This window comes from Dendrobates tinctorius, unplaced genomic scaffold (genome assembly GCF_039654945.1).
Source record: "Dendrobates tinctorius isolate UK_male_01 unplaced genomic scaffold, ASM3965494v1 ptg000062l, whole genome shotgun sequence".
In the NCBI taxonomy this organism is placed as follows: Eukaryota; Metazoa; Chordata; class Amphibia; order Anura; family Dendrobatidae; genus Dendrobates; species Dendrobates tinctorius.
The window spans coordinates 1,469,631-1,757,988 of NW_027361730.1; the positions used below are offsets into that span (position 1 = coordinate 1,469,631).

Genomic DNA, 288,358 nt, shown 5'->3' on the forward strand with positions numbered 1-288,358 from the left:
CCGTTTTTTCACACAAAAGCGGATGCAAAAAACGGATGGCGGATGCCAAAAAACGGATGTGTGAAACATGCCTAACTGAAAAGATGGTAACACATTGCAAGCTTTCGAGACTACTCATAATTCTGCTTCACGTCACTTGTCTTATCTATTGCATTTTTTCTGTGCTGTATTGTGCATAAATATGTGACTTCAGATTTTGTATTAGTCTAGCCTCATGAAGAGACCTGAGTAGTCTTGAAAGCTTGCAATGTGTTACCATCTTTTCAGTTAGGCTTGTTTCACACTTCAGTTTTTTCTGTCAGTTAAAATCCGCCAAAATAGCGGAAAACGGATCCGCAGGCAGACTGACAGAAACGGGGGTCAGCGGATCGGCGGATGTACGGATCCGCCGAAGGTAAAAATTTAAAGGCGCCTGGGGAAAAGGAGAGAAAGAGAGAATTTTGTCCAGCAGCCAGACAGAAACGTGGGTTAAATCGGCAAATAGCGGATCCGGACACTAAAGAAAAGTTACATGGTCCGTCCGGGCCGCTGAGCGGACGCCAAAATCTTGGCGGTTCCGTACAAAAACGGATCAAAGGGACGACCATCCGTCAAGATCCGCCGATAATGCACGTCTATGAGGAAAAAAATGGATCCGCCAAGAAAAATGGCGGATTCGTTTTTTTTCCAAATCGGCGGATCTTGACTGATGGTCACAAACGGAAGTGTGAAACAGGCCTAAGCCATTAAAAGGTATCAACCTCTGAGGACTTCGGAATATTTTCCTGAAGGATATCCACACTCATTCCAATTAACATCAATGTAGATTAGTTTGAAGCTAGAACTCTCCTGTACTCGGCCCCTTCTACAAATATTGTCTTCTGTATATATTTGTTACCAAATAAAGGCTAGATATTCGTTATTCATAGATCTAGCATATTTTACACAAATTCATGGGGCACGAAGGGGATTTGTAGGGACAGAAGTAGAATGTAATCTGATCCTGACTTTTGCTGTGCTGTGGATTTCTCCTCCTTCAGTCTCTGCCTCCAAAGTTTGCATCCGACACTACTTCACATGGGCTTCTCAGTCACAAAGGGGGTAGTGCAATGTCCCAGCAATAATATACTGAAATGCACCAAGAATTTTCTCCCAAGTTTCATCCAGAAATTACGGACAGTTTTTTCTGTTATACGTACTCAATCTGTGTGCAATCTGCTTTTATACAGCAGCGGTTATTAAAAAATGTATATAATCGTGTATAGTTTTCTGTGTGAAATAATTGCAATCTGTCTGTAATAATTGGATGTTGTACTGTGGCTCCATAAGGAATCCATTTTTTATTGGCACACCCATAGACTTGAATAGGCGAGTCTTATCCAACACAGAAGAAACTAGTGCGTGCTCTGATTTTTTTTTCACACGAGCAGATTTATTCCATGCCAAAAAAAATAATCGCTCAACTGCACTGCCCTATCGAAGAACATGTCCAAGACAGGTTCGGACACTAGTGCTGGTTCAGACAGTGCGGTTTATGGAACACTAGACAGGTTGGACACTAGAGATGGTTCAGTCAGTGCGGGTTCAAGACAAAGGATCAGGTTTAGGGAGGACGGGCTTAGTAATAAGTTCAGTTTCAGACAGGACAGACTTAGGACCAAGTTCTGATTCAGAGTAACTGGACGGGTGTGGGAACAGGGACCCAACAATGGACTTAGCAGCTTGAAGACTAACTAAACACTGATGTTCAAATAATAAAAAACTGTCACTTCCATATCAGAAAACTGATGTGAACAGGTGCGAACTAGGAGTAGCCATCTCTATATATAACAAACAAATAAAGTTGCACTAAGTAGTGCTAAAGCATGTACCGTAAATACCAAAAAGTTGATACCTAAAAATTTGATCTCATCTGACCACATGACCTTCTCCCATGCCTCCTCTGGATCATCCAGATGGCCATTGGTGAACTTCAAATGGTCCTGGACATGTGCAGTCATGAGCAGGGGGGACCTTGGGTGCCCCGCAGGATTTTAATCCATGACTGACCTCTCTCAGAATCATTGTTACCCCATGAGGCATGTAGTAGATCTTGCATGTAGTCCCAGACCGAAGAAGATTGACAGTCATCTTGTGTTTAATCCATTTTCTAATAACTGTGCCAACAGTTGTTGCCTTCTCATCAAGCTGCTGGTCTATTGTCCTGCAGCCCATCCCACCCTTGAGCAGTCTACAGTTTTGTCCCTAGTGTCCTTAGACAGCTATTTGGTCTTGGCCGTGGTGGAAAGGTTGGAGTGTGATTGATTGTGTGGATAGGTGTCTTTTATACAGGTAATTAGTTCAAAAAGGTGCAATTAATACAGGTAATGTGAGCAGAGTAGGAGGGGTTCTTAAAGAAAAACTAACAGGTCGGTGAGAGCCAGAATTCTTGCTGGTTGGTAGGTGATCAAATACTTATTTCATGGAATAAAATGCAATTTAATTCTTTAAAAATCATACAATGTGATTTTTTTATTTTTAGATTGTCTCTCACAGTTGAAGTGTACCTACAATAAAAATTACAGACCTCTCCATTCTTTGTAGTTGGAAAAACTGAAAAAATTGTCAGTGTATCAAATACTTATTTTCCCATTGTAGGTCCGAGTTGCCATTGTCTAGTCTGTGGTTAGGGCAATCTCAGCTCACTCAGGAATCACTAGGGACTGCTGGATCAGGATCTCCAGTCTGTATAGGAACTGGCAGGGTCAGTTGCAGATTTAGTGTGTTACCTATTTGCCCTAGTGAGTTGCAACACTATCATAACCTGATTATCCGGAGATTGCTGAGTGGCTTCAATAAACAGCAGAAAGGGTTCCTTTGTAGAGACCGGCCTGGATGGCAGGTTGCGTGTATAATGTTTGGATTTTTGGCCTGCTAACAAAAGCATCATCACCACCTTTTTTCAATTCTGATTTCCTTATGTAGCGCTATTGCCGGCATCCCTGCATGGTGTCCCCTTCCGTGCAGGGACACTGGCTTACTCACTGCACTGGTCCTCAGAGCGGTCCCGGCATGCTCCTGTCTCCTGTGACTTCCTGATGTGCACACTGCACTGTGACTTGGGTGCGTGGTCCCCTGTTCTTAAAGGGCAGCACACACACGGTAAAATGCCCCCACCTGTCAGCTGGGATGCATTTGGTTAATGTGAACACCTGTCAGCTGGGATGCATTTGGTTAATGTGAACACCTGCAAGGTTGGTGTCTCCCAGCCAATAGCTGGGAAGCATCTTGTATAAAAGGCACCCTCCCGAGTTGGGAATTGCCCGAGCACCTATAGGTTAGTGTTGTGCAACTGTGGGGAAGGTGACTTGACTGACAGACTTGACTGGAAGTAGGAGGGGACGATTTGTGCACTACAGACGGAGGTTGGCAATGACAGAAAGGTAACAGCAGGGAAAGACAGAAAAAGGAGTGCAGTACCAAAATTTGACCACAAGATGGCAGGGGGGAGTGTAGTTCAGGACTTAACATCAGCTTATGGCTATAGAAACTGCTTAGTCATGGGGGCGGGGAAATAGGAACCCAGGAGGGGAATTCCCAGTGAGAGAGGGGATAAATAGGACTGGTTGGGGTTCCAGAGAGGTTAGTCCCGGGAGGAGCTCAGCAGAGGAAGACTCAGGACAGAAGACGGAGAACGGTGAAGAGCTCGACCAGGGGACTGACAGGAGAAGACAGTCAGGGGGGTGGCCCTGACACGATGTACCGCAGGACAGACGAGGCCCCGGGGGTACCGGTTGGACGACGACCTCGGACAGGTGAAGCACTGGCTGTTGTGAGTTCATTCTCACCAGTTGTGAGTTCCCCTTCTGGACTCCCTCTGGTGGTGACGGGAGGTGGTGCGGCTGGTTTGATCGGTGGAGATCTGCCACCTGAGAATGAGGATGACGACTGGATCTCAGGATTCTCAGATTGGATTTAAGACAGCCGACGCCCTATTCAGTTGCTGGTGATTCCTTCTGGCTTGTCAGCTCTTGGTTTTCAGCTCTGTTCCAGTCATCTAAAGCTAAGTTTTTCTGCTAATGTTCACACTTAATTTTGTTGGTCTATTCAGTTTTTTGTGTGGTCTGCCAGCCCCAGCTGGGGGCTAAGCTGAATTTCCACTCTTATTTATCAGTATTTTGCCAATTGGCTTTTTGTCCCTTACTAGTTCTGTCTCTTTTTACTCTGTCTCAGAATATTCCAGAGTGCTGATATAGTGGGAGAAGTCTAGTGACTTCAGGGTTAATTTTGCTATCAGAAGTGTTGGACATTATTTTTGTAGGGTTTTTTGCAGTTTGCAGACAGTGACTTGCCTTTCCTTTCCTGTCTAGTTTGGGCCCCATCATTTGCTCAGCCTATTTTCCTGCCTGTGTTTGTGCCTTCATCTTGTTTCACCGTCAGTACATGTGTGGGGGCTATCTATTCCTTTGGGGTCTGCGCTGGGGCAGTTAGTTTTCCCTTTTCTTGCTTTAGGCTTATGTAGTCCTCCGGCCGTGACGAGGCGTCTAGGAACATCGTAGGCACGCTCCATGACTACTGCTAGTTGTGTGGTAAGATCAGGGATCTGCAATCTGCATAGTTACCAACTTCTCTGGTTTTCTGTGGCTTAGCTTGTTTTGTTTTTTTTCTCCTCGGTGACCCATTCATAACAGCTGGCGGTAGATAGGTCTAGGACAGCCCCAGCAAAAGATCCGCGAGGGACGTCATCACGACTAAAGGAAAGGTGAAAGGCACCCAGGCCTGGAAACGGAGAGCTGTAAAGGAACTGCGGTGCATGGCTAAGGTCGTCAGGAGGACGGCCAATAAACCCGGATCTGTTACAACTGAATTCTGCCTCCGTCTCGTCTTTGCATCGTCCGGTCGTGGTAAGCAGTGGACCACCCGCCAATCCCGGCCCCTACCACATTTGGCGTAGTCGGCAGGATCGCCGCCACTAATACGACATCTTCCGCGGCAGGCCTGCGCCTGGAGAACCCAAAAGGACTTGAGCTGCCCTTCTGTGGATTACAAGTTTGCTCCCCTGTGGATTACAAATTTGCTCGCCTGTGGATTACAAATCTGAGACTCTGTTTCGGACCATTGGCTGTCATCGGAGGATCCGGAATGGGAAAAAAAAAGAAACTTTGCAAGATGGTGCCCGAGTGGAATACAAACTGGGACTGTGTTTGGAATCATCAGAGGAAAACACGAAAAAGACTCTGTGCCTCTCTAGTGCTGGTGACCGCCGGGCAGGAGGAGGTTGGCGCTGAATTGGACTACCCGGGGCAGCCGCTGGGGGAACTGTTGCCGACCCCCTCTGCGGAACTATCGGGCCTGGAGGCTGGTCCTGCCGGACCGCGGGATGAAGAGCAGCAGCGGACCTCCAATGATGGGACCAGGAGATGCGGAGGAGCAGCGGAGATCAGCGACTCCCCTCACCGACCCCTGGGAGAACGGTGGAATGGCCTGGAAGGAGCTGCGGCGCCGGGGAAGGTGAGCGTTCCCCTGGCTTGGCCGGCGGCCCCGCAGGCAGGTCCTGTTCCCACACCCCATGCTCCCGAAGACTCTGCGGCCCCGAGCCGCCGCGTCCGGCGGTGCCCCATCCCGTGTCGCCGGCGCGCAACAGACCAGCGGCCACCCCTGCCGCACTTCACACCCTGGCGGCCTGCCGCTGCCGCGACCTTGCTTCAGTCCGCCGCGGAGGCTGGGCCGTCTGTCTCCGCGGCCTCCTTGCTGACAGCCATCGCTACTCCATCTTTGGCCCTGGCTGCGGCCTGCTCCGAGGCCGCCTCTGGTTCGCTTGCGGCGCTGGCCACGGCCTATCCGGCAGCAACCGCAGCCGCCTCTGCCTCGCTCATGGTTCCAGCTGCGGCCTACTCACCGATGTCCGGGGCCACCTCTGCAGCACTCCATACCGCGGCTGTGGCCTGCCCATCAAGGTCCGCGGCTGCTCCGGCCCCGCTCCGGATTGCGGCTTCGGCCGGGTCATCAGGCTCCGCCGCCTTTGCGGAGCCATCTGCCATCTACACTTGCAGGCCCCAGCTTTGCCGCTCCGCTTCTCATTGGTCAACGACCCCGATCCCTCACCTGCAGTTGGAACTGCAGGAGCTGGGGGCCGGATGGAGCGAAGCCACCATGTCGACAGAGATTAGCGCGTCCACGCCACCACCGGTGGTGGACTGCTGGTTCCCAAGCAGAGAACTGGAGTGGAACCACCTTTGGTCCCTTCTACCCCTTTTGACGCATCTCTCAGGAGGGAGATGACCCCTGAGCCCTGGGCAAAGAGAACAGTCGGAGCCCAGGAACAGTCAAAACACCCCGGGAGCTCCACGGCTGTGGAGTTCCCTGCTGAATTGGCGTAACATCGGCCGTCAGGAGATGGCCCGGGCTACCGGGATATCGCTGCACCGTTGTGCAGGCCTAAATGGACAGTTATGCGTCCAAGTTAAGGAAAATGTTTTATTGGTTATTGCTTTCTCCTGATATAGCGGGGGTGCGAAGGAGGAAGTACTAATGCTAAAGGAAGGGGGAGTAGTTATATTCTGTTTTAAAGATGTTGTGAGAAAATGTTATGTTGAAAGAAAAGGAGAAAAAAAAGAGAAAAACGAAAAAACAAACAAAAAAAAGAGGGAGGGCTACTCCGGTTGAGTAACTCCTATTGTAATTAAAGTAGTGGTAATTATATACACGGTATGTTAAAAGTTGATTTAATGAGTAGTGTGTTTAACCAAAAAAAAAATGTGTGTGTGTAACAGGTCCCGGGTACGAGGTAGATGTAACGAAGAAGCCGACCATGACTCTTTTAAGAGAAGAACGAAGAGAGGAGAGATATCGAACCAGATAGTGGTCCGTCAGTCAGGTCCCCGACACCACGGACACCCCAAAGGACGAGCAGGTGCCAATGATGACCTGCTGACCTGATGACCAATGATGAGGCAAAGGGCCTCGGTCATGGCGTTCCGGACAGCTGAAGGTAGTAGAAGGGGAGAGTAGTGGGAGGTACACGCTGTAGAGTAGTCCGGGTAGACCTCGCCAACCTGAAAGAAGTTGTCACATGGCGTGCGCTCTGGCGGGTAGCAGTAGGCTGCTCAGAGCATGGTGCTCCCGGTTTTGTTTGGCCCCCGTGGGCAGCGGGTTTGGCCCAACGACCGGTCCGACAACAGACTGTGGACAAGCTTTAGGACAACGTAGGTAGGGAGTACGATTGTCGGGTGATTGTGAAGGTGACTTGATGGACAGACTTGACTGGAAGTAGGAGGGGACGATTTGTGCACTACAGACGGAGGTTGGCAATGACAGAAAGGTAACAGCAGGGAAAGACAGAAAAGGGAGTGCAGTACCGAAATTTGACCACAAGATGGCAGGGGGGAGTGTAGTTCAGGACTTAACATCAGCTTATGGCTATAGAAACTGCTTAGTCATGGGGGGCGGGGAGATAGGAACCCAGGAGGGGAATTCCCAGTGAGAGAGGGGATAAATAGGACTGGTTGGGGTTCCAGAGAGGTTAGTCCCGGGAGGAGCTCAGCAGAGGAAGACTCAGGACAGAAGACGGAGAACGGTGAAGAGCTCGACCAGGGGACTGACAGGAGAAGACAGTCAGGGGGGTGGCCCTGACATGATGTACTGCAGGACAGACGAGGCCCCGGGGGTACTGGTTGGACGACGACCTCGGGCAGGTGAAGCGCTGGCGGTAGATTGGTCTAGGACAGCCCCAGGGAAAGATCCGCAAGGGACGTCATCATGACTAAAGGAAAAGTGAAAGGTACCCGGGCCTGGAAACGGAGAGCTGTAAAGGAACTGCTGTGCATGGCTAAGGTCGTCAGGAGGACGGCTAATAAACCCGGATCTGTTACAACTGAATTCTGCCTCCGTCTCGTCTTTGCATCGTCCGGTCATGGTAAGCAGTGGACCACCCCCCAATCCCGGCCCCTACCACACAACTGTAAGTTGTCAGGTCACCTGTCCTTAGTCTGTTTAACTTGTTCCCATATTCCATGTCCTGTTAGTTTAGTATAGTTAGTCCTTGCTCCTATGACCACTTTGGTGGTGTCCGTACCCTGAAACCACATTGGCGGCACCTGAACTGTTTCCCCAGACCAATGTGTCTAAACCTGTCCCTGTGGCCGTCCTGTCATCACAGTCTGAACCTGTCTGTGAGGAACGAGGGAGAATCCATTTTGGATTATAAGTTCAGGACATCGCTGTCCACTCCTGGAATGTGCCCCCCAGCCTTGCATCCCCCCAGGTCATAAAAGGCAATGCAATGTTTTGCTTTAATTAAAAGAGCTAGGACAAGCTCTTTGAAGCTTGGTCCCCACCAATTAGCACCAAGGTGTGAGCTCCTGTAGCTACAGGCAAACTGACTGAAACACATGGAGACAGGGCTTACAACAAGTCACAGCAGGCTCTGAGGTATTGAATCTGGAAAATGACCTATAATATCAGAATGCAATATCTCTGAGACTAGCCGAGCACATAATCTGAATCGGCATTCCTTTCCCCACGCGCCCATATTATTTAGCCACCTCTAGAACCCTGCATTGGGGAGTTATAAAGCATAACTAACAGGAAGTAAGGAACAGGAACCCATCGGTGGCACCACCGACCCATTCAGAGCTTCGGGCGGAAAGTTATGGGCCATCCACGATTCGGGGGAGAAAATGATATTCTCAGGCATGGGAGGAGGGAGGCAGCCCAGCCCAAGGGAGGCAGAGTGTGTGAGGGAACAGCCTGGGAGATATAAGACAGACCCTCATTTTGGACTTAGTTTTCTAATGGCCAGAGGATAAGTTAGCTGACACAGCCAGGAAAGCCTGTAACTAAGATTTGGACCTGTGACCATCAGCACCTCCCTGTGGTCATATGCTACATAAAACGGTATTTGCAACCTATCTATACCCTATCCTTGTACTACACTTGTGACTGTATACCTGCATATTGTTCTTGTAAATATATACTTGTATATTTCTAGTGCGCCTTTTCGGCGATTAAATATAAAATTAATCTTGGGCTGCTCTTTTATCTCGATTCACGAATCTCCATGTCCGCATGCTCGGTTGGTCAATTGTACGCTACCCAGGTTGGTTTATGACCCAATATAAGCCTGTTGTCGGACGGGGTTTATGTCGAACGAGGAACTGGTGGCAGAATACCGTTAAGTTTTAGTGAGGAACTCTGGCAGTGATGGTCGGGAGGTTTAAATATATATCCCCAGCCTGGGCTGATTATATATATCCCCCCTCACTGGGAGCGCCTCACTAACTTGTACCTATAAGGGAAGCTTTTCCGGTGACTATTTGCCCTCGGTGCAGTTCTCTGACTGACCTGGAGCAAATGGTGGCGCCAGAGAGCCGATCCCTGGGGGTCCTTCTCTCCCCTCCTCCAAGGTGAGTGAAGTTGACGCCCCCCTTCGCCTGTGAGATCCCTCACACTGTCCCTGTGACTGTCCTGTCTGCTATCCGAAAACTGCACAGTCTGAACCTGTCTCTCTGGCTGTCCTGTTGTCACAGTCTGAACCTCTTCCAAATGGCCAATCAGCCTGAATGTTGTGAACTTCTTTCAGTGGATGTCTTGCCCTGCCCTGTCCAGGAGTCTGGATTAATGGCACAGACCCTTGGGGTCAGCTGCCAATGCCGGACCTCGCCCTGGAGTGTCACCTGGCAGCTACCTGCCGCACAAAGCCTGACCTCACCACTTGAGATTCCAGTGAACACCAAGGTAGCTGCTTAGTCATGCCCCTCCAGGGTAGGTCTGGTCCATCCGTGGCACAGTGGGTACACGAACCATATCCGCCACCTGCATCCGTGACATCTTACTACTACAGTTGTGGCCAAAAGTATTGACACCCCTGCAATTTTGTCAGATAATACTCAGTTTCTTCCTGAAAGTGATTGCAATCACAAATTCTTTGGTATTATTATCTTCATTTAATTTGTCTTAAATGAAAAAACACAAAAGAGAATGAAGCAAAAAGCAAAACATTGATCATTTCACACAAAACTCCAAAAATGGGCCAGACAAACGTATTGGCACCCTCAGCCTAATACTTGGTTGCACAACCTTTAGCCAAAATAACTGCGGCCAACCGCTTCCAGTAACCATCCATGAGTTTCTTAGAATGCTCTGCTGGAATTTTAGACCATTCTTCTTTGGCAAACTGCTCCAGGTCCCTGATATTTGAAGGGTGCCTTCTCCAAACTGCCATTTTTAGATCTCTCCACAGGTGTTCTATGGGATTCAGGTCTGGACTCATTGCTGGCCACCTTAGAAGGCTCCAGTGCTTTCTCTCAAACCATTTTCTAGTGCTTTTTGAAGTGTGTTTTGGGTCATTGCCCTGCTGGAAGACCCATGACCTCTGAGGGAGACCCAGCTTTCTCACACTGGGCCCTGGGCCCTACATTATGCTGCAAAATTTGTTGGTAGTCTTCAGACTTCATAATGCCATGCACACGGTCAAGCAGTCCAGTGTCAGAGGCAGCAAAGCAACCCCAAAACATCAGGGAACCTCCATGTTTGACTGTAGGGACCGTGTTTTTTTCTTTGAATGCCTCTTTTTTTCTCCTGCCATAGAGTTCTATGTTGATGCCTTTGCCCAAAAAGCTCTACTTTTGTCTCATCTGACCAGAGAACATTCTTCCAAAACGTTTTAGGCTTTTTCAGGTAAGTTTTGGCAAACTCCAGCCTGGCTTTTTTATGTCTCGGGGTAAGAAGTGGGGTCTTCCTGGGTCTCCTACCATATAGTCCCTTTTCATTCAGATGCCGACGGATAGTACGGGTTGACACTGTTGTACCCTCGGACTGCAGGGCAGCTTGAACTTGTTTGGATGTTAGTCGAGGTTCTTTATCCAACATCCGCACAATCTTGCGTTGAAATCTCGTCAATTTTTCTTTTCCTTCCACATCTAGGGAGGTTAGCCACAGTGCCATGGGCTTTAAACTTCTTGATGACACTGCGCACGGTAGACACAGGAACATTCAGGTCTTTGGAGAAGGACTTGTAGCCCTGAGATTGCTCATGCTTCCTCACAATTTGGTTTCTCAAGTCCTCAAACAGTTCTTTGGTCTTCTTTCTTTTCTCCATGCTCAATGTGGTACACACAAGGACACAGGACAGAGGTTGAGTCAACTTTAATCCATGTCAACTGGCTGCAAGTGTGATTTAGTTATTGCCAACACCTGTTAAGTGCCACCGGTAAGTTACAGGTGCTGTTAATTACACAAATTAGGCTGGTTTCACATTTGCGTTTTTTAGCGCTGGAAAAAAACGCACACCTGCGCATGCGTTTTTTCCCCTATATTTAACATGGGTGCGCATACCTGCGCGCTGGTAAGCGCATGTATGCGATTTTCATGCGCTGCGTTTTTTTGGGGTGTGCGTTGGGATTTTCCAGACGCAGCATGTTGCATTTTTTGGCCCTGCAAAAAAGCGCATGCGCACATATGCGCACGTTTTGCGCTAAAAATGGCCATTATAGCCTATGGATGCGCATATGTGCGCACTGGCATGCTCATGTATGCGTTTTTTTGCATATGCGTTTTTTTTTTTAAACCATGGAATTTAGGGGTTTGGGTTAGAGTTAGGGTTAGTTGAGGGGGTTTAGGGTTAGGGTTATGGTCAGGGTCAGGGTTAGGGTTGGGGTTTGGGTCAGGGTTAGGGTTAAGTATGGTTTTGTTAAGGATTAGGGTCATGGTTAGGGTCAGGATTAGGGTTAAGTATGGTTTTGTTAAGGGTTAGGGTCAGGGTTAGGGTTAGGGTTAGGGTCAGGGTTAGGGTTAGGGTCAGGGTTAGGGTCAGGATTAGGGTTAAGTATGGTTTTGTTAAGGATTAGGGTCATGGTTAGGGTCAGGATTAGGGTTAAGTATGGTTTTGTTAAGGGTTAGGGTTAGGGTTAGGGTCAGGGTTAGGGTCAGGATTAGGGTTAAGTATGGTTTTGTTAAGGATTAGGGTCAGGGTTAGGGTCAGGATTAGGGTTAGTATGGTTTTGTTAAGGGTTAGGGTCAGGGTTAGGGTTAGGGTTAGGGTCAGGGTTAGGGTCAGGATTAGGGTTAAGTATGGTTTGGTTAAGGGTTAGGGTCAGGGTTAGGGTTAGGGTTAGGGTCAGGGTTAGGGTTAAGTATGGTTTTGTTAAGGGTTAGGGTCAGGGTTAGGGTTAGGGTTAGGGTCAGGGTTAGGGTTAGGGTTAGGGTTAGGGTCAGGGTTAGGGTTAGGGTTAGTTAGGGTTTAGGGTTTGGGTTAGGGTTAAGTATGATTTGGTTAAGGGTTAGGGTCAGGGTTAGGGTTAGGGTTAGGGTCAGGGTTAGTAAAGTCATGGTTTGGGTAGTGTGAGGGGCCACCTAAAAATGTTGGAAAAAAACGCAAACGCGGTAAAAACGTGCTAAAAACGCATACAAACGCATAAAAACGCTGCGTTTTTTTCATGCATGCTCATAAAAATGCTTGAAAAAAACGCAGCAGTTGTATGCTTATGTATGCGTTTTTTCAATGCGTTTTTTTGCGGGAAAAACGCGCTGCAAAAAAAAGCAAGTGTGAAACTAGCCTTAGAGAAGCATCACATGATTTTTCAAACAGTGCCAATACTTTTGTCCACCCTCTTTTTTATGTTTGGTGTGGAATTATATCCAATTTGGCTTTAGGACAATTCTTTGTGTTTTTTCATTTAAGACAAATTAAATGAAGATAATAATACCAAAGAATTTGTGTTTGCAATAATTTTCTGGAAGAAACTGAGTATTATCTGATGAAATTGCAGTGGTGTCAATACTTTTGGCCACAACTGTATGTAATAAAATGTTTACAGAAAACACAAGTCTATCATAGTCTTCACTATGACAAAAATAAATCATCTCTGACACCAGAGAAGCAGCCATATACTATGAAATAATTTACACAACTGCATATTTCCACAGTTGATGTTCTGTCTTACATAGGGGATTGTCAGAGCAGAAGGTAGAGCAGCTGCGGAATCTCAGAGAAGTACAGTAGTCAGGGAGGCACACAGATTCCTCAGGTTACTGCCTCCAAGAGCCTCACTCAGCATGTAGTAGGTACTTTACTCTGACAATATATTAGAAATAGTATTTTGACTTTGAGAGACCCCTGTACAAGCACCTATTTAACCCCTTCCTGATATGGGCCAGTACAGCTTGCCATCATTGATAAATGAATTCTGAAGTATGCCATCAAATTCTAATTCTGAATTACACCAGCAAATTCTAAAGAAAAATGTCAGGAAATCTGTCCCTGAGATGAATCTCAATAGAATGTGGGTCATGCAGCAAGATAACGACAAAAAACTATAAAGTTACAGATTGCAGATTTTATGAGCGAAAGCCAGAGGTGAATGAAAGAATGAAAGATAAAACAAAAAGCCTAAATAAAAGAATAAATAAATATATACGCGCACACAGACAACCACACACTCCTTCATATACAGTCTGTATTCAGCTAGGAAAAATAGCATCAAAAACCTATATAAAAATCAGCTGCATCTAAACATTTGCAAAAATCAGCGTCATGCATCAAAAGCCTCTGCAAAATAAAAAAAAGCAGCATCAAACACCTCTGCAAAAATTAAAGGTGTAATCCCAGCTTAAGAAATACTCAGTATTGTAACTATGTAAGGGTTTGCTCACCTCAGCGTATTACTTATTATTTATTTTATTTTACTTATTTATACATTATAGCACCATTAAATCCACAGCGCTTTACAGGCACTATTGGTACTGTCCCTGATGGGGCTCACAATCTAAGTTCCCTATCAGTACGTCTTTGGAATGTGGGAGGAAATCGGGAGTATCTGGAGGAAACCCACGCAAACACGAGGAGAACATACAAACTCCTGTCAGATGTTGTCCTTGGTGGAATTTGAACCCAGGACCTCAGCGCTGTGATGCTAACCACTGAGCCACCGTGCTGCCCTTATGAATTGCTCCGGTGTTCATTCTGAAAAGTTGGACGAGTGTCATGCATATGTCACTCCGTATGTCACAAGTGCACATTTTTTTCTCGCTTACCATCCGTATGACATCTGTAGGACATGCACATGCAATCCATATGCAATGCACATTTAACATTATCTTTTACACACTATAATGTTCTATGCAACTTAAAGATAGTTTACAAAGGTATTAAAGCAATCTTATATAAAGAAATAGATGATAGACATATATTTCTCTGGCAACTCAGAGCGTCAACTTCTTCCAAGTTTTCTATGGATTAAGGTCTGGAGACTAGCTAGGCCACTTCATGACCTTAATGTGCTTCTTTTTGAACCACTCCTTTGTTGCCTTGGCTGCATATTTTGGGTCATTGTCTTGCTGGAAGACCCAGCCACGGCCAATTTTAATGTCCTGGCAAATGGAAGGAAGTTGTCACTCAGGATTTTACGGTACATGGCTCCATCCATTCTCCCATTGATGCGGTTGAAGTAGACCTGTGACCTTAGCAGATAAACACCCCCAAAACCACCTAATGTTTCTACCTCAATGCTTGAAAGTGGGGATGGTGTTCTTTGAGTCATGGCAGCATTTCTCTTCCTCCAAACACGGTGAGTTGAGTTAATGCCAAACACTTCAGTTTTAGTCTCATCTGACCACAGCATCTTCTCCCAAACACTCACAGAATCATCCACGTGTTCCTTGGCAAACTTCCAATGGGCCTGCACATGTGCCTTCTTGAGCAGGGGGACCTTGTGGGCACTGCAGGATTTGAAACCTTTACGGCATAATGTGTGTCCAATGATTTTCTTGGTGACTGTGGTCCCAGCTGCCTTGAGATAATTAACAAGTTCCCCCCGTGTAGTTTTAGGCTGCTCTCTCACCTTCCTCATGATCAAGGATACCCCACGAGGTGAGATATTGTGCCCCAGATCGATGTCGATTGACAGTCATTTTGTATTTCTTCCATTTTCTTACTATTGCACCAACAGTTGTCTCCTTCTCACCCAGCATCTTACTTATGGTTTTGTAGCCCATTCCAGCTTTGTGCAGGTCTATGATCTTGCCCCTGACATCCTTATAAAGCTCTTTGGTCTTACCCATGTTGTAGAGCTTTGAGTCTGACTGATTAATTGAATCTGTAGACAGGAGTCTTTTATAAAGGTGACTATGTAAGACAGATGTCTTTAACCCCTTCCTGACATCCGACGTACTATCCCGTCCACGGTACCCGGGCCCGTATGACCGTGGACGGGATAGTACGTCTACCGCGATCAGCGGCGCCCACGTGGTGAGCGCCGCTGATCGCGGCCGGGTGTCAGCTGATTATCACAGCTGACACCCGACACTATGTGTCAGGGGAGGTCACGGACCGCCCCCGACACGTTAACCCCTTGCACACCGCGATCAAACATGATCGCGGTGTACCGGGAGTTAAAGGGAAGCATCGGGAGGGAGGGGGCTCCCTCCGTGCTTCCCTGAGCCCCCCACGGCAGCGCAAAGTGCAGCGCTGCTGCGGGGGGCTCCTATCCTCCAGGCCCCCGAATCCAAGATGGCGACGGGGGCCTTCGGGGACCTGAGGAAGCTGGCTTCCTCAGTGCCTGCAAAGCGCAGGCAAGAGGAAGTCTGCTTCAATGCCTGTGACAGATTGCTGATCTGTCACAGTGATCTGTGATGTGACAGATCAGCGATCTGTCACAGGACAGTGATGTCCCACCTGGGACTATGTAATAAAGTAAAAAAAAAATTAAAAAAAAAAGGAAAAATAAATTAAAAAAAATCGCCAAATAAATTAGAAAAAAAAAAAAAATATTCCCCCAATAAATCCATTTTTTTGAAATAATAAAAAAAAAACAATAAAAGTACACATATAAGGTATCGCCGCGTCCGTAATGACCAGCCCTATAAAACTGTCCCATTAGTTAACCCTTTAAGCGAACCCCTTAAAAAATAAAAATAAAAAACGAAGCAAAAAATAATGATTTATTATCATACCGCCAAACAAAAAGTGTAATAACGCGCGATCAAAAAGACGCATATAAATATCCATAGTACCGCTGAAAACGTCATCTTGTCCCGCAAAAAACGAGCCACAATACAGCATCATCAGCGAAAAAATAAAAAAGTTATAGCTCACAGAATAAAGCGATGCAAAAATAATTATTTTTTATATAAAATAGTTTTCATTGCATAAAACCGACAAAAACATAAAAAAACGACCTAAATGAGGTATCGCGTGAGTTTCAATAGTTTAGGTACATCAGGGGCTCTCCAAACGCACATGACACCCGCAGACCATTCCATCAAAGTCTGCATTCCAAAACGTCACTGCTTCCCTTCCGAGCCCAGACGTGTGTCCATACAGTAGTTTTCTCCCACATATGGGGTGTCAGCGTACTCAGGCCAAATTGGAAAACAACTTTTGGGGTCCAATTTCTCCTGTTACCCTTGGGAAAATGAAAAAATTGGGGACTAATTGATCATGTTTCTGGAAAAAATACGATTTTTTTATTTTCATGCCCTGGCATTATAAACTTCAGTGAAGCCCTTGGGGGTTCAAAGTGCTCACCTCACATCTAGATAAGTTCCTTAGTGGGTCTAGTTTTCAAAATGGGGTCATTTGTGGGGGGTTTCCACTGTTTAGGTACATTAGGGGCTCTCCAAAGGCAACATGACACCCGCAGACCATTCCATCAAAGTCTGCATTCCAAAACGTCACTACTTCCCTTCCGAGCCCCGACGTGTGCCCATACAGTAGTTTTCTCCCACATATGGGGTATCAGCATACTCAGGACAAATTGGACAACAACTTTTGGGGTCCAATTTCTCCTGGTACCCTTGGGAAAATAAAAAAATGGTGACTAAAAGATCATGTTTGTGGAAAAAATACGAATTTTTTATTTTCACGCCCGGGCATTATAAACTTCTGTGAAGCACTGGGGGGTTCAAAGTGCTCACCACAAATCTAGATAAGTTCCTTGGGGGGTCTAGTTTACAAAATGGTGTCATTTGTGGGGGGTTTCCACTGTTTAGGTACATTAGGGGCTCTCCAAAGGCAACATGACACCCGCAGACCATTCCATCAAAGTCTGCATTCCAAAACGTCACTACTTCCCTTCCGAGCCCCGACGTGTGCCAATACAGTAGTTTTCTCCCACATATGGGGTATCAGCATACTCAGGACAAATTGGACAACAACTTTTAAGGTCCAATTTCTCCTGGTACCCTTGGGAAAATAAAAAATGGTGACTAAAAGATCATGTTTGTGGAAAAAATACAAATTTTTTATTTTCACGCCCGGGCGTTATAAACTTCTGTGAAGCACTGGGGGGTTCAAAGTGCTCACCACACATCTAGATAAGTTCCTTGGGGGGTCTAGTTTCCAAAATGGTGTCATTTGTGGGGGGTTTCCACTGTTTTGGTACATCAGGGGTTTTTCAAACGCGACATGGAGTCCGATCTCAATTCCAGCCCAAAACGTCAAATGGCGCTGCTTCCCTTCCGAGCTCTGCCATTCGCCCAAATAGTGGTTTACCCCCACATGTGGGGTATCAGCGTACTCAGGACAAATTGCACAATAACTTTTAGGGTCCTGTTACCCTTGGAAAAATAAGAATTGAGGGTGAAAAGATCATTTTTGTGGAAAAAATATGATTTTTTAATTGTATGGCTTTATGTTATAAACTTCTGTGAAGCCCATGGGGGTTCAAAGTTCTCACCACACATCTAGATAAGTTCCTTAGGGGGTCTAGTTTCCAAAATGGTGTCATTTGTGGGGGGTTTCCACTGTTTTGGTACATCAGGGGTTTTCCAAACGCGACATGGTGTCCGATCTCAATTCCAGCCAAAAACGTCAAATGGCGCTGCTTCCCTTCCGAGCTCTGCCATGCGCCCAAATAGTGGTTTACCCCCACATGTGGGGTATCAGCGTACTCAGGACAAATTGCACAATAACTTTTAGGGTCCTGTTACCCTTGGAAAAATAAGAATTGAGGGTGAAAAGATCATTTTTGTGGAAAAAATATGATTTTTTAATTGTATGGCTTTATGTTATAGACTTCTGTGAAGCCCATGGGGGTTCAAAGTTCTCACCACACATCTAGATAAGTTCCTTAGGGGGTCTAGTTTCCAAAATGGTGTCATTTGTGGGGGGTTTCCACTGTTTTGGTACATCAGGGGTTTTCCAAACGCGACATGGAGTCCGATCTCAATTCCAGCCCAAAACGTCAAATGGCGCTGCTTCCCTTCCGAGCTCTGCCATGCGCCCAAATAATGGTTTACCCCCACATGTGGGGTATCAGCGTACTCAGGACAAATTGCACAATAACTTTTAGGGTCCTGTTACCCTTGGAAAAATAAGAATTGAGGGTGAAAAGATCATTTTTGTGGAAAAAATATGATTTTTTAATTGTATGGCTTTATGTTATAAACTTCTGTGAAGCCCATGGGGGTTCAAAGTTCTCACCACACATCTAGATAAGTTCCTTAGGGGGTCTAGTTTCCAAAATGGGGTCACTTGTAGGGGGTTTCCACTGTTTAGGAACATCAGGGACTCTCCAAACGTGACATGGCGTCCAATCTGAATTCCAGCCAATTTTGCATTGAAAAAGTCAAACGGCGCTCCTTCCATTCTGAGCTCTGCCATGCGCCGAAACAGTCGTTCCCCCCCACATATCAGGTATCTGCGTACTCAGGACAAATTGCACAATAACTTTTGCAGTCAAATTTCTCCTGTTACCCTTGGTAAAATAAAAAAAATTGAACCTGAATTATTTTTTTTATGAAAAAAAGTTAGATGTTCATTTTTTTTAAATATTCAAAAAAATTCCTGTGACGCACCTAAAGGGTTAATAAACTTCTTGAATGTGGTTTTGAGCACCTTAAGGGGTGAAGTTTTTAGAATGGTGTCACTTTTGGGTATTTTCTATCATATAGACCCCTCAAAGTGGCTTCAAATGTGATGTGGTCCTAAAAATAAAATGGTGTTGTAAAAATGAGAAATCGCTGGTCAACTTTTAACCCTTATAACTTCCTAACAAAAAAAAATTTTGGTTCCAAAATTGTGCTGATGTAAAGTAAACATGTGGGAAATGTTACTTATCAAGTTTTTTGTGTGCCGTATCTCTGTGATTTAAGGGCATAAAACTTCAAAGTTGGAAAATTGCGAAATTTTCAAAATTTTTGCCAAATTTCCATTTTTTTCACAAATAAACGCAAGTTATTTGAATGAAATTTTACCACTAACATGAAGTACAATATGTCACGAGAAAACAATGTCAGAATCACCGGGATCCATGGAAGCGTTCCAGAGTTATGACCTCATAAAGGTACAGTGGTCAGAATTGTAAAAATTGGCCCGGTCATGAACGTGCAAACCACCCTTGGGGGTGAAGGGGTTAATGCAGGTAACAAGTTGACTAGAAGCATCTAACTGGTTTGTAGGAGAAAGGAACTCTTAATGGTTGATAGGGGATCAAATACTTATTTCTCATTGCAAAATGCAAATAAATTTATATGATGCATACAATGTGATTTTCTGGTGTTATTATTGATAGAATGTTCATGTCTTTGTCAGTGGGCAAACTTACAAAATCAAAAAGGGATCAAATACTTATTTTCCCCACTGTATATAATACATAATTTTTTTTTATTATTTATCTATTTATGTGTGGTCCCCCCTATTTTTGATAACCAGCAAAGGTAAAAAACATACAGGTCCGGGCTTATATTATCAGGCTATGAAGGTCCATGAATATTAGGCCCTTAGCAGCCTAAAAATATTAGCTGTCAACCTCCCCAGAAGTGGTGCATCACATGAGATGTGCCAATTCTGGTGCTTTGCTTTTCCCGATTGCCCTGCTGAGATAGCAAGTGAGGCAATGGGGTTAGGACTGATGTCAGCTGTGATTTGTCAAAAATCACATCTGGCATCAAGAGCTGGTGTTAATAATGGAGAGGCGTCTGCCAAACACCCTCATTACTAACCCACTAATCAAAAATATCTATCTTTTCTGAAGGTTCTGGCTGTGAATTTACTGTACTTGGCTGATTAAATTTTGTAGCTTCTTCGAGAGTTATGTGCGAGAAAAATTATGGACAGCATGCGCATGGTCTTTGTGCCGTCCGTTTTTTCCCCGCACCCATTGACTTGCATTGGTAAGTCTCGTCTGATATATGCTGATTCCAGCTGAGGAAAATCTACAGGTAGCAGAGGAGCACTGCCTCATTGAATAACATTGGTGCAAGAGCAATGCCAGTTTTCACCAAATTGCACTTGCCGATTTTATACACAGATGTGAATGAAGCCTAATAGTGATGTTAATGTGGTCTACCACGTAAACTATACTGAAGAATCTGTGCAAGCCCCCTACTTGATATTTTCAGCCAGACACATTAATACAGTTGCTGTGATTGACTGTTTCCTCCTGCAGTGACTGTTTCCAGTAATACAGCACTGTTTACAGCACTGTCAGCCAGCTGAGCGTTGTCCTACATACTCACATACTGACCCTCCATAGAGCACAAGAACTCTCAGCAGCATGGATGGTGTGTAGAAAAGTAAGAGCAAGGTGTGGTATAGCACAGGGGTCCCCAACCGCCGGTCCGCGGCCCAGCACCGGGCCGCTGCAGTGCCCTTGCCGGTCCGCGGACACAAGGGGAGCCAGGGGCAGTCAGTGGCGTAGCGGGGACTGGGGCGGCGTGCAGCAGTTCTTAGCGGCGGCCAGGGAGCGATCCAAGCAGCTCCGCTGCCTGCAAGAGGGAATAGCAGGAGCGGAGCTGCAAGGACCCGTCCAGCTTCCTGCCCGCCGCCCGCGCTTCCTGTCTCTGACTGACACAGAGAGGAGAGCGCGGCCGCTGCTGTGTCAGAGCGAGGAAGCGCGGGCGGCGGGCAGGTGAGAGGTGGTGTGTGTGTATGTATAATGTGTGTGTACATGTCTGTCTGTCTGTGTGTGTTGGTCTGTGTTTGTGTAGCCTGGCCCTGGAGGAGATGGGGACATGAGGAGAAGGCCATGGGGGGAGTGATGGAGAGACGGCAATGATGGGGAGAGGGGAGTGATGGGGTGAAGGCAGTGATGGGGAGAAGGGAGTGATGGGGTGAAGGCAATGATGGGGAGAGGGGAGTGATGGGGTGAAGGCAATGATGGGGAGAGGGGAGTGATGGGGTGAAGGCAATGATGGGGAGACAGCAGTGATGGGGTGAAGGCAATGATGGGGAGAGGGGAGTGATGGGGTGAAGGCAATGATGAAGAGATGGCAGTGATGGGGTGAAGGCAATGATGGGGAGAAGGGAGTGATGGGGTGAAGGGAGTGATGGGGTGAAGGCAATGATGAAGAGATGGCAGTGATGGAGTGAAGGCAATGATGGGGAGAAGGGAGTGATGGGGTGAAGGCAATGATGGGGAGAGGGGAGTGATGGGGTGAAGGCAATGATGGGGAGAGAGCAGTGATGGGGTGAAGGCAGTGATGGGGTGAAGGCAATGATGGGGAGAGGGGAGTGATGGGGTGAAGGCAATGATGAAGAGATGGCAGTGATGGGGTGAAGGCAATGATGAAGAGATGGCAGTGATGGGGTGAAGGCAATGATGGAGAGATGGCAGTGATGGGGTGAAGGCAGTGATGGGGAGAAGGGAGTGATGGGGTGAAGGCAATGATGGGGAGACAGCAGTGATGGGGTGAAGGCAGTGATGGGGTGAAGGCAATGATGGGGAGAAGGGAGTGATGGGGTGAAGGCAATGATGGGGAGAAGGGAGTGATGGGGTGAAGGCAATGATGGGGAGAAGGGAGTGATGGGGTGAAGGCAATGATGGGGAGAAGGGGGTGATGGAGCACTTATTCAAAACCTATGGTGAGTTGAGTCACATTATAAATGTTATTTAATTATAAGAATGCACTGCTACACTACAACCGCGTCCATAGCCCCGCCCCCTTATGACCAAAGCCCCGCCCCTGCCACACCTCCATCCCCGCCCTGCCGGGCCATGGAAGAATGGTCTTGCTTGAAACCGGTCCCTGGTGCAAAAAAGGTTGGGGACCACTGGTATAGCACATTAACATAGCTAATTTTGCTAAAGCATTTAGTGTTAAAGGGAACCTGTCACCTCACTTTTCGCATATAAGCTGCGGCCACCGCCATTAGGGGCTTATCTACAACATTCTGTAATACTGTAAATAAGCCCCCCGATGTAACCTGAAAGATAAGAAAAAGGAGTTATATTATACTCACCGGGGGGCGTTCTGGGTCCGGTGAGTTCTGGGTCCTCCCATCTTCATGCGATGACGTCCTCTTCCTTGCTTCTATTGTGGCTCCTGCGCAAGCGTAATTCTCTGCCCTGTTGAAGGCAGAGCAAAGTACTGCAGAGAAGCCCGGAGCCTGCACACTGCAGTACTCTGCTCTGCCCTCAACAGGGCAAATCAGTACGCCTGCGCAGGAGCCGCGACAGAAGCAAGGAAGAGGACGTCAATGCATGAAGATGGGAGGCGCCAGACCCGTGACACCCATCGGACTGGACCACCCCCCAGGTGAGTATAATCTAACTTGTTTTTCTTATCTTTCAGGTTACATCGGGGGCTTATCTACAGCATTACAGAATGGTGTAGATAAACCCCTAATGGCGGTGGCTGCAGCTTATATGCAAAAAATGAGGTGACAGGTTCCCTTTAAAGACTTTCCTTTAGACTACGGTTGTAACAACATGCAGGTGCAGAGTATGTCACCACGGGACATAGACAGACCAAAAGTTAAAGGATTTATTTACAAGGGTCAAAATCTCCTCGCAGGGAGAAAACAGTGGGGGTTGAACTGGCAAGGTAATGGTGATTTAACAATTTATGAAAAACTAGACAAGGTTATCAAACAGTCAAGCAGGACAACGATAATTAACGGTTATTTGTGCAACTTATCAGTCTGAAGAAATCTTGCTTGAAGGGTCTTCTCCAATGTAGGCACCGACAGCAGTGGCACTTGTAGTCTCTGTGGTCTCTGTTAGAGGGTAACCGGGGTCTCCGGGGTTAAGGAGGAAGGCAGGGAGACACTGGGACAAACTGGGTCTCCCCTGCTCTGAGTCTCTGCTTTTGAACTATCAGTTTCTCCGTCGGAACAATGCTCAGTCTTTTGTTAAGTCTCTCTGCTGGAACAATACTCAGTCTCTTGTTAAGTCTCTCTGCTGGAATCAGGGGCTCTGGCCTGATATGAAGCCCAGAGGTTAGTAATAGAGAGGAATCTAGAGCTCTGGCAAATTAAGAGACCACCACATCGAAGACTTGTCATGGGCAGCCCATTCTCCTGACCTGAGCCCCATTGAAAACCTCTGGAATGTAATCAAGAGGATGATGGATAGTCACAAGCCATCAAACAAAGAAGAACTGCTTACATTTTTGTGCCAGGAGCAGTGTGAAAGACTGGTGGCAAGCATGCCAAGACGCATGAAAGCTGTTTTTAAAAATCATGGTTATTCCACAAAATATTGATTTCTGAACTATTTCTTAGTTAAAACATTAGTATTGTTGTTTCTAAATGATATGAACTTGTTTTCTTTGCATTATTTGAGGTCTGAAAGCATTGTTTTTTTTTAATTTTGACCATTTTTCTTTGTCAGAAAAAAAATACAAAATTTATTGCTTGGAAATTCTGTGACATGTTGTCAGAAGTTTATCGAGTAAAAGAACAATTTACATTTTACTCAAAAATATACCTATAAAGAGAAAAATCAGACAAACTCAACATTTGAAAGTGGTCTCTTAATTTTTGCCAGAGCTGTTTAAGACACTCCATTACGAACCCCATAGTCATATTGTATAAAAACACATGCACCCAGAATAAAGTACTTTAAAGGGAACCTGTCACAAGTTTTTGCCGATGTAAGTTACAGCCATCACATTTCAGGGCTGATATACAGCATTCTATAATTCTATAATGCTGTATATCTGCCCCTAACCCAACCTGGAAGAGAAGAAAAATAACTTTTATTATACTCACTTGTGGGGCGATCCGATCTGAGGGGTGTCGCTCTTCTTGATCCGGCGCCTCCTATCTTCTTACAATCGCCGTTCTCCTGCTTGCTTCGCATGGATGACACGTCCCTGCGTCATCCATACAGTCTCCTCGGCACCACGCTCCTGCGCAGGTGCAATTCTCTGCCCTGTTGACGGCAGAGCAAAGTACTGCAGTGGGCAGGTGCCGGTGCTCTTTGACCTTTCCCGCACTGCTGTACTTTGTTTGTCCGTCAACAGGGCAGATAAGTATGCCTGCGCAGGAGCACAGGGCCGGGGAGTCTGTGTGGATGACGCAGGGATGCATTATCCACAAGAAGCAAGCAGGAGGACAGCATCGCAAGAAGACGGGAGGTGCCGTACCGAGAAGAGTGACACCCTGCGGACTGGATCGCCCCACAGGTGAGTATAATAAAAGTTATTCTTCTCTTCCAGGTTGGGTTGGGGGCAGATATACTGTACATCACTATAGAATGCTGTATATCAGCCCTGAAAGGTGATGGCCGTAACTTATATTGGCCAAAACTGGTGACAGGTTCCCTTTAATTAAAAGAATGACACAGACTCCTGTATTAAATTTTTAATTAAACCATACTTACGATATCGCCCATTCCAGTGATGCCATTGTCCCCTGCAAGAGAATTAAAATAACAATTTCTCACCTGTCCAGTGAGAAGATAATCCATTTGTCCTACGACGGGTCTAACTCTGCTACATGGTTGCATGATGCGACCATACAGCCTGCCATCCTGCAGAGATACTGAGCGTGTGCAACCGCTGCTCAGTGCGTCCTGGTGAACTCATATAACCTGTCCGACGGAACAGCGAGTGTGAGAAAGTTATTGCAGCACTGGAGTGGTGCTACTAATGTAAGGCCACTGCACGCAGTCTTATGCTTACCTACTGTCGTTTTCTTCTGTTATTGGCGCCACTCCAGTCAATTTTCAGTAGTTTGCAACCTGCCGGACTGCCTCAGTGTTTGCCGGGTAATCCGGAAGCCACAACTCAATATAAGTTTGAAATCCAGAATGAGGCTGTCATACACTTCCACTGAGAGCTTGTGACCGTTACCTCTGACTTCCTTTTAGGCAGAAGTTAGCATCACAATAGGGCTGCGAGGGTATGGAGCGATGCCTGGAACAGCTGAAGATGGCGGCTTGAAAGTTTAATACTAGGGTTAGGAAACTTAGATTACTAGCACCACTCCAGCACTGAACTAAAAAAAAAACACAAAAAACGCTGGAGTGGTGCTTTGGGGTTAAGGAGTGCATATATAACTAAGCAGTATATTTTTCATAAATGTATTCATTTAACTAATGCTTCAGCAAAGACAGCAAAATACTTCTCCTGCCCCTCTCTAACTACAGCCATAAAACTTGCCTCATAGATGCAAAATTTACTATTTTTATGTCTCATCTTGAAATGATGCCTTCAGCAAGTTTAAAAAAGACAACTAACGACCTTAAAATACTAACCACACCCATACATGCCAGGAACATCAGGAGCTGTGTTTTCTGGCCAACACTGTAAAGCAGCTTGGCAAGTTCAGGAACCAAGACATAGTTAACTGTCATAAACTGAGTTGCCAGGAACACCCTGAAAGACCTACCAGAGATGCAATGCACTGTGTATAATAGTTCCAAGTGTAGAAGTGATGGAATGTCTCACACTCCAGAGTCCTCATACTGAATATCATGAAAAGCGTCAATGTATTATATGCCACATGACAGGTTTTATAGAAAACAACACATAACTTTAAGGAAAGAAGCATAACAAATAAGTATCAGATCAACATTGGGCTCTAAACAGCACCTGCAAATGAATGGATTACAACTCAATTCAACCTGTGGATTTTACAGAAACTTACTCTACAGCACCCAAAGGCATGCAGCGTTTTAAAAAAGGTGATATGTTCATTTGGAAGCCATACTATGAGCAAAAGATTGCTCCTTCTGAAACCATGCTCTGAAAGAGAGATTGCTCCATCAGTTGGCATTCTCTGATTAACCCCTCACATGAGGGAGAGATTACTCCCTCAAATATTAAACTCTGAAAGAGAGATTTCTCAAACGGAAAACATGATCTGAAAGCGAGATTGCTCTATCGGATGGCATACTCAGGGAGATTTCTCCTTCAGATGGCATACTTTGATTTAGAGATTGCTTCATTAGATTCTATGCTTTAAAAAAGAAAATTCTCTTCACATGCTATAAGCGGAAAGAAAGGTTGGTCCATTGGATGTTGTATTCTGAAAGAGATATTGATCCATCAGATGCCACTCTCTGAAAGAGAGATTGATCTATTGCAGAGGTTATCAATGAACTTTTCCAGAGCTGCCACATGAGAGACCTTCATGGTCTATTGTGGAGGCCTTACCAAAAGGCTGAAATTATTTCAGCTCAATATTAACATTTTAATAATCCTTATTTGATAGTATTATTAATTGTATCACTTAATATTGTGCAGAATTAAATATGCTTACACCCCCTATCTACTGTTTGAGTCCAAACACAGCCCCTTATATAGAGAATGAGCCAACGCACAGCCTCCTGTATACAGTATCATCTCACACAGCCTACCCTACCTACAGAAAGAGCCAACACACTGACCCCTATATAAAGTATACACAGCCCTCTTGCATACACTGAGCCCCCACACAGCTCCCCTGTATACAGTATGAGCCTCCACATAGCCTCTCTATATACAGTATGAGCTCCCATGTAGTCCACCCTATATGCAGTATGGGCTCCCATATATCCCACCCTACATAAAGTATGAGCTCCAATATAACCTCCCTATTTACAGTATGAGCCACCACATAGCCCCTGTATACATTATGTGCCCTCATACATTCCCCTTATATACAGTATGAGCCACCACTCACCTTATACACAGAATGAGCCCCCACATATCCTCCCAATATACAGTGTGAGCCCAACAGTGCTCCTATTTACAGCATGAGCCCCAAATAGCCCCCATTACACAGTATGAGATCCCACATAGCATCCCTATATATGAGTCTCCACATAGCCTCGCGATATACAGTATGAGCTCCCATATAGCCCACCATATATACAGTATGAGCCCAATACAACCTCGCTATAGTCACTATGAGCCCCACACAGTGACCTCAAATGCAGTATGAGCCGAGCCTCCATTCAGTCCCCCTATATATAGAATGAGTACCACATATTCTCCCTATATACTGTATGAATCTACACAGCTTTCCTTTATACAGTATGAACACCCATATAGTCCCCATATACAGTATAAACTCCCACAATCCTCCTATATACAGAATGAGCCCCCACATAGCCCCAAACATACAGTATGAGCCCTTAGACAGTCCCCTATATACTGTATGAGACTCCATATAGCCCTCCCAGCATGCAGTATGAGATGCTACATAGCCTTCCTGTTTGTAGTATGAGCCCCCATACAGTCCCCCTATGTACAGAATGAGATACCAAATATCCTCCCTATATACAGTATGAGCTCTACAGTGCTCCTGTGGCGCCCCTGAGGGTTCAGTCGCCACAGAGGTACTGCACCTCCTCCTGAGGTGTGGTACCCCACCATTCAGGTAAGGTGGAGACACCTGACCACACTCCAACATCTGCATCCCACACAACACAGTAGTGTAGCAAAGCACCTTTGGTGGCTCCCTGCTTGGAACACGAAGCGTGCTGGGAGGCGGGTGGAGTTTAGTTGGCACAAAAAGAGCGGGAAGAGTTTAGGATTTAGTCAGTCAGTCAGTGAGTCTGACGGAGGGAGTGGAAGAGTGAAGATCCCCTGAGTGGGATGGATGAAGGAAGTGCTGCAGCCGACCTCAGTGACCTGGGTCCGCTGGCACAGGAGAGGAACATTGATGGAAAGCCTGACTCTCTCCATAAGAAGGAAGGATTAGTAAGGAACGTAAGGAGAGGAGGACTAAGGATTAGAGTTAGAGCAGAACCCTTCCCAAGTTCACAGCGCCTGGCGGGGGTCCGGTCTCCGAGGTTGTATGGATACTAATGGTCCTGCGACAGACACCGGAGGAATAGAAGTTGTCACCACTTTATTCCCACACAAGACTTGGGGGCACAACAGCATCGTGAGAGAGCTGGAACTTAGTAGCAAGGAGTCCCCGAAGCAGGCTACAGCTGTCTGCCAAGTGCCCCGTTGTTGGTGTATGCCCGGTTTGACACCCCTTTTCTGTTGTACACAGACGTAGCCTTCATGGATTGGGGGCAGTACTAGCACAGGTGCAGGATGGCCGAGAGCGAGTGATTGCCTATGGCAATAGGTCTTTAAGAGACTCCGAGCGAAATCCAGCTAACTCCAGCTCATTCCGGCTGAAATTGCTGGCTTTGGTGTGGCATACGCTAGATACGCTTTGCCGAGTATCTAATAGGAGCTGAGGTGCTAGTCATGACAGATAACAACCTGCTGGCTCACTTAGAGAATGCAAAACTGTGAGCGTTGGGGCAGCGGTGGGTCACCCGCCTTGCCAAGTTCAATTATCGCATTAAATTCCGCACTGGCCGAAAAAACGGAAATGCAGATGCATTGTCAAGGGTACCCCTGGGGTCCTCCGGGGAATATGCTGATGACCAACTTGAGGACACTGAAACTCTGGCCTTGGGGCAGATACTTATCTTCGGAAGTGTGATACACTCAAGTGGGGTGGCCACCGGAATGCCCTGTGTCCTGGGTAAAATGCACTCAAATTGGGCAAAGGTCCAGGATGAGTGCCCGGACATTGCACATGTGCGCCGTTGGGTACAAAACGAGGTCTGGTCCAGTGCAGAGAACAAGGCTCAACTGTCCACGGAAGGAATTAAACTACTGCGACAATGGGACAAGTTTTGTGTGGAATGGGGCCTTTTGTATATTAAGGTGTACCTACCATCTGAGCTGCAGCATGGGTACCAACTGATAATCTCTGTGTGGATGGGTCTGGTGGTTGCTCGTGAGCCGCATGAGAAGGGGGCTAACTTTGGAAGTGAAAAGACACTTCAGTGGTTGCAGCAAGTCCTCTATTGCCCTGAGTTGGGAGAGATGGTGGCAGACGCGTGTCGGGTCTGTGGGCTCAGTAAAAGCCCACTGCTGTGTTGGGGAAAACCACTGTCAAGATTGTCTACCAGCATGTTTTGATACTGCAGCATGGGCACGTCTCTTTCTAGGGGAGGAAGCAACTGGCAAAATTTACTTGTGTATTGTTGCTAGAACATACTGGCAACAAAGTAGTCAGCATTATTTGGAATCATAGCTATACGGGTAACAATCATGTTGCAAATAGTGCCGCAAGAAGGAGCTGATGGGTCGGTCTCCTTCATGCAGTCCAACTCCAGTGTGTTGGTGGTGGTATAACAATGAAGCTTTTTTTTTCCATTGCCTCCTGACAACCACTGACAACAAGGAGGGAATCATTATCGTCTTCATCTCCTAACTGTTGCGCGTCCATCACTTCTTCCTTCTCGTCCTTTTCATGGTCCTTCTCCATTTGTTCTTCCTATGGCAAACGATTGTGAGAGGACAGATCTGAACTTATAGATATGGTTAACCCTAAAGGTATCCTCCTCTGCTTTCTCTTCCGCAGGACCATCACCACCACCTGCTTACCCACACTATTTAAAGTGTGCTCTAGCATGTAGATGACAGTAATAGGGATGCTGATGACAGCATCATCACCGCTAATCATCTTAGTAGCCATAAGAAAATGTACAGAAGGGTGCAGAGGTCCTTCATCTGTATCCAGTATGCAAGTATGAATTGCACCACATCCGTACAGCGTTGTGCCAGGCTATGAAAAATGTCATCCCGCACCAGGTCTCGGCGATGCTGCCACATTCGCTGCAACATGTGCAGAGCTTAATTCCATGGTGTGGTCATATCGCATATCAACCAGTTAACCGGTAGTCCGAAAGATATCTATACCAACTGAAGTAGAATGGTGAAAGTCAGCACGACAATGGTTTCTGCAGCAGCGCATCGAGGTTGGGACAGAGGCGGAGGAATCGCTGTACCATCAGGTTGAGAAAGCGAACCATGCAAGGCACGTGTGTAAGGTGGGCCCAACGTAGGACCGTCACCAGGTTTGCACAGTTATCGCACACGGCCTTACATGGCTCCAGGTTGAGTGTAGACAGCCACTGCTACACCCACCCACTTCCTTGACCACTTTTATGCATTGCGGATACACTTCATGTCCTCAGAATTGACAACCTTTATCCTGGGAGACTTCAACAGCTTCACCTCCTCAAGTGCATCCCAGCTTCTATCTTTAGCCAATTCTAGTGGCCTCTCAATTTTCAAACCCTGAGACACAGAAAGACGGTAACACCCCTGATCTGGACTTTGTCCGGTTCAGTTTAATCTCCTACCTACAGTAGATGACTCACCTCTTACCCTCTGTCCCCAATGAAATTAGGAGTATAACCACAACTTAGACATTTTTAGGTGCTCCCTATAAACACATCTGTTTAGGGCGGCCTATTACATTCCCTAATCAAAGTCCTTTTTATATATATAGCTTATTCTCTACTTCTCTGAACACAATTCACCGTCAAACTCAACCGTACCCAAAAAGGCTCATGCAGCCTTTATTTATCCCCCTTTCCTCAAGATGGTTGTACCATCATTGTAAATAAGCACCTGTAATTGGTGTCACCCCCACCTTATTGTAGATTGTAAGATCTAAAGAGCAGGGTCGTCATTTTTGCTTTAACCACTTCCTGACATTGGACATACTATTCGGTCCATGTGCCCTGGCACTTAATGCCCATGGATGGAATAATACGTCATACGCGATCAGCCGCGCTGATTCTCACAGTTGACACCCTGCACTAAGTGCCAGGAGCAGTCACGGACTGCTCCCGGCACTTTAACCACCGGCACACTGCGATCAAACATGATCGCAGTGTTCCGGGAGCAGGCAGAGGGGCTGTCAGCTGTGACAGCCCCTCTGCCTTTGGATCGGAGACCCGCGGCATGATGCGGGGTCCAGATAGCTTCCATGGTAACTCGATGTCGTCATGACGATACAGGAGCTCAGAGACTTTCTGTCATGCGTAGTGCATGTCAGGAAGTCTCTGATGTCAGTGTGCACAGAGTGCAACGCAGACAGCTTATATAGCATGCAGATCTGCATGCCATATAAGCGATCAGCCTGCACTAAATGAGTGTTACATAGTGGAACACAGTGTAAAAGGTAGAATTAAATATTTTTTTTTGTAATAATTGTAAAAATATAAAAAAATAATAAAAAATAAAAAAACTATATTTATTCTATAATTAAATCAATATTTGAATTAAAAAAACCTAAACTATAAAAGCACACATATTTAGTATCGCCGCGTCCGAAACGACCTGACCTATAAAACTGTCCCCCTAGTTAACCCCTTTAGTGAACACCATTAAAAAAAAAGGCAAAAAATGCTTCATCATCATACCGCCGAACAAAAAGTGGAATAACACGCTATCAAAAAGACGGATATAAATAAACGTGGTACCGCTGAAAACGTCCTCTTGTCCTGCAATAAAACAAGCCACCACATAGCTCCATCACCAGAAAAATAAAAACCATTATAGCTCTCAGAATAAAGTGATGCAGAAATAATTATTTTTTTCTATAAAATAGTTTTCATTGTATAAAAGCGCCAAAACATACAAATAAAATGATATAAATCAGGTATTGCCGTCATCGTACTGACCCGAAGAATAAAACTGCCTTATCAATTTTACCACACATGGAACGGTATAAAAACCCCCCAAAATAAATTCATGTATTGCTGGTTTTTGTTCATTCTGCCTCCCAAAAATCGGAATAACAAGCGATAAAAAAAGTCATGTTCCCAAAAATGGTACCAATAAAAACGTCAACTCGTCCCGCAAAAAACAAGGCCCCACTTGACTCTGTGGGCCAAAATATGGAAAAATTATAGCTCTCAAAATGTGGTGATGCAAAAACGATTTTTTGCAATAAAGAAGTGTCTTTTAGGCTGTGTGCCCACGTTGTGTTTTTTTTTAAGCGTTTTTGATGCATTTTTCGGGGTCAAACCGCATCAAAAACGCTTAAAAGAAGCATCCCTTTCATTTTAATGCATTTTGGCCTTTTTGTGCCAATGGATGCGTTTTTTACTGCTATGGAAACGCTTAGCGGTAAAAAATGCAGCATGTTCATTAATTTCCACTTAGGTCCGCGTTTTTGGCTATTCCCTATAGTCCAAAAGATGCGCGGAAAAAAATGCACGTTTTTTGCGCAAACGCACAAAAATCGCGGCAAAAATGCGCGGAAAAAAGCGCGTTTTCTGGGAAGGAGACCCATTTCCTGAGCGTTTAAAAACGCTAGCGTGGGCACATAGCCTAAGTGTGTGATAGCTGCCAAACATAAAGACCAGCCATAAATAGTAAATCAAACCCCCCTTTATCACACCCTTAGTTAGAGAAAAATAATAAAATAAAAAATGTATTTATTTCTATTTTCCCGTTGGGGTTGGGGTTAGGGTTGGGGCTAAAATTAGGGTTAGGGTTGGGATTAGGAGTGTGTTAGGGTTAGGTTTGTGGTAAGGGTTATGGTTACTGTTGGGATTAGGGTTAGTAGTGTGTTGGGGTTAGGGTTGGAGTTAGAATTGGGGGGTTTCCACTGTTTAGTCACATCAAGGGCTCTCCAAACGCGACATGCGTCTGATCTCAATTCTAGCCAATTCTGCGCTGAAGAAGTCAAACGGTGCTCCTTCCCTTCTGACCTCTGCCATGCACCCAAACAGTGGTTTATGTACATATATGGGATATCAGCATACTCAGGACAAATTGCACAAAAACTTTTGAGGTCCAATTTCTCCTGTTACAATTGGGTAAATAAAAAATTGGGGGCGAAAAGATCATTTTTGTGAAAAAAATAAGATTTTTTATTTTTACGACTCTACATTATAAACTTCTGTAATTCACATGGGGGTTCAAAGTGCTCACCACACAACTAGATAAGTTCCTTAGGGGGTCTGCTTTCCAAAATGGTGTCATTTGTGGGGGGTTTCCACTGTTTAGGCACATCAGGGGCTCTCAAAATGTGACATGGCGGCCGATCTCGATTCCAGCCAATTTTGCATTGAAAAATCAAACGGCGCTCCTTCTCTTTTGAGCTCTGCCATGAGCCCAAACAGTGGTTTATGTACATATATGGGATATCAGCATACTCAGGACAAATTGTACAACAACTTTTGGGGTCCAATTTCTCCTGTTACCCTTGGTAAAATAAAACAAATTGGATCTGAAGTAAATCTTTTGTGAAAATAAGCTAAATGTTTTTTTTTTTTTTAAACATTTCAAAAATTCCTGTGAAGCACCTGAAGGGTTAATAAACTTCTTGAATGTGGTTTTGAGCACCTTAAGGGGTGCAGTTTTTAGAATGGTGTCACTTTAGGGTATTTTCTATCATATAGCCCCCTCAAAGTGACTTCAAATGTGATGTGGTCACTAAAAAAATGGTGTTGTAAAAATTAGAAATCGCTGGTTAAATTTTAACCCTTATAACTTTCTAACAAAAAAGAAAAATTGGTTTCAAAATTGTGCTGATGTAAAGTAGACATGTGGGAAATGTTATTTATTAACTATTTTGTGTGACATTTTTCTCTGTTTTAAGGGCATGACAATTCAAAGTTGGAAAATTGCTAAATTTTCCAAATTTTTGTCAAATTTTCATTTTTTCACAAATAAACGCAAGTTATATCAAATAAATTTTACCACTATCATGAAGTACAATATGACATGAGAAAACAATGTCAGAATCACCAGGATCCATGGAAGTGTTCCAGAGTGATTACCTCATAAAGGGACAGTGGTCAGAATTGTAAAAATTGGCTTGGTCATTAACATGCAAACCACCCATGGGGGTTAATTGTTTGATTATCTTAAATTTGGTAACTTTTGACAGTTTTATATGAGCTGCTGACTCGTACAGCTATGCGGAATGTCTTTGAGATATATAAATAAAGGTTATTATTAGTAGTAGATTGAAGATGGTGAAATTCAAGTTGTTAACTTTGCCATGTGTATGAGTAAAGAATCCTTTACGTGAGCACAACTGCACAAACGAGGGTTCGCTGCTGTGCAGACACAGGTTGTAGTAGGGTGAACACGACAAGCTGCAGAACTGAGAGAGTGGTGCAGAGGGGGATGTTACGGTGGATTGAGAAAGATGGTGTGTACTTGGTATGTAAGATTAGGCAAAACCAGAAGAATGTCCAATTCAGTATCAGCTGACAGACTATCACCTGTTATGAATGGGTCACCGAGGAGGAAAAAATAAACAACAAGCTAAGTCTCAGAAAACCAGAGAAGTTGGTAACTATGCAGATTGCAGATCCCTGAACTTAACCGCACAACTAGCAGCAGTCATGGAGCGTTCCTACGTTAGTCCTAGACGCCTCATCACAACCGGAGAGCTACATAAGCCTAAAGCAGGAAAAGAGGAAAACTAACTGCCCCAGAGCAGACCCCAAAGGAAAGACAGCTCCCCACATGTATTGACGGTGAAACAAGATGAAATTACAAACAAAGGCAGGAAAATAGGCTGAGCAAACGATGGGGCCTGGCTAACTAAACAGGACAGGAAAGGAAAGACACTGTCTGCAATCTGCCCAAAAAAAACTACAAAAATATTGTCCAACACTTTTGATAACAAAATTAACCCTGAAGTCACTAGACTTCTACACCTATATCAGCACTCTGAAATATTCTAAGACAGAGCAAAAAGTGGCCAATCCAATAAGGGACAAAAATCAGCTTGGTAAATACTGATACATAGGAGTGGAAATTCAGCATAGCCCCAGCAGGGGCAGGCTGACCACACAAGAAACTGAACTGACCAACAAGCGCAAGTGTGAACAATAGCAAAAAACAAACTTAACTTGAGAAGACTGGAAGAGAGCTGAAGTCAAGGACATGAGAAGCAAACTGAATCACCAGCACTAGGATAGGGCGTCGGCTGTCTTATATCCAGTCTGATACTCCAGAGATCCAATCGTTATCTTCCTCATCAGGTGGCAGATCACTACCACTTAAACCAACCTCACTACCTCCTGTCACCACCAGAGGGAGAATGGGAGGGGAACTCTCAACTGGTGGAGCCGAAAATGAGTTCATAACAATCACCCCAACAGTAGGGGGTAAAAAAGTGGAGGTTCTTCGGCCAGAGACCTGTTTGACAACACTTGCCACGGTGAGGGAGGAGGAAGAATCATAAGATAAGGTTGATGGGGTGGACGGTGGTTGGCGAGACTCGCTAGTCTGCATTTTAGCACAATGACATTCCCAGATTAATGCATGTTGATCATGCATGTGCCAGATCATGTATGTAGTACTGAAACTATTTCATTTCTTTACTCTACTATGTTGTTTTTAAAAAAATTGACGGATAACATGATTTTTTAGATTTTTGCCGGTCTGAAAAAAAGACCCAAGATAGCCAACTGCAGAACCGCAAACGCTGCTGTCCACTGCAAGTGTTGGGCCTCAGGATGCATTGGTTGTTGTGGTTGCATAACTGTCTATGTAACCTGCTCGTCTTCCTCCTCCTCTGCTGAGCTACTCAGCTGCATGCCTCTGAGTTTACACCAAGTGTGATCTACTACCTCATCGTCATCCTCTCTGTTTTCCCACTCCTCACCAGGTCACCTTCCTCCTCTTCTTGACAGCACAGTACAGTTCATGGGTGCCTTAAATATCTGAGTCTCGTCACAAATGGATCATCTTACATACCTCAATCACACTGATCCTCAAGATGCCCACCCCTTGACCCATCCTCTGTGTCTACCTATCACCCCATATAATTTCTCCCTTATGCCTCCAAACTACTGGAACAACACGTCCATTTTGAACCTGTCCTCCCACCTCTCCTCTTGCTCCCTTTTTGACCACTTACAATCTGACTTCAGACGGCACCATTCCACTGAAACTGCCCTGACTAAAGTCACCAACGACTAACCGCTAAATGTAAGCAACATAAGTTTGTCCTCCTCCTTCTCCTGGACCTGGCATCTGTCTTTGACACAGTGGACCCTCTTACTACAGACTTTCTGATCTGTTGACCTTACAGACTTGGCCTTTTGTTGGATCTTGTCGTACCTAACAGACAGGACATTCATTGTCTCCCACTCACACACCACCTCCTCATCTTGCCCCCTATGTGTCGGTGTCCACCAAGGTTCAGTTGTAGGACCGGGAACTATGCTTAGAGGGTGCAGGCACGCGCTCCCTCCCTCTTAAAGGGATCACCCGCATCAACCTAAGGTATTCCAAACCTATAGCTGCAAGATACGTTCTATTTAAGGCTTCCCCTCCAATATGGAGGTGCCTGAGCTACGTTATTAGTTTGCCTTGCATGCTTGATAATTGTCAGGTTCCCCAGGTCCGCCTGTCTGCTTGTCTACCCTCTACCCATCTGTTCTTACCTGTCTGTGCCCGTCTTCTCGTACCTGTCTGAGCTCTTCTGTCCATCAGCTGGTCCAGATCGCACCTGCCGGTGCTCATCTGTCTAACACCCGGTCCAGTCTGCACCTGCCAGTGCTCTTCTATTCCTCAGACAATCCCATCTGCACCCGTGTTTCCAGAGTCCCTACAGTGCCTGCCTGCATTTTTCATCCCTCCTTTGGCCCGTAGCAGCTGACCCACTGTAGTGGGTCAGCTGCCACGTTCTTTGGTCAGCCATGGAGTAGCACCTCTTTGATCCTCCTTGGGTCACAGTTTTTTTGCCTGCTGTCACTTGTCCGAGTAGGGATTTGGTAGGCCACCTAGTTACACCCCTTCCAGGCTTTCAGATGGATACGGAACAGTGATTCCATCACCTTGCCCATTACATTCTCCATCTGCTGGGATGGCTGTAGCGGAAGAGGTGTTGGTCCCCGCTATACTAGTTCTACTTTATTGCAATTGATGCCACTTTGTTGGTGTCTGCCACTAATTTTTGTAAATGTGTAGACTTCTGGTTGTCTCCTTCATGCGTGTTGCCTGTAGCAGTAGGCCTCCATAACCGTCAGGCCTCCACTTCCTTGGACTCAATTACCCATGTTACTATCCTTAAATTTTTGAGACAATGGTAGTCTACAAAACTGATATTTGTGCCACCTGAGTGTGGCTCAGCATGAAAACAGGTAGAGGTGTTGCATGTAGTATCAGGGCTCCCAGCACAAGAGGCCTACATGGATCCCTCACCTACCTCGTCTTACTGTGATGTTCAATTGAAAGCTGTAAATGCTGTCCCAGACCCCAATACATCATGCCTGACTGATTGCTACAGTGCCATGCTACAATTATTACTGTGGGTGAATTGAGGCCACTTTCCTGGTGTACAGTATGCATGCCCCTCATATGATGTGTTTTGGCAGCATTTGGGGCCATTATAAGGTGTTGTGAATGTGTTTGTTTTTGCCTCCCATTGAGCTGAATGGCGTTCAGTTATGTTCGGCGAATATTTGACGAATTAATCAGCGAACATTGCAAATTCGGCGATCGTAATCCGAACCGAACATTGAAATATGCGCTTATCTCTAGTCTCCATTCTGCACCTGGTGCAGAATCGAGACAGAAATGGGCAGAATGGAGACACATGGTCCATGTATCTCTATCCTGCAGTCCAATAATATTGCGACTTGCAGCTTTCAATAGAAATAAAAAAAACACACTTTCTTCTTACCTGGACACGGTCCAGTGGCGACATCCCTTCCATTCATTTCAAGTGCGGACTCGCCGGCGAATGATGCACGGAGACATGCGCGCTGACGTCAGCTGTCAGCCTCCGATTGGCTGGCGACTTTTAACTATTGCCGTGCGGGCCAGCACAGCAATAGATTTTAACTGAACCTGCATCTCGGACACAGGTTCAGTTACTGCACTGACAGAATCCTGTCGTTGGGGTCCGGTGAGCAGAAGATAGGGGGCCTGGTCCGGGCCCCCCTCTCACCAGGCTCTAAACGCCAGTCAGGACAGTAATAAACGGATGGCCGCCCTGGTGCCAGCAATGCCGATAGTGGCTGCCACATTTTTTTGTCACGGTACATTTTTTTCTCTCACACTACCACATGCATTTCCATGTTCATTAACACATTACTGCCATACATAGGTACTAGTTATGTTAATCAGATTATTTAGCATTTACATGTACAATATAGCATGTTGAGATTTTCCACTATATGAGTTTTTGCTCATTAGAGAAGGGGCCCACATGAAGGCATAGTTTCCACCATGTGAAGGAGATGTGAACGCATAGTGGAAAATATCCTGAATGTAATTTCCTCAGTAAAGTAAGAAGCCATAATGCTAGAAAAATCTATAATGTTAAATCTGTGTTTTCTGGCGCTCAGTAAAGTGCTGTGTACCTGGTGCTTAGAAACATTCATCTAGAATAACGTGTGGCTGTTTTTCTGCTCTCTTTGCAGAATTCCTTACATTCTTGCCATTTGCAGGGTGAAAGTCGACCCAAAAAGCATTTCTTCAGCACTGGCAGTGTGGGGTAACGGGTGTTTTTCTTTTTCCTTCTTTTGGCTGCTTTCTGCTCTGCTTGCTCCAAACATAGAGGATTAGGACCAAAAGCAGGAGGCTGTGTGTGGTCTTCTCTGCATCCCTTCCCCTGTACCTCCTCCATCCCACAGGCCCAGTGCCCACCCTCACAGTTTAGTCATGCTGCAATATTTTAACTCTTTGCTAAATAAGAAACTTTATATTTTACCCAGTTGAAGTTTTCCTCAGCTATCGCTTCTTTTCGGCATGCTGCCTGCCGTGAGGCATTCTAACAAAATGATCAGGATACACGTTATATGGGAATTTCCTTTTGTACTTGCCATGGGGACTCTAAGAAAATACAACTCTGGATACTGCGCAACCTTCATGATCTGTGATTATTGCTTCAGTAGTATGTTAATCCAGGTGAGATGGTTAGAAGTGAAAGGACTGGACAAGGCCCTAGCTAAATTACAAACCTTACTGATGATTAACCCCTTCATTCATCAGCCAAGTTTCGATTTTGCATTTTTTGCATTTTCATTTTTTTTTCTCACCTTCTTTCAAGAGCCATAACTTTTAGGCTATGTGCACACGTTGCGGATTTAATTGCGGATCCGCAGCGCTTTTTTTCCGCGCGGATTTGCATCAAATCTGCAGTCTATTGGAACCGCAGACTTGATGTGCACATGCTGCAGAAAAATCCGCACAGAAACATAGCATTTTATTTTCTGCAGCATGTCACTTCTTTTCTGCAGCTCTGCAGCGTTTCTGCACCCATTGACTTCCATTGTGTCAGGCAAATCCACAGTAAAACCGCAGATGTAAAAAACATCTGCGGATTTGCTGCGGATTTAGTGCAGTTTTGGGTGTCAAAAACGCAGCAGAGGAAGTGTGTGGGCGGTGATGTGTGCGTGCATAGTGTGTGGGCGGTGACTGGGCGTGTACGTGTGTGCGTGCAGGGGTCTGTGGGGCTCATCAGGCTGTTGGTGGTCTGTGCGGGGCTGTCGGGGGTCTGTGCGGGGCTCATCGGGCGTCGGTGGTCTGTGCGGGGCTGTCAGGGGGTCATCGGGCTGTTAGGGGGTCTGTCGGGGGTCATCGGAGTGGTGGGGGGGCTGCGGGGCTGTCCATGGGTCATCAGTCTGTCCGGCGGGTGTGCGGGGGGGTTCTGTGGTGCTGTGGGTATGCAAGACTACAAGTCCCATCGGGCTATGCCTGCTACCCTGACAGTGATTGACACATTAGCCAATGATGGGACAGTAGTAGTCCCATCATCCGGCTAATGTGTTGAATGTAAAAAAAAAAAAAAGAACATGCAGCATACAGAACATATAACATACAAAACATACATATAACATACAGAACACATAACATACAGAACATACATATAACATACAGAACATACAACATACAGAACATACATATAACATACAGAACATACATATAACATACAGAACATACAACATACAGAACATACATATAACATACAGAACATATAACATGCAGAACATACATATAACATACAGAACATACAACATACAGAACATATAACATACAGAACATACATATAGCATACAGAACATATAACATACAGAACATACATATAACATACAGAATACATAACATATAACATAAAGAACATACATATAACATACAGAACATATAACATACAGAACATAGAACATATAACATACAGAACATACTTATAACATACAGCATATAACATACAGACCATACATATAACATACAACACATAACAGAGTACGTACTTACCGCACACGCCTAATTCCGAAGCCATGGATCACCTGTAATAAAAATAAAATTATAAACCAACCTATATTTACCTTTCCGTCGTAGTCCAATTAATATCGAGGGTCCCATGACGATCTCCCATGGAGAGCTGCCACATCAGCTGATGCGACCGCTCTCCAGGGGCTCCAGCAATGAAATCACAGTAGGAGGTAATCTTCCACTATGTATCCCTCCGCCGGGAAAGAGATCCTGTAACCCTAACCCTAATTCTCACGCAGCAGTGCTGTAAAGTGAGACTCTGAACTCGGGTAACCTCAGTGATGGACTGCAGGAGGCATTGTCACCTGTCAGTTCATCACTGGGAGGCCCCATAGAGCAGTGACCTCACCTGATGTCACTGTTCTATTGGAGAGATCGTCGTGGGACCCTCGATATTAATTGGACTGCATCGGACAGGGAGTATACGGTTGGCTTATTATTTTTAGTTTTTGTCTAGGAGATGAGGGCGTCGCTTGAATCTGGGAGTACAATAAAAGAATGAAAACCGTGCGGTGTTTTATTTCATTAAAAGACTTTATTCTTATGCGTGTGTGTTTTTTTTAACTCTTTATTATTATAAGATTAATAATGGATCGGTGTCTTATTGACCAATAGCAAGGTGACATTAACCCCTTATTACCCCATATCCCAATGCTACATGGGAGTAGGAAGAGAGGGGCTAAATGCCAGAATTGGCACATCTCAGAGATGTGCCATTTCTGGGGCGGCTGCGGCTGGTATTTGTAGCAAGGGGGGGAGGCAATATCCATGGCCCATTTCTAGGCTATGAATATATCAGCCCGCAGCTGTCTACGTAGCCTTTCTGGCTATAAAATATAGGGGGACTCCACGTTATTTTTTTGGGGGGTCCCCCTATTTTAATAGCCAGTAAAGGCTATGCAGACAGCTGCGGGCTGATAATCACAGCCTGGGAAGGGGCCATGGGTATTACCCCCTTCCCAGGCTACAAATATTGGCCCCCTATCATCGGCTTTCCCCCTCTGGTACAGAAAATTGCACGGGAGGCCGCCATTTTTTTTAAATACATATGGCTATATATCTATAGATATATCTATGGAAAAATCTAGGGAAATATCTATAGATATATCTATGGAAATATCTAAATATACAGTATATCTATAGAAATATCTATAGATAGATAGATAGATAGATATATCCATATATCTATATCTAACTAACTATGTATATCTATCTATTAATCTATCTATTAATCTATCTATCCATCTATCTGTCTGTGTTATGGAGTGTGGGTTGGACAAATGTAAATGAGGAGGTTGGACAGAAATGACATCACAAATCTTTTTTTTTTTGTTAAATAACATATCTTTATTTAGCTTACAAAAACGCATACAAATCTGCAGGCAAAACCACATCAAATATGCGGTAAAAACACATAAAAACGCTTGCGTTTTCTGCCAAGAGCTGCGTTTTTTGTGCGGAAAAATCCGCAACGTGTGCATATAGCCTTATACTTTTCCGTTGACATATACAGTTTTGAATGACACAACTTGTCTCAATATTCAGTGTACTGGAAAAGAGGAAAAAAAAAATAAAGTGCTATGAAATTGATTTTTAAATTAAAAGTGCCATGAAATTGTGAAAAGAATGCAATTCCGCAATTTTTGTTTTTATGGCATACATTCTGTGGTAGAAATTACTCTGAATTATGATTCTCCAGGTTAGTACAATTACGGCAATACCAAACTTATATAGATTATTTCTCATTCAGTGGAGAAAAAAAATTCAGAGATGTGTAAAAAAAAAAAAAAAAGAAAAAAAAATCAAAAGACAGCTAAAAAATTTGGTTTGTCTCACCATTTTCCCACACCCATAACATTTTTATTTTTCAGTTGTGTGAGCTGGACAAGGGCTTATTTGCTGTGGAATAAACTGATGGTTATAACTAGTAGTATAGCTACTAGGTTGACAAAGGGGGCGGCTTCCCCGGACCCTGTGCTAAGAGGGGCCCAAACGGAGCTACACTACCTAACATGCCGATACAGTTAAGAACTGCGGTAGTGCGGGAAGACATGGTCTCCCCACACTACCGCTCTCCGTTCTGTAGACCGCAGTCGCACCAGGACTCTGACGTTCTGTGGGTGCGTCAACACTATGACAGTGCGCTGCCTTGCCTCTGAACTTGTCAAGATCCTGGGTTAGGTTAGAATTTGAATTTTTTTGTTAAAACCTATTGTGTCAAGTGGGGGCATCATAAACAATGGTTACCCATATACATAGTGTGGGGGACCATGAAAGTGTTGGGGGACCCTCATACATTATACAGTTGTGGCCAAAAGTATTGACACCCCTGCAATTCTGTCAGATAATGCTCAGTTTCTTCCTGAAAATGATAGCAAACACAAATTCTTTGGTATTATCTTCATTTAATTTGTCTTAAATGAAAAAACACAAAAGAGAATGAAGCAAAAAGCAAAACATTGATCATTTCACACAAAACTCCAAAAATGGGCCAGACAAAAGTATTGTCACCCTCAGCCTAATACTTGGTTGCACAACCTTTAGCCAAAATAACTGCGACCAACCGCTTCCGGTAACCATCAATGAGTTTCTTACAATGCTCTGCTGGAATTTTAGACCATTCTTCTTTGGCAAACTGCTCCAGGTCCCTGATATTTGAAGGGTGCCTTCTCCAAACTGCCATTTTTAGATCTCTCCACAGGTGTTCTATGGGATTCAGGTCTGGACTCATTGCTGGCCACCTTAGAAGTCTCCAGTGCTTTCTCTCAAACCATTTTCTAGTGCTTTTTGAAGTGTGTTTTGGGTCATTGTCCTGCTGGAAGACCCATGACCTCTGAGTGAGACCCAGCTTTCTCACACTGGGCCCTACATTATGCTGCAAAATTTGTTGGTAGTCTTCAGACTTCATAATGCCATGCACACGGTCAAGCAGTCCAGTGCCAGAGGCAGCAAAGCAACCCCAAAACATCAGGGAACCTCCACCATGTTTGACTGTAGGGACCGTGTTCTTTTCTTTGAATGCCTCTTTTTTTCTCCTGTAAACTCTATGTTGATGCCTTTGCCCAAAAAGCTCTACTTTTGTCTCATCTGACCAGAGAACATTCTTCCAAAACGTTTTAGGCTTTTTCAGGTAAGTTTTGGCAAACTCCAGCCTGGCTTTTTTATGTCTCGGGGTAAGAAGTGGGGTCTTCCTGGGTCTCCTACCATACAGTCCCTTTTCATTCAGATGCCGACGGATAGTACGGGTTGACACTGTTGTACCCTTGGACTGCAGGGCAGCTTGAACTTGTTTGGATGTTAGTCGAGGTTCTTTATCCAACATCCGCACAATCTTGTGTTGAAATCTCTTGTCAATTTTTCTTTTCCATCCACATCTAGGGAGGTTAGCCACAGTGCCATGGGCTTTAAACTTCTTGATGACACTGCGCACGGTAGACACAGGAACATTCAGGTCTTTGGAGATGGACTTGTAGCCTTGAGATTGCTCATGCTTCCTCACAATTTGGTTTCTCAAGTCCTCAGACAGTTCTTTGGTCTTCTTTCTTTTCTCCATGCTCAATGTGGTACACACAAGGACACAGGACAGAGGTTGAGTCAACTTTAATCCATGTCAACTGGCTGCAAGTGTGATTTAGTTATTGCCAACACCTGTTAGGTGCCACAGGTAAGTTACAGGTGCTGTTAATTACTCAAATTAGAGAAGCATCACATGATTTTTCGAACAGTGCCAATACTTTTGTCCACCCTCTTTTTTATGTTTGGTGTGGAATTATATCCAATTTGGCTTTAGGACAATTCTTTTTGTGCTTTTTCATTTAAGACAAATTAAATGAAGATAATACCAAAGAATTTGTGTTTGCAGTCATTTTCAGGAAGAAACTGAGTATTATCTGACAGAATTGCAGGGGTGTCAATACTTTTCGCCACAACTGTAGTGACTAATACAGGGGCCATTATGCAGATTGGGGATTGAGGGCTCATACCCATTTGCGAGAAATACGGACGAGTGCAATCCGATAAAAAAATCGGATTCTCACGGTGATCTGCTATGAAGACACTGAGCATGAACTGCCGTGACCTCATCACTGGCATTTTCCCACGGTCCTGAGGTCACAGCAGTTCAGCCAGGCTGCGAGAATAGCTTCAGTGACGTCACCGCTAGTCATGTGTAAAGGACAGAGAACTGCTGTATGTACAAGCTCATGTTAAAATCGCATTGCACACGGATTGCATACACATGTCATACGGATGTTCCGTTTAAAAATCGCACAGAAATCGCATGAAATTCGCATGGCACTCGTCCATTTTTTCTGTCTGGAAATCAGACCTTTTTCTCGCATATGGGTATTAGCCCTAAGACTGGCCATTATGGAGTTTGAGGACTAATTGGGGGCCATAAATCATACAGCTTGAGGACTACTGCAGGGGCATTTATACAGATTGGGGACTAATGCAAGGGCCATTATAGAGCTTGTGGACTAATGCAGGGGCCATTATATAGCTTAGTGACTAATGTGGGGGCCACTATACAGTTTGGGAACTAATGAAGAGGCCATTATACAGTATGGGAGCTAGTGTGTGGGGGTTATTATATAGCTTGGGGGCTATTGTGGGGGCCATTATACAGTTTGTGAGCCAATGTGGGGGCTATTATAGTCTGAAGATTACTGTGGTGGTAATTATACTGTGTTTAGGGGGAGCAGTGGAGACTTCTTACTATGTGTAGCGTAGCTGTGGGCCCACCATACTGTGCATAGGGGAGATGTATGCACATTTCACTGCGTTGAGGGCAGTTGTGGGGACATGTGATTAGAAGAGCTGTGGGTTAATTATACTGTGTGTAGGGAACTATGGGCCCAACATAACTGATATAGAGGAGATGTACATTGGGGGACTCAGGGGACATTATTAGATGTTAAGTGGGCATCCGCAAGAAGCTTGTATTTTCTCATGTTTGTGTGGGTTTCTTCCGGGTGCTCAGGTTTCCTCCCACACTTCAAAAACATACTAAAAAGGGAACTTAGATTGTGAGCCCCAATGAGGATAGAAATAATGATGACTGCAAAGTGATGTGGGATGAATGGCACTCTATAAGTAAGAAAAAAAATTGTGGCACTGTAAGATAGGCACCAGGCTGTCTGGTTGTGGTGAACTGTGGGAAGCAGCATAATGTGTGGGGAGTTCTGGGGAACTGTTTGTGAGGGTTCTGAAAGCATTATAATGTGAGCTGTGGGGCATCACACTGTATGGGGGAATGTACTATAGTGGCATCATACTATGCATTTGTGAGCGTCATGAAAGGGGCATGGTGTTCTGTGGCAGCACTAATAGCCTTCACTAATAGCAACATTCTGTGTGGGCGCATACATAGAACTGGGTGAGGTTAGGGAAATGGCATAGCATAAAAGAGAAATTGTCGCAGCATGTTAGGAAACCCTGCTTATAGGGTTAAAGGGAACCTGTCACCAGAAAAAAAAGACTATTAACCTGCAGATATGGGGTTAATCTGCAGGCTGATAGCATTACTAAACTGCCCGGTGCCCACATGTAGCCGAATACTGCGGGGAGAAAATGAACTTTATCCACTCCTGGCAGAGTTGGGGTTTCAGTCACTGGGGAGGTGCTGGCGTTTGTTCAGTCACTACGCCCCCGTTCCAGACTGACAGCTGATCATAATGCAGAGCCAGTGTCAGTTAGTGCTGGTGGTGCAGTTACAGCCGCCGTTATATATACACAGTCCATTTTCTCCCCACAGCCTTTGGCTAATTGCGTGTGCTGGGCAGGTTTGTAACGTTATTAACCTGAAGATTAACCCCATATCATTTTTTTCTGGTGACAGATTCTCTGTAAAGAAGAACGAAAATCTGCTGTTCAGTTGATGATCTATGCCAGTGGTCTCCAACATTTCTTACCTTGAGAGCCACATTCAGTTCTGAGAGATAGTCACAAGCCACATCCAGTGGCCCCCCATTGATGATATAATGACTAACAAATCTTACCCACAGAAAGCACACCAAGACCACGTACCCCCATCTATTACAGGTGGTATGTTTGCATCCAAGGGTTTGAACCTTACTCCCTTTCCGTATTCTTGCATCAAGTACTCTCCCAACGCTATTGAATGAAGCTTCTCACCATCCTAACTAGTATCATCCTATCCCAGTCTGCCATATTTATCCCCACTGCCTGTATATGTGCATTCAGATCAGCATTTGGAATCACCATCTGGAGACATAGCAACTTCCTAGACCTGGTGTCAATGCATTGAGCTGACAGACGCGAGACACACATTATGGACCCGCGAGCCACATGTGGCTCCCAAGCTACATGTTGGGGATCCCCGATCTATGCAGTAATAACTCAAAGCGTCAGCAGCATTGCTGCATTGTGGGTCTTGTACAGATCCTCAGAACTGCAGACATAACCTACTATGCATAGATACTGTACCTCCGCATGCCTCAGTGAGAAGCCCCAGTGAGCAGTACCTGGAGCGCCTATGGGCCTGTCCTGCTGTTTGCAAGAAAAGTTACAAAAATAAAGTAGCATTATAAAATTTATAAAAACTGTGAGAAAATTAGATTGTAAGAAGCCACCGGAGCTGAAAAAAACCACAGCAGTGTGCATTACTGTAGCTTAAACCTGTCCTGCCATGCCCTTAGATTTTGCTGCCAGCTACCTGCTATTTCTCTGGTCTCATCTTGTGTGACTCACATATAAACGCCAGTTCTTTAAACCTGTAGTATCAGGCTACAGGAAAGGGCGGAAGCGCGGGCCTCAATTCCAGGATAAAAGCTGCACTTTGTCTCTCGGTGAAGTGCTAGTGCCCTCTAGACGTTCAATAAACAGAACTGCTCTGCAATAAGTGAGTTTACAGCAACTCAGTACTGAGCCGCCTTAGGAAATATTGTTTAAACACTATCATACTATAACATGAAAAATACTTTTAGTTTGCTTAGTCTAGGATTTTTTCCCTGGTCTAGCATCAATAATCAAATATCTACGATGCTGAAAAGTTGTATGACTGTGGTAGCCAATCCCTCTAATGGGGGAAAAAGCATACTTAACCCCTTCAATATGCAGTGATTTTCCATTTCATTCTATTTCTTTTCATCCCAGCTATAACTTTGTTCCATCAATATAGCCATATGAGGGCTTGTTTTTTGCTAGTTTATTTTACAATACTGTATAGTGTACTGGAAAATGAGAAAAAAATCCAAGTGTGTTGAAATTGCAAAAAAAAAAAAAAGCAATTCCACATTTGTTGTTTGAGTTTTTTATATACCTCGTTCACTATATGGTAAAATTGACCTGGCAATATGCTTCCCCACATTAGTACGAGTATGAAGATGACAAACATGTATAGTTTCAATTGAATTATTAGGTGGTGACATTTTTTTGGGAAATTTGTAAAGAAAAATTTGTTTTTGTCGCCATTTTGTGAGACCTATAACATTTTGACTTTTTGTGATCTGGGGCTATGTGAGGGTTTATTTTTTTGTACCGTGAGCAGACATTTTTATTGATACCATTTTGGAGTAGATACAATGTTTTAATCACCACTTATCACATTTTATTGTAATGTTGCAGCTGCCAAAAATTCTGGCGTTTTGATTTTTTCTAGTTACGCCGTTTACCAATCGGATTATTTTATATTTTACTAGACAGAATATTTATGAATGCAACAATACTAAAGGGGGGAAAAACACAACATGAATATACAAATATAATGTATAGATATGAAGGTTCCAAAGACATTAATAAAAGCTGGTTACTAAATAATGGCTTGTTAATGTGTGAGAGTGGCAATTATATAAGGCCCCATTCATAGGCTGAGTAAAAAAAAAAAGAAAGAAAGAGAAGTGAAGAGCATAATGTAGCTAAAGTGCCAGGGCATATGTCTACATTATTATTGGTCCTGCATTTTAGCAATGCACGTAAAATAACATTTCTACAAGAATCAAATAGCCTGACACACACATGGCAAAGTTGCTATACATGGAAAAAAAAAAGTATATTACTTAAAATTAGGGTGAGACAGAAGTCAGAAGGACAAGTGTTGTGAATTCTCTCTCTGGCTTCCCTCTGGTGATTGCTGAAGGTAGTGGAGCTGGTCAGATTGAGAGTTCTCTTTCTGGGCTCCCTCTGGTGGTTACTGGAGGTAGTGGAGCTGATCTGATTGACAGAGGCTTGCCACCTGATAATGAGGAAGACGATTGGAGATCTGGGGTTTCTGATTGGGATTTAAGACAGCTGACTCCCTCTATCCCTGCTGGTGATTTTATTCTTGTGCCTCCAGAGATCTGATGTCTTTTTTAGTCTAACCCTTAAAAGACATGAACACCTTCAAGGCAATCTTTTTAATTTGCCTGCATGCATTTTTGTCTTAAATAAATGTTGCAATTGGTTTTCATTAGAAACTTGCCTTTCATTAAATATGTGCCATTTGCCTTTTATAGCCTCTTTGTTGTGTTGTCTATTTCTGGCTTCAAAATGAGGTAACAAAGTTTATAACACTTATCTTCCTTCTCCTAAGCTCTTCTCAGCTTGTACAACTTTCAAGCCCTCAAAGACCTGCTGACAGGAGCTCAGAAGAAGAAAGCTAAGAACCAGCCCGCAGACAGATTCTTAAAACATCTGAGAAATATTTTTGAAAGCTTTTTGATTAAAAATGTACTTTTCATTAAAAATGTGCAGTTTGCCATTTCTTGCATTTTTGTTGCATTGTCTATTAAGGCCCTTTTACATTTAGCGATGCACCAGCGATCCGACCAGCGATCCCACCCGGTCAGGATCGCTGGTGCATCGCTAAATGATCGCTAGTGAGCTTTCATACAGAAAGATCTCACAGCGATGCAGCAGCAACGCAGCGCACGATACTTACCTTTCACACACAGCGATCCTGCGTCCTCCCGCCCGCGTCCAGCGTCGCTCGTCGTCACAGCAGGAATTCTCAGCAGGAAGCGCCCGACGAGAAATGGAGCCGGACATTCTCGCGCGATCAGCGATGGACAGCGGGGGAGCCGGTCGTTGGTAAGTATCACACATAGCGATATCACTAGCAATATCGCTATAACGTCACAAAACCAGTGACGTTTTAGCGATATTGCTAGCGATATCGCTTAGTGTAAAACCCCCTTTACTGGGCAGCAGAATTAATTATCTGAGAACCCCTCAATGACCTTGTGCTTAGCTTTCTTCTTCGGAACCCCCCTCAGCAGATTTCTGAGCACTTGAAAGTTGAGCGGAAGGTTGTGGTCCTGAAGCAGCTAAGTGGAGCTCAAAAGAAGCAACATAAGGCTACGCTGACACTTTCAGTATTTGGTGAGATCTTTCCTCAGTATCTGTAAGCCAAAACCAGGAGTGGGTGATAAATACAGAATAGGTGATGTGTTTCCATTACACTTTTCCTGATTGTTCCACTCCTGGTACTAACTAAATACTGAACATGTGAATGTGGCCTAAAAGTTATAAACTTTGTTAACTCATTCTGCAGCCGACAATGGACAATGCAACACATAGGCTAGAGCACATTTTGGAAAAAAAAATATATTTTTTTTTTAGAAAATCAAATTCTAGAAATTATTTTTGATAAAAAAACCACACATTTAGGTAATAAAAAATTGCCCCCAAAATGGTGTTTATATCCTTTCCACAAGAGCAGGGCCCTCTCCTTTCAGTACCAATCTGTCATTGTTAGTTTCTTTACTGTAATTTATATTTCTATCCTGTATGCAACCCCTTCCCAAGTACATCACCATGGAATCAATAGTGATCCAAAAATAATTCATAATATTATATGTAATATTTTTTTTTATTCCTCATTTTAAAAAATTATTCACACGTTCGCTCAAATTTTTGCATGACATTTTCAAGTGTCTTAAAATAATCTAGTGAGACAAATAATGTTACTACATGAAATTATATTATACTTTACTGCAATTATATTTCTACAATGCATTTATTACAAGTACGGTAATACATACAGTCCACATTCAATTAATATTCAAGCATTACTGTTCCAAATAAACACAAAAAAATACAAAAGCATAAGAAAATAAGTTATTTTGCAACATAAAAAAATACACTGTTAAGCAGAGGACACAAAAGGTCAGCTCTGTGAGTGGAGCCCTTTAGCTGAAAGGATATGCACATTTTGTAGTCCCTTTGGATAGGCACTTGCTTCATGGAAGCATTAGATTAGAAAATGTCAAGGTACACTAACCGTTAAATAACGAGAGGTTCATTTTGAAAATAGGATTCTTCAGTTCGGCTCATTATGAATATAATTCAGTTTACGTCTATAGGTCAGTAGTATTTGTGGCAGACACCACTCTACTGAACATGCAGTTGCACAGAGGTGATGTACTGTGGATCTAGAGGGCCATCCGCACACTGGTGGGGGCCTAAAGGCTTCTCTGCCACATAAGAATATATCTATTAGAATTATGGTATTTAAATGATAAGTTGAGGACATCTATATTAAGACATTAAAGCAGCAGGTGACCTAGCCCCCATAGGTCCCACTCTCCGTTTGGCACTCTTCCTTGAGTGGAAGCAGTCCTCCATCCACATTATTCTTGTACAGCTCAGTTAGCAATCACTTCACTGCAGAATCGTACACTTCAAGTTGGTAGGTCACCCTCTGCTATGCAGTAGTTGAGTCCAGGAGGAATGGCCGGTAAGTAGCTAAAACGGGAAGGGCTGCCTTTCCACCACAAGGAATGCCATCTAGTGGAGCTTACACCTATGGGGGCAGAGTCAGAGGTCAAAGTCATGTCTCAACACAGAGCTGTTTGATCCCGTGTCGAGACCAGTATAAGGCCACTTTTATTTGCTAGATAGCCCCTTTAGGCTTCTGCGGGTGTGACTGATATCAACGTTAATATCCCTATCTCATACCTATAGAAAGCTTATTCATTTTTGGCCATTTTTCAGGCTGTAGGGTTGTTTGTTCCTCTAAGACAATATACTTTTTTTGATTTGAAAAGCAAAATACTGACACTAACAAAATAGATAATAGAAATATTTTTGTAATTAGCAGCCCTACAGGATGAAGACCATGCTTCTCCTATCTTAGCTTCCTGCACCCCTAGATAACAGGTTAAACTTGAAGGCGAAGATGGAATGGGGTCTCCACAGACATTGGGTTGATGACAGATCCCTTCAAATCACCAGGATCTCCCCAAAATATCTAATATTTATAGCCAGTTTTATTGTTAAAAGGAACCTTTCTTCAGATTGATGTTGCCCAAACAATTGTAGCCAGGTATATTTTACTCTGAGACACTGCAGCAATTCAGACATACTTCTTAAAGCCAGCCAGAGACCATGTTTCTTGGCTGACTAGTCCGATGCAATCCCCAACCAGCTTCTCCCCGACCCGCTCCCCAAGACTGACAGGTCTCGCCCTATGTCTGTACAGGAGAAGCTTTTCCATGACTGTTCTCTCCGAGGCACCAGAGCATTTCAGAGTAAAACATACCTGTCTGCAATTGTGCAGAAAGCATCTTGATTTACTTTGCCTGTGGTTCAGACAGTATGAATCTAATAACTGGTTCCCTTTAAAGGGCTTGTCCTAGGATTAAAAAATAACAAAATTCTCCTATGTTGAGATAATGTAATTACATGTTTGTTATGGTTCCCCCTGCTGTTCATTATTTTCTCTTACAGAACGTCCACCTAATGTGTCCAGTTCTGGTGTAAGAAGCCACTCGTAGTCTGCAGATCCTTGCAATAGCAGGACAAAGATGGCTCATGGTATATAGGTTTGACGGTTGGGACAGAACTAATGAGCATGTGCAACCATAAAGCTCTATCAGACGAACTGGGATTCCCAAGAGGGAATCAAAAGAACAGCAGGGGCACTAAGGCAAGACACACAGGAGTACCATTTATCAAATTATTCCAAAAGAAAAACCCTTACCTTTCTCATGACAAGATCCCACAATAGTGAGATAAGACAGATCACGATTGTACTGTATAGAATGTCCCAATCTGCTTGCAGTCCCTTACTTTCACATTTAATTCTATGTACATGTATAATCACACAATTTACTTTTGGATGTAACAAGAAATTAATCACCCTCAATACCCTACCCTACCAACAATCCTCTCATCTCACCAAAATGATAAGTTGCTGTAGCTAACATTTTATTCCTCGGTTTATTCCTCAACCTAATAATGTCTGAAATGTGTTTTTTTTTCAACAATCTCAGAAAGAGGTGTGAAGAGCAGGAATGCAGCGTTTTCTTGTGTAGGGCTTTATGGATTCTTTAAGCTCTCTAGAATCTTACTGCTTACCCTGACACATACAGGGCACCAACACCTACTGGAAATATATACTTTTTTAGTTATGTAAGGCTAGTTTCACATTTGCGGATGACCGAGCTACGGAGGGCTTCGGATTTCCTCCATGAAGCTCCGCCCACTGCCGCACCTCCTCCGGTCAGCTCCGCCTACTTCTGCATGCGGCCTGCGTATCCTATCTTTAACATTGGGTACGCAGGTCGTGCGATGTATGCGGATGCCACTGCATGCGTCGTTTTGACGATGCGGCGACCGCATCAAATTTCAACATGTTGCGATCGACACGGGTCGCCGCATCATCAAAACGACGCATGCAGTGGCATCCGCATACATCTGCACGACCTGCGTACCCAATGTTAAAGATAGGGTACGCAGGCCGCATGCAGAAGTAGGCGGAGCTGACTGGAGGAGGTGCGGCAGTGGGCGGAGCTTCACGGAGGAACTACGCAGCCCTCCGCAGCTCCTCCATATGCAAATGTGAAAACAGCCTAATATAGCAAAAGGCACACACTTCTTGAAATTATGTGAAAACTACTTTGGTGACAAATGTTGCTAACCATGAATTCTACAGGAAACATACTTTTGTACTGTAAACATCTGTAGATACAAATTGGTGGTCCCTGATGTCCATATATATGATCCACGTTCTGTAAAATGTATAGAGATTTTACGGTACTTTAATCTCAGATTACTGTACATGTAAAAAATAATTTAACACTTAAGAAACAACAACAAAACAATTTCTGACAGATATGATCATACCATACTACAATCACTGGTAATACGATGTCTTGCTATGGTAGAACATAGAGTTTATCAAGTTATTGTTCCTCCAATCAATTAGATACTGTATATTCAGTCTAGCCTGAACCTCCTGGCCTGGCTATGGCTACTGTGATTAGGCACTATTCCAGAAATGATGACACATCAGCTGTGGGTGCACTGGTAGAAAAATGACAGAACAGAAGGAGTAGATAATGTCACTTCACCATTCTTCTATCCAGAGCAGTTGCATATGTAATTTCCTAGAATTCACAAAGAGGCAAGAGGAAAGTTTGCATATAATGTAAAGATGACCACACACATTAAATTGTTGTCAGTCTAAAGGCCCCCATACACATCAGACTAACGTTTGCCGAACTTGCCGATATCGATGGGCTCAGCCAACAGTCCAATGATAGAGGCCTTCAACAGATGAAAGGGGATTAAGACCCCATATGTCCAATTTCAGATTGTAAATCCTTTTGCTCTCCCTGATATAGGCTGCCGTTAGAGATGTCTGGCAGTGGTTCTCTCATAGAGACCACAGAAGTGCTCGGCAGAGGGAGTGCTCCTGTGTATGGGAGAGTCAGGTGAGATAGGTGCCGAAGATTCGGCCGCCAGCTGTCTATTGTCTGATTTGGGCTCATTAGGCCATCAGCCATTTCTCACCACCTCTCCATATACATGAAAGTTCAGCTCAGCGAACCCCTTTGGCAGTGACCTATCTAGCATGAGAAGAAATGGATCAGGTGTTTCAATTAGAATTGCATCATCCTTTTCTATCGCACTATCATCTTTTGGGGGAAATTAGGGGCTCCCTAATACACATGAGATGATTGGATTATCTGGTGGAAATCATAAGCTTTAATATAATGTGTATGGGAACTATTATTGAGGCTACATTACAATCAGAAGCAGTCAGAGACAGGAGAGAGCCTCTGCAAGAACTGTCAGTAATCAGACTAGTCAACAGGTCATCATACTACAGCGCTTTATGTGCCTGCGACAGAAGCTGCTCTCCGCTATGGAGGTGGCAGTGGACCCCCTTATCTCTCGGGCTTCTGTGCGTCTGCACAAGTTCCACCAATTGTTAACAACCATCTACTCCCATCACAATTACCATATATCTAAATTCAAAATGGTTTAGATATTATATGTGACCATTCACCACCGCTCACTGGTAGATCGGCGCTCATTGAATGCGGTCCCTAGCAGAATGGCATTCATTGAGTTTTAAGGCAATTATCTGTATAGCATTAACACCAAGTCACATCTGAGCATCATAAATACACTGTAACTAAGCCAACAACACTTTCCATATAAAAGCTCTAAGGTCCATGAGTTAAATATATCATCTAGCCAATGAGATGACTGTAACAGTACAAAGGTTTGGCTTCAAGCGGTCATTTAAGTCCTTCTAATCGGGGATAACGAAACACAACAATTAGCACTGGTTCTGATGCGGACCAATTATCCATTGCGGCTTCTTCTACGCACTGGTTCTGGCGGCTCCTCACACTGTATTCAGGTTTCGGTGCGGATCTTCCTTGCCTGCTGCATCGTTGTGTTCAGAGCAGTGTTGGGCGCATACGCCTAGCCTTCTGTCAGTACCAAGGGTCTGACTGATGCTGCAGGTTGTAACTTTGGAGTTTAATTTGGTCTCTGATCTGGTTAATCAGAACCTGAGATAGGAGAATTCCAACCAGCTTTTTCAAAACAAAACAAAAAAAAGAACAGACAAAAATGACCAAGAGTATTTAACATACTTTAACTTCCTGTATCATTTCTATCAGAGGCATTGAAGTTAGGTTCTAAAGCAACCTGAGAATACTGCAGAAATAATATCTATGTTATTTGTAAATAATTGATTTAAAAAATAACTTTTTTTTTCTTCTCATAATTTTCCATGCTGAACAATGTTCTTTGACACTTCGCAAATCCCTTTATTTGGGGATTTGCTTTCATTCCTGGAAAAAAATTGCAAGTGGCAAACCTCAGCTCTTCTTAACAATTTGCCTGCCTTTAGCTGTATTGAAAGCAGAAGTGAAAAGGAGTTAGTGAGACACAGGTGCTGAATAGTGATGAGAGAACTTGCTGGTATAAGGTGTTATCCGGGCATGTTCTAGTGCTAACAGTGTCTTCTGTGTGCTCCAAAAGTATGTTCGAGTCCCTGCGGCTGCATGGCTTGTGGCTGATCGTCAGCTGCGACACATGCAGGGATTGCCTGTTTGTTAGGTTATATTATTTGTTATATTTTTCGAGCACGTGGAAGACACACTGTTAGCAGAAGAGCATGCTCGGATAACACCTTACCACAGCACGTTCACTCATCACCAACGCTGATCCGACCCTTTCATGGCCATCATCTGTACTTCAAATAAGAATCTTCTGATATCAATTCAGCTAAAGGCAGCAAAAAGACTTCAGAACAGCTGGAGTTTAGAAGGCACATACTTTCAATTTTTTTTTTTTTTTACCAGGAATGAAAACAAATCCACTAATAAAAGTGATTTGCAACATTTCATGACTTTCCATGCTGGACAAAATTATGAAAAAAATGAAAGTTTAATTACTTTTATCAGCACAGTACTCATGAGATGAAAAGAAATGCCCAGACAGGTGATTTCCAACCATCTCACCAGCATTGATAGAATCCCAAAAACTTCAAAGTAGAATTAAAATTGCTCTCATATTTGTGGAGGCACTGCTGAGATCCCAAAACTAGCTTTAAGATCTGAAAAAGGGACATTTTTGGAGAAGAAGAGACACAAAAACGTAGTAACTTTGTCTTACATATGTTCTCTTCTTCAGAGAACTATCCCACTCAGATTTGGGAGGTTAGCACAGGATTTCTTAAAGAACTTTCAGGATTCTATGCCACATGGTATGAGCTTTTGGCAGGACTTAAGACATTAACTCCTTTCTTACTCTAACAGCTTCACTAAAGGCCCCGTCTCACTAAGCGACTTACCAGCGATCCCGACACCGATATCAAGGTGTCAGGATCGCTAGTAAGTCGCTATGTGATCGCTGGTGAGCTATCACACAGACAGCTTCACCAGCGATCAGCACAGCGATGCCGAGCGCCCGGCATCGCTGGCCATCCCTGTAAAAAATAGAATCAAAATAAAAAATATTGTTATTCTCACCATCCGACGTCGCGTTCAGTCATCCCGCCTCTCTCCACGCTCCGGTCCCAGTGATCCTTTGCATGAATGACCGCGAGATGTCACGGTCTCGCGGGATAACAAAGTCTCGCGGTCATTCATGCAAAGGATCACTGGGACCGGAGCGTGGAGAGAGGCGGGATGGCTGAACGGGACGTCGGAAGGTGAGAATAACTATATTTTTTATTTTTTTTATTATTTTTTACACCTGATCGCTGGTCTCCCGCTGTCACACACAGCGATGCGTGCTGGCCAGCGGGAGACCAGCGACCAAAGAAATGTCCAGAGGTTTCTTGCAGCGATCAGCGATACCGGCAGGGGGGGCCGCTCGCTGATCGCTGCCACACACAGCAATCTCGCTGGTGAGATCGCTGTTACGTCACAAAAGTTGTGACTCAGCAGCGATCTCGCTACCGAGATTGCTTAGTGAGACGGGGCCTTAAGACGTCTGTGATCACAGCCTGTAGTTCACCAGTAGACTATAATGGTATGTGTGCTATCAGTGAAAAGATATAGAAGAAACAGACAGAACACATGTGAGAAACTGAAGCAGGCCAAAAAACAATTATCTATCTATCTACAGTTGTGGCCAAAAGTATTGACACCCCTGCAATTCTGTCAGATAATACTCAGTTTCTTCCTGAAAATTATTGCAAACACAAATTCTTTGGTATTATTATCTTCATTTAATTTGTCTTAAATGAAAAAACACAAAAGAGAATGAAGCAAAAAGCAAAACATTGATCATTTCACACAAAACTCCAAAAATGGGCCAGACAAAAGTATTAGCACCCTCAGCCTAATACTTGGTTGCAAAACCTTTAGCCAAAATAACTGCGACCAACCGCTTCCGGTAACCATCAATGAGTTTCTTACAATGCTCTGCTGGAATTTTAGACCATTCTTCTTTGGCAAACTGCTCCAGGTCCCTGATATTTGAAGGGTGCCTTCTCCAAACTGCCATTTTTAGATCTCTCCACAGGTGTTCTATGGGATTCAGGTCTGGACTCATTGCTGGCCACCTTAGAAGTCTCCAGTGCTTTCTCTCAAACCATTTTCTAGTGCTTTTTGACCCATGACCTCTGAGGGAGACCCAGCTTTCTCACACTGGGCCCTACATTATGCTGCAAAATTTGTTGGTAGTCTTCAGACTTCATAATGCCATGCACACGGTCAAGCAGTCCAGTGCCAGAGGCAGCAAAGCAACCCCAAAACATCAGGGAGCCGCCGCCATGTTTGACTGTAGGGACCGTGTTCTTTTCTTTGAATGCCTCTTTTTTTCTCCTGTAAACTCTATGTTGATGCCTTTGCCCAAAAAGCTCTACTTTTGTCTCATTTGACCAGAGAACATTCTTCCAAAACGTTTTAGGCTTTTTCAGGTAAGGTTTGGCAAACTCCAGCCTGGCTTCTTTATGTCTCGGAGTAAGAAGTGGGGTCTTCCTGGGTCTCCTACCATACAGTCCCTTTTCATTCAGACGCCGACGGATAGTACGGGTTGACACTGTTGTACCCTCGGACTGCAGGGCAACTTGAACTTGTTTGGATGTTAGTCGAGGTTCTTTATCCAACATCCACACAATCTTGCGTTGAAATCTCTTGTCAATTTTTCTTTTCCGTCCACATCTAGGGAGGTTAGCCACAGTGCCATGGGCTTTAAACTTCTTGATGACACTGCGCACGGTAGACACAGGAACATTCAGGTCTTTGGAGATGGACTTGTAGCCTTGAGATTGCTCATGCTTCCTCACAATTTGGTTTCTCAAGTCCTCAGACAGTTCTTTGGTCGTCTTTCTTTTCTCCATGCTCAATGTGGTACACACAAGGACACAGGTTGAGTCAACTTTAATCCATGTCAACTGGCTGCAAGTGTGATTTAGTTATTGCCAACACCTGTTAGGTGCCACAGGTAAGTTACAGGTGCTGTTAATAACACAAATTAGAGAAGCATCACATGATTTTTCGAACAGTGCCAATACTTTTGTCCACCCTCTTTTTTATGTTTGGTGTGGAATTATATCCAATTTGGCTTTAGGACAATTCTTTTTGTGTTTTTTCATTTAAGACAAATTAAATGAAGATAATAATACCAAAGAATTTGTGTTTGCAATCATTTTCAGTAAGAAACTGAGAATTATCTGACAGAATTGCAGGGGTGTCAATACTTTTGGCCACAACTGTATCTACCTATCTAGCTATCTGCACCAAGACATTACCACTTCTGTTTTAATCCAATAATGACCCGGTCTGAAAGAGTTAAAATGAATAACAACTTATTTTGCATTTTTACAACCATAACTTTTTTTTTCTTTACATTTTTGTTGACGTGGCTGTGAGGTTTTATTTTATGTTACAACTTTCTTTCTATTTTGGAATTTTAATTTTTTTTGTACTTATAATTAAAAACCAATATGTAATAAATATCTAGTATTTTAGTTTATTTTTATCAATGGTTTAAAAAAGAAAAGTCAACGAACATGCAAACGGGATGAAAAATGAATGAAAACGCAAAGTGAATGCGCAAAAGAGAAATCTAAATCAAATCAATATTTGGCATGACCATTCTGCCTCTTTGCCTTCAAAACAGTATCATCTTTTCTAGGTGCACTTGTACACAGATTTTGAAGGACGTTGGCAGGTAAGTTATTCCAGTCGTCTTGGAGAACTGACCACAGATCTAAGGATGTAGGCTTGCGCAAATCCTTGTCTCGACATGCACTTTGAGACAGACTCAACAATGTCGAAATTAGGGCTCTGTGGAAGTTGTATCATCACTTCAAGAAGTCTTGTTTTTCTTTGCGCAGAAGATAGTTCTTTATAAAACATTGCCTGTAAGTCTGAAGTAAGTTTACGACTGAAAACTAAATTTGGAGCCTATCAGACGCCTACCTGATGGTATTGCATGATGGATAAGTATCTGCCTGCGTTTCTAAGCATTAATGACACTACTAACCTTTACCAAATATCCAACTCTATTCGCTGAAATGCACTCCCAAACTTGCTACGTACCTCCACCATGCTTCACTGTTGCCAGCAGACACTTATTATTATACTGCTCTTCAGTCCTTCTGGAACAAACTGCCAAATACAGGTGCATCTCACAAAATTAGAATACCATCAAAAAGTTAATTTATGTCAGTTCTTCAATACAAAAAGTGAAACTCATATTATATAGAGTCATTACAAACAGCGTGATCTATTTCAAGTGTTTATTTCTCTTAATGTTGATTATTGTGACTTACTGCCATTGAAAACCCAAAAGTCATTATCTCAGTAAATTTGAATACTTTATAACACCAGCTTGAAAAACTATTTTAAAATCCGAAATGTTGGCCTACTGAAATGTATGTTCAGTAAATTCTCACAATACTTGGTCGGGGCTCCTTTTGCACCAATTACTGCATCAATACGGCGTGGCATGGAGGCAATCAGCCTATAGCACTGCTGAGGTGTTATGGAAGCCCAGGTTGCTTTGATAGTAGCCTTCAGCTCGTCTGCATTGTGTGGTCTGGTGTCTCTTGTCTTCCTCTTGAAATTTCCTGGTAGACGTCTGCACTGACTTTGGTCTTGATAAACCACAGTGGACCTACACCAGCACATGACATGGCTCCCCAAACCATCATTGATAGTGGAAACTTCACACTAGACCTCAAGCAGCTTGGATTTTCTGTCTCTCCACTCTTCCTCCAGACTCTGGGACCTTGATTTCCAAGGTCTTCGGTGAAATATCCACAATCAATGATGGTTTCAGGAGCCATGTCATCTGCTGGTGTAGGTCCACTGTGTTTTATCAAGACCAAAGTCAGCACAGCTGTCTATCAAGAAATTTTAGAGCACTTTGCTTCCCTCTACAGACAAGCTTTTTGGAGATGGGAATTTCATTCTCCAGCAGGACTTGGCACCTGTCCACACTGCCAAAAATACCAATGCTGGGCTAAAAACAACAGTATCACTGTGCTTGATTGGCCAACAAACTCGTATGACCTTAACTCCATAGAGAATCTATAGGGTATTGTCAAGGGGAAGATGAGAGACAACAGACCCAACAATGCAGACGAGCTGAAGACGGCTATCAAACCAACCTGGGCTTCCAAAACACCTCAGCAGTGCCACAGGCTAATCGCCTCCATGCCACGCCCCATTGATGTAGTAATTGATGCAAAAGGAGCCCCGACCAAGTATTGAGTGCATTTACTGAATACACATTTTAGTGGGCCAACATTTTGAATTTTAAAATAATTTTTTCCAAGCTGGTGTCATAAAGTATTCTATTTACTGAGAAAATGACTTTTGGGTTTTCATTGGCTGTAAGCCTTAATAATCAACATTAACAGGAACACTTGAAATACACCACTCCGTAATGACTATCTAGTACATGGAGTTTCACTTTTTGTATTGAAGAACTGAAATAAATGTACTTTTTGATGATATTCTAATTTTATGAGATGCACCTGTATTTCACATTTTCAACTATCAGTACAGAGCAGCTATTTTTCTGCAACACAGTTCCTAAGTTTTTAGGCACCGATTGGCGTTGTTTTCATTTCAAGCATATGGCTTTTTGGCCCAAATTCTTCCACAGTCCTCAATATTGCATATTTCTTGGTGCTTCATCAAAGGAGCTGGAACAGAATATCTGAAAACCTGAGCCTGCTTTGAAATCTTTGTCTGGAATAGACCTTGCTGATGCAGAATAACTACCTAATGTCTTGTCGCTGTGCTCAGTCTCGGTGTATGTCCTGTGTCTTGTTCTTGCGCTCAGTTTCGGTTTAGGTCTTGTGTCTTGTCTCAGTGCTCAGTCTCGGTGTACGCCCTGTGTCTTGTCGCAGTGCTCAGTCTCGGTGTACGTCCTGTGTCTTGTCGCTGTGCTCAGTCTCAGTGTACGCCCTGTGTCTTGTCGCTGTGCTCAGTGTCGGTGTACGCCCTGTGTCTTGTCGCTGTGCTCAGTCTCGGTGTATGTCCTGTGTCTTTTCGCAGTGCTCAGTATCGGTGTACGTCCTGTGTCTTGTCGCTGTGCTCAGTCTCAGTGTATGTACTGTGTCTTGTCGCTGTGTTCAGTCTCAGTGTACATCCTGTGTCTTGTCGCAGTGCTCAGTCTCGGTGTACGCCCTGTGTCTTGTCGCTGTGCTCAGTATCGGTGTACGTCCTGTGTCTTGTCGCTGTGCTCAGTATCGGTGTATGCCCTGTGTCTTGTTGCTGTGCTCAGTATCGGTGTACGTCCTGTGTCTTGTCGCTGTGCTCAGTATCAGTGTACGCCCTGTGTCTTGTCGCTGTGCTCAGTATCGGTGTACGTCCTGTGTCTTGTCGCTGTGCTCAGTATCGGTGTACGCCCTGTGTCTTGTCGCTGTGCTCAGTATCGGTGTACGCCCTGTGTCTTGTTGCTGTGCTCAGTATCGGTGTACGCCCTGTGTCTTGTTGCTGTGCTCAGTCTCTGTGTATGTACTGTGTCATGGAACTGCATAACTTCAGCTGTGTAGCAAAGTTTGACTGTTAGTCACACAGTGTAAAGGCTCACTATGTGTTTCAACCTACTTATAAAGATGATGATTATTATCATCACCTATTTGGTATAATTGGTTACTTATACACTATAATCGTTAAAAATCGATGACTTTTGGAAAGTGTACCTAGAAAAATTTATTCTGTTTTCAAGTGTAGTCACATCAAATATTGATTTCATTTATATTTATCTTTTGGTCATTAACTTTGCATTTTGTTAAGTGATACAAACAAACTACTAACAAATCTATTTTTGAAAACATCTTATTTTAAATCATTTTTCCACACCTGCCTAAAACTTTTGCACAATACTTTATTTAGTTGTATTTAATATGTCATAAAAGATCTCTGGGGTACATTGCATTTTTTATTATTCCGTTGGTCACTGTACTGTAGTTGAGGTATTCAGATGGGCCCCACTTGTAGTTAAACAGTCCCGTATAATGACATAAGTCACTAGCAGAGATAACCTGGGTCTGCTAAGATCATGTTATAGCCAAATCCTATTTACTACACCTCTCTCACAGATAGCTATGTAGATGGCAGGAGAGAAGACACAATGGGGATATAAACTGCTTCTGTTCTCTCCTCGTCATTGGGACATGTCAGAGCTTCCTGACTGTTGAGGATCCCACTGCTGGGAACATAGAAAACTTCATAACACATAACTATAAGAACTGCACAGCTCTCCAAGCCATAAAATGGCTGCTGGTGGAGGAACAGGTGACCAGACCTGTCCACCAGTCTCCTCCAATAGGAAAGCAGTTTGTATATTTGAGGTTTTCAATTGGACAAAGCTGATCGACAGGACTGGTCACATGTTCCTCCACCAATAGGTCGTCAGAGATATAGCAGTTCTCTGAATTATGACCTCTGTATAACCCCACCCCAAACACTGATTGACAGCTTTCTATGTACACTGTGCATAGGCAGGAAGCAGTCATGTGTCAATCAGTGATGGGTATGGTGTTATACACAACTCATGAATATAGAGGACTACTTGGCAGCAGGGTTACTAGTCCTCTAGTGATGATCTCCTGGGGATAAAGGTTATTATATTAAATCTACGGCCAGCAGCCCAGTAAGCAACATCACTAGAGTCAGGGTTTCTGTCTCTACATGATGCTGCTCTCAGAAACCTAGTGACAGATTCTCTTTAAGATCACAATGTGCCTGTCTTAAAATTGTAGTAGTATCTGTCTAGGTAGAGGTGGAATGTTACATTAATCGCACTTAATATGACCTCATAAACCACAAATATTTCATGTTAAGGGTTATTTTACATTAAGACAAGATGTGTATCGTGATGCCCAGAAATCATTCTATCAAGTTTCTATTAATACACGATTATAACAGTAAAGAATATAAGTACAAGGTCTTACATAAGTGTAATATAATGTATATAATGTACCTGTGGGATAGCCAGACCTAGTGCAACCCCTCCAAGCAAGAAAAGGTTACTATGCAGCCAATTAACCAGTTTGTCAATGCAGCCATTTGTGTGTATAAACTCTCCTGCTTCTAAATAATTGAGAGTCTGCACGCCAAAGCCACACATGGTGTTCACGACAGCCTACAAGAGATTATATATACGCATTACATCATGACATGGTACATAACAGATAAAGGACTTCCTCCTTGTACCAGAATAGGTTGTTTATTGCTTTCACATCTAGAAGTCTGTAGCGCTATCAGCATATTGCTTACTGGAAATTGGAGACGATCAAGATGTCTGCATAATGTACTAAAGGACAATTAACTATGCTGAAGGCAGTATGGCTACAAATACTGTAGCTAGATATCACATAGTTTACATACACTTGCACATGCTTCCTATAGGATATGCAGGTAAACTTCCAAAATGGTTAAGTGGAAATTTGGAGAAAAAGAACAAAGCTCTCATGAAGCTTCACTACGACAACCATGACCTCCTATATTATCTGCTCCTTGCACACTCTATGTAGTATGTTATATATCAACTATAGTTATACTGTACACTAGATGTGACCTCTAGGACAAAGCTATTCTGTAGTGTCATTTTACATCATTTACTAGACATATTAGTATATTGTAACACGTTAGCTGCACAAGTCCTGGATGGAGTATATGTGTCACCGAGGTGCCCAGCCTCGGTGAGGGAAAACCCAGAGACCAGGCTACAGCACTGATAGTGCTGAAAGGTTCATTTAATGAGCCCGGATTTGGGTCCGGGTTTTAGGAGCAGCTGGAAGAGATGGGTGGGACTGGCTGTTACCATATCCCCAATCTAGGCATGACAGCTGATATAAAAGGGCAGCTGAGCTGCTCCATAGTAGCTTGAGTGTAGAGGTGGAGACACCTCTGGGACTTTGGTCAGTCTGCCAGAACCTTGTTACAATTTACGTCACTCAGTGTAATTTTAATGGCTTAGAATCTGGTGTCAAATGAAGGTGTTTCACACTAGTAGACTGACGTAAACACATTCCTGCATCGGGTCCATAGTGTATTTATATTTTTTGTAACAAACATAATTCAAACATTCCTCCCGATTTATTTCGGGAAATTCCTACCTCATCTTCACTGTAGAGGCAGCAGGAGTAGGGTACAGAACAACGTTCTCGACTTCGGTTTTCAGAGGTACAGTTGAAGTATATATTCTGGGACCAGTCTTTATAAGAGATTCCCCCACAACAATTAAACTAACAGAAAGGGAAAATATAAGACAAGATCACTAACTAAAAAAAGCTTTAGGTATCTGCATCTAAAGGGAGTAGTTAGCTTGGGTCTTTATTCTTCATTTGGGGACACTAATTCTCCTAGGACTAACCCATGTATTGTAATGGGAGTCACCGGATATTCTACTTTCCCTGCAGTTATGTCTTACATCTTTTCATCTACTCCCTGCTTTACTAACTGTATGGCGGAGTGGGGGCAGGTGGAAGAAAGTAACACAAGCCTACAAGAGCAGACTACACATGGTTTAGGTGCAGTCTGTAGCTAGTGACATAGGTCTGCATTGGAGCTGTATAAACAAAAAAAACAAAGAACAATTTTTACTCCAGACTACTTGCTTGCTCATTTTTTTTTATAGGCATTGGAACAATTAAACATGGTTGTAAGGCTGTGTGCCCACGATGCGTTTTTGTAAGCGTTTCCGCAGCGTTTGTGCCGGATCAGACGCTGCAGAAACGCTTAAAAGATGCATCAAATTAATTAGCATGCGTTTTTGGCTTTTTGTGCCAATGCATGCGTTTTTAACCGCTCAGGAATCGCTTAGCGGCTAAAAACGCAGCATGCACATTAATTCCCGCATTGCCCAGCGTTTTTAGCCATCCCCAATGTTCCCAGAAATCGCGCGTCAAAAAATGCGTAAAAAAACGCGCAAGAAACGCGTGGAAAAAGACGCGCGTTTTCTGGGAAGGGGGATCCTTTTCCTGAGCGTTTAAAAACGCTAGCGTGGGCACACAGCCTTAATGTGGATAGCCACTATAATATCCTCACTATTTATAATAATTTTGCTGTTTAAGCAGCTTTATAAGTTACAGAATGTTTTATATTGTATTTTATCATACTATATTTAAAGGGAAACTGTCATGTAAACAGTATTAATCTGCAGTTTAATAGCATTCTAAAGTACTGAAAGCCCAGTTGCCAGGAGAAAATGAAGTTTATTTCTCTGGACAGCCTCTTGCTTCCAGTCATGGAGGCGCATTCGGTGCCTCTTCAGTCACTGATGGGTTGTTCGCGAATGATCCAACACAAAGAGCTGGCTTCCTGCTGTGAACAATGGGGGGCTGGCACCCCAGTGAAAGCCACTAAGTCTGTGATTGGTTCTCACTGGGGGTAAAATGACTATGTTTAACAACCGAAATACTGCCCAGGCACTGATTGACAGGCTGCTCAACAGTGCCTCAGTGCACAGCTGGCTGTCAGTCAGTGCCGGTACGTGGTTACAGGTTACAGCCGTTGCTCCCAACGTGCTGAGCAGTGACAGAAGCTGCTCCTTTATGACTGAAAACCAAAGGCTGCCCAGAGGAATACAGTTTACTTCCTCCTGGCCGCTGGGATTTCAGTGCGGCGGCTGCGTGGATTTTGAAAGCTATCTGAATTTGAACACAATATCTGCAGGTGAATAGCATTTTTTACTTGAAAGATCCATTTACATATGAAAAGTTGGAACCAGAAACATGTATAAGATCAATATTTTTGACCATCATTGCTTTTCTCTATAAAAATTTCTTACCTCCCTTTGCCCAAAGTCTATGAGATTTTGTAGGTCAAAGTCATCCCTGTAGTGTACAATTGCATTACTAATCACTTCACTCACTTTCCCACGAGCCTTCAAGAGAACAAACATATTTACAGTCAGGTAGGACGGAATATTACAAATACTATTCGGGCTCGCTTTCAATATGCAATCACCATAAACTAAGAGACTTATAGTGGCCCACAGCGCCCATAGGCCCCAATGGTAAATAAATAAAATGTTATATGGTTCTTCATGGTGGCCCATGGTATAGGAAGGCACAGTATATTGTGCTTTTCTATACAGTAAAAAAAAAAGAATGCAGAAGTAATGCTGAAGTGTACAAGCCTGATAGAATACAGTATTTTTTGGACTACACTGACGAGCAAAAGGTAACAATGTTTTGAACTTTTGACTTTCAGGCTCCATATCTCACCATCCACCACTGCTTCGAACATGAGACTACCATGATTTTATAGACAATCTTCTTGGCTATCTCATACAGAAATTTGAGTTGCAACTACGGTATTTACCATATGATTAGTTATGCAGATTTTTGTCCTGTCACTTCATTGTTACTGTTTTGCTTCTAAAAATCTAAATTTTATTTTTTATCATTTTTTTTAGTATTTTGTAAATTCACCTTTTGGCTTTCTACACTGCCTGAATCCTTCTGGGCATGCTCTTGATCAGATTCAAGCATGTCTGGACCAAAATCTGATCACAGGTCTCTTCTATACGTTCCCAAAGTTGGTGCATACTGTTCGACTCACTTGGGTATGTATACAGCTTTTTTCTTCAACTCTACCAACAAGAGTTTGATTGAGTTGAGGTTTGTGGACTATGTGGGCAAAACCAGCGCCTCTACTTCATTGTCATTGAACCATTTCTTCGCCAATCTTGATGTATGCTTTGGGTTGTCCTTCTCATACCCATAGTACTTAATTGTACAAAGTAACTAGTCTTGTAGGATACTCACATATAGCTCAGCATTTGAACCACAATTGATCCTGGTCAAGTATTCAACTGTATGGCAAGTATGTCTGTGAAACAACCCCATATCATCAGGCTTCCTCCAACGAACTTGACAACAATTCCTTCAATGTCTCGATCCATTAGCCTCTTTTTCCCTTGTTTCTTCAAGATCCATTTCACCCATCAGAGCCTAGCCTATTGACTTTTGTCTCATGGCTCAAAATCACCTGTTTCCAATCTACTACTGCACACTTTCTGTACTTTTTTTGCAAACTCGAGCAGACACTTATCATGACTATGAAATCGAGGCTTCCTCACCATTTTCTAAGCAAGCAACCATTCCAGACTTGTGTAACTTGCATTGCAGAGTCCTTGCATGGACATCTGTGATCTTACTATTATGAAGCATACAAGCCATCTTATAGACCTTGCGATGAATCGATTTGTCTCTCACATTTCGTCCACTTCTTGGCTTTTGAATGGATGGATGGACTTCATTCTGGATGGCACTCACATAATGCAGTTTGACCATTATCTTGGCCAAGAGACTGCCATTGAAGAGCTGGATGATGCAGTTTCTTTTTTCTTGGGAAATCTTCTTCATGGCTGCTTCTCGATTTGAGCCAGTGGCCTTTCACATGGGAATCAACCTAATAACACACTGAGCTATTCGGATATGTGAGAACAGGTTGTATTTTGTAGTATATAGGGGGAAAAAAAGGATTTTTTTCTCTGCCAGGAGCAAAACAGTAACAATGCAGTGACATCACAAGAATCTGTATAACTGCATTGACTTTAGTGATGCAGAAGGAGTCATTATGTGCTCCAACGGACATAATTTTTGTCAGGTAAACAGCAAAATGCAGTCAACCACGTTTTGGTGCCCGCCTGAAATAGGTGGATACTGCTGAAAATATCCGAGAGAGCACATAGTGACTCCGTCTGCAACATTAGAGTCAATGGCCCCGACAGAACAAACATCCAACATCCCATTTTCCAGGGTTTTAGATGTAAGAGACTTAAATCTCGACAGAGTTACAGCCACAATGTGAACACAGCCTAAGTAAATTAAAACTAAACAGAAATGAGAGAAACTACCATATGCACATTCAGTTGTTTCCCCTCACTTCTGAGCATTCTCCCCTTTGGATATTCTGTCCCAAAAAACACATCTTTGTCTCTCGCCCACTTTTGTTTACATGAGCTTAAAAATTGAGGAGCCATATTCTGTAGCTATAAATTTTCGCTTGTACACAAAAGACCCCATTAAATGTCGCAGAGGGTATTTTGGATATCGCACATCTGTTCTTTGTGTGCAAAGCATCCACTCCACAGCTGTGTTTATCCATGAACTGTATGCATGAAGAAGGGGCCTAGCTTTAAGTCAAAAATTCATCTTTGCTTTTCACAAAATAGACCAGATCACATAGGAGCTGTTTTATATGGAATAGACAAATATGTCATTTTTGGGAAAATATTTGTGAACTAACATGCTGCATATTGGGATGTTATCATAGACCAAGTTTTTGGACAAAAAATGGATAAATAAGTTGAAAACATTAAAAGGTTACTGGTAATGAAGCTGTAAATGGATATGCAACATACCATATTTTTCAAACTATAAGACGCACTGGACCATAAGACGCACCTAAAATTTTCAGAAGGAAAATAGGGGAAAAAAAATACAGTAGTGTCACATGGGGGTCCGTGTTACAGTCCGAATTCAGCTTACCAGGGAAGCGATTGGCACAGGAGGAGGAGTGGTCACAGGGGTCGTTCGGTGGTCCAGGCAGGTGCGGTGGCCTCCGGGAAATCCCATCCCAGGCTGGTGCAGTGGCGGTGCTGTGTTGCAGCGGTGCTCTGTGGGGTGGCAGCGGCTCTATGTGCTGCGTGGAGAGCTCCGCCAGATGCGACACGTAGGCCTCCGGAAATATGACCGCCGGGGGCGGCGCGTGCTCAGATTCAGATCTTGGCAACAAGATCTCATTGCCGAGATCTGAATCTGAGCATTCGCCGCCCCCCTGCCGGCCATCTTTCCGGAGGCCACCGCGTCACAGCAAAGGAGCTATGAGGGCTTCCAGGCTTTGATGAAATACCGGCGGAGCCCCCCACGCAGCACAGAGCCCCGCTGCCGCCACACCACAGAGCCCCGACACCACCGCATCACAGAGCACAGCCGCACCAGCCTGGGAAAGGAGGCTGCATCGGGATCGCCGCCACCACAGGATTTGTAGTATATTGCGACTATAAGACGCACCCCCATTTTCCCCCAATATTTTTTGGGAAAAAAGTGCGTGTTATGGTTCGAAAAATACGGTATATTTATGACATCTATCCTCACAATGGGGCCTCGTCGCCCGCTGCTGTTAGTGGAGAGTTCATCGAAGTTCCATAAGAAATTAACGAGAAATCCGACCATCTCTCCACTACCAATGGCACATGTAAGGGCCCTGTTTTTTTTAGATAGATGTTACGGACATGCCATAGATGTACGATATGGGAAAGCCCGTTTCGCAAACTTAATTGACCCTCTAACCTGGGAATGAAAAGTGACTATACATTTCTCATGTGTTGTCATCCTACCGGATGACCTCTGCTTACTAGTGACGTGGAGTGAACTGGTAAAAGTAAACCATGCCTCCCCTGCCTCTCCAAACTCACAGATACGTGGCTTACATTTACCACTGCGGTGGCCATAAGAAAGCAGGAAAATGTAACCCCAATCTGTGCAGAAGGGGCAAACGGAGGCAGATGGAAGTCATCAGGTAGGGGGCTACACATAAGAAAAGTATAGTCACGTTCAGCTCTAGGGTCGTATCAAAGTTAATTCTAAATATACTGTTTAATAAATTCTCTGAATATTGTAGTACTTAGTGAAGATATAAGTCAATACTTAGTATTTAAGGGTACGTTCAAATCGCTAGAAAAAAAAACAGCAACAAATCTGTACCTAAGGCCTGTTTCACATTTCAGTTTTTTGTGTCAGTTAAAATCCGCCAAAAAGGCGGAAAGCGGATCCGTTCCTAAGGCTGGTTTCACACTTGCGTTTTTTCGCGCTGGATTTTAGCGCTAAAAAACGCATGCGTTTTTTTTCCTATATTTTGCATGGGATGCGCTTATGTGCGTATACACATGCGTTTGTATGCGTTTTTCCGCGCATGCGTTTTTTTGCGGTATGCGCTCGGGCGCACAAAATGCATCCTGTTGCATTTTTTGGGCGTCCGACTTGCCTCAAAAAAACGCATGCGCGCAATGCGTTTTTTTACAGCAAGACACCCATTATAAGTCTATGGGTGCGCATATGTGCGCATTGGCATGCTTATGTATGCGTTTTTTTGCGCATGCGTTTTTTTTTTTACCATTAGTTGGACAATGGAATTTAGGGGTTTGGGTTAGAGTTAGGGTTAGTTAAGGGGGTTTAGGGCTAGGGTTAGGGTTAGCTAGGGTTTAGGGTTAGGGTTAGTAGGCTTTGGTTAAGGGTTAGGGTTAGTATGGTTTGGTTAAGGGTTAGGGTCAGGGTTAGGATCGGGGTATGGTTTGGTTAAGGGTTAGGGTTAAGGTTAGGGTCAGGGTTAGGGTTAAGGTTAGGGTCAGGTTTAGGGTCAGGGTTAGGGTTAGTAAAGTCATGGTTTGGGTTAGTGTGAGGGGCCACCTAATGTTGGGAAAAAACGCAAACGCGGTAAAAACGCACTAAAAACGCATAGAAACGCTGCGTTTTTTTCATGCATGCTCACAAAAATGCTTGAAAAAAACGCAGCATTTGTATGCGTTTTTTCAATGCGTTTTTTTGCGGGAAAAACGCGCTGCAAAAAAAAGCAAGTGTGAAAGTAGCCTAAGTGATGTGAACGGATGCCAAATAAAATCCCTAAAAAGTAAAGGCTAGCAAAAGTCAACTTTGAAATTCCAGGTTATGTGATCCCGTCAAGCTGTGCAGGATCCCACAATCCTCCACCATAAAATAAGGCTGAGTGCAGACGTACTTTTTGGCCCTGCGGATTTTTCCGCGCAGAATGGAAGAAATCCACAGGTCAAATGACCTGCATTTTTCCTGCGGATTTCTTCCATTTTTCCTGCGGTTTTCTTGCGGTTTTTGTGAGCTTTTCCACTGCGGTTTTCCCCCTGCGGATTTGGTGACAGGGGAGGTGGAAAACCGCACAAAAGAAGTAACATGCTGCGGATTTTGTACCGCAGGAAAACCGCAGCGTCTGCACAGCGGTTTTTTTTTTCATTGATTCTAAGGCTACTGTACATCACAATGCGGATATGCAACGTTTCTGCGCGGTAAAATCCGCTGCAAATCTGCATCGTGTGCACACAGCCTAAAGGCCCAGATTCATCGAAGTGTTTACGTCAGAAAAATGAATGAGAAAAAAAAAACAGAGACATTAAGTGCAATAGCGTCTTATATGGGTGGAAAAAGGGGAGATAAAAAGCAATTTATGCTTATCTTTGGGGGTTATAAGAGTTACAACCCCTATATCAGCTTGGAAAGTAGGATGCTGCAGAACTATAACACGGAGAAACGTGCAAGGCTGGAAATAAGTGTGGGTATATATGGATAGTTTGCAGCGAGCACAACAAGACAAGCAGCAGTGCCTGAGCCAGAGCCATCCGAGAGACCCCCCTCACCCCAACGCACGTTTCGTTCTAGCTGCTTACCTGAACACCATTTTGACTGCAGGTAATGTTCTCTGTTCATTTATCTATAGCCATTATTTATTCGGAACTCTTTTTGGAATCCCATTAAGGAGTTAATACTTTGACTATATAGACCATCTGCTGCATCCTTTATATGGTATAAGTGCAACTTAAGTTTAAGAGCTTGGTATAATGATTATAAATGCTGGGAGTCTCTTCTGTTGATAGTAATCAGTGCTTAGGTCACATTTGCTCCAAATAATTTGAACAGAAGCTGTCTACTATGTTTCATACTTCATAACTTATAAATATCCATCTTATACTTGGACTACACAATACAGTGTTACTGAACCTTGGAGCTGTAAATTTACCACTCTTATTATGTGATTTTGTATATGCCGTAGTGAGGGCCCCCCTTACGGGACACTTATATTTTCTTTACCTTTTTTGTCTTTACTATCTCAATGGATTTTTTAATAGATTCAAAATAAAGTTAAGTGTTTTAACGTATATAAGGTTCGCTTCTTTGGACTGCTTGTGTTGTATACTGTCTGAAGTGCTATACCTGTTGTGATATATAGGGACATATTTTTGAATAACTAGTAGTTATTTATAATTTAGGTGTAGGACGAGCACCTTTGCCAAGTAATCACCATCTCTCTGATCACATGCCTTACAATCAAAAGACCAGATGGAGGCAATCCTATGCCAAGTGAGTCATGCAGAGGGTTTTTAGCTCTCAGGAAATTGTGATCTGAATTCTGCATGATTACGATTTATAACTACTTTAAGCTATTTAACAAGTGTTTTACTTGTGTAAGCTTTTATCATTTAGTTCAACTGTAGACATAAATTTGGTACTTGCCCAGAATATGGAGAACTAAAGAGTTTTCTAGGACTGAAATATTGATGACCTATTGTTATAATAAGTCATCAACATCAGATCAGTGGGGGTCCAACCTCCCAGCGCCCACAGCAATCAGCTAACTGAAGGCCAACTGGAAGTGGCACAGCTGCGTACTTGTGAAGTGGTTCTCTCCTATATTAGTGAATGAGGGAAAGCTTACAGTACCATTCATGGCCACTACACAATGTATGGCGCTGTGCTAGTTCCTGAGTGCCATGGCACCTTTGATCACCCATCTGATAAACTTTCCAGAAGATATTTCTTCAAGAATAGAAGAGATTCATTGGTTTAATTACAAATAACAATATAAAAATATAAATTAGAAAGCAATTAAATATATTTACTTTTAAACATCACCTTGTCAGAATAGACGAAGCCTACAATGCCCGCAGACAGCTGCAGTAGAAACACCAATGTCAGACATATAGAAAACTGCAGAGAAAAGGCAACAAATAACGTTTATTGATAAATGTTATGTGTAAAAAAATATATTTAGAATATGTTATCAAGGCAAACAAAATACAATGTGAATACAAACATAAAATAGGACGTGTAAATCCAGGAGTATTACATGTAGGTGATATTGCCCTGACATGTCTGTGTTAGTCAGTGCATTTAGTCCCTATGAATAAAAACAATTGCAGAGCGCTCTGCTGCTCCTCATTTATTCCTACTGTGAATGTATGAGATAAAATGGCAACTGGCTGGCACCATTCCGGTTGTCAAAACCTGAGTAATGTTCCTACAGTGTGTCACTGCCAACTTTATTTAGACAGTGTTAGGAGGCGTTCAGACATTGCTACTAGAGGTGGAGTTAAGAACAGCATCTAAAGGAAATGTGCTATTTAATCTCATCTCCACTGTGACATTTATAGGGGTTGGCATTTATTTTGCTAAAAATCTACAAAAAAATCCCTCTACTATCCCATATAATGCTATTGGGGGTGTACCTGTGCAACACCAAGCATCCCCACAATCCCAATCCTTCTCCTATACATAAGCTGGCCTGGCTCTATACCCCATTTTGTTCGCTATCTGTGAGATCCATTGCCCTCTTGCAAATACAATCCCCTGTTAAGACGTCACGAATGAGGGTGATAAACGTCAGGAGGGATTTTTTTTGTAGGGGTACAGTGCTACATAGGATATACACTTGGGTAAGGGCGGGATCTTCGCTGGGCACAACAGACAGGAGAAAAGACCCCTGATGCCAACCACTCCTCTTTAGCACTGGTAATATTAAGCACTCTCTCAATGTAGCGCATGTACTGGTAGCAGCGAGCGCCTTATTCACACAGCTCTTTATTGTGATAATTCCTTTAAATATTTGATAAAGGAGTTAATGTCTAATGAGTTAATCAGACCCTTTGGCTATAGTTTCTCAAACTCCCTCTGAAGCGAGGCTTCATGAAAACGTCCACACTTCCAGCCACATTCCGACTAGACTTGTTTGGCCTTTCTCAATGGCCTCGCTCATTTCACTTGTATTGAGCAGGGCCGAGCTCGTCTAGTTGGAAGCATGCACGTGACGGCCTGGTTTTGCCGCAGACATCGGAGAATGATGACAGCATGCGGTGCACTTGCTGCAAGGATTCAGAAGGGTGCAGTCACACAAAAAGTAACTGCAGGCCTATAGTAGAAGACCAGACAAGCCCTTTCAGTAGAACTTTTGGCTGTTTTCACACTAGTGTACTTTTTAATCACTATTAGGCCAAGTGCACACATTGAGCATTTGGTCAGTATTTTACCACAGTATGTGTAGCCAAAACCATCAGAGGAAAAGTATAATAGAAACATGTCACCACTTCTGGATCCATCACCCACTCCTGGTTTTGGCTTACAAATACTGAGGTAAAATGCTGACCAAATACTCAATGCGTGCATGTGGCCTAAGGCCGGAGTCACACTAGCATGTGGCATCAGATGGGATATGCTAAGGAAACGCAGCTCAAACTCTGCTACAAGCGGCAGCCGAGTGTCAGTGCTTTGCGATCTGGTCCTCTCGCATGTGAGATTCGGATCACAGGTGAGGAGAAGGAGAGATTAATCTCTCCCTCTTTTCTATTGCCTGTCTCTGCTTATATCGGAGTGCACTCAGATGACATCAAAGTGCAGTCTGATGTTTTGCACTCACCCACTGACTTGAATGGGTGCACGACATGCAAGATACGCTGCCAATTGCAGCATGCTGTGATTTTTTTTCTCATGTTGAATCGGCATGGGAAAAAAAAAAATCATAGATCTGCTCTGCATCACTGAATAACACTGGTCAGAGTACAATATGAAATTTTCTCGCATTGCACTACTCCGTATTATGCGCCAGTGTATTATATGTCCCATCTTAGGGCTCGCTCACCCAAATGTATACGTCAGATGAGTGCTATCCCATGTTTATTGAACAGTACTAGGCCCAATGTTATTCTATGCAGATCTGCGATTTTCTCATGCTGATTGGGCTTGAGAATAAAGAAAAAAAAAAATATATCAACCGATATATTTATATATTATATCTATCTATCTATCTATATATATATATATATATATTCGCAGCATGTTGCAAGTGGTTTAGCAAATTGGAGCACGCATCTATTCAAGTCTATGGGTGCGTGTAAAACATCGGACTGCACTCTGATGTCATTCGAGTGAGAAGATGGAGAAATTATGTTCTGTCTTCTCCGCACCTGTAATACGATTATCCTGCATGAGGATTGAATCACAGTAAGGCTACTTTTACACTTGCCACTTTTTTTGCGGCCCGTTATTGCCGATCGCCGTGTTTTTTTTCTTCCAATACTGTGTAAATAATATTGGAAAAAAAAAAAACGGCGGTCCGCAAAACTGGAAGTTACAGTGCGCCGCAAAAACTTCCGTTTGTTTTTGCGGCCCCATTGTTTTTCAATGGGGGCCGCGTCTGTACGCAAGCTCAATCTTTTTTCACGGCCGCAAATACAGATCTCACGGACGTACGGCACACGGGGCACCATGGAATTTTTGCGGGCTGATTTTGCGGCCCCATAGAAATGCATTGGGGCCGCAAAATTGGCCCGCAAAAACACGGCAAGTGTAAAACCAGCCTTATCTGACATATTGACAGTTTGAGCCGACTGTCATTCGCGTAACTTGGCCAGATTCTCTCGCACGAGAGAAGCAATGCTTGTGGTACGTTCACTAGAGCATATAAAAAATCCTTCAAATTTTCAGAAGTGGGATGATTGTTCTCTCACTTGTTACCGGTGTGCAGCCTATATACCATCAGTTATTTTACAGCAGCAGTTATTAATCATTTACAGTTTCCTGTGCTACAGAATTGTAAAGTATCCATAAACTCAGATGCTGTACTGGGGCTCTCTATGGCATGTGGCTTTTTACGCACCCATAGACTTCAATGGATGAGTCTCATCAGATTTACAGAAGACAATAGGGCATGCTGCGATTTTTTTTTTACACTCATATTGGGTCAGTGGAAACAAAAATGCTCATCTGCACTGCCCCACTGAATACCATTGGTCCGAGCGTCGTCCGGTTTTTTCACGGACAGCACACGGACAGCACATATAGTGATGGGAATGAGCCCTTAGGCCGGGGGCAAACAAGCATATGAAAAATTTATTTGATTTTCATACAGCAACCTTGGCTGATTTTCAGCGTATTGTAATCTGTATTCCATCCACGTATAATATTTAGAATCAGTATTTATAAGTCAAAATCAGGAGTTAAACAAACAGAATAAAAGCGTTTTATGACCCAAATATATGCATGTCATATATGATACTGTTTGAGACCCACATGGGTTTGGCTGTGGCTGTAATATGGATGAATGAATATGGCTGTTATATGTGTTGGGAGAATAGAACAACTACAGGCTTATGCTGTAGAGGGACTTCTTTAGCACACAACAGATGGACTTTTCGCTAAAGAAATTCCATATTGTATAACCTTTTTTGGTCTAGTTCTTCCTCTAATACTCCATTCTTGGATTATGCAGATAATGGTGTCAACATCTGTCCCAAATACAGAAAATCATTATTGCACAGTGCTGAATGATAGAAAACGAGTACAGCACAGCTTGGGGATCAGACTGTAGGCATCTTCCACACTTTCTCTTTTCTTATATACAAGTAAAGAACTCAGTATTGATAAAGTAGAAAGGGAAAAAAGGCAGCAGCTCAGTGCTGAAACGTACAACAGCCAAACTGAATAATGACAATTATCTGTCATGGCAGTTTAAAGTGGAAATGTTACAGTCCAGAGGTGACTTGTGGTAACTAATACAAATTAATAATCAGGAATAGGACAAGAAAAATACACCGATAAGATCCGTTATAAGTCATGGGAACACTGCTACAAGTGGGATTCACTGCAAAAGCTGCATGAGAGTTCCAGTCCAAACAAGTTATTTCTGCTAATGAAACGGTACAAATGAGACTTGGGGGGGGGGGGGGGGGAAAAAAAAAAAAAAAAAAAAGGAGATGCAAAGCTGGAAGTGATCACACAATTGAATATAGGCAATCAATATCTGACTGGTGATTGGTGGGGGTGTGACACAACACTTGCCGATCAGCTGTTGACGGCTGGAAATGTTCAGATGCTGCCTCAATACAGCAGTTCCCGTCATTTCCACAGTGGCTGCAATCGGTTACTGAAGCTCCATATGAATAAGAAAGCTACAATATGTGTAAATAATTGGATTGCCACCTTTAAAGTGACAAAAAACAGGCATTAAGAGGATGGTGATAAAAGTTTTCTCTAAGAACTTTACATTGAAGCAATCTTTCTTGCTAATGCCAGCAGAGTAAATGTAGAAGGTACAGGTCCTCATGTGACCCAGGAAAAATAAAATTGATCTATACCAGAAAATACTTATTATATGTTCTCAGTCTAGAAGAAGGACAGCCTTAAGTAAAGCGAATGTCAGGTACAGGACTCACTGTTATATTCCAAAGTGATAAACATTTATACCTTTTCAACACAGTAAAGGAACAGGTGGGATACTGCACATATAGACACAATGACTAACTATATCCACAAATGACACGGATGTCAGGGGGAACAGACATCCAGGATGAATTATGGATCTGCAGGAAAAGGAACCTGACAAAGGATCCTATAGATTATGTGCCAACATCTCTGGAAATAAAAACAGAAGAGAAAACTGAAGGTGGTCAAATTACTTCTGAAAAAGTAACCAAAGTTAGTGTAAGCCTGAAAACTACACATTAGCAAGTAAAACAAAACCCAGATGCAGAACCAAAGTGTTGAACAACAGAAAAAAAAAAGAAAGGGTAAACCACCTGAACGTCACTCAAAGTCACCAACAGTGTATATGAAGTAACAAAGGAATAAAAGCTGCTTATGACGTAAAGACTACCATGAAAAATAATGCTGTCAAACTAAATGTTAGGGAAGGCGGAACACACTAAATATAAATAGGAAGTGCGTTCGCCGCCCAGGGTCCACCGTGCAGTAGGTGTAACAACCGCGGCCTCGCTATATGGTGCTATACTGCGCTCGGGTTAAACGTCACCCGGGGTGCGCAGAGCGGACTCTGTTAACCTCACAGAGGCCCTAAAGCATAAACGCCGAGCCTGTTAGCTTCACAGGTCTCAGCTGGCGTGCACACACGGTATTATGGTCACAGGACACGGCCCAAGACAGAGGTCGGTGTCAGTCTTGACCTACAGTGCGTGCGGCATCGCTACCGCGGACGCAGGTAAGTGCTGCTAACTGCAGCGTGGCGGTAACTACTGCCGCTATACAATAGTGCCGTCAGGCGTGACACCATCGGACGCTAGTGCAGAGGTGCGGTATGCACTGTGGCCTATAGCTTGCCACTGACTATCTCTCTAGTTCCCTATCCACATGCGTAGTATCAGAGGGAAGGGGTTTCAAATTAGTCAGTCACCAGTATCATACATCCATCACCATTCACACATAGCAAGTAGAGTCTATACTAGCGCATGGGCGAGCGGCCATGCGGGCCATTTATAGCCATGCGCTTCCGGGACCTTCCAGACCTCTGAGATGGGCCAATCAGATCAGGACAAGGACCTGAGCACGTGACCCCCGATCTCCACTGGGAGATCGTCTCGTGGGCATGCTGTTATGATTGAGTCACCGTAGGAGGCAAAAACAGGAATGCTAGCTAGTCCTGAAAACCAGAGAAGTTGGCAACTATCAGATTGCAGACCCCTGAACCTATCAACACAACTAGCAGTAGCCGTGGGTGGTTCCTACGATGACCTAGACCCCTCGATCACAGCCGGAGAGATACATAGGCCTAAAGAAGGAAAGGGGAAATCTAACTGCCCCAGAGCAGACCCCCAAAGCAATAGGCAGCCCCCCACATATAATGACGGTGAAGCAAGATAAAAACACTTACACAGACAGAAAGACAGGCTGAGCAAAGACGGGGCCCAAAAACTACCTAGATAGGAACGGATAGGAAGGCTGCTGTCTGCAATCTGCCAAAACCCTATCAGAGACAAAAGCCAACAAGCTGATATAAAAATGGCCCTGAAGCAACTAAGCTTCAAAAACTAAATCAGCACTCAGGTACTTTCAGAAGACAGAGCTCTAGGAACACTGCACACTCCAGCAAGGATTGGCAGAATCCAAAAAGCAAGAAAAACAAAAACAAATCTTAGATGCAAAAAGGCAAAACAGAAAACTTAGCTTTAGGAGAGCAGGAATCAGACTGGTGTCCAAGAGTCCACAGAGAAATCACCCGCAGGGCAGAAAGGGCGTAGGCTGCCTTAAATCCAGTCAGTGACTCCACTCAGCCAATCGTCTTCATTAGTCCCAGGTGCCTGATAATCAGGCTCACTACCTTCCTTCACTAGAATAGGGAGTTCACCAGGCCTCAGTGACGGAGGGGAAAATGAACTCACAACAGTACCCCCCTCTTGAGGAGGGGTCACCGAACCCTCAACAACGCTACCAGGGCGATCAGGGTGAGCCTGATGAAAGGCACGCACCAATCTTTTGGCATGAATATCAGAGGCACAGACCCAGGAATTATCCTCCTGACCATAACCCTTCCACTTAACCAAATACTGGAGTCTCCGTCTAGCCAGACGGGAATCCAGAATTTTCTCTACCTCATATTCCAAGTTACCTTCAACCAATACAGGGTCCGGAGGTGCCACCTCAGGCACAACTGGCTCAACAAACCTCTTCAACAAGGACTTATGGAACACATTATGGATCTTAAATGTGACAGGAAGAGCCAAACGAAAAGAGACCGGATTAATAATCTCCAAAATCTTGTAAGGTCCAATAAATCTAGGCTTAAACTTAGGAGAAGCCACCTTCATAGCAATATTTTTTGATGATAACCACACCATATCACCAATCTTAAACTGGGGGCCAATCGTCCTATGTCGATTGGAAAACCGCTGGGCCTTTTCCTGGGAGAGAGATAACTTATCCACCACTTGGTCCCAGATCTGGTGCATTCTCTCCACCACAGTGTCAACACCTGGGCAGGCAGAAGGCTCCACCTGCTCTGAAGAAAATCGAGGGTGAAAACCAAAGTTACAAAAAAAAGGTGACATCAAAGTGGCAGAACTAGCTCTATTATTTAAAGCAAATTCGGCCAAGGGCAAAAATGAAACCCAATCATCCTGATCAGCGGAAATAAAACATCTCAAATACGACTCCAAGGTCTGGTTTGTTCTCTCTGTCTGCCCATTGGTCTGAGGGTGAAAAGCAGAGGAGAAGGACAACTGAATTCCCAACTTGGAACAGAACGTCCTCCAAAATTTAGACACAAATTGAACTCCTCTGTCAGATACAATGTTCTCAGGAATCCCGTGCAAGCGAACCACCTGTTGCAAAAACAGAGGCACCAACTCAGAGGAAGATGGCAACTTAGGGAGTGGTACAAGATGAACCATCTTAGAGAACCTATCACAAATCACCCAAATAACAGTCATTCTCTGAGAGACAGGCATATCAGAAATGAAATCCATTGAAATATGGGTCCATGGCCTCCTGGGGACCGGCAAAGGCATCAACAACCCACTAGAGCGAGAACAAGATTTAGACCGGGAGCAAGTCCCACAGGACTGCACAAAATTCCTGACATCATGAGACAAGGTGGGCCACCAAAAAGAGCGACTCACCAGATCTCTAGTACCAAAAATACCTGGATGACCAGCCAATGCAGAGCAATGAACTTCAGACATCACTCTCTTCTTCCACTGGTCAGGAACATACAACTTTCCACTGGGGCAACGCTCAGGTTTGTCCTCCTGGAACTCTTGCAGAGCAAGTCTCAAATCGGGCGAGATGGCAGAAAGAACTACCCCTTCGCCTAAGATGGTGGCAGGCTTGGTCACAACAGGAGAATCAGCAAAGAAACTCCTAGAGAGGGCGTCAGCCTTGACATTCTTAGTTCCAGGAAGGAAAGAGACCACAAAATCAAACCGTGTGAAAAACAAGGCCCACCTAGCCTGTCTAGGGTTCAAGCGTTTAGCCGACTCTAGGTAAATCAAATTTTTGTGGTCAGTGAGGACCACAACTTGATGTTTGGCTCCCTCCAACCAATGTCTCCACTCCTCGAATGTCTCCACTCCTCAACAGTTCCCGATTACCCACATCATAGTTACGTTCAGATGAAGAGAACTTACGGGAAAAGAAAGCACAGGGATTCATTTTAGATGTTACCGGATCCTTTTGGGACAACACCGCTCCTGCACCAATCTCAGAAGCATCCACCTCTACCTGGAACGGGAGTGAGACATCAGGTTGCCGCAGAACCGGGGCGGAGGTAAATCTACGCTTCAGCTCCTGAAAGGAAGCAACCGCCTCCGGAGACCAATTCAACATATCCGCACCCTTCCTGGTCAGGTCAGTCAATGGTTTGGCAATACTAGAAAATTTTGCTATAAATTTCCGATAAAAATTAGCAAAACCCAAAAACTTCTGGAGGGCCTTCAAAGAAGTGGGCTGAACCCAATCATAAATGGCCTGTACCTTGGCCGGGTCCATTTCAATAGTTGACGGAGACAAAATAAATCCCAAAAAAGAAATTCTCTGTACTCCAAAAAGGCATTTTGATCCTTTGACATACAGAGAATTCTCTCTCAAGATCCGGAACACAGTCCGAACATGTTCCACATGAGAATCCCAATCCTTGGAGAAGATCAAAATATCATCCAGATAGATAATCAAAAATGTATCGACAAAGTCTCGGAAAATATCGTTCATGAAGCACTGGAAGACAGAAGGGGCATTAGTGAGCCCAAAAGGCATCACCAGGTACTCAAAATGTCCCTCCGGAGTATTAAACGCCGTCTTCCATTCATCCCCCTGCTTAATGCGGATAAGATTATGCGCCCCCTGAGGTCAAGCTTGGTAAACCAGCAAGCACCTCTGACTCTAGAGAATAGATCCGAAATCAGGGGTAACGGATACTGATATTTAATAGTAATTTTATTGATGGCACGATAATCAATACAAGGCCTTAAAGAACCATCCTTCTTGGCCACAAAAAAAAACCCGGCACCTAAGGGTGAAGAGGATGGTCTAATATGACCCTTCTCCAACGCCTCCTTAATATAGGACCGCATAGCCTCGTGCTCGGGTACAGATAAATTGAAGAGCCGACCCTTAGGAAATTTACACCCCGGGTTTAGTTCAATTGCACAGTCATAACTCCTATGAGGAGGCAAGGACGCAGACTCATTCTCACTAAATACATCATAGTAGTCCGCCAAATAGTCAGGAACCTCATGCGACTGAGGAGAGGTGGAAAAAAACGGAGCCTCACTAAAGGTACACCGGCAACCCCAACTCACCACAGACACAGACTTCCAATCCAAAACTGGATTATGAATCTGCAACCAGGGAAACCCCAGAACAACGGCATCATGCAGACCATGCAACACCAAAAATCTGCAATTTTCTTGGTGGTCTGGGGTGACCCGCATGACCAACTGGGTCCAAAACTGAGGTTTATTTTTAGCCAGAGGGGTAGCATCAATCCCCCTCAAAGGGATAGGCGTCTGCAGAGGTGTCAACGGAAATCCACAACGTTTAGCAAAATCCAAGTCCATTAGGTTTAGCGCTGCTCCCGAATCCACAAAAGCCTTGGCGGAAAATGTGGACAGGGAACAGATCAGAGTAATCGCCAAAAAAAAAAACTTAGGCTGAACCCCACCAACAGAAAACGTGTGTGCAAAGCGTTTCTCACGTTTAGGACAAACAGAAATAACATGTGAGGCATCTCCACAGAAAAAACACAGCTTATTACGCCTTCTGAATTCCTGACGTTGCGCCTTAGACAAAACTCTATCACATTGCATAGGTTCAGACGTCTGTTCAACCGGTGGCAACACCTCTCGTGTAATCCTGCGTTCACGTAAACGCCGATCAACCTGAATGGCTAAAGACATAAAATCGTCCAGACCAGAGGGAACAGGAAATCCCACCATAGTATCTTTTACGGCTTCTGACAAACCCTTCCGAAAGAGAGCAGCCAAGGCACTATCATTCCAGGTAGTAAGGACCGCCCACTTTCGGAACTTTTGACAGTACAACTCTGCAGATTCTCGACCCTGGTTCAATGCTAACAGGGTCTTTTCAGCCTGATCAATAGCATTAGGTTCGTCGTACAGCAACCCCAAGGCTTGAAAAAATGCGTTCACATTAGTCAGAATAGGGTCATCTGGATTCAAAGAAAACGCCCAATCCTGGGGATCGCCGCGCAGCAAAGAGATGACAATTTTAACCTGCTGCGCGGGGCTCCCTGACGAGTTAGGCTTCAAAGCAAAAAATTATTTACAATTATTTTTGAAACTCAAAAATTTAGATCGATCCCCAAAAAATACATCAGGTGTGGGGATCTTTGGTTCAACAGCATGTGAACGAGCAAGATAGGCAGAAATTCCTCGCACTTCAGCAGCGAGCTGCTCCACACGATCAGACACTTGCTTTATCTCCATTGAGAGAAAAAAAAAAAATTCCCCCTACGGCCTCAGAGATTTAGAGGAAAGAATATACAAACATCTTTTTTTTTTTTTTTTAAACACAATTCTTTCCTGCTATTGAGTACCCCAGGATCTGCGGTTTGGCGGGTGATTCTGTTATGATTGAGTCACCGTAGGAGGCAAAAACAGGAATGCTTTATAGTCCTGAAAACCAGAGAAGTTGGCAACTATCAGATTGCAGACCCCTGAACCTATCAACACAACTAGCAGTAGCCGTGGGGGGTTCCTACGATGACCTAGACCCCTCGATCACAGCCGGAGAGATACATAGGCCTAAAGAAGGAAAGGGGAAATCTAACTGCCCCAGAGCAGACCCCAAAGCAATAGGCAGCCCCCCACATATAATGACGGTGAAGCAAGATGAAAACACTTACACAGACAGAAAGACAGGCTGAGCAAAGACGGGGCCCAAAAACTACCTAGATAGGAACGGATAGGAAGGCTGCTGTCTGCAATCTGCCAAAACCCTATCAGAGACAAAAGCCAACAAGCTGATATAAAAATGGCCCTGAAGCAACTAAGCTTCAAAAACTAAATCAGCACTCAGGTACTTTCAGAAGACAGAGCTCTAGGAACACTGCACACTCCAGCAAGGATTGGCAGAATCCAAAAAGCAAGAAAAACAAAAACAAATCTTAGATGCAAAAATGCAAAACAGAAAACTTAGCTTTAGGAGAGCAGGAATCAGACTGGTGTCCAAGAGTCCACAGAGAAATCACCCACAGGGCAAAAAGGGCGTAGGCTGCCTTAAATCCAGTCAGTGACTCCACTCAGCCAATCGTCTTCATTAGTCCCAGGTGCCTGATAATCAGGCTCACTACCTTCCTTCACTAGAATAGGGAGTTCACCAGGCCTCAGTGACGAAGGGGAAAATGAACTCACAACAGCATGCCCAGTAGCGCGGCGAGAGGACTTAGCCTCTGGAGTGGTTTCCTGCAAAGCAGGTTGCGCTACCATTGCTGGTCCAGAGGTGGCAGCAACATCCAGACAGAGAGCTGGTCTGAGCAGGGCGCCTGGATCGCCGAGATTGCTGTGCAGGTCCCTGAGTGGTCGGAAAGGAATGGGAGACCGCTGGATTTATGGCTCTGGATTCCTGCTGTGCAGCTGCAGGAATCCGACGCCTAACACTAAAGATATCCATTGAAGAAAAGAATCAAAAGTCATGGAAAAACTGATTAAAATTTTGAGGGAACACAATGCTTGATAGATAAAATGTGGAGAGCAATATACAGTGGGGAAAATATGTATTTAGTCAGGTACTAATTGTGCAAGTTCTTCCACTTAAAAAGATGAGGGAGGCCTGTAATTGACATCATAGGTAGACCACAACTATGAGAGTCAAAATGAGAAAACAAATCCAGAAAATCACCTTGTCTGATTTGGCAAGATTTATTTTGCAAATTATGGTGGAAAATAGTATTTGGTCACCTAAAAACATGCAAGATTTCTGGCTCTCACAGACCTGTAAGTTCTTCTTTAAGAGGTTCCTCTGTGCTCCACTCATTACCTGTAGTAATGGCACCTGCTTGAACTTATCAGTATAAAAAAAACCTGTCCACAACCTCAAACAGTCACAATCCAAACTCCACTATGGTGAAGACCAAAGAGCTGTCGAAGGACACCAGAAACAAAATTGTAGCCCTGCACCAGGCTGGGAAGACTGAATCTGTAATAGGCAAGCAGCTTGGTGTGATGAAGTCAACTGTGGGAGCAATAATAAGAAAATGGAAGTCATACAAGACCACTGATAACCTCCCTCGATCTGGGGCTCCATGCAAGATGTCACTCTGTGGGGTCATAATGATCACAAGAACGGCAAGCAAAATCCCAGAACCACACAGGGGGACCTAGTGAATGACCCGCATAGAGCTGAGACCACAATAACAAAGACTACCATCAGTAACACACTACGCCGCCAGGGACTCAGATCCTGCAGTGCCAGACGTGTCCCCCTGCTTAAGCCAGTACATGTCCGGACCCGTCTGAAGTTTGCCAGAGAGCATATGGATTATCCAGAAGAGTACTGGAAGTATGTCATATGGTCTGATGAAACCAAAGTAGAACTGTTTGGTAGAAACAAAACTCATTGTGTTTGGAGGAGACAGAATGCTGAGTTGCATCCAAAGAATACCATACCTACTGTGAAGCATGGAGTGGCAACATCATGCTTTGAGGCTGCTTCTCTGCAAAGGCACCAGGACGACTGATCCATGTACATGAAAGAATGAATGGGGCCTTGTATCGTGAGATTTTGAGTGCAAACATTCTTCCATCAGCAAGGGCATTGAGGATGAAACGTGGATGGGTCTTTCAGCATGATAATGATCCCAAGCACACCGCCAGGGCACCGAAAGAGTGGCTTCATTAGAAGCATATGAAGGTCCTGGAGTGGCCTAGTCAGTCTCCAGATCTCAACCACAAAGAAAACATTTGGAGGGATTTGAAAGTCAGTGTTGCCCAGCGACAGGCCCAAAACATCACTGCTCTATAGGAGATCTGCATGGAGGAATGGGCCAACATACCACCAACAGTGTGTGCCAACCTTGTGAAGACTTACAGAAAACGTTTGACCTCTGTCATTGCCAAAAGGATGTATAACAAAATATTGAGATGAACTTTTGTTAATGACCAAATACTTATTTCCCACCATAATTTGCAAAATAAATCTTGTCAAATCAGACAAGGTGATTTTCTGGATTTGTTTTCTCATTTTAACTCTCATAGTTGTGGTCTACCTATGATGTCAATTACAGGCCTCTCTCATCTTTTTAAGTGGGAAAACTTGCACAATTGGTGGCTGTCTAAATACTTTTTTCCCCCATTGTACATGAAGTAGAGCGAAACATCTTGAGACCAAAAGTGTTAGGACTTGTTCAGGCTAAAGACAAATGGAAATGGACATGATGATCATAGAAAAGAATGCTCTGAAAGTGAAGATTGGAGAACTTAGAGAAGTCATAATGGATATTTTTGCAGAGCAACTGAAGAAATAGATGATCTCGGCTGATCAAGAGGCTGGGACAAATGGACTAAGCTGTTGAAAAGGGGGTTGGAGTAAACAATTCTTCTACTGTGGCGGTGCTATCTTTAGCAGTCAGGAGATGATGTTTTGTTCTCTCTGTGATCCCCTATGTTGTTATGATATAGGTAGATCTTGGTTGAATAATCTCCAAGTAAAGCAAATCATTATCCCAGAATGTCTGTAATTTATTGTTTAACTCCAGCTTTTATTTTGTTATTTAAGCTATTCTTAAAAAAATTGGTATTAATTTCTAATTTTCCAGATTTTTTATCTTCATCCAAAACAAATGCTGAAAACTAGTTTTGCTTTGATTTTCATCTTGGCCAGCAACCCCTCCTTGCCTAATGACCTTTGCACAGGCCATGGAGCATGCACTCAATCCTCTTCCATAGAAGTCACCAATCAAAGGAACTAAGCAAAGTATAAAATCTTTAAGTAGCAATCAAAATAGAAAAAAAGGATGAACGCAAAACTTACAATAATAAAACCATGCTTTTTTTTGTTCAAGGATCATATATAAAAAAGTGCAAAAAAGACCATTAACGGAAACATAATTGTATAAAATACAGAATTTTTTCAGGGATATTTTAAAAAAATATAATAATAAGCAGCTGAATCAGGCGATAGTTGCATGTTACAAGGAAAGGAGTATACAAAACTCATAGAAAGTATAAACTCATAGAAAGAGGTTATATTGCAAAAATGCCCAGAAAAGATTAAATCTACAAAAAGCGAAATTAAAATGCAGTACAAATGTCATAGCAGCACCTTAGATATAGAATAGCACATGATAGATACATATACCAATTGTAAGCAAAAATAGAGGAGTAAAAACACATCAGTGTGTTAGTATAGTATGCACAAATAGTAAGATGCTAGACTGCAAGCTTATAGGCACAGTGTGCTAGCAGAAAAGATAAAGTGCTTGAGCAAAGGGTATGAGGGAATATCAGAATAGCAATTTTACCTAAGGAGTAAACATGCTGCCGGGTCCCCAATTGGTCAAGTTAGAAACATATAATATGAAGATAAAATATATGTCCAATACACAAAGTAATATCTGAAAAAAAAAAGTTTAGCTGAGAATAAAGAGAGACTATAGGTTACGTGCATAATGAGAATACTGTACGGATGGATTGTAAGGTAGATAAGTATATCAGTGCAGCCTCCCCCAGATGAAGCGAAACGTGATTCAGGTGAGGGTGGCTGTCTGCATAATAAGAATATCTACAGTATTATTATGATCTTGATATCTGTTGAATGTATTTTGCATAGAGATGTAGAAAAGTTTACCATGACAAATAACGCCCCATCTTAATGAGTGAGAAAAGTTGTGAAGATTAAGATAATTCAACATTGCACAAGATATTGAATGATGTCAGGATGGGCGTTATCTGTTTTAAGTTAAACTTAGCTATGCCTGTATAGTATCGGGGTTTGTCACCAGAGGTCCATTACTATTGTGTAACTTTATTTAGTGACATCAAAATACAGTACTTACCTTAAAGGGAACCTGACACCTGAAAAAAACACTATTAGCTAGCTAGTAGCTATGGCTACTCTCTCACTTCTCAGATTTGTCTGTAGGACAGTACAGTGAAGCCAGTGCTACTTGGCCCCAGGGACAGTGCTGACACCAGGGCTGTGGAGTCGGAGCCCATTTTGGTGGAGTCGGAGTCAGTGTCATGCAAATTGAGGAGCTGGAGTCACAGGTATGGCTTACCGACTCCACAGCCCTGGCTGACACTGGAGGTAAAGATAAGAGTTATTATTTTACTGGTCGGAAACGTAGGGATTGAGAAAGGCTTATCCGAGTAGTGAACAACCCCTTTAAATATAATATAGGTGATACTATTAATTTAATATAATTGGAATTTATAAACAGGATAAAAGATCCTGGTGCATAGTAACTTGTCACTATTTTCAGGAATGTTGGGATTGCAGCGATCACACCCTCCATACAGTACGTTATTTGCCATTCTATAGGTAGGGAATAACTTGCAACCTCAGGAAAGTCCCTTTAAAAACACTGCTTATAGAACGATCAGATGTTGACAATAAACAAGGAAAAACAAAGAAAGAAAAGCAATACACCACACAAGTCTGTGGCCTACAGAACGGTGATTGCTTCTTTGATAGGCTGTGCATTTTAAAATGAAATTCTTGGTCAGTGTAACTCACCGTTTGCAAAAGGCAGATGTTTTCCCGTAGAGACCCAATGCATCCACAAAATGTAATAAGGAACATAAGAACGCCAACCGCTATAAGGAGTAAAGCAGGGTCCACAGCAAGACATGCCATAGCAGCCTCTGTAGAGGAGTTACAAGCACAGTATTAGCATAGGAACATCAATACATTATTTTTTAAAACTCTTGTTATTGAAAAATACTTCAGAATAAACATTACATACAATAACAGGAAACACTATATGTTTTCATATGGAATTATATCAGTCACAAGTTTCCCCCACTGATTGGCAGTAGGTGCCCTTCCCCCATCCAGCTCAGTGCTATTGCCTTCCTGGCAAGGAATAAAGTCTCACGGAGAAGATATCTATCGTAGTGTGGCCAAGTTTCCTCATCCACAATTCCCAACATACAGAGCTCTGGCACAAAATCAAATCGGTGTCCCACCTTATTCTCAACAATGTGGAGACCACTTCATTCCAGCATCTCCTCACCACCGTGCAGGTCCAACTAAGATGCCAAAAATCTGCTTCCAATTTGCTGAACCTGTGACACCCATCAGAAGCTAATCTGACAAATCTGTATAATTTATATGGGGTTAGGTAACACTGGTGAAAGATATATAATTGTATTCATTTGTTATCCGCGGCTGGCGATACCACCGTGTGGGTCTCCAAAGTTGTTGCCATTTGTCCTCCACCGGAAGTTGAAGAGATGCAAATTCGGAGTTCAGTAAAAAGGTGTAAAGTGTTGAGGTCACACCCATGGGCCCTGGGTAGTACCTATTAGAGGGAATCTCGATATTTGCGTCCTAAGATGTGGAACCTGGTGCGTCATAGCATGTCTCATTTGCAGGTATCTATAAAAGTCCCTGTGAGGAACACCATATTTTGTCTTATGTACAGCACCATGGAATTAATGGTGCTATATAAATAAATAATAATAATTTTGTATGAATCTGATCGTATGATAATAAAGTTTAATTTTCGAAAACCTTATCAAGTTTTGTTATGCCATAATTTTTCCAGAATATTGGATCTTGTAATATTTTCAGGTGTGGAAACACGGGATTATCCCATGGCTGAGTCTCACCTACTTGATCAGTGAATTTCAAAATACGTTTTCTTTCCTTCCAAATCTGTATCACCAAAACTATGCGCAAGCAATAAGCCTTATGGTGGTTTATAGGACCCTTCCAGTATTGCCCATACTGAATAACACAGTTGACCAGCTAGATAGTATAAAAATAAATCAGGTTCCTGCATGACCACCTTGACACTTAGGTCTCTGCAGGGTTCCAATACTAAGTTTGGGCTTCGACGAAGAAGAGAGCAGCGAAACGGCGCCCGTTGGGTGTGGGGGAAGCACTGCTCTGCCACATCACCCCTTGCCAAGCCTAATCAGCTACACGGTTCAGCTCTTAAACGGCTATTGAAGAAAAAAAAAGTTACCACAACCTTTAGGCTGTGTGCCCACTTTGCGTTTTTTAAGTGTTTCCGCCGCGTATTTGCCGCTGCGAAAATGCTTAAAATGTAACAAAACACATTCCCATTCAATCCTATGGGATTCCGCAGTTGCTGTGCCAATGCTAGGGATTTTTCCGCTGCGGAATCGCATAGTGGTAAAATTTGCAGCATATCCATTAATTCTGCGGAATCGCGTCGATTCCGCCGCCATAGGACTGCATTTAAGCGCTCACTTTACGCATGGTGGGCATAGCCTTCATGTGCAGATGGTACCCAGGGTCTGGAGGAGAGGAGACTCTCCTCCAGACCCTGGGTACCATATTACTGTAAAAAAAAAATTAAAATAAAAAATAGGGATATACCTACCTTCTGACGGCCCCCAGAGTCCTCCCGGCCCTCATCGGTGCTGCCAGCAACTTCTGTTCCCACAGATGCATTGCGCGAATGACCTCTGATGACGTAGCGGTCTTGCGTGATGGCTACATCATCAAAGGTCATTTGCGCAATGCATCCGTGGGAACAGAAGTTGCCACCAGCGCCGATGAGGACCGGGATCGCCGCTGAGGATTCCGTGGGCCAATGGAGGGTAAGTATATCTCTATTTTTTATATTATTTTTAACATTCTATCTTTTACTATTGTAAAAAGTTGGTCACACTTGTCAAGCACTATGCTTGAGAAGTGTGACCAACCTGTCAATCACTTTTCCAAGCGATGCTTCAAATCGCTTGCAAAAGCGCCAGCATTCTGCAAGCTAAAAATGCTTGCAAAACGCTTGTGTTTTTCGGGAAAACGCATGCGAATTCAGCATGCGTTTTACCCGCAGCGGGGAGATGTGGAAATGCTACGGACAATTCCGCAGCATTTCAGCAACATGGGCACATAGCCTTACTATATTACATGAGCAATTTCACCCATATACAAGGAAACTGCAGCAAGGGTTGGTCTAATTAGGAGACCTTTTTTAATCATCTTAGGAACACTTCTTGCGGCGATAAGAGTATATACAGTATGCACTTGCTTGTCCAATTCACCTGCACTTGGTATACCCTGCTACGGTTCAAGTCCACTTGCTACCTGAACCATCAATTACTTATAACATATTGTTATTTTATTGGTGGAGTTATATGGTGCAACAGAGTGCTTGTTAAGCATTTTCGAGATACACGGTATATACTGTACATTTTTTGGTCCCGACATACTAACATCATGCTGTGTCTTTCCCTCCTCTTTTTGGAGGTTTCTTAGCCCTGTCTTTTTTTAACCCTAATTCATAATTGTTTTTATAATTGATTAATAAAATGTACTTTTTTATTGCATACTTTGAGTTGGAATCGTTTCTTGTCTAGAGGGAATATCACAGTAGACTAATTTGATGCATATGTTTTTAAGTGTCTAACAATCATTGAACCTTTAGACACATTGAATTTGTTGTATTAAAGTAGTCTGTACCTGACAACGTCAGAGGGACCAGCCAACCATCTGATGGGCCTCCTGACTGTCCCTCAATGCATGATGTTGGGCAAGGTAAAGGTCAGGCAGGTGAAATTTATATGCCCAACCCTTTCATTTTCAGAAGAGATAATCCACCAGAGACAGCGCTCTCGTCTCTCCATTCAGAACACATGAATATTCAGTTGTGCCGTGTATTCATGTGAATAGGGAAGTCCGGATAGACATCTGTAGGCCGACCTCTCATTCTCTAAGTCATGTGTATGGCCAGCCTAACTGGATTCTCTCCCTTTTATTGCTGGTTTAGCTCCAACAGCTAGCCACTCTTTCATGTAGCCATGTGGGGCACAATACGGGTATGTGCACATGCAGCGGATTCTGCTGCGGATCCACAGCGGATTTGGCCCTGCGGATGTACAGTACCATTATATTCTATGAAAAACAAAAACGTTGTGCACATGCTGTGGATTTTTCCGCGCGGATTTGCTGCGGATTACAATCCGCAGCATGTCGATTGTTTGTGCGGAATCTGCAGCGGTTTCACACCTTCAACATTGTAGAGTTGTGAACCGCAGGCTAATCCGCAGATAAACCGCAGGTCTTTTGACGTGCGGATTTTGCCAAATCCACGTGGAAAAATCTGCAGCCCGATCCGCAACGTGTGCACATAGCCTTAATCTTACCTCAGTAGTGCCTAATAGTTTTTAGCTAGTTTCCAATCTCCCAGAGTATGTGTGTTTTATTCTTCACATTATGTTTGTAAGCTAGGCAGAGCACATAACAAGCTTACCAGCATGTTTCACTAGCCGTGCATAGACTCCAACAGCCACCATCACCATGGAAATGACCTGGAAAGACATAAAACAGATTAATGAAATATACTGCCACCCAGTCAAGTACATCGTCTACAGAAACAGTCAATTTCATTACAAAAAACTCCAAGGAGTATACGTATGGAGCGATGTTTACGAATTTTTGACAAATATAATTATGTGCGGGACATTGCCCGTGCAGTCAAAGCCCTTTAAGGACAATAGACTATGAACCGTCTCCTTTCCACATATACAGCTCTGGCAAAAACTAAGAGACCACTGCAGTTTTATAAAAATCAGCTTCTCTCCATGTCTGACAGCCATTCCATTCCAGTGTCAGTGGAATTGCAACCAGAGTACACCTCATTCTACTTAATGTGCTTCTGATTAGGTGATCACCTGAACCAAATCTTATTTAATGAAAGAAAGTATAAAAAACGCTGCTGTGGTGTTCACAATCTGCTCGCAATAGGACAAGCTGGATGGCAAAACAAGTGCTAGTAATATCCCAAAAGTAGTAGGAATGAAAAAATAATTTTTAACCATGCCAAAGAAATTGAAAAGAAAAGTCTTGAGTGAGGAAAAGAAGGGCTCAATTCTGGCTTTACTAGCATAGGGATACAGTGAGCGTCATGTTGCCTCCATCCTTAAAATTTCTAAGATGTTGTCTGGGAGGAATGAGTTGCGTAAACATAAGTAATGAAATATGGTGGCATACTCACTTCCGAATGATGCACAGAGCCATATTGGGTTTCAATCTACCAGTTACACAAGCTCACAAGGAAAGGCAACAGGCATGTCCAAAATGTGATACCTCCAGGACAGACATGTTCCACAGTATATGGGAATGCAGTCTCATACACACTCAGTGGGAGTAGGTAAAAAACTGGGTGGGTGGTTTGATGAACATACACCTTCCACTAGACAAAATGATATGGATTTTCCATAAGAGCACTGATTTAAGGTTGATCAAGTCAAACACTCAGCTATTGCATACAGTTGCAATCTTGTACAAACGACTTATTTTAAGGCAATGGCTGGATGGGAACACACCGGGTCTCGGTCAGCTGCTGATGGAACTAAAGAGGGTAATGATACTAGAGAAAATAGAAGCAGAGAGCGACAAAGACACTAAGATGACGAAATTTTTCACAAAATGGAAAGATTTAATTTTACAACAACTCTCCAGAGATGATATTCATGACCTGGTTTCACCGTTCCGTAACACATCCTGGTACAACCTAGAGGACCTGCAGGGCACGCTGGGAGGCTTGAGGTTAAGAGCAGATTCCCGGTCAAGAACCAGGGGGCAGGAAAGTAGAGGGAGAACCACTTTGTGGTGTGTAATGTTCACTTCTGATTCAGAAAGCATCACTTGAATAAATTAGAGGGAAGAGGTGGGAGTTACATTATTGTGATATTTGACCAATTCTATCAGTGGTTCTGTAATGTCCATAACAAGCTGGTATATGTAAAGCTACTTTGAGATGTACCACTAATGTTTGACTTTTGTATTTTCTATGTTTAGAAAAATTCAATAAAAAGGATTTATAAAAAAAAAAAATTCTAAGATGGCAGCCCATTACAACAAGGTTAAGCAGCAGACACTGAGAACAACAAGGTTAAGCAGCAGACACTGAGAACAACAAAGCTACAGACTGGCAGAGGGCAAAAACGACTTCCCACTGACCGGGATGACCGTCATCTTATTTGAATGTCACTCAGCAACTGCAGGATGACATCAAGTGACCTACAAAAGGAATGGCAAATGACAGCTAGGGTGAAGTGCATGGCAAGAACAGTTCTTAACAGGCTTCTAGAGGCAGGGCTCAAGTCATGTAAAGCTAGAAAAAAGCCTTTTTATCAATGAGAAGCAAAGGAGAGCCAGACAGAAGTTTGCCAAAGACCATAAGGATTGTACCATAGAGAACTGGAGTAATGTAATCTTCTCTGATGTAATTTTCAGCTTTACCCAACACCTGGTCGTCTAATGGTTAGATGGAGACCTGGAGAGGCGTATAAGCCACAGTGTCTTGCACCCACTGTGAAATTTGGTGGAGGATTGGTGATGATCTATTGATGCTTCAGCAAGGCTGTTTTTTCCAGCAGCACAATGCGCCATGCCACACAGCTAGGTCAATCAATGTGTGAATGAAGGACCACCACATCAAATTCCTGTCATAGCCAGCCCAATCTCCAGACCTGAACCCCACTGAAAACCTCGGGAATGTAATCAAGAGGAACAACATCTGCAAAGAGTTTATATGTTCTCCACGTGTTTGCGTGGGTTTCCTCCGGGCACTCCGGTTTCCACCCACATTCCAAAGACATACTGATAGGGAATTTAGATTGTGAGCCCCATTGGGGACAGCGATGATAATGTTTGCAAACTGTAAAGTGCTGCGGAATTTGTTAGCGCTATATAAAAAGATTATTATTATAAGTGGAAGATGGATAGTCATAAGCCATCAAAGAAGAACTGCTTAAAGTATTGTACCAGGAGTGGCATAAGGTCACCCAAAAGCAGCGTGAAAGACTGGTGGAAAGCATGCCAAGATGCATGAAAGCTGTGATTAAAAATCATGGTTATTCCACAAAATAATTGATTTCTGAACTGTTCCTGAGTTAGAACATTAGTATTGTTGTTTCTAAATGATTATGAACTTGTTTTCTTGGCATTATTTGAGGTCTGCAAGCACTGCATTTTTTTTTGTTATTTTGACCATTTCTCATTTTCTGAAAATAAATACAAAATTTAGTGCTTGGAAATTTGGAGACATGTTGTCAGTAGTTTATAGAATAAAAGAGCAATTTACATTTTACTCAAAAATATACCTATCAATTAATTTTCATAAACCTGCAGTAAGGAAAAATGACCTGTAGGTGGCACCACACTACCCCAAAGCACACTACCAACACATTTGTAAGAATGCACTGCTTTTCCATCCCACACAAATTTCAACACATTTTAATTAAATTTGCCACAATAGAAAATATATTTAAAAGTTTTAAAATTGAAATGAGACATAAGTCCACCGAGTTTAACCTATACCAAACATATTGATCCAGGGGAAAGCAAAAATCTCATGAGGAAGCTAATTGCCCCATAGTAAGCGAAAAATTAATTCATGACTGCACATGTGGCAATCAGACAAGTTCCCTGAATCAAGATCAATGTCCAATCACAGAATTTAGTACCCAGAACGCTTAATATTCTACTGATCGTGAAAAGGCTTCCAGCCCTCCATGTACTTTTTCAGTACATCAGTCATTACAACTTCATGTGGTACAGAGTTCCATAATCTCAGTGTTCTTAATATAAAGAATTGTCATATATGATGATAATTAAATCTTCTTTACACTAGACATAGAGGATGCCCTCTTGTCATTGTTATGGTCCTGTCTGTACAAAAATCTCTGTACTGTCCTTTCCTATATTTTTACATTGTAATAACATTGCATGCATGGAGGAACCGGAGTAAACAGGTGAATAGAATAAAAATTCATCTTTATTTTAATCAATAAAAATATATAAATACAATAACAAGCATAGTAATGGACAGAATAATAATAAGACAACACCGCAGGGTGAGAGCAGCAAAACACAGGGTGAACACACTGCCTAACAGCACATAGGTGCGCATAAATGCATGCGGTACAGAGCAGACAAAATATAAAAGGTATATAGCCAGAGCAAGTTATACCACTATGTATCCAGCTAATGACACCCCAAACCGCTGGTGTAAAGAGCATTTGTGGCGGTCAGATGTAGAACATATGCGGAGGCAATGTCTTACCAAAAGTAACTGCAGAGGCAGAGTGGACCCTGGGCCAGGTGGGGGATAGCGCGACACGCGTTTCGCGTGTCAACAAGCACGCTTTCTCAAGGGACTTGTAATAACATTGAAAGTTATGTTTTTGTCATTAGCTAGCATTTATGCCTCCACTAATGCATTTCATGATTACATATGCTTGCCTGGGGTAGTGGTCACTAAAGTTGAGTTTACTGTCCACCAGTACACCCAAGTCTTTTTCAGTGCAGGTTTTACCATTTACTACATAATTATACATTTTATTTAATTGGACCTAGTGTGTAACTTTACATATATCTACATTAAATTTCAATGGCATTTCCCAGGTCATTCACTCAGAATAAATGCATAAATCCCTTTGTAATATTAAATTATCCTCCTCTGGTGTTGGTCAGTTTAGTATCATCTGTGAATACTGACATTTTTCCCTGTATGCCCTCTACAAGGCCATTAATAAATGTTAAAAAGAAGAAGAGGTCCCAATACTGACCTTTAGGTACTGCACTGTTAAATGTGACCCAATCAGGGTGTGTTCCAATAGTAACCATCCTCTATTTTATATCACTTAACCAGTTGTTAACCCAATTACACATTTTTCCCCATTTCCATTATTCTCAGTTGATATACCAGGATTTTATGTGGCATTGTATCACATGCCTTTGAAAACTCTCAGCTAGACAACATTAACAGCTTTAACTTGGTCCTAACTTATGGGATTAGTTTGACAGAACCCATTCCCTCATAAACCCATGGTGATGCTGGTTTATGAGGTTATTTTAATGAGATACTCCAGGATAGCATCTCTTAGCAAACACTTAAAGATTTTGCCTATAGTAGAGGTTAAACTTACAGGCCTATAGTTTTAAGGTTTAATTTTCTTTTACCCTTTTTGAATATTGGTACCAAATTTGCTATGCGCCAATCCTGTAGTACAGATGAAATCCTTGACTATCAGAAATAATTAGTAGTTGGTTGTGCCTGGTGATTTGTCTACTTTAGTGTTTTTTAAACAATACCATACTTCCTGTTGGGTTAACAAGATGATAATTGATTTATTATTATTAAGCATTTATATAGCGCCATTTATTCCATGGCGCTTTACATTAATGGGGAATTCATGGTATCCTTGATCATTTCATCTGTCATGGAATTTTCTTGTGGAAATACAGTAGAGAAAAAGACATTTAGAAGATGGTCTTTCCCTCATACTCTTCCACCATGTCACCCAGATTATTTTTGAGGGGGCCCCAAATTATTTTTACTTTCTTTGCAGCCTTGTTTTTTTTATACACAATTTATTTTTGTCTCTAGAATTATTTGATGCTCCATCACTACCATCTTTTTTACTTATCTAAATGCTTTCTTTCTGTCATTTACTGCCCCCTTACAGCTCTCTTTAGCCATATTGTTTTCCTCTTATTACTAGCTTCTATATTTCCATAGGTGTATATTATGCACATGATCTATTATTGTCAAGAATCTATATCATTTGCTGGACCTGCAGGTTTCTGCTTCCCAATTTATATCAAAGTAGTTTAAGTCCCCCATAATAACTGATTTAACCTGATTTGCTCCATCATCTATCTCCTTTCTGAGGATATTTTCTGCCACTTCCATTATATTTGGAGACTTATAACAAGCCCCTATCAGTATTTTATTATTCTTTATATATACACACAAATTCCTGAACCACTTATTTTTCTCCCTTAGCTCTTGCTGTCTTTCTGTTTCACAGGTAATATTTTAGTGACTGCTAACTTAACAGTCCTTCAACTAAAAGTATAGATCCCTAAAATCCTTTCAAGGACCTTCCATTCACCATGACCCCTAAGCAGTGGCGGATTATAATGAGGTCAATCTGGGCGGTAGCCCAGGGCCCAGTGGTGTGGGGGGGCCCAGCAGCCCAGGGAAGATTGCCCCATTATAATCCGCCACCATAGCGCCACCCCCCCCATGTACTGACTCTTTCCTGCCCCTCTCAGACCCACCGGCCACCGCAGCGCCAGCCCCTCACTGATAAATCCCTGCTCTGTGCGCACAGGACCTGTGATGAGGTCACAGGAGGGGAGGAGTCAGGGGTTACATGATCAGGGGTTTTAGTCAGAGGCCCCTGATCATGTGACCCCTGACTCCTCCCCTCCTGTGACCTCATGACAGGTCCTGTGCACACAGCCATCAATGTATTGCATGCGGGACTCTGCTGTACTCGTTGTAATGGTGCTGGATGAGGGAAGTATGTGTGGGGTCAGGAGGGGTTTACAGGATGGATGTAGCTGCGTGTGTGTGCGAGGTGTACGGAGCAGAGCTGCGAATGTGCGAGGTGTATGGAGTGGAGCCGTGTGTGCACGAGGTGTACGGAGTGGAGCTGCGAATGTGCGAGGTGTACAGAGTGGAGCCGCGAATGTGCGAGGTGTACAGAGCGGAGCAGCGTGTGTACGAGGTATACAGAGCGGAGCCGTGTGTGTACGAGGTGTGTGGAGCGGAGCCGTGTGTGTACGAGGTGTACGGAGCGGAGCCGTGCACGCGAGGCTTACGAGTTGTACGGAGCAGAGCCCTGCGTGTACAGAGCTGAGCTGTGCGTGTGTGAGGTGTACGGAGTGGAGCCGCGTGTGTGTACGAGGTATACGGAGTGGAGCTGCATGTGTGTACGGAGTGAAGCCGCATGTGTGTACGAGGTGTACGGAACGGAGCCCTGTGTACAGAGCTGAGCTGCACGTGTGGAGGTGTACGGAGCGGAGCCGCATGTGTGTACGGAGCTAACCCGCGTGTGTGTACGAGGTGTACGGAGCGAAGCCGCGTGTGTGTACGAGGTGTACAGAACGGAGCACTGTGTGCACAGAGCAGAGCAGCACGTGTGCGAGGTGTACGGAGCAGAGCCGCGTGTGTGTACGAGGTGTACGGAGGGGAGCCGCATGTGTGTACGGAGCGAAGCCGCGTGTGTGTACGAGGTGTACGGAATGGAGCCTTGTGTGTACAGAGCTGAGCTGCACGTGTGCAAGGTGTACGGAGCGGGGCTGCGCGTGTGCGAGGTGTACGGAGCGGAGCCATGTGTGTTACGAGGTGTATGGAGCGGAGCCGTGTGTGTTCGAGGTGTACGGAGCGGAGCCGCATGTGTGTACGAGGGGTACGGAGCGAAGTCGCGTGTGTGTACGGAGCGGAGGCGCATATGTACGAGGTGTACGGAACAGAGCCCTGTGTGTAGAAAGTGTACAAAGCTGAGCCATGTGTTTACGGAGCAGAGACGCGTGTACGAGGTGTATGGAGCAAAGCCACATGTGTATAAGGTTTACAGAGCAGAGCCATGTGTGTACAAGGTGTACAGAGCGTGGCCGCGTGTGTATACGGTGTACGGAGCAGAGCCGCATGTGTACGAGGCATACAAAGCAAAACAGTGTGTGAATGAGGTGTGCGGAGCCATGCGTGTACAAGGTGTATGATGGGGAGCATTCATACCTCCTAACCGTCCCAGATTTTGAGTGACTGCCCCGACCGGGAGCTTACTTTTCCCGCGGACACAGGAGTATACGGCGGAGCCCCGAGGAACTCTAGAAAACTCGCATGTGACATTCCATCGGAAGTGACGTGCTGGAAGCTGACCAGAGGAGATTGTTATGAAACCATGGAGGCACTTCAGGGAATGCTTCAGATCATCACCATATCCTCCTCCGACAGCGGGATCACCTTGGACTCGGGGATGTCGGCCATGTGAGTGGATCATAATATGTCCTGCACCAGGAGGCTCAGGTGGGCACTACAATGTGAGCCGGGCTGGTATAGTATCTTTATAGAATCATTCTTTCCCCTCTTTCCTTGTCTTTCTTTCACTTTCTGTTCTTTCTTTCCCCTCTTTGTTTCTCTCTCCCTTTCTGTTCTTTCTTTCCCATTTCTTTCTTTTTTCTCTCTTTCTTCTTTCACCTTTCTCTCTTTGTTCCTTCTTTCCCCTCTTTCTTTCTCTCTCCCTCGCTGTTCTTTCTTTCCCCTTTCTTTTTTTCTCTCTCTGCTCTTTCTTTCTCTCTCCCTCTCTGTTCTTTCTTTCTTCTCTTTCTTTTTTCTCTCTCTGTTCTTTTTGTCTGTCCCCTCTTTCTTGCTCTCTGTTCTTTTTTCTTTTCTCTCTTTCTTCTTTCTCTCTCCATTTTTTTTCTCTTTTTCTTTTTTCTCTCTCTCTGTTGTTTCTTTCTTTTCCTCAGTACCAGTCAATGTGCCCACAGTACCATCCACTGTGCCCATAATGCCAGCCACTGTGCCCTCAGTACCAGTCAGTGTGATCAGCAGTGCTAAATGGGTGTGGTTGGGGCATGGACATGGGTGTGACTAGTTGTGAAATGGGTGTGGTTGGGCGCCCGGTAACCAATCATCATAGTGGCTGTCATCTGTTTCCATCAACTTTGTTATATGTGGGCACCTCTAGTAAGGTGGGCACGAGATGGCGGGTCTTGTCGCCTCTGCCTCACACATAAGTTACTATGAGGTGTACTTTATTCCTGCCACATTTCTTTCTTGGCCTACTGAGAGAAATGTTTTGACCAGTTGAAAGTTATACAACCTGAGTTGTATTACGCTTACTCCGATCCCTATATAAACCCTGCCCCTCCGACCGCCATCCACTTTCCCATGCTCTTGTTCCAATCCTGGGGTCTTTTTTGTCCCCCCTTGGTCCTCCACACGCTGAACATCTGGGACATGACTAACATTGCGCATTGTGCGCTTGTTTGTCGCCAGATGCAGCGTCGTGTCCAGTGTGTGAGGAGACGGCGACTTGTCTGTGGTGCTAACCTCTCTGCTGCCATGTTGGGCACAGCCTGTGACGAGGAGAGTCTCTTCCTGTGTATCCGGCCACAGGCTGCACATTGGAGGCTGCTTCTTCTATCTGGGGAAGTTCATGAAGCAGAAGCCTCTGTGTGACTCATGTGAAGTAACTTGTCTGACAGGTCATGGGTCCAGGTCAGCAGGTGGTTGCAGACTATGAGCTGGTTTCGATGTTAGGTACAGGTGAGTCAGGACTAGAGGTTGGGTGGAAGCCTTCCAGTTTTTGTAAGGCCTCGTGCACGCGCTGAGTATTTGGTGAGTTTTTACCAAAGTATTTATAAGGCCTCGTGCACATGCTGAGTATTTGGTGAGGTTTTAGCTCAGTATTTATAAGGCCTCGTGCACATGCTGAGTATTTGGTGAGGTTTTACCTCAGTGTTTATAAGGCCTTGTGCACACGCTGAGTATTTGTTGAGTTTTTCCACTCAGTATTTGTAAGACCTCATGGACACACTGAGCATTTGGTGTTTTTTACCTCAGTATTTGTGAGGCCTCGTGCACACATTGCGTATTTGCAGAGTTTTTTTTACCTCAGTATTTAACCCCTTCCCACCCCTTGACGCACCGTTTGCGTCATGAAAACTAGTGACTTCCCGACCCCGTCACATGATCGGGGGGCCCACAGAGTCTGAACAGCCCGGGGCCCTGACTACCCTTAATCCACCCCTGCCCCTAAGTCCTCAGCAACTAAGTATGAATTTCAGAGTGAAACAGATCTGGAGGAAATCATACAGTCAGTGTGATACATGCTGCGTGACCGACCGGCAGTATGTATCAGCTGTCAGGTTGCAAATTAACTTTTTATATTACGGTCAGATCTATCCAACTCATGGATTTACAGTAAATACAGTAGTTAGCTGCTCACCTCCATCCTCCTCTGCTCCTAACGGAGCTGCTGTTAAGAATCTTGCTCTTCTCAGTCAATTGTAGAATCGCAATCCCAGCATGGTGCATCACTGCTCTCAATGTCTCGAGCTATGTGCTTGTTTAACTGCACTGTTATCTACATATGTAAATACAGTGATATATAGTGGGTACGGACAGTATTAAGTCCTCTTTAAATTTTTCACTGTTTGTTTCAATGCAGCCATTGGGTAAATTCAAAAAAGTTCATTTTTTTCTCATTAATGTCCCAACACATCACCACATGAGGCTCCGTCCCAACACATCACCACACGAGGCTCTGTCCCCTCTGTGTTAATTACACTCTGCACCCCATCTTGACTGAAAAAAACAGAAATTTTTGTAAATTTATTAAAAGAGAAAAACTGAAATATTACATGGGCATAAATATTCAGACCCTTTGCTCACACTCTCATATTAAAGTCCCATGCTGTCCATTTCCTTGTGATCCTCCTTGAGATGGTTCTACTCATTCATTGGAGTCCAGCTGTGTTTAATTAAACTGATAGAACTTGATTTGTAAAGGCACACACCTGTCTATATAAGACCTCACAGCTCACAGTGCATGTCAGACCAAATGAGAATCATGGGGTCAAAGGAACTGGCCTAGGAGCTCAGAGACAGAATTGTGGCAAGGCACACATCTGGCCAAGGTTACAAAAGAATTTCTGCAGTACTCAAGGTTCCTAAGAGCACGGTGGCCTCCATAATCCTTAAATGGAAGAAGTTTGGGACCACCAGAAGTCTCCCTAGACCTAGCCGTCTAGCCAAACTGATAAATCATGGGAGAAGAGCCTTGGTGAGAGAGGTAAAGAAGAACCCCAAGATCACTGTGTGGGGTGTTTTTCAGCTGCATGGACAGGATGACTGGTTGCCATTGAAGGTAACATGAATGCAGTCAACTACAGAGATATCATGCATGAAAATCTCTTCCAGAGTGCTCTGGGACCTCAGACTTGGCCGAAGGTTCACCTTCCAAGAAGACAATGACCCTAAGCACACAGCTAAAAGAACAAAAGAAGTGGATTTAGAACAACTCTGTGACCATTCTTGACTGGCCCTGCCAGAGTCCTGACCTAAACCCAATTAAGCATCTCTGGAGATACCTGAAAATGATACCTGAAATGTCCACCAACGTTCACCATCCAACCTGATGGAACTCAAGAGGATCTGCAAGGAAAAATGGCAGATGATCCCCAAATCCAGATGTGAAAAACTTGTGACATCATTCCCATGAAGACTCAAAGCTGTACTAGCTCAAAAGGTGCTTCTACTCAATACTGAGCAAAGGGTCTGAATACTTGTGAACATGTGATATTTTGTTTTTTCTTTTTTAATAAATTTGCAAAAATTTCTATATTTCTGTTTTTTCACTCAAGATGGGGTGCAGAGTGTACATTAATGAGAAAAAAAATTGAACTTTTTTGAATTTACCAAATGGCTGGAGTGAAAAATTTAAAGGGGTCTGAATACTTTCCGTACCCACTGTAAGTGTAGACCAAGAACAAACCACTGATAGCTGCATGTGTTATAGAAGAACTTGTACTCAGCTTTACAGTTCTACTAATATTACAGTATTACTCTTCACCATAACTGCCACTCAAGGAGGAGTGCCTGCCCTGCTAGAAACTGGTCTGCGGATTTATATCTGCAGAACCGCAGGTAAAACCGCAGCTAAAATGACCTGCGGTTTCCCCTGCGGTTAATCACCTCTACAATGGAGGAGATGGTAAACCGCAGCAGAATCCGCAGAAAAGAAGGGACATGTCATTTCTTTCTGCGGATTCAAAACTGCAGCTTTTCGGCAGTTAAAAATCCGCAGCATGTGCACAGCAGATTGTAAATCCCATAGGATAACATGCTACTGTACACTGTCTGCAGAACTGCTGTGGCCAAAACCGCAGCGGATCTGCAGCGTGTGCACATAGCCTAAGGAGACTGGATAGCGCTGAGGAGCTCAAGAGACAACTTGAGAATACCCATTTAATATAGATTTTTGTGCAGAATTCCAAGAACTCGGCAATGCATCAACTGCACCAAAGCACAGGCGAAGCTGCAAATCATTAACTAGGTACTTGTGACTTGGGGCTGGATGTCTCCAAACCTTTAGCCTACTTCCTAAATGTGATACAACCCTCTGTAACTACTAAAGTTAGTTAGTATTCAGCCCATGTACACAGATGTCTCTGCATTCATTCTAGTCCATATTGAAGGTACAAACAGTCTTTTTTTTAACCCTGTGACATTGAGCAAGATCATTTTCTACTTTTCTGAGACAAATATTTATAATATGAAATGTCCATATACTGTTCATGAGTGGCCGTGACATAATGTCCTGTTGTGCATAAATATGAGACTTCAGATTTGGTGTTGACTCTCGAAACCTTGCCATTATTACCATCTTTTCAATTAGCCATTAAAGGGAACCTGTCACCAGAAAAAAAAACAACGCTATTTACCTGCAGATATGGGGTTAATCATGTTACTAACCTGCCCGGCACTCACACTCACCTGAATGCTGTGGGGAGAAAATTAACTTTATTCCCTAGGGCAGCGTTTCAGCCTTGGCCCTGACTGACACTGGCTGTGCATTAGGACCGACTGTCAGTCAGGGCCGGGGAAGCGGTTTTGGCCACCGAGCGGTGAATGAACTAGCGCTGGCACCGCCCCCATGACTGAGACCCAAACGCTGCTGGAATGAATACATTTACTTTTCTCCTCGCAGCGTTCGTCTAAGTGCTGTCACCGGGCAGGTTATTAACCTGCCGATTACCCCATATCTGCAGGTTAATAGCATTTTTTCTAGTGACAGGTTTCCTTTAAAAAGGTATAAACCACTGAGGACTCTCAAATGTTAATATTTTTTATCTACTGGCTAACACCGTACAAAGGTATATTTTCCTGTACCTCAGAAGTGAGAATTTTCATAATGACTAATCAATTCTGGCATAGAAGAAGCAGATTTCTCGGATAAGATGTATTACAAATGTGCTTATTTCATGTGTCATTGAATTATGAAATAAAAATGACGGTTACTCTTTAACTAAAGTTGATTCATTAGGTGTCAAATAATTGATTGCTAATATCTCCCCAATGGAGAGTTGACATAGTAGAAACAACCTGGCTGTGCCGCCTCTACAACATCATGTATCCAGGTCAGCATGTACCATTTGGTGAAAAGTCCTCTTCAGAGGCAGGAGACCTATAATATTATCAATTCAAGTCTGTCTTATGAGAGACAACACTTTTCAGATTAAGGATGGTCATTGCAGTTCTTAGACTCAGCAGCCCTGAAAGCAAAACCCCTAACCCCCGTCCCCTCTTATTCTGAAATGTTACCTAAAACTAGTGGCATGCTTTGAATAGTGGGTAACCCTCAATATTTCTGTGCAGAACCAGTATAAACAGATTGCGTTGAAAAAAGTATTTATATCCAGTGAACTTTTCCACGTTTTTGCATGTTGAACCCACAAACTCAAATGTATTTTATTGGGATTTTATGTGATAAACCAACACAAAGTAGCAAATATTTGTGAAGAGTAAATGAAATGATACATGGCTTTCTAAATATTAGAAAAATATATATATGAAAATAGTGACATGCATTTGTATTCAGTCTCCCCTTCTGTCCAATCCCCCTCCCCCGAGTCAATACTTTATTGGACCAACCTTAGCTGCAATTACGTCTGCAAGTCTTTTGGGGTATGTGTAGCAGCTTTGCACATCTAGAGGCTGAAATTTTTGCCCATTTTCCTTTGCAAACTAGTTCTCTCTCAGAAAGATTGGATTGAGAGTGTCTGTCTACAGCAATTTAAGTCTTGCCTCAGATTCTCCATGGGACTTAGGTCTGGACTGTGACTGGGTCATTCACACACATGAATATGCTTTGATCCAAACCATTTCATTGTAGCTTGGGCAGTATATTTAGGGTCATAGTCCTGCTGGAAGGTGAACCTATGCCCCAGTCTTAAGTCTTTTGAATCATCTAACACCATGATGCTGCCACCATGTTTGACGGTGGGGATGTCTTTTTTTCAGAGTTTGTTTTCCCCCACACACACAGCATTTTGCATTTAGACCAAAAAGATCTACCATATATACTCGAATATAAGCCGACCTGAGAATAAGCCGAGGCCCCCCTAATTTTGCCTAAAAAAACTGGGAAAACTTATTGACTCGAGTATCTCCCTCTACTCCTCTTTGGTCAGACCTCATCTGGAATATTGTGTCCAGTTTTGGGCACCACATTTTAAAAAAAAAAACACATCAACAAACTGAAGCAAGTTCAGAAAAGAGCAACCAGAATGGTGACCGGTCTTCAAACCCTGTCTTATGAGGAAAGATTGCAGGATTTGAGATTGTTTAGTTTGCAAAAGAGAAGACTGAGAGGAGACTTAATAGCTGTCTACAAATATCTAAAGGGCTGTCACATTGTAGAAGGATCAACTTTATTCTCATTTGCACAAGGAAAGACTAGAAGCAATGGGATGAAACTGAATGGGAGGAGACACAGATTAGATATTAGAAAAAACTTTTTGACAGTTAGAGTGATCAATGAGTGGAACAGGCTGCCACGAGAAGTGGTGAGTTCTCCTTCAATAGAAGTCTTCAAACAGAGGCTGGACAGACATCTGACTGGGATGATTTAGCGAATCCTGCTTTGAGCAGGGGGTTGGACCAGATGGCCCAGGAGGTCCCTTCCAACTCTACGATTCTATGATTCTATGATAAGCCGAGGGTGATGCTGCACAGGGGTTAATGGTGGTCCAAAAAGATGCGCCATAGATATATACCCCCCATAAAATGCTGCACAAGGGTTAGTGGTGGCCCAAGAAGATGCTCCTTATATATCTACCCCCCATAAAATGCTGCACAAGGGTTAATGCTGGCCCAAGAAGATACTCCACAGATAAATACCCCCATATATTGTTGCTGCCGCTGCTGCAATTAAAACAAAAAAATGACATAATCACATCACGTCGCTGGGGGCCAGGTGCCGGTGTCGCTGCTTGCTCAGGCCCCCGGCACTGGAGATATTTACCCCGCTCCATCGCCGTCCACTGCTGTGTCTCCCATGTCTCTGCAGTAACGTTCAGAAGAGGGCGCGCACTGACTACGTTATCGCGCCCTCTGCTGAACGTCACAGCCAGAGGACCCGGGAGACAGAGCGGTGGACGGCGATGGAACGGGGACAAGTGAATATGGCTCCCCCCGTCATACTCACCCCTTCCTGGCGCACAGTCTCTGCAGCCCCTCTTCTCCTATGGTTTCGGCGCTGCAGGTCTTCCAGGTTTCAGCGGCCACGTGGTACCGCTCATTAGACTCATGAATATGCGCATATTCATGACTTTAATGAGTGGTACCACGTGACCGTTGAACGCAGGAAGAGCTGGGGCACCGAGACCATAGGAGAAGAGGGGCTGCGGAGACCGTGCACCAGGAGGGGGTGAGTATGGTCTGACACCCCCGCTGACCCTCGTAAATGACTCGAGTGTAAGCCGAGAGGGGGACTTTCAGCCCCCAAAAAATGGGCTAAAAAATCTCGGCTTACACTCGAGTATACTGTATACGGTACTTTGGTCTCATGTGCCCAGAGCACCTTCTTGCACATGCTAGCTGTGTCCCCTACATGGCTTTTTACAAACAGCAAATGATAATGGTTTACTTTCAAAACTGGTTTTCTTTTTGCCATTCTACCATAAAGTTCAGATTTGTGGGGAACACGACTAATAGTTATCCTGTCCAGACACTCCAACCTGAGCTGTGGATCTCTGCAGCTCCTCCAGCGTGACCATGGACCTTTCAGTTGCTTCTCTAATTCTTGCTTGGCATGTCAGTTTAGGTGGATGGCCATGTCTTGGTAGAAACCCTAATGGTCTCAATCAAACCTCGGAGGGCTTCACAGACCAGCTGTAGTGATACAGAGACCAAATTTAACATACAGTTAGGTTCATATATATTTGGACAGTGACAACATTTTTCTAATTTTGGTTCTAGACATTACCACAATGAATTTTAAACAAAACAATTCAGATGCAGTTGAAGTTCAGACTTTCAGCTTTCATTTGAGGGTATCCACATTAAAATTGAATGAAGGGTTTAGGAGTTTCAGCTCCTTAACATGTGCCACCCTGTTTTTAAAGGGACCAAAAGTAATTAGACAGATTAAATAATTGTAAATAAAATGTTCATTTCTAGTACTTGGTTGAAAACCCTTTGTTGGCAATGACTTGAAGTCTTGAACTCATGGACATCACCAGACGCTGTGTTTCCTCCTTTTTGATGCTCTGCCAGGCCTTCACTGTGGTGGTTTTCAGTTGCTGTTTGTTTGTGGGCTTTTCTGTCTGAAGTTTAGTCTTTAACAAGTGAAATGCATGCTCAATTGGGTTGAGATCAGGTGACTGACTTGGCCATTCAAGAATATTCCACTTCTTTGCTTTAATAAACTCCTGGGCTGCTTTGGCTTTATGTTTTAGGTCATTGTCCATCTGTAGTATGAAACGACGACCAATCAGTTTGGCTGCATTTGGCTGGATCTGAGCACACAGTATGGCTCTGAATACCTCAGAATTCATTCGGCTGCTTCTGTCCTGTGTCACATCATCAATAAACACACTACTGACCCAGTGTCACTGGCAGCCATGCATGCCCAAGCCATCACACTGCCTCCGCCGTGTTTTACACATGGTGTGGTATGCTTTGGATCATGAGCTGTACCACGCCTTCGCCATACTTTTCGCTTTCCATCATTCTGGTAGAAGTTGATCTTGGTTTCGTCTGTCCAAAGAATGTTCTTCCAGAACTGTGCTGGCTTTTTTAGATGTTTTTTTAGCAAAGTCCAGTCTAGCCTTTTGATGCTTATGAGTGGCTTGCACCGTGCAGTGAACCCTCTGTATTTACTTTCATGCAGTCTTCTCTTTATGGTAGATTTGGATATTGATACGCCTACCTCCTGGAGAGTGTTGTTCACTTGGTTGGCTGTTGTGAAGGGGTTTCTCTTCACCATATGGAGATTATTCTGCGATCATCCACCACTGTTGTCTTCCGTGGGCGCCCAGGTCTTTTTGCATTGATGACTTCACCAGTGCTTTCTTTCTTTTGGTACATCCACTCCTAATGTTGTAGCAATTTCTCGGATGGGTTTTTTCTGTCTTTGCAGCTTAAGGATGGCTTGTTTCACCTGCATGGAGAGCTCCTTTGACCGCATGTTTCCTTCACAGCAAAACCTTCCAAATGCAAGCACCACACCTCAAATCAACTCCAGGCCTTTTATCTGCTTAATTGAGAATGACATAACGAAGGGATTGCCCACACCTGTCCATTAAATAGTCTTGGAGTGAATTGTCCAATTACTTTTGGTCCCTTTAAAAACAGGGTGGCACATGTTAAGGAGCTGAAACTCCTAAACCCTTCATCCAATTATAATGTGGATACCCTCAAATGAAAGCTGAAAGTCTGAACTTCAACTGCATCTGAATTGTTTTGTTTAAAATTCATTGTGGTAATGTCTAGAACCAAAATTATACATGGACCTAACTGTAGTTGGACTCAATTTAGTAATTATGTGACTCTGGAGGCAACTGGTCACTATTTAGGGGTATGAAACTACAGGGGGCTAGATACAAATGCACATCACAATTTTCAGATTTATAGTTTTAAAATAATTAGAAAACCCATGAATCATTTCCTCTACACTTCACAAATACTCACTACTTTGTGTTGGTATATCACATAAAATCACAATAAAATACATTTAACTTTGTGGGTGTAAAGTGAAAAAAAAATGCAAGAAAAACTTCAAAGGATATGAATACTTTTTCAATCCACTGTAAGTTGCACGAGACACTTGTGCAATTACTTTTGATTTGTGATGAGGTCATATGAATGCCCAGATTTTTCCTGTTGCAGAAACGCCATTTACATTCAAGAGATACAGATCGTCATTATAATTAGGGGAATTTAACTCTCTGGATTTACCATAAATAATTTACAGTTTAAGGACTCGCTTATATGAGAGTATAACACCGCCAAGCGCTATGTGATATTTTGTTGGATAGCACTCGGACCAGTGTTATTCTATGGGGCAACTCAGATCTGCGATTTTCTCAGCCGAATCGGCCTCCGAGAATCGGATCACAGGCACTCATGCAATCTATGGGTGTGTGAGCCACACTGGACTGCACTTGGATGGTATCTGAGTGCAGTCAGATTACCGTGGATGCTGAAAATGGAGGAGATGGAGAAATTACTTTCTCAGTCTCCTCTGCACCTTTGCTTTGATTCTCTCATGCAAGAGGGTTGGAGCACAGAGCACTGACACTCGGATCAGACTCTGACAGAGTTTGAGCCAAGTGTCATTAGCATAATCGGCCCCGATTCCCTCATATGAGACAACATAGGCCAATGAGACCCCAGCCTAAGGCTACTTCTTAGGAATATGATGATGTAGGAAACTTCATTTAAAATGAACAATGCATTGAAAAAAATTAAGCCAAACCCAGTGATCACATGGGTATCACTTACACAGCTAGAATCCATGTTCATGTGATATTGTTCTCACCTCCCAAGAAAGAAGACTCAACAATGCCAGGACCCATCCAGGAGCCGTTAGAGAAACACTGATATGTTCACAGATCATACACATAAAATCACTATTTATTGGTATCAATTTAAAGATATACAGAAATACAAAAATCCCCCTCAAAATGTGACCATAGCCAAAGTGATAATAAAAAAGGCAGGTAATTGGGAGACAAAGGGGCTAACACCCTATACTGTCCACTAACCTCACCCCTACCTGTCAGTGGAGGTTGGTACCCTCTTGAAACGGAAATGATGCCCCCGCTCCCCGAAGGTCCCTATGAGACCCTATTAGGATGACACATCAGGGAAAGTAAAGAAAACTTGTCATCATGTTATACGGGGATGCTAAATAGCCAAACACTGATTCTGGACAATGTTCCAAACAGACTAAAATTCAGCACCAAAATCATGCCACTATACAAAATGTACGGCATGTATACAGCTGGTGAGAAAACAATTGCAACAAAGGTACGCTGGATATAGAAAATTGAATGGTATACCCCAGAAGGCCGGTCACCATGGGTTTTTTATATACCTGTTATTCAGCATTTAATGATGTAGCAAGTTATACCAAGGTAACAATACTATATATGGTATACCAAAATCATATTGTTGCAAAGTAATAGATGTGCTGAATAAATAACACTGGTAGATCTATATTGTATGAGTCAGGGATCACCAAGTGACCACACTCCATAAAAAACTCCCCCCAGTAATGTTCCACGGGGTGTTGGACCCACAATAGATGTGCAAAATATACTAAACTCACAAAAAGTATGCTACGCATTTTTCTTCACAACAGGCTCATCAGGAGTACGCACTATGCAAGTTCATTAAGCAGAGAAGCTATGGAAACATTAGGTCACATAGCTGATGGAAATAGTGGTGGTCTTATTGATAAAGTGCCTGGTGCATGCTCTGGATACAACGTCCGATTATGGGTGGAAGTCTTGCCCAGTGGCAATGAATGATTCAGCCCCCACCATGCACAACGTCTTGTGTTAGGCTCCCCAACCCTATTAAATAGGGATGGGGAGCGGGGGCGCCATTTGCATTTCAAGAGGGTGCCAACCTCCGCTGCCAGGTAGGGGTGAGGTTAGTGGACAGCGGAGGGGGGATAGCCCCTTTGTCTCGAACTACCTGCCTTTTTTATTATCACTTTGGATTTCACGGACTTCACATTTTCTCTTCATTACACAATTCATTTCCATGGTCTGAGAATTTAATAAATATTTTAAAAAATATGAATTTCTCTATTCTTCAATGAATGTGAGCTATCAACTGCATTTACTTGTTAAGAAATACCCCACCCCCAAGTGTGAACAAATGATACAGGATCCATGTATTACTCCCTTGAATTACCGGTACTGAGTACTTTCTACATATAATGTATCTACGTCCAAGACATGTTTACATTATTATTACAATGGAAAGGCAAAAAATATTAAAAGAGTAATCCAGCTTTCAATAGGAAAAAAAAACATAGCTGAGAATAATACAAGATTACAAATAAAGTCTACACACCTCCACCTGGTATTCCTTTTCCGATGCCCCGATGGGTCTTCCAGTCTTTGCTTACAAGCAGATTACATAGGACCACTGCAGCCAATCAGTGTCCTCGGCTCTACCGGCTCTGAGATGGGAACCATTATGCCAGTATCTCCGCTAGTGCTTGCTGCTGTGGTCACATGCTGACCGCTTGTAGACTAAGGTCGGGGTCTGTGATACGAGAAACTCGCGAGAGTCTCTTGCATCAACACCCGGCACTGCCGCCGGCACTCGGGACCGGAGTGTGGGCTGTATCTGTATTTCTATGCAGCCACAGCTCCGGTCCTGAGTGCCAGCGGCAGTGCCGGGTGTTGATGCGCGAGTTCCTCGCATCACACTCGCAAGTGTGACACCGGCCTAAGGATAGGTGCACACAACTGCTTTCTCTCCATCTGAGGCAAACAGTACAATAATTCTAATCATACTCTGATCGGAGTGACATATTTTTCTCGGAGGTGGAGAAAAAAAAAAAAGTTTCTCCACTCTCTCTGTTGTGTCAGATGTTGAAAAAACGATAGATTCGCACTGTTGATTTCGATCCGACACTCGGGATCAAAATCGGACAGGTCTCCAATTTTTTCCTGCGGCCCACTCTGTCCGAGGGAAAAAAAAAAAAAAAAATCGGACATGTGCACAGCCCTATACAATATCATGGGTACGAGTGGTTTCGGGGAAACCATAGATAGCGCTCGCCTCGTACGATATTGGTCGCGTGCACGATCACCGGAGGGGGTTATGAGAAGTAAGCATAGTTCAGTTATTTGTTAAAAATAGAGCAATTTGTGGTTTTGTCAAAAAAAAGGAAAAATGAAAACTGAATGACAGAGACAGAGGAGGGGAGAGACACCTAGTAGTGTTTCAGGAATGCACACAAGTGTCATTCTGTTCCCACCTGCAGGGACAGGCCTGTGTGCAGATCCCCCCCAGTATTAATAATAAAGAATCTTTATTTTTATATAGCGCTAACATATTCTGCAGCGCTTTACAGTTTGCACACATTATCATCACTGTCCCCGATGGGGCTCACAATCTAAATTCCCTGTCAGTATGTCTTTGGAGTGTGGGAGGAAACCGGAGTACCCAGGGGAAACCCACGCAAACACGGGGAGAACATACAAACTCCTTGCAGATGTTGTCCTTCGTGGGATACGAACCCAGGACCCCAGCGCTGCAAGGCTGCAGTGCTATCCACTGAGCATTAGCATTTCATTAATTATAGGGGATAGGTTTGGGTCACACTGATATTTTAATTGCACCCGCTGGCTGTTCTCAGCACCACTTGTATATTATATGGCATGACTTATCTTGGAGCCAATATGTAAGCCTGAGCAAATGTTTGGGGAGAAACAAAATACCGTCCGTGACCTTGTACATTGCGGAAGTCAGCCGTCCTCCCCGTTGTGTCACTGTCACCGCCATGACAAGTTATGCAGAGATGTGCACATTTGTTAATATGTGATTATTACTTTGCTGCTTTCTAGTGTTGTCCAATTAGATGGGTGTTGCGAGGGGATGCTGGCACAGGCCTTCTGAAACGGTGGGAACCTTTACATAATGTCAAGGCATTTAGGTAACATCCATGCAAGTCTATTGTTCAGTGAAAAACACTAAACCGCACTCGGATGACGTATAAGTGCAGTCCCATTTTCACAGACTCACAGAATGGAGAAGGTGGAGAACCAATTTTTTTGTCTCCACCTCCAAGAAAAATTGATGCCACTCTGATCAGAATAATCGGAGTGTTTTTCTCAGATGGAAAGAAAACGCTCATGGGTGCCTACACTAATTGCTTGCTCACACGAGTGTAGAACATGGCCAAGTGCTATGCGATAAAACATTGCATATCACTCGGACCAGTGTTATTCTATGGGGCAGCTCAGATCTGCAATTCGGCATAAGGAAACAATCATAGCATGCTGTGAGGGCTTCCGAGAATCCCATGTGAAAGGATCAGAGAATTGACACTCGGCTTACACTCGCTGCAGAGCTGTTGCCGAGGGATCATTAGCATCTCGCATTGGAGGACAGGCGCTACCGTGAGCCCGGCCTAAGATGTAGCATTCGATATACATATGCTTTCCTCAGGGAGCCAGAAACTGTGGCAGACCTTCTAGCTTGTAAGTCCACCTATAGTGATGGCAGAAAATGGAGCAGTACTTGCAATGAGCAGGATGCTTCCTTGGAAGGTGGCGAAGAGGGGCTTCCAGCATGCTGCTCTTGAGACCATTTGGAAGGAATCTCCCCACGCATTGGAGAAAGGAAATGCCACAAAAATTATTCCAGCGAGTTGATATGTAACCATATGTAATGGCCTTAAAGAGAATCTGTCAAAAGGATGAACATGAATTTCTCTGGAATAGGACATCAGATCGCAGATATCAAAATATCATTTTCTTCAGTGTTTTGGGACCTACAGTACATGCCCATATAGATGGCTTAGGAGGGTTAATCCTTCTGACAGATTCCATTTAAAGGCAAAGCGACTACTCCAAAGATCATCTACATTGCTCTGCTCTAATAAAGATACCCTTCTACCTTTCTAGGAGCACCGCTCTGCTTTTTGAGCCTCACTGAAGTGTAACTGTATGGTGGAGTACTAGAGTTGAGTTCAGCGGCCATGTCAATCGTTGCTGACTGCCGGAGCAGAGTCCTCCTACCACCAGCCAGCGTCCCTGGCGCCTCTTCTGGTTAGTAGGCTTGGTACAATATCATGTGTGTGTCATGCCACAACGATGACACTGGGTCTACTAATCCCAGGAGGTGCTGGGGATGATGACGGGTAGAGGAGCTGCCTCTCTGGAGTAGAAGTGCAGGCAGATCTGGATGACAGACATAACTAGTGCCCAATAGACCCACTGGATCACACTGGGGTCCGTCAGGAAAGGACAGTCAGCGCTGCATGCAGTCCATCTGTCACACATGCACCGGCGATCCTGGGCGCAGGGGAGGACATGCCACCGGATGCCCTGATAGGTCAGTGGGTGAACGCTCATCTTAGAAACAATTTCTTATTAGCAATTAGATGGCATGTAAGTGATCTGAGCTAATAAACTCCATATCTCATCATTACTGGTGACCTGTGAGCGAGAAATAATTAGGTGCTTCATGATAAGCTTTGGGATAATGGGGGCTACTATGGAGTTCTTGCATAGGGGTCGTTAAATCCTCAGCATGTGAGTTATTTTCCTTGGATTTTAAACAATAATTAAATCCTCCGTAATGCACAGGGCAAATTTGTGACAAGATCTGTACATTGCATGTAAAACAGACAGATTTGGCCATTCTTGGGCCATATGTGGACATTCTCTGAGGGTCTGTGCTCACAAAGTGCAGTCTGACAGATGACACAGGCAGATCGCACATAAAGAGATCGTACAGTCAGGCAGATTGTACAGTACACAGACAGGTCTCCTGGGAATAGACACTGGCCACCCCACTGCCCACACCCCTGTAGTGCCCGAGCTGTGCCCAGGAATGGGGGTACTCCCATGGCATGGGGGGCGCCATACACACGTCCAGAGCAGAGTAACAGCGACTCACCCAGAAGAGCGTGTTGAAGAAGAAGAGGAGATACTTCACCACGGGACTGACGAAGGAGAAATCCTCCCCGGTGACGCCGGTGGCCGCTGTCCTCGCCATGGCTGTATTCTCTGCAGCTTCTTGTGCCACAGACCGACACTCGAGTACCGGGGAGGGAGCTAATTAATTAGGGGCACAGCGCCCCCTAGCGTTGCCAGTCGTTAGGCTCTTTGATCAGCAGCAGGTATTCCCGAATGATCCGCGCCCGCACTGCCAGCTGCCGCCCGCTCCAGCGGCTTATCATTCCACCACAGCGTTTACCTGTCGCTGATTGGCGCGCTGCTCTGCCAGCTGCCTGCTGATTGGTCTTTTCAGCTGTCTATCACAGGCTGAGGCCACGGACACCTGTGAGGTAGTGGCTGGTCACTGGACCGAGCAGCAGGGACATACGTAAACAGACATGGTGTGTAGCGTCAGACGTGACGGACGGTGTGAATGCTGAGGAAGGGGTTCTCCCTGGTTATGGGAAGACACGTTCTGTGTTCTCCTCTGCGCGGTGACATTATTATTCATATGAGGCCGTTGTCCATAGCAACCAATGGGCTGTCACAGCTGTTATTGGCAAATGACAGCGGCTGTTACTAGTTGCCATGGGCAACTGCCCCAGCCTCCCTGTCTAGTCTTACACTTGTCTTATGCATTCTTCATGGACCCTTCTGTGTGCAGTTAGCGGAAGCCTTGTGCTCCAGTCACACCTGCTTTTCTGCTCGGCCACTACTCTGTTTTGGAGAAGTTTTCTTTTGCAAGGGTGAATTCATAGGGAAAATGTGTAAATGTAGTGGAATACCCCTTTAAGGCCGGGGTCACACTCGCAAGGAATACGGACGAGTTCTGCGATAAAACATCACACAGCACTCGGACCAGTATTCATCTATGAGACAGCTCCCATATAAAAAACCTGCTGTGGTGTTCACAATCCTCTTGCAATAGGACAAGTTGGATGGCAAACAAGTGCTAGTAATATCCCAAAAGTAATAGGAATGAAAAAATAACTTATAACCATGCCAAAGGAGTTGAAAAGAAAAGTCTTGAGTGAGGAAAAGAAGGTCTCAATTCTGGCTTTACTAGCATAGGGTTACAGTGAGCGTTTTGTTGCCGCCATCCATAAATTTCTAAGACGACAGTCCATTACAACAAGGTCAAGCAGCAGACATTGGGGACAATGAAGCTACAGACCAGCAGAGGGCGAAAACAACTCTCCACTGAGCGGGATGACCGTCTTCTCATTTGAATGTCACTCAGCAACTGCAGGATGGCATCAAGTGACCTACAAAAGGAATGGCAAATGGCAGCTGGGATGAAGTGCACGGCAAGAACAGTTCATAACAGGCTTCTAGAGGCAGGGCTCAAGTCATGTAAAGCTAGAACAAAATCTTTCATCAATGAGAAGCAAAGGAATCCCCCATGACCACCACTCTCCTTTTCTTCACAACAATTGTCTTTCTCCATCCAAAGGACTCTGAGTGCGTACAAGGTTGTTTTTTGTAGGCAAAATTTTATCTTGATGTTTTTTTCATCGTTCTCCTGCGTGAGAGCCTGGTATTGGTTCCTGAGCAGTATGGGTGCTGGCTGCCTCCCGATCCTCCTACTTATCTGGGTCACATGCTTCCATTCCTCTGTTTCTTCATGTGCACTACAAATTTTTGCTCTTTTTGTATCCTGAAGAGATAATTCTCTGTTTAAGAACTCCTTACCTTCCTTAATAATTTTCAATGTAGCTTTTCTCTCTTATAGACTTTGCAACTTTTCCTCCAACAAGGACACAAGCTTGCATTTGTGGCATGTGAAGTTTGGCTTTTCCACTGGTAAGTCTGTGAACATGTAGCATGCAATGCAGCTCACCAAATGGCTCCTGGCCTCTTCACTGTACTTACTGTTTATATGATGTCAAAGCGGTGAAGATTGTGACAAAATTCACTTGGTTGTCCAATGTCCTTTCTGTTGCACTGGGAATATGCAAATGATCTTCTCAGGACTCCTCCCCTAGATGTTTTCTTGGTAGTATTTAATCTTCACCATGAGGATGTAATAGTGTGATGGAGTATTTGATGAGACACCTGGATGTAGCGTTGGACTAGTGTGCCTAGGACCCATAAGTGGAATTTACTCTAGGGGCCCACACTATAGCTACCATAAACTTTTTTTTACTTTTTTTGGCCTCTTTTACTAAAACGTGTGTCTTTTTGCAAACTATACAGTGTGCAAAAGAGAACTGTATTGTGCACTGCACAATATCAAAGTGTTTCTTGTTAAGCAACTTAATCATTGTAGTTGATAATGGTGGGAGGCGGATGCAGTTGGGGACACAAACATCTAAAAAGCAGGGGACTTTGGGTACCAAAGTGCCAGTTGTTACCGAGGTAATTGAAATAAGTGACATGGGCAAGATCATGTTGATATATCAGGCTAAATTTCAGTTATTATTAATTACCCAACCTTATTGTACCTCTGAACAAGGAAGCTATACACTAGGGAGGCGCATGGGGGAGCGTTGTCAAAATTATATGGGGGAAAACTGGCTTAGCTTCCCTTAGCAACCAATCAGATCCTAGTTTTCATTTTTAGAGCTCTTTCGGAAAATGAAAGGTGGAATCTGATTTTTTGTTATGGCCAACTAAGCCAGTTTACCTTCAAATCAGATCAATCTTCACCATAATTTCTATGCACTGCCATAAAAATAGTATGTAATATACTTCATTAGGAAAATAAGATTATTACCTGTGATCTATCATTGCCCGTCACCTACCTATCAGACTGCTTACAAGGCACTCTCTATGTCTAAGTAATTACCTGTGTTCTATTCCTGCCCATTACCCGCCTATAATCTAACTGTGTGACAAAGTCACTGGCAAAGTGCTGGAGGGAAGATTTGTTTGACCACGTTTCATGGCGTCAGTGATATAAAACCCAGACTTTTTCCTCCAGCACACTAAGTATGGTGAGGGGTTATGTCACGACAGCTGTCAGATTGACATGGGACCAGGGGCTCCTTCCCTGTCCCTAACACTAGGGGGTGCCCTAGCTTGCCCTACTCCCCGGGATACTTCTGAAGGTGAAGATGCCTGTGCCTCCACCCTTACCTTATCTCCTGAGTTAGACCTCCGTCTGTTTTCTTTCCCCACTCAGGGAAGTGGGGACGCTACGGTGCACCACAATACACTAACCCGACAAACAAAGCAACACAAACAAGGGTTAACAGAAAACTCCATGCGTACAAAATATTCACTAACATTTAACAGATGAATGCACTGGGGCATGGAGGTAGGCGAATAAACCAAAATAGATAAGGATAGGGAATTACCATCGCATACAAACCAAGTAGCAGTCACTAATAAATCCTTCAACTCTCCTCATATGAACTCCTCTCCCTCTGTTAACCATGCAGCAAAAGCTATCTCTGACAAGGATTTGTAACAGAGCTGAGATTATAAAGGAAAGGAGTGGCTAACCGAGCTCAGCTGTGATCACAGGGATTTCCAACTTGGCCGATTAACCCCTGTTGTGCCAGAAGAAACAAGCACACTTAAAATGAAGGAGAAGTGCTTCTCAGCGCCGGAGTAGGAGGAATCAGATGCTGCGGTCTTCTGGCTCCACACTGTCACGGTAACCCCGTAACAGGTTAACTAATTTTTATAATTGGCTGGATTTCATGTGGACATCCATAGAGCGGGTGGGAGGATGTCCACTTTATCTCCACTCCAGGGTGTGACCTAGGGCTTAAATAGCTGGACTCCAGAGGCAGTCTTGGTTTAGCAGGGCTGGAGAGAGGACATCCAGTAGTATATGTCCTGAGGAGGAAAGACTGAATCTGGGCCACTTCCCGCAATAGTATGGACTGTGTTGCAGCATTTTGCTTTCTTTGTTTTCCTGTTTTGCACCAAAGGGCTGTATTTATTTTTCCCTTCATGTTGGTTTATGCCATCTGTCTAATAAACCAACAGAAGATTTAAAGAGACAATGTTCCTGTTTTCTACCTCCATGTACCGCTGAGTGAGCTGAACTACCACATTATGTAGATTAACTGTGTCCTATCACTGCCCATAACCTGCCTATCTGACTGCTTACACACAGGCACTTTCCCTCCTTGCCATGTTCTCACACTGTCTTTACATACTGCCCCCTTTCTATACCTCCCTCACACTACCTAGTCTCTGTTCTTTATCCGCTCACACTTTTCTCTGAACATACCGTGTCCTCCTACCATTCCCCTTAATAGTCTCCTTACACATCCCTCACTTTCCATACATTCCCCTTCCCCATTCTGTTCCTGCACCCATTCCCCCTCCCATAAACCAAGTACTGAGGGTAAAAACTGACACACAAACCAAACACTGAGAATAAAAACTGACACACAAACCAAGTACTGAGGGTAAAAACCGACACACAAACCAAACACTGAGAATAAAAACTGACACACAAACCAAGCAAGGAGTGTAAGAACTGACACACAAACCAAGCACTGAGGGTAAAAACTGCCATATGGACCACACTCTGATGGTAAAAGGTGACATACAGACCAAACTCTGATGGTAAAATGTGACACAGGAACCAAATATTGATGGTAAAAACTGACACATGGACCAAATATTAATGGTAAAAACTGACCCACGGAGTGAACTGATAGTAAAAACTAACACACTAACCAAACTGATGCTAAAAACTGACACACTGAGCAAACTCTGGTAAAAACTGACCAAACTCTGATGACACATAAAAAAAACTGATGAAATTCAGGCTGTTTTTTGCAAAAGAGAAAAATCACTCATGTCTGATCGGGGCCTTACACAAAGATATATGGGTCGCCCTCCCAGGGCTGTGGGGTACTTGGTACCGGGCCGGTGTCAGGGGGATGTGTCACGGCAGCTGTGACCCGGTCCGTGGCCCTGGGCGCCCAAATCAAGGGTGGTTTGTGATATAGTTTATGTGATAGTTCGTGACGCCACCTGTGGTGTTTGGCAAGCAAGATGTTAATCCAACGCTGCGTGCAGATCCTCTGGGGCTGATGGTGTGTTGCAGCATAGATGGTGTAGCTCCCCACAGGTGAAGCTGTAACCTCAGGGCAGTGTAATGGCAATAGATGAGAATAGGCGCAGGCGGGGTGAGGAATGCTGGTACCCAGATGTAGCAGTGCTGGTGGTGTTGGCGCACAATTGAATGGAAGACACCAGGGCTTGTAGTTCCAAAGCTTTACTCACAGTTCGTGGTACACACTGGTGCCTGCTTCCGTGCCGTGTCCTCCGGGGCAGAGACTCAACCTCCCGGGCAAGTCAGGATTCTCCTCTCCAACACTCCGCCAACATGTACCCTTCCTGAACGACTCCTCTATTGCGCCTTTTAGTGTGAAGAGCTCCAGTACCGTGGTACTCTGAAGTTGCTCCTGTCAGATGTTCCTAACAACTCTACTTGTATGACAGACAGCTGTAGCCTCTCTCGGGGACTCCCTTCTCCGGAGTCCTGGCTCTCTATTCAGTTGCTGTTGTGCCCCAAGTCTTGGATGGGAGTAGTGCATTTACAGCCAACTACTCCACCAGTGTCTGCTGCAGAACGATAAGTGTCCATACAACCTCGGGGACCGGGCCCCGGCCTTGCGCTGAGAACCTATAGGCAGGGTTCCTCTTCCAACCCACAACTCCTCTCTGTTCTCCTACTCCTTTGTTCTGCGCTGTTCCTTCTCTCTCTTATGGAAGCTTAGGTTGCAGTTCTACGTCTTTCTCCTTCTGTTCCTTTCCTGTGCCAGCTGGCTCAGATCACTGAGGCAGCTGCAGCACTCCTTCCTCCATCCCTTCCTCCAGGTATCCCCACTCCTCCCGAGTGGCCTCCTCTCAGACTGACCTCCAGACTGAACCCCTAATTCTAAACCTTCCAAACCTTTTATATGAACCTCAACTCCACCCACCTCCCAGCACATCTCGTGTTACGAAGCAAGGACCCACGAAAGGTGCCTGCTACCCTCTAAGCATGAAGCCGCAATCTGGTCCTGCTGAATTATCCCGTGTGTGGGGTGCAGGTGTTGGAGTGAGGAAAGGAGTTCCCAACTTACCTAGTTGGTGGGGCACCACACCTTAGGAGAAGGTGCGCCACATATATATATATATATACACTGATGTAACAGGGGAACTAGTAGAGAAGCTGTTAGTACCAGGACCCTATAAGCGTATTGATAGTGAACTAAACCTGGCCCATTCTCATGTCTTGGGTGGGCATCTGGGTTTAGATAAAACATGTTAGACTGGACGTTCAGGCTAGTGTCAGATCATGCACCCCTGAGATGGATGAGGGAAAGGAATGGGAAGAATGACTGGGTGACTAGATGGTTTCTAAGACTACAGAACTTCAACTTTCATGTGGAGCACAGGTCTTGGAAGTTGCATGATAACACAGATGCCCTATCTAGACTTCCCTGTTTGGTGACTGAAAGTGCCAAACCCCCGGCTTTGGGCATGGGGGGGAATATGTGACAAAATCACTGGAAAAGTACTTGAGGGAATTTGTCAGTTTTTACCCTCAGTGGTTGGTTTGTGTGTCAGTTGTTTCCCTCAGTGCTTGGTTTGTGTGTCAGTCTTTATCCTCAGTGCTTGGCTTGTGTCAGTGGGTCGCCCTCCCAGGGCCATGGGGTACTTGGTACCGGGCCGGTGTCCGTGGGATGTGTCACAGCAGCGGTGACCCGGTCCGTGGCCCTGGGCGCCCAAATCAATGGTGGTTTGTGATATAGTTTATGTGAACAGTTCGTGACGCCACCTGTGGTGTTTGGCAAGTAAGATGTTAAGCCAACGCTGCATGCAGATCCACTGGGACTGATGAGATGGTGCAGCAAAGATGGTGTAGCTCCCCACAGGTGGAGCTGTAGTCCCAGGGCAGTGTGAATGTAAGATTAGAGGAGAGGCACAAGCGGTGAGGGGATTGGTACCCAGGTGTAGCGGTGCTGAAGATGTTAGTGCGCAAATGAATGGAGGACACCAGGGCTTGCAGTTTCAACGCTTTACTCACAGTTCGTGGTACACACTGGTGCCCGCTTCCATGCCGTGTCCTCCGGGGCAGAGACTCAGTCAACCTCCCGGGCAAGTCAGGGCTCCCCTCTCCAACACTCCGCCACCACGTACCTTTCCTGAACGACTCCGCCAATGCGTCTTTTAGTGTGAAGCTCTCCAGTACCGTGGTACTCTGGAGTTCTTCCTGTCAGATGTTCCTAGCAATTCTACTCGTATGGCAGACAGCTGTAGCCTCTGTCAGGGACTCCTTTCTCCGGAGTCCTGGCTCTCTATTCAGTTGCTGTTGTGCCCCGAGTCTTAGTTGAGAGTAGTGCATTTACAGCCAACTACTCCACTGGTGTCTGCTGCAGAACCATAAGTGTCCATACAACCTCGGGGACCGGGCCCTGGCCTTGCACTGAGAACCTATAGGCAGGGTTCCTCTTCCAACCCACAACTCCTCTCTGTTCTCTCTACTCCTTCGTTCCGTACTTGTCTCTCTTTCCTATGGAAGCTTAGGTTGCAGTTCTACGTCTTTCTCTCTCTTGTTCCTTTCCCGTGCCAGCTGGCTCTGATCACTGAGGCAGCTGCAGCACTCCTTCTCTCCCTCTTCTAGGGATCTCCTTCCTCTCGGACCCGTCCTCAGACTCTCCTGACTGACTGTCCAGACTCAGCCCCGACTGATCTGATCTGTAATTCTAAACCTTCCCAACCTTTTATATGCGTCTCAACTCCACCCGCCTCCCAGCACATCCAGTGTTCCATGCATGGAACCACCAGAGGTACTCCTAATGTCTAGGAGGAGAGAGAGCCCTCTATGTGGTTGTGCTGAACTACCCTGTAGTGTGGGATGCGATTGTTGGAGTGTGGAAAGGAGCTCCCAACTTACCTAGGTGGTGGGGCACTACACCTTAGGAGAAGGTGCAGTACCTCTGTGGCGACTGAGCCTCAGGGGCGCCACATCAGTTTTTACTGTCAGTTTTTGGTTAAAGTTTCATCAGTTTTTGTCAAGTGAAAAAAAATACACATGTCTATTAATCTTTGCAATCAGGTCCTGATGATGTCACCTTTCAGAGCTATCGCTCCTGCACCAGAAACGTAGCACTTGCAGGACCCTGGGGTTCTGAGCACTGCGAGAATGCCAACAGTTGAGAAACGTCGGCGCTTCACAAAGCCCAACAACCGCCGATGTTTATATCTACAGTGGGTAGGCGGGAACAGATTCGAACACCTCGTTGCAGAAGGCATTATTTTGATAAAAATACAGTAGGACAGTTGGTTGAATTTTGCCAGCACTAAATTGCATTTTTCTTGTCAATACCTTTTCCCCACTGTGTTTACATTACTATTTTTGTTACTTTGTTTCTTTTGCTGCTTCAAATTTCAAACTTTGAATTGTGTGAACTGAAAATTCATTCTGGGAAACTTTTCATGGATGACAGACTGTTGATGTTTGTAGGTCAATCAGTACCATGAAAAAAAAGAGGCAATAGACTAGGAGCTAGGTGTCGTTTCTGTCTGCCTCGCCCTGTTGCAATTGGAATTAATGTCACTGAGGCATTTTAAGAATTCCGCATGACGGGATTACACAGGAAATACTATATAGCTAAGGGGTTATTTAGTTTAAAAAGCAACTACTATTAGAATTGTATTTTATGGCTACACATACATAAAAAACAAATAAAGCAATCATTGGAAAATCTACACAATGTAAGAAAAAAAGCTCTCCGGAACTAATAGTCTTTGAGATTTCCTCAAGTAGTTAATAATGCAACCCAGCAGTTTCTTTGTTATTTCTGTTTCTTCTCCATGCACGCTGATGGCAGTGGTAAAACACATGCAGTACCCATGGCGTTGGTCTCAAATATGTACTGTAATTGAAGTAACTCTACACATAACACTTAAAAAAATATATTCTTTTTACTGGGTTTCTCCTTGTAGCCAAAGTGCTAGTGCAACTACCACCTTGTGTAGCCCAAGGGTGGTTACTCACAATTGGAAACATTTATTAATTAGCTTGTGCTTGTTTTATAGCAAGGAAAACATTACCATGTCACTGTCATTTTTAAGAATGGGAGGTGCATAACAGAAAAAGCTCCCGCTACCCAACAATCTATTATAATTTTCTCAATAACTACCGTAATTTGATTTTCTGATGCAAGGTTAGGCAGAGATGAGATTAATTCAGTAGACTATGTTCACACGCATTTTTTTTTCTGCAAGCAAAACTTGATCTCTTTGCAGTAAAGAAGCAGTTTACAAAAAGCAGGTTTTTCTGCTTTTTTGGTGCAGATAAATGCGTAATTTGTCTACAGTACATGTTTAAACCTAAGATAGAAATCAAATTAATATATACCCCGCTGTAAGTAAAAAGTAATAGTGCATATAAATAAACTTGGGTACTTAGCAAACACCATTTTTGATTAAAAAAAAAAGCAAAAAAGCCATCCCACTTGCATCAAGGTGTACCCAAATTGGGATGGTCCTAACCTCTAATATTAACCCCCTCCTGACATTTGACGTACTATCCAGTCCATGTGCCCTGGGCCTTAATGCCCATGGACAGAATAGTACGTCATCGCGATCAGCTGCGCTCACGGGGGGAGCGCAGCTGATCGCGGTTGGGTGTCAGCTGATTATCACAGCTGACACCATGTGCCAGGAGCTGTCATGGACCGCTCCCGGCACATTAACCCCCGGGACACTGCGATCAAACATGATCGCAGTGTTTCGGGGGCATAGGTAAGCATCGCACAGGGAGGGGGCTCCCTGCGTGCTTCCCTGAGGCCCTCAAAACAACGCGAGCAAGATCCAAGATGGCTGTGGGGGCCTGCAGGGAGGCGGCATCTCAGTGCCTGACTTTATATAGTAAAGTCCCACCCTGGGACAATGCAATAAAGTAAAAAAAAAAGTGTAAAAATAATTTTTAAAAAATTTGTAAATAAAGAAAATAAAAAAATATTCCCTAATTCTTTTTTTTTCTAAATAAATAAAACAATAAAAGTGTGCATATTTAGTATCGCTGCGTCCATAATTAATGACCCGCCCTATAAAACTGTCCCACTAGTTAACCCCTTTAGTGAACCCCTTAAAAAATAAAAAAAACAAGGCAAAAAACAATGCTTTTGATCATACTGTCGAACAAAAAGTGCAATAACACGCAATCAAAAAGACGGATATAAATAAGCATGGTACCGCTGAAAACGTCATCTTGACCCGCAAAAACGGGCACCCATACAGCTCCATCAGCAAAAAAATAAAAAGTTATAGCTCGCAGAATAAAGCGATGCAAAAATAATTATTTTTTATATAAAATTGTTTTCATTGTATAAAAACGACAAAACATAAAAAAAGATATAAATGAGGTATCGCTGTCATTGTATTAACCCGAAGAATACAACTGCTTAATCAATTTTACCGCACGCGGAACAGTGTAAACGCCCCCCCAAAAGAAATTCATGAATTGCTGGTTTTTGTTCATTCTGTGTCCCAAAAATCGGAATAAAAAGCGATAAAAAAAGTCATGTGCCTGAAAATGGTACCAATAAAAACATCAACTTGTCCCGCAAAAAATAAGACCTCACATGACTCTGTGGGTCAAAATCTGGAAAAATTATAGCTCTCATATGGTGATGCAAAAACTATTTTTTTGCAATAAAAAGCGTCTTTTAGCGTGTGACAGCTGCCAAACATAAAAACCCGCCATGAATAGTAAATCAAACCCCCCTTTATCACCCCCTTAGTTAGGGAAAAATAATAAAATTACAAAAAATGTATTTATTTCCATTTTCTCGTTAGGGTTAGGGTTGGGATTAGGGTTCGGAGTGTGTTGGGGTTAGGGTTGGATTTAGAATTGAAGGGTTTTCACTGTTCAGGCACATCCAAACGTGACATGGCTTCTGAATTCAATTCCAGCCAATTCTGCGTTGAAAGCTTCCCTTTCCAAACACTGCCATGCGCCCAAACAGTGGTTTACCCCCACATATGGGGCATCAGCCTACTCAGGAGAAATTGCACAACAACTTTTTGAGTCCAATTTCTCCTGTTACCCTTGGGAAAATAAAAAATCATTTTGTTGAAAAAAATATGATTTTTTTATTTTTATGGCTCTATGTTATAAACTTCTGTGAAGCACATGGGGGTTCAAAGTACTCATCACACATCTAGATAAGTTCCTTGGGGGGTCTAGTTTCCAAAATGGGGCCCTCCAAATGCAACATGACACCCGCAGACCATTCCATCAAAGTCTGCATTCCAAAGCGTCACTACCTCCTTTCCGAGCCCCGATGTGTGCCCGTACAGTACTTTACTTCCCACATATGGGGTATCAGCGTACTCAGGACAAATTGGACAACAACTTTTGGGGTCCAATTTCTCCTGTTACCTTTGAGAAAATAAAAATTGGGGACTAAAACATCATGTTTTTGGAAAAAATATGTTTTTTTTTTTATTTTAAAGGCCGGGCATTATAAACTTCTGTGAAGCACTTGGGGGTTCAAAGTGCTCACCACACATCCAGATAAGTTCCTTAAGGGGTCTAGTTTCCAATATGGGGTCACTTGGGGGTTTCCACTGTTTAGGCACATCAGGGGCTCTCCAAACGCGACATGACACCCGCAGACCATTCCATCAAAGTCTGCATTCCAAAACGTCACTACCCTTCCGAGCTCCGACGTTAGCCCATACAGTAGTTTACTCCTACATATGGGGTATCAGCATACTCAGGACAAATTGGACAACAACTTTTGGGGTCCAATTTCTCCTGTTACCTTTGAGAAAATAAAAAGAATTGAACCTGAATTAATTTTTTTGTGAAAAAAAGTTAAATGTTCTTTTTTTTATTTTAAATGCCGGGCATTATAATCTTCTGTGAAGCACTTGGGGGTTCAAAGTGCTCACTACACATATGATAAGTTCCTTGGGGGAGTCTAGTTTCCAAAATGGGGTCACTTGTGGGGGGTTTCCACTGTTTAGGTGCATCAGGTGCTCTCCAAACGCGACATGACGTCCAGCCAATTCTGCGTTGAAAAAAGTCAAACGGCGCTCATTCCCTTCTGAGCTCTGCCACGCGCCCAAGCAGTGGTTTACCCCCACATATGGGGTATCAGTGTACTCAGGACAAATTGCACAATAACTTTTGCAGTCTAATTTCTCCTGTTACCCTTGTTAAAAACATTGAACCTGAAGTAATTTTTTTGTGAAAAAAGTTAAATGTTCATTTTTTTTTTAACATTCAAAAAATTCCTGTGAAGCACCTGAAGGGTTAATAAACTTCTTGAATGTGGTTTTGAGCACCTTGAGGGTGCAGTTTTTAGAATGGTGTCACTTTTGGGTATTTTCTATCATATAGACCCCTCAAAGTGACTTCAAATGTGATGCGGTCCCTAAAAAAAAAATGGTGTAAAAATGAGAAATCGCTGGTCAACTTTTAACCCTTATAACTTCCTAACAGAAAAAAATTTTGGTTCCAAACTTGTCCGGATGTAAAGTAAACATGTGGGAAATGTTACTTATTAAGTATTTTGTGTGCCATATTTCTGTGATTTAAGGGCATGAAAATTCAAAGTTGGAAAATTGCGAAATTTTCTAAATTTTTGCCAAATTTCCATTTTTTTTCACAAATAAACGCAAGTTATATCAAAGAAATTTTACCACTAACATGAAGTACAATATGTCATGAGAAAACACTGTCAGAATCACCAGGATCCATGGAAGCGTTTCAGAGTTATTACCTCATAAAGGGACAGTGGTCATAATTGTAAAAATTGGCCCGGTCATTAACATGCAAACCACCCTCGGGAGCAGGGCTGCAACTAGGAATTTTGGGGCCCCATACTGGCAAAATTTTCAGGGTCCCCTTGAGACTCCGCCCAGGCTCCACCCAGCCCCGCCTCCACCTCTCGAACTGTCCACAGTCCAACCGCTCTCTCTTGGAAAAACTCCACTTCTCACCTACACACATTAACAGTTCCCATCACCAGATCACACATATAGCCGTCAGCTTTTGCTTTGGCCAAAAGATTTTTTTAAGCCGCCACCATAACAGGGTAGACACTTTTGGCCAGGCCCTACTCTACTGTAACCTATTAAATGTTAAAATATGTAATACAATTTAGGTATATTTTTATTTATTTTTCAATTTTTAAAATGACCAATAATATCACATAAAAGGAACAAATACCGCAACGCCATGTCCAGACCACATATTACCACAACATAGTGACCTATAATACCACATACAAGGAAGAAAAACCGCCACACCATGACCAGACCACATATTACTATCATAGTGACCGAATAATATCACATACAAGGGACAAATACCACCGCACCAAGCCCAGACCACATATTACCACCACATGGTGACTGAATACTACAATACTGATCATTAATAAAAAATAATACTATCACCATAAGTGGCATTATACACAGGAGAGCTGTACTTAGTATGCAGTGTCTGTGTACAGGTAATACAGTGATCACTGGTGACATTATACACAGGATCTCTGTGTATAGTGTCAGTGTATAGGTAACACACTAACTCACCAGTGATGTCTCTAGGTGAAGTCCTTTATCCTTGCTTTTCATCTTTCATCCAGCACAGATCGCCATCACGTCTTCCAGCCAGGGCTCGTCTCTGCAGGAAATAACACAGTTATCTAGAGCTCCGCTTGCAGAACACATTACTTATTTTTTCCCAACTTCTACATTACACCACATGAAGAAATAAGAGACATAGTGTCGCTCTGCACAGTAACAAGACCGCTCCCCCATTTAAACAGTATACTCAAAAAATTAAATACATCACTGCAGTAATAATATCCCTTAATTAGCCCCTATGGTAATAATATCCCCCATCCTGACCCCGGTGTATCTCATTCCTGGCTTCAACCATATGTTCTCCCATTCCACACTCATGAGTATCCATTCTGCCCCATATGATCTCCCCATTCTGCCCCATCTGTCTCCATCGTATCCATCCTGCCCCATGATTCTGTGCGATCTGTCTCCAACCCTGCCACATCTGTCTCCAATCATGCCCCGTATCTCCATCATGCCCCGTGTCTCGCATTCTGCCCCCTCCTGTGTCTCACTGTCACATTCTACCCCCATGTCCTGCATTCTGCCCCAGTGTCCAGCATTCTACCCCGTGTCTGCATTCTGCCCCAGCATCCAGCATTCTGCCCCCATGTCTGCATTCTGCCCCAGTGTCCAGCATTCTGCCCCAGTGTCCAGCTTTCTGCCCCCCTTGTCTGCATTCTGCCCCAGCATCCAGCATTCTGCCCCAGTGTCCAGCATTCTGCCCCCATGTCTGCATTCTGCCCCAGTGTCCAGCATTCGGCCCCAGTGTCCAGCATTCGGCCCCAGTGTCCAGCATTCTACCCCTGTGTCTGCATTCTGCCCCAGCGTCCAGCATTCTGCCCCAGCGTCCAGTATTCTGCCCCCGTCTCACAGTCTACCCCGGGCCCCCTGGATCACCACTCTCAAAAAAACAAAACAAAAAAAAAACAAGTGCTTCTTACCTGGCTGCGCTCCAGCGGCGAGGCTCCGTCCCCCCACACAGCTGAAGCATGCACTAGCCGGCGACTGACAGTGACCTCAGACGCCGGCGATGTGCACGCTGCGGCTGACGTCAGCTGCCAGCCTCCGATTGGCTGGCGGCTGTTAACTATTGACGTGCAGGCCGGCGGACCCGCATGTCAATTGCGTTTAGCTGCCGCAGCGCCGCGCTAAGGGCCCAGTTTACCTGCCGGTAAGGGCCCGGTGAGCAGAGGAGACCAGGCCCCATATGCCAGTCAGGGCAGTAATGCCCTGATGGCGGCCCTGCTTGGGGGTAAAGGTGTTAAAACCTTACTATGTGTCAAAAAGCATCGCAATGGGAATAAGGGCTGAGCAGGACTTAGGCACAACAGTGGACACCCAGCAATGGGAAGGTATATAAATCACACCCTTGCATGCATGGGGTGCAAGAACCCAAAGCAAAAACTAAAGAACTGAAATGGAGTATAATACACGTTAAATAAAGTTAGTTTTACTCACCAAAAACAGGCTGCGTTTTTTTCCCAGTGTTTTTGCACTCTCACTGCTTTCTATGGTAAAAAGAAACACTATAAAAACACTGAAAGTAGTGACATGCTGCAGATTTAAAAAATCAGCAGTTTTCCAATTCAGTCAGGAGGAAAAAAAAAGCAAACGTGCATGAGATTTCAGAAGTCTCATAGGTTTTGCTGTTACTGTAAAAATCAGCTTTTAATTTGTATTAAGAAAAACGCAACAAAAACGGAACATGTGAATATAGCCTTAGGGAGACAGTGTAAGCAGGTTGCGGGATGTAGTGACCCAAGAGAGGCAGAGCAAGGGTGCCGTCACACTGAACGATGCACCAGTGATCCCGACAACGATACGACCTGGTCAGGATCGCTGATGCATCGCTACATCATCGCTGGGGAGCTGTCAAACAGGCAGACTCACCAGCAATGAGGACCAGCGAGCACGCTGGTATCCAAGGTAAATATCAGGTAACTAAGCGCGCACGTCACTTAGTTACCCGGTGTGTACCTTAGATACCAGCATGCTCGTGCGAGCACGCTGGTATCTAAGGTACACAGCGGGTAACTAAGCGATGCGCTCGCTTAGTTACCCGATATTTACATTCGACACCAGCTCCCAGGGTCTGCTTACAGTGCTGGGAGCTCGCTGATCATTGGTTTCCGGCTGCCACATGCAGCGATGCGCGCTGGCCAGCGGGAGACCAATGATCATATAATGGCCCAGGACATTCCTGCACGATCAGCGATACCCGACGGGGGGGGGGGGGGCGGTCGCTGATGCGTGTCACACACAGCGATATCGCTAGTGAGATCGCTGTGGCGTCACAAAATCAGCGATCTCGTTAGTGATCTCGCTGTGTGTGGCGGGGCCTCAATGGTGAACCACTTAGGCTACTTTCACACATCAGGTTTTCGGCGTCAGGCGCGATCCGGCGACGTGCCGGAATGCCGGATCCGGCAAATGTTTTGTAAAACCTGATGTGCCGGATCCGGTTTTCTGCCGGATCCGTCTTGTTCTTGACAGACAAAACCGGATCCGTCTCATCCGGTTCATCCGTTTTTCTATCAGTCTTTCGACGGATTACGCCGGATCCGGTTTTTAAAATTGACCCTTGTGGCCTTCCGAACGGGATTGGCTACTGGAAAACTATATATAGCATGTTCCTACAGCCCTTCTTTGATAGGTTGTAGTGGGCAGAGCTACTGAGCATGCTCAGACCAAAAAAAACGGATCCGGCCACCGGATCCGGCTTTCGCCGGATCAGGCGCATTGCGGCGCTCATAGGCTTTCATTGTGTGAAAAAGCCGGACGCGCCGGATCCGGCGTGTCCGGCTTTTTCGCCGGAGACAAAAAACGTTACAGTAGCCGTTTTTTCCAGACGCCGGATCGCGACACATTGCCGGATCCGGCGAAAACCGGATGAAACGCATGGCCATCCGGCGCGATCCGGCGCAAATGCAAGTCAATGGGGGGGAAACCGGATCCGGCATTGCATTTCGCCGGATCCGGTTTCTGTCAAAAGCGCCGGATCGCGCCTGACGGCGAAAACCTGATGTGTGAAAGAGGCCTTAAACAGATTTAATTTAACAAAGAGAAAACTCCTCACAGGGAGATGAACAGTTAAATGCATGTTAAACAGTACAGTGACAAGCAATGGGCAAAGAGAATAAGCAATCAACGTAATAATGGCAGTTCCTTAAATCACTTATCACATCAAAGGCCTCCCAGTCCTCAGCTGAAGCTTTGGAGGCAATGGCAGCAGCAGTTAAGAGGGTTTTACATATAGCGATATTGCTAACAATATCGCTAAAGCATCACCGATTTGGTGACGCAGCAGCGATATCGCTATGTGTGATACTTACCTCTGACCGGCTCCCCCGCTGTCCATCGCTGATCGCGCGAGATCGCGCAGCTCCATTTCTTGTCGGGCGCTTCCTGCTGGCGCCGACGAGCGACGCGTGGACGCGGACGGAAGGACGTCAGGATCGCCGCGTCTGAAAGGTAAGTAACGACCGCTAGATCGCTGCTGCCTCGCTGTGAGATCTGCCTGTGTGGCAGCTCACTAGCGACCATTTAGCGATGCACCAGCAATCCTGACCGGGTCGTATCGTTGTTGGGATTGCTGGTGCATCGCTAAATGTAAAGGGGCCTTTTGTGCGGTGTGGTTCTGGTGGGGTCTCTCCAAATGCAACATGACACCCGCAGACCATTCCATCAAAGTCTGCATTCAAAAACGTCACTACCTCCTTTCCGAGCCCCGATGTGTGCCCATGTGGTGTTTGCAGGTACGCAGGATGCAGTGACGAGTTGCGAGACAGTTAGGTGCTTTCTATATTGACGTTTATAAGACTAGAGGGAACTTTCCTCAGTCCCGGCCTGATCACCAAAAGGGGTAACACGGGTTGCCCTCGCAGGGGGTTCTATACAAGCACACACAAACGGGTAGAACACGACTACTTCCGGCAACAGCCGGTCACTATAGGGTCGCGGTATGGCCAACAATGGGTCCTTAATTATAAAGTCAACTTAGCCGTCCAGACGTCCCTCGCTGTTCTTGTTGGTGGTCTTTCGCCGGGCACTCGACGGGGACCCTCTCTCCCACACCCGTACAGTACTTTACTCCCACATATGGGGTATTGGCGTACTCAGGATAAATTGGACAACAACTTTTGGGGTCCAATTTCTACTGTTACCCTTAGGAAAATAAAAAAATTGGGGACTAAAAGATCATGTTTGTGGAAAAAATATGATTTTTTATTTTCACGCCTGGGCGTTATAAACTTCTGTGAAGCACTTGGGGGTTCAAAGTGCTCACCACACATCTAATAAGTTCCTTGGGGGAGTCTAGTTTCCAAAATTGGGTCACTTGTGGGTGGGGAGTTTCTACTGTTTAGGTGCATCAGGGGCTCTCCAAATGCGACATGGCGTCCAGCCAATTCTGCGTTGAAAAAGTCAAATGGCGCTCATTCCCTTCAGAGCTCTGCCATGCGCCCAAACAGTGGTATACCAATACACATATGGGGTATCAGCGTACTCAGGACAAATTGCACAATAACTTTTGCGGTCCAATTTCTCCTGTTACCCTTGGTAAAATAAAAAGAATTGAACCTGAAGTAATTTTTTTGTGAAAAAAAGTTAAATGTTCATTTTTTTTATGCAAATTGCCTCTTCAGAAAGAAAGAGGACTTTTACTCTACAGCGCCACCTACACTCAAAAAATTCCTGTGAAGCACCTGAAGGGTTAATAAACTTCTTGAATGTGGTTTTGAGCACCTTGAGGGGTGCAGTTTTTAGAATGGTGTCACTTTTGGGAATTTTCTATCATATAGACCCCTCAAAGTGACTTCAAATGTGATGCAGTCCCTAAAAAAAATGGTGTAAAAATGAGAAATCGCTGGTCAACTTTTAACCCTTATAACTTCCTAACAGAAAAAATTTTTGTTTCCAAACTTGTGCTGATGTAAAGTAAACATGTGGGAAATGTTACTTATTAAGTATTTTGTGTGCCATATCTCTGTGATTTAAGGGCATGAAAATTCAAAGTTGGAAAATTGCGAAATTTTCTAAATTTTTGCCAAGTTTCCATTTTTTTCACAAATAAACGCAAGTTATATCAGAGAAATTTTACCACTAACATGAAGTACAATATGTCATGAGAAAACACTGTCAGAATCACCAGGATCCATGGAAGCGTTTCAGAGTTATTACCTCATAAAGGGACAGTGGTTAGAATTTTAAAAATTGGCCCGGTCATTAACATGCAAACCGCCCTTGGGGGTAAAGGTGTTAAAACCTTACTATGTGTCAAAAAGCATCTCAATGTGAATAAGGGCTGAGCAGGACTTAGGCACAACAGTGGACCCCCAGCAATGGGAAGATATATAAATCACACCCTTGCATGCATGGAGTGCAAGAACCAAAAGCAAAAAAAAGCAAAAAAAAAAGAAATGAAATGGAGTATAATACACGTTAAATAAAATTAGTTTTACTCACGAAAAATGGGATGCGTTTTTTTCCCAGTGTTTTTGCACTCTCAGTGCTTTCTATGTTAAAAAGAAACAAAAAGTAGTGACATGCTGCAGATTTAAAAAATCAGCAGTTTTCCAATTCAGTCAGGAAGAAAAAAAGCAAACGTGCATGAGATTTCTGAAGTCTCATTGGTTTTGCTGGTACTGTAAAAATCAGCTTTTAATTTGTATTAAGAAAAAGGGGGACAGTGTAAGCAGGTTGCGGGATGTAGTGACACAAGAGAGGCAGAGCAAGGGAGAACCACTTAAACAGATTTAATTTAAAAAAGAGAACTCCTCACAGGGAGATGAACAGTTAAATGAATGTTAAACAGTACAGTGACAAGCAATGGGCAAAGAGAATAAGCAATCAACGTAATAATGGCAGTTCCTTAAATCAGTTATCACATCAAAGGCCTCCCAGTCCTCAGCTGAAGCTTTGGAGGCAATGGCGGCAGCAGCAGTTAAGGGGGTTTTACATATAGCGATATCGCTAACAATATCGCTAAAGCATCACCGATTTGGTGACGCAGCAGCGATATCACTAGGCCTCCCAGTCCTCAGCTGAAGCTTTAGAGGCGATGGCACCAGCAGCAGTTAGTGCGGTGTGGTTCTGGTGGGGTCTTTCACGCAACAGTCCGTCTTCTGGCAGCAGTGGTCGGTCTCCGGTACCTTCCACTGAGCCCCCAGTCCATAAGCTGGCACGGCGGGGATAAGCAGCACTTCCAGGGTCTGGCGTAGGATGGTCCACAGAAATTGGCCTGGGCACTGTGCTCACGGCTGTGGAGCACACGGCACTCCTCGGTCGGGTAAAGGCAGGGCACCCAAACACCACGGTCTCTCCCCATCACTCGGGTACTGGCAGGTGCCGGCGGGTGCAGACCAATGCAGTGCGGGTGCTCAGAGGGTGGAGCACACTCCTTGGCCTGCTGCTCGCGCTCGCTGCTTGTTCGCACCAAAACTAACTCCTGTCTCACACGCTTTTTCTGGGACACCCCCCCCCCCCCCGCTGCTAGGTCAGAGGTTCTGTCTGGGTTTTTAAGCCTTCCACCGAACAACAGGGGATGCAACCTCAGCAGTTATGGACCAGGCACGATACAGGTACCCCCGGTCCGATGCTTCTCCTTACACTTCCCCTCTCCTTTAACTCACCATTCAACGGAGGAGAGTTCTTGCAGCAAACGTTGGCACTCTTCCAATTCTTGAACGATCCACTGTCAAATAAATTGGTCCTGGTCATAGTGAGCAAGGGGTATACCCAAAGTGGTCCGTTCGGAGCGGTGTAGGTCAGGTTGGGTGGTGGAGTCAGGTTGAACGATGGAAGGTGAGGGTGCGCTCGGTTTTTCGGGAACAGCCATTTCTGGAGTTTATGGTCTCCCTATTTCCCTTGGGCTGGTGGCCTGGGTTCCTTCTAAGTCTGAAGAAGATGCAAAAGATTTGTCCTTTTCGTAATCAGGAGCTGGAGAGCTAGGCACCTCAAGAAGGTCAGATCCTCTCTCTTCCTCCCCGGTGTCCCACGACAGGTAGGAAAGCAACATGTTGCGGTGAACTATTCTGGTAGGCGCCCCTTCTTTGCCTTCAGGTTGCATCTCATACACTGGGCCAGCGCTATCGACCTGGCATTTCAACTGGTATGGAGTTTTCTCCCACCGGTACTCCAGCTTGCCCCGTGGCCTCTTGTCCCAGACCAGCACTCGATTTCCCACTTTGAGAGCTGTACCCACGGAAGGGTGGTGCTTCACTGTGTTCAAGCTTTCGGAACTTAGTCTGGACCAACCGATGAAGAGTCTGTAACCAATGTCTATGTTCTCGGACCCAGGAAGACAACCCATCCATGGATAGTCTTCTTCTGGATCCAGCTCCAACTCGGAGATCTCTCGTCCCTTCCGCCCGAACAGTAGAGTGTACAGAATGTATCCTGTTGTGCAGTGCACCCAGTTATTGTACACCCAGACCAATTCAGGCACATATTCAGCCCCATATTCAGGCCAACGGGCTTTCCGATCTTCCTCTAGGGTTCTCAGCATCTGAATCAGTGTCCGGTTAAAGCATTCACAGGCTCCATTCCCTTGAGGGTGATAGGGCGTCGTTCTTGACTTCTCAATTTGGTAGATACGGTGTAATTCTTCTGTCACTCGGCCCTGGAAAAAAGAGCCTTGATCAGAATGAATTCGCTTCGGGCAGCTGTACACCCGCATGAAGTCTTGACAGATAGCCTGTGCAGTCGACTCGACAGTCTGATCCCGGGTCAGGGTAACCACTGCGAACTTGGTGAAGTGGTCCATCATTACCAGACAATGTTGATAGCCAAGGTAAGTAGGACCCACTGTCAAGTAGTCAATCATCAGCAAGTCTAAGGGTCCTGTTACACTAAACGACGCACCAGCGATCCCGACAATGATACGACCTGGTCAGGATCGCTGGTGCATCGCTACATGATCGTTGGTGACCTGTCAAACAGGCAGACTCACCAGCGATCAGGACCAGCGAGGATGCTGGTATCCAAGGTAAACAGTAGTTAGTTACCCGCTGTTTACCCTGGATACCAGCTTGCTCGCGCTGAGAGCTCGTATCCAGGGTAAACAGCAGGTAACTAAGCGCACACGGCGCTTAGTTACCCCGCTGTACCTTGGATACCAGCTCCCAGCGTCTGCTTACAGCGCTGGGAGCCTGCTGATCGTTGGTCTCCCGCTGCCATACGCAGCGATGCGTGCTGGTCAGCAGGGAGAGCAACGATCAAAAAATGGCCCAGGACATTCCTGCCCGATCAGCAATACCCGGCGGGGGGGGGGGTGGTGGTCGCTGATGTGTGCCACACACAGCCAGATCGCTGTTGCATCACAAAATCGATGATGCATCTGCGATCTTGCTAGCTATCTCGCTTATTGTGAACTACCTCTAAGGGAGCAGATGTTACGATGGTCTGGGTGAGAGCTCTTTGTTCTGGGGTTTTAGCCAATTCACAGCTTTGTCATCGCTAACAGGCCTCCTCTACAGCAGTCTTCAAACGAGGATGATAGACCAGCTTCTGTAGCCACTGGAATGTATTTTCGGGGGCCAAATTGAGCCCCCCTCTCAAGGGCCTCTGTGCCGATCAACTTCTCGGGGAGTACCACCTGCCAAGTGGCCCCCAACTCATGCACCAACTGCACTTTTCTATACAGCAAGCCATCTTCCAGTTGGAGCCTTTCCCATTGTCAGAGAATCTGCAGAGTCCCTGGAGATAGGGCACTTCTTTCATCTAGACTGCTACCCACTGTCTCAGCTGGGCAAGTTCTTTGTCTTCCTGCTGCAGGTGTACCCAGTCATCTTGAGGTCGTCCTAGCACCAGTTCCTTGGATTCCTCGCCGATCTGTCCCTGCGTCATTGCCACTGACTGGGCGAAGTCCTGGAAGCTCGGAATCTCTTCTGCCTCCAACCCTTCATCCCAGCTCGTATCCAGGGTAAACAGCAGGTAACTAAGCGCACACGGCGCTTAGTTACCCCGCTGTACCTTGGATACCAGCTCCCAGCGTCTGCTTACAGCGCTGGGAGCCTGCTGATCGTTGGTCTCCCGCTGCCATACGCAGCGATGCGTGCTGGTCAGCAGGGAGAGCAACGATCAAAAAATGGCCCAGGACATTCCTGCCCGATCAGCAATACCCGGCGGGGGGGGTGGTCGCTGATGTGTGCCACACACAGCCAGATCGCTGTTGCATCACAAAATCGATGATGCATCAGCGATCTCGGTAGCGATCTCGCTTATTGTGAACTACCTCTAAGGGAGCAGATGTTACGATGGTCTGGGTGAGAGCTCTTTGTTCTGGGGTTTTAGCCAATTCACAGCTTTGTCATCGCTAACATGCCTCCTCTACAGCAGTCTTCAAACGAGGATGATAGACCAGCTTCTGTAGCCACTGGAATGTATTTTCGGGGGCCAAATTGAGCCCCCCTCTCAAGGGCCTCTGTGCCGATCAACTTCTCGGGGAGTACCACCTGCCAAGTGGCCCCCAACTCATGCACCAACTGCACTTTTCTATACAGCAAGCCATCTTCCAGCTGGAGCCTTTCCCATTGTCAGAGAATCTGCAGAGTCCCTGGAGATAGGGCACTTCTTTCATCTACACTGCTACCCACTGTCTCAGCTGGGCAAGTTCTTTGTCTTCCTGCTGCAGGTGTACCCAGTCATCTTGAGGTCGTCCTAGCACCAGTTCCTTGGATTCCTCGCCGATCTGTCCCTGCGTCATTGCCATTGACTGGGCGAAGTCCTGGAAGCTCGGAATCTCTTCTGCCTCCAACCCTTCATCCCAGCTCGTATCCAGGGTAAACAGCAGGTAACTAAGCGCACACGGCGCTTAGTTACCCCGCTGTACCTTGGATACCAGCTCCCAGCGTCTGCTTACAGCGCTGGGAGCCTGCTGATCGTTGGTCTCCCGCTGCCATACGCAGCGATGCGTGCTGGTCAGCAGGGAGAGCAACGATCAAAAAATGGCCCAGGACATTCCTGCCCGATCAGCAATACCCGGCGGGGGGGGGGGGGGGTGGTCGCTGATGTGTGCCACACACAGCCAGATCGCTGTTGCATCACAAAATCGATGATGCATCAGCGATCTCGGTAGCGATCTCGCTTATTGTGAACTACCTCTAAGGGAGCAGATGTTACGATGGTCTGGGTGAGAGCTCTTTGTTCTGGGGTTTTAGCCAATTCACAGCTTTGTCATCGCTAACAGGCCTCCTCTACAGCAGTCTTCAAACGAGGATGATAGACCAGCTTCTGTAGCCACTGGAATGTATTTTCGGGGGCCAAATTGAGCCCCCCTCTCAAGGGCCTCTGTGCCGATCAACTTCTCGGGGAGTACCACCTGCCAAGTGGCCCCCAACTCATACACCAACTGCACTTTTCTATACAGCAAGCTATCTTCCAGCTGGAGCCTTTCCCATTGTCAGAGAATCTGCAGAGTCCCTGGAGATAGGGCACTTCTTTCATCTAGACTGCTACCCACTGTCTCAGCTGGGCAAGTTCTTTGTCTTCCTACTGCAGGTGTACCCAGTCATCTTGAGGTCATCCTAGCACCAGTTCCTTGGATTCCTCGCCGATCTGTCCCTGCGTCATTGCCATTGACTGGGCGAAGTCCTGGAAGCTCGGAATCTCTTCTGCCTCCAAAACTTCATCCCAGTCACGGCCCGGACGCTCATGTGTCACTCTGGATAAGGCAGCAGCATGTGTGTTTTCAGCTCCTTTCCGATACGCGATCTTGTACTGGTATTTCGCTATGCGGGCCACCCATCATTGTTCCAGTGCGCCCAGTTTGGCGTTTTCCAGGTGAGCCAGCGGGTTGTCAGTTCACACCAAGACTTTGGATCTCAACAGGTATTCAGCAAACTTTTCATTCATCGCCCTTACCAACATCAGCAGCTCTAATGTGAAGGATCTGTAGTTGTCAGGGTCCGCTCTGAGTCGTGAAGAGATCGGCTCACGTAGGCAATCACCCATTCTTTCCCATCTTGCACTTGGGAGAGCACAGCTCCCAGACCATGGAGACTTCCGTCGGTGTGCAAAATGAAGGGTTGTGAGAAATCAGCATAGGTCAGTATTGGAGCTTCTGTCAAAGCCATCTTCAAAGCCTGGAAGGCTTCCTCCTGGCTGCTCCCCCACTGGATAGTTCGATTCTTCACCCCGGCACTCCTTTGAGTAGCTCTAACAACGGGTTAGCGATGCGAGTGAAGTTTTTCACGAACCTTCGATAACATCCCGTAACCCTAGAAAAGCCTGCACATCCTTCACCAACTTCGGGTTGGGCCAGTCCTGTACTGCTGCTTTCTTCTCCTGGGCAGGCCTCACCCCATCAGCCAATACCACTTGTCCCAAGTACTCGATTTGTTTGCGAAAAAGGTGACACTTCTGGGGCTTCACTTTCAGACTATGTTTTGTAGGCGGCTCAGCACTTGTTCTGACTGCTGGAGATGTTTTTCAAAGGTGTCTGCGTAGACAATAATGTCATCCAGATAGATGAGCGTTGATGAAAAATTCAGATCCCCAAACACCTCTTCATCAAGCGTTGAAACATCCCAGGGGCATTGGTCAGCTCAAAGGGCATTCGATTGAACTCAAATAGTCCCATAGGCAGAATGAATGCTGTCTTCAGCCGATCATGTTCAGCCACGAGCACCTGCCAATACCCGTTGGCCAGATCCAAGGACGAGAAGTACTTTGCATTCCCCAAGGCAGACAGGGACTCTTCAGTCCTGGGCAAGGGATATGAGTCTCAGATTATGCAGGCATTCAATCGCCGGTAGTCGACACAAAAACGCAGGGTCCTGACTTTTTTTCCGCACAATGGGAGCAGCCCACGAGCTTTGGCTCTCCCGAATGACTCCACTCTGCAACATGTGGGACAACAACTCCTTCACCTCTTGATACATTTGAGGCGGAATCTGGCGGCACCAGTTCTTCAGGCATGCCCAGCACCTGTGCCACCTCACTTTTGGACGAGAGAGTCAAATTGTCTTCCTCGAGGTTGACACACCGCACCACTATGTTACTGTCGCGAGCAGTGGCCAAAGTTCGAGCAACGAGTAGTCCCGGGGGCTATCTGGTCTGTTGCAGTTGGCTCAATCTGGACTTCCACACCTTCAAGCGGCATATAGGATTGAATGGGAAGCGTGAGCACCCTCTCACCCGACGGTAGGACGAGTTTGGCAGCAGCGGGGACTACTACTCTTCCTAAGACCTTCCCATCGTTTGATGTTTCTTGCGCCCGGGTGACTTGCATCAATTGCTGGAACACCTTCCTTTGAGGGGGTTTGGGGGCTCCACCGGTCCAGGAAGGCATCTGGTGATTCGCTGATCAGTGGGGTTCCTTGTTCTTTCAACACATTCATCCCCAAGGTCACCGAAGGACAGTCATCGAAGCCACCGGCAAACAACACTATTCCTTTTCGGACCACATTTTTGCCGCATACAGTCACTTGCATCAAGGCCACCCCTGCGACTGGGATGGGTAACTGGTTAGCCGCCCTTGGCTTAATTACGGGGCCCTACTCGGGTCGTGTAGTACCTGAAAAATTACGTCTGAAGTATGTCTCTGGCATGGTCGTGACCTGAAAACCAGTGTCAACTAAGCAGCGGACTGCCCGACCATCCAATTCGGCCCAGATGAGGGGGCTCAGGGAAACTAAACCTTTGGGACTACCGTCTCTCATTCTTGGCTGTTCAGGCTCCGGGCGTCATCCCTCAGCCACAGAGCCCATTAGTTTAACGGCTGCCGGGTGAGGGGCCTTCCACACTTCGCGCACCCTTGGGCATAATGTGCAATGTCTCCACACCTGAAACAGATCGCCTGCTTCTCTGTCTTGGGCTGCCTTGCGTCCTGACACAGTGCAGCAGGCAAATGGGGCTTAAGGCCAGTTCTGTCTTTGAATGGAACTGGGGCAGCAGATGGGATTTTTCTGAAGTTGGACCATTCTTCCCGCATTCCTTGTATTTCCTTCTGGATCTCTCTGACCCATCCTGGCTCAGCTTCAGATGAAGCAGGAGTAACCCCGGCACACTAATAACATGAAAGTAAAGTCTTCTCAACGACAGTCTTTAATTGTTGTGATTTTATTGATTGTGAAAAAAAAAAAAAAAAGGGTGGTGTTACAATCCAAAAAAGGGTGGTGTTACAATCCAACGTTTCAGCTCTACATCTCGAGCTTTCATCAGGGATATGACTAGATCCTTGGTTTTGAGGTGTGTGTATAAGTGGTATAGGTTTGCCTTTGTAATCCAGCTGCTGGAACGGTACCTATAGTAACCACGATGTGTAGGGTCAGCACGTGACTCCCGTCCTTGTGTCCTAAATCTAGTCAGGTGTGGAGGAGGCCACCGGCCTCCTCCACACCTGACTAGATTTAGGACACAAGGACGGGAGTCACGTGCTGACCCTACACATCGTGGTTACTATAGGTACCGTTCCAGCAGCTGGATTACAAAGGCAAACCTATACCACTTATACACACACCTCAAAACCAAGGATCTAGTCATATCCCTGATGAAAGCTCGAGATGTAGAGCTGAAACGTTGGATTGTAACACCACCCTTTTTTGGATTGTAACACCACCCTTTTTTTTTTTTTTTTTTTTTTTTTCACAATCAATAAAATCACAACAATTAAAGACTGTCGTTGAGAAGACTTTACTTTCATGTTATTAGTGTGCCGGGGTTACTCCTATACTTTAGTCTTGTTTTTTCCCAGAGCACCTAAGTTGGGGTTTGAGCCTGTCATATCTACTTTATATCAGATGAAGCAGGCACCTCCCCGCTCCGGACCTTCTCCGCTGAGGCCGCCGTCTCCTGCTCTTGCTCGTGCGAGCACGCCTCTGCCCCAACTTCTAGGAAAGACATGCAGGGATTATAGCGCAAGCGCTCTGTTTAAGCAATGAGCTTCTGAGACCGGCTATCAGTTGGTCCCTCAAGATCACATCATGGGGCCCCACACCCACATCATCCCACTTGGAAATTGCTGTGTGGATCTCTTGCAAAGCGTTCATATATTTGTGACGAACAGCCTACCGCCGTTCGCCACTTACGGAGGACTGACGGGGGTCCCGCTGCCACCAAAACGTGACGGACAGCGGACCCTGTGTCACCACTATGTCACAATCCCACCACTGACACGGGTGTATCAGCGGACGGAGGGATGAGTCACACTGCCGGCACACGGCTATCACAGGCACAGTGGGGCTTATCTTAGTTATCCCACCACAGGCACCATGTGACAAAAATATCCAGCAAGCTAATCTCGCTCTACAATTTGCCGCAGGGGGAGTTTAATTTGGATGCCCCACCACTGCTATCAATCTTCCAAGTACTGCGGGGATTTATGTATATCCCACGTTCTCAGTTCCACTTTGGAACTCGCAGCTCTCCGGCGCCCCCCTTACCCTCAGGTCAGTCAGGGAACTGCACCTAGGATAATTAGTCGCCGGACGGGCTGCCTGTTGTGAACCGGCAATTAGGCTTCTGCAGTAAGGGAATTATCTATGCTGTGGCCGCAGCCCCTCATTCAGCTATATAAGACCCTTCTGGACTGCCAGCAAGCCGCAATTGCTGTACACAACGTGCTGCCACCAGTCACGGTTACTTAATTCACAGTGTTAAATTAAGAGGGTCCGTGGCAAACCCCTTGAATTAGTAGCGATTATTATCATTCTGGGTTGGTCCCACCTCTCTCATCCAAGTTATGTTTTGGCTACAAAACTTAGATTAGCTATAACTTTATGGGAGAGGCTGGTATGGACTCATCAGTGGTATCATGTTTCCCAGCGTAATGAGCCCATCAAGAAAACATCAAACATCTATGCGATATGACCGTCCATTTGGGAGCAAATCATATCTCAGGTTCTCGACATGTTAGGACTTCGGAAGTGACACGGTAGCGGAGCTGGGACCGCGCAGGTTACAAAAATATGATTTTCATATCTCTACCTTGTACTGTTTTCGCAGGGCAGGCTCTTAAAGGTTTACTTCTAACTCCTGATTTCAAACAAAGAGTTTTTTCCCGCACTTTTTTCTCTTTCAGCTGAGAGAAGAGGAGCCAAATGGTTGTAACAGCAGGGGGTCTCCTATTACTAGTGTGAACACAGGCTGTAAAGGAGAGAGTGACACTGCTCTGTGTGTGTGTAAGGGAGGATTTTTAGCACATTGCAACAGAAAACATATCTTGCAGACATTGTACATCACACCTCCCCCCTTAAGAGGGCGCTAAGGAGGCATTACCTCGGTAATCAGCCATGCGCACCTCAGCGGGTTCGCCCCGGCGGGACAACCCATCGGCATTGCCGTTTTCACTGCCCTTCCTGTGTTTTACAGTAAAGTCGTACTGCTGAAGGGCAAGGCTCCAGCGGAGCAATCTTCCATTGGTTCCCGACAATCAGCTCAGAGGGTTGTGGTTGGTTACCACCGTGAAGGCACGCCCGTACAGGTAGGGCTGCAAACGTTGCAGTGCCCACACCATGGCCAGACACTCCTTCTCGATGGTCGAGTATGCCACTTCCCTCGGCAAAAGTTTCCGGCTCAGGTACAACACGGGGTGCTCTTGGTCCCCCGAGTCGATCTGGCTAAGCACAGCACCGAGGCCAAACTCGCTGGCGTCGGTCTGTACCAGAAACGGGCGACTGCTGTCGACTGCTCTCAACACTGGAGAGTTGCACAGGGCTGCTTTCAAAGCTTGGAAAGCCGCCTCACAGTCATCTGTCCAGTTGACTGTTTGGGGTAGCCTCTGCTTGGTGAGGTCAGTCAAGGGTTTGGCAAGGGCGCTATAGTCCTGTACGAACCGCCTATAGTACCCTGCAGTGCCCAAGAAGGACTTCACCTGTTTCTTGGTCCTGGGGATGGGCCAGGACACGATTGCGTCCACCTTTTCTGGCTCCGGACTCATGAAACCCCCGCCTACCCGGTGCCCCAGGTAGTGGACCTTGTGCATGCCTATCTGGCACTTCCCCGGCTTGATGGTCAGGCCTGCCTGGTGAAAACGCTTGAGCACCTCCTGGAGGTGCTGAAGGTGTTCCTCCCAGGTGGAACTGAAGACGGCAATATCGTCTAAGTACGCCACCGCGTACTCCTCCAGTCCCCGAAGCAGGTGGTTGACCATCCGCTGGAAAATGGCAGGGGCATTCTTCATGCCGAAGGGCATGACCGTGGACTCGTACAGTCCAAAGGGGGTGATAAAGGCGGATTTCTCCTGCGCCTCAGGGCTCAGGGGAATCTGCCAGTATCCCCGACTCAAATCCATGATGGATATGTAGTTGGCGTCTGCCAACTGCTCGAGCAGCTCCTCGATGAGCGGCATCGGGTGGGCATCAGAGGTTGTGATGGCGTTGAGCCCCCTGTAGTCCACGCAGAACCGGGTAGTTCGATCCTTTTTCGGCACGAGGACTACAGGTGAAGCCCACGCGCTTTTTGACCGTCGAATCACCCCCAGCCTTAACATCTCATCGATCTCTTGGCGCATGACTTGTTGCACCGTTTCAGAGATCCGATAAGGTGTTCGCCGTAATGGGGCGTGATTCCCGGTGTCCACCTCATGAACCTCTAACTCCGTCCTCCCAGGACGATTGGTGAACATGGGCCGGAAGGGTTCCAGGGTTGCCATCAACTGCAACTGCTGGGACACGGTGAGCGAACCACTTATCTCCATGTCCTCAATGGACCCATTGGCCTTGGCCTGGGCCAGCATGTCCAGGAGGGGATCTTCCTCGCCATCCTCGGGCAGGTTGCAGACCGGTAGGACGCAAGCTTCACGTTCATAGTGCGCCTTCAGCATGTCGACGTGAAAGGCCTTGCGCCTACCCCGAGCATGGTCAAGTGTGACCACGTAGGTGACCGGGTTGAGCTGTTGGTGGACGACGTACGGGCCTTCCCAGGCTGCCTGAAGCTTATCCATTGGTACAGGGACCAGCGCCCACACCTTTTGACCCACCTGGTAGGTCCGCTCCCGGGCGTTCTGGTCGTACCAGCGCTTCTGGTCAGCCTGAGCCTGCGTCATGTTGTCATGCACCAACTGCGTCAAGGTCTGCATCTTGTCACGGAAGCGCATGACATAATCCACGATGGACACTTCTGTGGGGTTTGGCTCATCTTCCCAGGATTCTCTTATCAACCCAAGGGGTCCCCGGACTCGCCTGCCGTACAGGAGCTCGAAGGGGGAGAACCCGGTCGAGGCCTGCGGAACTTCTCTGTAAGCGAACAGCAGGTGTGTGAGGTACCGCTCCCAGTCGCGCCCTTGGGTCTCAACCAGTATGCGGAGCATCTGTTTGAGGGTACCGTTGAAGCGTTCACACAAACCATTAGTCTGTGGGTGATACGCACTCGATACCAGGTGCATCACCTGCATTTTCTCACAGAGAGCCTCCATTAGGTGAGACATGAATTGGGTCCCTTGATCGGTAAGCATCTCCCTGGGAAATCCTACCCTTGAAAAGATGGTCACCAGTGCGTCAGCCACCTTATCTGCCCTGGTTGAAGACAGAGCTACTGCCTCTGGGTACCGGGTAGCGTAGTCTACCACGGTGAGAATGTATCGCTTTCCGGAGCTGCTGGGGACGGACAGCGGTCCTACAATGTCCACCGCGATTCTCTGGAAAGGCTCCTCTATCACTGGCAAAGGAATAAGGGGAGCCTTAAGGGCAGGCCCCGCCTTACCCACTTTTTGACAGGTGGCACAGGAGCGGCAGTAGTGTGTTACATCTGTCCCCATCTTGGGCCAATAGAAGTGTTGAGACAGCCGGGCCTTTGTTTTGCTGATCCCCAAGTGTCCAGCGAGTGGAATCTCATGGGCAATCCGCAACAACTCAGTTCTGAACTGATAGGGGACGACCAGCTGTCTTTCCCTCAACGACTCCTTTTTAGGATCTCCGGATACTGTCTCCCGGTACAACCTTCCTCGTTCCCAGAACACCTTCTCCTTATCAGACTCGGAGGTGGGCGTCTTGGCGAGACCTCTCAATTTCTCCAGGCTGGCATCTGAGTGCAGAGCAGCCTGGAACTCCATGCTGGAGGCTGCCAGAAGTGACGTCAGGGTCCCCTCTTTACTGGGACCCTCTGGAACCGGCTCTGGGTTCACCTCTGGTTCAGTCTCTCCTGTAGCAGCAAAGGGTCCAGAAGACAGTGCGTTACCTGCGATCTGGGCACTCTGACTGCGTGTGACAGCTGCTATGTACGCTGCCTCCCTGGGGATTTCTACAGACCCACCAGCCGGTGCTGCCCTGGGCTCTACCTCCCCATCCACCCCCAACACTTCAGGAGCAGTGCTACTTATGGGCCAGTTACCTTCCTCGGTGGCACTGGTCAGCTGCATGGCATTACCTTCCTCATGGTCCCCATGCACCTCCCCATTTCCTTGAGCACCGTTGCTTGCTCCTGCCAGGGGGTCCTCAGCCGTCTCACTCCGCAGAGTGACCGGGCTGAGCACTTCGGTACCTGTGGACACATCTACCGCTTCAAAGAAAGGGTTAACGGGTTCAGTCGGCACAGATACATCAACATCATCATCATCCTTCCTAGGAGAAGAGTGGTTATCAGTTTGCTTTGGTACATTCACATCAGCATCAGCATCATACCTGGGGAAAGAATGGTTGTTAGTTGCATCATTACTCATCAAGGCATTAGGTAACACATTCAGTTTCCCATCATCAACATCATCAGGGTTAACGTTACCCTTATCAGTTTGGGGAAGGGTGTCAGGGACATAGTATGCAACCATCCTCCCCAAGTCAGTCCCCAATAAAACATCAGTGGGCAAATTTTCAGACACTCCCACCTCCCTCAACCCGCTCCCAGCACCCCAATCGAGATATACCCGGGCCACTGGCAAGGGACAATGGGTGCCTCCAATCCCGGTGACAGTCAGGGTTTTCCCCTCAACAAACTCTTCAGGGGCCGCCAGTCCAGGACGGATGAGGGTTCGTTCAGCCCCGGTGTCCTTGAGGCCTGTAGCAAGACGGGCCCCCACCTGAACAGGTTGAACGTTGTCGTCAGCCCTCCCAACCACACCTCCCACCAAAAGAACAGAGGCGTTGGGCCCGGGGGCCTTGGCTGGGGGGTTCTTTGGCTTTTCCGGACAGGTGTACGAGAAGTGACCAGGCCGCTTGCAGAGGTGACACAGGCGACTGTCAGTAGCCGGCCTGTTGTTGGCAACAGGGACAGGGCCTCTGGAGGGACGGCTAGCTGGGGCACTGGGGTTGGTTGCAGGCTTACCCCCTTTCCAGCTGGTGGCCACTGGCCTCCGCGTCTCGGGCTTCCGGTTGGCCTCGTAGTTGTCAGCGATCTGCGCCGCTTTGTCCGCATTCGTTGGTTCGCGGTCCAGGATGAACTGTCGGACCTCAGCTGGGCAGAGATGCAGGAACTGGTCTTTGATCATCAGGTCCCATAGCTGCTCAAAGGATTCAACGGACAGTCCATGGATCCACTGGTCAAAGTGGGTCCTGAGTCCTTGCACCACATCACTGTAGCTATCGTGTGGGCCACGTTGGAGGTGTCGGAACTTCTTTCGGTATACCTCAGGTGTCAGCCGATATTTGGCGATCAGCGCCTCCTTTATGGCGTGATAGTCATCATCATGCGCTTGCGGAAGAGAAGCAAACGCCTCCAGAGCTTTGCCTTTTAGCTCTGGGGTCAAGTACCTGGCCCATTGGTCTTCGGGCAGACGGTACTGTCTGCAGGCTTTCTCAAAGGCTCGCAGAAACGTGTCCAAGTCCCCGTCCTTTTCCATCATGGGAAAATGCTCTAGCCGGGGTTTAGGAGTCTGGATGCTGCTGGGCTCACCGCTTCGGGCTGTGGGGGCATTCCCACCCCGCTGGAGTACCTCCAGTTCATGGGCCCTCTGCGCCTCCCGCTCAGCTCGCTGCTCTGCTCTCTCAGCCTCAGCTTGGCGCTCGTGTCTCTCCGCCTCCCGCTCGGCTCGCTGCTCTGCTCTTTCTCGAGCTTGCTGGATCAGCTGCAGACGTCCGTCACGGTCTTCGGCAGGGAGTGCGTCCAAGGCCGCTTGCAGGTAGGGGTCCAGCATGCTCTGATTGAATGTGGGGCCAGCGCTCATGAGTGGAGCCTCTGCTGCAGCCCCATTGTTACTTGGGCCAACGTCTGCGCCCGCTGGATTCTGGTCGTTGTCCAGCTGCACTAGAGCCGCGATCATTTGATCTTTGGTTCCGCCTGCGGCGTCTATGCCTCGGTACGTGCATAACCCAGCAAGGGTGTCCTTTTTCTGCTGCTGATACCACTCCACTCTCATCGCCGCCATGGTTGCCAAATAAAAGATAGAAAAAGAAAAACGAAGAAACGGGAGGGGGATACTTGCAAGTACACACTAATGTCTCAGGACTAGTAACCACTGAGTCTGTTCTCCAAAACCTATGATGCAGGATTCTCGCAGGAACCGTGCAGGTTTTTAGTAAGAGGAATGATTGCTCAAACCAAATCACTAATGCTCTAGGATTATCCCACCGCTCTGCCACCAAAATGTGACGAACAGCCCACCGCCGTTCGCCACTTACGGAGGACTGACGGGGGTCCCGCTGCCACCAAAACGTGACGGACAGCGGACCCTGTGTCACCACTATGTCACAATCCCACCACTGACACGGGTGTATCAGCGGATGGAGGGATGAGACACACTGCCGGCACACGGCTATCACAGGCACAGTGGGGCTTATCTTAGTTATCCCACCACAGGCACCATGTGACAAAAATATCCAGCAAGCTAATCTCGCTCTACAATTTGCCGCAGGGGGAGTTTAATTTGGATGCCCCACCACTGCTATCAATCTTCCAAGTACTGCGGGGATTTATGTATATCCCACGTTCTCAGTTCCACTTTGGAACTCGCAGCTCTCCGGCGCCCCCCTTACCCTCAGGTCAGTCAGGGAACTGCACCTAGGATAATTAGTCGCCGGACGGGCTGCCTGTTGTGAACCGGCAATTAGGCTTCTGCAGTAAGGGAATTATCAATGCTGTGGCCGCAGCCCCTCATTCAGCTATATAAGACCCTTCTGGACTGCCAGCAAGCCGCAATTGCCGTACACAACGTGCTGCCACCAGTCACGGTTACTTAATTCACAGTGTTAAATTAAGAGGGTCCGTGGCAAACCCCTTGAATTAGTAGCGATTAGCTATCAAAGGCGTATAGTTCAATTCTTAGAGCATGGAGACAGGCTAAATATTAAATCATTTATTTTCCGAAAGAGGACAGTGATTACAGATGAAAGTTGCTATAAAATTGGGACATTAGTTATGTACAGTACAGATATAAAATAAAGGGATTAAAAACAGAGGTACACTCACGGTTGTTCATGACTCGTTAGGCAAACCCATGCGGCTGAGAAAGAAGGCGGAGCCACACATCTCCACTCATCTGGAGTTCTTGTCAGCACGAGGATTGGAGCTCTTCTGAGCTGGTTTTGCCAAGGGAATGCCTTATAGGCTTTGCTTTGTGACATCACGGAGAGATGCATTCTGGGCTGGTCCCACCTCTCTCATCCAAGTTATGTTTTGGCTACAAAACTTAGATTAGCTATATCTTTATGGGAGAGGCTGGTATGGACTCATCAGTGGTATCATGTTTCCCAGCATAATGAGCCCATCAAGAAAACATCAAACATCTATGCGATATGACCGTCCATTTGGGAGCAAATCATATCTCAGTTTCTCGACATGTTAGGACTTCGGAAGTGACACGGTAGCGGAGCTGGGACCGCGCAGGTTACAAAAATATGATTTTCATATCTCTACCTTGTACGGTTTTCGCAGGGCAGGCTCTTAAAGGTTTACTTCTAACTCCTGATTTCAAACAAAGAGTTTTTTCCCGCACTTTTTTCTCTTTCAGCTGAGAGAAGAGGAGCCAAATGGTTGTAACAGCAGGGGGTCTCCTATTACTAGTGTGAACACAGGCTGTAAAGGAGGGAGTGACACTGCTCTGTGTGTGTGTGTAAGGGAGGATTTTTAGCACATTGCAACAGAAAACATATCTTGCAGACATTGTACATCACAATATCGAGTCACGTACTCCCCCTCACTCTGTACACATGTAAAGCTCAACATACCTGAAAAAGAGAAATTGTCATGTTGAGAATTTGAAATACTCATTGCAGGTCAGGTAACATTGAGTAAAAAAGAAGCAGAGTGATCATGAGATTTCTCTAAATCCCAGCCACTTGTAACGCTGAGACGCTGCATTTTCGAAGCAGAAAAAATATGCAGCATCAAAAATGCACCAAAGTAAACTTAGCCTTAGATATAAAATATACTACAATGTTTTTCTTTGTGGAGTTTTTTTTCTTGATGCAGTGATTTGTGGATTTCATGTGTTTTTGATGTGTTTTCCTCATCTATGCAATTCTATGGGGAGTATCTGCACATAGAACTCAGTGTACCCACAAGATAAATTAACATGTTGTGGATTTGAAACAAGCACCGCAGGTCAGTTTATACTGAGTAAAAACAAAAAGCACTGTGGGTATGAGATCTTTATAAATCCCATCCACTTTTCTGGAACTGTAAGATGCTCCATTCCTGGTGCAGCAAAAATATACAGCATTAAAAACTCATTGTGGGCACACAGCCTTAGTGTTTCATCAAAGTTTGGTCAATTTTTACCATCACAGTTTGGTCCTTGTGTCAATTTTTATCATCAGTGTTTGGTCCGTGTGTCATATTTTACCATCAGAGTTTGGTCAGAGTTTCATCAGTTTTTCTTGAATAAAAACAAAAACTGATGGAGGTTTCTCAAGCGTCTGATGTCAAATAATCCTTAAATAACAGACAACACATGGATGTCAGCTGAGTGCTGTCCTTTTTTTATGAGACCCCTAGATTTAAATTGATGAGTTTGATCTGAGACTTGAATCAAAATCAGACAAGTCTCCAAGCTTTTGTGCAGACCACTCAATCAGAAAAAATACAAACGACGTTATAAATACAGATAGAACTGGAACAAGAAAACATAAAGTATGTTAGTGACAGAGTTTGATCTGAGTGATATTAGCATCATAACCCGATTCTCTGGCATGAGAAAATCTACGGCCGTTTGAGCAAGCCCTAAATGTGACAAAATTTTGCATATTTGTGCGGTTGCTGCACACGCCAAATCGCCGCATGCGGACGCATCCGCATACAATGCTTGTCCCTGTGTGCCCAATGTTAAAGATAGGTACGCAGGGAAAAGCAGGACACATACAGAAGTAGGTGGAGCTTCAGGGAGGAAGAAAGGAGGAAGTAGGCTGCCATCAGCAGCCCTCCTGAATGCAAGTCTGAAACCAGCCTTACTTAGACAATCTGATAATAATAATCTTTATTTTTACATAGCGCTAACATATTCCGCAGCGCTTTACTGTTTGCACACATTATCATCACTGTCCCCGATGGGGCTCACAATCTAAATTCCCTGTCAGTATGTCTTTGGATCTCATGGCCTATTATAGGGTGTATTAGATACAAAAGCACATAAGATCATCCAACAGCTGCCGCAGGTCCACAGGTCAAACTAGTGACCATAATTGTAGTTAAATTACTGATAATTTTCTGCGCTGCTGTAGGATTGAAGACCAAACAAATTCGTAAAAAAGTGTTGATGGTTTATTCACAATCTCAACGCGTTTCGAAGTTATAAACTTCTTCCTCAGGAGATGATACGGATATACAATATCGTTACACATAGCTCCCAACCGTCCCGATCCTCGCGAGACAGTCCCGTTTTTGACACCCCCCACCCGCGTCCCGCCTGGGATGCTATTTTTCCCGCATTGCACTGAGCCACCTCGCCCCCATGCATCGACCCCATCCTCGCACTCCCAGAGACCCACCGCAGCCTGCAATGATGTGGCTGGATTGTTCTGTGGCTGTGCGCACAGGACCTGTGATGAGGTCACAGGAGGGGAGGAGTTAGGGGTCATATGATCAGGGGCCTCCGTGTCTATCTGCAGGACTCTGCTGTGCTGGTTGTCATGCTGCTGGATGAGGTGAAGTTTCTGTGTGGGGTCAGGAGGGGTTTACAGTGTGCATGAAGCAGAGCTGTGTGTGTTCGAGGTGTACGGAACGGAGCCACGCATGTACGAGGTCTATGGAGTGGAGCCGTGCGTGTACGAGGTGTATGGAACAGAGCCATGTGCGTATGAGGTATGGAGCAGAGCCACGTGTGTACGAGGTGTACGGAGCAGAGCCGCGTGTGTACGAGGTGTACGGAGCGGAGGCGCGTGTGTACGAGGTGTACAGAGCGGAGCCACGCGTGTGCGAGGTGTACGGAGCAGAGCCACACTTGTACGTGCTGTACGGAGCAGAGCTGCGCGTGTATGAGGTGTACGGAGCAGAAGCCATGTGCGTATGAGGTGTATGAAGCAGAGCCACGTGTGTACGAGGTGTATGGAGCGGAGCCGCGCATGTGCAAGGTGTACGGAGCAGAGCCACGCGTGTACGAGGTGTACGGAGCAGAGCTACGTGTGTACGAGGTGTATGGAGTGGAGCCGTGCGTGTACGAGGTGTACAGAGCCACGTGTGTATGAGGTGTATGGAGCGGAGCCGCGCGTGTACGAGGTGTACGGAGCGGAGCCGCATGTGTATGGGGTATGCGGAGCTGTGTGTACTTAGCGGAGCCAAGTGTATACAAGGCATACAAAACTGGCTTTTCCCACGGACACAGGAGTACACGGTGGAGCACTTTAAAACTCACACATGATGGTCCACGGGAAGTGATGTGCTGGAAGCTGACCGGAAATGAAGTAATTTTCTCTCTGTTCTTTCTTTCTCTTTCTTTCTCTCTCTCTTTTCTTTCTTACTTTCCCCTCTTTTTTTCTCTCTCTGTTTCTTTCCCCTCTTTCTTTTGTTCGCTCTAACTCTGTATTTTTTCTGTCCCCTCTTTCTTTCTCTCTCTGTTCTTTCTTTTACCTCTTCTTCGCTTTCTGTTCTTTCTTTTTTTCTTTCCCCTTTCATTATCTCTGTTCTTTCTTTCCCCTTTCTCTCTCTCTCTGTTCTTTCTTTCTTTCTTTCTTTCGCTCTCTGTTCTTTCTTTCTTTCCCCTTTCTTTCTCTCTGTTCTTTTTTCTCTTTCTCTCTCTGTTCTTTTTTTCTCTGTTCTCTCTCTTCTTTCTTTCCCCCTCTTTGTTTCTCTGTTCTTTTTTTCTGTCCCCTCTTTCTTTCTCTCTGTTCTTTCTTTCTCTTTCTTTCTTTTTCTCTGTTCTTTCTTTCCCCTTTCTTTCTCTCTCTGTTCTTTCTTTCCCTCTTTCTTTCTCTCTCTCTGTTCTTTCTTTCTCTCTCTAATTTTTCTTTTTTTCTTTCTCTCTCTGTTCTTTCTTTCTTTCTATTTCTTTTCCCTCTTTATTTCGTTCTCTCTGTTCTTTCTCTACTTCTTTCTTTCTCTCTATTTTTTCTTTCTTTCCCCTCTTTCTTTCGCTCTCTGTTCTTTGTTCTTTTTTTTCTTTCCCCTCTCTTTCTTTCTCTCTGTTATTTGTTTCCCCTTTTTTCTCTCTGTTCTTTCTTTCACTCTGTTCTTTCTTTCCCCTCTTTCTTTCTCTCTCTGTTCTTCCTTGCTCTTTCTCTCTCTGTTCTTTCTTTCTATCTGTTCTTTCTTTCCCCTCTTTCTTTCTTTCCCCTCTTTCTTTCTCTCTGTTCTTTCTTTCCCCTTTTTCTTTCTCTGTTCTTTCTTTTGCTCTCTGTTCTCTTCCCCTCTTTCTTTCTCGCTCTGTTCTTCTTTCTCTCTCTGTTCTTTCTTCTCTCTCTGTTCTTTCTCTCTCTGTTCTTTCTTTCTCTCTCGCTCTCCTTTCTTTCTCTCTCTCTGTTTTCTTTCTTTTCCTCAGTACCTGTCAGTGTGCCCACAGTACAAGCCACTGTGCCCATAATGCCAGCCACTGCGCCCTCAGTACCAGTCAGTGTGATCAGCAGTGCTAAATGGGTTCAATTGGGCGTGGACATGGGTGTGACTAGTTGTGAAATGGGTGTGGTCGGGGCATGGCCTAAAATTTGCAGCCTTTGTCCCTCTTTCCCTTCAAAAGTTGTTAGGTATGCTGTTACATCCTGGTTAAATACATTCTACCTTTGAATCTGGCGCCAAAAAGGGTCACATGTCAAAGAAAAGTAAAAGTTCATACAATTGACCTATGAGATACCACATGATTTTTTAAGTTTGTGCAAAATTTGTTAAAAAACACATTTTCCCTGGTCAAGTCTTTGCTCTGTATTTTGAACGCTGGTTTGTGTGTCTTTCTTTTTTTTGTTTTCTCCCCTTTTTCTTTTTTATTTAATCTGTAAATTAAATGAAATTATATGGTTAAAATTATGAAATAACAATGTTTTTTAACAAATTTTACACGAAACTTCAAAACGCGTTGAGATTGTGAATAAACCATCAACCTTTTTTACGAATTTGTTTGGTCTTCAATCCTATACAGCAGTGCAGAAAATTATCCACAAAATTTCCAGTAATTTAACTCTGTTGTGTGAAGAGGAGGGAAGGAGGCTCAGGACCCACAACTTCATTTCTCTGTGGTGGTGGGGGGGAAGTGTTTCACTCAAGGACTGGAGCCCTGGTGTAGATGTCTTGCTCCTTCCCTCATATTGATAATATAACTCACCCTCCCTGTGTCCTGCAGACAAAACAGGGATTTTTTTTCTGTAAGTCTGACATGGTGTGATCCCTGATCTGTGTGCGTGGATCTGATTGTGGGGGAGTTCAGGGACGTGCTCAGATCACTCTTCTCTGTCAATCTGCCCTGTCACACTGCTGTTGTCACTTATCCCTGTTACTCTGCTCTGGTCACACTGCGCTGGTCACTCTTCCCTGCCACTCTGCTCTGTTACACTGCATTGTCACTCTGCCCTAGTCACTTTGCTCTGACACTGCTCTGTCATTCTTCCCTGTCACACTGCCTTGGTCACTTTGCCCTATCATCTGCTGTGGTGACTTTTCCCTGACACTCTGCCCTGACAGTCTGTTGTGGTCATGTTGTTCTGGTCACTCTTCATTGCCAATTTGCTCTGGTCAGCGCAATCTTTTTTCTTTTGTTTTAATGTTTAATAGGTAGGAGAAGCTTGGAAGTTTTTTTCTTGCTCACAAGAAAAAAATGGATGCTGCACTTATGGTAAAAACTGATGTCTTGACCACAAATAGATGACAATCGGATCTGACACACTAATAAAAATATGTTTTTCTTGTATGGGAAAAAAAACTGAATGAGGCTTCAGGCTGACTTACCAGTAGGGTGCATTAAAAGTCAAAGTGCCTAGGACAGCCCTGGTCTGATCAGAGAAAAACCTCCAAGTGGTATTATGAACAGTCCTTTACACAGAATGTTGGGTCAGAGCTCTACAATAATGCACTTTATTTGCATAAAAGGTTTTTAGCAATTTATACATAAAAACTGAATGTTTGAGCTCATAATCACCTGTGTTATCCTGATTCCTCTCTGATATTTTGATCTAAAACAAAATGTCTCTTTAAAGCAGTCTGTACTTACAGTGATTAGTACTTACCCTACAAATATTCCTCTGTAACAGTTTTAATATCCTGCTCTAAGTGTATATTTTATAGATTGATAATAAATTAGGTTTGTTTTTGCAAAAGAGAAATTGTCCTTGATTTTTTTGCAAATGCTCCTGAAGACCACAAGTGGTGTGACCCTTTTAATAGAACATCATTTAAAATCTAGTCACAGCCTAGTCTGGGTTTCCCATTCTCAGGAGAAGAATATGGTCCTCAGCTCTGCTCTGCAGGAAACACACGTCTGATAGGAGGGATTCAGGCTCCTACAGGACAAAGAATAGTTCCAAAACCTGGTATACTGACGAGAAAGGAACACAAAAGGGATTTCAAAGGTTACATATCACAGGGAAATGGTGGTTTAGGAATAATAGCAGAGTATTGTGTGACTTGTATATTGAGCATGATCTGCAGGATGTTAGTAAACTGTTATTTGTTTTAATTAACATTCATTTGTCGATGCAAGAAAATACTGTCCCATAGAGTTTATAAATCAGAGGAAGAATAATTAATTTCCTGTTTCTTGTTTTTTTAATTGCAAATAAAGGAATTTATTCTTCATATAGTACATTGAATTTTTGAATCATTACATCAGATAATGGAATACATTTGCTACAACATACAGTATATTGCCTATAAGTGAAGATTTATGGCGATTTTGCCTCTTTATATTCTGGTTTTCAAAACAATCTTTTTTTTTATTAAAGGGGCTTGTGATAGCTAATAATAATGTCAGCGATTGTGGCAACTCCCACAAAGCATTGCCATTCACTATTGTTAGCTGTGATCAGGGCCGCCATCAGGGCATTACTGCCCTGACTGGCATATGGGGACTGATCAGCAGTTACTCTATTGCCGTGCAGGCCTGCACGGCAATAGTTAAAGCTGCCAGCCATTCGGAGGTGGGGCAGGATGGAGACGGGGCAGAATTGGGGGCAGGATGGAGATGGGGCATGATTGGAGACACGGGCAGGATGGAAACGGGGCATGATTGGAGACACGGGGGCAGGATTGGAGATACAGGGGGCATGATTGGAGACGCTGGGGGCATAATGGAGACACTGGGGGCAGAATGGAGACACGGGGCAGAATGAAAGACATGGCGGCATGATTGGAGGCACAGGGGGCATGATTGGAGACACGGGGCATGACTGGAGGCACAGGGGGCATGATAGGAGGCACAGGGGGCAGAATGGAGACACGGGGCATGATTGGAGGCACTAGGGGCATGATTGGAGACACAGGAGGCAGAATGGAGACACAGGGGGCATGATTGGAGACACAGGGGGCAGGATGAAAGACATGGGGGCATGATTGGAGACACTGGGGGCAGGATTGGAGACATTGGGGGCAGAATGGAGACAGGGCAGGTTTGGAGATACAGGGGGCATAATTGGAGACACGGGTATGATTGGAGACAGGTGGCATGATTGGAGACACGGGGCAGAATGGAGACACAGGGGGCAGGATTGGAGACACTGGGGGCATGATTGGAGAAATTGGGGCAGGATTGGAGATCCAGGGGGCAGGATTGGAGACACAGAGCAAGATTGGAGACACAGGGGGCATGATTGGAGACACAGGGGACAGGATGAAAGACATGGGGCAGGATTGCAGACACAAGGGGTAGGATTTGAGACACTGGGGGCATGATTGGACATACAGGGGGCAGAATGGAGACACAGGGGGCCGAATGGAGACACGGGGCATGATTGGAGACACGGGGCAGAATTGGAGACACTGGGGCAGGATTGGAGACACTGGGGCAGGATTGGAGACACAGGGGGCAGGATTGGAGACACAGGGGGCAGGATTTGAGACACTGGGTCAGGATTGGAGATACAGGGGGCATGATTGGAGACACAGAGGCAGGATTGGAGACACAGGGGGCAGGATTGGAGACACGGGGCAGAATGGAGACACAAGGGGCATGATTGGAGACACAGGGGGCATAATTGGAGACATGGGGCATGATTGTAGACACAAGGGGAAGAATTTGAGACACTGGGGGCATGATTGGAGACACAGGGGGCAAGATTGGAGATACAGGGGCAGAATTGGAGACACAGACACAGGGGCAGGGTTGGAGACAGATGGGAAGGGTTGGAGACAGATAGGGCAAGATCATGGGACAGGATGATACGATGGAGATAGATGGGGCAGGATGGGGAGTTCATATGGGGCAGAATGGATATTCATGTGGGCGGGATGGGAGAATATATGGCTGAAGCCAGGAATGAGACACACAGGGGCCAGGATGGGTGATATTATTACCATAGGGGCTATTTAAGGGATATTATAACTGCAGTGATGTATTTCATTTTTTGAGTATACTGTTTTAAATGGGGGGCGGTCCTGTTACTGTGTAAAGTGATACTATGTTGCCTTTTTTTCTTCATGTGGTGTAATGTAGAAGTTGGGAAAAAAATAAGTAATGTGTTCTGCAAGCAGTGCTCTAGATAACTGTGTTATTTCCTGCAGATACGAGCCCTAGCTGGAAGAAGTGATGGCGGTCTGTGCTGGATGAAAGATGAAAAGCAAAGATGAAGAACTTCACCTAGAGACGTCATTGGTGAGTCAATGTGTTACCTATACACTGACACTATACACTGTATACTATATACAGAGGTCATGTGTATAATGTCACCAGTGATCACTATATTACTTATACATTATATACAGAGCTCCTGTGTATAATGTCATTGATCACTGTATTACCTGTACAAAGACACTGCATACTAAGTACAGATCTCCTGTGTATAATGGCACTTATGGTTATAGTATTGTGTTTTTTTTTACTACTGGTCAGTATTGTCGCATTCAGTCACTATGTGGTGGTAATATGTGGTCTGGACATGGTGCGGTGGTATTTGTTCCTTGTATGTGATATTATTCGGTCACTGTGGTGGTAATATGTGGTCTGGTCATGGTGTGGCGGTATTTGTTCCTTGTATGTGATATTATTTGGTCACTGTGGTGGTAATATGTGGTCTGGTCATGGTGTGGTATTTGTTCCTTGTATATGATATTATTTGGTCACTGTGGTGGTAATATGTGGTCTGGACATGGTGCGGTGGTATTTGTTCCTTGTATGTGATATTATTCGATCACTGTGGTGGTAATATGTGGTCTGGTCATGGTGTGGTATTTGTTCCTTGTATGTGATATTATTCGGTCACTGTGTTGGTAATATGTGGTCTGGACATGGTGTGGTGGTATTTGGTCCCTGTATGTGATATTATTCGGTTACTATGTGGTGGTAATATGTGGTCTGGTCATGGTGTGGCAGTATTTGTTCCTTGTATGTGATATTATTCGGTCACGGTGGTGGCAATATGTGGTCTAGTCATGGTGTGGCGATATTTGTTCCTTGTATGTGATATTATTGGTAATTTTAAAAATTGAAAAATAAATAAAAATACACCTAAATTGTATTGCATATTTTAACAAATATTAAATAGGTTACAGTAGAGTAGAGCTTGACCAAAAGTGTCTACCGTGATATGGTGGCAGCTTAAAAAACCTTTTGGCCAAAACAAGAGCTGCTGGCTATATGTATGATCTGGTGATGGGAACTGTTAATGTGTGATTGGTGAGAAGTGGAGTTTTTCCAAAAGAGAACGGTGGGACTGTGGACAGTTCGAGGGGTGGAGGCGGAGCTGGGATGGAACCTGGGTGGAGTCTCAAGGGGGTCCCGAAAATTTTGCCAGTGTTGGGCCCCGAAATTTCCTGGCTGTGATATAATACTGTGATATGGCATTCATATGTTTTGTGACATATCTTTCATGTTCTAAATTCGCATTGAGACATTACACACTTAGGCCGGGGTCACACTTGTGAGCCGCACACTCCGGTCCGAGTGCCGGCGGCAGTGCCGGGTATTGATGCGAGAGACTCACACGAATTTCTCGCATCACACTCGCAAGTGTGACCCTGGTGTTTTACAGATAATAGCTTGCCTTAATGGCAGCGATCACAGGTAACCTTGTTCTTTGATGTTTAGCCCTTTAGATGCTGGGGAAAATGAAAATCACAAAACCTGTGGAGTATATAAGCGACAGGGTGCACCGGTGTTAGGCCACCCGCATACCCGCAATATGATGACTGGGTCATATCTGGCTGCCATGGTAGATGAAGCCTAGCTATGGCGGTCATGTTTACCATGGATAAATATTTATGAGATCATAGTGATCAGCATAATTTTGACAAGTAATAATGCTATGGGTGTGATCAATTCCAACATTTGAACTTAAAAAAAACTAAAATAAAGTGTAATATACAAATATGATTTTATTCTGAAAAAAAGTGTAAAGCACATAAAATCCATATATGGTATTGCAACAATAGTAATAGCGATTAGAACAATTAATCGATGAGTTTCATGTACCCCAAATTTGTGTTAGAAAAGGAAGTCCTCATATAGATTTGTATGTGGGGAAAAATGTTATGGCATGATTTTTATTATGCTAAAATCTAAAACAAAAGTATACTTATTTGGTATATGCAAAATTATGACTATTAGATGAAAAAAGAGATTTATACAACATGTTAGAGGAATTGCTGTTTTTTCTCTCCCTCCACTAAACAAAAATTTTTTATATCTCAAATTGGTAAAAGAGTGAACACGGATGTTTCAGGGCACTTCCTTCAGAGGATCCTTAACCCAATTTGGAGTAAGAGGGTTATATAGCCAAAGAACCAAGTATCTCTGATGTTGAATCAGATGATATTTTATTGACTATGTATAGCAAATACAAAATTTTATAAGGCAATCAATAGTTATTAAAAACACAACGCGTTTCTGCCTTATAGACCTCATCAGATGTATAATATAATTATTTTGTTGTAAGCTATTTATACCCCACTTTCATTGCTAATGGGTGTGGCTGTAGTAACTGAGGAATCAGTCGCTATTTATCAAACTCTTTAGCAGTTAGAATACTTATATTATAACTTCATCCCCAAGAAAAGAATGTTGTACACATATTATATAACATCGCCCCTCCACCTATCCCAGGGTTAAAACAATATGTTGGTAAAATCAAGGCAATCGTACAAGTAAAAAAAATTCCTCCTCCAAGATGGCGGCAACGGCCCAATAGCACCTATCAGAAATCGCCGATAGCTGCTATTGCGCATGCATCGCCGGCTTCATCTTGCTAGAGAAGAAAAAAAATTACCTCCTCCAAGATCGACCGGTTAGCAGTCTTCATTATGAATGGCCAAACAGAGCCACATGAAGACCCCCCCACAGGTTGCCCCGGAGCACAAGCATATCATTAACTCAAAACTGAAAATAAAGATTATTATTTATTTTAAAAGCTGTTGTAATATTATTAATCATTTCACAAAAAAATCATAAGCAAAATTTATACCAAACCAGATAAAAACTCCTCTTCATGGCAGGAGCCTCTCAGTCAGTTGAGCCGACTTCAGTTGAAGTCACCTCCAGAGGAATTCCCAAGCTCCTCTTCTTTGCTGATGTAATTTTCCCATGATGTCTAGCATCAGGAGAAGTGAGCTAGGTGCTGAAAGTGCTACTTATTAGGGTATGTTCCCACGGTCAGTAAACGCTGTGGGTTGGACGCTGCGTACATCCGCAGCTTCCTACCCACAGCGGCCAGATGTTACAACATAGTGACGCCTCTGACTTCCCTGCGTACACGCACATGCAGCGTGTCTATTTATCTTGTGGAGACACTCAGTCTCCACAAGATAAAGTCACCTGTACAATGTATTGGATGGTGTGATTCTGCACGGTTCAATGAACACATGTGGAATCACTTGCATTCAAAAGCCAGCAGAGCTTTGGATGGAGCAGACATGTGCTGCGTCCAAAATGCTGCTGGTTATTGACAGTGGGAACATGCCCTTAGAGATGGGTGTATACCTGGATGTACGGGTCCAGCGGGTTCGGACGAACAGTTACAAAAAGTTCGGGTTAGGGTACCAGAACAGTACCCGAACCTCATTCACTTGAATAGGGGGCCCGAACATCCAGTGTTTGGCACGCTGTCATGTTCATGACAGCGTGGCAAACACCGCTTCTTATCGGCTTTAATCATCACCGCCGATCAGACAGCCGCGATTCCCACGTCAAAAGACAGTGCGAGCATGCAGCTGTGATGGGAGGTATAAAGTTTACCTCCGGTCACTGGTGTTAGCGGATGGGACTACTGTTCCCATCAGCCGACACCTGCTGCCGCTTGTAACAGTGAGAGCAGGAGCAGAAGATGGGAATATTCATCAGCCGGCGCTGTAAATAAATAATTTAAAAAAAACTGCAAGGGTTCCCCTGTATTTTTGATAACCAGCCAGGCAAAATTCACAGCTGGGGGCTGAAACCTTCAGCTGTCAGTGTTAGCAAGGCTGGTTAACAAGTAAAGAGGGGTCACCAAGCGGTATTTTTATATTATTTAAATAGATAATATTTAAAAAAAACGGCAAGGGGTTCCTCCATTTTTGATAACCAGCCTTACTAAAGTAGACAGCTGGTGGTTGGTATTCTCAGACTGGTAAGAGGCCATGGATATTGGCCACCCCAGCCTAAAAATAGCAGCCCGGAGCCGCCCAGAAAAGGCGCATTTATTAGATGTGCCTATTCTGGCACTTTGCCCGACTCTTCCCACTTGCCCAGTAGAGCGGTAGCAAGTGGGGTTCATATTTGTGGGGTCGATTGTATTGTCAGGTGACATCAAGCCCATGGCTAAGTAATGGAGAGGCGTCTATAAGATATCTATCCATTACTAATCCTATAGTTTTATGGTAAATAAAGACACGGCCAGAATGAAGTCTTTTATTTGAAATAAAACAAAACACACTTTTGCTTTTTAAAAAATAACAAACACATTTATAATCACCTAATGCCGATTCCATTGAAGCCCTCGTCTTCTGTAATAAAACAAAAATAAAAAGCAACAATATCACTCACCTGTCAGTTGTTCTGTCCCACGCCATAATCCATGTCTGGGGATTAAATAGTTTTCAACCTGGACGGTGCCAAGATACGACTGTCCAGGCTGAGAACCATTGATGAATGAACTGCTGCAAGCACAGCTTCAGTGACTAGCGGTGATGTCATCGAGGTTACAGCAGGTCACTGAGGCTGCGATCCGAGCTGGGTAGTAGCATAGCCACCAGGGGGCAGAAGGTGCAGTGGCCCCAGGCCTACTGCTCACAGGGGCCCATCCGGAGCTACACTACACTTAATTATATCAGCGTGCACAGCCCGCCGATATAGTTAAGCTCCATGGTAGAGCAGGGAGACACGATCTCTCTGCACTACTGTGGACAGTGGCCGAAGAGAGACAGAGGAACATATCCCACTCCCTGGGGATGCTGGGTGCCAGCACTGTACCTGACAGCTGCCTCCAGTATACTGCAGACACTCCCTCATTTCATGCTGAGTGGGCGTGTCTGCTGCAGAGCAGTCAGGAAGGTGCTGTTTTTTCCGGTCAGAGAGGAGCAGGACAGGGGACACAGTGGTGTAAGTAACAGCTCACACGTCTACTCTACTCTGCTCCTCTCCTGATAAGACACGGCCGGATTCTTGTCCTGTATCTGCAGTCTCTAAGGTTAGGTTCAGATTTGCGGATGTCAGAGCTGCGTAGGGCTGCGTAGTTGCTCTGTGAAGCTCCGCCCACTGCTGCACCTCCTCCATTCAGCTCCGCCTATGTCTGCATGCGGCCTGTGTACCTATCTTTAACATTGGGTATGCAGGCCATGCAGATGTATGCGGATGTGTCACCATGCGTCGTTTTGATGCTGCGGCGACCACAACAAAATGCAACATGTTGCGTTCGGCGCGGGTCACCGCAGCTTCAAAATGACGAATGCGGATGTATCCACATACATCCGCATGGCCTGCGTACCCAATGTTAAAGATAGGTACACAGGCCGCATGCAGACATAGGTGGAGCTGAACGAAGGAGGTGCGGCAGTGGGCGGAGCTTCACAGAGGCACTATGCAGCCCTCCGCAGCTCTGACATCCGCAAATGTGAACCCAGCCTAAGGCACTGTAGATTTATGGTGGCTGCTTGAACTTTTGCATAGATCGGGTCACTGTCAATGCAAATCGCCCGAGCATCACCCGATCTGTAAAAGACTTCAAAGCAGCAGCCATAAATCTCACGGTGCCTGAGAGAGACAAGACAGGTCAGTAATGTGCACTGATAGACGTGACCCCGGCTGCAGGACCCCACAGATGAGGATATATGTCTCTTTCCTACATATATATACACCGCTCAAAAAAATAAAGGGAACACTATTCCATTTGCAACAGGCTGTTTGTGTTCCCTTTATGTTTTTGAGCAGTATATATATATATATATATATATATATTGTGAGAATCATGTGGGAATAGTGGATGAGGGCAGGTATATCTCGCCCAGATTCCTTTCCTATGTGGCCTAGTCTGGTCAGTATCGCACCTGCTTACTAATGGATAATGAGAGGTGGATATAAAAGGATGCAAGGTGGTTGTGTGAGTGTCTCAGCCTGGGAACACAGAGAGCCTGTCTGTGTGAGAGGCACACGTGAGTGGAAGCAGTGCCCACTGCAACTGTGGTTTGGCTGGACGGGAGAAGCCCGCCAGTTGGTAGTTAGGTTGTCCATTGTTTAGTTAGTGCCGGACAGGCAAGGATTTGTTTTGTTTTATTTCCTTTTGCATTGCTTTCACCGTTAATAAACCTGACCCAGTGTCAGTTACACCCGAATCCCAGCTCTGCGCCTGAGTTTCATGCTGAATGCACGTGACCTTTGACCCCAGCAAAGGCGATCCCGGAGTGTTTTATCACATTGTGGTGGAGAACGCGGGCATCACGTTGCAAGCATGAGCATGGAGGACGTGGTGAAAGCGCTGGTACAGTCCACCGCCGTCCAGCAAGAAGCTAATCGGGTGATGATGGCCCAGCTGAAGGAGTTGGTGGACATGACAGTTACCGATCGTTCGCTTCTCCAGCAGGTGGCGCAGCGCTTGGCAAGCTTACCTGAGCTTAACCTGGAAGCCGAGTCGAGAGTGATTCACGTGAGTCGGTACTGGCAGAAAATGACGACCGAAGATGACGTCGAGGCATACCTGACCACGTTTGAACGGACGGCGGTGCGAGAAAAATGGCCGAAGGCACGATGGGCCGGCCTGATTGCCCCGTTTCTTTCCGGTGAGGCCCAAAAGGCTTATTATGACTTAGAGCCTGAAGCCGCGCAGGACTTTGACAAATTGAAAGCCGAGATCTTGGCCCGGCTGGGAGTGACGACCGCTGTCCGTGCACAGAGAGTGCATCAATGGACTTATCAGCCGGATATACCACCGCGGTCACAGATGTTCGACCTGATCCACGTGACGAAGAAGTGGCTACAACCCGAGGTGCTGACAGCGCCAGAGATAATCCAGAGAGTCGTCATGGACAAGTACCTGAGAGCTCTACCGCCAGCCCTGAGGAAGTGGGTAAGCCATGGAAATCCTACGACGGCAGATCAACTGGTGGATCTGGTTGAACGTTACTCCGTGGCGGAAGGACTCCGAGACGACGCTACCCCACCTCGTTCTTCATCATCTCCACGTGGAACCGGTAAGACTGTTCCAGGGAGAAGGGGAGAAGGAAAAATCCCTAAGACAGTGGGGGAGGAAAACAGGACTGTCCGCACTGCGAGGCCGAGAGTAACGAACTATGGTCTAAGCAAGGGGCCCGTTAGGTGTTTCCGCTGCCAAGAGATGGGACATATTGCTGCGAACTGTCCGGTCACTACTGAACCCATGCAGTGCGACGTCACAGACTCTAAAAACCGCATGTCTATGGTTGCACGGGTAGTGAGTGTGAATGCCGGTCAAAAGGATGTGGAAAAACACTTGTGTGATTTAACTGTTGATGGCAAAAATGTGGTGGCATTGTTAGACTCGGGAAGTGTGGTGACTCTGGTGAAGGCCAGTCTGGTGTCAGCCCCGACTGGACCATCAGACAAATTTTCTGTAACGTGTGTGCATGGAGACACCTGTTCGTACCTCACCACGGTCATATGCATTACTACTTCCTATGGGTCTGTGCAACATAAAGTGGGACTCGTCCCGGCGTTATTGCATGATGTTATCCTGGGCCGGGATTTTCCCCACTTCTGGCAATTGTGGGAGAATCAGTTGATACCCCAGGGTAATAGTGTACATGATTCTTCTCCCAGGGCGCGTGTGGGTCCCGAACCCCTGGAAGAGGTCCCCCCGGAAGACTCTGGGGAAGAGTCTGCGGGAAATGACCTGCAGTTCCCGTTTTCAGTCATGGCGGGTGATACGGAGGAGACCGGGGAAGAGGAGGAGGCCGACAGCTGTCCACCTCCCCGTTTGCCGGATTTAGAAGTTCAGAAAGATGACTTCCAAAGCGAGCAAATAAAGGATCCTACCCTTTCTCAGGCTAGGACAAATGTAAAAGTGATAAATGGGGTACCCGTAGAACCTGGCTCTAGGCTGGCATAGCCTTACATGGTTCTGGAGAATGATTTACTTTATCAGATAGAGAAAAAGGGGGAAGATACGGTGCAACTATTAGTCGTGCCAAAACCCTACCGGCGGCAGGTGCTGGACCTGGCCCACGGACATGTGATGGGAGGTCACCTGGGAGTCCAGAAAACCACCGAAAGGATATTACACTGTTTTGTTTGGCCAGGCATGCATCACGATATTCGAGTATATTGTGAGTCTTGTCCTGACTGCCAAGCCTCTGCACCTAAGCCCCGTTTCTGTAGCCCTTTGGTACCCCTACCTATTATTGAAGTCCCGTTTGAGAGGATTGGGATGGATTTAGTTGGGCCCCTTCCACGGTCTGCACGTGGACACCAACATATCCTGGTCATCTTGGATTATGCCACTCGTTACCCGGAGGCCATCCCTTTGCGTAACACGGCCACCAAGACGATTGCCAAGGAACTGGTGCATGTGTTTAGTCGGGTCGGTATACCAAAACAGATACTCACCGACCAGGGGACCCCCTTTATGTCCAGGATAATGAAGGAGCTCTGCCGATTGTTACAAATCGAACCGTTACGCACATCCGTATATCACCCTCAAACAGACGGGTTGGTTGAACGGTTCAATAAAACTCTGAAGCAGATGCTGAGAAAGGTGATAGACAAGGATGGGAAGAACTGGGACTATTTACTTCCGTATTTGCTTTTTGCCATCAGGGAAGTACCCCAGTCTTCCACGGGATTCTCGCCTTTCGAGTTATTGTACGCCCGACGTCCTCGCGGACTGTTAGACGTTGCAAAAGAAACCTGGGAGGGTCAGGTCACTCCATTTAAAACAGTGATAGATCACGTCACACAAATGCAGGACCGTATTGCGGCTGTTATGCCTATCGTCAAAGAACACATGATACAGGCTCAAGGAGCCCAAAAAAGAATCTATGATAGGGGCGTCAAGATCCGTACGTTTGCACCCAGAGATAGGGTGTTGATCCTGGTCCCCACGGTGGACAGTAAGTTCCTGGCAAAGTGGCAGGGCCCCTTTGAGATCAAGGAAAGAGTTGGTGAAGTAAACTACAAAGTATACCAGGCAGGTAAACGGAAACCTGAACAGATTTATCATGTAAATCTGATAAAGCCCTGGAAGGATCGGTCTGCCTTGTCAGCGGAGCTGGCCCGTCCTGTCTGCTCGCATACCGTACCGGAGGTACGGGTAGCAGAGACTCTCTCGGAGCGGCAAAAGACGGAAGTCAGGCAGTTTCTACTTCACAACCAAAAGTTTTTCTCAGAAAAACCAGGGCAGACTACGCTAATGAAACATGACATTGTAACGGAACCTGGTGTCACAGTTCACGTAAAGCCCTACCGAATCCCGGAAGCGCGCCGTGAAGCCGTTTCCCGAGAAGTGAAGGCAATATTAGAGTTAGGTGTCATTGAGGAATCGCACAGTGCGTGGTCCAGCCCGATTGTGCTAATTCCTAAACCGGACGGCACCATCCGGTTCTGCAATGACTTCAGGAAACTGAATGCGGTCTCAAAATTTGATGCCTACCCCATGCCCCGGGTCGACGAGTTAATAGATCGGTTAGGAAAAGCCCGGTATATTACGACCCTAGACCTAACAAAGGGGTATTGGCAGATCCCTCTGGTGGAGGCTGCCAGAGAAAAGACAGCATTTGCTACGCCGGAAGGTTTATTTCAGTATGTGTATATGCCGTTTGGACTGCACGGGGCACCGGCGACCTTCCAGAGACTGATGGATCGAGTCTTGAGGCCACATAGGCGGTATGCTTCGGCCTATTTGGATGACATTGTCATTTACAGCTTGGACTGGGAGACTCATCTCCAGAAAGTACAAGCTGTGATTGACGACCTGTGGGAGGCAGGTCTAACCGCGAACCCCAAGAAATGTCACATCGGGCTAGAAGAAGCCCGGTATTTGGGGTATGTAATTGGGAGGGGTGTTGTTAAACCCCAGGTTGATAAGATTCAGGCGGTTCAGGACTGGCCACAACCTATCAACAAGAAGCAGGTGCAAGCCTTCCTGGGGATCGCCGGCTATTATCGCCGGTTCATACCCAATTTTGCAGCCATCGCTACCCCCCTGACGGATCTTACAAAAGGGAAAGACTCCGTCATGATTAAATGGAGTTTAGCGGCTGAAGAAGCCTTCCATAGCCTAAAACTGGCACTTTGCTCTCAGCCCGTACTGGTGACTCCGGACTTCCGCAGTGAGTTTGTGGTACAAACGGATGCCTCTGATACCGGTATCGGGGCTGTACTCTCACAAGTGAGGGACGGAGTGGAACACCCAGTCCTCTATCTCAGCAGGAAGCTGAATAAACACGAGCAAAGGTATGCAGTCGTAGAAAAAGAGTGCCTCGCCATTAAGTGGGCTCTAGAGGCCCTCAAATATTACCTGGTGGGCCGAAAGTTCAGGCTGATCACTGACCACGCCCCTCTCAAGTGGATGCACTTGAACAAGGAACGGAATAGCCGGGTGACCCGGTGGTTCCTTGCCCTGCAGGCCTACACTTTTACGGTGGAGCACCGCCCAGGGGTACAGATGGGAAATGCAGATGCCCTGTCCCGAGTGCACTGTTTGGCGGGTGTCATTGCTCGACCGGAGTGGTCTGTGCAGAAGGGGGGGATATGTGAGAATCATGTGGGAATAGTGGATGAGGGCAGGTATATCTCGCCCAGATTCCTTTTCCTATGTGGCCTAGTTTGGTCAGTATCGCACCTGCTTACTAATGGATAATGGGAGGTGGATATAAAAGGATGCAAGGTGGTTGTGTGAGTGTCTTAGCCTGGGAACACAGAGAGCCTGTCTGTGTGAGAGACACACGTGAGTGGAAGCAGTGCCCACTGCAACTGTGGTTTGGCTGGACGGGAGAAGCCCGCCAGTTGGTAGTTAGGTTGTCCATTGTTTAGTTAGTGCCGGACAGGCAAGGATTTGTTTTATGTTTTATTTCCTTTTGCATTGCTTTCACCGTTAATAAACCTGACCCAGTGTCAGTTACACCCGAATCCCAGCTCTGCGCCTGAGTTTCATGCTGAATGCACGTGACCTTTGACCCCAGCAAAGGCGATCCCGGAGTGTTTTATCACAATATATATATATCACACTTGGACTGTGTTTGCCATAAGGTTTCACATAACACACTGGTTATATACACTCTGTTACTATTGTGTGAGCTTTTATGAAAGACCGCTCTCATGTAAACTGGTTTACAGGTTGCAAAGAGTAAATCGATATGGGTATCACATGCTGTGCTTTACTCTGTAGCCTCAGGCGCTGCTTAGCAGCCAACCTGTAATCTGGGCTGCCAATCCCATGATGGAGGCTCCCAGGAACAGTGAGTCTCTGAACATAATTCTTCTATTCACAGATATTATGCTTTATGCCATGTCTTGAGTAATGGCTGTGTCTGACTGTGCAGGAACATGGTCTGATCATACTGTAAAATGGTGTAATGGGGTGGTAGTCATGGCCGAGTTTACTAAGACACAGTCCGTGAACACCCTGACCCCTTGCACATGCAAAGACAAGTGAGGTCCCAGTCCTGCAGCACAGTCAGTTACCTTTCTCACTCAGTCACGTCAGCCGCTGGGGTTGAGCATGCAGAAAAACACCATAGGCACAATTCTGTTCCAATGGTAAAACTTTACTGAAGATAATATGCTGCTTCCTGCTCTCTCCCTGCAACTTCACGAGCCTGTCCAGCAACACTAGCTCCGATCAAAATCTGGAAGCCACACAAAGTCCTTCTGGGGACGGTCCCACAACATTAGGGCATGTCCACACAGCCCGGCAGTACTTGGCAGCTTGTAGTACCCTGACCGGGGTACCCTCTGCTCCCGGTGGTGGAGAGCATCCTGCCCTGGGCAAGCCTGCCCAGCCCTGCTGCAGGAACAGGAAATTCCTTCCGTCAGCCTGCTAGACCAGCCCCTGTATTAACCCCTTCTATCCCTGAGCTAACTTTACACAAATACATCAACATAGCAAATACAGTACATTACTTATTACACGTTACACAGTACACATTACACATGACACACATAAAACAGCAATAAACACCAGAGTACCCCATGGAGCACACATATATAGTGTTCAGGAGAGAGGAGGTCCATGAGGGTCTCCGCCACCTCCTTACAATACCACAGCTCCTGAACAGGGGAAAACGTAAAAGAGTATACAGACACGGCCATTACACAGTACATAGCAGGGGCACATCAACATTTATTTAACACATCCAATTGTGGAACTTATTTTTATTCCAAGATCTATTAATTAAAATGTTAGCTTCTCCCATCTCTCTTCCAACAGCAGATTTGTGGGACTAGTGGGGTAGAGGGATTCAGCTTCATAACAGAATTGTAATATAATTTGTTTCATTATATATCTTATTCAAATTATTTACACTATGAACGGTTAATTTTGCTAAGTCACAGTTCACATCTATATTGTAGCTTCTGATGGCTCTGACCCAATGGCATAACTACACTGCTTAGTGATGGTTTTATTAGACACACTTTAGAAACAGTAAATCTGGATTAGTTGATATTCCACAAAACATAATACGCTCAATTATTTGTCATTAGTCTCAAGGCAGAATATTCAGTCTCCATCTCTCTGATTTTGGCTTTCTTTGTATCTTCTCTCTTGAAGATTGGCTTCAAATAAACAATATCTATATTGTCACTCTGCAATAAAAAAAATCATTACATAGTGAATATGATATGTGTATGTAGATACAGAAAAATGGATTAACTTAAAACTCTCATAGGACATGCGTGAAGGGGGAATACATTCAGCCATGAATATGAGATAACTGCAGAGCATACACACACACATTTCTTTTTCAGTTGTTGCATGATTCTTTTCTTGCAGATACATCTTATAATGCTGAATTTAAATGGTCACCACATTTGGATTCTTCAGACACAACCTGAAACCTCATCTCTTCAAGAAAGCCTGCAACCTGTGGCCACCTTAACACCATCAGAGCTACTGCAACCCCCGACCTATTGTCTCCTTCCCAATAATCCTGTAGAATGTAAGCCCACAAGGGCAGGGTCCTCACCCCTCTGTACCAGTCTGTCATTGTTAGCTTGTCTACTGTATTTGATATTTGCATTTTGGATGTAACCCCTTCTCATGTACAGCACCATGGAATCAATGATGGTCTATAAATAAATAAATAATAATATTTAGGCTATTTAGGGAGCTATCATACAGTGTGTGAGCTAATGTGGGGTCTCTGTACAGTGTGGGGGCCATCATACAGTGTTGAAGAAAACAGTTTTGGGCTACTAAGGGGTCAATATACAGTGTGGGGGCATTATACTGTGCATAGGGGAGCATCAAGCTATGTACAGGTGGGAGACTCAGAGCATTATTGAATGTTAAGTGGGCACTTATTGTTATAGTGGTACTCTGGCTATTGTTGTTGCACAGCTTGCTGTATAGCTCATTGAGTATCCACAGTTCAGTAGAAAACCTTCACAGAGCAGATTACATGGGATAACAAGCTTTAACTTCTCAGAGCAAGAGGTAAAGGAAAAATGCACAGTCATACAGAATGCTACATCATCAGGTCGTGAGAAAACAAAACTGAAACTAAACAAGAGAGACCTTTTTCTCATACAATACAATAAGCAAGGAAACTTTACTCAACATCACAATCTATTGTCAGATCAGCATAAAGTCCTCCTTTACATAAACAATAAGTCCATTTCTGTTGCATATGCCAACACCCTTTCTCAACAGTAAGGACTTATTCAGTCAAACCTAATTTCTTCGTTAGTCTCTGATGTTTTTCAGCATTCAATGCCTTTGTGAAAATGTCTGCTGTCATATCTTCAGTATTTGGTAACACAGTTTTCTCACTATTCATCTCTTTAAGATAATTAGTTTCCATTGGAGACTGTTATGAATGAGTCACCGTAGGAGGCAAAAACAGAAATACTAGCCAAGTCTAGAAAACCAGAGAAGTTGGCAGCTATCGGATTGCAGACCCCTGAACCGAACAACAACAACTAGCAGTAGCCGTGGGGGGTTCCTACGGTGCCCTAGACCCCTCGATCACAGCCGGAGAACTACATAGCCTAAAGACAGAAAGGGAAATCTAAACTGCCCCAGAGCAGACCCCAAAGCAATAGGCAGTCCCCAACATATAATGACGGTGAAGCAAGATGAAAAAACACTCACACAGATAGAAAGATAGGCTGAGCAAATGATGAGGTCCAAGCTAACTAAATAGGACAGAACAGAAAAGCTGCTGTCTGCAATCCGCCAAAACCCTCTCAAAAACAAGAGCCAACAGACTGATAGGGAAAAAAGCCCTGAAGACGCTAGGCTTCAAAAAGACTATATCAGTACTCAGGTATTTTCTGAAGACAGAGCAAAAAGGAATTCAGCTCACCCAGCAGGGGAAGGCAGAAATCCAGAAAAACAAGGCAAAACAAAACCAAAACACAAATGCAAAACACAGAGCAGAAAACTTAGCTTTTGAGGAGCAGGAATCAGACTGGTCTCCTAGAATCCCTCAGAGAAATCACCCGCAAGGCAGAAGGGTGTCGGCTGCCTTATATCCAGTCAGCAATTCCAGTCACCCAGTCATCATCATTCTGCTCAGGTGCTTTGTAATCAGCCTCACTACCTTCCTTCACCAGAAGAGGGAGTTCATCAGACCTCAATGGTGAAGGGGAAAATGAACTCACAACAGGAGACTTTGCTATTTTTGCATCCTTAATTCCAAATGTTTTGGTTATGTCTTCAATCATGTGATTTTGATTAAGTAAGAAACTTCTATCTTCTCTTTCTATCTGTATTCCTAGGTACTGTTTCACATTTCCCAAGTCTTTGATCTCAAAATGTTGATTCAGGATTTCTGGTATGTCTTCTTTATACCTTTCTTTTTCAAAATATACTAAAATGTCATTAACATAAATGAGTACATAAATCCATCTGTCCATTAGTCTTTTTGTGTACAGGCAAGGATCAGCTTTGCTTCTTTGAAATTTTTCATTTGTGAGCACTTCTGTGATTTTATCATTCCACGCTTTAGCTGCTTGTTTTAAACCGTATATGCTTTTCTGTAATTTGCAAACCATGTTTGGCTTACTTTCATCTTTGAATCCTGAAGGTTATTCCATGTAAATATCTTCTGTTAAACTTCCATTCAAAAATGCTGTCTTTACATCCAGATGTTTCACTTCCATTTGTTTCATTGCTGCAACTGCAAACAAAGTTCTTATTGTAGTATGTTTGACAACTGGAGCAAATGTTTCATCATAGTCTTCTTCATATTTTTGAGAATAGCCTTTAGCCAAGAGTCTTGCTTGGTATCATTCAGTTGTGCCATCTGTTTGGTATTTTATTTTAAAAACCCATTTACATCCTATAGCTTTTCTTCCTTCTGGTAATTCTGTTAGTGTCCATGTCTTTGAGTCATACATGGATTTTATTTCTATTTCTGCTGCTTCTATCCATTTATTAGCTTCTTCTTCAGGAAGTAGAGATATGACTTCCCAATAGGTAGATTCAAAAAATGTACTTGTACTTGCCTTGTATGAGAGACGTTTTGGTGGTTTTAATTTGTTTTCTCTTATTGAATGTCTTGGTTCTGTGTCTGCTTGTAGTTGTATCTCTTCACTTTCAGAATTCTGTTTTTTATCAATTTCAACTTTTTCATCAGATATTCCTTCAGCTGTATCACTGATGTTTTTCTAATTTTGTTTCCAGTGAAATCATAGTGTCTTCATTTAGATCCTCAATGAATGTCACACTGTTACTCACCGTAACTTTGTCTGTTTTGGGATCTAGGATTCTATATCCTTTGCAATTTTCACTATATCCAACAATGGTTATTATCTTATTTCCTGCTAGGATTATACATTTATCATCTTTGAATTTTACAGTAAGTCCTTTAGCTGTTAGACGTTTTACAGATAACAATCTGCCTTCTAATCCTGGAACGTATTACACATCCTGAACAAGTATTTTTGAATCATGCCCAAATTTTTTAGAACAGTTTAGCATTCCTTGTCCAACACCTTCTGCAGTTATTTTAATTCCATCTGCAAGATAAATGGCTTCCTTCTTATTTAAATTAAGTTCAGTAAGGAAATCTTTATTACTTGTCATGTGACTTGTTGCTCCTGAGTCAATAAACCAATCAAATGATGATTTCTTATCAGTTACTTTAAATGAGCCATTCCAATTATTTTCACATGAATCAGAAATTGTGTTTTTCACGTTCTGTGTATTCTCCCTATGGTGTAACTTCTGTTGTTCTGCTTTCCATATAGTACAGTCTTTCTTTAAATGTCCTTTTTTCTTACATCTAAAACATTCTCTTGTCTCTTTACTATAGGGTCTTTGTGATTCTGTAGCTATAAGAGCATTTCCATTATCTTTTTCAGTAGAAGAATCATTTGTTTGTTCTGTCCTTCTTTGATATTCATCTATGAGTCTGGTCTTCACAAATTCTAATGTTATATCTGTTTCAGGTCTTGTCTCTAGTGCATTTATTAAAGCAGTATATGAATCTGGTAAACTGCACAATAATATTGCTGCTACATGGCTTTCCGTAATATCTTCACCAATTGATCTCAGCTGTGATATCACTTCAATAAGAGAGAATATGTGCTTCTGCATGTCATTGTCTGCACTTAGTCTCATACTGTAAAGCTTTCTTAACAGAAATAAATTGTGATTTAAGCTGGATCTTTCATGCAGCTTTCTCAGTGTTTCTCACATTTCTTTTGCTGTATCCTCATTCCTTATGAGGATTAATTGAGCATCATCCACTAATAGGCTGATAGTAGCTTTTGCTTGCCTTTTCTTTCTATCCCATGTCTGATTATCTTCAGCAGGTCTATCTGTAGTTATTACTTCCCATAAATCATCTTTAGACAATAACATCTCTACTTTGAACTTCCATAACTGATAGTTCTCATTATTCAGCTTAGCTACTGTGATTTTTAGCTCTGTGCTACTCATTATCTTTAATTTGTCTTACTTGTTTGTAGAGAATTGTACTGAAGAATTCTTAAGCATTCACCAGGGTCTTTGCTGAGAATTCAGGTGTCCTGGGTATCTGGTATCCCCTGTGCTTGGGATCCTTGGTGAGTCTCTGGGATACTCTGTTCCTGGGATTTTCATGGTGCCTGGGATTTTCGGTGCCTAGGCCCATAACCTGTTGCACAGCTTGTTGTATAGCTCCTTGAATATCCACAGTTCAGTAGAAAACCTTCACAGAGCAGATTACATGGGATAACAAGCTTTTTCTTGTCAGAGTATGAGGTAAAGGAAAAATGCACAGTCATACAGAATGCTGCATCATCAGGAAGTAGGAAAACAAAACTGAAACTGAACAAGAGAGACCATTTTCTCATACAATACAGTAAACAAGGAAACGTTACGCAATATCGCCATCTATTGTCAGATCAGCATAAAGTCCTCCTTTACATAAACAATAAGTCCACTTCTGTTGCATATGCCAACAATTGTAACTGTTAAAGGTGTACACAGAAGGCATTATTACTTTCTAGGGGGCAAAATGCAATTGCACAGGGCATTAATATATCATAGAGGTTTGGTTTACCATGTAGAGGGCACACAGTACCTCACAGCAGATGCAGTAATAGGGACACATAGTACAGCAGTGGCTCAGAAATGGGGTATTAGCAGGATAAGCAGTTTGTGCTGATTGGGGATATATAAGGATGGTGCTGGAAATGTGAGAAGTCAGTTGTGTCTTTGCTGTAAACTCTGCAGCTGAGTCCTGGCTGAAGTTGTCGGAAAAGACAGTAACAGTGAATGATTCCATCAGAAAGAACGTCAGCTGTAAGTCACTATCTGTAACTTTACTGTAATCTCCTATATATGTTCTGCCGGACTGGTATCTACCACTTTATGGTCACTATATGACAGTAATGTCAGTGTTGGTCTTTGTATATTATAGATTTTTTATTAGTAACAGTGTGGTCATCTTCTGAGGTTCTCCTGCATCCACTATTAAGGTTCGCCACCATAGTTGTAGTTAGGGTTACCTTGTTAGGGGCCCACTCAGAAGTTTTGCCCCCTGAACCAGAACCCTAGCTACGCCTCTGCTCACAGTCAACTATTGCTTGTTTCTACAATCTGAATTTACGTTCTTGCTCAGACCTGCAACTAACCCCTTTATCTTCTTTAAACATAAATTCATCTAAGGACTTATTCACACTATGTTGCTGCATCAGGGTTTATCATCTATACAAACAAGTTTTCTTGTTCACCACTGGTGTCAGAAGCTATCCATTGGTTTGCTGACGTCCCCTTCATCAGCTGTAAGCATAATGTAATGAGGCTCTGACAGTGGTTATGTGGCAATTCTAAAAAAAACAGCAACCTCGGACAGGCTCCATTTACCAGATCCCAGGGATAGTCATGGGTAGTCATGGCTGTAAATCCTGTACACGGATCTGGACTTACAAAGAGATACCTGAGATGGGGACAACAAGTCAGTTGCTGGCTGGAGGTGCAGGCTGGCAGGAGTGGCCAGATAGCCAGGTCAGAACCAGGGGGGAAGTAAAGGTTCAAAATCAACCGGGTCGAGCTCAAAGTGGGAAATAAATATACAAGACAGGCACTGACAGCACAGGACTGAGCCAGAGGAAGAAAAAGGCTGTATCTGGCATTTTCTACCACCATGCTGGGATCTTTAGCATGGTGTTGTGCTCTCCAGTAGGCATAAGCATCAAGCTTGTTAGTACAGCTGGACAGCACACACACCCATACTGCCAGACTGGACGACACTACGGGTCCCAGTCACCCTTACAGTGGCTGGATAGGGGCTGCATCGGTCAGAGTTTTTGGCTCTGTCGTATCCTCTATCATCAGCACTGCCAACATACCGCAGCGCCTGGTAACAGAAACAGACGTCACAGAAACAAGTTCCAGTGGAGCTATGTCACATTACAATCTTTTCTCTGGAGCTTTTCACACTGCCAACACTGCTGCAAGTCCTGAATTGACTACACATCTTCAGCGTCTATGTGTGTCAGTCTTGGCTTTGTATTTTCTAGTGGTTCCTGCTCTGCTTGTCCTCCTGCCTTACAGGATACTCTGCTGTCCTGATTCTTGCTGTTCCAGGTGCCATCCAGCATGTCCAGCCCACTTAGCCATCACCTTCTGTCTGTGTTGTCCACGCTAACCTGCAGCTTATAGAATCCACCTCTCCAGGTGAGACCATTACAACAGATAGTGTGTGACAGCACAGAAATGGAGAAAGTTACCATTCTTTCACGTATAGCTTATAGTTGAGTTCACTTTGATAGTATTAAAGCTGTTTTCAAGTTAAAGAGCTTGAAAGTGGTTGTATATAGTCTGTGGAGACCTCTGAGTGTTATTCATATATTTTAAGGGCAGTTAGGAGTAGTTGCAGTTCTCGGCGAATCAATTACCTGTTAATCAAATTTGGAAAAATTTGTTGAGGCTGGCGAATTTAATAAGATTCGCTCATGTCTAAACTGATCCTATTTGAAAGAATAGAAAATGTCTTCCCGATTACTTGTTACAATTTCATTTGTTGCACAAAATAGATTTATCTCAAGCTTCAAATATGATGGTTTGAACTAAGGCTCATCAGTATTATGTAGGATGTGGATCCAAGGACTGATCTGATTGTATGTAAGTGTAAGAAGAAGGACCGTGCCGGGGGTACCTGCATTGTGCCGGGTCTGGAACTGTAGGGGCCGTCTTCTCTGTTGTCCGGGGGAAAGCTTAAGAGACCGGACCAGTCTTTGCAGGTGGAAGCAGAGGGTGTGACTAAGTGTACACAGCCACAGCGCGTGCGGAAACGGGCTGATTTGCAATGTTGAGCAAATCTCCCAAAGTTTACAGGGAGCTACCCTCTGCTATGGGACTGGACTGAGCGGGTCATGTTGAGGATACACCCCATGATTACCCACGATGGAGGCAGAGATTGCTATGATTGCCCTGGATGGAGAGGCGAGGCTCTCCGTCATGTTTGTTTCCCCATGAGCGAGATACCTTCACCACGGTACTACAAATCTTAGAAGAAATGCATGGTTACCCCACGGATGTTGGAGAGTTGCGCATGCGCCTGTTTAGCCATATCCAAAGGGAGGAGAAGTCCATGACCCAGTACATGAATGCGCTGCAAGAGATCCAAGCTGCGATTGTTAAACGAGATGGCATAGGTGTAAGACCCCCTGACAAAGTTCTGAGAGATCAGCTAGTAGCAGGCTTTAGAGACGTGCTGCCTAAACAGACCTTGTGGGAGCACTTGTGGGTTAATCCGTGCATGTCCTTTTTGGAAGTAGGGGCCAAAGCACGAGCACGGGAGCAAGAGCAGAGGGTGATAGTCCCGACAGGGAAGGTTTGGAGCGTAGAGGTATCTGTCCCGTTGGCAACCAAATCAAGTTGGGTGAGAGAACTTCAGAAGGAAATCCAAGTGTTGTGAGTTCATTTTCCCCTTCACTACTGAGGCCCGAGGAACTCCCTCTTCTGGTAAAGAAAGGTAGTGAGCCTGATTATCAAACACCTGAGCCTAATGATGATGACTGGCTGAGTGGAGTTACTGACTGGATATAAGGCTGCCAACGCCCTTCTGCCCTGCGGGTGATTTCTCTGTGGGATCCTTGGAGACCAGTCTGAATTCCTGCTCTTCTAAAGCTAAGTTTTCTGCTCGGCTTTTTGCATTTGTGCTTTGTCTTTGTTTTGCTTTGTTTTTCTGGATTTCTGCCATTCCCTGCTGGGGTGAGCTGAATTCCTTTAGCTCTGTCTTCTGAAAATACCTGAGTGCTGATTTAGTTTTTGAAGCCTAGCTGCTTCAGGGTCTTTTTCCATATCAGCTTGTTGGCTTATGTCTTTGATAGGGTTTTGGCAGATTGCAGACAGCAACCTTCCTTTCCTGTTCTGTTTAGTTAGCTTGGGCCCCATCGTTTGCTCAGCCTATCTTTCTATCTGTGTGAGTGTTTTTTCATCTTGCTTCACCGTCATTATATGTTGGGGGCTGCCTTTTACTTTGGGGTCTGCCCTGGGGCAGTTTAGATTTCCTTTTCTGTCTTTAGGCTATTTAGCTCTCCGGCTGTGATCGAGGGGTCTAGGGCACCGTAGGAACCCCCCACGGCTACTGCTAGTTGTGTTGATAGGTTCAGGGGTCTGCAATCTGATAGTTGCCAACTTCTCTGCTTTTCTGGACGTAGCTTCTATTTTTGTGTCTGCCTCCTACGATGACTCAATCATAACACTAAGACATGCGAGAGGAATGGTCTGACCTGAAAAAGAAACCTTCAGTACCCTTGGACACCTCCAGAGGCAGAACTGGTCCCAAGCCTCGCCTGGGGCCAAGACCGCAATGCATAGAGGGGCCGCCGACCTGTTACAACTGCAGGGACACTGGACATTATGCTAAAGGATGTGTGGTGCCCCTGAGGGTTCAGTCACCACAGAGGTACTGCCCATCCTCCTGAGGTTTGGTACCCCACCATTCAGGTAAGGTTGAGACACCTGACCACGCTCCAACACCTGCATCCTACACAACACAGTAGTGTAGCAAAGCACCCTTTGGTGGCTCCCTGCTTGGAACACGAAGCGTGCTGGGAGGCGGGTGGAGTTAGTTGGCACCAAAAGAGCGGGAAGAGTTTAGGATTTAGTCAGTCTGACAATGTCAGTGGAGGAGTGAAGATCCCCTGAGTGGGATGGATGAAGGAAGTGCTGCAGCCGATCTCAGTGACCTGGGTCCGCTGGCACAGGAGAGGAACATTGATGGAAAGCCTGACTCTCTCCATAAGAAGGAAGGATTAGTATGGAACATAAGGAGAGGAGGACTAAGGATTAGGTTTAGAGCAGAACCGTTTCCAAGTTCATAGCGCAAGGCCGGAGTCTGGTCCCCGAGGTTGTATGGATACTAATGGTCCTGCAGCAGACACTGAAGGAATAGAAGTTGTAACCACTTTATTCCCACACCAGACTTGGGGGCACAACAGCAATGAGAGTGAGCCGGGACTTAATAGCAAGGAGTCCCCGAAGCAGGCTACAGCTGTCTGCTGTACAAGTAGAGTTCATAGGAACATCTGACAGGAGGAACTCCAGTGTAATTCAGTACTGAGAGTACTTCACTATAGGTGCAAAAGGGAGACGTTCAGAAAAGGCACATATGTTGGCGGAGTGTTGGAAAGGAGTACTTCATCTTGCCTGGAAGTTGGCTGGACCCTGGACCTGGAGGACACAGCATGGATGCAGGCACCTGTATGCACAACAGACTGAGAGTAAAGCTTTGGAACTACATGCCCTGGTGTCCTCCGCTTATTCCTGCGCCAACCCACTCAGCACTGCTATATCTTTGTGCCTAACACTGCACCATCCACGTCTCCCCTCGCCGTCACTTCATCTACTCTGCCCTGGGACTACAGCCCTACCTGTGGAGGGCCACACCATCATTGCTGCACTACACCATCTGTCCCAGAGCCTGAGAAGCCATGAAGGAGAGAAACAAGTCCCACAAGTAAGTTTAGTTTCTTTGAGTCCTCTCGTTTGGGCTGAAATGGATGGCCAGGCCGTCCGCTGTTTAGTTGATACTGGCACTCAAGTAACTACGATGCCTGAGACTTAGAATCATAGAGTTGGAAGGGACCTCCTGGGCCATCTGGTCCAACCCCCTCCTCAAAGCAGGATTCGGTAAATCACAGACAGATGTCTGTCCAGCCTCTGTTTGAAGACTTCTATAGAAGGAGAACTCACCAACTGTCGTCGTGGCAGCCTGTTCCACTCATTGATCACTCTAACTGTCAAAAAGTTTTTTCTAATATCTAATCTGTGTCTCCTCCCATTCAATTTCATCCCATTGCTTCTAGTCTTTCCTTGTGCAAATGAGAATAGAGATGATTCTTCTACAATGTGACAGCCCTTGAGATATTTGTAGACAGCTATTAAGTCTCCTCACAGTCTTCTCTTCTGCAAGCTAAACTGTTATGAATGGGTCACCGAGGAGAAAAAAAAGCAACACACGCTAAGTCTCAGAAAACCAGAGAGGTTGGTAACTATGCAGATTACAGAGCCCTGATCTTAACACACAACTAGAAGCAGTCGTGGAGCGTTCCTACGATGGTCCTGGACGCCTCATCACAACCAGAGAGCTAAATAAACCTAAAGTAAGAAAAGAGGAAAACTAACTCCCCAGAGCAGACCCCAAAGGAAAGACAGCCCCACATGTATTGACGGTGAAGCAAGATGAAAATACAAACAAAGGCAGAAAAATAGGCTGAGCAAACGATGGGGCCAAACTAACTTGAAAGGACAGGAAAGGAAAGATACTGTCTGCAATCTGCCAAAAAACCCTACCAAAAATAATGTCCAATGCTTCTGATAACAAAATTAACCCTGAAGTCACTAGACTTCTCCCACTATATCAGCACTCTGGAATATTCTGAGACAGAGCAAAAAGAGGCCAATCTATTAAAGGACAAAAAGGGAAATTGGCAAATACAGATAAATAAAAGTGGAAATTCAGCACAGCCGGGCTGGCTGACCACACAAAACCTGAGTTTGGCCAACAAGAGCAAGTGTGAACATTAGCAAAAAACAAACTTAACTTGAGAAGAGTGGAGCAGAGCTGAAGTCCAAGACCTGAGAAGCAGACTGAATCACCATCAACAGGATAGGACGTCAGCTGTCTTATATCCAGCCTGATACTCCAGAGATCCAATCATTATCCTCCTCGTCAGGTGGCAGACCATTACCAATTAAACTAACCTCACTACCTCCTGTCACCACCAGAGGGAGAACGGAAGGAGAACTCCCAGCTGGTGGAGCAGAAAATGAGCTCATAACAGTACCCCCCCTTGAGGAGGGGTCACCTACCCTCATCCACACCACCAGGCCAATCAGGATGGGCCCAGTGAAAAGCACAAACCAATTTATTGGCATGAATATCCGAGGCAGAGACCCAAGAATTATCCTCCTGGCCATAACCCTTCCATTTGACCAAATACTGGAGTCTCCGTCTGACCAAACGAGAATCCAATATTTTCTCTACCTCATATTCCACATTGCCTTTAACCAAAACAGGGTCAGGGGGTGCCGCCACAGGAACTACTGGCTCAACAAACCTCTTCAACAGTGATTTGTGAAATACGTTGTGGATTTTGAACGTAACTGGAAGAGCCAATCGAAAAGAAACAGGATTAAGAATCTCCAAAATCTTATAAGGTCCAATAAATCTTGGCTTAAATTTTGGAGATGCAACTTTCATAGGAATATTCTTAGACGACAACCAAACCATATCACCCACTTTAAACCGTGGACCAATGGTCCTATGCCGGTTGGAAAAACGCTGGGCCTTTTCCTGAGAGAGTGACAACTTATCCACCACTTGGTCCCGTATCTGCTGCATTCTCACAACTACAGTGTCCACACCTGGGCAGGACGAAGATTCCACTTGTCCTGAAGAGAATCGAGGATGAAACCCAAAATTACAGAAAAAGGGTGACATCAAAGTGGCAGAACTAGCTCTATTGTTCAGCGCAAATTCAGCCAAGGGCAAAAATGAGACCAAATCATCTTGATCAGCAGATATAAAACATCTTAAATAAGACTCCAGGGTCTGGTTTGTTCTCTCAGTCTGCCCATTGGTCTGGGGATGAAATGCGGAGCAGAAGGATAACTGAATTCCCAGATTGGAACAAAAGGCTTTCCAAAATCTGGAAACAAACTGGACCCCTCTATCGGACACAATGTTCTCAGGAATCCCGTGTAACCGAACCACCTGTTGTAAAAACAAGGGTACCAAATCATCGGAAGATGGCAACTTTGGGAGTGGTACAAGATGGACCATCTTCGAAAATCTATCACAAATCACCCAGATAACAGTCATTCTCTGAGAGACAGGAAGATCAGAAATAAAATCCATTCAGATATGGGTCCATGGCCTCTTGGGCACCGGGAGGGGCATCGGCAACCCACTAGAACGAGAACAAGGTTTAGACCGAGAACAAGTCCCACAGGACTGTACAAAATTCCTGACATCACGAGATAAGGCAGGCCACCAAAACGACCAACTCACCAAATCTCTGGTACCAAAAATACCTGGATGACCAGCCAATGCGGATAAATGGACTTCAGACATCACTATCTTTCTCCACTGGTCAGGAACATACAATCTTCCCATAGGACAACGCTCAGCTTTATCCTCCTGAAATTCCTCCAGGGCGCGTCTCAAATCGGGCGAAATAGCAGAAAGAACTACCCCCTCACCTAGGATAGTAGTAGGCTCAGTCACATTAAGAGAATCAGCAAAGAAACTCCTAGAAAGGGCGTCTGCCTTAACATTCTAAGTGCCCGGAAGAAAAGAGACCACAAAATTAAAACCCGTGAAAAACAAGGCCCATCTAGCCTGTCTAGGATTCAAGCGTTTAGCCGACTCCAGATAAATCAGATTCTTGTGATCGGTGAGGACCACAAATTGATGTCTAGCTCCCTCCAACCAATGTCTCCACTCCTCAAATGCCCATTTCATGGCCAACAATTCCCGATTCCCCACGTCATAGTTGCGTTCAGATGGGGAGAACTTTCGAGAAAAGAAGGCACAGGGATTCATCTTAGAAGTCACAGGATCTTTTTGGGACAAAACAGCTCCTGCACCAATCTCAAAAGCGTCTACCTCCACTTGAAATGGAAGTGAGACATCAGGTTGCCGTAAAACTGGAGCTGAAGTAAATCTCCGCTTAAGCTCCTGAAATGCTGAGACAGCCTCTGGAGACCAACTCAGCACATCAGCTCCCTTCTTGGTCAGATCAGTCAGTGGTTTGACAATACCAGAAAAATTACCTATAAATTTACGATAGAAATTAGCAAAACCCAAAAACTTCTGGACAGCCTTCAAAGAAGTAGGCTGAACCCAATCATAAATGGCCTGTACCTTGGCCGGGTCCACTTCAATAGTCGATGGAGACAAGATAAATCCCAAAAATGAAATCCTCTGTACACCAAAGAGGCATTTCGATCCCTTAACAAACAGGGAATTCTCCCTCAAAATCTGGAACACAGTCCGGACATGTTCCACATGGGAATCCCAATCACTAGAAAAGTTCAAAATATCATCCAGATAGATGATCAAAAACTTATCCACAAAGTCTCAGAAAATATCATTCATAAAGGACTGGAAGACAGAAGGGGCATTAGAGAGCCCAAAAGGCATCACCAGGTACTCAAAATGTCCCTCCGGAGTATTAAACGCCGTCTTCCATTCATCCCCGTGCTTGATGCGAATAAGATTATACGCCCCCTGAGGTCATGCTTAGTAAACCAGCAGGCACTCTTAACTCTGGAGAATAAATTAGACATCAGAGGTAACGGGTACTGATATTTAACCGTCATCTTGTTAAGGAAACGATAATCAATACACGGTCCTAATGAACCATCTTTCTTGGCCACAAAAAAAACAGCGCCTAAAGGTGATGAGGATGGTCTAATATGACCCTTCTCCAACGACTCCTTAATATAGGATCGCATAACATCATGTTCCGGTACAGATAAGTTGAAAAGCCGACCCTTGGGAAATTTACACCCAGGCATCAACTCAATTGCACAGTCATAACTTCTATGAGGAGGAAAAGACGCAGACTTACTCTTACTAAATACATCAGAGAAATCAGCCAGATAATCAGGAATATCATGAGACTGAGGAGAGGTGGAGAAAACAGGAGTGTCCCTAGGAACACACTGACAACCCCAACTCACCACAGACACAGATTTCCAATCCAAAACTGAGTTATGAGTTTGCAACCAGGAGAAGCCCAGAACAATAGTATCATGCAAATTATGCAGCACCAAAAATTTACAATTTTCTTGGTGGTCTGGGGCAACTCACATTATCACCTGGGTCCAAAACTGAGGTTTATTCTCTGCCAAAGGAGTGGCATCAATACCCCTCAAAGGAATAGGCGTCTGCAGAGGCATCATGGACAAGTCACAACGTTTAGCAAAGTCCAAATCCATCAGATTCAGAGCTGCTCCTGAATCCACAATAGCCTTTGTGGAAAATGTGGACAAGGAGCAGATCAAAGTAATTACCAAAAGGAACTTAGGTTGTACACTGCCCACAGCAAATGTGTATGCAAAATGTTTCTCTCGTTTAGGGCAGACAGAAATAGTATGAGAGGCGTCTCCACAGAAAAAACACAGCTTATTACACCTTCTAAACTCCTGACGTTGCGCCTTAGACAACACCCCATCACATTGCATAGGTTCAGACATTTGTTCAGAAGGTGGCAGCGCCTCCCGTGTAGTCTTACGTTCACGTAAACGCCGATCAGCTTGAATGGCTAATGACATAGAGCCATCCAGACCAGAGGGAACAGGAAATCCCACCATAACATCTTTTACGGTCTCCGACAAACCTTTCCGAAAGAGAGCTGCCAGTGCACTATCATTCCAAATAGTAAGGACCGCCCACTTTCGGATTTTTTGACAGTATAACTCTGCAGGATCCTGACCCTGGTTTAATGCCAACAGGGTTCTCTCAGCTTGATCAACGGCATTAGGTTCATCATACAACAACCCCAAGGCCTGAAAAAATGCATCCACATTAGTCAGAATAGGATTTTCAGGTGTCAGAGAAAACGCCCAATCCTGGGGATCGCCGCACAGCAAGGAGATGACAATTTTAACCTGCTGCACAGAGCTCCCCGATGAGTTAGGCTTCAAGGCAAGAAATAATTTACAATTATTCTTAAAATTCAGAAATTTAGACCGGTCCCCAGAAAACACATCAGGAGTAGGGATCCTGAATGAGCGAGATAGGCAGAAATTCCCCGCACTTCAGCAGTGAGCTGCTCCACACGATCAGACAATTGCTTAATCTCCATCAAAAATAAAAATCCTCCTACGGCCCCAGAGAAAAAGAGGAAAAAATATACATATAAAAAAAATAAATTCTGACACGTTTTTTTTTTTTACAATTTTTTCCTGCTTTTGAGTACCATAGGATCTGTGGTATGGCTGGTGATTCTGTTATGAATGGGTCACCGAGGAGAAAAAAAAGCAACACACGCTAAGTCTCAGAAAACCAGAGAGGTTGGTAACTATGCAGATTACAGAGCCCTGATCTTAACACACAACTAGAAGCAGTCGTGGAGCATGCCTACGATGGTCCTGGACGCCTCGCCACAACCGGAGAGCTAAATAAACCTGAAGTAAGAAAAGAGGAAAACTAACTCCCCAGAGCAGACCCCAAAGGAAAGACAGTCCCCCACATGTATTGACGGTGAAGCAAGATGAAAACACAAACAAAGGCAGAAAAATAGGCTGAGCAAACGATGGGGCCAAACTAACTTGAAAGGACAGGAAAGGAAAGATACTGTCTGCAATCTGCCAAAAAACCCTACCAAAAATAATGTCCAACGCTTCTGATAACAAAATTAACCCTGAAGTCACTAGACTTCTCCCACTATATCAGCACTCTGGAATATTCTGAGACAGAGTAAAAAGAGGCCAATCTAATAAAGGACAAAAAGGGAAATTGGCAAATACAAATAAATAAAAGTGGAAATTCAGCACAGCCGGGCTGGCTGACCACCCAAAACCTGAGTTTGGCCAACAAGAACAAGTGTGAACATTAGCAAAAAACAAACTTAACTTGAGAAGAGTGGAGCAGAGCTGAAGTCCAAGACCTGAGAAGTAGACTGAATCACCAGCAACAGGATAGGGCGTCGGCTGTCTTATATCCAGTCTGATACTCCAGAGATCCATTCATTATCCTCCTCGTCAGGTGGCAGACCATTACCAATTAAACTAACCTCACTACCTCCTGTCACCACCAGAGGGAGAACGGAAGGAGAACGCCCAGCTGGTGGAGCAGAAAATGAGCTCATAACACTAAACATTCCCAAATCCTGCAACCTTTCCTCATAAGACAATTTGCAGACCGGTCACCATTCTGGTTGCTCTTTTCTGAACTTGCTCCAGTTTGTTGATGTCTTTTTTAAAATGTGGCGCTCAAAACTGGACACAGTATTCCAGATGAGGTCTGATCAAAGAAGAGTAGAGGGCAATAATGACTTCACGTGATCTAGACTGTATGCTTCTGTTAATACATCCTAGAATTGAATTTGCCTTTTTTTGCTGCTGCATCACACTGTTGACTCACATTCAGTCTGAGTCTTCACTGGTCTTCACAGGTCTTCCTCCTCTAGTTATCCAAAATTCTAAAATAGCATGGTCGCTACCTCCTAGGGTCCCAGCCACTTTTACCTCATCAACCATTTCATCCCTGTTTTTAAGGATTAGATCCAAGGTAGCAGTTTCCCTTGTTTTCTCCCCTACCTTTTGGAAGATAAAGTTGTCAAGAGAGAATAAGAATTTCCTTGACCTGTTAGTTTTGCCTGAGAGAGATTCCCAACAAATGTCAGGATAGTTGAAATCTCCCATGACAACTATGTCATATTTTCTGGAGAACTTGGCCATTTGATGCATAAAGAGTTCATCCATATCTTCATCTTGCACAGGCGGCCTGTAGTAAATGCCTACAATGGTGTCCTTTCCATTGTTCTGTCCTTGTATTCTTACCCAAACAGTTTCCACAGAACTCCCAGTCTCTGAAGCTTCAACCTCTGTGCAGATATACGCGTTTCTAACATACAATGCAACACCTCCTCCTCGTTTATCAAGTCTGTTTCTAGCAAATAAGTTGTATCCTTCTAGCCTTGTATTCCAATCATGTGTATTGTCCCACCAAATTTCAGTGATTCCAATGACATCATGTTTCTTTTCCTGCGTTAGTAGTTCCAATTCTCCTTGTTTGTTTCCCATGCTTTGTGCATTAGTATAGAAACATTTTAGTTTGTGATTGGTTTCTCTTTCTCCAATATTTTTATTATTTGGATTCTTTTGTCTTTGATTTTCCTTTCCACTTCTAATAGCAGAGTTCTCAATAGCATTTGTCAGGTGTATGGCTTTTTCTGGCCTTTTGCTTCCCTTCCCACATTGTTCTAGTTTCAAGCTCTCCTGATGAGTGTAGCAAGGCAACTTCCAAATACATGTTTGCCAGTCTTCGTAAGGTGCACCCCATCTCTAGCAAGTAGTCCATCGTATAGGTAATTCACTCCGTGATCCAGAAATCTAAGTCCTTGCTGACGGCACCATTGACGTAGCCAGTTGTTCACCTGCAGAATTTTATTCTACCTCCTTATTCCATGGCCATCCACAGGGAGGATGGAAGAGAATACCACCTGCGCTCCCAGTTCTTTCATTTTCTTACCTAAGTTTTCAAAGTCACTGCAGATGGTTTCCAGGTCGTTTCTTGCCGTGTCATTTGTCTTAACATGTATTAACAGGAATGGGTAGTCATCTGTAGGTCTGAAGAGTCCTGATATCCTGTCAGACACAATTTTTAATTTTTGCACCTGGAAGACAGCACATTTCTCTTGAGGTTATATCTGGTCTGCAGATAGCGGCCTCTGTTCCTCTCAACAGGGAATCCCCCATGACCACCACTCTCCGTTTCTTCTTCACAACATTATTCTTTCTCCATCCAGGAGGATTCTGAAGGTGTGCAAGGTTGCTGTTTCAGACATCATTTCCCTGAGGCGTACAAGGTTGTACAAGGTTACTGTTTCAGACATCATTTCCCCGAGGCGATGTGGCCTGAATGGGGTCCCGTGATCAAGTTGACAGCAGCCAATCAGTTGCCTTTCCCGGCCACAGGGGTGGTCTAGATGCAAATTGCTGTGTGCGGCAAAGATGTGGGCTGGAAAGGAGTCGTTTTAACCGCCGGGGACCCTGGTAGTGGCCCCACTGTCACTTTAGGAATGAACGTACTGAAAGAACTGGGAAACATCCTGGTCAATGAGTCAGCCGATGTGTTTCTAATTTGATGGAGCCCTCGCAGCCCTCAAAGAAAAGTGTTCCAACAGTTGATACGAGTGGCTCAAGCTCAAGAGACATCTAGTGAAGGTTAGGCAAGGTGATCGTTCCGGCCTCCGCCAATCTCATCTTACCACCAGGTCAGACTGTGCTCACGCAGCCTATCCAAGCTTTTACCCCTCTTGAAGGAGTCAAAGTACAGATAGAGCCAGCTGTTATGGAGCAATTACCTCCATAGCTCCTCGTTGTGCAGACATTAGCCATTGTTCACGACGGAAATGTACCAGTGCGATGTGTCAATTTCAGGGAAAGCGATCTCACGCTTCCGCCCAAGAGTGAAGTAGCACAGATCATGGGAATGCCAGAAGAGCTGATACCACCGGAGGCTGTCCAGTTGGCAGTGAAGCAGGGGGATCCCTGGACAGTGGCCGTATCAGTGTCCTCCGAGCCAGAATCTAACCACCTAAAGGAAGGATGCCTAATCCTAGAACAGATGCAGGCCAAGTACAACAAGTGGAAGCTGTGCTAGAGTGATAGCAGGATGTTTTTGCTCATCATGATAATGATTTCGGGTGTACCACAGCTATCACTCACGAGATTCCAATGGGAAGCATTGCACCCATAATACCATGGCTGCCGGGGAGTAGCTTCTGTGGCCGCTCCAGTACTCACTGTGCTGGAGGCTATTCCATCTCCGGTCTGCTGTCCACTTTTGGGACCCAATTGACTGCAGACAGAGGCTGGAAACAACTTTAACAACTCAGCTTTTTTCTCTTCAGGGCACAGCATATCCACAATGGCTGCAGGACTCTTTACTCGATAACAGCAATACATCTTCCTCTAGAGCAGTATGTCACTTCTTCGTTCACTTCACACGTATGAACCATGCAGACAAGCTGACACGTCACACGGAGCACGATTAACACGGAACACTTCCCTTCTTTCAGAGCCTGACTTCAGCCCACGAAGGTACCTGACTTATCCGTTACAGCTCACCCCTTTATGGCACTGTTGCTTCTGTTCCTGTCCTAGGTTCGCAGCTCACTAGGCTCTCCACAAAGCTCCTGTACTCCAGCTGCTACTTCCACAGCGGGCTCTCTCGTGGACCTCCCTGGCTTGCACTACTCCAGTCACGGGCTGGAATCATTAGACTGGCTTGGGTTGTCACTTCAGCTCTTCCTTGCTAGCTGACTTGACCACTGAGACTCCTTCTTCCGTCTCCTTAGTCCTACTCTTCCAAGTCTCTAACTGCAGGACCTCTAGTACCACTATGTACTGGCTACTGCTGTAGGCATTCGCTGTGCTTCACTTCTGTCCAGTATATCTACCCCCGGCTCAACTGACTCCTGAAGGGAAAACTATCTCCTTTTTCTCCTGTCTAGCCACTCCTCTCAATTAACCCTCTCCACAAGTTTCCTCAGTTATGCTCGGTGCCCCCATCTAGTGTCCCTTAATAGTACTACAACTAACTAACTATTGTCATGCAGCCGCAAACACACAAACACAACATATTTACTGCACACAGACATGTAAGGAACACAGTTAATACATCATAAACATATTTACAGGGCTATGCCCTCACCTCCTTACACACCCATTAGGGAACGATACAGACAGATCCCACCACAAAAGTAACAGAAGGTAAAGGAGATGTTGGTGCATATGCTCCAGAGTGGATTCATTCGACAGAGCCAAAGCCCATGGGCTGCACCATTGTCCTAGTAAGGAAGAAGGACGGGACACTGCGCTTCTGTTTAGACTACCGGAAACTGAACGCTTGCACTGTGCGACACTCGTACCCACTACCAAGAATTGAAGAATCACTGTCTGCCTTGGGAAAAGCAAATTACTTCTCATTGTTAGATCTGGCTAGTGGATATTGTCAAGTGCCCATGTCCGAGCATGACCGGGTGAAGACAGCATTCATACTGCCTATCGGGTTGTTCAAGTTCAACCGGATACCTTTCGGCCTTACCAACACACTCGGGATCTTCCAACGATTGATGGAGAGATGCTTAGGAGACTTAAACTTCGAAGCTACCCTCATTTATTTAGATGACATCATCGTCTAAGCAGCCACCTTTGAGGAGCACTTACAACGGCTGGAGCAAGTACTGAGCTAACTAGTGAGGCACGGCCTGAAAGTAAAACTTCGGAAATTTCAACTCTTTCACAAGCAGATCGAGTACATGTGACATGTCGTCTCCGCTGAAGGGGTGAGACCGTCGCATGAGAAGATAGCAGCAGTATAGGACTGGCCCACCCAGAAGACCGTGAAGGATGTCCGGGCCTTTCTGGAACTCACTGGGTATTATCGGCGGTTCATGAAAAACTTCACTCGCATTGTTAACCCGCTATTGGCGCAAAGAATCAGACCATTCAGTGGGGAGATAGTCAGGAAGAAGCTTTCAGAGCCCTGAAGATGGCCCTGACTGAGGCACCAGTACTGGCCTATGCAGACTTCTCTTAACCCATCGTCCTTCACACCGATGGAAGTCTGCATGGACTAGGAGTGGTATTATCACAAATGCAAGATAGGAAAGAGTGAGTGATTGTGTAACCGGGACAAAGAACTGGAGGCTGAAGAGGTCCCTGAGTTTCGTAACTCTGCCAGGACGGTGGTGGCAACACAGGGACAGATTGGAGAGGCGTCCAGAGGACACACGATAGGGCGACCCCATGACAACAGGGTACGGCTTCAGAAGGAAGATAGGGAACTTGCTCAGATGAGGCAATGGGTGGCCTTAAGACAACTCCCCAGCCAAAGAGAGAGAGACGCCTTGTCCCCAGGAGCTCTACAGATCCTTTGGCAGTTGGAGAGGCTCCAGTTGGAAGATGGCCTGCTGTATAGGGAGGTGCAGTTGGCACAAGAATTGGGGGTCACCTGTCAGGGGGTACTCCCGGAAAAGTTGCTTTGTGAGGTGACCAATGAAGTTCACGAGAGAGGAGCCCACTTTGGCACAGAAAAAATGTTCTAGTGGCTACAGAAGTTGGTCTACCTACCTCAACTGAAAGCAGCAGTAGATGAAGCTTGTCGGAAATGCAGGAACTGTGAGTTAGTGAAGCCTCCGAAACAGAGGGCCCCTATGAAAACCATTGTGACTTCTGCTCCCCTAGAGGTGTTGATGATTGACTACTTGAATGTGGGCTCAGCCTACCTTGGGTATGAACACTGTCTGGTAACGACCGATCACTTCACCAAATTTGCGGTGGTGACTCCAACCTGGGATCAGACTGCTGAGTCGGCGGCACAGGCCATTTGCAGAGACTTCAAATGAGTGTACGGTTGTCCAAAGAGAATTTACCAAGGCGTCTGTATTCAAGGACGGGTTTTGGAAGAACTGCATCGCCTGTATCAGATTTAGAAATCCAGGACGACGCCCTACCACCCCCAAGGGAATGGGGCCTGCAAGCATTTTCAGATGCTGATTCAGATGCTGAGAACCCTGGAGGAAGATCAGAAAGTTCGCTGGCCCGAATTTGTGGCTGAATTGGTCTGGGTGTACAACAATCGGGTGCACAGTACAACTGGATATACACCATACACCCTACCATTCGGTGGGAGGGGCAAGAGATCACTGACTGAGCTGGAATTGGATCCAGAGGAGGACTACCCATGGATGGGGGTGTCCACCTGGGTCCATGAACATTGTCACCAGTTGCAGACCCTACATCGGCTTGTGCAGACCAAGTTCCGGGAACTTGAACATCATGAAGTGACTTCACTGCGAGGGACAGCTCTTAAGGACGGGGACCGCATGTTGGTCCGAGACAAACATCATCAAGGCAAGTTGGAGTATCAATGAGAAAAGACCTCATATCGGGTGAAACGCAGGAATGGATCTGAAGGTCCCTCTCTATGAGGTTCAACCTGAAGGGGAAGAAGGCGCTCCCACTCAAAGTAGTTCATCGGAACATGTTACGTCCTTGCTTGTCACTAGACCCCGATCAAACAGAGATAACATAAGCTGCTCCCGAAATGCTCCCCTCCACAATTTGACTATGACGAGGAAGAATTCTCTGACCCGCTGCCCATCGACCCAGCAGAGGAACAGGAACTTGAAGCCCACGAACTGGCTGCTCCATTGAACCTGGGTGCGTCCCCATCCTCACCCGTGCAACCTAACTCCACTATTCAACCTGTTTCCATGGCTCAGCCTGACTTACTCCGCACAGAACGGACAACAGCAGGAATACCACCTAACTGATATGAACAAGACCAATTTATTTGGCAGCAAATCATTCAGGAGATGGGGGGATGTCAACGATTACTGCAAGAACTCTCACCCGTGGAATGGCGAACAAAAGGAAAGGGGGAGTGTAAAGCCGCGATCACACATGCAGGCACTCGGATTGGAGTGTGCGGCTGCATAGCAATATATGCAGCCGCAGGCTCTGCTTCTGAGTGCTGGCGGCAGTGCCGAGTATTAACATGCGAGACTCGGCTGTATTCCTCGCATGTGTGATCCTGACCTAAGAAGAAGGACTGTGTGCGTGGATACCTGCTTTGTGTCTGGTCCGGAACTGACAGGGGTGTCTCCTTTGTTGTCTGGGGTAAAGCTTAAAAGACCAGACCAATCTTTTCAGGTGGAAGCAGGGTGTGTGGCTAAGCCTACACAGCCACAGCGCGCGTGGAAATGGGCAGATTCGGCGGAAACAGTGTGGTGGCCCACACTCCTCTGGCTACATCAGTATATGGACTAGGGGCTCAGCGGAAGGTACCGAGACCAACCGCTGCCACCAGAAGACAGATCATCATTACCTTTAGGACCTTCACAGACGAGCACTGCGCCAGCCCTTGTTGGCACTATCACCTGCTCTGTGGCTACCACATCTATAGGCTGGGAATCTTGGGCATGTGCAGTAGTTATCTGCGGCTCTCATGCCCAAGATTCCCAGCCCCGCAGTGTGAATAAATCATAAGCGACTGCGGGGCGGGATCTGTGGCCGCGCGATATGAAGGCCGTGATGTGATCTGAGAGCACGGGCAGCGCTGACTGCGCATGCCCAAGAAGATATAGTACAGCGCAGGCGCCACATTTCAAAAGAAAACTGAGGAGGCGGCACCAGATACGAAATGAGTGATGGATACGAGGCGTCTGTCCCCTGTCAAATTTCAGGTATTTTTCAACAATTTTATAAACGATTATTTCTTCGGTGGAACGGAAGCTAAGTAACAGAGCCACCTTGACAGAATGCAGCATTAGTGCTGCACAAGGTGGCTCTTTTACTTAAGTAACAGAGCCACCTTGACAGAATGCAGCATTAGTGCTGCACAAGGTGGCTCTTTTACTTAAAAACTCCTGGAGGGGGGTGACAGGTTCCCTTTAATATCTTTTCTACTGTTCTTTAACCCTGCATACTATTCACATTTTGAACTGCTTATTCCCCTATTAACCGTTTACCTCCCTGCGTAGAGTATCCCAGTGTTAATTAAAACTGTTAACCCTTGCTCTGTATCCTGTCCGTCACTGCATCTTGCAACCTGCTCACATAGAAACCCAGGAAATAATTTGTTTATGTCACTGAACCCCTATTGTAAACTATATTACAAACTTTCATCAGGTGCTTACGTCATTGAATAAGGGAACCTTATGTTATCCCATGCAAATTTAAATTATAAAAAGAACTAATTGAAGTTGTGTATTTTTCTCACCTCACAGTGTCTTTCATCCATTGACTGCGTTACAACATCTGTATGGAAAAATGAGAGTTATACTTCTATATTTTCTAAAATATCTATAAGTTATGTAATATATTACACAATTAATAATGGTAATAGAGGATTCCTTTGTTGAGGATTGGGACTGAACAATAGCACATGTTGGGTAGAACTAGTGCAGGAAGCCTCAGCTCGTCAAATTCACTTTGCGCTGCGGCGTACCTTACATCATAAAAATCTTACTCCTGTCCCTGACTGGAGTAAGGTTTCTGGTGAAGCGCACACCCCTTTTCAGATATACCGGATTCTTTAAGAGGTATGTGCCGCTTAATGAATCAGGCGCCTGTAAATGGGGCTGGTCTTGATGAGTCAGCGCCTTTGGTTTTTTTATGAAAATGCTTTTGAGTTAAACGAGTCTAACTATTAGAATTTTAAAATATTAGAATGCTATTTGGATGTGTCAGCTACACAGGAGCTTTTTATCTATTTTGTTACATTACAACCTGTGCTTAAATATTTTTGTAATGTGACTTGTATGTGATGCATCAGCACTAAATAGTCGGTGCAGTGAAGTGAGAAAAATATAGGCAGAAATTAAATTTATCGAATTAGAAAATGGTAGCACACAATGTATTAAAGCATATCAAATATGAAATATGTGAAATACGAATAGCATAATGGCTTTAGTAATACATATCATAATGGCTTTTGTAAGGCATATCAAATATGAAATAAGTGAAATATGAATAGCATAATGGCTTTTGCAATCTAGAAAAACATATGAGATACTTAGCACAAAATTTGGCCAAAAGATGTGAGCCCATTCACCAACGACAAGGTGATCTCAGATTGAATGGGTCCCTATACTGACTGCCTGGTGTGAACTGACCTCTGGCTAGTAACATGATAAAGCCTGTATTTATAGGACGATAGGAACCAAAAATGTGATTGAATGCAATTAAAATCACCACTTGATGAAGGGCGGAGTGCTCAGTCAGAAAGCTAGTATACAACTGACAGAAAAAACTGACTGCACATCTAGAACTAGTCTGAATAGTATGCACCTATTCAGACTAGTTCTAGATGTGCCGTCAGTTTTTTCTGTCAGTTATAAATTAAATTTATGGGATCAAATAATTAAAAATTGTCATGTGCATATGTATTTATCCCTTAAGCTATAAAGTCCCTAAAAAATTCTGGTGCAAGCAATTACCTTTGTAAGGCTGGTTTCACACTAGCGTTTTATCGTGCAGCGCATCGTGTGCTATCGGTTGCACGCGCAATGGTCCCCTATCTTTAAAATGGCGGGCGTAGTGTCTAGCGCTTGCACGCATTCATCAGCGTTTTCGTGCGCTGCGCATTTTCCAGGTGTGCGCCCAGACGCGCCAGACACTACATGTTGCATTTTTTGCTCCGCCCAACCTCGTAAAAAAGTCACATGCGCACGTGTGCGCACGGAATGCGCAAAAAAATAACATTACAGTCTATGGGTTTGCTGGCATGAGCATGGTCGTGCGCACGTCAGCGCTTTTTGTGCACACGTGATTTTAGAGTAAACAATGTCTAGACACTGGTTTAAACCACCCCCTACACAAGCAACATTGTTTGGGAGGAGTGTACATAAAAGAAGGTGTCTGCAGTGGCAGACCACTTACTCTACAGACAGCCTTGAAGAGATAAGACAGCCTTGAACAGACAAGAACCTTCCAACTTTGGATACAAGCTGCAGCAGCCAAAATGTGAGTATTCTTCAACATAATGTCTGCCTGTCCTTTCAAATTTATTATGTACTAATGTTTTTTTTTGCTTAAATTCCAGCATGTCTTCTGGATCGGAATATTCTCCATCCCAGCAAGAACTGGCCCAAGCAGAGTGTGAGGTGAGGATCTTGCTGCCTTTGGGTAAGTATAGCTGCCTCTACAAATGTGTAATAATTTGTGTTCTTTACAGACCTCATCATCGGACCCGGCAAGTGAGGCGGAACAGCGGGAGCAGCCTAGCCAAGTCCCGGCGAGGAGACGGATTGTAAGTATACAGTCTTTGAATGTCACTTTTTTTAATTTATTTTTTCTCTTCCTTTTTTTCTGTCCTGTTTTTCATCTTCTATCTTTCTTCTTCTCTGTTTCTTTTTCTATCTTTTTCATTCTCCAAAATTTCCAAGATTATAATGTTTTTTTTTTCTAGGTTCCACAACAGGATGAAGACATTTACTTGGACAACGAGCACCTGATCTGCTTGGTCCAGGATCGTGTCCCATTGTGGGACAACCATAACCAGCAGTACAAGGACACTGTGGTGACCCGGCAGCTCTGGAATGAGGTGGCCGCAGTGATGATGGATGGCTGGGACAGCGCCTCTCCAACTTTCAAAAAGGCGTTTAGTAAGTATTTCAATGCTGTGTGATGCCACATTGACTCTTGTTCTCGATGATACTGTTGTGTTTCCTGCTAGATATATTCTAGCAGGAAACACAACAGTGTCCTCAGGATCAACAGTGACTGCATTGTGTATTGTACTGCTGTATTGTTCCTGCTTTTACTCTTGATCCTGATGATACTGTTGTGTTTCCAGCTAGATATATTCTAGCAGGAAATACAACAGTGTCCTCAGGATCAACAGTGACTGCATTGTCTATTGTACTGCTGTTTTGTTCCTGCTTTAACTCTTGCTCCTGATGATACTGTTGTGTCTAGCAGGAAACACAACAGTGTCATCAGGATCAACAGTGACTGCATTGTCTATTGTACTGCTGTATTGATCCTGCTTTGACTCTTGCTCTTGATGATACTGTTGTGTTTCCTGATAGATACATTCCAGCAGGAAACACAACAGTGTCCTCAGGATCAATAGTGACTGCATTGTCTATTGAATTCTTTTGTGATGCCACATTGACTGTTTGCCAAGTTCACTCAGATATGTGTGATGATACAGATGTTGCCATCAGTGCATTGTATAATGTTTTTTCTTTGTTTTTCCAACAGTGAACAAAGTCCACACATGTTGGCGCTCGATGAAGGACCGCTTCAACACTGATGTTCGTGCTGTGGGACAGGTTCGCAGTGGTTCAGGGGCAATGACTAGAAGAAAATACCGCTATCATCGTGAGTTGGCATTCCTAAGACCGGTCCTTGCCACCAGAGCATAAGTATTATATATATATTTTTTTTAATAATCTGTGCTTTTCTATTCCACAGCTAATGCTTCTTGTAAATACATGATAGTAATGTTTTTCTTTTCTTTCCACAGCACCTGGAGCAGCACCCTGCAACCTGTCCCTGGAGCGGTACTTCATCGGTCAACCTCGGACCCGTTCCAGCCATCCGACAGCTAGGAAGCAACTTGCAGGTCAGCAACACAGACAGCTGGTGACCAGGAAGCCGGTCAATCAGGTGTTCCCCTGTCCCAGGACTCTGCCACTGGTTATGCGGGCACTTCCCACCAGCGGCAGAGGGCCTCGGACAGGAATGTCATGCCCGAGTTCATGCACTTGAGCGAGGCCTTTCATGCCAGCCTCAAGTCGCTGTCAGACAGAGTGGAAAGCGGTTTTTCACTCATGGAACGCGGCTTTACCCACATGAAACACCGCTTCCACTCTGTCGACCAGCGCCTTGACCGGCTGAAGGTCGACCCCAACAGACCAGCGCACCATTTTTTCAGTAAAATTGAACGGGGCATGGCGGAACACCTTAGTCCTGAGCAACAGTTGAATGTGTTGCAGGCCTGCAACACTGCTTACTTGCAGGCTATGCAGCAGAATCAGTATGTGCAGCAGTCAGTGGTGTAATTTTCAACAGTGCCACCACTGACTCGCTACACGTCACTACCGACTTCTGCTGCATACCACTGCACGGCCACCTGCATTCCTAGCCAAACCAGACACCACTACACCACACCATGCCGGGTGCTGCTGGACACTCCACCCCCGCCACCACCATGGCAAGCGCTGCTCCTGTCTGGAGCACCACCACCGCCACCGGACCACCATCTTGGAGCACAAAACCGCAGAACCTGCTTGGGCCACCGCCACCTATTCTCATGTTTGGAGCACCGCCACCACTCCTCATCATTCAAGGAACACGGCCACCACTCCACATCATAGGAGCACCGCCACCACTTCTCCTCCTAGGAGCACCGCCACCACGCCTCATCATAGGAGCACCGCCACCACTTCTCCTAGGAGCACCGCCACCACTCATCATAGGAGCACCACCACCACTTCTCCTCCTAGGAGCTCCGCTACCACCTCTCCTAGGAGCACTGACACCACTTCTCCTTCTAGGAGCACCGACACGACTTCTCCTTCTAGGAGCACTGCCACCGCCACCACCCAGCATCAGAGGGGTGACCCACATTCCCTCTTTTACCCATCAAGGCCACGGTCCAGCAGCTCAAGGCAGTTGAGCAATGTAAGGCGGTCACACGGTGGAAGTCGGTCCAGCTAGGAGACTCCTGCTCCAAAGAAGCAAAAAAAACAAAAGACTTAGTTTGTCCCTCCCCCCTCTCCTCCTAATGTGTCTCACCCTGCCTCCAGTTCCATACCTGAGCTCCCTTCCCTCACTACTTTTGTCGGCCCTTCCCCTAGAACCCCTTCCTCAACTTCCAGCCGTTCCTCGTCTCTCCACACCCCCAAAATATCCCAGTCTTCCCCCAAATGTCCTTCACAATAATTTTTTTTTTAAAATAAATGTGCAATTCTGCTTTTACCAAATACGGTTTGATTAATGTGTCTTTCGCCGCCTGCACATACTGCGCCGTACACACACTGCGCCATACACTTTGCATTTTTGACACCACATAGCTCCATTACTGACACATGTATCTTGTGTCAGTCTTGGAGATATGTGTAGTCAAAAACACAAACCTATGACTTGTATTTTCACCACCAGTCTCTTCAGTCTGCTAATATTGCACAGACTGAATAGAGGATGGTGTTGAGTGCAAGGCATATCTATTGTTACCTTGCCAGGTATCATAAAAAGTTAATTGAGGATGGTGTGTTTTTACCATCATCATTTAACTATTTGTGAGACAAGGCAAGGGGATTCTACATATACCTTGTAATTAACTGCATCCTCTATTCAGTGTGTGTTGAATAAACTGAGATGATGGGGAAAATACACGTCATATGTACAATAGCCTGGCCTTGTATCATAACTATCACTCCTAGGCAGGGGAATACACATGAGTTTTAACCTGCAGCGTCGCTTCAGTCTGCATATATTTCAAGCAGACTGTAGCGATGCTGCAGTTTAAATGCGTATTCTCCTGCCCATGTGTGATAACTTTCTGAAGTCAGGATGCGTTAGTTTGGGCATCCTCACTTCAGCACGACACCAGGCCTGGGTATTGTAGAAGTTGTATAAACTTTATTATGTCTACAGTCTGCGTTCAAACTCAAGCCACAGTGATGATACTACAAATAATAATTATAGTCACAGGGTCATGTGTCATAAAGAGTGATGGATGCTAGTGCATCACCAAATCACTCTTTGTAACATCAGGCCATGTGACACAAATATTAGTTGTATTATCTCCACCGTCGCTGCAAATTGAACACAAACTGTAGAGATGATAAAGGTCATACAACTTGTGTGTGTGTATGTATAGTCACCTGGTCAGGAGTACTAGTAAATTCATGATGCACAAAACACAGCATCATGAATTCACTGGTACACCTGGCCAGTTAATTATTGTATTGGAGTGTAAAAAGACAGAGTGCACTTGGTACAGGTATCAAAACAGGTTTTTTATTAACATACACACAAGAAAACATTTTTACACCATTTGATCTTGCCATTCCACCCGTCCTACATCTGAGTTGAAGTAGGCCGCAAATTGGTCCCTCATTTGGCCAATTTCAATGGATGACCTGATAGGGTGCTGAGTAAACTCAAGCAATGGGTTAGGAGATGCATCATCGAATTCAAAGTTCGGGTGCTCTCTAGCCATCGCAAAATTATGTAGAACCACACAGGCCTTCACCACCTCATCTACTGTTTCCAGTTTCAGATTAATTGCTGTTCCGAGAATGCATCATCTGGAGACAAGTATAGCAAAGGCACACTCTACAGTTCTTCTGGCCCTGGTCAGCCTGTAATTAAAAATTGTTTTGGTGTGGTCCAAGTCCCGGCTGGAGTAGGGTTTGAGCAGGTTTTGGCACATCTGGAATGCCTCATCCTCAACCATTACAAATGACTGTGGCGGACCTTCGGTGTTGGGAAGAGGCCGTGGCATGGGGAAATTGAACTGGTTGCCATACAACCTCCGGCCCATGTCCGAGTTATTAAAAGCCTGGGAGTCATTCCCATGGCCAAATGCCCCAATGTCCACTGCAACAAACATACAGTCTGCATCCAAAAAGGCCATGAGTATAAAAGTACTTTTTGTAGTTATAGTACTCAGATCCAGTTCTTTTTGGTTTGATAATCCGGATGTGTTTCCCATCAACCGCTCCCAAACAGTTGGGGAAATTGCAGACTGTCCAGAATTTTTTTGCTATTTCCATCCACTTTTCGGCGGTGGGCAGGGGCATAAATTCAGGCAGAGAGCGTTCTGGAAGTGGAGTGAAGAGAGGTTCTCTCCAGTAGCCAGGAATCTGGGAAACCGAGAAAGAACAAAAAAATTAATATTTATATACAGTATATGGATTTTTAAAACACACACAAAAAAAAATACATGGCATAAACATAAACCTGCAGCCTTTTGTTTACTACATGGCATAAAAATAATACTGCAGCCTTTTGTTTACTACATGGCAGAACAATAATTCTGCCAGATTTGGAATAGTACATGTCACAACAAAGAAAATTATGCAGGCATTGGTTTTGCAATACTACGTACCGTAATGTGACCAGGAGCCGTTCCTCAAGAAGAATCGCATGACGGAGCTGTGTGTCCTGTCTCCGGATGGCTTCTTGGACATGACCAAGCAAATCACTGAAGCTTTGTTGGGACATCCGGGTATAATCAGTAAATTTCTCCGGGTTTGCCTGGAGCTCGCTGTAGAGAGCGTGGTACGCTCCACGGCTCTCCCGGAGTTCAATAATAGGATGTATCCACAAACGCCGCCGCTGCCATCTTTGCTGTCTCTCTCTCTCTCCCTTTGTTGATGGCAAGCAACTGCATAAGCCTGAGCTATCCTGATGTCCAGATCCAAGTCGAAGTGAAAACTCTTCCAGCGCAGATCCATGTTGACAAGAGAAAAAGCAAGCAAATGTGAAGAATTTGGCTGTAAACAGGGTCTATATAAAGAATTCCCATAACACACGCCCACTGATGTCCCATTGGTGGAGTCTGTTGCAAGAATTTTTCAATGATTTTCCTCCTGTGAAATGTGACACCTAGACTACCCATGCGCATAAAAAACGCAAACGCATGGAAAAACGCTTGAAAACGCATACAAACGCTGCTTTTTTTGTCGTAATGCGCACGATGATGCAAAGAAAAATCGCAGCGTTTACAAGCATTTGCAAGTGTTTTTTTGCATGCGTTTCATGTGCGCTCAAAACGCTGCGCAAAACGGCGCAAGTTTGAAACTAGTGTGGCGCCCCTGAGGCTTCAGTCGCCACAGAGGTACTGCACCTTCTCCTAAGGTGTGGTACCCCACCATCCAGGTAGGCTGGGAACTCCCTTTCACATTCCAACATCTGCACCCCACACACACAGGATAGTTTAGCAGGGACCCATCCATGCTTTATGCTGGAAAGGTCATAGGGTGCCTTTTGTGGTCCCTGGCTTCATAACACGAGAGGTGCTGGGGAAACGGGTGGAGTTAGATATAAAAGAGAGGGAAGGTGTAGGATTTCAAGTCAGTTTGACAGAAGGTCAGTGGAGTAGGAAGTCACTCAGACAGGAGTGAGGATCCCTGGAAGAGGGATGGAGGAAGGAGTGCTGCAGCTGCCTCAGTGACCCGTGCCAGCTGGCACGGGAAAGGAAGAGAAGGAGAAAGAGACGTAGACTGGAGACTACAGATTCCATAAGAGAGATAGAACAGATCGGAACGAAGGAGAATAGAAGGACGGTGGGAAGCAGGTTGAGAAAGAGAGAGAACCCTTCCAGTCCAGAGCGCAAAGGCCGGGGCCCGGTCCCTGAGGTTGATTGGATCTTTATGTCTGGCAACAGACACCGGAGGAGTAGTGAGCCACTAACGCCTTACTCCCATCATAGAATTGGGACACAACAGCAACTGGATAGTGAGCCGGGACACAGAGAGGAGACCCCGAAGCAGGCTACAACTGTCTGTCATACAAGTAGAGACTAGGAACACCTAGAGAGAGGCATTCCCGGGTAACTAAGTACTGGAGTGCTTCGCACCTAAAGGCGCATTGGAGGAGTCGTTCAGTAAGGTACATATTGGTGGAGTGTGGAGGGGAGAATCCTATCCTGCCTGGAGGTTGGCTGGGGCCCTGATCTGAAGAACACAGTGCGGAGGCAGGCATTTGTGTGAACTGCAAACAGTGAGTAAAGCTTTGGAACCGCATACTCTGGTGTTTTCCAGTTATTCCAGCACCGCTACACCTGGGTACCAGCCTCTATACCATTCTGCGCCTCTCCTCATCCATTGCACCTCCACTGCCCTGGGACTACAGCTCCACCTGTGGGGAGCTACACCATCTTTGCTGTACCACACCATCAGTCCCAGTGGATCTGCACGCAGTGTTGGCTCAATATCTCATTTGCCAAACACCACGGGTGGCGCCACAAACTATCCAAATAAACTATTACACCATTAACATCACCGCCATTGATATTGGGCGCCCAGGGCCACGGACCGGGTCACCGCTGCTGTGACACACATTCCCCCTGACGCCGGCCCGGTACCGAGTACCCCACTGCCCTGGGTTTGAGGGGTGACCCACTAGCCTAAGTCACATGCTTAGTGACAGGAAGTCCACCTGTGTGCAATCTACAGGGTGGGCCATCTATATGGATACACCTATTTGGATACACCTAAATAAAATGGGAATGGTTGGTGATAAAGTGGATTGTCGTCATAGGCCAGTTGAATGGCCACCAAGGTCTCCCGATCTGACCCCCTTAGACTTTTATCTTTGGGGTCATCTGAAGGCAATTGTCTATGCTGTGATGATACGAGATGTGCAGCATCTGAAACAACGGATATACTGGAAGCCTGTGCTAGCATTTCTTCTGCGGTGTTGCTATCAGTGTATCAAGAGTGGGAGAAGAAGAAGACGGTTACATTGACAATCCAACACAATGGGCAGCACTTTGAACACATTTTAGAAGTGGTCATAAACTTGTAAATAACTCATGAAAGAATAAAGTTATTGTAAAACCAAGCACACCATTGTTTTTCTTGTGAAATTCTCAATAAGTTTGATGTGTCACATGACCCTCTTTCCCATTGGAAAAATAAAGTTGGATCCAAAATGGCCACCATGGTCACCATCCATCTTGAAAAGTTTCCCCCCTCCCATATACTAATGTGCTACAAACAGGAAGTTGATATCACCAACCATTCCCATTTTATTTAGATGGATCGATATTGATGGCCCACCCTGTAAGTGTCACCTGGTCTGTCAGTACATGCACACCTTTTCTGAAAGGCCACAGAGGCTGCAACACCATTACACAAGAGGCATCACTAACCAAAAACACCATGAAGACCAATGAGATCTACAAACCAGTCAGGGACAAAGTTGTTGAGAAATACAAGTCAGAGTTAGGTTATAAAAAAATATCCCAATCTCTGATGATCCCCCTAAGCACCATCAAATCCATCATCATCAAATGGAAAGAACATGGTACCACAAAAAACAACCAAGAGAGGGCCGCCCACCAAAACTCTCATCCCGAGCAAGGAGGGCATTAATCGAGGCAGCAAAGAGACCAAAGGTAACCCTGAAGGAGCAGTAGAGTTCCCAAGCAGAGAATGGAGTATCTGTCCAATCTACCACAATAAGTCGTACACTCCATGATGGCCTTTAGGGAAGAATGGGCAGAAAAAAGCCTTTACCTACATACAAAAATTGTAAGGCTGGTTTTGAGTTTGCCAAAAGACATGTGGGAGACTCCCCAAATGTATGGGGGAAGGTGCTGTGGTCAGATGAGACCAAAATTTAATTTTTATGGCCACTAAGGTAAATGCTATGTCTGGCGCCAAACCAACTCAGCTCATCACCCCAAGAACATGTTTTTTTGGCAGCAGGGGCAAGGAAAATGTCCAAGTTGAGGGGAAGATGGATGGTGCAAAATACAGGGATGTTATTGAGCAAAACCTGTTTCAGTCTGTCACTGATTTGAGACTGGGACGGAGGTTCTCCTTCCAACAAGACAATGACCCAAAGCAAACTGCTAAAGCAACACTCGAGTGGTTTAAAGGGAAATGTGTAAATGTTTTGGAGTGGACTAGTCATAGCCCAGACCTTAATCCAATTGAGAATCTGTGGTCAGACTTGAATTTTGCTGTTCATCAGAGGAAACCATTTATCTTGAAGGAGCTGGAGCAGTTTTGCCTTGAGTAATGGGCAAAAATCCCAGTGGCAAGATGTGAAAGCTCAGAGACTTATCCAAAGCAACTTGCAGCTGTAATTGCAGCTAAAGGAGGCTCTACAAAGCAGTGACATTAGGGGGGTGGATAGTTATGCACACTGAAGTTTTCTGTTATTTTGTCTTATTTTTTGTTGCTATAATTAATTTTGCAATGAGTATATCATTTGATTCATTGTGTATATATTGAATGTGCTCATTAATAGAGATTGCCACCTTACAGTTGTGGCCAAAAGTATTGACACCCCTGCAATTTTGTCAGACAATACTCCGTTTCTTCCTGAAAATGATTGCAATCACAAATTCTTTGGTATTATTATCTTCATTTAATTTGTCTTAAATGAAAAAACACAAAAGAGAATGAAGCAAAAAGCAAAACATTGATCATTTCACACAAAACTCCAAAAATGGGCCAGACAAAAGTATTGGCACCCTCAGCCTAATACTTGGTTGCACAACCTTTAGCCAAAATAACTGCGACCAACCGCTTCCGGTAACCATCAATGAGTTTCTTACAATGCTCTGCTGAAATTTTAGACCATTCTTCTTTGGCAAACTGCTCCAGGTCCCTGATATTAGAAGGGTGCCTTCTCCAAACTGCCATTTTTAGATCTCTCCACAGGTGTTCTATGGGATTCAGGTCTGGACTCATTGCTGGCCACTTTAGAAGTCTCCAGTGCTTTCTCTCAAACCATTTTCTAGTGCTTTTTGAAGTGTGTTTTGGGTCATTGTCCTGCTGGAAGACCCATGACCTCTGAGGGAGACCCAGCTTTCTCACACTGGGCCCTACATTATGCTGCAAAATTTGTTGGTAGTCTTCAGACTTCATAATGCCATGCACACGGTCAAGCAGTACAGTGCCAGAGGCAGCAAAGCAACCCCAAAACATCAGGGAACCTCCGCCATGTTTGACTGTAGGGACCGTGTTTTTTTCTTTGAATGCCTCTTTTTTTCTCCTGCAAACTCTATGTTAATGCCTTTGCAAAAAAAGCTCTACTTTTGTCTCATCTGACCAGAGAACATTCTTCCAAAACGTTTTAGGCTTTTTCAGGTAAGTTTTGGCAAACTCCAGCCTGGCTTTTTTATTTCTCGGGGTAAGAAGTGGGGTCTTCTTGGGTCTCCTACCATACAGTCCCTTTTCATTCAGACGCCGACGGATAGTACGGGTTGACACTGTTGTACCCTCGGACTGCAGGGCAGCATGAACTTGTTTGGATGTTAGTCGAGGTTCTTTATCCAACATCCGCACAATCTTGCGTTGAAATCTCTTGTCAATTTTTCTTTTCCGTCCACATCTAGGGAGGTTAGCCACAGTGCCATGGGCTTTAAACGTCTTGATGACACTGCGCACGGTAGACACAGGAACATTCAGGTCTTTGGAGAAGGACTTGTAGCCTTGAGATTGCTCATGCTTCCTCACAATTTGGTTTCTTAAGTCCTCAGACAGTTCTTTGGTCTTCTTTCTTTTCTCCATGCTCAATGTGGTACACACAAGGACACAGGACAGAGGTTGAGTCAACTTTAATCCATGTCAACTGGCTGCAAGTGTGATTTAGTTATTGCCAACACCTGTTAGGTGCCACAGGTAAGTTACAGGTGCTGTTAATTACACAAATTAGAGAAGCATCACATGATTTATCAAACAGTGCCAATACTTTTGTCCACCTTCTTTTTTATGTTTGTGTGGAATTATATCCAATTTGGCTTTAGGACAATTCTTTTTGTGTTTTTTTAATTTAAGACAAATTAAATGAAGATAATAATAAGAATTTGTGTTTGCAATAATTTTCAGGAAGAAACTGAGTATTATCTGACAGAATTGCAGGGGTGTCAATACTTTTGGCCACAACTGTAGATATAGAAATATGGGTTTATCAAAAAGTCATAGCAAGACATTTTTCCTTTTACTCAGAGACAGTACCTTCTGAAATTAAGATGTTATCTTTGCGGTCAGAAACAACTGGCATTATAAGATGTGTAGAAACAGTAATCATAACTAGAGTTGAGCGACTTTGTTCGGATCGGATTTCATGAAACAAAATTTGTTTCAGATGAAACTGGTCCGACTAGGGCAAAAAAAGTCGGAGTTTCGTCCGAAACCCGACCCCAATGCAAGTCAATGGGGAAAAAAAGTCGGCATTGAGTGGATGAATGTCATCCGCTCAATGCCGACTTTTATTCCCCATTGATTTGCATTGAGGTTGGGTTTCGGACGAAACTCCGACTTTTTTTGCCCTAGTCGGACCAGTTTCATCTGAAACAAATTTTGTTTCATGAAACCCGATCCGACCAAAGTCGCTCAACTCTAATCATAACTGTTGAAAACCATTTTGCTGAGAATATTATCTGTAGTCTGCAGCAGGAATTGATGTTAACTGCTTCTCATATCTGAATGTTTATATTTTGCATTGCCAATACATGCTGGTTCAAAATGTATTTGTGTCAGACAGCCTGCTGCAATTCAGGTGTTGTCCTTTCTCACTTGGTAAAAGGTGAAATTCTCCTGTCAGTCAGCTTCACAATAAAAAGAAAACCAAATGTTCACAATTGTAGGCATGTTCTTTACTCTAACTGATGCAAACTCCCCCAAAAAACCCAGTGAAACTACAGGTTGTAAGGTAGCACAACACAAAAAATGCCAAGGGGGTGGGGGTGGGGGGGTTGTGACAACTTTTGCAAACCACTGTATTTTCACTCATGAGGGGTTAATTTATTATTTTTCGTTCAGTGGCCTTTTTTTTAAAGGGAATCTGTCACCCCATTTTAGCCCTATAAGCTGCGTCCACTACCATCAGGGGCTTATCTACAGCATTCTGTAATGCTGTAGATAAGCCCCCGATGAAACCTGAAAGATAAGAAAAACACGTTAGTTTATACTCACCGGGGGGCGGGGGCGGTGGGTGTCGCGGTCCAGTCCGGCGCCTCCCATCTTCAAATGATGAAGTCCTTCTCCTTTCTTCTCCCTCGGCTCCTGCGCACACGTACTTTATCTGCCGTGTTGAGGGCAGAGTAAAGTACTGCAGTGCGCAGGCGCCAGGAAAGGTCAGTGAGGTTCGGCGCCTGCGCACTGCAGTAATTTACTCTGCCCTCAACAGGGCAGATAAAGTACGCCTGCGCAGGAGCCGAGGGAGAAGCAAGGAGGAGGACATCATCATATGAAGATGGGAGGCGACGGACGGGACGGTGACACCCATTGAACTGGACCCAATGCCAGGGTGAGTATAATCTAACAAGTTTTTCTTATCTTTCAGGTTACATCGGGGCCTTATCTACAGCATTACAGAATGCTGTAGATAAGCCCCTGATGGTGGTGCCGGCAGCTGATAGGGCTAAAATGGGGTGACAGACTCCCTTTAAGTGTTTTTCACTAGTTTGCTGATGCTTTACGCTTGATGAATTTTCAGGAAAATTAAAGCAATGCCTGTTAAGAAAAAGTTCACTACAATGAGACTTGTCAATTTTTTTACACCATTTTTAATGCAAGAGGGAAAGATAGCTAATAGATGAGGATAGTAGATTGTGAGCCTTCGCGGGCAGGGTCCTCTCTACTCCTGTACCAGTTATGACTTGTATTGTTTAACATTATTGTACTTGTTTTTATGTATACTCCTCTTTACATGTAAAGCGCCATGGAATAAATGGCGCTATAACAATAAATAATATTAATAATAATAATAATAGTGAAATGCTTACCAGTGTTGCAGGTGATTTTTTGTCTGGATGAGTAGCAGACTCTGAAGAAAAAAAAAGCATGATGATTATTATTACTATATAGATTATATAACACATTGACATGAAAAGAAAAAAGCACTGCAAGAGGCTTTAAGAGGTTAATATTCTAAATGTTACTATTTTCTCCTGTTACCACACCAAGGCTCAGTGGCACTCCTGCTACACCTCTTTGTAGGCGAGTGGATAGCACTTAGGCCCCGATTCATTACGATGTTTCCAACAAAATTTTCAGATAACGTTTTTTTTATCAGCTGCAAAAATTTGGGTGTTCAATGGGGCTGCGTAAACATTTTGTGACTTCACGCCAGTTTTGGTCAGCACTGCCAAAATGGCCAGAGCTGTTCCTGATGGAGATGTGATGTTTTCCAGCCATCTAAATCATGACCAGTTGTGAAGTACATTATTCCAGTCAAAGACTGGAGTAAGATTCCTGTCAGGCGCATGCTGGTGCATGCCACTTGTTATATTCACCAAATTTGTTAAGTAGTATATGAATATTACTTCATCACATCCTTTGATTGACACTGACATGTGTAACACCAGATTTAATTAATCGGGAGTCGGGACTCATGTCTATGAAAGTGAAGTCACAACTGATGACATACTACTGTGGTGGGCCAAGGTTGGCTGTTAGGTGATTTTTATGGAGTACATGTCATGATGTTCCAGTGTAAACTGGACCAGTGAGTAATTCCGAAAGAGCTTGGGTGGCTGCAATAAGTAGTTTAAAAACTTTTTTTTTCATGTTTTATTGCAGTATTTTCCTGGTTTAAGAACCCGAAGATAGCCTGTAACTACATAAATGCATTCTGCAGTTAATAAGATGTAGCTGTAACTGGGACTAGGACTGTGGCTAACAGTGGCTGCTCTGGTGCACCCTGGCCTCCCGCCACATAAACATTGTTCCTGCCGTAGTGTACCTTTTAGTCCATATCTTCCCCTTCAACAGCACATAATGACAGTCTGAGTCTAGATTCATTTTTAACAAAACAACTTTACTCAGCTCATTCAGTTCAGTCACAAGAACAGCACAAAATTGTTTGCAGAGGATCACTATTCAGTTCTCTGTACTGTCCCTCACTTCTCCAGGAATATCTCAGTATTGTACCGTCTCCTCTGGTACCGCAGCTTCCCAACTGGTTAGACTAACCCACTTCAGGAGTTCCCCACCCACTTCACCTCGGACGTTCAGGATTGTTCCCACGAAGTTAGCTGCAACCATTCAGGATTGTTCCCACGAAGTTAGCTACTACCATATTGATGCTGCCATGTATTCCTCCACCTCTGTGTGGCTATCAGCTCATAGGCCCTGGATGAGCTGGGCTCTTCAGCTTCAACATTATAGGACTCAACTGTCCTGTCCGGGCTCCCAGCCCCTACTAACTAAACCAAGGAAGCTCACTAACTTACTCCCAGTTGGCCCTTCCTAACTAGCTAAATCCTATTGGTCTAACCTACTCCTATCTTATCCTATTATGCCCCTTCTGGTGGGCTAATCTAAATCTTACACTTTCCCTATATTTATAAAATCACACGAATATGAATATGTACAATGCATTACACTACATGAGAATATTTTAAGAAATATAAAATATATCAGACATACAAAATATACCAGTTCTTCAGGGATGTACGCAAGAAGTGTGAGGCAGGAACTAGTTTCTGTAACCCCTTACACACCTCCCTTCTTTAAACATGGTTGCCCCTGACCATACGATGCTGGCAGAATACAACTTTTACAGTGGGAATACTCCACGCAGAGATGCAAACAGTTAAATGAGGAATTCACAGTTCAACGACAAAGGATATACAGTAATATAAAATGCATGTTTATCTTTTATAAAACTTTTTACTTTTGGAGAAAGTCTTTTGGCTCTACATAAGAGTCTATTTTTTTAACTCTAAGCAGGTGCCTGGTTACAGTCCTCCAGCTAGCACCACAAGTCCAATTAGCCCCAAGGTCGTCCTCCAGACGCAAGGCGACTGCCATCGCAAAGTACCCCCGAGGTTTATCCTCTTTAATAAATGAGACCCAGTCTCATTCCCTCAGGGGCATTTGGAACTTCATCAAACTAGCATTAATGTATACCTTGTCGTCGGTGTCCACCTTGCGGATAAAGTCATACCTGCGAGATGGGTCGGTGTAGACCAGCAGCCCGCTGGTACACTGTCCGGCCATTGCACCCCCTCCTAGTCGGCGCCGCTCCGCACAGATCTCCTTCTCCCGCTACTTCCTCTCAATCATCCATGCGATCCATGCTCCCTGCCCAGGGGATGGGAAGGGGCCCTCCACATCTTGATGGTAAAGTGCCAGACCGAGGGACGAGGTACCGCCGAACACCATTCTGTACTCTGGCGTCTGGGGCCGAGGATCACTCACCGCCTTTGGTTCTGGCATCCAGGCCGCGATCACTCCATGACCATCAGACTGCTCCGCCAAAGCTGCGGCGCCCTCCTGCTCAGGCTCCTCCACTTTGGGCTCTGGCTCCTCCGGGGCAGTCTCTCCTTCTGGTTCACCGTCCTCCTCCAGCACAAGACGATGCTTCAGTTCCGTCAGCTGCCAGCACCGCTCTTCCACAGGTACGGGGAACCCGACGGGCAAATACACATCAGCAACTCCCCACAGCCCTCCGGGTCGGGTCTTCTCTGTCTGCCGCCACTTCCACTCAATGTGGCCTACACTGCTGCAGCAATGGGTACAGGACTGTACCACCACTGCCAGTGCTGTGCCTCACAATGGTGCCACGCAGCTGCACACTAGGTTTTCTTCTGGACCCCACCCATTCCAGGGTGGAGCCATTTCCGGCTACTCCACTCATTCAGCATCGGACTCTGCCCGCTCCTCAGGAATCTGCTGCAAGGGGCGATGCTTTCTTCTCCTCCATCGCGCTCACCATGGGCGGTCACCGCTCACCAGGGAATGCATCTCCGTCTTGGTCCATTGTCTCTGCCAGATGGAATTTCGCGCCATTTTCAGGTCAGGACACCCACGAGTAGTAGGGTTGAAGTTGTCCTCAATCTCTGCACCATTTTCCCCCATCTTTGTCACATTCAGAGTATCTGTCACATTCAGGGCATGTTTCTTTGTCATATGAACGGCATCTTCACATTTGTCTGTCACATTCAGGGCATCTCCACATAGCAAGGTCTCTGGATCCTGCCGATTATGCCAAGTGTAACGGAGACCAGGGTTATAGTCGTGGTTAACAGTGACTGCTTTGGAGCACCCTGACCTCCCACCACATAAATTTATTGTTCCTGCTGTAGTGTACCTTTTAGTCCACTCTCTTGTCCATGAGGGTCCTCTCTGGTCTGTCAGGGTTTCTTCCCCTTCAACAGCACATAATGACAGTCTGAGTCCAGATTCATTTTCAACAAAACAACTTTACTCAGCTCATCCAGTTCAGTCACAAGAACAGCACAAAATTCATTGCAGAGTATCACTATTCCATTCTCTTTACTGTCCCTCACTTCTCCAGGAATATCGCAGGATGGTACCGTCTCCTCCAGTAACGCAGCTTCCCAACTGGTTAGACTAACCCGCTTCAGGAGCTCCCCGCCCACTTCACATCGGACGTTCAGGATTGTTACCACAAAGTTAGCTGCTACCATATTGATGCTGCCCTGTATTCCTCCACTTCCGTGTGACTATCAGCCCATAGGCCCTGGACGATCTGGGCTCTTCAGCTTGAATGTTATGGAACTTAACTGTCCTGTCCGGGGTCCCAGGCTCTACTAACTAAACCCAGGAAGCTCACTAACTTACTCCCAAGTTGGCCCCTCCTAACTAGCTAAATCCTATTGGTCTAACCTACTCCTATCTTATCCTATTGTGCCCCCTCTAGTGGGATAATCTAAATCCCACACTTTGCCTGTATCTATACAATCACAGGAATATGAATATGTGCAATGCATTACACAACATGAGAATATTTTAAGAAATCTAAAATATATCAGACATAAAAAATATACAATGTTCTTCAAGGAAGTACGCAAGAAGTGTGTCAGGAACAAGTCTCTGTACCCCCCTTACATAGTCATGACAGAGAAGGAGTCTCGCTAAGCTAATGTGTTGAACCCAATTCTGAAGTCAAGCCTGAAGTTAAGCTAACCAAAACCATTGATAATAATTGAAAATCAAGCCTTTTTTTATTATAGTAAGGTAAATACATTTTTTTCAAGTGGACAACCTCTTTACTCCAGTGACATATACGCTCCTCTCACAATTATACCACTAAAATGCAAATAAACTATAGGAACAACAAGAGCACAATAGGGTCTTATCCGGGTTATTTATAGAAGAATAAATAAAAATTCACTCACCCTTTCCAGGAGAGGTTCAGGCATACAAGATCCGTAGTCAGCTTGCTGCACGTCCAAAGGTCAACACTGTGACCGCCAGAACTTCAGATTTTTAAGGAATAAATTCATGGACTTCAGTGCGCTGCTTGACAAATTCACGAATCCAGGTTATGGGACAGATTAACTGTTTATTTCCCATCGGTGCAGCCAGTGCTTAGCAGGTGGGACAAAGCCGGCACAGGGAACTGATGCGATCTTTGAATCTGAGCAGATGCAGCGAGCAGTAAGGAGGAGGCGGCACCAGCAAAAGGAGCAGGTGCCATCTTTGTCAGAGAGAGGTGTATTCTGCTCTTCTGGCATGTTTTTGTATGAAAAATGTGATTTTATTTTCATGACTCAATACTATAAAATTCTGTGTAGAACGTGGTGATCCAAGATACTCACCACACATCTAGATAAATTCTGGGGGCTTTCTACTGTTTATGCACATCAGGGGCTCTCCAAACCCTACATATTGACCGTCCTCGATTCCAGTCAATTTTGTGTTAAAAAAAGTCAAACTGTGCTCCTTCCCTTCTGAGCCTTGCCATGTGGGCAAAGAGTAGTTTTCCCCCACATATGGGGTATGAATGTACTCAGGAGAATTTGCAGAACAAATTTTGAGGTACAATTTCTCCTTTTACCCTTGTGAAATTAAAAAAAATTTAGGGCTAAAATAACATGTTTGTGGAAAAAAGTAAAATGGTCATTTTTTTCCTTCTACATTCCTTTAATTCTTTGAAAGAACCTGAAGAGTTAATGAACTTCTTGAATGTGGGTTTGAGCATTTTGAAGGGTGCAGTTTTTAGAATAATGTGACTTTTGGCTATTTTCTGTCAAATTTGCCCAGCAAAGTCACTTCAAATGTGACGTGGTCCCCCCAAAAAATGGTTTTGTAAATTTTGTTGGAAAAATGAGAAATCGCTGGTCAACTTTGAAGGCTTCTAACATCCTAACAAAAATGATGCAGATGTAGAGTAAATATTAAATATTATATGGTAAATATTATTTATTAAACATTTTGTGTAGTAAAACTATTTGATTTACGGGCATAAAAAAATAAAGTTTAAAAATTGCGAAATTTTCTATTTTTTTGTAAAAGTTTTAATATTTCCATAAATAAACGCAATTCATATCAACCAAACTTTACCACTTAGGCTGTGTGCCCACAATGCGATTTTTAAGCGTCTGTGCAGCGATTTTTGGGGCGAAAACGTTTAAAAATCTTGTACAGAATGCACCCCATGCATTCCTATGGCATTCCGCACATCCTGTGCTAATGCTGCGCTGTTTTCCGTTGCGGAATCGCATCGCGGAAAAAAATCGCAGCATGCTCATTCTTTTGTGCGGAATCGCAAAGAATTGCCGCGATTCCGCACCCATAGGAATGCATGAGAACCGCTTACTTCCCGCATGTGGCTATGCCCACCATGCGCGAAGTTAAGCGTCTCATGTGCGGTTGGTACCCACGGTGTGGAGGAGAGGAGACTGTCCTCCAGGCCCTGGGTACCATACCACTGTAAAAAAAGGGGCCACAGCATTCCCAGTAATGCCTTGCGGCAAGGTCCTGTGATGACGTAGTCTCGCGTGACTCTAGCGGTCTCGTGAGATCGCTATAGCAATGCGAGACCAACGTCATCATAGGTCTCGCAAGGCATCGTTGGGAACGGGAGCGTCGCTGAGACTGCGCGGGACGTTGGAAGGTAAATATATCCCGATTTTTTAATTATTTTTTACATTCTTTTTACTATTGAGGCCGCATAGGCGGCCTCAATAGTAAAAACCTGGTCACACTTGTCAAACACTATGTTTGACGAGTGTGACCAACCTGCCAATCACTTTCCAAGCGACGTTTCAAATCTCTTGGAAAGTGCTTGAATATCACACGCGAAAATTGCGGCAAAATCGCGAACATAATCGCGGTAAAATCGCGCGATTTCTGGGAAGGAGTCCGGTTTTCAGTGTCCGGATTTAAACGCAACGTGGGCACATAGCCTTACACGAACTACAGCATGTCACAAAATAACATTTTCAGAATCACTGGGATCTGTTAAAGCGATTAGGAGTTATTACTACATAAACACTGGTCAGATTTGGAAAATGAGACTCGGGCATTAAGATACAACCCTTAACGGGTTAAAGTGAATATGTCATCTGACTCATGCTGCCCAAACCACAAGCAGCATGAATGAGAGCTTACCTGCACAACTATAGCCAAGTAAGAGCTGGCCAGGGACTAGAGCCAGAAACAAGACTACTCCAGTGCTGCCCTTGGTTGACTCTCTCTAGCATTGTTGCAGGTGATTGACAGGTCTCTCCCTCATGTGTACATAGGAAAAGAGCTGTCAATCACGTCTAGCAGCACTGGGAAATGCTGGTCGGTGGGTGCAATGTACTTGTCTTGTCTCCGGCTTTGGTCCTTAGCCAGATCTTCAAATTATATTTTCTCTGAAATGCTAGATGTTTCATAGAAGATTATACCGGATGCTGTCTGTGGTTTGGGCAGTATGAATCAGATGATAGGTTCCTTTTAATGTACAGTTGTGGCCAAAAGTATAGACACCCCTGCAATTTTGTCAGATAATACTCAGTTTCTTCCTGAAAATGATTGCAAACTCATTCTTTGGTATTATTATCTTCATTTAATTTGTTTTTAAATGAAAAAACACAAAAAGAATTGTCCTAAAGCCAAATTGGATATAATTCCACACCAAACATAAAAAAGAGGGTGGACAAAAGTATTGGCACTGTTCGAAAAATCATGTGATGCTTCTCTAATTTGCGTAATTAACAGCACCTGTAACTTACCTGTGGCACCTAACAGGTGTTGGCAATAACTAAATCACACTTGCAGCCAGTTGACATGGATTAAAGTTGCCTCAACCTCTGTCCTGTGTCCTTGTGTGCACCACATTGAGCATGGAGAAAAGAAAGAAGACAAAAGAACTGTCTGAGGACTTGAGAAACCAAATTGTGAGGAAGCATGAGCAATCTCAAGGCTACAAGTCCATCTCCAAAGACCTGAATGTTCCTGTGTCTACCGTGCGCAGTGTCATCAAGAAGTTTAAAGCCCATGGCACTGTGGCTAACCTCCTTAGATGTGGACGGAAAAGAAAAATTGACAAGAGATTTCAATGCAAGATTGTGCGGATGTTGGATAAAGAACCTCGACTAACATCCAAACAAGTTCAAGCTGCCCTGCAGTCCGAGGGTACAACAGTGTCAACCCGTACTATCCGTCGGCATCTGAATGAAAAGGGACTGTATGGTAGGAGACCCAGGAAGACCCCACTTCTTGCCCCGAGACATAAAAAAGCCAGGCTGGAGTTTGCCAAAACTTACCTGAAAAGCCTAAAACGTTTTGGTGAATGTTCTCTGGTCAGATGAGACAAAAGTAGAGCTTTTTGGGCAAAGGCATCAACATAGAGTTTACAGGAGAAAAAAGAGGCATTCAAAGAAAAAACACGGTCCCTACAGTCAAACATGGCGGAGGTTCCCTGATGTTTTGGGGTTGCTTTGCTGCCTCTGGCACTGGACTGCTTGACCGTGTGCATGGCATTATGAAGTCTGAAGACTACCAATAAATTCTGCAGCATAATGTAGGGCCCAGTGTGAGAAAGCTGGGTCTCCCTCAGAGGTCATGGGTCTTCCAGTAGGACAATGACCCAAAACATACTTCAAAAAGCACTAGAAAATGGTTTGAGAGAAAGCACTGGAGACTTCTAAAGTGGCCAGCAATGAGTCCAGACCTGAATCCCATAGAACACCTGTGGAGAGATCTAAAAATGGCAGTTTGGAGAAGGCACCCTTCTAATATCAGGGACCTGGAGCAGTCTGCCAAAGAAGAATGGTCTAAAATTCCAGCAGAGCATTGTAAGAAACTCATTGAAGGTTACCGGAAGCGGTTGGTCGCAGTTATTTTGGCTAAAGATTGTGCAACCAAGTATTAGGCTGAGGGTGCCAATACTTTTGTCTGGCCCATTTTTGGAGTTGTGTGAAATGATCAATGTTTTTCTTTTTGCTTCATTCTCTTTTGTGTTTTTTCATTTAAGACAAATTAAATGAAGATAATAATACCAAAGAATTTGTGATTGCAATCATTTTCAGGAAGAAACTGAGTATTATCTGACAAAATTGCAGGGTTGTCAATACTTTTGGCCACAACTGTAGATTGCAGGTCCTATGTTTTATGAGTTGTGGTCGACTTATGACAATACAAAATTCACTACAAAATTTCAGTTCTTGGTTATGGGTACCAAATTCTGTAATGGGACATTAATCCAGTGATTATGTGGAGCCAGGAAGGAGTTTTCCACTAATATGGGGCAATTATGATTTGCATGAATGAGTTTTTGCCTACATCTGTATAAACATGTTAGGCTATAGGTTTAACTCGATGGATTTAGGTCTACCTTCAATTTTAAAAATGAGAAAATATAAGTCTGTTAAAATGTGTTTTTCATGCAATTATCAGACATTGCATGTTGTAGGGAACGGCAATGAAGAGTGCAAAATCAGCAAATGTCTTTTATACTTTGATCTCTATATATTTTCAAGATGTAATAATAATAATAATAATCATCTTTATTTATATAGCGCCAACATATTCCGCAGCACTTTAGAGTTTAACAGTTTCAAAGCACAAGTCATAAGTAACAACGTTAACAATACAATAATTAAAGCAAAATAAGACGAAATAAGATGACCCTGATCATGAGAGCTTACAATCTACAATGAGGTGGGGGAGATACAGAGTACAGGGATGTATTTACAATGGTGTATTTATAATGATGGTCCAGCCATCTTGAGGGAGTGAAACATGGATGGAGATAGTGAATGGGCTACACACGCACCCTTACACATAGAATGACTTTGATTAGTGAACGTGATAAGCCGATCTGAACAAATGTGTTTTGAGGGAGCGCCTAAAACTGTGCAAATTGTGGTTAATCCTAATATCTTGGGGTAGAGTATTCCAGAGGATAGGAGCAGCATGGGAGAAGTCTTGGAGTCGGGTGTGAGAGGTACGGATTAGTGCAGAGGTTAGTCAAAAGTCGTTTGCAGAGCGCAGCGAACGGCTAGACCGATAGACAGACATGAGGGAGGAGATGTAGGGGGGTGCCGCACCGTGGAGAGCTTTGTGGGTGAGAACAATTACTTTGAATTGGATCCTATAATGAATGGGCAGCCAGTGTAATGACTGATGAAGAGCGGACGTGTCCGAGTACCGATTAGCCAGATGGACAACCCTGGCTGCTGCATTAAGTATGGACTGGAGAGGGGATAGTCAAGTGAAGGGGAGGCCAATTAATAGAGCATTGCAGTAATCCAGCCGGGTGTGGATCAATGCTACAGTGTATAGATGTATGATGTGTATAGATAAATGTGTATAAATAGAGAATAGGATAGATAGACTATTAAAGACATACCTGACAGCAGAACAACCTTTTCCTGTTAAATGCAATGAAAGATACGTATTTTAAAAAAACAGTAAACTACGGTAAATATGTAAAATATCAATTAATTTGCAGCTGTTATATTGCTATTAATAATGATTTATTAATAGCTTGACAGAATTAAATGGAATCTGTCAGCAGGTTTTTGCAACCTCATCTGAGAGCAGCATAATGTAGGCAAAGAGAACCTGAATCCAATGATGTATCACTTAAATTACTGGGTGCAGCAGTTCTGATTTTTAGATTTAGAATGAAGCAGAGCTGAGAAAGCTAACCCGGCCACACCAGGCTCTCTGTTTACAAAGTCCATAGACAGTGAGGTGCTTATCAAAGGGAGAGGGGGCATTGCTGGACTAGTGCAGAAATGTTAATCTCTTAGTTATAAATCCTTCACAATAAATAAACATGGCACTGCACTTTGACAAGTAACACATCCCTGAATTCTGTGTTTTAGCTTCTATCTCCTGCTGTCTTCAGATTACATAGCAAAAACCTGCTGACAGATTCCCTTTAAGGTGGAAACTTTATCGTTTCCCATAAGACAGAAGTACTTAGTTTATTAAGTGATACATCCCCTATTCTAGTACAACTTTTTTTCTTTTAAATCAGATAATTTTTATTAACAATATTCAAAGCGACATTGCACACAATTGTGTCCAAAAAAAAGGAGCATAAACATGTTTACAAACATTATAAACCCAATCTAGTACAACTTTAACAATAATTAGAATTTCCATTCAGGCATATTAACATATTGAGAGCTGCCAAAGGATAATTATCCAGCTTTACCAAAATCAGCTATTATTTAGGCCAATGGACAAGCATATATTACAGCTCGGTGTTGTATGTAGCCATAATAAAGCACACATAAAAGTGAATGAGGTCTTACTGCATTCTCTTAATACCTCAAATATCATACAGGAGCAGGCACAACTGTTTTCTTATATATGAATTCCACAGAATAACGCAGCATGCTCCATCAGCCGCAGAACACACTAAGCAATTTTCCAAGAGGCTTCTAGGGGTAAAGTACATACTGCAGCTGAAAAAGCATGACAGAGCGGCACACACTCTGCTCTGTCTCTTAAATGCTCATTGTTATTTCAACAAACTTTGTATAGATCAATAGTACAAATAAATATAACAAAGTTTGTTATTGAAATTTGCTTCTTTCTCCACTTACAGTGGGGAAAAAAGGATTTAGTCAGCCACCAATTGTGCATGTGGGTCGCCCTCCCAGGGCAGTGGGGTACTCGGTACCGGGCCGGTATCTCAGAGGGGAATGTCACAGCAGCGGTGACCCGGTCCGTGGCCCTGGGCGCCCATGTAAAAGGGATTAAGTGATGGAATAAAGTTTATGAGTGAATGATTCGTGACGCCACCTGCAAGCAGATCCTCTGGGACAGATGGTGTAGTGCAGCAAGGATGGTGTGGCCCTCCACAGGTAGGGCTGTAGTCCCAGGGCAGAGTAGGTGAAGTGACGGTGAGGGGAGATGTGGATGGTGCAGTGTTAGGCACAAAGATGTAGCAGTGCTGAGTGGGTTGGTGCAGGAATAAGCAGAGGACACCAGGGCATGTAGTTCCAAAGCTTTACTCACAGTCTGTTGTGCATACAGGTGCCCGCATCGGTGCAGTGTCCTCCGAGTCAGGGGCTCAGCCAACCTCCAGGCAAGATGAAGTGCTCCCTTCCAACACTCCGCCAACATATGTGCCTTTTCTGAACATCTCCCTTTTGCGCCTATAGTGAAGTACTCTCAGTACTGAGTTACACTGGAGTTCCTCCTGTCAGATGTTCCTATGAACTCTACTTGTACGGCAGACAGCTGTAGCCTGCTTCGGGGACTACTTACTACCTAGTCCCGGCTCACTCACGTTACTGTTATGCCCCCAAGTCTTGTGTAGGAATAAAGTGGTGACAACTTCTATTCCTCCGGTGTCTGTCGCAGGACCATTAGTATCCATACAACCTCGGGGACCGGACCCCAGCCTTGCGCTGTGAACTTGGGAAGGGTTCTGCTCTAACCCTAATCCTTAGTCCTCCTCTCCTTACATTCCGTTCTAATCCTTCTTTCTAACGGAGAGAGTCAGGCTTTCCATCAATGTTCCTTTCCTGTGCTCTCGGACCCAGGTCACTGAGGTCGGCTGCAGCACTTCCTTCATCCATCCCACTCAGGGGATCTTCACTATTTCCACTGACTCTGTCAGACTGACTAAATCCTAAACTCTTCCCGCTCTTTTTGTGCCAACTAAACTCCACCCGCCTCCCAGCACGCTTCGTGTTCCAAGCAGGGAGCCACCAAAGGGTGCTTTGCTACACTACTGTGTTGTGTGGAATGCAGGTGTTGGAGCGTGGTCAGGTGTCTCCACCTTACCTGAATGGTGGGGTACCACACCTCAGGAGGAGGTGCAGTACCTCTGTGGCAACTGAACCCTCAGGGGCGCCACACATGTTCTCCCACTTAAAAACATGAGAGAGGCCTGTAATTGACATCATAGGTAGAACATAATTATGAGAGTCAAAATGAGAAAACAAATCCAGAAAATCACCTTGTCTGATTTGGTAAGATTTAATTTGCAAATTATGGTGGAAAATAAGTATTTGGTTCATCTCAATATTTTGTTATATGACAGAACTCAAACGTTTTCTGTAAGTCTTCACAAGGTTGGCACACACTGTTGGTGGTATGTTGTCCCGTTCCTCCATGCAGATCTCCTCTAGAGCAGTGATGTTTTGGGCCTGTCGCTGAGCAGCACGGTCTTTCAACTCCCTCCAAAGGTTTTCTATGGGGTTGAGATCTGGAGACTGGCTACGCCACTCCAGGATCTTCATATGCTTCTTATGAAGCCACTCCTTCGTTGCCCTGGAGATGTGCTTGGGATCATTATCATGCTAAAAGACCCATCCATGTTTCATCTTCAATGCCCTTGCTGATGGAAGGAGGTTTGCACTCACAATCTCATGATACATGGCCCCATTCATTCTTTCATGTACATGGATCAGTCGTCCTGGTGCCTTTGCAGAGAAACAGCCCCAGAGCAAGATGTTGCCACCCCCATGCTTCACAGTAGGTATGATGTTCTTTGGATTCAACTGAGCATTCTGTCTTCTCCAAACATAATGAATTTTGTTTCTACTAAACAGTTCTACTTTGGTTTCACCAGACCATATGACATTCTCCCAATACTCTTCTGGATAATCCAAATGCTCTCTAGCAAACTTCAGATGGGCAGGGATATGTACTGGCTTAAGCAAGAGGACACATCTGGCACTGCAGGATCTGAGTCCCTCGCGGTGTAGTGTGTTACTGATGGTAGCCTTTGTTACGGTGGTCCCAGCTCTATGCAGGTCATTCACTAGGTCCCCCCATGTGGTTCTGGGATTTTTGCTCACAGCCCCAGATCAAGGGAGATTATCAGTGGTCTTGTATGTCTTCCATTTTCTTATTATTGCTCCCATAGTTGGTTTCATCACACCAAGCTGCTTTCCTATTGCAGATTCAGTCTTCCCAGCCTGGTGCAGGGCTACAAGTTTGTTTCCGGTGTCCTTCGACTGCTCTTTGGTCTTCACCATAGTGGATTTTGGAGTGTGACTGTTTGAGGTTGCAGACAGGTGTCTTTTACACTGATAACAAGTTCAAACAGGTGGCATTACTACAGGTAATGAGTGGAGGACAGAGGAGCCTCATAAAGAAGAAATTACAGGTCTGTGAGAGCCAGAAATCTTGCATGTTTTCATGTGACCAAATATTTATTTTCCACCATAATTTGCAAAATAAATCTTGCCAAATCAGACAAGGTGATTTTCTGGATTTGTTTTATCATTTTGACTCATAGTTGTGGTCTACCTTTGATGTCAATTACAGGCCTCTCACATCTTTTTAAGTGGGAGACCTTGCACAATTGGTGGATGACTAAATACTTTTTTCCCCACTGTATTTGCCATTTTTTTAATCTCTCTTCTGAGCTCATCATCCACTATGAAACATAGCTCAGCTGTCTTGGTCAAAACAATACAGACTTCCAGAACAATGTGATATTAGGTTACACCTACTATTATGCTCTCAGGCAGGGATACCCAACCTGTGGTTCAGGAGCCACATGTGGCTTGTGGGACCATGATGTGTGGCTTGCGGCTGTCATACAATGTGGTGCATCAGTACCAGGTCTAGCAAACAGATATCAACTATATTTTTTATGAACGATTGTAAAATAGTAATAAACACCTAACTCATCCCTTTCTTATGTGCATTTACTTCCATGTATCGTTTTGTTTAAATGTTGACATCACAACGCGGAAGCATCAAGAAAGTGAAAATAGCAAATAATGACAACATACCAGTTTTGTAGATCATGTAAATAAAAAGTAGTAAAATCAGAATTCCACCAATTATGTGCCATATGAAATCCTTTTCCAGCAGCAAGCCATCTATAAACAGAAAGAGTATCAGCTTGGTAATGGTGGAAGTAGAATTTAAAAACTAGTGAGGTTTAAAGCTGTAAATACACACGAAATAGCAGTATTCAAGTCTACACAAATTTACACCTATCCAATGGATTGCTGACCATATTTTCTTAGGGCCCCATCACACATAGCGACGCACCAGCGATCCCGACAATGATATTACCTTGTCAGGATCGCTGGTGTTTTGCTACATGATCGCTGGTGAGCTGTCAAACAGACAGCTTCACCAGCGATCAGCACCAGCGACAGGAGGGTAACAAGCGACGCATGTCGCTTAGTTACCCACTGTGCAACTTAGTTACCAGCGCGCTGGTGCAAGGAGCTGGTAACCAAGGTACACATTGGGTTTCTAAGCAGCGCACGGCACTTAGAAACCCGATGTGTACCTTGGTTACCAGCTCCCTGCACCAGCGCGCTGGTAACTAAGGTACACATCGGGTTTCTAAGTGCTGCGCGCCGCTTAGAAACCCAACGTTTACCTTAGTTACCAGCGTGCTGATCATTGGTCTCCCGCCTGTCACACGCAGTGATGCGTGCTGGCCAGCGGGAGACCAGCGATCAAAAAAATGTCCTGGCCAATCCAGGACGATCAGGGATAACCGTCAGGGTGGCCGGTCGCTGGTCAGTGTCACACACAGCGATCTCGCTGGTGAGATCGATGTTGCGTCACAAAACTTGTGACTCAGCAGTGATCTCGCTATCGAGATCGCTATGTGTAACGGGGGCTTTAGTCTCTCTGTAATTACCACAGAATTTATTTCTTGATGTCATTAACTCAACATTTTTATAGAGTTCCAAATCTGCAGCATACAGTTAGGGTAGACAGTTCTATCTGGCTGCAGCAGCCACTAGGTCGAGCTTAGTACATTACTGTATACTGTTCTATTAGTTTGCGTTCAATGCTTACAGTATGCAGTAAGTCTTAAGTTCCCCCTTTTCAACAGTAATATATTTGCTCTTTGGTATAGGAAGCCCTACTATTGTGCCAGTCCGTCCATCTGCTCAGGTTTAGCTACATCAGTCTGGGACACCATGGAAATGTTTGGCAGTAATGACTATCATACTGTATGGAGTTTACCATTTCACAGACAACCATCCCAATCATGAAGCACAAGGGTGCAGAAGGAACTGGTGCACTTTGAAAAATAGCTGATATTATGAGGAAAGAAAATTATGTGGAGATATTAAAATAACATCTCAAGACCTCAGCCAAGATGTTAAAGCTTGGGGCAAATAGGTCTTCCAAATAGACAATGGCCCCAAGTATATTTCCAAAGTTGTGACAAAATGGCTTAAGAACAACAAATTAAAGGTAATAGAGTGACCATCCAAAGCCTTGACATCAAACCCATTGAAAATTTATGGGCAAAACTCAATAAACATGAATGTGCGATAATAAAGACAAAGCTGACTCAGTTCCACCGGTTTTGTTGTCAGAAATGAACCAAAATTCCAGCAACTTACTGTGATATTGTGGAAGGCTACTCAAAGTTGGATAGTTTAAGGCATTGCTAACAAATATTAATTATGTAAAATTAGTGTTCCTACCCCTGAAGACAACTTTCACGTCAGGTTAATAGTGTTCTGTGATTTAAGTGTGTATTGTGATATAGAAGGTGATCAGTTAATGCATATTGCTGATAGTGTTCAGCATAGGGTAAGATATAGATTAAGATTTAGAACATAACCATTACCATAGGATAATATTTAGTTATTGCTTGGGACTAACCCATAGTGGGAGGGAGCTAGTGCTAGTAAAAAGGGACTGCTTCCTGATAGGAGGGCAGTTAGGGAAGTTCATTAATCAAGTTCAAGTGCAAAGGGCTGCTAGGAAATCTATCGTTCGGGGCAGTGGGAGGCCTTACAGAAATTCCCTGCAGACATTCCTGCAACATCCGGAGCTCAAGGTTTTGGTAAAGGTGCTACAAAGAGTGCCTAGCCCTCTGGTGCAGAGAGGAAGGTGGACATGGAACCATGTGTAGGGAAGATAATTGATCCCGGGTGTACTGCGGAACTGGACGGGAAATCCCTGGGGCAGAGAGAACCACTAAACTTAGGAATAGTCTAGGATGAATGGATAGTAATGCTGACAATGTGCTGTGTTAAGTAAATTAGAAATGTTGTGCCCAATTCTGCGTGCTATAATCGGATGAACTTGAACTGTTGAGTAAACTTTTGTGTGTTGAAACGAACTGGGTGTCTCCTGAGATATGTGCAGCGGCTCTGGAGAATGGAGGCCTTGAGACAGTGGAGGTCTGCTGCCTACAAGTGAGTGTGATACATGCCACACACGACAGCACGCTGGGACTGGGAAAGAATTTTCCTTAAGGTGCCAATGCGTCATGGACCAGCAACTTGTCCACAGCTACGCCATCGAGCACCCTACAACCACATTTATGTAAAGTTCTGAGCCACTGGGAGTATGATGAAAGAAATTAATAATTCGCTATGGTATTATTATGACATTACACATTCTTGGACTCTACTAGTGATCTTAGCCGAACTAAGAGAGGGAATGTGTACTAATGTTAAATGTCAGGAATTGTGAAAAATAGAGTTATGACTTTAGCTAGGGTAAATGTAAATTTATGACTTACAGTAACTGTATAACAAAAAATCAGGAACATAGCTGGTAGCAAATGGGACCCTTGCCTCCAGTGCTGGATATCACTGGATGCCACATTGAACTGTTTGCCCTGAGTGAAGGAAAACCTAGATACAACTGTGCCCAAACAAATTTTCCCTAACTATACATCTACCACCTCTATATTCTACCCTAGTGCATTCAAATTAGTGATATTGACCCCTCCATCTCTTTACACCACCAAAGAAGTTTTAATTAGCAGAAAAAAAAAATCTATTTTCTGCTGTCAAAAACTGAGGCGCACCTTATAGTAAGGTGCATCCTTTAGATTGAAAATATGGTACTTGTTATTATATCCCCAAAGGAATAACTAATATGCACTTCAAAAGCCAAATGGTGGTACTACCCTTCTGAGGCCTTCTGTGCTCAAACAGCAACTTACGTCCACATGTATGACATTTCTATACCTTGGAGAACCCAAATGGGGTGTGTGTCTGTACAAGCTCAGTACTACAAAGTGGGGACTAAGGCTAGTTTCACACTAGCGTTTTGAGGCTCAACAGATGCTCGGCGTGAAGCTCCGCCCCCTGACGCCCCTCCTCCGGGCAGCTCTGCCTATGGGCACATGACACTGCATGCGACCTGGTACCCTATTTTTAGCATTTGGTATGCAGGCCGTCTTCCGCGATATGCTCTCTACCTCGGTGGTTGTCTATCTGGATGACATACTCATCAGATTTGACTTCCCACCGGAGAGACGTCTGCAGGGTCTTCGACCGTCTACGGGCGAACTCTCTCTTCGCCAAGCTGGAGAAGTGCCAGTTTGAGCAGGAGTCCTTGCCGTTCCTGGGCTACATCATCTCGGCCCAGGGGTTGGCTATTGATCCTGCCAAATTGCAAGCGGTAATGGACTGGCAGGAGCCCCATTCGCTCAAAGTGGTGCAGCGCTTTTTGGGGTTCATCAACTATTACCGCCAGTTCATTCCCCACTTCTCCACACTGGTAGCTCCTCTGGTTGCCCTCACTAAGAAAGGAGCTAATCCCAAGGCTTGGTCAGAACAGGTCTCCAAGCCCTTCTCGTCTCTGAATACCTATTTTGCCGGCGCTCCCATCTTACACCTTCCCGATGTGGATAAACCTTTTATCCTAGAGGTGGATGCTTCTTCCGTCTGTGCAGGAGCAGTCCTTTTTCAGAAGGATGCTCAAGGTCGGAAGCATCCCTGCTTTTTCTTCTCAAAGACCTTCTCACAGGCGGAGAAGAACTACTTCATCGGGGACAGGGAGCTGCTGGCAATGAAGTTAGCCTTTTCCTAGTGGGGATATCTCCTGGAGGGAGTCCGGTTTCCCTTCCAGGTGTATACGGACCATAAAAACCAGGTCTATTTACAAACGGCCCAGCGCTTGAACTCTCATCAAGCTAGGTGGTCGCTCTTCTTCTCCCGCTTCAGCTTCACCTTGCACTATCTGTCTGGAGAGAAGAACGTCCGTGCGGATGCTCTCCCGCTCGGTGGTTTCAGTGTAGGAAGAGGAGGCTGAGCCTCGGCTAATTCTCCCTACTGAGAGTTTCAGGACCGTGGCCCCAGTTGCTCTCGAGTCAGTGCCGCCGGGCAAGACCTTTGTCCCTCAGCTACAGCCGGAGGTTCTCGCATGGGCCCACGCGTCCAGGGTGGGTGGTCACTTCGGCAATAATCGGACCACAGAACTCCTGGTCTTAGTGGTGGCCGCACATAGCCCGGGACACAAAGGAATACATACAGGCATGCGTCTCCTGTGCGCGGAACAGGTACTCTAGACCGAGGCCGGCTGGGTTACTGTATCCTCTGCCGGTGGCCGACAGACCTTGGGAGATGGTTGGCATGGATTTTGTGATTGGCCTGCCCAAGTCTGGTGGCAGTACATTCATCTGGGTGGTCACCGACCATTTTTCTAAGATGGTGCATCTGGTGCCACTCGCGTGGCTGCCTTCCACTCGTGGTCTTGCCACACTGTTCATAAAACATGTATTCCGTTTGCATGGCATGCCGGACAAAATTGTTAGTGACCGAGGTCCCCAATTCGTGTCTCGGTTTTGGAGGGAGCTCTGCAGTCTACTCAGTATTGAGCTAAATCTGTCCTCCCGTTCGTTATCATCCCGAGACGAACGGGCTGGTTGAGAGAGCCAACCAAACTCTGGTCACGTACCTGTGACATTTTGTCTCTGCCAGGCAGGATGACTGGGCATCCTTATTACCATGGGCTGAATTTGCCCTGAATAATGCAGTGGCTGATTCCACTGGTCAGACGCCGTTCCTTCTTAATTACGGCCAGCATCTGCACGACTCTGTCGCGATGCCAGTGACCTCCACTGATTCCAGGGTGGCAGACTGGGCAGTGGAGGCTCGCGACATTTGGGATCGCACCCAGGATGCTATTCGAGCCTCTAAAGAAAGAATTAGGGCGTCCGCTGACACACATCGGCGCCCCGGTCCAACCTTTTCCCCCGGTGACTTGCTGTGGCTCTCTGCTCGAAATATCAAGCTGCGGGCTGAGTCCACCAAGTTCGCGCCGCGATACATCGGACCTTTTAAGGTGCTCGAGCGAATCAGCTCGGTGGTCTACCGCCTGGCTCTTCCTCCACATTTAGCCATCTGTGACGTCTTCCATGTGTCCCTTCTCAAACCTGTTCACATGGCCCGGTTCTCCGAGTCATCTGCCGGGTCATAAGACTTGTCTTCGGATGAGTTTGAGGTTAATGCCATTGTGGGACGCAGGATTGTGCATGGCAAAAAATTTTATTTGGTGGACTGGAAGGGTCATGGTCCAGAGGCCCAGACCTGGGAGCCAGTGGAGAACATCCACGCTCCGCTCCTGATCGCGGCCTTTGAGCATAACGAGGCTCAGAGGGGGGCCCTAGGAGGATGGGGGTATTGTTAGGCGTCGGGTTCCTACAGCTGTACAGCGGGAATCCAGAACCTTGCATCCAGTGGTCTCCCATTCTCCACTGACCGCTCAGGAGCCTGCACAGCAATCTCGGCGTCCCAGACGCTCTGCTCAGACCAGCTCTGTAGGACTGGTTGTTGCTACCACCTCTGGGTCAGCAATAGCAGTGCAGGCTGTCCTGAAGCAAGCCACTCCAGAGTCCTCTCGTCCCGCTACTGGGCATGCTCACGAGATGATCTCCCATTGAAGATCGGGAGTCACGTGCTCAGGTCCTTCTCCTGATCTGATTGGTCCATCTCAGAGATCTGGAAGGTCCCGCCAGCGCACGGCTATGAAAGGCCCACTTAGCCGCTCGGCCATGCGCTAGAATAGACTCTTCTTGCTAGATGTGTGAATGGTGATGGATGTATGATTCTGGTGACTGACTTATTAAGATTCCCCTCCCTCTGATATTACGCATGTGGTTAGGGAACTATAGAAAGAGTCAGCGCTAGTCAGTGGCAAACTTTAGGCCACTGTGCACACCGCACCTCTACACTAGCGTCCGGTGGTGTCACGTCTCTCACGGCACTATCGCATAGCGCTCTGTCTGCCGCTGCGTTGCATTCAGCAGCATTTACTGGCGTCCTCTGTAGCGATGCCGCATGCATGGTAGGTCCCCTGTCTTGGACCCGTGTCCTGTGACCTGATACCGTGCATGCAATTTCGCTGAGACCTGTGAGTCTGACAGGCTCGGTGTTTATGTTACAGCGCCTCTGTGAGTTAACAGAGTCTGCTCTGCACACATCGGGTGACGTTGAACCCATGCGCATTATACCACCATATAGCGCGTCTGCCATTGTCTAGCAGCGGTTTTAACACCTACTGCACGGTGGACCCCGGGCGGTGAACGCACTTTCTATTATTTAATATTTAGTGCATTCTGCCGTCCCTAACATGGGGTGTTTAATCTGTGTGGGGAGATTTGGAGTTGCAGGGCATGTATGAGGAAACAGTACAGGGGAATGGGGGGCATGTATGAGGAAACAGTATGGGGAAATGGGGGGCATGTACAAGGAAACAGTATGGGAGAATGGGAGGCATGTACTAGGAAACAGTATGGGGGCATGTATGAGGAAATAGTACTGGGGAATGTGGGCACGTACTAGAAAACAGTATGGGAGATTGGGGGCATGTATGAGAAAACTGTATGGGGGATGGGTGCAGACACAGTATGGTGAGTGGGCAAGAGTGCAGATAGTATGGGGAGCGAACGGGGGAATGTATGCGGACACACTATGAGCAGCGATGTGAAAAATGTATGTGGACAGAGTATGGGAAATGAGGGTGATAGGATGTGTGCAGGCACAGTGGGGGTATGTGTGAGCAGGCAGTATAGAAAGTGAGGGGGTAGATATATGAGGAGACAGTATGGTGAACAGGGGGGATATGAGAGGAGACAGTATAAGGAGGGAAGGAAAGTGTGAGGAGACAGTATGGAGAGAGAAACATGAGTGGGGACAGAATAGAAACTGAGTAGTGGCGGAGTAGCATGGAGAGACAACGTAAGGTTACAGCCAGGAGGGGACAGTATACCAAGGAGGGGGGAGTGTGATGACAGAGTACAGTATAGAGACTGGGCCCTATAGGGAGGACACAGTGTGAGAGGACAGTGTGTAGAGGGGGCAAGTGTGGCCAGAAGTACACAAATCACATACTTGTGCTGACATGACTGTCCATCGGCAAGGGAGAATCCTAAAGGTGTGCAGTGCATATGTGGCGCCCCTGAGGCTTCAGTCGCCACAGAGGTACTGCACCTTCTCCTAAGGTGTAGCGCCCCACCATCCAGGTAGGGTGGGAGCTCCTGACCACACTCCATACCTGCATTCCACACACAGGATAGTTCAGTGGGGCCACCTAACAGCTTCAGGCTGGGGGTTAGCAGAGCACCCCTCGTGGGACCCTGCTTTGTAACACGAGATGTGCTGGGAGGCGGGTGGAGTGAGATGATATAAAAGAGTGGGAAGAGTGAGAGTTAGAGGTTGGTTGGTTGGTGAGTTGGTTAGTTGGAGAGAAGAGAGAAGATGGATGTCTGAGGGACGTGCTGCAGCAGGTCCCAGTGATCTGGGCTGCTGGCACGAGAAAGACAGAGAACGAGACTGATAAGATTGATAACCTAACCTTCCATAAGAGAGATAGAACAGATCGGAACGAAGGAGAATAGAAGGACGGTGGGAAGCTGGTTGAAGAAAGATAGAGAACCCTTCCAGTCCAGAGAGTGCAAAGGCCGGGGCCCGGTCCCCGAAGTTGAATGGATCTTTATGTCCGGCAACAGACACCGGAGGAGTAGTGAGCCACTAACGCCTTGCTCCCATCATAGACGTGGGACACAACAGCAACTGAGTAGAGAGCTGGGACGCAGAGTAGAGTCCCTGAAGTAGGCTACAGCTGTCTGTCATACAAGTAGAGACTAGGAACACCTAGAGAGAGGCATTCCAGGGTAACTAAGTACTGGAGTGCTTTGGTGGAGTCGTTCAGTAAGGTACATGTTGGTGGAGTGTGGAAGGGAGAATCCTATCCTGCCTGGAGCCTTGACCTGGAGAACACAGTACGGAGGCAGGCAGTTGTGTGAACTGCAAACCGTGAGTAAAGCTTTGGAACCGCATACTCTGGTGTCCTCCAGTTATTCCCGCACCACTACATCTGGGTACCAGCATCAATACCATTCTGCACCTCTCCTCGTCCATTGCCCCTACACTGCCCTGGGACTACAGCTCCACCTGTGGGGAGCTATACCATCTCTGCTGCATCACACCATCAGTCCCAGCGGATCTGTATACAGCGTTGGCTTACCATCTCCCTTGCCAAACACCATGGGTGGTGTCACGAACTATTCATATAAACTTTAATACCATTAACATCACCGCCATTGATATTGGGCGCCCAGGGCCACGGACCGGATCACCGCTACTGTGACACGCATCCCCTTGACACCGGCCCGGTACCGAGTACCCCGCTGCCCTGGGTGTGAGGGCAACCCAATTTTGGCATCACGAACAGGATGACGAGACCCGATGCCATCGGGTTCTGTGTGCCTTGGATTTACAACTTTTGAAAATGTGCAGAAGACCAAATTTGATAGACTGTAAAATGGACATTAGAAATGGCCGCTGGTGCGAAGAAGAAGGGCGTGAAGAGGTGAGAGGTCCTAAGAAAAGACCGCGAAGAGTATTGGGCCGTCCCTGCCTGAATTACTATGTGACCGATGCATGGCCCACCCCCCGAGGGGTTCGTATACTGGCTTGGTATGGAGGCGCGGGAAGAAGACGCCGCCCCCGGAAGGAGGGGAAGAAGAAGCCAGTGGCGAGCAGAAGGGCGGAGCAAGAAGAACGCCAGAACGCCATTTTGGAGAGTGAGGGAAGGAGGCCTGCGGAGTGCAGGGAAACTGATCTCCCTGGCGCCATGGCTGAAGGCTCCGATCCGATCTCAAGGATGAATCACCAACAGCTAGAAGACGAAATCACCGAACTGACGCGCTGCCTGCGACTGAGGCGAGAGGCGCTATGGACATTGAACTGGCAGCGCGCCCCGGCGGGGCTTACACCTGCGGTACCCGCGACACCGGTACCCACCGCTACTGCACCGGATCTTTTCCTAGCAGATCTTGCGGAGCTTGGAGCCGCTGCCATGCCATCGGCAGTGTATACTGTCCCCTCTTTGCTGCTGATATCGGAGGAGTTGTATGTAGCCGAGGGAGCCGAAGCAGAGGAAGAGAAGCTCCTGCCCGGACCTGGTGCGGCTGCGCAGGTCCCGCCAGTGACCCCCGCGGAACCGGGGCTGATGCTGGCTCCACCGCCGTCCCCGATGTCTCCCCGGACAGCACCTGCTGCCACCATGCCTGCACTGGAGCAGAGGACGCGCCGCCGGGAGCTCCCAGGTATATACCCCGGCCTTCCTAATGGGTTGATGGGGAGGAGGACCAGGCTGCCACGAGAAGTGGTGAGTTCTCCTTCAATGGAAGTCTTCAAACAGAGGCTGGACAGACATCTAACTGGGATGATTTAGCGAATCCTGCTTTGAGCAGGGGGTTGGACCAGATGGCCCAGGAGGTCCCTTCCAACTCTACCATTCTATGATTCTATGATATTGCTGGGGGTACGGTTAGAGCCGGCATGCCCGATCCGACATCTACAGGGAAGAAGGGGATCTGGATCGTTTTGGGACAGTGATTTCGGGATTCCTTTACTGCCAAGTCCCCAGGTAGTTGCCTGTCAGAGCCGGCAAGCTGCAGAAGCCCAAGGAGCTAGACCGCGTACCAGAACAGTGGAACCACCTATTGATGAAGATACCACATCAGGGAACAGTTCCAGTTCAGCTACCAGAATCCCAGGAGGGGACCACAGTTAAAATAATTTACAAAATCTCGTTACCCAGGAGGGTTTTTGTTTGCACCAGTTGTGCCTTTTTGCTATCATGTTTTTTCGGTAGCATTTTTGTTGCCTTCTTCTGATTGGCAGTAGTTTTCTACAAATGGAACTGAGGAGATCATGAACGCTGTGTGATCCAAAACTTTTATCGTAAATAGTTTGCACCCCTTTGGGTGCCCTCTCTTGGTTTTACATATAGGACCTTTTTGTGAAGATAATGGTTACACAAAGACACTTTGTGAAGATGATGTTTTTGAATGGACACTTTTCGAAGAATGATGTCTACCTGAAGGGACACTGCAAGAAATCCCGGATGGGAGCAGTGTTCAGCACTTTGCAAGAATTTTGAATGTTTTATGATAACGTATTTGATAAAGTTGTGTCTTATGAAAAGTAAATGTCTTTTGTAGCATGTTTGATACAGAAAATTAGAAAATTGTTGAGATAGAATGTGAGAATTGAATAAAGACTGAAGAATTGAAAGTGACAGGTGACAGGCCAAGCGTAGATGGTCAGTGTCTTGCGTCCAGTGGAGAGAAAAAGAAAAAGAGATAGAAAATGTAATAAAGAAAATGTGTTAAGTATAGCACTTTGAATTGAGAATTGCACTTAAGTAAACTTTTGATACTAAGATAGGAAGTTAGCCTGTTTGTAACGTTTTAAGAAATGTGCCTCCTACATTAGGATGATTAGATAAGTATTGTTAAACAGCATTTAAAAATTTTTTTGTGTTCCTGTATTGTACTTTTGTTGTCTTGCAGCCCGCGGACGTGCTGTGTTTAATGGGGGGGTAGGTGGCGCCCCTGAGGCTTCAGTCGCCACAGAGGTACTGCACATTCTCCTAAGGTGTAGTGCCCCACCATCCAGGTAGGGTGGGAGCTCCTGACCACACTCCACACCTTCATTCCACACACAGGATAGTTCAGTGGGGCCACCTAACAGCTTCAGGCTGGGGGTTAGCAGAGCACCCCTCGTGGAACCCTGCTTTGTAACACGAGATGTGCTGGGAGGCGGGTGGAGTGAGATGATATAAAAGAGTGGGAAGAGTGAGAGATAGAGGTTGGTTGGTTCGTGAGTTGGTGAGAAGAGAGAAGATGGATGTCTCAGGGACGTGCTGCAGCAGGTCCCAGTGATCTGGGCTGCTGGCACGAGAAAGACAGAGAAAGAGACTGATAAGATTGATAACCTAACCTTCCATAAGAGAGATAGAACAGATCGGAACGAAGTAGAATAGAAGGACGGTGGGAAGCTGGTTGAAGAAAGATAGAGAACCCTTCCAGTCCAGAGAGCGCAAAGGCCGGGGCTCGGTCCCCGAGGTTGATTGGATCTTTATGTCCAGCAACAGACACTGGAGGAGTAGTGAGCCACTAACGCCTTGCTCCCATCATAGACTTGGGACACAACAGCAACTGAGTAGAGAGCCGGGACACAGAGTAGAGTCCCCGAAGTAGGCTACAGCTGTCTGTCATACAAGTAGAGACTAGGAACACCTAGAGAGAGGCATTCCAGGGTAACTAAGTACTGGAGTGCTTCGCCCTTAAAGGCGCTTTGGAGGAGTCGTTCAGTAAGGTACATGTTGGCGGAGTGTGGAAGGGAGAATCCTATCCTGCCTGGAGGTTGGCTGGAGCCCTGACCTGAAGAACACAGTACGGAGGCAGGCAGTTGTGTGAACTGCAAACCGTGAGTAAAGCTTTGGAACCGCATACTCTGGTGTCCTCCAGTTATTCCCACTCCACTACACCTGGGTACCAGCATCAATACCATTCTGCGCCTCTCCTCGCCCATTGCCCCTACACTGCCCTGGGACTACAGCTCCACCTGTGAGGAGCTATACCATCTCTGCTGCACCACACCATCAGTCCCAGCGGATCTGTATGCAGCGTTGGCTTACCATCTCCCTTGCCAAACACCACGGGTGGCGTCACAAACTATTCATATAAACTTTAATACCAATAACATCACCGCCATTGATATTGGGCACCCAGGGCCATGGACCGGATCACCGCTGCTGTGACACGCATCCCCCTGACACCGGCCCGGTACCGAGTACCCCGCTGCCCTGGGTGTGAGGGCGACCCACATTCGTTGTGAGAATTCAGAAGCCTGCAATGTTAGGATTCAGCTCTGCAGGTTCCAGTAGTCATCACATGGACACTTTACTCTATGCGATTTTCATACTTATGGTCCTGTGACAACGAGCTTCTCTTCCTGCTTCTCTCAGTTCTTCTCTGATCATTGAGAGTAGTGATAAACGAACGGGCTCGCCACTACTCGTTACTCGCCCGAGTATCACGGTACTCGGTGAGCACAGAGCATTTCAGAGATTACTCGGCGGGAACTTGGGTCTCCTCCCAGCTTTTTTGGTGGACTTTACAGACCCAATCACGATGCAGGGATTGTCTGCCAAGCAATGAAACGCCGCAGCCATCTTTGTTGTGGTCATGCAGTGATTGGCTGGCAGCAACATCATCATCAAGGGTATAAGAGACCGGACGCTGCCCTGCTTGGCGCATTCAGCTCCGGATTTAGATAGTGTAGGGAGAGCTGCTGCCAAAATAGGGTCAGAATTGGGGATTTATTAGTTAGTGTGGGGTCTACCATCATAAACTACTCAAATCCAGCTAAACCAACAGTCCTTCTAAGGACTGATTCCTGAGTATATAAGTTCCAGTGTTAGGTAGGCAGGGTAGTGTACGTCGCTCTATACGCATCAGTGCAAGGCCTGCAGTCACTGTATGTGTGTATGTAGATCATTGCATACATCAAGAGGGTCCATTCCTTTCCTGTGTTCTGGTGGTGCTGCTGCCGCTACCTGTAGGATATATTGGCTTTATATACCTAGCCCCAGGTGTAATTGGCTTTGAAATTTTTTTGGCCAGGGCTAATAGAGCTTTTTTTATTGCAAAGCAATCCAAAGCCCTTTTTTTTCCTCGATTTTCTTTTTGACAGTGCACAATACAGCCAGATCCTTTTCCTAGCACAGCGAGAAAATCCAGCAATTTGAAAGGGGTCCCAAACATCCCTTTTGAGTGCGCAGAGAAATATTTAATTTTTATGTGGTACGGTTGAGTAGATTTTTTTTGAGCGTCTTACATAATTTCTTGACACTATTTTGCTGAACCCCCCAAAAAATACATACAGGCCACATATTTTACAATGTGGTATATCTGTGACACGCCTCATCCATCCGTCTGCTAAAAATTTTGGTCTTTTTAGCCCTAAATTCAATTTTTTTTGCAGTCTGGCATGATACTTAAATATAGCACTATTTAGCCAAAAAATAAAAAAATTACAGGCCACACACTTGTCGTAGTGGTATCTCCATGTCAGCTCATATCTGTGCATGCTCAAAGTTTGGCCAGTTTACAGCAGTTTTGTTTTTTCGTCCTGTGTGTCACTGTACTTATATACAGCAGTATTTAGCCAAAAAAAAAATACAGGCCACACATTTTTCGGTGTGGTATCTCTGTGCTAGCTCATATTTGTGCATGCTCAAAGTTTGGCCTGTTTACCGTGTTTTTCTTATTTTGTCCTGGGTGTCACTGTACTTACATACAGCAGTATTTCGCAAAAAAATAAAAAAAATACAGGCCACACATTTGTCATAGTGGTATCTCCGTGCCAGCTCATATCTGTGCGTGCTCGAAGTTTTGCCAGTTTACGTCGGTTTTCTTTTTTTGTCCTGGGTGTCACTGTACTTATATACAGCACTATGTTGCATTATTTTAAAAAACAGGCCACATTTTATAGTGGGGTATATCTCTGACACACCTCATACATCCGTGTGATTACAATTTGTGGATTTTAGGACGGTATTCCAGTGTTTTCCTTTCTGGGACTCAAATTATATACAGCATTGTCTTGCATTACATTAAAAAACAGGTCACATTTTACAGCGTTATATCCAACACCCTTTTGCATCCACAAAAAAACACATATTTTACAGTGTGGTATATCTGTGACACGCCTCATACGTCCGTGTGATAAAAATTTGTGGATTTTAGGTCAGTACTCCAGTGTTTTTCTGTCTGGTACTCAACTTATATACAGCACTATGTGGCATTATTTTAAAAAACAGGCCACATTTTACAGTGGGGTCTATCTCTCACACGCCTCATACATCTGTGTGCCAAAATTGTGGCATTTTAGGCCTAAATTCCCTTTTTTGGGCAGTCTGTCACTCTCGTTATATTCAGCACTCTTTTTTTATAAAAAAAAAAAATATTTTACAGTGGGGTATGTCGGTAAAAAGATTTCTGTTTCAAGTTGTTATTGCAGCTTTATGACTGTGTTAAATGCTCCAACTACTACTACCATCATCATCTTCAGCCTAGAGGCAGTCACTGCGCAGATAGAAAGTCTGAGTAGCAGAGGGTGAACGCTTAGGCGGTGTTGTACTCTGTCTCTGTTTTACGAAGGCTAAATCTTCTTGATGAAATCATGCCTGGAAGAGCCATAGCAAGATAACATTGAAGATCACGGGGACAGGACTCGCAACTATTGAAGCCTGGTGTTCCTGGGCAGGATTCTGACAAGCCCTCACCTACTAATAATGACTGTCATGATCCCAGTGAAGGTTTTGACCTGCATGTCAGGGGTTAATGTCTTGAGCTCAGTGCAGGCTTGACCTGCACGCTGGGGGTTAATTATTGTAGCCTCTCTTTGGCTCAAGGAGAGCTTCTTATAGCCCTGGGAGACTCCAATCCCTGTCAGTTATACTTTTGCCTTTGGCAGAGTGTGGTGACCCCTGTGTGCCTGTGCCTTCTGATTGTCTTCTAGCTTGCTTATATGGTTCTGACCCAGTTCTGTCCCCTGTTGTGAGTTTGTCTCTTGATTCTGTACTGTTTATCTGCTTCTCTGGTTTCTGACTCATTGCCTATGTCCTGACTAGTCTCTGATTGCCCCTCTTGTACTGTGCTGCTATCTCCGTGTATGACTCATTGCTTACGTTCTGACTACTCTCTGCTTGTCCCTCTGGTACCGCACTGCCCTCTCTGTGTATGACCCCCGTTTGTCTGAGTTGAGGATCCCTGTAGTAGAATCCTGTACTTATCTCCAGCAGCAGGATGCTAAGCCCCGCCCCCTGCAGTCACATGATCATAGGTCCTTCACTGCTTTCTACCTTCAGTGACACAGGTCCTGTGAGCCTGGAGCACGCATCATCACCACTGCTACCCCGATCCACAGGTATCTTTGGGCACAGGTTTGTATTCAGGACATGCGCACTGGCTCAGTGAGAAAGTGAAGTGCGGTGTTCCTGACACTGACCTGGTTGGATGATGACGTTTAAAAGGAGCCCATGTATTTTCTATAACTGAAGCTAGAGATTTTGACATTTCGGCTGCATTTCCAGAGATGTCAATTGGAGAGCAAGGGTGGTCGGAGATGTCGCCTCTCTACCACCCGAGGTGCTGCACCCCCCACCTTCTGTCTCTTTCCCATTCTCCTGCAGAATGAAAGTATGCAAGGACAAAGTCCTCTCCCCTCTGTAACAGTCTGTAATTGTAATTTTTTTTGGGGTAAACGATATCTATTTGTTACTTTGTATGTAACCCCTTGTCATGTACAGCACCATGGAATTAATGGCGCTATATAAATAACTAACTAATAATAATACTATATGGGTGTTTCCACTAGACAATCCATCAAACATGTTATTGAAGGAATTTATTTTTTCTGATAGTTTGTGCACAGCTGAACAGAGTTATGTCAACTTGGTAGCTATACCCCAGTGGGTGTTGGCACAGTGCCATGTGGACTACAGTCCCCAGATGTTATGTAGGTCCCTAATCTCACATCTACTTCAGCAGCATGATAAATTAATGGGAAAAGCACGGGGTATTGGTGTAGCTGTTTTCTTGACAAAGAAACTCAATAACATTAGTGAGGTGGGTAGCCGCACACAGAATGGAGAAATAGTAAAGATGACAATTGACAAGTAGTTTCACACTTGAGGTAAAACACAATTCAACAAGTTGCTTTAATTCTTACAACATTATATTCCAAAACCTTGAAGAAAAAGATGAATATATTATGAACCAAATAGATATGAATAATTAATCACACAATTGTTGTAACATAATTCTAAACATACACAAGCTATCAGTGGGGAAATTATTTTCCACCAAAAATTTTAAGCATGAGAATAGTATCATCTTGTGGAATTATATGAGCCACAAAGTCCTTCAAATTGAAACTGTTCTGGATGTAATGTACAATTTTCTCTAGAAAATTGGAAGTATATGCCTTCTATGCTGTTTGCATTTGCCCCTTCATGACAGCCAATATGTATATTTACTGACCTGAGATATAAGGGAATATCATCCCCATACAGGTGACAATCCAGCAGCTGTCGTCTTTCCACTATATCTGACAACTTGCTGTATCACAAATGATGGGTGTTGCCACCATCCATATCTGTTTAACCCCTTAGTTGCTGCTGTCAAAAGTGACTACGTCAAATAAATGGTTAATGGATTTTGGGGGCTTGCACTTTAACCCCTTCACCCCCAAGGGTGGTTTGCACGTTCATGACCGGGCCAATTTTTACAATTCTGACCACTGTACCTTTATGAGGTCATAACTCTGGAACGCTTCCATTGATCCCGGTGATTCTGACATTGTTTTCTTGTGACATATTGTACTTCATGTTAGTGGTAAAATTTCATTCAAATAACTTGCGTTTATTTGTGAAAAAATTGGAAATTTGGCAAAAATTTTGAAAATTTCGCAATTTTCCAACTTTGAATTTTTATGCCCTTAAATCACAGAGATACGGCACACAAAAAACTTGATAAGTAACATTTCCCACATGTTTACTTTACATCAGCACAATTTTGCAACCAAAATTTTTTTTTGTTAGGAAGTTATAAGGGTTAAAAGTTGACCAGCGATTTCTCATTTTTACAACACCATTTTATTTTTAGGACCACATCACATTTGAAGCCACTTTGAGGGGTCTATATGATAGAAAATACCCAAAAGTGACACCATTCTAAAAACTGAACCCCTTAAGGTGCTCAAAACCACATTCAAGAAGTTTATTAACCCATTAGGTGCGTCACAGGAATTTTTTTGAATATTTAAAAAGAAATGAACATCTAACTTTTTTTCACAAAAAAAATACTTCAGGTTCAATTTTTTTTATTTTACCAAGGGTAACAGGAGAAATTGGACTGCAAAAGTTATTGTGCAATTTGTCCTGAGTACGCTGATACCTGATTTGTGGGGGGGAACGACTGTTTCGGCGCATGGCAGAGCTCAGAATGGAAGGAGCGCCGTTTGACTTTTCAATGCAAAATTGGCTGGAATTCAGATCGGACGCCATGTCACGTTTGGAGAGTCCCTGATGTACCTAAACAGTGGAAACCCCCTACAAGTGACCCCATTTTGGAAACTAGACCCCCCAAGGAACTTATCTAGATATGTGGTGAGAACTTTGAACCCACAAGGGCTTTACAGAAGTTTATAACGTACAGCGGTACAATTAAAAAAACATATTTTTTCCACAAAAATGATCTTTTCACCCCAATTTTTATTTTCCCAAGGGTAACAGGACCCTAAAAGTTATTGTGCAATTTGTCCTGAGTACGCTGATACCCCACATGTGGGGGTAAACCACTATTTGGGCGCATGGCAGAGCTCGGAAGGGAAGCAATGCCATTTGACGCTTTTGGCTGGAATTGAGATCGGACACCATGTCGCGTTTGGAAAACTCCTGATGTACCAAAACAGTGGAAACCCCCCACAAATGACACCATTTTGGAAACTAGACCCCCTAAGGAACTTATCTAGATGTGTGGTGAGAACTTTGAACCCCCATGGGCTTCACAGAAGTTTATAACATACAGCCATACAATTAAAAAATCATATATTTTCCACAAAAATGATCTTTTCACCCTCAATTCTTATTTTTCCAAGGGTAACAGGACCCTAAAAGTTATTGTGCAATTTGTCCTGAGTACGCTGATACCCCACATGTGGGGGTAAACCACTATTTGGGCGCATGGCAGAGCTCTTAAGGGAAGCAGCGCCATTTGACGTTTTTGGCTGGAATTGAGATCGGACACCATGTCGCGTTTGGAAAACCCCTGATGTACCAAAACAGTGGAAATCCCCCACAAATGACACCATTTTGGAAACTAGACCCCCTAAGGAACTTATCTAGATGTGTGGTGAGAACTTTGAACCCCCATGGGCTTCACAGAAGTTTATAACATAAAGCCATACAATTAAAAAATCATATTTTTTCCACAAAAATGATCTTTTCACCCTCAATTCTTATTTTTCCAAGGGTAACAGGACCGTAAAAGTTATTGTGCAATTTGTTCTGAGTACGCTGATACCCAACATGTGGGGGTAAACCACTATTTGGGCGCATGGCAGAGCTCGGAAGGGAAGCAGCGCCATTTGACGTTTTTGGCTAGAATTGAGATCGGACACCATGTCGCGTTTGGAAAACTCCTGATGTACCAAAACAGTGGAAACCCCCCACAAATGACACCATTTTGGAAACTAGACCCCCTAAGGAACTTATCTAGATGTGTGGTGAGCACTTTGACCCCCCCAGTGCTTCACAGAAGTTTATAATGCCCGGGCGTGAAAATAAATAATTCGTATTTTTTCCACAAACATGATCTTTTAGTCACCATTTTTTTATTTTCCAAAGGGTACCAGGAGAAATTGGACCCCAAAAGTTGTTGTCCAATTTGTCCTGAGTATGCTGATACCCCATATGTGGGAGAAAACTACTGTATGGGCACACGTCGGAGCTCGGAAGGGAAGTAATGACGTTTTGGAATGCAGACTTTGATGGAATGGTCTGCGGGTGTCATGTTGCCTTTGGAGAGCCCCTAATGTACCTAAACAGTGGAAACCCCCCACAAATGACACCATTTTGTAAACTAGACCCCCCAAGGAACTTATCTAGATGTGTGGTGAGCACTTTGAACCCCCCAGTGCTTCACAGAAGTTTATAACGCCCGGGCGTGAAAATAAAAAATTCGTATTTTTTCCACAAACATGATCTTTTAGTCACCATTTTTTTATTTTCCCAAGGGTACCAGGAGAAATTGGACCCCAAAAGTTGTTGTCCAATTTGTCCTGAGTATGCTGATTCCCCATATGTGGGTGAAAACTACTGTATGGGCACACGTCGGGGTTCGGAAGGGAAGTAGTGACGTTTTGGTATGCAGACTTTGATGGAATGGTCTGCGAGTGTCATGTTGCCTTTGGAGAGCCCCTAATGTACCTAAACAGTGGAAACCCCCCACAAATGACCCCATTTTGAAAACTAGACCCACTAAGGAACTTATCTAGATGTGAGGTGAGCACTTTGAACCCCCAAGGGCTTCACAGAAGTTTATAATGCCAGGGCATGAAAATAAAAAAATGGTATTTTTTCCAGAAACATGATCAATTAGTCCCCAATTTTTTCATTTTCCCAAGGGTAACAGGAGAAATTGGACCCCAAAAGTTGTTGTCCAATTTGGCCTGAGTACGCTGACACCCCATATGTGGGAGAAAACTACTGTATGGACACACGTCGGGGCTCGGAAGGGAAGCAGTGACGTTTTGGAATGCAGACTTTGATGGAATGGTCTGCGGGTGTCATGTGCGTTTGGAGAGCCCCTGATGTACCTAAACTATTGAAACTCCCCACAAGTGACCCCATTTTGGACACTAGACCCCCCACGGAACTTATCTAGATGTGTGGTGAGCACTTTGAACCCCCAAGTGCTTCACAGAAGTTTATAACACTCGGACGTGAAAATAAAAAAATCATTTTTTTCCACAAAAATGATATTTTTGCCCCCAATTTTTTATTTTCCTAAGGGTAACAGGAGAAATTGGACCCCAAAAATTGTTTTGCAATTTGTCCTGAGTAGGCTGATACCCTACATGTGGGGGTAAAACACTGTTTGGGCGCATGGCAGAGCTTGGAAGGGAAGGAGCACCATTTGACTTTTTCAACTCAGAATTGGCTGGAATTGAGATCAGATGCCATGTTGCATTTGGAGAGCTCCTGATGTGCCCAAACAGTGGAAACCCCCAATTATAACTCCAACCCTAACCCCAACACACCCCTAACCCTAATCTGAGCCCTAACCCTAGCCCTAACCCTAGCCCTAACCCTAGCCCTAACCCTAGCCCTAACCCTAACCCTAACCCTAACCCTAGCTCTAACCCTAGCCCTAACCCTAGCCCTAACCCTAGCCCTAACCCTAAGGCTGTGTGCACACGCTGCGGATTTTGCTGCAGTTCCGCAGCGGTTTTGGCTGCTGCGGACCCCAGTACCATGATTCCCTATGGGAATCAAAAACCGCAGTGCAGACGGTGCGGAATTTTCCGCGCGGATTATCTGCGGTTTTCAATCCGCAGAAAGAATTGACATGTCAATTCTTTCTGTGGATTCTCCTGCGGTTTGCCATCTCCTCTAATGAGGAGATGAAAAACTGCAGGACAAAACCGCAGAGCAATCTGCAGGTAAAACCGCAGGTCTTTTGACCTGCGGTTTCACCTGCGGATTTTACAAAATCCGCGCGGATGAATCCGCACCTAATCCGCAGCGTGTGCACACAGCCTTACCCTAACGGGAAAATGGAGATAGATACTTTTTTTTTTAGTTTTATTATTTTTCCCTAACTAAGGAGGTGATAACGGGGGGTTTGATTTACTATTTATGGCGGTTTTTATGTTTGGCGGCTGTCACACGCTAAAAGACGCTTTTTATTGTAAAATAGTTTTTGCATCACCACATTTTGAGAGCTATAATTTTTCCGTATTTTGACCCACTGAGTCATGTGAGGTCTTATTTTTTGCGGGACGAGTTGACGTTTTTATTGGTACCATTTTCGGGCACGTGACATTTTTTGATCGCTTTTTATTCCTATTTTTGGGACGCAGAATGAACAAAAACCAGCATTTCATGAATTTCTTTTGGGGGGGTGCGTTTACACCGTTCCACGTGCGGTAAAATTGATAAAGCGGTTTTATTCTTCGGGTCAGTACGGTTACAGCGATACCTCATTTAGGTCGTTTTTTTATGTTTTTGTCGGTTTTATGCAATGAAAACTATTTTATATAAAAAATAATTATTTTTGCATCGCTTTATTCTGTGAGCTATAACTTTTTTATTTTTTTGCTGATGATGCTGTGTGGCAGCTCGTTTTTTGCGGGACAAGATGACGTTTTCAGCGGTACCATGGATATTTATATGCATCTTTTTGATCGCGCGATATTACACTTTTTGTTTGGCGGTATGATAATAAATCATTATTTTTTGCTTCGTTTTTTATTTTTATTTTTTAAGGGGTTTGCTAAAAGGGTTAACTAATGGGACAGTTTTATAGGGCGGGTCATTACGGACGCGGCGATACCTAATATGTGTACTTTTATTGTTTTTTTTTTTTTATTATTTTCAAAAAATGAATTTATTGGGGAATATTTTTTTTTTTTTTTACTAATTTATTTGGCGATTTTTTTTAATTTATTTTTACATTTTTTTTTAATTTTTTTTTTACTTTATTACATAGTTCCAGGTGGGACATCACTGTCCTGTGACAGATCGCTGATCTGTCACATCACAGATCACTGTGACAGATCAGCAATCTGTCACAGGCATTGAAGCAGACTTCCTCTTGCCTGCGCTTTGCAGGCACTGAGGAAGCCAGCTTCCTCAGGTCCCCGAAGGCCCCCGTCGCCATCTTGGATTCGGGGGCCTGGAGGATAGGAGCCCCCCGCAGCAGCGCTGCACATTGCGCTGCCGTGGGGGGCTCAGGGAAGCACGGAGGGAGCCCCCTCCCTGCCGATGCTTCCCTTTAACTCCCGGTACACCGCGATCATGTTTGATCTCGGTGTGCAAGGGGTTAACGTGTCGGGGGCGGTCCGTGACCGCCCCTGACACATAGTGCCGGGTGTCAGCTGTGATAATCAGCTGACACCCGGCCGCGATCAGCGGCGCTCACCACGTGGGCGCCGCTGATCGCGGTAGACGTACTATCCCGTCCACGGTCATACGGGCCCGGGTACCGTGGACGGGATAGTACGTCGGATGTCAGGAAGGGGTTAATATAATTGACACACCGAGATCATGATTGTGTGGTCCTGATGTTTGCCATAGCAGTTCATGGCCAAATAGCGGCCTTAGAGTCTCCCGGTTACAGCGGTCAGTTCGGAAGTTAGTGACATCTAGGTGTAAACAAACACTTTTTCATTCCGGCTATACCACTTTTCATTAATTCCTGAAAATCACCTGAAGGGTTAATAAACTACCTGACAGCAGTTTTCAATATGTCAGGGGGTGCAGTTTTTAAAATGGTATCATGTTTGTGGTTTTCCAATATATAGCACTCCTTAAGTCACTTCAAACTTGGATAGGTCCCTCAAAAAAATAAATTTTGTAAATTTCCTTGAAAAAATGAAAAATTATTGCTACATTTTTAAACCTCCTAAAAGGCTAACAAAATAAATTAGCATTTTAAAAATGGTGCTGATGTAAAGCAGGCATGTGGGAAATGTTATTTATTAATGTTTTTCTGTGGTATGACTATCTGGATTAAATGGATAATCATTCAAAGTTTGAAAATTGCAATTTTTTTTACATTTTTGTCAAGTTTCTGATATTTTTTATAAACAAACACAAAATATATCAATGTAAATTTACCACTATCATAAATTATAATGTGCCACGAAAAAACAGTCTCAAAATCACTGGGATTTGTTGAAGCATTCCAGAGCTATGACCACATAAAGTGACATTGGTCAGAATTTAAAAAATTGGCCCGGTCACGAAGGGGTTTTAAAGAACTGATTTGCCAGATATGTATGGAGTCAGGATGACTGGGCTGCGGGTACCTGTGCTGCGCCATGTCTGGAACTGTCAAGGCTGCGTCCCCTGTTTCCCGGTGGAAGGAATAGGGTAATGGACAGGCCCCATTACACAGAAAGAGGGGTTGTGTTTAGACAGAGAACCTGGCTGGAAGCTGAGGTAAGAAAAAAAACAAAGCACGAGTGAGTCCCCAGCTGTGACTGTGTGAGCAGCAAGGGGGGCAGTGCACTATGCACCCGAAGCGCCAATGCTGCGGCGAAATGCAGCAGACAGACAGACCTGGTAACCTAGAGGCATGGGGCCAGCTTAACAGAAAGCGGGCAAGACATCAAAGATTTTTGGCGTGGACAAACAGTGCATAGGAGGCTGAGTAGCGTGCTCTGTCCTCAGAGCAGTGGAGCTGCAAAGGACTGTTCCCATTGTCTCCCGCCACTAAAAGTGGTACTGCCATTTAGCAAGGCGTCGTATGCCCAGTAACTGCCAGACAACGAGGCACCGTGTGCTCCTTGACCCTGAGTACAGCGCATATGTGCAGTAGAGAGAGCCAGTTCATGCCACGTGTTCAGCGTGGATAGCAAATAATTATAAGGCACAGAGGAATGACAGAGGACGTTGGTACGGTCAGCAAGGTACTCCCTCAGCATTTTCCAAAACTTTGTACTCCTTGTGAGAGGGACAGGGCGATGGGAGGGTCTAAGAAAACTCTCCCCAAACTATGCCAGTGTTCCACTGCCTTTGCTGGCTTGGAGTTGTGTCTCTCTCACCTGTACTCCTTGCTTGGCCAACAAACTTTGACCTCTGCTGCCAGCGTTTTCAGATGTGAATTTTTTTAATAATTCAGCAAGAAGGGCCCTCTGTGATTCCAACATTTTAGTACACCTGTCTGCCTCTGGAATAAGAGATGTAAAATTCTCCTTGTAGTGTGGGTCTAGAAGTGTCACCAATCAGTATTGCCCGTCACTCAAAATTTTGATAATGAAAGGGTGACGGGAAAGGCAGCGTAACAAACTCAGCCATGCGTGCAAGACTGCTAACAGTCAATACTTCTGTGTCCTCACCAAGAGGACGACTGACCATGCTCGCCTCCTCCTCCTTGTCCTCAGGCCTCCAACACTTAGATCTAACCTCAGAAATATCATTGTACAAACATCATTGTAAATGCCTTCTTGTAAATACACCCCTGAAATTTTTATCTCCCCACCTCATTTTAGATTGTAAGTTGTTACGAGCAGGATTGTTTTGTTTGGGTTTTAGTTATTGGATTATTGTTATGGTTGTTACTTTGGACTGTTGTGTTTTAAAGTGTTAAACTGTAAATATGTTTTCGCTCTATAATAACTCTCAGTCTTCAAATTAGAACACAGATAAGCAGGATGGAGATGTTATTTATGGTGTTATTGATGCTCACCCTCTTTGTAGATTCATCAAAGTTTTGGAGGATGTTACATATGTCAGACAACCATGTCCACTCCTCAGATGTTATGTGTGAAGTAAGAACTGAATACTAACAACCTTGATGATGCTGGTAGACTTTTCACCAACTGCCCTATTCTGCTCACAAATCCTTTCCAACATCTGCAGTGTAGAGTTCCAAGGCCTGGAGGCATCACACACCAGTCGCTGAGCCACAAGCTGCAAGTGCTGCTGAATCACGGCAAGGACGGATGAAGCTGTAGCTGACTTTCTAAAATGGGTATTTAGAGCATTGCACTTTTTCGAGCAGATCTGCCAGCTCCGTGTTGCTTTTCAAAAACATTGATCAATTTGGTTAAGTGCATGAGCCAGGCATGGCACGTGTGTGATCTTGCCTCACCACAGAGCAGCCACCAGGTTCCGGCCATTGTCACACACAACCATGCCTGGCTGTGGGTTCAGCCGTCTCAGCCACCAGTCTGACTGCTCTTTCAGAGCTGTTCACAACTCTTCAGGATTGTGGGGTTTGTCACAGAAGCATATTAGCTTCAGCACAGCCTGTTCCTGCTTTGATTTGGCAGTGCTGCAGTGCTTCCATCTTGTGACTGATGTGCTACCTTTTGTAGCTGGAGGCTGAAGAGGAGGCAAAGGAGGAGGAGGAGGTGCAGGAGCTGTACACTGTGGGGGCAATCCAGATTGACGTAGGGCATGCAATACTCCGTGTTTGGGAGGACGGGCACCATACTAAGGTTGGAGTGGGTCTCGGCTTCCACTATGTTAACCCAGTATACCCTCAGTGAGATGTACCTTCCCTGACCACAAGCACTTGTCCACGTGTTTGTAGTTAGGTGGACTTTTCAAGTAACAGCATTGAGGAGGGCACGGGTAATGTTGTGGGACATGTGCCTGTGTAATGGCGGGACGGCACACCGGGACAAATATTCCCGCATGTTCGTGGCCTCGGGGTGATCCTCGACTCTGTCCTCTCTTTCAAACTACATTTCTAAGCCCTTGCCTCCTCCTGTCCGATACAACTCAAAAACATTTCCTGGATCCGTACATTACAAGAAACTTAAAAAATGTTTGTGCACGCTCTCATGATCTTCCGCCTCAAGTATTGCAACCTTATACTCTGTACCCTCCTATCTAGCACTGTTGCACCACTCAAATCTATCCAAAACTCTGCTGCCAGCCAGAGTAATCCAACTGTCCCTCCGTTATACCACAGCCTCTCCTCTCTGCCTTGCCCTTCACTGCCTTCCTATTGCCTATAGGCTACAGTTCAAAACCCTAAATATGACATACAAAACTTTCCCCAAACTGTCTCCTCTATATATCTGTGACATGGTCTCCGAATGTCTGACTGGATTACAACTTTTTCTACGCAAACACAGTGTGCCGTCAACAAGATATACCGTCCCTGCCCTCAAGCATTTGTCCGTGGTTAGGTGCACTTTCCCTGTACCAGCATTGCTGATGGCATGGGTAATGTTGTGGGACACGTTCTTGCTTGTCTAATATTGTGACGGCAGACCGGAAGAAATAGTGCCGGGTGGGGACCGAGTACCTTGTTACAGCACCGCCATCAGTTTGCAGAAAGCGTCCATTTCCCAAGAGCCTAGAATGCAACATCTCATGCGCAAGCAGATGACAAATTTGTGAATTTAGCACTGTGTCCTGTGGGCCATTGGCTGCGTCTTTCCGCCTACGGTCCAATGACTAGGGTATGGGCAACTGAAGGCTGCGCTGGGACAAGGATGTGTACATGCTTGATTATGGTGCAATTTGACTGTGGTCAATGACAGGTGCAGGGCAGGAGGCCTCTTCACATGCATCGTGGACAGGGAATTGGCTTGCACGCACAACAACGGAAGAAGCAGTGGTATCACCCGCAGACACTGTTCATGGAGTCTGGTGTTCAACCAACAAAGTCTGTTGCTTTGCTGCCATGTGCCTGATCATGCTGGTGGTGGTAAGGCTGGTAGTTTTACTACCCCTGCAGATGCGCCCATGGCCGGTGATGTCCTTTTTGGGGTTATTGGCAGAGTCTTTAAAAAACAAGAAGACTGGTAGGGGGACAATCATTGTCTCCCTCTACAACACCACCTCCTCACCTCAACACCTGCCTTTCATTGTTCCCCAAGGCTCTGTTCTAGGATGCCTACTCTTCTCTATCTACACCTTCGGCCTGGGCCAGCTGATGTAATGGCACAGTTTGCAATATCATCACAACGCCGATGACACGCAGATCTACCTATCTGTACCTGACATCACCTCCTTACTGACCAAAATCACACGTCTTCCCGCATAATCATCCTTCTTTTCTGCTCGCTTTCAAAAAGTGGACATGAACAAATCAGAATACATCATCTGTCAAGCATCTCGCGCTGAGAACACCAGAGAGCTGTGTATGCCTCATTTGGTACCACTTTAGTAAGAGGTAAACTTTGACCTAGAGAAAATGATTTTCAAGACATTCACAGCCTTTTTGGAACATTTTTTGCAGCTGTGATCTTCATCTTCTTGGTGTGGATGTGGAAAATTTCTAAGTCGTCATCAATACCATCATCGTCCATATGTTGTAAAGAGGAAATAAGGTTTTTCAAAGGGTCGTGGTTATTTACGTTTTGTGGCATTCCTTTACCAGTGTTGGTTACGCTCGGACAATTAATTTTAGACTGTGACCTTTGTATATTATTGGTAATTTGTATGGGTGAAGATGAAGAAGCTTATTGCACAGGTGTGTTTATAGTTATGGTCCTCTTTAAACTTAGTTTTTCATGAGCATCCATCAGTTTGATTGTTTTTTCTCCTACACTGATCTGCTTTCTATAATTCAGTATTTTAATAACATGTTGCACTTTACTCTTTATACAGACACGTGTGTGTTTGGCAACATATTTTGGATGGGCATTTCTTAGGGCGAGTCTCACACGCACATCTCGTACACAGATCTTATGACGGGCATGAAACTGATGATGGTAATTGATGGTGGCTAAACGACGAATCATTGTTGTCTGTATCCTGGATCTCATACCTCCCATAGCCACTGCTGTTATTAATCATTTACTTTCCCATTCCTGTCATCACCATGCCCCTTTTCCAGATCACTTCATCCAACGATTCGTCCACCATATTTTTACTAAAAACTAGCACCTTCCCAGCAGCAACTGTGTATGAAACCACGTAACAGTTTTGCAAGGTGTTTATGATGCCCCCCCCCAAAAAAAAGGCCACACTATGCTGATATCTACTCCAAGGGGCAAATGTTTGACAGCCAACACACTTAGTGTATGGGCATTACAAGTCTATGAGACCCGCTTCTAGAAATTGGGCCTATTTATTAATCAGGCCTTCCTCCACATCTCATCATCCACGACCACCGCCACTAGATCAACAGGGTTAACGTGTTCCGTGCTGCTACAGCCAGGGTCGAATTCCGAACAAGGGTTGGTGGTTATACTGGGCGTAAAATACTTGTTCTGAAAATGGTTGAGGTGTACCCCACAGGGGAAAATGTTTGACAGCCAACACACTTAGTGTATGGGCATCCAGAGTCTAGGAGACCCGCTCCTTTAAATTGGGCATAGTTTTTAATCAGGCTTTCCTCCATGTCTCATCATCCGCCGCCACTAGATCACCAGCGTTATCATGTTCCGTGCTGCTACAGTCAGTGTCGAAATCCTAACAAGGGTGGGTGGTTATGCTATGTGTAAAATGCTTGTTCTGAAAAAGGTTGAGGAGTACCCAACAGGGGAAATGTTTGCCAGCCCATACACTAAGTGTATGGGCATTCCAAGTCTAGGAGACCCGCTCCTAGAAATTGGGCCTATTTTTTAATCAGGACTTCCTCCAAGTCTCATCATCCACCACCACTAGATCAAAAGGGTTTACTTGTTCCATGCAACTACAGCCAGTGTCAAATTAATAACAAGGGTGGGTGGTTATGCTGTGCGTAAAATACTTATTCTGAAAACAGTTGAGGTGTACCCCACAGGGGAAACAGTGTATGGGCATTCCAAGTCTGGGAGACCCGTTCCTTTAAATTGGGCATAGTTTTTAATCAGGCTTTCCTGCATGTCTCATCATCCGCCGCCACTAGATCACCAGCGTTATCATGTTCCGTGCTGCTACAGTCAGTGTCGAAATCCTAACAAGGGTGGGTGGTTATGCTGTGCGTAAAATACTTGTTCTGAAAAAGATTGAGGTGTACCCAACAGGGGAAATGTTTGCCAGCCCATACACTAAGTGTATGGGCATTCCAAGTCTAGGAGACCCGCTCCTAGAAATTGGGCCCATCTTTTAATCAGGACTTCCTCTGTTGTGAGTTCATTTTCCCCTTCACCACTGAGGCCCAAGGAACTCCCTCTTCTGGTGAAGAAAGGTAGTGAGCCTGATTGTCAAACACCTGGGCCTAATGATGATGACTGGCTGAGTGGAGTTACTGACTGGATATAAGGCTGCCGACGCCCTTCTGCCCTGCGGGTGATTTCTCTGTGGGATCCTTGGAGACCAGTCTGAATTCCTGCTCCTCTAAAGCTAAGTTTTCTGCTCGGCCTTTTGCATTTTTGCTTTGACTTTGTTTTGCTTTGTTTCTCTGGATTTCTGCCATTCCCTGCTGGGGTGAGCTGAATTCCTTTAGCTCTGTCTTCTGAAAATACCTGAGTGCTGATTTAGTTTTTGAAGCCTAGCTGCTTCAGGGTCTTTTTCCATATCAGCTTGTTGGCTTATGTCTTTGATAGGGTTTTGGCAGATTGCAGACAGCAACCTTCCTTTCCTGTTCTGTTTAGTTAGCTAGGGCCCCATCATTTGCTCAGCCTATCCTTCTATCTGTGTAAGTGTTTTTTCATCTTGCTTCACTGTCATTATATGTTGGGGGCTGCCTTTTACTTTGGGGTCTGCTCTGGGGCAGGTTAGATCTCCTTTTCTGTCTTTAGGCTATTTAGCCCTCCGGCTGTGATCGAGGGGTCTAGGGCACCGTAGGAACCCCCCCACGGCTACTGCTAGTTGTGTTGATAGGTTCAGGGGTCTGCAATCTGATAGTTGCCAACTTCTCTGGTTTTCTGGACGTAGCTTCTATTTTTGTGTCTGCCTCCTACGGTGACTCAATCATAACAGAATCACCCGCCATACCGCAGATCCTAGGGTACTCAATAGCAGGAAAGAATTGTTTAAAAAAAAAAAAAAAAAAGGTGTGTATATTTTTTCCTCTATATCTCTGAGGCCGTAGGGGGAATTTTTTTTTTCTCTCAATGGAGATAAAGCAATTGTCTGATCGTGTGGAGCAGCTCGCTGCGGAAGTGCGGGGAATTTCCGCCTACCTTGCTCATTCATATGCTGCTGAACCTAAGATTCCTACACCTGATGTATTTTTTGGGGATCGGTCTAAATTTTTGAATTTCAAAAATAATTGTAAATTATTTTTTGCCTTGAAGCCTAACTCATCAGGGAGCTCCGCGCAGCAGGTTAAAATTGTCATCTCTTTGCTGCGTGGCGATCCCCAGGATTGGGCGTTTTCTTTGAAACCAGATGATCCTATTCTGACTAATGTGAACGCATTTTTTCAGGCCTTGGGGTTGTTGTATGACGAACCTAATGCCATTGATCAGGCTGAAAAGACCCTGCTGGCATTGAACCAGGGTCGTGATTCTGCAGAATTGTACTGTCAAAAATTCCGAAAGTGGGCAGTACTTACTACCTGGAATGATAATGCCTTGGCTGCTCTCTTTCGGAAGGGGTTGTCAGAAGCCGTAAAAGATACTATGGTGGGATTTCCTGTTCCCTCTGGTCTTAACGATTCTATGTCTTTAGCCATTCAGGTTGATCGGCGTTTGCGTGACCGCAGAGCTGCACGAGAGGTGTTGCCACCTGTTGAACAGATGTCTGAACCTATGCAATGTGATAGATTTTTTTCCAGAGAGCAGCGTCAGGAGTTCAGAAGGCGTAATAAGTTGTGTTTTTTCTGTGGAGATGCCTCACATATTATTTCTGTCTGTCCTAAACGCGAGAAACGCCTTGCACACACGTTTTCTGTTGGTGGTGTTCAACCTAAGTTTCTTCTGGCAATTACTCTGATCTGCTCCCTGTCCACATTTTCCGCCAAGGCTTTTGTGGATTCGGGAGCAGCCCTGAACCTAATGGACTTGGATTTTGCTAAACGTTGTGGATTTCCGATGACACCTCTGCAGACGCCTATCCCTTTGAGGGTGATTGATGCTACTCCTTTGGCTAAAAATAAACCTCAGTTTTTGACCCAGGTGGTAATGCGGGTCGCCCCAGACCATCAAGAAAATTGCAGGATTTTGGTGTTACATAATCTGCATGATACTATTGTTCTGGGGTTTCCCTGGTTACAAATTCATAATCCAGTTTTGGATTGGAAATCTGTGTCTGTGGTGAGTTGGGGTTGTCGGTGTGCCTTTAGTGAGGCTCCGGTGTTTTCCACCTCTCCTCAGTCGCATGATGTTCCTGATTATTTGGCGGACTTTTATGATGTATTTAGTGAGAATGAGTCTGCGTCTCTGCCTCCTCATAGGAGTTATGACAGTGAAATTGAACTGAGCCCGGGGTGTAAATTTCCCAAGGGTCGGCTCTTCAATTTATCTGTACCCGAGCACGAGGCTATGCGATCCTATATTAAGGAGACGTTGGAGAAGGGTCATATTAGACCATCCTCATCACCCTTAGGTGCCGTTTTTTTTTTTGTAGCCAAAAAGGATGGCTCAATAAGACCTTGTATTGATTATCGTGCTCTCAACAAAATTACTGTTAAATATCAGTATCCGTTACCCCTTATTTCTGATCTATTCTCCAGAGTTAAAGGTGCTTGCTGGTTTACCAAGCTTGACCTCAGGGGGGCGTATAATCTTATTCGCATTAAGCATGGGGATGAATGGAAGACGGCGTTTAATACTCCGGAGGGACATTTTGAGTACCTGGTGATGCCTTTTGGGCTCACTAATGCCCCTTCTGTCTTCCAGTGCTTCATGAACGATATTTTCCGAGATTTTGTCGATAAATTTTTGATTATCTATCTGGATGATATTTTGATCTTCTCCAAGGATTGGGATTATCATGTGGAACATATTCGGACTGTGTTCCGGATCTTGAGGGAGAATTCCCTGTATGTCAAAGGATCTAAATGCCTTTTTGGAGTACAGAGGATTTCTTTTTTGGGATTTATTTTGTCCCCGTCAATTATTGAAATGGACCCGGACAAGGTACAGGCCATTTACGATTGGGTTCAGCCCACTTCTTTGAAGGCCCTCCAGAAGTTTTTGGGTTTTGCTAATTTTTATCGGAAATTTATAGCAAAATTTTCTAGTATTGCCAAGCCATTGACTGATTTGACTAAGAAGGGTGCTGATGTGTTAAATTGGTCTCCAGAGGCTGTTTCTTCCTTTCAGGAGCTGAAGCGAAGATTCACCTCCGCCCCGGTTTTGCGGCAACCTGATGTCTCACGTCCGTTCCAGGTAGAGGTGGATGTTTCTGAGATTGGTGCAGGAGCTGTTTTGTCCCAAAAGGATCCTGTAACATCTAAAATCAATCCCTGTGCTTTCTTTTCCCGAAAGTTCTCTCCATCTGAATGTAACCATGATGTGGGGAATCGGGAACTGTTAGCCATGAAATGGGCATTTGAGGAGTGGAGACATTGGTTGGAGGGAGCTAAGCATCAAGTCGTGGTCCTCACTGACCACAAGAATTTGATTTACCTAGAGTCGGCTAAGCGCTTGAACCCTAGACAGGCTAGGTGGGCCTTGTTTTTTACACGTTTTGATTTTGTGGTTTCTTTTCTTCCTGGAACTAAGAATGTCAAGGCTGACGCCCTTCTCTAGGAGCTTCTTTGCTGATTCTCCTGTGGTGACCAAGCCTGCTACCATCTTAGGCGAAGGGGTAGTTCTTTCTGCCATCTCGCCCGATTTGAGACGTGCTCTTGAAGAGTTCCAGGAGGACAAACCTGAGCGTTGTCCCAGTGGAAAGTTGTATGTTCCTGACCAGTGGAAGAAGAGAGTGATGTCTGAAGTTCATTGCTCTGCTTTGGCTGGTCATCCAGGTATTTTTGGTACTAGAGATCTGGTGAGTCGGTCTTTTTGGTGGCCCTCCTTGTCTCGTGATGTCAGGAATTTTGTGCAGTCCTGTGGGACGTGCTCCCGGTCTAAATCGTGTTCTCGCTCTAGTGGGTTGTTGATGCCTTTGCCTGTCCCCAAGAGGCCATGGACCCATATTTCAATGGATTTCATCTCTGATATGCCTGTCTCTCAAAGGATGACTGTTATTTGGGTGATTTGTGATAGGTTCTCTAAGATGGTTCATCTTGTACCACTCCCTAAGTTGCCGTCTTCCTCTGAATTGGTGCCCCTGTTTTTACAACAGGTGGTTCGCTTGCACGGGATTCCTGAGAACATTGTATCTGACAGAGGAGTCCAGTTTGTGTCTAGATTTTGGAGAACTTTCTGTTCCAAGCTGGGAATTCAGTTGTCCTTCTCCTCTGCTTTTCACCCTCAGACCAATGGGCAGACAGAGAGAACAAACCAGACCTTGGAGTCATATTTGTGATGTTTTATTTCTGCTGATCAGGATGATTGGGTTTCATTTTTGCCCTTGGCCGAATTTGCTTTAAATAATAGAGCTAGTTCTGCCACTTTGATGTCACCTTTTTTTTGTAACTTTGGGTTTCATCCTCGATTTTCAGGTATTGACACTGTGGTGGAGAGAATGCACCAGATCAGGGACCAAGTGGTGGATAAGTTATCTCTCTCCCAGGAAAAGGCCCAGAGATTTTCCAATCGACATAGGACCATTGGTCCCCAGTTTAAGGTTGGTGATATGGTGTGGTTATCATCAAAAAATATTGCTATGAAGGTGGCTTCTCCTAAGTTTAAGCCTAGATTTATTGGACCTTACAAGATTTTGGAGATTATTAATCCGGTCTCTTTTCGTTTGGCTCTTCCTGTCACATTTAAAATCCATAATGTGTTCCATAAATCTTTGTTGAAGAGGTTTGTTGAACCTGTTGTTCCGGGGGTTGCACCTCCAGACCCTGTATTGGTTGAAGGTAACATGGAATATGAGGTAGAGAAAGTACTGGATTCCCGTCTGGCTAGACGGAGACTCCAGTATTTGGTTAAGTGGAAGGGTTATGGTCAGGAGGATAATTCCTGGGTCTCTGCCTCTGATATTCATGCCAAAAGATTGGTGCGTGCCTTTCATCGGGCTCACCCTGATCGCCCTGGTGGCGTGGTTGAGGGTTCGGTGACCCCTCCTCAAGGGGGAGGTACTGTTGTGAGTTCATTTTCCCCTTCACTACTGAGGCCCGAGGAACTCCCTCTTCTGGTGAAGAAAGGTAGTGAGCCTGATTGTCAAACACCTGGGGCTGATGATGATGACTGGCTGAGTGGAGTTAATGACTGGATATAAGGCTGCCGACGCCCTTCTGGCCTGCGGGTGATTTCTCTGTGGACTTCTAGGAAACCAGTCTGATTCCTGCTCATCTAAAGCTAAGATTTCTGCTTTGCCTTTTTGCATTAGTGTTTTGTTTTCCTTGCTTTTCTGGATTCTGCCATTCCCTGCTGGGGTGAGCTGAATCTCCTTTTGCCTGTTGCTCTGTCTTCAGTATATTCCTGAGTACTGACATAGCCTTTTTTGAAGCCTAGCGTCTTCAGGGCCTTTTTTACTGTCAGTTTGTTGGCTCTTATTTTCATAGGGGTTTTTCACGGATTGCAGACAGCAGCCTTCCTGTCCTTTCCTATCTAAGCTAGCTTGGGCCCCATCTTTGCTCAGTCTATCTTTCTGTCTGTGTTTTGTTCTTTCTTCTTGCTTCACCGTCATTATATGTGGGGGGCTGCCTTTTGCTTTGTGGTCTGCTCTGGGGCAGTTTAGATTTCCCTTTCTGTCTTTAGGCTATTTAGTCCTCCGGCTGTGATCGAGGGGCCTAGAGCATCGTAGGAGCCCCCCACGGCTACTGCTAGTTGTGTTGATAGGTTCAGGGGTCTGCAATCCGATAGCTGCCAACCTCTCTGGTTTTCTGGACTTAGCTAGCATTTCTATTTTTGCCTCCTACGGTGACTCAATCATAACATTGCCGTCTTCCTCTGAGTTGGTGCCCCTGTTTTTGCAACAGGTGGTTCGCTTGCACGGGATTCCTGAGAACATTGTATCTGATAGAGGAGTTCAGTTTGTGTCTAGATTTTGGAGAACTTTCTGTTCCAAGCTGGGAATTCAGTTGTCCTTCTCCTATGCTTTTCACCCTCAGACCAATGGGCAGACAGAGAGAACAAACCAGACCTTGGAGTCATATTTGAGATGTTTTATTTCTGCTGATCAGGATGATTGGGTTTCATTTTTGCCCTTGGCCGAATTTGCTTTAAATAATAGAGCTAGTTCTGCCACTTTGATGTCACCTTTTTTTTGTAACTTTGGGTTTCATCCTCGATTTTCTTCAGGGCAGGTGGAGCCCTCTGCCTGCCCAGGTGTTGACACTGTGGTGGAGAGAATGCACCAGATCTGGGACCAAGTGGTGGATAAGTTATCTCTCTCCCAGGAAAAGGCCCAGCGGTTTTCCAACCGACATAGGACCATTGGTCCCCAGTTTAAGGTTGGTGATATGGTGTGGTTATCATCAAAAAATATTGCTATGAAGGTGGCTTCTCCTAAGTTTAAGCTAGATTTATTGGACCTTACAAGATTTTGGAGATTATTAATCCTGTCTCTTTTCGGTTGGCTCCTCCTGTCACATTTAAAATCCATAATGTGTTCCATAAATCTTTGTTGAAGAGGTTTGTTGAACCTGTTGTTCCGGGGGTGGCACCTCCAGACCCTGTATTGGTTGAAGGTAATATGGAATATGAGGTAGAGAAAGTACTGGATTCCCGTCTGGCTAGACGGAGACTCCAGTATTTGGTTAAGTGGAAGGGTTATGGTCAGGAGGATAATTCCTGGGTCTCTGCCTCTGATATTCATGCCAAAAGATTGGTGCGTGCCTTTCATCGGGCTCACCCGGATCGCCCAAGTGGTGTGGTTGAGGGTTCGGTGACCCCTCCTCAAAGGGGAGGTACTGTTGTGAGTTCATTTTCCCCTTCACTACTGAGGCCCAAGGAACTCCCTCTTCTGGTGAAGAAAGGTAGTGAGCCTGATTGTCAAACACCTGGGTCTAATGATGATGACTGGCTGAGTGGAGTTACTGACTGGATATAAGGCTGCCGACGCCCTTCTGCCCTGCGGGTGATTTCTCAGTGGGATCCTTGGAGACCAGTCTGAATTCCTGCTCCTCTAAAGCTAAGTTTTCTGCTCGGCCTTTTGCATTTTTGCTTTGACTTTGTTTTGCTTTGTTTCTCTGGATTTCTGCCATTCCCTGCTGGGGTGAGCTGAATTCCTTTAGCTCTGTCTTCTGAAAATACCTGAGTGCTGATTTAGTTTTTGAAACCTAGCTGCTTCAGGGTCTTTTTCCATATCAGCTTGTTGGCTTATATCTTTGATAGGGTTTTGGCAGATTGCAGACAGCAACCTTCCTTTCCTGTTCTGTTTAGTTAGCTTGGGCCCCATCGTTTGCTCAGCCTATCCTTCTATCTGTGTAAGTGTTTTTTCATCTTGCTTCACCGTCATTATATGTTGGGGGCTGCCTTTTACTTTGGGGTCTGCTCTGGGGCAGGTTAGATTTCCTTTTCTGTCTATAGGCTATTTAGCCCTCCGGCTGTGATCGAGGGGTCTAGGGCACCGTAGGAACCCCCCACGGCTACTGCTAGTTGTGTTGTTAGGTTCAGGGGTCTGCAATCTGATAGTTGCCAACTTCTCTGGTTTTCTGGACATAGCTTCTATTTTTGTATCTGCCTCCTACGGTGACTCAATCATAACATTCCTCCAAGACTCATCATCCACCACCACTAGATCAAAAGGGTTTACTTGTTCCGTGCAACTACAGCCAGTGTCGAATTAATAACAAGGGTGGGTGGTTATGCTGTGCGTAAAATACTTATTCTGAAAACAGTTGAGGTGTACCCCACAGGGGAACAGTGTATGGCATTCCAAGTCTAGGAGACCCGTTCCTTTAAATTGGGCATAGTTTTTAATCAGGCTTTCCTCCATGTCTCATCATCCGCCGCCACTAGATCACCAGCGTTATCATGTTCCGTGCTGCTACAGTCAGTGTCGAAATCCTAACAAGGGTGGGTGGTTATGCTGTGCATAAAATACTTGTTCTGAAAAAGATTGAGGTGTACCCCACAGGGGAAATGTTTGCCAGCCCATACACTAAGTGTATGGGTATTCCAAGTCCAGGAGACCCGCTCCTAGAAATTGGGCCTATTTTTTAATCAGGCCTTCCTCCAAGTCTCATCATCCACCGCCACTAGATCAAAAGGGTTTACGTGTTCCGTGCAGCTACAGCCAGTGTTGAATTATTAACAAGAGTGGGTGGTTATGCTGTGCATAAAATACTTGTTCTGAAAAAGGTTGAGATGTACCCCACAGGGGAAATGTTTGCCAGCACATACACTAAGTGTATGGGCATTCGAAGTCTAGTAGTTCCGCTTCTTTAAATTGGGCCTATTTTTTAATCAGGACTTCCTCCAAGTCTCATCATCCACTGCCACTAGATCAAAAGGGTTTACGTGTTCCATGCAGCTACAGCCAGTGTCGAATTATTAACAAGGGTGGGTGGTTAGGCTGTGCGCAAAATACTTGTTCTGAAAACGGTTGAGGTGTACCCCGCAGGGGAAAATGTTTGACAGCCCATACACTAAGTGTATGGGCATTCCAAGTCCAGGAGACCGGCTACTTTAAATTGGGCATAGTTTTTAAACAGGCTTTCCTCCACGTCTCATCATCCGCCACCACTAGATCAGCAGCGTTAACGTGTTCCGTGCTACTACAGCCAGTGTCGAAGTCCTAACAAGGGTGGGGGTTTTTGCTGAGTGTTAAATACTTGTTATGGAAAAGGTTGAGATGTACCCCATAGGGGAAAATGTTTGTCAGTCCAATACACTTAGTGTATGGCCATTACAAGTCTAGGAGACCCACTCTTTTTAATGGGAAATTTTTTGTTAAGAGGCCCTCCTACATGTTTCTTCCAAGGGGGCATTGGGGTGCATATGACTTGGTAACAGGGCAGATCTTGCAGTCAATGCATAAGAAAACAGAATGGGAGTACAAAATGAATGATGTGAAGTGGATTTTCCTGGGCCTATCCAGTACCTGGGTTCAAAGGCATATTGGGTTGCAGATGACTTGGCAGCAGGACAGACCTGGCTGTCAATGCATAAGAAAAGAGTATGTGAGTACAAAATGAATAACGTGAAGTGGATTTTCCTGTGCCAATCCAGTATGTGGGTTCAAAGGCTTATTGGGGTGCATATGACTTGGTAGAAGGGCAGGCCTTGCAGTCAATGCATGAGAAAATAAAATGGGAGTATAAAATGAATAAAGTGAAGTGGATTTTCCTGTGCCCATCCAGTACCTGGGTTCAAAAGCATATTGGGGTGCAGATGAGTGGGCAGCAGGGCAGGCCTTGCAATCAATGTATAAGAAAACAGAATGGGAGTACCTAAAGAATAATGTGAAGTGGATTTTCCTGTGCCCATCCAGTATGTGGGTTCAGAGGCTTATTGGGGTGCATATGACTTTGTAGCAGGGCAGGCCTTGCAGTCAATGCATAAGAAAACAGAATAGGAGTACAAAATGAATAATGTGAAATGGATTTTCTGGTGGCCATCCAGTACGTGGCTTGAAAATCTTATTGGGGTGCATGTAACTTTGGGGTAGGCCAGGCCTTGCAGTCAATGCAACATTTTTTCTGGAAGCCCTCCTGTACCTCTCGTGAAAGGGGTATTGTGGTGCATCGTAATTCTTAGCAGCCCATCCACTCACTGCATAGGCAATAACAGTTTAGGAGACCCACTGTTTAATAATGGCCCTTTAAGAAGATTAATGCCGCCTGATGCCCCGGTAAAAATAGGCTCAGTGACATTAAGGCTAAGTGCACACGTAGCAGAAAATTTTTGCTCAAAAACCTGACTCCCTTCCCAGAAACCGCGCCTTTTTTGTCTTCGCGTTTTCTGCACGTTTTCGTCATGGTTTTTTCGCGGTTTTGATGCTTTTTCCGGCGCGTTTTCAAAACGCATTGAACTAGCCAGAAACGCGGAAAAATCAGCTAAATTAATGAGCATGCTGCGGTTTTTATCGCGATGCATTTTTTTCGCGGTAAAAAACGCATCAATATGCACTGTGGTGTAATGACCACTTTGTCCACTAGGGGGCGCTGTGTGGATGTCCCGAGAGAACGGATGAGTGGCAGAATCCTGAAGGATAGTTAATAGTTATGTATCTCAAAGTGGGTGGCTTTGAGATGGAGACTTGTGTATGTGTGATCAGCAATATCATTGCGGAGGTGTTGTTTCTAAGTGTAAGGGAGAAGTCTTCAGGTAACTAGAGAGATGGGCGGGTTCTGGTTACCTACAAATCCACCCCGGGGTGTGTCTGAAAACGCCTATAGTAAAAGGCTTTGTAAGTGTGTGAAGGACCTGTTATGAGGTCATAGCCATGTGACCCAGTGGGTGTGGCTATGGACCATATAAGGTGGCCAGGGGTAGGTCACAAGGTGTGAATGTTGGGGCCTGATTGGTCCAGTTTGGAAGGTCCCGTGAGGAGAAGGATCTCCTCAATAACAGCCTGTGGAGCGGCTGTGTGTGTAATGGCGGCCAGTGTCTGAGAGTCCCTGAGGAGTGAGTGGATGTCTGCAGCTTGGAGAAACAGCCATATGGGAACCCTGACGTGGGTGAGATAACACTGGGGCTGAATAGCCTGTTTAATGGACGCTATGCTGTATTGTGAAGCTATATAATGGACGCTAAGCTGTTGTATATTGCTGCTGTGGTTTATGATGGTGAATAAACCTCACGGACTGATATGGTTTTATGGAAACCCTGTACCGGATGTGATTTATTTGCTGCCAAGCGAGTGTCCCCCAACCATGAATGACAGCGCTACCTCACATTTGGTGGAGAAGCTATGGGCAATGTTGTAGCCTTGTTGCTGGGAGCAGCGGAAGAGGACTGCAAAGTCAGCTGCTAAGCGCAACAGTTTCCAAAAAGTGCATGTTGCAGTGCTGGCAACGCTGAGTGAAGGCTGCAAGTGGTGAAGCCACTGTCCGGCTGTGGTTCTGGAAACCGTGGGGCGGCCTAGTGAGTAAGGCACTGTCTGGATCGGTGAGCCCAGTGCGGCTGCTTCCCTAGGAGAAAGAGACTGGTAATTGCTAGTGTGCCTCTGTGGAGAAGAGGTACCCGAGGACCTGTGTGGGCAACACAGTAGAAACGGACTGGTGTTCGTGTGGTACTGACCTGGGTCAATGAGTAAAACGGTGACCCGTGTGGCCGACACAGGTATCGGACAGGTGTTCGTGTGGTACTGATCTGGGTCAGTGAGGAAGACAGTATACCTGGAGGGTTCAGTGAGGAAAGGTCCTGGAGGGTCAGCCCTGGGAGAAGAGTCAGATCCCAGGAGCACGTGGTGTGACCTTGGACCTGGTGAGGCGCGACTGTTGGGCAGTCTCAGGCGGAGACAGATGTCCTGAAGAGCACCCGCCGAGCCTCTGGACCTGGTAAGACTGGTGTGTGGGGAGACCCTGGGAGGAGGGTCGCTCCCTGAATTGCACCCGGTGCGCCCTGTGTGTTGGACGGTCTCAGGTGGAGACAGGAGCGTCCTGAATAGAACACAGTCAGGACATGTGAGTTTGTGTGGTGTGTTTTTTTTTCTTCTTTTCTCAGCTCAGCCTGCGGTGGCTTAGTGGGAGTCAAGAAGGTGACAAGCGACTTGATGTGGCTCAGTGGGGTCACGAAGGTGACAAGCAGCTTCCGGTAACTCGGCGGGGTTACGAAGGTCACAAGCGGCTTCCGGTGGATCGGCGGGTCCACGAAGACGGCACAGCAGGAGCTGCAGTGACTCCAGCTGCTGTGTGTGTCAACAGCAGCCGGTGGTGCCGGTGATCGGTGACAGCAGGAGCTGTGGTGGTGCCAGCAAGGACTTGTGTGGTATCGTAAAAGACATAGGTGGTGCCAGCAAGGACTTGTATGGTATCATGAGAGACATAAACTGTGTGGTGTTAACTGTGTCTGAGAAGACGGTATAACAGACATGGGGAGATCCCGGAAGGGGGTGGAGTCCCAAAAGGGGGCGGCGACCCAAATCGGGGTGGTAGCCCAAAAGGGGGCGGAGTCCCAAATTGGGGTGGTAACCAAAAAAGAAGTGGAGTCCCAAATTGGGGTGGTGTCATGATCCAGGACGGGATTTCGCTTTGACCCGTCCTGGTTAGACTATGGGTTAATTGTGCTGCCTCTCTCTGGCAGCAGGAGGCTATTTAGTGCTCACTGGACCTGGGTCCGGTGTCAGTTATACTCCTGCCCTTGGCTGAGTTAAGTGACCTCTTGTATACGTCTGCCTTGTGCCTGATATCTTGCTTGCTTGTTCTGTCCCTGTTACGAGTTCTGCCTGCCCCTCTTGTACTGCGCTACCTCTCGTGTATGACTCTCTGCTTGTGACCCGACTTCTCTCTGCTTGTCCCCTTGGTACCACGTCGCCCTCTTGTGTATGACCTTTGGCTTTGTCTGACCACCCATCTGTTTGTTCCTCCTGTACCTCGTTTGCCCGTACTGCTGTGACCTCTGTTTTGCCTGACTCTGAGTTGTTGTATGGTGTCCTGTCCTATCTGAATACAGGACGCTAAGCCCCGCCCCCTTGCTGTCACATGACCATAGGTCCCATGCCAGATTATTCAGTTTCAGTGTCCGCAGGTCCCGTGCCTCTTTACCTTCCAGCGCTGACTGGACCCTGACACTATTCGCCTGAAGCACGCATGGTCACCTCTGCTGCCCTGCTCCACAGGTATCTTTTAGCACTGCTTCTGTACTCAGGACACGCGCACTGGCTCTATGAGCAAGTGCAGTGCGGTGTCTCTGACATTATAACTGACCCATACCATTTTTTTTTTTCTCTGCTCCCATTCACCTGTGTGTGTGATGGATCCTATGCACACTCTTTCTGAACAGGTTAAGCATCTGACGCAGATGTCTCAGAAACTCTTTGGAGAACAAAGAGTCCTGGCTCAGTCTCAGCAGCTGATCGCTGACACTGTGCAGGGGGTTCTTTCATTGGGGGCTCGGGATACTACATTAATTTCCCCTGAGTCTCCAGTGAAGTTACCAGATACCTTTTCTGGAGATAAAAATGACTTCAGAGTTTTCAAGGAGGGCTGTAAGCTTTTTTTTTTTCCTTAAGACCACACTCTTCTGGGGATGAAAATCAGAGAGTGGGGGTCATTATGTCTCTGTTAAGGGGAGCACCCCAAGCTTGGGCTTTCTCCCTTCCTACCATGGCCCCTGAGCGTATGACTGTGGATGCATTTTTTGAGGCCCTGGGGCATATTTATGATGAGCCTGATCGGGTGCGTATGGCTGAGAACAGGCTGATGAATGTTTGCCAGGGGAAACACTCAGCCGAGTGGTTTTGCTCAGAGTTCAGACGCTGGGCTGCTGAGGTCTGCTGGAACGATGCCGCTCTCCAGGGGTTGTTCCGTAGAGGCCTGTCTGAGCATCTGAAAGACGCCTTGGCTCTCCACCCCCCACCTGATGCCCTGGAGGAAGCTATGACACAGGCCGTCCGAATGGATCGCAGGTTACGGGCAAGGGGAGTGATACAAACCGAGACATCATTATTCTCCCAAGGAAGGGGAGCCAGTTCTTCATTGAAAATCACGGAGATGGGAACCATCAACCTTAAGGAGGAAGAAAGGAGACAACGGCACGTGAGAAAATGCTGTGTTCACAGTGGCGAGTCTGGACATGGGAAAAAGGATTGCCCCTCCCGGCCACTAACCAACAAGCGACTGAGCCCGGGTGATTATCGTGGAGGTCACCCAGGCTCTCAGGTACCCTTTTCTGCGTTTTCTAAAATGTCATTTCAAGTGGAACTTTGTTGTGGGGGTGTCTCCACATCCACTTCTGCCTTCGTGGATTGCGGTTCATCATTGAACTTTATTGACTCTGACTTGGTGGCCAGGTGTAAGTTAGGGACAGTTAGGTTGGAGACTCCGATTCACCTTGTTGCTATTGACAAAACACCACTGGTTAAGAATGACATTGTTTTGTACTGAAGAGTTTCTCCTTAAAGTGAGTTCCTTACACCAGGAACGTATTTCATGTTTTGTAATGAACAACCTGCCTGCGGGACTGGTGTTGGGGTTCCCCTGGTTACAGCTGCATAATCCTGTGATTAATTGGGAATCTCGGGATATTGTTAAATGGGGTCCCTATTGCTCTGAGAAATGTCTTGTTTCTGTGTCTGTGTCGTCCGTGGGTCTAGAAGGCATTCCGGAGTGCCTGATAGATTATACTGACGTTTTCTCCGAAAAAGAGGCTGAGGTTTTACCACCACACCGCCCATTTGATTGTGCCATTGACCTGGTTCCAGGTGCTAAATTGCCCAATGCCCGCCTGTATAACCTCTCGGGTCCGGAAGGGGCTGCGATGAAGGAATATATTTCCGAGAGCCTCCGTAAGGGACATATTCGTCCTTCTGTATCTCCTGTGGCGGCAGGGTTCTTTTTTGTAAAAAAAGAAAAAGACGGTGGTTTGCGTCCATGCCTCGATTTTCGTGAGTTAAATAAAATAACTGTGAGGAATACTTATCCCCTTCCACTTATTCCTGATTTATACAATCAGTTGTCCGGAGCTAAGTGGTTTTCGAAATTAGATCTACGGGGAGCGTATAACCTTATCCGAGTCCAGGACGGAGATGAATGGAAGACCGCTTTTCTCACTACTGAAGGGTTGTTTGAAAATTTGGTCATGCCCTTCGGCCTGACCAACGCTCCAGCGGTCTTCCAAAATTTCATAAATCATGTGTTCTCCGATTTGATTGGACGTTTTATGGTGGTGTATTTGGATGACATTTTAATCTACTCGCCTGATAAACAGACTCACATTGGTCATGTTCGGGCAGTTCTCCAAAGGCTCAGGGAGAACTGTCTGTTTGCTAAACTTGAAAAATGTTTATTTTTTGTTCAGGAACTGTCCTTTCTGGGGTTCATCGTGTCTGCTGAAGGGTATCGCATGGATCCTAATAAGGTGCAGGCCATTCTCGAGTGGGTTCAACCGTGTGATTTGAAGGGTCTGCAACGTTTCCTAGCGTTCGCTAATTATTATCGGAAATTTATAAGGGGGTTCTCACAGGTGGTTAAACCCCACAGACATGACTCAAAAGGGGGCCGATATCAAGAATTGGTCAACCGCAGCGGAAGCGGCATTTCAGTTTTTGAAAAAATGTTTCATGTCGGCCCCGGTTCTTATCCAACCGGACCCCTCTGAACCATTTATTGTTGAGGTAGATGCCTCAGAGGTGGGGGTGGGGGCGGTATTGTCCCAGGGACCCACCACTTTGACCAATTTAAGACCTTGTGCCTTTTTCTTAAAGAAGTTCTCCCCTGCTGAGAGAAACTATGATGTGGGGAATCGGGAACTTCTGGCCGTAAAATTGGCTTTTGCAGAATGGAGGCATTTTTTGGAGGGGGCTGTTCATCCTATAACGGTAATCACGGACCACAAAAACCTAGCTTACATTGAGTCAGCTAAAAGGTTGACTCCCAGACAGGCTAGATGGTCACTTTTTTTTTCCCGATTCAACTTCTCGATCACTTTTCGACCAGGATCCAAGAATATCAGAGCGGATGCGTTGTCACGCAGTCTTGATCCGGTGTCCCCCCCGGAACCTCCATCCTCCATTCTTCAGCCTGGGGTGGTGGTGGCAGAGGTTTCTAATGTGTTGGAATGGGAGATTCGAGAAGCCCAGGCTCTTGCACCTCCAGCTAAGCCGGTGGATAAACATTTTTTTGCCAGCTCAGTTTCGTCTCAAGGTCCTCCAGGAGTTCCATGACTCAGTTCTGGGTGGACATCCAGGGATCTCAGCGACCCGGAAGGCCATTGCTAGAATATTCTGGTGGTCTTCTTTAGCCTCTGATGTTGGGGAGTATGTGTCTGCGTGTGAGGTTTGTGCCCGTGCGAAAACTCCCCATAACCGGCCGGCCGGGGAATTGGTACCACTGCCAATTCCTGAGAGACCATGGACTCATCTGTCCATGGATTTCATCACCAACCTTCCCCCTTCCAAGGGTAATACCGTGGTCTGGGTCGTAGTGGACAGGTTTAGTAAGCAGGCACATTTTGTACCTTTGGCAGCTCTACCTAATGCGGAAACATTGTCCAGATTGTTTGTGGAGCATGTGGTGCGGTTGCATGGGGTACCCCTGAATGTGGTGTCTGATAGGGGAGTGCAATTTGTGTCCAGATTTTGGAGAGCTTTTTGTAGGAGGTTGGGTATTGGTCTGTCCTTTTCATCCGCCTACCATCCAGAGACTAATGGGCAGACTGAGCGGACCAATCAGTCTCTGGAGCAAATTCTGCGTTGTTTGACCTCAGCCCGACAGGATGATTGGTGTTCTGTGTTACCATTGGCTGAGTTTGCATTTAACAACCGCACTAACCAGTCTACGGGTACATCTCCTTTTTTTTGCAATTATGGGTTTCATCCTCATTTTGGAGAATTTTCCCGCTTGAATTCTGGGTGTCCTGGGGCGGACGAGATGATCCAGCGGTCGGGGGAGGTATGGCGGGAGGTCCAGAATAACATTACGAAGGCCCAGGACAAATTTAAATTTTTTGCGGACAAAAAACGATCCGTGGGTCCAGTGTTTCAGGTTGGAGATAAGGTATGGTTATCCACCAAAAATATAAGGCTCAAGGTCCCCTCTGCGAAGCTTGGACCCAAGTTTATAGGTCCCTATGTAATTACCGAAGCAGTTAACCCGGTGGCTTTTCGGTTGAGTCTTCCGCCATCTCTAAGGATCCCTAATGTTTTCCATAAGGCCCTTTTGAAACCTGTGAGGTCCGGTGGGGAGGGATCATCATCTTTCCCGACACCGGTTCTAGTAGATGGGCAGGCTGAGTACGAGGTGGAACGAATTGTCGACTCCAGGTTGGTCCGTCGCGCCCTTCAGTATCTGATACATTGGAAGGGCTACGGTCCTGAGGAACGCTCATGGGTTCCTGCTTGATCAGTTCATGCGGATCGGTTGATCCGAGCCTTTCACGCCAAGTACCCTGAGAGACCTGGGGGTCCGGTGGCCCCCCATTGAGAGGAGGGTACTGTCATGATCCAGGACGGGATTTCGCTTTGACCCGTCCTGGTTAGACTATGGGTTAATTGTTCTGCCTCTCTCTGGCAGCAGGAGGCTATTTAGTGCTCACTGGACCTGGGTCTGGTGTCAGTTATACTCCTGCCCTCGGCTGAGTTAAGTGACCTCTTGTATACGTGTGCCTTGTGCCTGATATCTTGCTTGCTTGTTCGGTTGTGATCTGGTTCTGTCCCTGTTACGAGTTCTGCCTGCCCCTCTTGTACTGCGCTACCTCTTGTGTATGACTCTCTGCTTGTGACCCGACTTCTCTCTGCTTGTCCCCTTGGTACCACGTCGCCCTCTTGTGTATGACCTTTGGCTTTGTCTGACCACCCATCTGTTTGTCCCTCCTGTACCTCGTTTGCCCGTACTGCTGTGACCTCTGTTTTGCCTGACTCTGAGTTGTTGTATGGTGTCCTGTCCTATCTGAATACAGGACGCTAAGCCACGCCCCCTTGCTGTCACATGACCATAGGTCCCGTGCCAGATTATTCAGTTTCAGTGTCTGCAGGTCCCGTGCCTCTTTACCTTCCAGCGCTGACTGGACCCTGACACTATTAGCCTGAAGCACGCATGGTCACCTCTGCTGCCCTGCTCCACAGGTATCTTTTAGCACTGCTTCTGTACTCAGGACATGCGCACTGGCTCTATGAGCAAGTGCAGTGCGGTGTCTCTGACAGGTTGTACCCAAAAAGGGGTGGAGTCTCAGAAGGAGGAGGTAACCCAAGTTGGGGTGGTGGTCCAGAAAGGGGCCGAGTTTGAAGAAATGGCAGCACTGGTTGGCTCAGAGGGTATGTCTGGGAAACTGCAGTGTTCATGTATGTCATTTCCAGAATGTGGGATATTCTTTCCGAGTGATGACTGGCCGCAAGTGTGTACCGTGATGCTACACCGAGAAGGGATATCGGGACGGTTGGACTCAAAGAGTCAGGTGACGCTGGTAGGAACTCCTCTCACTTTCTGTCTGACCGAGAAAATGGTCCAGGTTCGCTGTGCACATGGGGTCACAATGAACTATGCGGTAGACAGAATAATGTTTGAGGGGCTTGGAGGCAGTGAGTGCCATGGGGGCAGTATACCATCAAACTTAGTGCATGCCTTGGAGTGAGGCCGGGACTTTGTCAGGTTTGATGATATATGCCAGGAGGGTGGAGACGTTCCTACTGTTGGGCTAACCCATACGAAGACGGTGACGGCTCCTGGCGGGGAGAGGTCAGAGGTAGAAGTGACCGGAAAAGGGGTATGTCAGCCCAACGGACGGACCTGACATCTCATGACAAAACTGACGCTAACCTAGTGGATAAGACGGCTGAAGTAGTCACACGGTTAGTGAGTAACTGGAAGGATGACTCAATCTCGGGGGGGTGACTATGGCTCTGAGAAAGAAAGTGAGTACAGAATAGAACGGCTAGAGAAAGAAGTCTCTGAGCTCAAAGGGCACATGGTAACATGGCACGGACTGAATAAGGCCCTCAGAGAAGAGGTGGTTGAACATGTCAAACAAGAAAGAGTCCTGAGACAAACGGCGGAGCACAGGGTCGAGGAGCTCGAGAAAGAAGTCTTGGAGCTCAGAGGTCACCTGTCCACCTGGCAAAGTGTGAACAAGAACCTCAAGGAAGAGATGGAGGAACTCAGAAGTAGTAAAAAGTCTTCTGCGAGAGAAGTTGGACGAAGACTTACCGCGGTTGCGCGCGAGTGATAATAAGACAGAACTGCCAGTAGCCATAGTGGCCAAGGGTCATGAAGTGATCCAATCGTGTGAAGTTGATGAGTTAAGAACTGAAGAAGACAGTCACCCGGTCGGGTCAACTGTAGTGAGGGAAGTGTCCGTGGTAAAGCGAGAGCCTCCTGGCCTGGAAGAGAGCAAGACCATCCTTCAAGACTGTGATTGACATTCCAGAAGACATGCAAGAAGCCTGTGCTGAGGAAGGTGTGCATGAGGCTTTCAAAGAGGCAGTCAAAGCCTGTAAGGTGCACTGGGCACCTGAGACTCGGCAGTTGGTGATAGTATCAGCCAGAGAAGATACATCAAACCGAGTAGCTGTCCTGAAAGAGATGCATCTACAATGTCTCCACGCCAAACAGCTGGTCAGAAGGAGTAATGTGAAGGCTGCTCGACGCCTGGAGTTAGCCAGGGAGGCTATGGATCGGAGGGGTTTGCGGAAAGATGTGGTTCCGGTACCCATAGCTCTGATTGGGAGAATCATTGGAAGATTCGGGAAGGTGATGCAAGATCTCGTGAATATCTCCGGTGTGGTGAGGGTGAGGATCCCTCCTGATAATGAAGACCCGGTATCCAGTGAAGCGGGTAGAATTCCCATCATCGTGGTTGGCTCCGCGGAGAGCCTGAAAGACTTTCGGATGCTCGTGGAGTATCGAGTGGGGTACCTGCAAGAAATTGAGCAGTTGAGGCTGGACCGTCAGCAAATTAATAAAGAAGTATGGAATACCAGGTAGCGGCCGCCTCCAACACAAGATGTAAGGACCCGAAGGGTTCCTCCAAGTAGTGACATGGCAGGTGGCCGAAGAATGTCAGCAAGTGGAAGTTCAACGGGCCGTGCGAGGCTGAGAGACCGCAGTTCCTGTGAGACGCTGAATGGGTCAGACTCAGGCCAGACAGTAGGACCGATTAAGACTTATGACCGTACCAACCGGGAGAGCCGGTCAGTGGGAGAACGGTCAGGTGACGAAGCGCACTCTAGGAGGGTGGTGAATAAACAGTGTATGATGACGCAGACAGACTGCAACTGGAGGGTCAAAGACAATGACCGATATTTTGACCGCTGGGGGCGGGGGAGGCCTAACGTAGAAATGAGGCCGGATGACAGAGGGAGACGGTTCTCACGAAATATGGGGCAAGGTGTAATGAGTGCCCGGTCTCGAGATCCTGGTGTAAGATTGTTTGTTCAACCCCACAAGTTTGAACAGAGGGGCGGGGTATGTGGTGTAATGACCACTTTGTCCACTAGGGGGCGCTGTGTGGATGTCCCAAGAGAACAGATGAGTGGCTGAATCCTGAAGGATAGTTAATAGTTATGTATCTCAAAGTGGGTGGCTTTGAGATGGAGACTTGTGTATGTGTGATCAGCAATATTATTGCTGAGGTGTTGTTTCTAAGTGTAAGGGAGAAGTCTTCAGGTAACTAGAGAGATGGGCGGGTTCTGGTTACCTACAAATCCACCCCGGGGTGTGTCTGAAAACGCCTATAGTAAAAGGCTTTGTAAGTGTGTGAAGGACCTGTGATGAGGTCATAGCCATGTGACCCAGTGGGTGTGGCTACGGACCATAAAAGGTGGCCAGGGTAGGTCACAAGTTGTGAACTGATTGGTCCAGTTTGGAAGGTCCTGTGAGGAGAAGGATCTCCTCACTAACAGCCTGTGGAGCGGCTGTGTGTGTAATGGCGGCCAGTGTCTGAGAGTCCCTGAGGAGTGAGTGGATGTCTGCAGCCTGGAGAAACAGCCATATGGGAACCCTGACGTGGGTGAGATAACACTGGGGCTGAATAGCCTGTTTAATGGACGCTATGCTGTAATGTGAAGCTATATAATGGACGTTAAGCTGTTGTATATTGCTGCTGTGTTTTATGATGGTGAATAAACCTCACGGACTGATATGGTTTTATGGAAACCCCGTAACGAATGTGATTTATTTGCTGCCAAGCGAGTGTCCCCCAACCATGAATGACAGCGCTACCTCACAGCACAAAAAGTGTAAAATGCATAGAAATTGATGGGAAGCTTATTTTTAGCGGTTTTATAGGCAAAACCGCTAAAAAAAAACCGCTAAAAAAACACTGTGTGTGAATACAGCCTAAGAGTCCCTCCTTCATAAATGAAACAAGATGTGTCAGCTTATGTATCACACACCACATGGCCAGCTAGGGGTTGTTAAATGTTGCAATGATATTTCCAAGTAAATGCATTTGTATTGGTTGAAAGCAATGTTAAAGTTGAAAAACGCTTCAAAAAAGCTGCGTCTGCACATAGCCTAAGTGGGGGAGGAACATTTTGGTCTGGGATTAATTATTTTAATCATTAACCTGGAAAAGATGTACCTTTACATATTTCCCAGCAAAATCCGTTTTGGTTTCGTTTTGTTATGTTTTTTGGTGCACCGGTAAAAATGGCATGAAACTCTGACAACATTGTTTAAAGCTGTGAACTAGGAGTCAAAAATGCTTTCAGGGGCGATTCCCATGATGTCCCCGTGTAATTTGAGCAGTGTTTCCATCGTTTTCAGATGTTTTTAGATCTTAAAAGGACCCCCGGGGGGGGGGTGATCGCTGTAAAAATGCTCGGGTCTCCCATAGACTGACATTGGGCTCGTTGTTCTGTCCGAGTACCCGAATATTCCAATTTGGTCGACCCGAGCAATGAGCACCCGAGAAAATTTTAGTGCTCACTCATCACTTATTGAGAGCATTAAGGAGAGCAGCTCGTCGGTACCTGACTATATGTGCAAATTGCATGTTTGCTGGGAGCCGTCAAACTGAATTCTTGCCCAGGGTGCTAGAAAACCTAGATACACCTCTGTGCCCAGCACTGGGCATTCATGTCCTCCCTCACTCCAATTCCAAGCGCACTCCCAGCGTTTGAAATCTGTGTGCTGTTTCTTCCTCGTATGACGCGCGTCTGCGTCATTTCCGGTCCTGTGCCTTGTGGAGGAGTGTTGTATGTACTCACCAGCTTCAGAATGTACAGTTCGCATGCTGCGGAGCCGACCAGTACACCCAATACACCCCCACACTGCACAGGACCGGAAATGACGCGCTGCAGAAGACATCACCCTAATTAACATTAACATGTAACATAGGGACATGTAAGTTATAAAATCATTTTTCTCAGCGATTACAAGACAGTATTAGGTCAGTCTATACAAAATTGCAACAAATCTATAGTGTGCGAAATGAATAGGGAAATGTGAATTTGGGTGGAAAATATTTTGGCATGGGGGGTCCCATTTGAAAGTTGGCACCGGGGCCCCTAACTTTGTAGTTATGCCACTGGATGAAGCGTTTCTCTTCCCTGGATATTGCCAACCTAATACCACCTAATATAAAAAAATGCTTTCACTTCCATACATTTACTGCATTACAATTCTCCATGATCAACACACGTAAAATAAAAACTAGAGCTAATTCTCAATTTTATCTGTAATTTTCATCAGCATCAAATCTATACGAATTAGCTACTTTTGTTCAATTTACAATTTTGTATTTCAAATTAGAGAGCTGTCTAAGTGTCTATTATTATTATCATTATTATTAGTAGTAGCATGTAATTTGTAATTTCCACTGCTCATTTATAATATATTTTATGAATAACCTGTGAGGACAGAATGCTCATTACACCCTATATAAAATCCTTTAGGAATATTTCTTATTATGTTTCTTATATCTCAAGGTTCTTTCATTTATAAACCCTGTGTTTAAGTCAAGTACCTGTTAGGGCTGGCGGAATGCACCAAATTATAAAATGATAGTAGGTGCGTTCGCAACCCGGAGTCCACCGTGCAGAGGTGATACACTGCTGCTAAGTAATGGCGGAAGAATTAAGTGGTGTGAGACCAGTCACACGCGGGTTACGTCACCCAATGTGAACAGGGCAAATTCTGTTACTGTACAGAGCCGCACCACCGCTGAAAGTAGATGCCGGAGCCTGTTAACTCACAGAGCCCGGCCAAAAGAGCGCACAGTGTACGGCCATAGAACTCTACCCCAAGGACGCGGGGTTAGAGTCCTTCTAGGCCCACTGAACGTGCAGCGTCGCTGACGCGAGCGCCGCTATAGACGCTGGCTATGGAGCACGTGCACTGAGGCGTGCCGAGTCTCTGGTGAGGCCAGATGCCTAACTCAACCTCAGACCTACCTACGCCTAAGCCTGGGCGCTAGCAGGCTAGACTGCACAACACATGCATACCAAGGGTAGGGGTTTCTTAATGAGTCATTCACCATTTATAGCCACGGGCGTTCGGGACCCTCCTGGCTTCTCGGAAGGGCCAATCCGAACACGAGCAGGACCTGAGCACGTGACCCTCGATCTCCAATGGGAGATCACTCCATGGGCATGCTCAGTGGCCCGACATGAGGACTTAGTCCCTGGAGAATCTCGCTGCTGAGCAGCATGCATTATCATAGCTGTGCCAGAGGTGGCAGCAGCAAGCAAACCCACGGAATTGGCCTGGGCAGAGCGCCGGGACCGACATATGTGCTGAGCAGGCTTCACTGCGGCCGAAGAAGAATGGGAAACCGCTGGGTGCAAGGCTCTGGATTCCTGCTGTGCAGTGGCAGGAACCCGATGCCTAACATTACCCCCCCTAGGGCCCCCTCCCCTCTGAGCCTCGCTACGCTCAAACGCCACAATGAGGAGTGGAGCGTGGATGTTCTCCACTGGCTCCAAGGTCCGAGCCTCTGGACCATGACCCTTCCAATCCACCAAATAAATCTTTTTGCCCCGCATCACCTTGCATCCCACGATGGCATTGACCTCAAACTCATCTGAAGACAAGTCTGATGTCCCGGCAGATGACTCAGAGAACCGGGACAAGTGAACAGGCTTAAGGAGGGACATGTGGAATGTATCAGAGATAGCCAAGTGTGATGGAAGGGCCAGACGGTAGACCACAGAGCTGATCTGCTCGAGGACCTTGAAGGGGCCAATGTAGCGCGGTGTGAACTTAGCGGACTCTACCCGCAGCCTGATGTTTCGGGCGGAGAGCCATACCAAGTCGCCAGGGGCAAAAGTCAGGGCAGGGCACCGGTGTGCATCAGCGGAGTGTTGTGAGTTCATTTTCCCCTTCACCATTGAGGTCTGATGAACTCCCTCTTCTGGTGAAGGAAGGTAGTGAGGCTGATTACAAAGCACCTGAGCAGAATGATGATGACTGGGTGACTGGGATTGCTGACTGGATATAAGGCAGCCGACGCCCTTCTGCCTTGCGGGTGATTACTCTGAGGGATTCTTGGAGACCAGTCTGATTCCTGCTCCTCAAAAGCTAAGTTTTCTGCTCTACTTTTTGCATTTATGTTTTGGTTTTGTTTTGCCTTGTTTTTCTGGATTTCTGCCTTTCCCTGCTGGGTGAGCTGAATTCCTTTTTGCTCTGTCTTCAGATAATACCTGAGTACTGATATAGCCTTTTTGAAGCCTAGCGTCTTCAGGGCTTTTTTCCCTATCAGTCTGTTGGCTCTTGTTTTTGAGAGGGTTTTGGCGGATTGCAGACAGCAGCTTTTCTATTTTGTCCTATTTAGTTAGCTTGGGCCCCATCATTTGCTCAGCCTATCTTTCTATCTGTGTGAGTGTTTTTTCATCTTGCTTCACCGTCTTTATATGTTGGGGGCTGCCTATTGCTTTGGGGTCTGCTCTGGGGCAGTTTAGATTTCCCTTTCTGTCTTTAGGCTATGTAGTTCTCCGGCTGTGATCGAGGGGTCTAGGGCACCGTAGGAACCCCCCATGGCTACTGCTAGTTGTTGTTGTTAGGTTCAGGGGTCTGCAATCCGATAGCTGCCAACTTCTCTGGTTTTCTGGACTTAGCTAGTATTTCTGTTTTTGCCTCCTACGGTGACTCATTCATAACAGTGGAGGTCCTCATTCTCTCCTTGGAAGCCCGGATAGCATCCTGGGTGCGATCCCAAATGTCGCGTGCCTCCACCGCCCAGTCTGCCACCCTGGAGTCAGTGGATGACACGGGCATGGGCACAGGGATCCGCGGATGCTGGCCGTAATTTAGGAGGAATGGGGTCTGACCAGTGGAGTCGGCCACAGCATTGTTCAAAGCAAACTCTGCCCACGGCAGCAAGGATGCCCAGTCGTCCTGCCTGGCCGAGACAAAATGTCGAAAATATGTGATCAGGGTCTGGTCGGCTCTCTCTACCAACCCGTTAGTCTTGGGATGATAAGCTGAGGAGAGATTCAGCTCAATGCTGAGCAGGGAACAAAGCTCTCTCCAAAACCGGGGCGCAAACTGAGGACCCCGGTCACTGACAATCTTGTCCGGCATGCCATGCAGGCAGAAGACGTGCTTAATGAACAACCCTACCAGGCCCCGCACAAAAGGTAACCGGGAGAGAGGTACCAGGTGCACCATCTTAGAAAAATGGTCTGTGACAACCCAAATGACCGTGCTGCCACTGGACTTGGGTAGCCCCACCACAAAATCCATACCGACCATCTCCCAGGGCCTGTCCGCTACTGGCAGAGGAAAAAGAAGCCCAGCGGGCCGCTGCCGAGAGGACCTATTCTGGGCGCAAGAGATGCACGCCTGAATATAGTCCCTGACGTCACGGGCCATATGCGGCCACCATTACGCCCTCGCCAGAAGCTCAGAGGTCCTTTTTATCCTGAAATGTCCACCCACCCTGGACGAATGAGCCCAAGGGAGGACCTCCAGTCGCAGACGGGCAGGGACATATGTCTTGCCCGGAGGTACTGACTCAAGGGCAACCGGAGCCACAGTCCTCAGGCTCTCGGATGGGACGATCAGCCGAGGCTCCTCCTCCTCTTCCTCCGATGACACCACGGAGCGGGAGAGAGCATTGGCCTGGACGTTCTTCTCCCCGGAGAGAAAATGGAGGGTGAAGTAGAACCGGGAAAAGAACAAAGACCATCTGGCCTGGTGAGAATTTAGCTGCTGGGCTGTTTGTAAATACACCAAGTTTTTGTGGTCAGTGAACACCTGGAAAGGATGGCGAGCCCCCTCCAAGAGGTGTCTACTCTCATGATCCAAGGTGGATCTGACAAGTAAATGGACAAAGTGAACTTTTTTCCTTTGGCTTGGTGCCAAAGTGGGTTGATTGCCCCCGGTGGCCATTAGAATTATTACACGTGGTGTCATTCATTCTAAGTTGCCCCGGTGGTGGTGAGCGGTAGTGCACTTTAGTTTCTTTGGTTTAATGTGCACTTAATTACAAATCAGGTGTGAGGCTCTATAAAAGAATTCAGGTGTGTTTGTTCACTGTTGGTGATATTGTGAGTTAGTTATTCAAGGAAGCCTGGGTGAAAGACGGAGCTGAATGAGAGTCCTGGGCAGCCCAGCCAGAGGGTTTGAGTCAGCTATGAAGTCTGCATTGAGGGCTGGCACGGCGTGGTGGAGTCGCAGTTTATGGTGTCAGCAGGAGGTGCTTGCATGGCTTGGTGGAGTGGCGATGATGGTGAGAGTTGCACTCAGCATGCTGGACTTGGTTGCGGAAAACTGGACTCAAGCATGCTGGACTTTTTGACAGAAGCTGGACTCATCTTTGGGACTCTGTTTACTGGGCAGCTGCAACTGGTGGTGGACTCTGCTTCAAGGCTGCACTATGGTGATGGATCCGGTTATGGTGATGGATCTGGGTGGAGGAGAAGATGCACGCAGGTGGTGGGTTCTGTTGCTAGGAGCATACACAACAGAGCAAAGCTAAGTGGTGTTCCCCCTGTATTGTCATTTTCCCTTGTGTGTTTAGTGCAGTGGTGGGATTAGTTTCCGCACCAACCAATTCCCTAGTGAGGGTTTAGGGTCAGGGTTTTAAGGTTCCTGTGCGTCGCCCGGTGCGGAACCGGCATAGGGAACGTTAGGAGTGCAGGGACTCTGGCTCAGGGGAGTGCAGGAGGTCTCCACATTCCTATTCCCTATCGCAGGGCCCACCATTGTTAATGTTACCCAGGTTCCCCTTTATTTAAATTCATCTTACTGGAGGCGGGGTTTCCAGACTATTGTATAAATACGTGTAATACCTAAATTCGCAGTTGGAGGCAGTGTATCCAGCTGCACGTCTTATTATTTAAATTCGCCCAACTGGAGGCGGTGTATCAAGGGTCACGTGTGTCATATGGGTTCGCCTTGCGGTACTTGCTGCGCCCAGACACACGTGTCCGTGACATCTACACTCCGAGAAGGCCAACTTCATCGCTAGCAACTCCCTGTCCCCGATGGCATAATTCCTCTCCGCCGGTGTGAAGGTCTTGGAGAAAAAGAAGCATGGGTGCTTCCGACCTTGCGTGTCCTTCTGAAACAGGACTGCTCCAGCACCGACGGAAGAGGCATCCACTTGAAGGGCTTATCTACATCGGGGCGATGTAGAATGGGAGCGCTAGCGAAATGGGACTTAATGGAGGAGAATGCCTTGGAGACCGGTTCTGACCACAACTTGGGGTTTGCACCCTTCTTGGTGAGGGCTACCAAGGGCGCTACCAAAGTCGAGAAGTGGGGGATGAATTGGCGATAGTAATTTATGAATCCCATAAAGCGCTGCACCGCTTTGAGAGAATGAGGTTCCTGTCAATCCATCACCGCCTGTAGCTTGGCAGGATTCATGGCCAACCCCCGGGCGGATATGATATTGCCCAGGAAAGGCAAGGACTCCTGCTCAAACACACACTTCTCCAACTTGGCATAGAGGGAGTTTGCCCGCAGGCGATCGAAAACTTTGCAAACATATCTCCGGTGGGAGTCATTATCTAGAGAGTAGATGAGAATATCATCCAGATAGACTACAACAGAGGTGGTAAGCATATCCCGGAAGATATCGTTCACAAAGTCTTGGAAGACGGCCGGGGCATTACAGAGGCCGAAGGGCATCACCAGGTATTCATAGTGCCCATCCCTGGTGTTAAATGCCGTCTTCCATTCGTCCCCATCACGGATGCGAATCAGGTTGTAAGCCCCCCACAGATCAAGTTTGGTAAACACTCTCGCTCCCTGTAGCCTATCAAACAGCTCTGATATCAGTCGCAGAGGATACTTATTCTTAACGGTGATGGCGTTAAGACCCCTGTAATCAATGCAAGGACGTAGTTCCCCACTCTTCTTCTGGACGAAGAAGAATCCCGCCCCCGCTGCTGAAACTGACTTCCTAATGAATCCTCTTGCCAGATTCTCCCTGATGTATTGAGACATGGCCTCTTTCTCTGGGGAGATGGGGATAGACTCGACCTCGGGGAGGCTTAGCACCAGGCAAGAGGTCAACAGGACAGTCATAGGGGCGATGCGATGGAAGGGTCTCCGCCGCCTTTTTGGAGAACACGTCCGCATACTGTCGATAGTGTTTGCGGAGCGAGTAGAGATCTGCGGGAACCTCGGTGGAGGCAACCTGAACGCACTCCCTCAGAAATCTACCCTCACATGATTTACTCCACCCAATAATCCTCTCGGGGACCCCTAGAAGTAGCTGGTCAATACCCTCAGGTATGACGAGGAGGGATATCGTCTCCTGATGAGATGGAGCCACTGAGAGTTACAAGGGGGCGGTCTGGTGGGTTATCTGTGAGGGTAGAGTGGCGCCGTTCACCACTCTGACGGTGACTGGTGTAGACATCATAACCAGGGGTATAGCGTGCCGTTGAGCGAAGGTTGACGACATAAAATTGCCCTCTGCCCCGGAATCCATGCCAACCTCCACTGCCAGAGTGGAAGAATCAAACTCAAGTGTCCCCTTAAAGGACAGCTTGGAGGAAAATGCCGCTGATTCTAGTGCGCCGCCTCCTATGGCCACTAGGCGCGAGCGTTCTCTCAGCTGCTGTGGGCACCGGTTGGCAAGGTGACCGGACTGCCGGCAAACATGACAGCTCACAGGAGCTCGAGCGGACCGAGGCCTGGATCCCCTGACGCTCGGACGCCCGATCGGAAGATTCCAGAGGTTTAGCAAAGCTAGGTGCCAACCTAAACCTCTGCCTACACTGGGCCTGCTCCAACCTTCGCTCGGCGAAGCGAAGATCAATACGGGTGGAGACAGTGATAAGCCTCTCCAGTGTAGCGGGCATCTCCCTGGTGGCCAGAGCATACTTCACATGGCCAGCCAAACCTCTCCAGAATGCCGGAATGAGGACCTTATCTGGCCACTCTAACTCTGAGGCCAGCGTCCAGAAATGGATGGCAAAGTGGCTGACCATGGACAAGCCCTGTGATAATGTCAGCAGCCGGAGCACGGTGTCATGGGTGACTCGTGGCCCCAGGAAAACCTGCTTCAGAGTGTACAAGAACCGCGAGACACTGCACCACATGATCACCACGCTCCCACAGCGATGTGGCCCACTCCAAAGCCCTGCCCGACAAGAGGGAAATAATAAATCCCACTTTAGCCTGGTCAGAGGGGAATCGTGTGGCCAGCAGCTGCAGCTGTATAGAGCACTGGCTTACGAAACCCCTACAAGAAGCACTATCACCCGAGAACTTCTCTGGCAGCGGGAGGCGGGACAAAGTCGGGTCAGGGATGGCTGTGGTCACACGGGAGACAGCCTCAGTGTCTGCCCGAACAGCGACCACAGTAACATCCGCAGCTGAGGCTGAACGCTCGAGAGCCGCCAACCTGCCCTTCAGCTGCCGGATGTACTGCAGCAGTCGCTGTTCATCCGCCATTACTAGCCAGACCCTGGCGCTAGTATAATGTTAGGGCTGGCGGAACGCACCAAATTATAAAATAATAGTAGGTGCGTTCAGAGGCGTATCCAGGAGGGGGCAGCCGGGGCAGTTGCCCCGGGCGCATGCAGCAGGGGGGCGCAGTCGGGCCGCCTTATGCAGCGGTCCGCAGTGTCTCCCCCGGCGGCTGATTTCTGCCGCCCCCCGTCCTGTGAGTCAGCTGTTCTCTGTGACGGCTGTCAAGCTGACAGCCGGCGCAGAGAAGGAGGCCGCGCCGGCTACCAGGCAGCAATTGTACTTGGCGTCTATACAGACGCCAGTACAATTGAAGCTCTGACCACCAGGTCAGAGCGACGTCAGCAGCGTGATCAGGTCATGTGATCACGCTGCTGACATCACTCCCCGGCGCCCAGAGCAAACGCTGGTGGTAAGTGTGCTCCTCTGTGGAGCTGAAGAACCACCAAGGATGGGGGGTGGTAATGAGTGGGGGGGTTAATGAGTGGAGATGGGGTTTAATGTGGGATGGGTGTTAGTGTGTGGGGGGTTAATGAGTGGAGATGGTGGTTAATGTGTGGGGGTTAATGAGTGGAGATGGGGGTTAATGAGTGGGAATGGGGGTTAATATGTGGGGGGTTAATGAGTTTAGATGGGGGTTAATGAATGGGGATGAGGTTAATGAGTGGAGATGGGGGATAATGAGTGGAGGGGTTAATGAGTGGGAATGGAGGTTAATGTGTGGGGGGATTTGGAGTGGGGGTACATAATGTGTGGGGGGATTTGGAGTGGGGATGGGGGGTACTTAATGTGTGTGGGGGGGATTGGGGATGGGGGATTTGGAGTGGGGATGGTATTTAATGTGTGTAGGGAAATTTGAGGACACAAAATGAAAAGTATGTATGTATGAGGGCATGTATGAGGAAACAGTATGGGGGATGGGTGCAGACAGTAAGGGGTGCGAACGGGTGAATGTATGTGGACACAGTATGGAGAGTGAGGGTGATGGCATGTGTGCAGACACAGTATGGGGAGTCGGGGGTATGTGTGAGCAGACAGTATAGAGAGTGAGGGGGTAAATATATGAGGAGACAGTATGGTGAACAGGTGGGATGTTAGAGGAGACAGTATGAGGAGGGAGGGGAATAGTGTGAGGCGACAGTATATTGCAGACATTTTTATTTAGGAGCATTATAATGACACTTCTGTCGTTAAGGGCATCGTGTGGAGAGTTGGTGCAGAAGACCGGAGAAGATGGAAGTCTGCAGAGATGGCTGTGGATGAGAAAACTCATCATGGGGTCTGGACAAGAAGAAGAAAAGGAGAACAACTCCAGAGATGACTACATCCAGGTACCTTATAGATGATAATATTATTTGTGATACTGACTAATTCTCATGTTTTTATTTGTTAGGAACATTAAAGGGGTTGTCCAGGTTTGTGCTGAGTCTGCAGTCATTCTATGTGACTGCAGACTTCTGAATTCTCACAGTGCTCACTGAACGCTGTTAGGATTCTCTTGTGCCGGTAATTTACATACGGTCACATGCTGACTAGACATGTGTGGCCTCACTCAATGAAAATGAACTGAGCAAGGCTGGGCATGTCTAGTCGGAATGTGGCCAGAAGTATACAAATCACATACAGTGGGGCAAAAAAGTATTTAGTCAGTCAGCAATAGTGCAAGTTCCACCACTTAAAAAGATGAGAGGCGTCTGTAATTTACATCATAGGTAGACCTCAACTATGGGAGACAAACTGAAAAAAAAAATCCAGAAAATCACATTGTCTGTTTTTTTTTTATTTTATTTGCATATTATGGTGGAAAATAAGTATTTGGTCAGAAACAAGCAATCAAGATTTCTGGCTCTCACAGACCTGTAACTTCTTCTTTAAGAGTCTCCTCTTTCCTCCACTCATTACCTGTAGTAATGGCACCTGTTTAAACTTGTTATCAGTATAAAAAGACACCTGTGCACACCCTCAAACAGTCTGACTCCAAACTCCACTATGGTGAAGACCAAAGAGCTGTCAAAGGACACCAGAAACAAAATTGTAGCCCTGCACCAGGCTGGGAAGACTGAATCTGCAATAGCCAACCAGCTTGGAGTGAAGAAATCAACTGTGGGAGCAATAATTAGAAAATGGAAGACATAAAAGACCACTGATAATCTCCCTCGATCTGGTGCTCCACGCAAAATCCCACCCCGTGGGGTCGGAATGATCACAAGAACGGTGAGCAAAAATCCCAGAACCACGCGGGGGGACCTAGTGAATGAACTGCAGAGAGCTGGGACCAATGTAACAAGGCCTACCATAAGTAACACACTACGCCACCATGGACTCAGATCCTGCAGTGCCAGACATGTCCCACTGCTTAAGCCTGTACATGTACGGGCCCGTCTGAAGTTTGCTAGCGAGCATTTGGATGATCCAGAGGAGTTTTGGGAGAATGTCCTATGGTCTGATGAAACCAAACTGGAACTGTTTGGTAGAAACACAACTTGTCGTGTTTGGAGGAAAAAGAATACTGAGTTGCATCCATCAAACACCATACCTACTGTAAAGCATGGTGGTGGAAACATCATGCTTTGGGGCTGTTTCTCTGCAAAGGGGCCAGGACGACTGATCCGGGTACATGAAAGAATGAATGGGGCCATGTATCGTGAGATTTTGAGTGCAAACCTCCTTCCATCAGCAAGGGCATTGATGATGAAACGTGGCTGGGTCTTTCAACATGACAATGATCCAAAGCACAAAGCCAGGGCAACGAAGGAGTGGCTTCGTAAGAAGCATTTCAAGGTCCTGGAGTGGCCTAGCAGTCTCCAGATCTCAACCCTATAGAAAACCTTTGGAGGGAGTTGAAAGTCCGTGTTGCCAAGCGAAAAGCCAAAAACATCACTGCTCTAGAGGAGATCTGCATGGAGGAATGGGCCAACATACCAACAACAGTGTGTGGCAACCTTGTGAAGACTTACAGAAAACGTTTTACCTCTGTCATTGCCAACAAAGGATATATCACAAAGTATTGAGATGAAATTTTGTTTCTGACCAAATACTTATTTTCCACCATAATATGCAAATAAAATGAAAAAAAAACAGACAATGTGATTTTCTGGATTTTTTTTCTCAGTTTGTCTCCCATAGTTAAGGTCTACCTATGATGTAAATTACAGACGCCTCTCATCTTTTTAAGTGGTGGAACTTGCACTATTGCTGACTAACTAAATACTTTTTTGTCCCACTGTACTTGTGCTGACATGACTGTACATCGGCAAGGGAGAATCCTAAAAGTGTGCAGGTGCATTCATTGTGAGAATTCAGAAGCTGCAATGTCAAGATTCAGCTCTGCAGGCTCCCGTAGTCATCACATGGACACTTCACTCATATGCGATTTTCATAGTTATGGTCTAGTGACAACGAGATTCTCATCCTGCTTTCAGTTTTTTACTGAACATTGAGAGCATTAGGGAGAGCAGCTCGTGGGTTCATGGCTGTGTGCAAGTCGCATATGTACTTGGGGGGGGGGGGGGGGCCAAACCAAATTCTTGCCCCGGGTGCCAGAAAGCCTAGATACGCCTCTGGGTGCGTTCACAGCTCGGGGTCCACCGTGCAGAGGTGGTACACTGCTGCTAAGCAATGGTGGAAGAATTAAGTGGTATGAGACCAGTCACACGTGGGTTACGTCACCCAATGTGAACAGTTCGAACTCTGTTACTGCACAGAGCCGCACCACCGCTGAAAGTAGATGCCGGAGTCTGTTAACTCACAGAGCCCGGCCAAAAGAGCGCACAGTGTACGGCCACAGAACTCTACCCCAAGGACGCGGGGTTAGAGTCCTTCTAGGCCCACTGAATGCACAGCGTCGCTGCCGCGAGCGCCGCTATAGACGCTGGCAATGGAGCACGTGCACTGAGGCGTACCGAGTCCCTGGTGAGGCCAGATGCCTGACTCAACCTCAAACCTACCTACGCCTAAGCCTGGGCGCTAGCAGGCTAGGCTGCACAACACATGCATACCAAGGGTAGGGGTTTCTTAATGAATCATTCACCAGAGACATTCATACGTGCATACATCACTCATTCCACATAGTCTGTAAATACAGTCTATACTAGCGCATGGGCGAGCGGCCATGCGAACCTTTTATAGCCAAGGGCGTCCGGGACCTTCCTGGCTTCCCGGATGGGCCAATCCGAACACGAGCAGGACCTGAGCACGTGATCCTCGATCTCCAATGGGAGATCACTCCACGGGCATGCTCAGTGGCCCGACTGTTATGATTGAGTCACCGTAGGAGGCAGACACAAAAATAGAAGCTACGTCCAGAAAACCAGAGAAGTTGGCAACTATCAGATTGCAGACCCCTGAACCTATCAACACAACTAGCAGTAGCCGTGGGGGGTTCCTACGGTGCCCTAGACCCCTCGATCACAGCCGGAGAGCTAAATAGCCTAAAGACAGAAAAGGAAATCTAAACTGCCCCAGAGCAGACCCCAAAGTAAAAGACAGCCCCCAACATATAATGACGGTGAAGCAAGATGAAAAAACACTCACACAGACAGAAAGATAGGCTGAGCAAACGATGGGGCCCAAGCTAACTAAACAGAACAGGAAAGGAAGGTTGCTGTCTGCAATCTGCCAAAACCCTATCAAAAACATAAGCCAACAAGCTGATATGGAAAAAGACCCTGAAGCAGCTAGGCTTCAAAAACTAAATCAGCACTCAGGTATTTTCAGAAGACAGAGCTAAAGGAATTCAGCTCACCCCAGCAGGGAATGGCAGAAATCCAGAAAAACAAAGCAACACAAAGTCAAAGCACAAATGCAAAAAGCCGAGCAGAAAACTTAGCTTTAGAAGAGCAGGAATTCAGACTGGTCTCCAAGGATCCCACAGAGAAATCACCCGCAGGGCAGAAGGGCGTCGGCGGCCTTATTTCCCGTCAGTAACTCCACTCAGCCAGTCATCATCATTAGGCTCAGGTGTTTGATAATCAGGCTCACTACCTTTCTTTACCAGAAGAGGGAGTTCATCGGGCCTCAGTAGTGAAGGGGAAAATGAACTCACAACAGTACCTCCCCCTTGAGGAGGGGTCACCGAACCCTCATCCATGCCACCAGGGCGATCCGGGTGAGCCCGATGAAAGGCACGCACCAATCTTTTGGCATGAATATCAGAGGCAGAGACCCAGGAATTATCCTCCTGACCATAACCCTTCCACTTAACCAAATACTGGAGTCTCCGTCTGGCCAGACGGGAATCCAGTACTTTCTCTACCTCATATTCCATGTTACCTACAACCAATACAGGGTCTGGAGTTGCCACCCCCGGAACAACAGGTTCAACAAACCTCTTCAACAAAGATTTATGGAACACATTATGGATTTTAAATGTGACAGGAAGAGCCAAACGAAGAGAGACCGGATTAATAATCTCCAAAATCTTGTAAGGTCCAATAAATCTAGGCTTAAACTTAGGAGAAGCCACCTTCATAGCAATATTTTTTGATGATAACCACACCATATCACCAACCTTAAACTGGGGACCAATGGTCCTATGTCGGTTGGAAAACCGCTGGGCCTTTTCCTGGGAGAGAGATAACTTATCCACCACTTGGTCCCAGATCTGGTGCATTCTCTCCACCACAGTTTCAACACCTGGGCAGGCAGAAGGCTCCACCTGCCCTGAAGAAAATCGAGGTTGAAACCCAAAGTTACAAAAAAAGGTGACATCAAAGTGGCAGAACTAGCTCTATTATTTAAAGCAAATTCGGCCAAGGGCAAAAATGAAACCCAATCATCCTGATCAGCAGAAATAAAACATCTCAAATATGACTCCAAGGTTTGGTTTGTTCTCTCTGTCTGCCCATTGGTCTGAGGGTGAAAAGCAGAGGAGAAGGACAACTGAATTCCCAGCTTGGAACAGAAAGTTCTCCAAAATCTAGACACAAACTGGACTCCTCTGTCAGATACAATGTTCTCAGGAATCCCGTGCAAGCGAACCACCTGTTGCAAAAACAGGGGCACCAACTCAGAGGAAGACGGCAACTTAGGGAGTGGTACAAGATGAACCATCTTAGAGAACCTATCACAAATCACCCAAATAACAGTCATCCTTTGAGAGACAGGCATATCAGAGATGAAATCCATTGAAATATGTGTCCATGGCCTCTTGGGGACAGGCAAAGGCATCAACAACCCACTAGAGCGAGAACACGATTTAGACCGGGAGCACGTCCCACAGGACTGCACAAAATTCCTGACATCTCGAGACTAGGAGGGCCACCAAAAAGACCAACTCACCAGATCTCTAGTACCAAAAATACCTGGATGACCAGCCAAAGCAGAGCAATGAACTTCAGACATCACTCTCTTCTTCCACTGG

At 45.4% G+C, this 288,358-nt stretch overlaps 1 protein-coding gene and 1 long non-coding RNA gene across 4 annotated transcripts; one reads left to right on the forward strand and one right to left on the reverse strand.

The window, feature by feature from the left end:
* Positions 1 to 53,132: 53,132 nt before the first annotated feature.
* On the reverse strand, positions 53,133 to 116,204 carry TSPAN33 (tetraspanin 33). Of its 2 annotated transcripts, none has more exons than XM_073579206.1 (8): positions 115,764 to 116,204; positions 92,550 to 92,607; positions 88,838 to 88,965; positions 73,001 to 73,075; positions 66,121 to 66,216; positions 64,448 to 64,576; positions 63,310 to 63,471; positions 53,133 to 53,415 (listed from the first exon to the last, which is right to left on the reverse strand). In XM_073579206.1, the coding sequence occupies exons 1-8, from the start codon at positions 115,860 to 115,862 to the stop codon at positions 53,401 to 53,403; spliced, it is 762 nt and encodes a 253-aa protein (XP_073435307.1). In that variant the 5' UTR covers positions 115,863 to 116,204; the 3' UTR covers positions 53,133 to 53,400. The 2 variants fall into 2 exon arrangements, with proteins under 2 accessions (XP_073435307.1, XP_073435306.1); XM_073579205.1 differs by having other exon boundaries at positions 53,133 to 54,941; positions 115,764 to 116,195.
* On the forward strand, positions 114,975 to 172,477 carry LOC141092885 (uncharacterized). 2 transcript variants are annotated; one of them, XR_012232948.1, is made up of 4 exons: positions 114,975 to 115,196; positions 117,537 to 117,607; positions 159,287 to 159,377; positions 172,150 to 172,477. It is a non-coding gene; the product is annotated as an uncharacterized lncRNA (long non-coding RNA). The 2 variants fall into 2 exon arrangements; XR_012232947.1 differs by lacking the exon at positions 117,537 to 117,607.
* Positions 172,478 to 288,358: the final 115,881 nt, after the last annotated feature.

Excerpts from the sequence above, each read along its gene's own strand:
- TSPAN33 (XM_073579205.1), bottom strand. The coding sequence starts at position 115,862 with ATGGCGAGGACAGCGGCCACCGGCGTCACCGGGGAGGATTTCTCCTTC. Across the intron at positions 88,966-92,549 it reads ACGGCTAGTGAAACATGCTG|AGGCTGCTATGGCATGTCTT; the intron begins GTAAGCTTGTTA and ends ACTCCTCTACAG. Across the intron at positions 73,076-88,837 it reads ACATCTGCCTTTTGCAAACG|TTTTCTATATGTCTGACATT; the intron begins GTGAGTTACACT and ends TTTTCTCTGCAG.